General features: G+C 38.2%; 4 protein-coding genes across 5 annotated transcripts; 3 read left to right on the forward strand and 1 right to left on the reverse strand.

Moving 5' to 3' along the window:
- The first annotated feature begins 42,104 nt into the window (after positions 1-42,104).
- LOC146003977 (uncharacterized) lies at positions 42,105-72,364 on the forward strand. Its single transcript, XM_083142509.1, has 3 exons — positions 42,105-42,468; positions 58,321-58,456; positions 71,687-72,364. Exons 1-3 carry the CDS (start codon positions 42,314-42,316, stop codon positions 71,720-71,722), a joined length of 327 nt encoding a protein of 108 aa, XP_082998635.1. The 5' UTR covers positions 42,105-42,313; the 3' UTR covers positions 71,723-72,364.
- Positions 72,365-88,700: 16,336 nt separating this feature from the next.
- On the forward strand, positions 88,701-89,228 carry LOC146004204 (uncharacterized). Its single transcript, XM_083142872.1, has one exon. The coding sequence runs from the start codon at positions 88,701-88,703 to the stop codon at positions 89,226-89,228; it is 528 nt and encodes a 175-aa protein (XP_082998998.1).
- Positions 89,229-99,854: 10,626 nt separating this feature from the next.
- On the reverse strand, positions 99,855-219,842 carry mura (ring finger protein murashka). Of its 2 annotated transcripts, none has more exons than XM_083143071.1 (13): positions 219,482-219,842; positions 203,611-203,809; positions 201,494-201,620; positions 196,496-196,587; positions 191,553-191,713; positions 189,507-189,648; positions 137,962-138,120; positions 127,804-127,944; positions 118,835-119,038; positions 115,359-115,495; positions 110,067-110,237; positions 105,720-105,855; positions 99,855-103,875 (listed from the first exon to the last, which is right to left on the reverse strand). In XM_083143071.1, exons 2-13 carry the CDS (start codon positions 203,803-203,805, stop codon positions 103,813-103,815), a joined length of 1,728 nt encoding a protein of 575 aa, XP_082999197.1. In that variant the 5' UTR covers positions 203,806-203,809; positions 219,482-219,842; the 3' UTR covers positions 99,855-103,812. The 2 variants fall into 2 exon arrangements, with proteins under 2 accessions (XP_082999197.1, XP_082999196.1); XM_083143070.1 differs by having other exon boundaries at positions 137,887-138,120.
- Positions 219,843-220,203: 361 nt separating this feature from the next.
- aqz (aaquetzalli) lies at positions 220,204-223,547 on the forward strand. The gene has a single exon (XM_083143073.1). It carries the CDS (start codon positions 220,810-220,812, stop codon positions 221,341-221,343), a length of 534 nt encoding a protein of 177 aa, XP_082999199.1. The 5' UTR covers positions 220,204-220,809; the 3' UTR covers positions 221,344-223,547.
- Positions 223,548-288,358: the final 64,811 nt, after the last annotated feature.

Genomic DNA, 288,358 nt, shown 5'->3' on the forward strand with positions numbered 1-288,358 from the left:
ATAACAAAAAAGAGCAAACACGAAATTATGTTTAGGTTGTAACTGATGGAGCAGCAAGAAATGTTCATGTGAAATTTCTGTCCTTATGATAACAGTTGAAGAGTATTTTTGTTTCCTACCATAGATGATGAAGATTCCATTGGAAAAGATCAAATCATGCAGATTCTTTCAAAGCCGAAAGAGAAGAAAGGAAAATTCACATTTAAATATGATATTCTGAGATATGATTTAAGAAAGAACAATTAATCACAAAATGATGTGATTGTCTTGTTTAATATGCACATTATGTAATGGATGTTTGTATCTACGCATGTATTTTGTCTCTATGTAGCCCTTTGCGTTTTTAAAAACTAATTTTTGTGTCAGAAATCTCCCGTAGAATGGTAAAAATTCAGACAAACTGTTCGTACAATTGTTTGTCCGAAATCATCCCAAAACGTGGGGTGACTTCGGACATCATATATGTTTTAATAAAATTTGAAGTATGGCGCTTTCATGGTATGTTTCATATTACTGTAGTTGTGTTCCCCATAAATATACCCCACAATGCAATAGCGTAAGAATTGTCCGTGCTCAAAAGCTTGTATGATATACTTATTAAAAGTCACCAAAGCGTCTGAATTTACACTAGATTACGGTACTTTAAAAGTTAAACAACATGAAACTCAGTGCTAGAAAGACCAGATTTAGAATGAAAAGATACATAGGGTAAGTTAGGATCAATCGGGTTACAGGGTGAATAGGGTCACTTTTGATATTCTTGATATTCTCTCTCCTAACACAAAACGAAACGAACTGATGGAAGTGTTTCGATCTGGCAGTGAAGTTTGGAACTTCTAGCATCTAGTGAACGTAGAAACTACCAGGGAGTAGTGTATTTGAAACTGTCAAGAAGTACAGAAAATACTTGGGTTAAAGGAAAGTAGAGAAGAAAAACTGTGTTTTAAAAATGCCAATGTGTATTTATTAGTGTTGTACTGTACTATATGCAATATTTTAAAGATTATTTGTGCGTAAGATGGTTTTTAGTTGTCTTAGAAGAAGACATGATATTTCCCTTAATATTTGTCGCTATTACAGTGATTACAACTGATGAACAGATATTTTTTCCGGGGATAAAGCTCAACACCATACGTGGATGTATTACACAAATAGTAATGGTTAAAGGAAACGATGGCGCAGTGGTAGTGTAATTAAGGGGACCCAGGTTCGATACCCGGTGGAAGCACATAGTTGTTCGGATCCAACTTTAATCTGTAGGTCCAATCCCGATTAGCCTTACTGTGCATAAAGTGGACTTAAAATATCAACTCAATCATTCAATCAATGGTTAAAGGAAAGAACACCATCCATAATTTTCTGACTGTTTCCCCAATGCTTCTTTGACAACTTTCTGACCCACCACGTTTTCTGAATCGTGTTTGATTCTTTTGGATGGACATGCGCCACACAAGAACTTAAATACATTGAAGTTGTATGAGAAGAACGACATACACATGATGTGTCTACCAAGCCAGATGACACATCGACTACAGCCTTTGCATTTTTCGCTTTTCAAGCCTCCAAATCACATATTTGTCAGAGTGCAATAACTGTAAGCTACACGAGGGGGTGAGAACAAGAAATACATGAACTTTGGAAGCATTTTGAAGGTAGCATGGCTTATGGTAGCAACTCCAGCAATCGCAGAAAATGGTTTACTTCCCATATGTGTTAATGCTCTGATAGAACAAAATCTGTCTGAAGAACCACAGGTGTGCTGAAGGAAGAAGAAAGTTTATTTGTGGAAGATGTGCGAACAAGAAAAAGGTCCTACACTCTGAACATAAGGCTTGAATTGGAAATTAGATTATATAAATAATATTATACTAATATTGCCTATTTCAGTGTTAATAACTGACCCGTGTAACCCTCACATGTGACCAGATTCACACAAAACTCTTAAGGGTGAATATGGTCATGCAGAGTTGTAATCTAACTGCTGTGGGCAATAGATAAGTGAACTTAAAAAAATATTAGTTGCTGGTAGTTATAGTTCAAAGATATATTTATAACTATATAGGTATCGAAGTACGAGGCGTGTTTGGAAAGTAAAGTCAAAAGGGGTATATATCTTAGAGAAAATATGTAAGACATAAGTTGACAACACTGACAGTAAACTTGATCCTTAGTCTTTCCAGAAATGTTCATTAAACAGTGCTGAGCTGAGTCTTGTACGATTCATGCGTGCAAGAAATGGCTGAGGTGATAAAGAATCCCGCCAAATGTGTAGAGCGGGTTGTCCAGCACGTGCGACTCACAAGACTGGTCTTTACAGCTTACGTATGTTCAAATAAGAAAAAAGGTAGTAGTTAATAATATGGACTGGTGACTAATGATGTTTGTTCTCTCTTACAGTGCATGTGTACGATGAAAGTTGCTGGAGTCACATATTTTCACTCTAAATCTGGCCATTCAAGCACGGAGTTTTATGTTGTTTGACTTTTTTAGTATTAACAGATAACTTTACCATAGTAAATGTACATTATGATAATTGATCTCTAAGCCTCTTAAATTCTCAATTTAAGGAACATGTGCATTTAAGTGTTTATTTATAATGCATAAGGGTTATTCAGTGGGAAAAAGACCACTCTGTACAACTATGAAACTATGTACTCACCTCAAAAGCAATCTCTGTAGACGGTGAGGCCTTTCGTCCTACCGTCCTGGCAGTAGGTCAGTGGAAGCCCTGTAGAACGTGGGCGGTTGCTACAACAACCAGTCACTCATTTACTGCACCCTTCACCTCAATTTCCAAGTTGAACCGGCAAACATGCAGTGCCGATTAAGACCACCAAAGATGGCATAATCGCAAGGGGACATGTCCGGGTTATAAGGTAAGTGCCCGAATGTTTCCCACCGAAATCTGAGCAACAGGTAACGGACAACATTGGCCTTATGTCCAGGTAGTGGATCGTACTGCAGTGAGGCTCTTCTTTCGCGAGGGAACCCCCGACTCCACTCCTTCATCCGTGACCTAGATAAACAATGCTCCCCATACACCGCTGTCATCGACGGTGAATATCTCGTATACTAGCGCCTTCCACCACCAGAAAACGCACGACTGCTCGATGCTCTTCCTTACTGGCCTCCACGATATACTGGACGGCAAGTCTCTGCAGATCTGCACTTCACACGGTTCACACTCGCACTGCTTCACACAAGCGTGAGACTCGACTGCCATCTAGCGGGCGACAACGGAACCCCCTCCCATCCGCAGCAGGAGTTCCGTGGTGCTGTGTCATCTACGTGTCGAAATACGAGGTGGCCTGTTTTCCAATGACAGGCCCTTATAATTCGGACCACCAACCACCGCTGCCTCCCCGCCCCACACGGCACCAACTGCGACGAGCACTCCCCCGAGCGACACCACCGCTACACCGCCCAACGCGGCGTCCAGTTACCCAAGCGACCCACCCCCTGTGGCACATGAGGGTGGAAGTGTGGAGTTTCACCAACGAGTGCTTTTCAGCAGCCGCTGGTGCCTACGTCCCCACCGACTTGGGTTACGTATCCCACCGGCCATTCACCCCTCCGCAGTGCTGGTTCTCCCCCGTGTAGGCCTGGATTCCATGAAGCAAGTTTTGACCTCTGGCCCGTGTCCGAATCCGCAGGTGCAACCTTTGCTCGAAGTGGGAATTCCTATGCTCTCTCTCCCGGGAGTCTCTGGAGCAAGCGAGCGACAACAAGTCTCTGCGCAAGTAGTGACTCGTTCTCTCCCATTCTCTAACGTTATGGGAGGCCTTGGTCAACAGACAGAGTATAGTTGGGGGATGCTTTTCCCAGTGTAGGGATGGTGGTATGGATCAACCTGGAGACAATGAAGCAAGTGGGGAATGCCTCAAATTATCTCAGCCGAGTGGATGGTTCCATCAGATTTTCTTAAGTGGAGGAAAAGCATCCCCCGTGTCCCCCCCACCAACCCCCCACCCACCCACTTCGAGCTCTAGGCGCAACACTCCAAAGCACCTTACTACCCGTCGAATCCCCGTACCGTTCTTCTCTGAATCTGCGTCACAGGCAGAGTTTGAGAGGACAGGAGGAAGGTACGTCAAGTGCACCCTTAATAAGCCTTTTAATGCTCTCCCCGAAATAGGTAATAGTTAGGCTGGGTAGTCCACTCAACTAACCGATTCTCTAACTATACACTGGTAATGGCAACAGACAATGTGCCTCCGATAGCGAATTGCTATCGACAATTGCACCCTTGAGTGTGCGGTTGACGTCTAAACTTCCACCTGTCGGGAGAAAGCAGCAACAGTGCTGTTCTTTAGCAGTTAAATCAGGACGCATTGAACGGTAGGCGAAAGCGACGGGAAACAAAACGGATTCGAACACAGATTTAAGTCTTGGGTCCAATGTGAGGGTGATAGAGGAAACTGGGGTGGGGGATATTTTATGATAGAACAGTGTCATTTAATGTGTCCTACCAATTAAATTCCTTTCTAGAATGCATATTTGAGAAAAGGGTATTTATTTATTTGTGGACGTTTCTTGATTTTCGCTAATGGACACATCGACCGGTGTCGCCCTTCTCCATTTACACCCTTCCCCCACCCCCTTGTGACCTCGAGCCATAATCTTCCCACGGGGCGATAAGTCGGTGGTGGCTCCTGCGTTTCGAGAGGCAAATGGTTGCAAACTAACTCAGCGTCCACCACCTTCACAACGTGGCATGCTCAGGGTTTTCGGAGGGGAGGGGTTACGTATTCACTCTTAGTAGTCATATCTCATTTTGTAATCCTCTCCTCCCTTTAGCGTTTTTTTTAAATACTAGGCCAAAAGGAGGGTAATGACTCCTACTACCTCCCCTTGGGCACGCCACTGTTATGCAGCAGGATTCTTACTTCCGAACATGGAAGCTCCATTCTGACAGGCTGGAATTGATCACCATTCCGCATCTTTGTTAAGAAAACTCCGCTGTGGGAAGAGCGGTGGATAAAAAAGCAAGGTGGATCTCCAATTATATGCCGCTTCCACCAAACCCAATTTTGCTGCCCCGTGGGGTTGACCCAGGACTTAAACCGAGCTTTAAGCCAAAACAAGCTCCATGGAACCCAGTGCCTTGTGGGATCTGTGGGCCTCACCCTCCCCTGTTCATCCCCTTCCCCCTAAGGCTGAGGAGACCCTTAGAAAATGGAACCGTAGTTTTTCCCCTCTGGCCAAACAGGCCATTCAGCGAGGGCGGGTTTTCATATTATTAAAGGCATAAATCTCTTTCTTTTTTTTTTACGTCTATTTGAACCTGGAAAAAATGTATTAATTTTAGTTTTATGGAAAACGATAATAAACAAAATAGCTATAAGAGTTCTACAATGTTTAATGTTTTGTTAATTGTGAACACACAACTGGAATTCAATAAAGCTTTTTCTAATCCACTTCCAATGTCCGTATGGGAATTAGAGTGTACTTGGGAAAATATGCACCTTTACACGTGACATACTGCCATTTGGGTAAGAATTGACAATATAGAGAAAGTCTCCAATTTTGTTAATTTTCGGTATACTAACTAATTTTTGCCTCCTAATCACGAATCTGTTGTAAAAAACCAGGGGTCACGTCTGGAAATTGTACATTTGATGAAACATTGTTCGTTAGCCAAAAAAACCATCCACGGGTAGCCCCACAAACCATTGACGTTAGCCCCAAAAACCATCCACGGGTAGCCCCACGAACCATTCACACGAGGTTAGGTTAGGCCTGTTAGGTTAGGTTCCATTAGGACTCATTTCACCCCTAAATTCATCGAAAAAATAGGATTCGTACTAAAATTGAACATCATAAATCATTTTCTTGTAAAACAACGGCGTGGTTGGGAACAATGACAGGAGATTACATTTTCGTTCGTAAAACTACGCATATACACCTATATATATATATAAAAATTCAATCGGCTTTTTTTTTCAAATTTCCAGACGTGACCCCGGTTCTTTTACAACAGATTCGTGATTAGGAGGCCAAAATTAGTTAGTATACCGAAAATTAACAAAATTGGAGACTTTCTCTATATTGTCAATTCGCTCCGCAATTTGTAGACACGAAGTAATAACTGTTGTTGTTTGAGGGTTGTAAAGTGTGTGGATGGAGCTATTGATGACAAAGCAGTTGTCAGGTTCTTCTTCTTGAAAGGCAACACACCTCAAAAATTTTCCCAGGAAATGAAAACGGTGCATGACCCAGATGCCCTATTCTGGGAGGCCATAAAGCTCTGGTGTAAGCAATTCTAATACCTATGTGGAAACGGCTCCTAATAATGTTTAAACTCTTTCAACTTTAATAACAGAGAACCTATTAAAGATGACTTGATTGGACTTTTTGCATTTGAAGCTGCAATGTCTCTGTTGAGCATGTGTGAGAGCATATGCCAAGGTGTAGTCATTAGTAGGGAACAGATTTTTAGGTGCTAAAAAAGAGGGATTTAAGACTTTTTAATCTCCATTTTAGGACTTGTAGGTTCTTATAATATATTAATAGGCATAATTATTAATTCATAATAATTTGATAAAATACCTGGTTCAAGATCAATTTGTATGCAAAAGTTACTATTTTTAGTGCAATCAATATTATTCTCTGATTATAAAAATTTACAATTTGTCCAATGTAAAAGGTTTATCATGGTTTGAAGTACTGCACCACCATATGCTTTACAATGTTCTCCGTGGTGAAGTTCTTCCAGTAACCGTGAATGGACGCTTGTACAGTCACAGACACTTCTGAGTTGTAACAATCCCAATAACTTTCAATGTGATCGTTACAACCCAGAAGTGTTCGTGGAGAACCTTCTTTTTACACCGCAAGAAGTAACTGGTACAAAAAAAGAACTTCAGAAATGTAACTGCTGCTGATTCCCAAGGCAGGTTTGGGGCTCCCGGAGCCGGAGGTTAGTGGTATCGTTGTCGCCTTGTAACGAGGAGATCGTAGGTCGAGTCCCGAACAGTCTATCTGTGCATAAGGTATGCTAAAAGAACTCAACATCAAAACTCAAACCGCATGCAAGTTCGCAGTGGTCTTCCCTATACTAGGGCAGTTGTCTTTCCTAACAGCCAATATTGAAATCTCTCTGCTCTCTTACACTGTTGGAGGCCGGGAATAATGATACCCAGTGGAAGCACATAGTGGTTCGGATCCCACTTTGAACTGAAGGTCCAGTCCCGATTAGCCTTAATGTGCATAAATAGACTTCAAAATACCAACTCAATAAACAACTTAATGATTTGTAGCTAGGATTCGGTTCCAAAACATCCCGCATTATTCTTTGGTATCCTACACCTACGGTCCCTTTAATTGCCTGTGAAGTACAGAGTTTAATAGCGGAGAACGCCTCATCCAGTCAGTTTCCTCTACATTTTTCCAATTTCGTGATGCAGGCTGGAATATGGCGGAAACTAGCACAGACACTGACACCCCTTGCTGTTGCATTGCTTCTTTTGCCGCTCGGATTCTTTTAAAGTTTCAAGGTTCAAGGGTTTCAAACCTTTGTGGTCGAAATTAACGGTCGTTCTTAACAAAAGTTATTTTTGAAGTTAAGCGAATTGTTTAAAATGGGTTTTTGAAGTCAAAATAGGGCTTTTAGGCATTTATAGGAGTTTATAGTTCATTTAGGCATTTTTAGGTCCTATAGAATTTCAGTAGAGGGGTGCTAGGTACATGAAAAACAAAGATCTCTAAATAGCATACGTCTAGGACGTGGCAAAAAATTGGTATTGACCTAGAAATCAGTTCACTAATCATTAGTGTACGCAAAATTGCAGAGGTGAGAATTTTTTCATTCGAGAAACGTACGAAGAGTCGAATATCCATCCAGATCTCCTGATTTAATACCGTTAAATTACTACCTGTGGGGAACTAAAACCAGAAACACTGAGTGACGTGGGACATGCAAATGAGACGCTTCCCTTCCTGTAGAAATCGTATCTGTTGTTTATGGATCTGCTCAGATTGCACATAATGTATTATTGCCAATGGTGGTCATTCTGAACATCTTTATCTTTAAGGTATGTGACACCAAAAAACGTTCATGCTTTCTGTTATTGACGTTAGAGTGTAAACACTATTTCGAGACAGTCTGTATATATATCATATATTTATGAAGTAGAAAATTAATTTCTTTACTAACTGGTTAAATAAGACAATAAAATACATAATAGTTGAAATTATTTTATTACATAACAGTTGAAATTCAATAGTTATTTAGTTTTCACTTTCTAGTATTATAAATCAATTAGATTTAATACTTATATATATGTTGCAATTGTTTTGCTTTAATCGTGCACATATTCCTATTGAAAGTACATATGCACAATCCCTTGTAAGATAGATGGTGAGAGAGAGAGAGGAGAGAGAGAGAGAGAGAGATAGAGAGAGAGAGAGAGAGGAATCATCCAACACTCACAGCCTCAAAGGTTTTTGTGTGTTATCGATATTATCCTTAGTAAAGTCTATTTGAAGTCAAACCTAATTGCCTATATTTTGCTTTTATAGCAAAAACGACAATGTTCTTGGTTCTCTTACCCACAGAGGACTACAAGGACTCTTCATTAAACACGACATGAGGTCTTATATTTCAGTTATAAACAATAAGTCAACGAATAAAAAGAGAACTGTTCATTTTTTCGTTTCTAAGTTCAATTTTAGGGTAATCAGCAGTGTGATAATTCACAAGAGCAATATCGACAAGAAGGTAAAATACGTCATCATACTTTACTGTAGCCTATAAAATACTAGTGTAGACTTCCTTGAAATGCATTAAACTACGCGTTTCATATCTTTCTGAATTTTAAAAATTTCTTTTGTGCCAATAATGGACTATATAATCGTTACCGTCAGTATTCTACAGTAGAAGTTAATTAATTATTTCATACATGAAAAACTAATCCAAAGTTTATGGAAATATCCACCCTCTGAAAGTTTGGGAACTACAGCTCTGCCTACATCTACGGCCCTAAGAGTAACTCCATCTTCATTAGGATTCACTACGCTTGAAAGCCATCTAGGGTTATGCAAATGTTAAAACAAGGCTTCAAGATTAAGGACAGTTTCTTTTGTTACTTCTCTTCATTTTTTCCTTTTCCCTCTAGCTTCTCTAATTCTTTGTTCATTTATCTATTTTTCTTTCCAAGAGGGGTGATGAAAGGGAGAAGATTTAGTGATGTCTTTCTTATATCTGTGCATCGTGAAAAAGACAAAGAACTTTTCATCAACATAGTTAGAGATGGTTATGGAAGGAAAGCAAGGCCCCCACACCCCCTATACGCCTTTTTTTTATCTCCTGTACGTCTAGAAGGGTGTATCTTGTGGCATGTTGAAAATGAAATTCCACGTCGCCATTTGGATTGCACATTTAATTATTAAAGGAGTTATATAAATAAAAATCAATTCTTACCTTCTGCTCGTACAGTACTCCTCTTGCAAGGTGCTGTTTCTTCTGTTCTCCTATTCCATTGGCTTCAGAGGAGGCTTCGAAGTCGTGAAGTCGAACTTCAGCGTCACCACTCTGGCAGTGTTCTATTGGTGGCTTCTCTTCCCACTGATGGAAGCCTTCAACTGTCATCTGTGAAACAAAAAAATGCATTCGTTTTATTATCCCATTCCACAATTTTCACTGTAATAATAACACAATAAATAATGCAATAGCTGTAATTGTGATAGTCTGCGTCAGGACATTCACGCGTTTAGATTATTTCAAACAAGCATTGTTCGGTCACCGGTAATATAAATTGGACACCTTGCTTTCCTGCGATGAGTTGTGTGTATTGCCTAACTCAAGGGCAATGATAGAAATAACTTATTGCAGGGAAAAGAGAATTTCAGAACATGAGTGTTCCATTTATATTGCCCGTGACTGTACATAATTTGCTCTTTTAGGCAGAATTACTTCCTTATATATCGTTTAATGTATCATTGAGGCCTAACATTCATTTTGCTTCAATGTTTGTCGTAAGTAATGGAATTAGAAAATATTAAAGTAAATTAAAGTTTAAAACGCAGCTGTATATTTTGAATAATTATTGTGTATTGCCACAATTTTCTATTTCTGAAACTGCTACCTTGACGATTCCCGCAACAAAGAGAAGAACCAATTAGTTTCTATTTTATTTTTAAAGGTATGGTTGATTGACGATATTTCAATAACTAAATCTCTTTTACTAATCGTTAACTATAATTTAATTACGACAGTGTGTCTATTGTTATCCTATTACTGAAAGTTGTTATTTTGAGCCCCTAAATTCTTCTCTCACTTCATCGAACGATTTAAATACGGTGCACTTGGAACCAGCAGCAGTAAATGAATTACTAAGGAAGCATAATTCGATTCTCCCCTTGCCCCTCTCTCCATTATCGTACATATTGCCGCATGGTGCCAAGGTGCAAACTTTTTTGGACATATATTTCATAAAATTGTGTAAGACAAACATTATATTATTTTAGGTAAAAATCCCCTCCTTCCCTGAATCAACACCTCACCAATCATTTTAAAGCACCGCAGTAAAAGGCAACGCTAATGTCTTTCTGTATCCATATTCAAGCCTGGCTGGCTAAAATTACTTTGTATTTGTGTATGAATGATCTTTATTTTTAAAGTAAACTAAAGTTTTCGGACTACAACAACGCAGGAGATGCTAATTTAAACGAATGCTTTATTTCTTTACGAACACACACTCGCGCTTGTAATGATATCCTATATTATGTGCAATTTGAAATATGGAATTTTGTGCGTGTATTGGTTCGTTATTTTATGTTCATGGACGGATTTTTCACGCACTTTCATTTTGTATCTATATATATTTTAAAATCTATTAATAATATGTATCCAGAGGAATTGCGAATTGCTAAAGTTTGGATGAGAGTAATGTATACATTTAATTATTATATATACCTGATACTTCGTTTTTCTTGCTTAAACATTTTGGCTTCAACTTCCTTCTGACTGTGAAAAGTCAACTTGTGAAATTTGCTATTCAACCACTGTTTTTAATTTTCATTCTTGCATAGCTATTTTGGCAAGAAAAATACTACGGAAACGGTTAGCACGTCGTCATTGTTGTAGTGGTATTATTAAATAAGGCAACAATGGAAATGTTCGAGTGGAAAAAATCTCCCCAACTGGGAAGTCAAGCATAGGGGAATCTAATGTGCAGTAAATCATAATCAAATATAAACATACAACAAAAACCTGGCCAGCTATTAATTAATATAACACATAAAATATCCGATTTTTACAAACCGAAAAGAGCAGAGAGGAAACTAAGAAGCCTGGGATACCGAAGGAGAAACTACAAAAAATCAAAGTACAAAGCAAACAAGCGGACATGTGATTAATAGTGAATAACTGAAACAGAAGTAAAAGTGGATAGAAGAGAAATGTAAAGACATTGAAGAGAAAGTGGCACGGGGTAAAGTTGACGCTACATGCAAGATGCTGAGGGAACAAAGAGCAAGGAAAATGATATATTATAGGGAATAGGAAAGGGCAGCTGCAGATTGAAAAGCGAAGATAAAACAACCAGATGCAGAAATGTTTGAAGGTATTACATGGAACTGCCACACCGCTAAAGACACTGGGAAGTTAAACTAGTGCAGACCAAACAGGAACGAGACAGTATATTGAGAACAGAATTCGAAAAAACTTTGGCACTGTTACGTAAAGGAAAAAGCTTCAGAAATGGACGAGATTTCAGCAGGGCTACTAAGTTGCTCAGGATAAAAGAAAGCATAGAGGAACTATAAGAAATGTTTCACAGGGTGTCTGTAAAAGTCTAAACATTTTAACCTTAGTAAAGCAGAAAATAAGAAGCATGGATTGATAGATATGCTCCAAAAAGTTAATTTCTTTATTTCTAGGTAACATATGTGTTCATGGATGACGTGCACAGTTCCATAATTGAAGAATTTGGCAACTCCGCAAATAGAGAGGTCAAACTGTGTGCTGGTTTATTGAAATGCAATCGGGGTTCTCAAGTTCAGAGAAACTCGCTGAAAAATCATTGTTCGTGACACTTTTAACGATCGTATTCCATGAAGATGGATTGGACGAAGTGGTACAATTCCTTATCCTCCATGGTCACCCGACATAACTCCATTGTTTGTTTCTTCTGGAGATATGAAAAAGACGTTGTTTAGAGGGCGCGAATGAGAAGCATTGATGATCTAAAAACCAGAATAAGAAACTTTAAAGGCACCGCGGATATTGGAATGCTGAACCGAAGTTGGTAAGAAATTGATTATCGCCTTGAGAATCTCCGGGCGACAAACGGAGCACATGTGTCGGTGTACTGACGCAGGACATAAAATATCTTGAGTTTATCTATTCATCCAAGCTATTTCGGTTGTATGTTCATTCTCTTATATTTTAACAAGGATTAAAATGTGTTACCCTATGTAGAATCACGGACACTTCTGGATTGTAACGGTTCCATTGAAAGTAAATGAGATCATTACAACCCAGAAATGTCCGTGACTGTGCACGAAACTGGAGATGCGCTTAACGGACTTCACTAATATCATAATAGTGACAAGACTAAAAAAAATCAGGAGGATCATCATTCATGCCATCAGTCTGACATCCCATGCTTTAAAAATACCGACAAAGATTTGTGGATGAAAAAAGGAAGAAATTTTGCCAGAAGATCGATTTGGATTCAGAACGAACACGAGAGACTATGCTACGACGCTAGGGGTCCCGAGTTCTAATTCTGGCCTGAGCATGGATGTTTCTGAGTGTCCATTCATCAATTTCATCACATAATCCCTCATTCCAATCTTCGCAAATTAGCCAAACTAGGCACAAAAAGCGAAGTAAACTAAAGCAAATCAAATAAGAAACAAGAGACTATGCTAACATTCGGGCTCTTCGTTATAGGCAGAATGGGGAAGAACAAGGCTATAAACCTCCGTAGACTTTCAAATATCATTTTACAACGTATTTCTTGGCATCGATCATTTCAAGTTACAACAAAAAAGAAAAAAAGCTTGTTATTTTATTGTGAATAACGTAAATAACACTCACTTAGTAAATATTCGAACTGAATAACAATGCTTTTGCATTAAATAATACAAAGAAAGGCTGTAAAATACAGGATCCAGTTCGTGTTTCCATATTCTACAATTTCAACCAAATAATAAATGGTTCCACAATGCTTTAGAATTCCAAAAATTAGTTATGTGTGAGATGTCACAACATAATGATCATGGCTAAAATTTCCTCCTAACATTTAAAGCTTTTCTTGAACGAGGTGCTTAAAAGTTAATAACAAAATAGAAGAACTATGCATTTCAGTACACTTAATGCATGAAATGTAATATTATAAACAAGGCACTGGTTGGTTGGATTTCACCTCCAATGCTGATTGGCCATCTGGTAGCCCTGATCTCAATACACTGGACTGCAAACTGTGGTCAGTGCTAGATTGGATTGTCAGCAAGAAGAGACACCTTACAATTGCAAATTTAAATTGCTCCTTGATGGCAGATTTCGAGACTGCGTGAGGGTAAAACGTGGCCGTTTAGAAGACTGATTGGTGCCATTTCTGTTGGTTGTTGATTCGGTGTTTTAAGTTCACTTTATGCACATTAAGGCTAATCGAGACTGAACCTACAGTTCAAAGTGGGATCCGAACACAATCTATTAAAGAATTGCCCCCTTTAGGATTGACTTCGCTCCCCTTCCCCTACAAAGAATTCCTGGATACGGGCCTGCTCATACGGCAGAAGTCCTGTACTTTATGCAAAAATTGAAAAATATATTATGTATATTGCGTATAAGTTTCGAAGAAATCAAACTGAATAATCGTAAATTAACTTATTCTCACGCATGGTTATCATGTCCACAGGGCGAACCTACCCATGCGTCAGAATAACAGTAAGTTCTGAGTTGAAATTTAAAATTATTTTGCGAAGATATAATTTAAAATTTCAGAAAGCTTCAAAATAAAGTTTAAATGAACTTATTCTTTCGTATGGTGACATGTTAAGCATGTCCACAGGGCGAACCTATCCATACGACAGAATAACGAATTTGAGAACTAAGACTAAATTCTTGAACCCTCCCATAAAGGGAGCTGAGTATTTAAGATATTAATCCACAAAAGATAAACTTAGCTACAGCTGTGATATGTAGAACTAATTTGTGTATAATGGCAATATTTTAAAAATTAAACAGTATGTTCCATAAGGTTCAATTTTCTATGTCCTTGAAGTTTCTATAATATTCTCTACTACAAAGTTGTCACATTCTTAAAGAAACTTCTTTGCCATGTCCATAAGGCTTATATTACTAATAACTTCAACTGAAATTTAGCCCTTATGGCTTTCGTAATAGTTTGATTCTAAAACGAAAAACAACATATTTTTACTAATTACCAACAATGAAGTTTGCAAAAGGCAAAACTTCCAGATGAGAAATTATGTAATTAGATCAACTCTCAAATATCTTAAAATTATAAAAGAGCAAAATGATTAAGAATAATATTAAACATGACCGAATCTTTGATATGGTTCGGGAGGATCATACCAAACCCGGGACCCCTTGGTGCCATTTGTGTGTAATATATATAAATGTAACATACTGAAAGGAATTTTAAGATCTGAAATCCCTTTTAGTCCAAGGTGGAGTTCAAGAGACATTGAACAAAAATACTGCAAAAAAATAAGCGAATTATAATAGTAATAAGTGAGGCGAGTGAACTTGCCAAATTAATTTAGAGCTAAATCTGGTCCCTTACAGAACTAAACCAATTTACAGCACGTTAATATGGCCAAAAGGAAACTACAATATCATATCGTTTGTCATTCGTTCCTCCTCTTGAATCTTTCAAGGAAAATTGCATTAGATAGCAATGCCGTCCTTTCATCAATTGCATCTAATCATCACCCATTCTCATCGTTACGATTAGTACATAGTTGCAGAATAGGGACATAAATAAACATTGCATTTTTTTCATTTGTACTTACCTCCAAGTAATAAAATGGCCTATTCACCAACGTCATTTTCTGCAAATATTTCATCAAACCAGGAAATAAGCCAGAAAAAAAATTCACTGCTTCAAACAACGTGTTTATTAAAATGCGGAAACTTCCAGAATTCCCGCGCTTGATTTCCTTCAAAACGTCCTAGTGGTGCGGATTTGCTGTTTGTTTTGTTATTTTGCTGATATTTCCAAGATAATCATGGTTAAAATTAAGTCATCCGTAATTTCCCGAACCCCACATTTTCTTTTTTTCGAACATCAGCTTTTATATCACCCTTAGAATTGACACATTGTATGTTAAACTGTTAATTAATTAATCTCTAGACAATAACCCACCAAATTACGTACACTGTAACTCCATATCTCTACCACAAATTTAGTGACAAGAGATTTATGCTTAAACAGATACCTCAGGGCCACAATATTCGTAGGCTATTCTAAAAGGGAAACAAACTGGGGGATTTTCGTGCATCAACTTTTAATAATCGCAATGAAAGCTACATATATAAAAAACAAATCAGCATTCCTTGAGTTATTTCGAGGTTTGAACCCAAAATCACTAGCCTATGAGAGGATAAGGAATGATATATACTCTCTTATATTTGTTCCATTGAATCATTATCCTTCTGTAATGTAGTTTATGGATATAGGTTTTACACAGTTCAAGCAATATTTTTTAAGATTCTCTTCGATAAGTTGTGCAATAGGAACCAGGCAACGGAAATTTACAATGGTTTATAAATGTATTTATAGTTAGTAATAATAATAATTATTATTATTATTATTATTATTATTATTATTATTATTATTATTATTATAACCCATGGCTCGACATCCCTCCAAAGGGCCTCGGCCTATCTCCCGACTGCCAGTCTCCCTCCCATGATCCTACCTAGAGGTGTGGAGATCTTCAACCAGAAGTAGGGTGACGTGGGATTAGCACGTCGAACTCCCCGCCGGTGTAGGAGATTTCCGAGACCGGGATTTATAGTGAGTATTCAAACAAAACTAGAAATGGTAATCTATCTCATAAATATGATACAGTATGACAGCCCACCACACGGTACATTAAAGTATCATCCTACCAACACGAAAATATTTGTTACGTTTTCTTGTACTTTCGTTCGTCAGTTCAAAATTTTATCCATTTTAAGCACTGAATTTATTCCTCAGACATTTTCTTTTAACAAGTATATATCATAATTCATTAGAATACTATACTTTCCATCATGGAGGAATTATACTAGAAGTTATTTACTGCTCATCACAGAAATTTGAAACACATGTAATCGTGCTTTCAACATTATTAACTTTGTCCCATAGTGACTTTCAGGAAAACTGCATTGTGTCCAATGTAACTTCTGGTCTGGAGTATTTCGTGAGAGACAAATGTGATGAACCGAATTCCTCGCTACATTCACCCCCCCCCCCCTCCCGCCCTGGTTTACTAAAACACTCATGACCATCTGTTACGTGAAAACTAGAAACAATGTCCTCATACTGCATTGCTTGGGCAATTAATCTGAAGTTTGCAAGTTTTGTGAAGGGCAAATTCAAAATGGAATTATATTATCTGGGCATTATTTGAAAGTAAACCGCATTCAGAGTAGGCATCAACTGGGTATATAGTCTATGCGCCAGTTAAGAATTCGGTATGACTTGGGAGTAATTTTCCTTTATGTCACAGTTGTATCGGCGTGTAAGGATACCAAAAAGACATGATTGCCATTCTAAAGTGGTAGCTAATAGAAATGGCTGCCCATCCAAATGGCGGATGTTGACAAATGAGAAAGCTATCAATCTATCTATCATAACCAGTAAATAACTTCTAGTATAATTCCTCCATGATGGATTGATTGATTGAATTGGTGTCTAAATCCACTTTATGCACAGTAAGGCTAATCGGGACTGGACCTACAGTTTAAAGTGGGATCCGAACCACTATGTGCCTCCACCGGGAATCGAACCCGGGACCCCTTGATTATAAGGCGACAACGCTACCACTGCGCCATCGGAGAGACCTCCTCATCCTCCATGATGGAAAGTGCAGTCCCTACCAAAAGTTTAAGACCACCAACTTTTTTCATACAGTATGTAACATTCTTATTCGTACACACAGATTTTCAAAGAAAATGCTTTAATATCTGAAAGGAAATACACTCTTTTGAAATTGTTTCTTTACAATTCAATAACTAACATCATTAGGAACATAAAATCTTACCCAAATTCTGTATAACCAATGACAATAATAAATTAAATGAAACTGAAAGAGAAACATGCCATTTTTTGTACAACTTTTCTATTCGTACACTTAATAATATAAAAGAAAAAGAGTATATTCAGAGCAAATTGACTGACAGTTCTAATACTTTGATGCGAATCCTTTGGCTTTAATTACTGCTTGACACCTGTTCTTAATAGAATTAAACAGTTTCCGACATGTTTCAGAGCTTATTTTATTACACTCGGCTTGCACAACAGTTTTCAACTCTTCTTTGTACTTGAAGCCTACTTTATGGACTCGCCTCTTCAATATTGCCCATAAATGCTCAATGGGATTTAAGTCTGGACTTTGAGCTGGTGTTTGTAGTGGTTTGAGCACATTCCATATTAGCCAATTCATGTTAACTCGCGCTTTATGCTTACTGTCATTGTCTTGTTGGAATCTGTAGATAGGCGGCATGTCCATTTTTTGGGCACTCTGCTTTACATTGTTCTTCAATATGTCCAAATAGACATATGCATCCATGATACCATCAATAAACTGGATGGTACCAACACCTTTGGACGACATACAGCCCCAAATCATTCATGACCCACCACCGTGTTTAACTGTTGGAACTGTGTAAATGTGATCACTGTCTTTATTTGATTTTCTCCAGACCCTATTTATCCCATCTGATCCGTATATATTAATCTTGAACTCGTCTGACCATATGACAACTATACCAAAATTCCTGGTCCTTGTGGATGTGCTCTTTCGCGAATGAAAGTATATTCCTGCGATTCACCTTATTTACATACGGCCTCTTTCGTGGTATTTTGCCATGATATCCATGCTTCCACAAGGCACGTCGGACAGTTTGGTCGGACATCATCTTAACAGCAACATTTTCTACTAACGGTCGTAACTGAGGAACAGCACTCTTTTTAAAATAAAGCGTTCATCACGTTTATTCAACAGTCTCTCCTTTGGTTTTCTCGGCACATTCTGTGTTGAACCTTCCTCTCTAAATTTGTTTACTATTTATTGAACTGTGGAGTGTGATTTATTGACTAATTGTCCAATTTTTCTTAACGAATAACCTCTAAGGGCCAAATTTATAATAACATCCTTCAGATCGGAACTAAGTTCCTTCACCTTGCCCATTTCGAACACGCTGATAGATAGACGACAGGCCTACAACAATACCTAAACCAGCATTCCGCTTGACGGGGAGCGCGCCTGCATGTTCAAACTTGTTACGAAGTTGCAAACTGCACGAAATCGCCCAAATAGCGGTGGCGCTGTATGCGAGGAAGATTGAAACTCTTGCTTGTACGAATAACAATGTTGCATGAAATAGCGTGTTTTTCTCTTTTCACACAAATTATATGCTCTGTTTATACACTTTGAACATACATTTTTATTGACATTTGTTGGTGAAACCTTAATTAACATTAATTTCCAGGTACATATGAAAATGATTATATTTACTAGTAGATATGACATTTTTTCCTCGGAAATTCTATGTGTACGAATAACAATGTTACATACTGTATACATGAATCCTGACCGAAATTTTTGGTACAAATATGGAGTGAAATTGTATGGAAGTTATATAGTGTGTGAGGCATATATTAACGAAAAAATATTGGTATACGTCTTATAGTTCTTGAGATACGAAAGTGGAAAATCAAATTTCTTAACTGAAAAATCCGCGTTATGACAGTATTGAATTTTTTCCACTATTATGGAACATGAACAAAGGTTTTGGCTCAAAAGAAAAAAGAAAAAAAAATGTGTCGTATTTTATACACTTTTTTCTAAAATTCGCAAAATAAAAAAAATGCAGCGAAAACTGAGAGGTCTTCAGATAACAATATCTTCCTCAGTGACTGCGCTGGATTGAACAAATTGTATCAGTCATTAGTTGAAATGTGTGTCAATAGATGGCGCAGAAAGACATATCTCGAGTAGCAGCATTGTGCAAGTCCAAACCTGTTTTCATTACGCTTGATAATAAACAGGCTGTTTGAATAACAAGCTACGTGATAATGGGGAAAAAATCTGTGACCGTGAAATGGCAAATAATTGGTATGGACAGATGCAATAGGTCTCATAGAGAAATTGCAGTCGCATTGAATGTGAGTAAAACCTGCGTGGCGAACACAATAAACAAATTCAAGCAGCAAGGTACAGTAGTTGATAAACCACGCTGCGGCCACCCCAGGGTAAAGCCTGTACGTGAGGACTGGATTATCTCCGAAGTATGGAATGAGATTACGCACCAAGAATGTCAGATATTGGTCCGCAGCATGAGAAAACGTGTGCAAATGTGCTTGAAACTTAAAGATGGACCTATTGACTATTACAATTTCACACTTCATTCATCTAATATGTTTGTTGCCAAGTATATTTTCGAAGTTCAGATTTAACGATTTTACAAATTGTCCCTTTAGTTGCATCTCTTAATTATAACTGCATTAATATGCCCTTACACTTTCTTCATCTTGATGTACCTTTCAATAATATTACATAATAACTCAAATTTTGTATTAAAGTGTTTATTTAATGAAAAGCACTCGCAGATGTACTTTTTCTGTTTGTCTGAAAACACATGACAAGGTTGTCTTAAACTTTTGGTAGGGACTGTATATTCTAGCTGATTGATGGTGTGTACTGACACTAATAGTCCGATTTCAACATTCTTTATTTCAAACAGAAGCTTAAGATGTGTTCTATATTTAAGACTACAGTATATTAGGATTTTAGATAAAAGCGACCGTTTAGTAGTTAATTAACGATTAGTAGAATAAATTCGTATTTTTTACTAATGATTTTATGTTCATTTATAAATTTACTAATAATCTAAGTATCCGAGAAGAAAGTGTTCCAAACAAAAAATGTAGCGTAAATGCTTATCTTTAATTTGACATATTATACCTGTTGGTTTTCACCTTAGAATTCATACAAAACGAATGAATTATGTAGAGTGTGCATCGGATTCTTCTAGCAGGAAGTGTTCTTAGTCCTATTTAATTACACCTATTGTAACTGGTATTGACAATTGAATAGTATATTATTGTTACATACATGTAATAATTTGAATTTGAACATGAATTTGAATTTTTGGGTACGTCAGCACCTAAAGGTTATTTTACACCCGTCACGTTATACGGGATCCAGCCCCTTACCTTACCTAAATTAACTAATGTCGTTAACTAAAATATTAAAACATTCTGACAGGTTAAAAGTTGAGCACACATAAGGACAACACACAGACGCCAGAGCCTCGTTAGTCTGCAAAATGCAGTCCAGGGTGAACTACGTGGAATTGAAGTTCACAATTGGGTGTCCTATGTGGAAGAATCACCCCTTACACACCCCATACAAGCTTGTTACCAACTTTCCAATACCCTCGTCATAGAAGGCAGCCGCCTGTGCTTTCAGACAATTCTCTACGCTGGTCTGCAGCTCGTTGTCTGTGCCAAAATGCTGTCCTCCTAGCCATATGCGTAAAGAGATGAAAATCTGAGGGAGCTAAATCCGGCCTGTAAGGTGGGTGATCAAACACCTCCCATCGAAAACGCTGCAGGAGCGTATGTGTTGCAGCTGCAGTGTGCTGCCGAGCATTGTCATGAAGAAGGACAATGCCTGATGACAACATTCCTCTTCGCTTGTACTGAATTGCCCTTCGTAGACGTTGAAGCGTCACGCTGTATGAAGCTGCAGGTGATGGTCGTGCCACGTTCCATGAATTCCACCATCAACACTCCTTTTCTGTCCCAGAACACAGTAGCCATACACTTTCTGATGGGGAAGGTTCGCTTGCACTTCTTTGGTTTACTCGGGGAATGGGAATGCATCCACTGTTTGGATTGCTCTTTGGTTTCTTCATTTTCGAAATGGACCAATGTCTCGTTCCCTGTGACAATTTTGTTCCAAAAATCCTCTCCCTCATCATGGTAGCGCTGAAGAAACGTTAAGCCGGCGCCCATTCGCTGTCTTCTGTGCTGGTCGGACAGCATCTTGGAAATCCATCTCGCACAGAGTTTGCGGTACTGAAGTCTCTCACTCACGATGGTATAGAGAGCTGATCTTGAAATTTCGGGAAACGACTCACTCAAACACAGAAATTGTGAACCGACGATTTTCTCGAATTGACTGATCCACTCGCTGAACAAGATCATTGGTTGACACTCGCTTCCTTCCCTGACCGCCTGCATCATGAACGTCTGTACGTCCTCCTTCAAAGTTCCTGTACCATTGCCGCACTTTGCTGTCACTCATGAGAGTTTCACCGTACACTGCACTCATTCGTCGATGAATTTCGGCTGCATTGCACCCCTCAGCATGAAGAAATCGAATGACTGCACTCACTTCACACTTGGCGTGCGACTCTAATGTTCTAGGCGTGTTTCCGTGCTCACTGCGCGCTCCGAACTGACACGTGCGACATGACGCGATCAACGGGCATACTAGAGACACTGCGCAACACACCCTCGCACAGCTTCATCGGATTTTCAATGTGGTTTTTATTTCGCGACCGATCGGACCTTGATTAAATAATAGCCCTCATACATTTATATTGCCCGTGACTGTAAATAATTTGACCATTTAGGCCTAACATTCATTCTGTTTCAATATTTGTTATAGGTAATGGAATTAACGAATTTTAAAGAAAATGAGAGTTTAAAACCTAACAATCAAATACATTTTGAACCGAGATAAATATGAATAATTATTGTGTGTGTGTGTGCTGCCACTGTTTTCTATTTCTGAAGCTGCTACTGTGACTATTCCCGCAACAAGGAGAAGAACCAATTAGTTTATCTTATTTTTAAAGGTATAGTTGATTGACGATATCAATAACTTAAGCTCTTATACTAATCGTTAATTAATACTTAATTTTTAATAATTATTTAATTACGACAGCGTGTCTCTTGCCATCCTATTACTAATAGTCGTTATTTCTAGCCCCTAAATTCTTCCCTCACTTCATCGAACGGATAAAATACGGTGCACTTGGAACCAGCTGCATTGATTGATTGAGTTGGTGTTATATGTTATAAGTCCACTTTATGCACAGTAAGGCTAATCTGTAATCGGGACTGCGCCTACGGTTTAAAGTGGGATCCGAACCACTATGTGCCTCCACCGGGTATCGAACCCTGCACCCCTTGATTACAAGGCGACGGCGTTACCACTCCGCCATCGGGGAGGCGGAACCAGCTTCAGTAAATAAATTCCTAAGGAAATATGCTTCAATTCTAACCTTGCCCCTCTTCCCCTTATCGTACATATTGTAGCATGGTGCCAAGGTGAAAACTTCTTTTTTGGACATATATTTCATAAAATTATGTAGTTTAAACGTTATGTTATTTTAGGGAAAAATTCCCCGCTCCGCTGTTTCAACACCTCCCCAATCATCTTAAAGCACCGCATTAAAGGTAACGGTAATGTCTTTCTGTATTTATATTGAAGCCTGGCTTGATGGTTAAATCAGTAAAATGCCTGGTAGGCTAAAATTACGTTGTCCTTGTACATGAGTGAGCTTCTGTTAATACTATGCGAATCTTCATTTTTAAATCAAACTAAAGTTTTCCGCATTACTCAAGCTTGTAATGATAACCTATATTATGTGCAATTTGAAATAGCGTATTTTGTGTGTAGGCTATATTGGATCGTTATTCCATGGCCATGGACGGATTTTTCTCGCACTTTCTTATTGCATTTACATATTTAAAAGATCTACTAATAACCTGTTTCCAGCGGATTTGAAAATATTAAACTTTGCACGAGAATACTGTATACATTTAATTACTATCTATGCCATACTTACTTTGTTCTTCTTCTTGAAACATTTTGGCTTCAACTTCTTTCTGACTGTGAAATTTGCTATTCAGCTTCAGTTTTAAATTTTCATTCACCAAGTTATTTTTGCAATAAAGACTCTACGGAAACTGTTACCACGTCGTCATTGTTGTGCTGGCATTTTTAAATGAGGCAACAATGGAAATGTCAAGCAGGGTGGACAAAAACTTCTCAACTCGAAAGTTAAGCATAGAGGAATCTAATGTTCCTCAGGAGGTTTGCATAGCGCAACACTGTGCATTGATTACATGCCTCAGAGGCTGAGACAACTGAGAAAAACAAGTGAATGCCCTGGTCAACATGAAGCATTCAGAGAGACTTAATAAAATAAACATATAATCTTAGGGATTGATACGAATCATTCCTGTAACAATAATTTCTTGCTGGTGAGATCCTATATACTGACGATGATCAATGCTGTTAACGTACTCAGCACTACTTGCTGCCACTATTCCTTTATCAGTGCAGTGGAAAATCCATCGCTCGTTTTTGCACTGCAATTTGTGTTTTACACAGCAATTAATGACATTTTGGTGGCACTTTTTCCAGCGGTGCAGCAAACGCGGCATGTTTAGCGATGCAGCTAAAAAAAACGTAGCTGTTAGCTGGAATATATTCATATATGTCAGTTAGTTATGTGGATATCTGAATTATTCAGACACTAATTAAATAAATTACGCAGATATCTATAATCTACAATCTGTGTCTTCATGTAATAGACTGTCTTAATGAACCTCCTGCAAAATTAAGGGATTATTGTCGATTTTTTCTGACGCTGTTGCCACATTAAATCCACCTCAAAATGCTGAGAAAAATGTAGCTGTAGCGAAATTTTCGCTACAACTACAGGAATTTTGAAGCTTCGCTACCACTATAACTACAATTTTCAAAATATAGCGTCGCTACAGCTACAGCTACAAATTTTGTAGCTAGCTACAGTAGCGACGCTACAAGTAGCTCGTTACTTCTGACCGCTGCTCCATCGTCATTAGGATTCACTACGCTTGAAAGCAACCAAGGTTTATGCAAATGTTAAAACAAGGCTCAAGGTGAAAGACAGCTTCCTAATGCTCATTTTTTCTTTATCCCTCTAGCTTTTCTAATTCTCTGTTCATTCACTTCTTCATTTATCGCTTTTTCTTTCTGTTTTTTTTTTCACTTCCCCTGTTACTTCTTATCTCTTCATGCCTAGCCTCCACCGTTTTCTTTCTTGTTTTCTAGTCTCTTACTTTCTTTCTTTCTCTCCTTGTCTGTCAGGTCCTCATTACTCTATCGATTCATTATTTCACTTCCTTTCTCTTTCTCCTTCTATCTCTCTCTAGCTTTGTCTCCCTATTTGTAACTGGAAGTTATTTCATCTCTCTCTCTCTCTCTCTCTCTCTCTCTCTCCCTCTGTCTCTCTCTCTCTCTCTCTCTCACTCTCACTTAAGGGAAAGCCAACATTTGCATTTTAACCAGCCCCACCCAAGGGCGCCAACAAGGGGAGGGATAGGTGGCACTTGCCCCCCTGAGATAATCTGAAATATGTTCATGTGATTCGAAATCGCAGTGATATTTAATTACACATAGTAGCCTATTGTTTTCTATGGTATTCAGCTGTACGTACATTACAACAATTAGCCACATAATCGAGAGAATGTTTTCACCACAGACATTAGAATCATATCGACGACCGTAACTAAGGGCGTGCAGACGGAAAAAATTAGGATCGGAACGGGATTAGGAAGATAATTTTTTATAATCCAGACGTTCCGGACTGAACAAAATCGCCATTTTTCAACCAGGTCGAAAAATTTTCGACATTTCCTGATGCGGTGAAAATTTCGAATTCTACACACTATTTCCTTCTTAAGTGCTTATTTTTGCATTTCCGGCATAAAATCCGTCAATTTCAAGAGAATTCACACTTACAGTGCAGAAAGGACCAAGAATTAATAATTTTTAAATACGATCCTTTGGAATTTATTGACTGTTCTGGGATACCGAAAAGTCGGGATATCATTTCTCTGAGCTGGGATCTGACCTTGACACATTTGAAATACTTCTTGTTACCGTACACCTTCAGCGCGTAAAACATAGATAAGAGGTGTGATGAAAGAGAGCAGATTTAGTGACTTGTCAAAAACACTAAGTATTTTCAGTTCAATCTCAGGATTTGTATAATAATAATAACCATAATAAACGGTAAATTTCAATCACTGAAGGGCAAAATGTGAAACCTTGCGGAGGATTTTATCTTAGCGTCCACTGGTCTGGTCTCGTTCTCGTTCCAATTTTTAAGAAATCGTCTCTGTTCTATCACTCTTTTCCAACACTAACAAGGACATTTATCCTTTATCTTAGAGCATCTTTTGCTTTCCTGAAAGTGACTGTATCTCCTGTACGTCTAGAAGGGTGTATCTTGTGGCACGTTGAAAATGAAATTCCACGTCGCCATTTGGGTTGCACATTTAATAATTAAAGGAGTTATATAAATAAAAATCAATTCTTACCTTCTGCTCGTACAGTACTCCTCTTGTGAGGTGCTGTTTCTTCTGTTCTCCTATTCCATTGGCTTCTGAGGAGGCTTCGAAGTCGTGAAGTCGAACTTCATGCGTCACCACTCTGCCAGTCCTCTATTGGTGGCTTCTCTTTCCACTTGTCGAAGCCTTCAACTGTCATCTGAGAAACAAAAATGCATTCGTTTTACTATCACATTCCTACCACACTGTAATCGACACAATAAATTGAGCAAAATTGAGCTGTTATTGTAATGTTCTGCATCAGAACATACATTAAATTATATACGCGTTTAGATTATTCAAACACACAAAACTTCCTAATATTACTTCTCATATATGGCGAGTCTTCGAATTTATTTATTTACTGCCTCAACAGAGGTAATTCCTGCAAATTACGGAAAGGGACATAAGCAATCACACAAAATATAAGTTTATACAAAAAAATAAGCAAAACTAATACAATTAACTTACATACACAGACCGATAATACACGTAATCAACTAAATAATCACAAATAATCAAATTAACCATCCTTCTATTGTAAGGGACCACCTCCCCCAATTTTGATTCCGGACCGCGCCATTATCCCCCTCCCCCATGGGTTTGAACACCTCGCTAATCATTTTTAGCGCCGCAGTAACGATTGTTTCTGCAGAAATATTCGAGCCAGGCTTGACTATTAAAACAGTAAAGTACCAGATAGGTTAAAATTACTTTGTCTTTGTTTACGAGTTTCTTCATTTTAAAACAAAAATGATGTTTCCGGACTACAACAAAGCAGGAGATGCTAATTTAAACGAATGTCTTATTTGTTTTCTAAGACACACTCACGCTTCTAATGATAACCTACATTATGTGCAATTTGAAATATGGGCATTCCACGAAAAGTTGTCCTACTCCATGTAAATTATAAAATGAATTCGCATGGAAACTATTATTGTTTTTAATTGCATTCAGGTTTAGATGTTTGTGAATGCATATAATTTGCACATTTCACCAATAAATCTGCAGCCTGTATGCTTCACGGTCAAATGAAGATAAAATTTGCTACATTTTAAAATCATCACATGTCATCATACTCAAGTTTTTTTATTGTTTAGCAGACACCACAAAGTACTTCATGATTCTATGAAATCAGTTTATTATGAGTATTTGAATCCAATCTCACGTCTAGAACCCTAACTTTTGTGTCTAAAGTCACACACGTAACGCTGGAAGGCCGCAATATCGAATTTTGGCCCTTCTTGTATGCGTTCGTGTTGGTTCTTTATTTTAACTTATATGTTCATGGATGAATTTATCACGCAACTTCCTATTATTTTTAAAATAAGTACTGATGACTAATAACCTTTATCCAATGCAATCGCGAATTGTTAAAGTTTGGATGAGAGTACAGTGTACATGACATTATTATAAATATAAGCCACACTTACTTTGTTTTCCTTCATATATTTTGCCTTCAACTTCTCTCTGACTGAGAAAGGTCAATAACTTGTTAAATGTGCTATTCAGTCAGATTTATTTTTCATTCATAGCTATTTTGGCAAGATCAGGTCTGGGGAAACGGTTGTCGTCATTGTTGTTCTCGTATATTATGTATTGTAAGACAACAATGTAAATGTTGATGAAAGTATGAGTTGAGTTGAGTTGAGTGACGATGTTCTAAAATGTTTCAAATCAGAGAATTGCCAGAGAAAATTGTGTCAGACAGTGGCGAAGCGTGTTATCGCTGGAAGGGTACAGGGGGTGCTCGTTCGGCGGCGCATATCGTATGCGCAGTTGTCCGTGGATGCATGACGTCACCATCGAAACACTCGGCACGGAAAAGGCTGGTTCCTTATGCAAATATTGAGAAATTTGACAACGAATATCTTCTAAAATATAGTAGCAAGGGAAAAGTTACAACTTTTACTGTTAAGATTCATCCTTTCTAATCAATTTATCACAAAGTTGATTCAAATGTGTAAAATGGTTTTCAAGAAATCGTGTTACGAAGAAACCCCTGTTTTGTTCTCTAAATCTAAAATATCACAGCTTGATTGATATAAAAAATGCGGGATTGCCCATTTTTGTGAAAAAGGAATTGTGCGAGATCTAAAAGTAGAACTTTTTAATATTGTATGTAAATTTAAGGGTGTAATAAACGTGACTGCTTCCCAGGCACGTATCCAAGGGGGGCTTAGGGGGCTCGAGTCAACCCGAAAGTTTTCAGTTTACACTAGATAAAATGAGATTTTTTGTTTCTTGTGGTGTCAAATAAAATAATGTGACGTTAATTTAAGGAGAGAAATAATTATCGAGGCAAGACGGAGAATATTCTATAACCCTGTTAATGGTAACAGCTCGTATCCAAGGTGGGAATCAAGGGTATCAAGCCCCCCTTCAGAAAATTTTCAGTTTACGCTAGATAAAATTAGGTTTTTGGCTTCTTTAATAATATGGTGATAATTTGAGAGAGATAATTATCTAGGCAAGACGGAGAATGTTCTATAAGCCTGTTATTGTTAATAGCGCGTATCCAAGGTAGGGATCAGGTGGTTCGAGCCCCCCCCCCCCCCGCTCCCCAAGGGAATTTTTCAGTTTACACTGATAAAATTAGGTTTTTGACTTCTTGAATAATGTGACGATAATTTAAGGAGAGGAATAATTATCGAGACAAGACGGAGAATGTTCTATAACCCTGTTATTGTTAATAGTGCGTATCCAAGGTGGGCATCAGGTGTCTCGAGCCCCCTCCCCCAGAAAATTTTTCAGTTTACACGAGATAAAATTAGGTTTTTGTCTTCTTCAATAATGTGACGATTATTTAAGGAGATATATAATTATCGAGGCAAGACGGAGAATGTTCTACGGACCCTGTTATTGTTTATAGCGCGTATCCAAGGTGGGGATGGTAACTCGTGGACTCCCCTCACCAGGAAAGTTTTCATTTTACACTAGATAAAATTAGGTTTTTGTCTTCTTGAATAATGTGACGATAATTTTAGGAAAGAAATACTTATCAAGGCAAGACGGAGAATGTTATATAACCCTGTTGTTGATAATATTGCACGTAAACTTTTCTTACGCTTTCGGTGTTGTCGTAGCGAACTTGAACACTATGTAGAATATACTTGTCAGCATTTGGAAGCTGCACAACAAAGGTAGCACCGCAGGTAGGGCGATTCGGATTCATTGTAATTTTTTTAGTCTCTGGAAAGCGCGACAGGGAACGTTCTTGAAAAAGAGAAGGAGTCCAACTACTGTCAATATTTACGAATCGTGATATCTGCGAAACGTTCTAGAATATAATGAGGATATTAATACGCGGCTTCAATTTCCCGGTTGATCTGTACAACAGAATAGGTGGAGACTTCAGAGGTAAGTGTGACAATTCATACAGTCGATTAGTGATCAGTCAGTGTCCATTGGTTGCTTTATAAGTTCTAGTGATTCGAAAATGAAATGGACTAAATACCGTAAAGTAACGAAGTCTACTACTAGTTCCAGTTCGCTCCCAAAGCAAAAGACATTGACGACAGCGGAACGTCGAGTAGTGTTACGAGTAGTTCAGGTCGAAAGACGAAGAGGTCGAAGGTCTCTCTCTCTAATGTGAATATTTCGGCAGTATCGGGCTGGGCATTGGAGCGATTTATTAAAAAACAAATAAGCTGCACAGATCAACTGAAAATCAAAGTTTTGAGTGATGATTTGGTTGTGCCAGGACCAAATTTTGTGTATGCAGTCCGAGAATTTCATGGCACAAAAAAATACTTTTGTTTAAGGCTACTGGGTTCGACACACACTCAACAGACAATTTTGGACACTTGCGAGTGCTTAGGCATGAATATGAACAATTTGGTGGGTTTCGGCTTTTATAAGAGCTGCAAACATGGGAGGACAAGACACATTAGTGGTGTTCAGGCTCGAATGAGAGAGAAATATTCGTGAACTGTCTGATTCCAGTTCCCTGCACACAGTTTGAATCTTGTGTTGTCGAGTGGATTGTGCATTCCGTGCATGTGTAACACCTTCGTAAAAACACTTCTGGTACATAGATGTTTTGATGCCTGATGAGAAGAAATGGACAAACACACATACTGAGATGGTTCCGACACACAATGTTAATGCATGGAAACAGAGGAGTTGAGTGGTAGAAAATGTCCCGATTTCACGTTCTGATTAAAATGACAGCCTTAAACAGTGGCGACGATTTAGGAGATAGTTGCTCCCCATTCTTTTGCCTCCACACTATCACACTATGGCCTCTTAATGCTTGTCTCCTTGTCCACCCCCCCCCCCCCCACACACACACATTTTGGAACCCAATTGCCACCACTGGCCTTAAACATACAATTGTGATACCCCTTTAAAAAATGGTGTTCAGCCGCCGTTCCGAAAGGAATTCCTGGTTACGTGCCTGCTGCTTCCCGTAAAATATCACTGCACTCTCCACGTTCTTCTTCTTCTGTCTTTTCTTTGGCGCCGTCAATAGCTTCAACACGTTGTTTTTTTTTATATATATATATATATATTTCTCACATATTTGTTTTAATTAGTATTCTGCTCGTTCCGCCACCTGAACGCAGCAGCTACGGCTCAAAGGGCAGTGTAGTTACACCGGAAGAAGGCTCCGATATGGCAGGCTTCAGAAGTTAACTCATCCAAATTAAATTAAACAGGTATGTGCTCTCTCTAAATTTAAATCATAGTTCACAAATAATTTGATTAAAAGTTTTAAAAGTATCTGTTTCATTTAATAGAGTAGTAATTGGTGCATTCTTCTCCATCATACTCGTAGCTATAGGCAATGACCACACTACAGGGGGTGGGGGGGCAGGAACGCCCCCTATTCTCGTTCGACAATTTCTCTCTCTCTTTCTTATCTGCCCCAGTAAAACGACAAAATAAATAAATGAATGAATGCTCTTTTAGCCAAAATATGCATTTTTGTGTCGTATGTAACGGAATAATAAAAATGATTGCACCGGGAAAATATGATTTACCTCTCCATCTTTACTATTGCGCTGTCACTAGCTACAACATATTTTGATTTCTATTGTTCCCACATATTTATTTTAATTTTAGTATTGTGAATCATATTCCGCTGTGTTACCTCACGTAGCCCCCCCCCCCCACACACACACGTACGACTTCAGTTGTAAGTTTTGGACTAAGCTTGTCAAATATCCACTTATATCTTTGTATTCTTGAGCCATTTAAAAAAAATCATTTCGCCCCTTCTTCTGGACTATTTCATAGGAATGTTTTCCCACTGGAAGCCCCTTTGCAGATCGAGATCCGGGGCTATAGCCTTCCCAAGCCAGCGTCCCCTCCAAATACTCTCTTGGCCTCATGAAAGACAAATATATGTATTTCTACGAAATATTAATTTGACTTGGCAGTTTCTCTTTTCGAACAGGAATAAGTTTTAAATTTTAATAGCTTATATATTTATACTATCAATTTTGAGTAAAGGTTTTGCGTAACCCTAAAAGTACATTTAGAGACTGCAAGGTCAACTCTCGATATTTCAGATATATTAATAATTTTCATCACAACGTCTTGTAATAATTATTTGTTACTTCAATAACCTCCTCGCAAATGTTTCTCGCATATTAAAACATAGATGCCATATGATTGTTATTTTCTGTTTATTTCCTTGTAATGCTGACCTCCGTGGGGAAGTGGTTAGCACAACGCTTTAAGATGCCAAGGGCCCCCAGGTTCGAATCCCCGCCCGGGCATGAGTCTACTTTCCTTTCTTCAATTTCATCATATCATCACGCATCCTCATCTTTACGATTAGCCATATGTGACAGATAAGCGAAGTAAAATAAACTGTCTATTAATCAATTTTTTTTTAAACTCTTTAATTCTTCTTTAGCATGCCACGTTTTTGTTAAAATTATATTACGATTTGTAAAATGACGAAATTCTAAAGGAGAACACGCAACTTTCTTTGTAGCGCATCGGTCAGAAAGTTTCAGGAATATGGATTTTCAAAATACATTTTTTCACATGTACCTTGCCCCCTTTTAAAAGTAGCGTGTTTTCAATTATGTTACTAATCATTAAAAGGATGCCTCGATACCATCTTGGAGGATGACAATTATTATTTTCCCCCTCCTAAAAGTAATAATATACTTTCGCTCTCTGAATCTCCCATATAAATGCTAGGGGCAGTCTGCTTCAGCCGAGCTTACTGCTTCTCCGGTGACGTCACGCGTTCGTGCAAGATCGGCAATCTTCGGATGGCTTTACCTAATCTCTATATTCCTTGGGAAGGGTAGGCACAGGCGTGTGAACGGGGCGGGTGGTGGAGGGGAGAAGGGGAGTTTATGTTGTATTTGCAGTGTTTTTTTTTAGAAACAGCAATTCCAGTGTCCCAGGAAGCTCCAAGATATGTAGCGTGGGAGAGTACCACTGTTTCAAATTCCCGAGAAAAATGACTGTTTATGGTTCCAGGAATTTGTGGTAAAAACCAGTACAGCGTTTCCGAAAAAGAACACGAGTATATTAATTAGGTGGAGGCACATAGTGGTTCGGATCACACTTTGAACTGTAGGTCCAGTCCCGATTAGCATTTCTGTGCCGAAGGTGGACTTAAATATAAAATTCAAGCAAACAAAGTAGTACATTATTTTTGGTGCAGGATATAGTGGTGTTTTGAGCATAATCGTGAAGCGACAACAAACAAGTTTTATTTCACACATTCCTCACCAGATAGCAGCAACGTTACATAGCTGTACGACCTAAGCCGTGTAACCGATTCCAAGGAAAATAGATAGCATAAAAAGGTTATGAAACTTTGAACATTGCAGTTTCATAAAATACGTCACACACACGTATGATTCAGAATGCACTAAAATAATTTGAATTCAAAACCCGGGAGTTCTTTTTCGGACACTGCGCAGAATCTCTTTGTACAATGAACTTTTCATTTTTAATTACCTTCTTGAATATACATATAAATAAATAAATACAAATACATGTCAAATACACATGTTGCTTCGAGAGGATTAATTGAAAAATGTAGCTCTCTATCAGTGGCTAGTTATAAAGATTCCACAACCCGTATACGTATTTTCCATGCTCACTGACGTCTGGTAAAAAGCATATCTAGTGAGCACCAACATGTGGAGGAGGTAGCATTGTTCAAATTATACTTCATGCAATATGTTGTTGCCTCGTCTGAAGATTGATCGAGTAGCAAGGCTGGGAATGAACCAGGTTAGCAATGGACAAATAAAAAAGTATAAAAAATACCAAAATTCCTGGCATGAGTAGTTAGTAGTAGCAAAGGTTAGGTAAAGTTCCTAGTGCGTATAGCAACGTGCCATGAAGGCACATTTAGGGGATGTGGTAGTAGGGCACCGCATAATCTCGAGCTCGGCCATTTTGGAGGTGATACGATCAGCACCAAGCTCCAGCCGCCGTTTTTTCGCCAGGGTTGTAGTAGAAATGAGAAAATTGAAATGTTTTGCATTCTGCGTATGTGACAGTATTCTTTGGATATTGTCCCTGAAGTATCTGTTAACATCCTAACCAGCAGGGCTTTTTTTTTTCAGGATAAACTAGTTGAAGGCCGCGAGTGGTTCCTGAGAAGTAATGAACATATCACAGAATGCGGAATAGTTTAGCTCACGTTTCTTGGGGGGGGGGGGAGAATGATATACAAATTTATTCTACGCATGCTTACGTCATTGTGACCATGGAGTGAATTTTGCAGACTAACGAGGATCTGGCGTCAGACACAAGACCAGTATAATAGTCTGTGGAGTTTGGACTGTGTTCTACGTTTGTGATTGCCTTTCACAAATTTCATCTTAACACACCTTTCATCTTTATCTATGTGATTACTCAAAAGTGGAAGTAAAGCAAAGTAAAATAAATAAATAAATTGGTCATTGTGTCCCTGCGTTTCTCAATATTTCTTTCTGATCGAAAATTAATGTTTCACCGATGTAATTAGTGTTGTCCACGGGACGAGACGGGACAGGCTTTTAAAAATTCGAGACGAGACGAGATTGACCATGTGTCATGAGACAAACGACTATTTTCGAGACGAGACAGCATTTCCACGAGACTTCCACGGGACGAGACAGGCCAAAGTCTCGTCTCGTGGGCAACACTAGATGTAATGCATCACTATAGTCATGTGAATTACTATTATCCGTCATCATAGTGTGCTTAATCATTCCTTAAAGCATAGACTTTAAAGCTGTTGTCCTTAGTGTAAACGATCTTAACTGTGTGGAAGTTTCTATGTACGCAAAAAAATGGTTAAGAGTAAATCCCAATTGATTGTTAGAAATTTAAAATATTATAACTCTGACGTGACGCATATTAACTGTTCCTAGTTCGCTGTCAAGGAACGATTTCTCCTAACTAAAAAGGATTCCGGCCTCCGTGGTAGAGTGGTTAACACAGCTTGCTTAAACACCGCCTTGGCATTGCGTTCATCGGTGTTCATTGTGAGTGTCCCTTCATCAATTTCATCACTCATCCTCATCGTCGCGTTTAGCCAAAAGTGACAGAAAAGCGAAGTGAAATAAATCAAATCAAACATAAATAAGAAGCTGAAGGGAAAAATATTCCATTACCAAAAATGAAATATATAAAATACAGTAATTACTTTGTTGACACTGCAGTTTTTTTGGCAGTGTGTAGCTGTCTTAGGGTCGTATGTTCGAATTAGCTGACCTCAAAATATACGAAGAGTGAACGATTAATGGAAATGGTGATGCACATTTCTATTACTTTAGTAAGCGTTCAATGGCAAATCCTGTGGACACAGTGTGATTTTCGTGCAAGGAAGGGTTCCGGGGACATCAACTAGGTCGACGTTTACTTATAACGTTACGAGGGTATGGATTTCTCTCAACAAGTGCAACAAATGTTTATGGTCATGGAAATTATTTATACAATTTGTTTGAGTAACGTCGTTTTCTACCTCTTGAAATTAATGGTGAGTGGAGATGAAAAGACACACGTGGCAGATTGTAACGTGCTTTGAAGACAGAGGTCTTAAGTTCGAACCATGATTAAGGCATGTTTGCCCCATCACATCCATGTTATCAATTGGTCAATCATTCTCATCGCCACGGATTAACCAACAGGCAAAAAGGCAACGTAATATATCCTAAATAGAAAAAAATACAGAAAAGGAGCAAGGAAATGCACATATCGTGCCGAGTTGAGGTTGTGTGTTGCAAGACGGAAATGTGTAACTATTATCGCAAGAGCACATTCAATTATATACAGAGTGGTCCAAAAGTGTGGAAACACCTTAATAAAAATTGAATGCCATCATATTTCCAAAAACTAACATTGAAGGTTTGTAATAGGGGTGGGAGAAAATGTTATAGGGCATATGACGATGACGGCCGCCATCTTGAAATCCGCCATCTTGAATGTAACTTTAAAAGTTCAAATGGAAACCATGTCGTGTAATACCTCATTTCAATAGGATTTTTTCCCCACGAGTTCAAAGGTGTGCATAATTTTGCTCTAGCACCAACAGAGACGAAGTTATTAACGTTTTTATGCTTGCTTTATCGTTGCAGGTGACGTAACACATCATGGGTCTCACGCAGGCAGAACGCATTGAGTTGGTTGAGTTGGTTTGAGTTGGTGTTTTAAGTCCACTTTATGCACAGTAAGGCTAATCGGGACTGGACCTACGGTTTAAAGTGGGATCCGAAACAACTGTGCCATGTGCCTCCACCGGTATCGAACCCGGGACCCCTTGACTACAAGGCGACGACGCTACCACTGCGCCATCGGGGAGGCCCAGAACGCATTGAGATCGTGTTGATCTCAGGCGAACACAGCACGAGGGTGATTGCATACGATTTTAACCACCGTCACCCAGATAGGGTCCCCATTCATCATGGTACCGTCAGTAAAGTGCTTGCAAAATTTCGTGAAACCGGGACTGTGGCTGATAAACCAAAATCAGGCCGGCCACGCACGGCGACGGATGAAGCAACGTCCACAGCTGTGTTGGCTGCATTCTGAAAGAGTACCCAACGAAGTTCTCATCGTGTAGCCCAGGAAAGTGGTGTTAGCCGCACGTCCATTATGCTGATTTTAGGCCTGAATAAGTGGCACCCGTATAAGTTGCAATTGCAGCATCCATCACCTATCAGAAGACGACCCTGATCGCAGTGTGGAATTTGCGGAATGGGTAACGAAGCAAATACGCCGTAACCCTCGATTCGCCTTCGAAGTGCTATTTACTGATGAGGCAAACTTTTTCCTGTCGGGCGAGGTGAACAAGCAGAACGTCCGATATTGGTCGGACAGTAACCCGTATTGGTGTGATGCATCTCTGCAGGTATTCGCGGAAAGGTGATGGTGTGGTGTGGTGTGTTGGGGACCCGTGTTGTGGGCACTTTCTTCGTCATCGGGACATTAACGGCGGTCGAGTATCGTCGCATGCTGGAAGAGGACATCTTGCCAGCTTTGTTGTCTGACGATGGGTCATTCCCTGTGTTTTACCAACACGATGGCGCCCCTCCTCATTACGGAAATTGTGTTCGTCAGTACCTGGATGTGCAGTTTCCCAACACTTGGATTGGACGACGAGGTGCTGTGGAGTGGCCACCACGTTCCCCAGACCTCACTCCTCTAGATTTCTACCTGTGAGGACATGTCAAGGCCATCGTTTACTCCGAGAAAATTCGAGATATTGTTCACCTTAAGCAACGCATCATTGACGCATGTGCCAGCATTACTGCAGACACTTTACGCAGGGTTTTGCACGAATGGGTATCAAGACTGCCTGTGGATCACGATTGTCATCACATTGAACATGTCATTTAACTGTGAGTGGTCATGGATTCATTACGAGCCTTGTTTGGGATGACAGACACAAAAAAACGTTAATAACTTCGTCTCTGTTGGTGCTAAAGAAAAATTATGCACACCGTTGAACTCGTGAGAAAATTTCCTATTGAAATGAGGTATTACACGATATGGTTTCCATTTGAACTTTTAAAGTACATTCAAGATGGCGGATTTCAAGATGGCGGCCGTCATCGTCATATGCCTTATAACATTTTCCCCCACCCCTATTACACACCTTCAATGTTAGTTTTTGGAAATATAATGCCATTCAATTTTTATTCAGGTGTTTCCATACTTTTAGACCACTCTGTGTTAGGGCAGAACCATATATCACACAATACAGGTGAAATTGTTGTAGGTTGACGTGAACTGTTAATCCGCCTAAACTCTTAAAATACTCTAATATATACCCGTTGAACCCCTTCCCCCTTAAATAAGCCCTTGGTTATACACCTTATTTCCTTGTAATAATTATACATAAACTAAGTATTAACATGTACCGTGCAACTGATGTAATCTTCTCAGTGCATTTTCTCTTAATTGCCCAAAAATATTTGATCATAACTTGCGCAACAGAAATGAAACACAAACTGAAATTGCTTTATGGAAAATAGGCTTTATAAATAAAGTGAAGAATGTAAGTTTAAAATATATATATTTTTGAAAGTTTGGTCAGCAACCAATTTTACAAGAACCCTTTCACTTATATTGCACGCGAGCAGCAGGGATATTTCATGGAAGAATGATCATTACAACGCATAGCTTTCCTTTCCACTATCGCTCCTTCTTCCATTTCAATTATTTAAATCTGTACAGATTTGTAAAACTGCTGCACATGTTCGCTCACCGTGGGCTATCCACAAGGTAGATAGAGATTAGGTAAAGCCATCCGAAGATTGCCGATCTTGCACGAACGAGTGACGTCACCAGAGAGGGAGTGAGCTCGGCTGAAGCAGGCGGCCCCTAGCATTTATATGGGAGATTCAGAGAGCGAAAGTATATTATTACTTTTAGGAGGGGGAAAATATTAATTGTCATCCTCCAAGATGGTATTAAGGCATCCTTTTAATGATTAGTAACATAATTGAAATCGCGCTACTTTTAAAAGGGGGCAAAGTACATGTGAAAAAATGTATTTTGAAAATCCATATTCCTGAAACTTTCTGACCGATGCGCTACAAAGAAAGTTGCGTGTTCTCCTTTAGAATTTCGTCACTTTACAAACCGTAATATAATTTTAACAAAAACGTGGCATGCTAGAAAAGAATTAAAGAATTTAAAAAGTTATTGATTAATAGACTTAGTTTATTTTACTCGCTTATCTGTCACATATGGCTAATCGTAAAGATGAGGATGCGTGATGATATGATGAAATTGATGAAAGGAAAGTAGATCCATGCCCGGGCGGGGATTCGAACCTGGGGGCCCTTGGCATCGTAAAGTGCTAACCACTTCCCCACGGAGGTCAGCATTACAAGGAAATAAACAGAAAATGACAATCATATGGCATCTATGTTTTAATATGCGAGAAACATTTTCGAGGAGGTTATTGAAGTAACAAATAATTATTACTAGACGTTGTGATGAAAATTATTAATATATCTGATATATCGAGAGTTGACCTTACAGTCTCTAAATGTACTTTTAGGGTTACGCAAAACCTTTACTCAAAATTGCTAGTGTAAATTTATAAGCTATTAAAATTTAAAACTTATTCCTGTTCGAAAAAAGAAACAGCCAAGTCAAATTAATATTTCGTATAAATACATATATTTTTCTTTCATGAGGCCAGGACAGTATTTGGAGGGGACGGTGGCTTGGGAAGGCTATAGCCCCGGATCTCGATCTGCAAAGGAACTTCCAGTGGGAAAACATTCCTATGAAATATTCCAGAAGAAGGGGCGAAATGATTCTCTTTAAATGGCTCAAGAATACAAAGATATACTGTAAGTGGACATTTGACAAGCTTAGTCTAAAACTTACAACTGAAATCATACATGTGTGTGTGTGGAAGGGGGGGTTGGCTACGTGAGGTAACACAGTGGAATATGATTCACAATACTAAAATTAAAATAAATATGTGGGAACAATAGAAATCAAAATATGTTGTAGCTAGTGACGGCGCAATAGAAAAGATGGAGGGGTAAATCATATTTTCCCGGGGCAATCATTTTTATTATTTCGTTACATACGACACAAAAATGCATATTTTGGCTAAAAGAGCATTCATTCATTTATTTATTTTTGTCGTTATACTGGGGGCAGATAAGAGAGAGAGAGAGAAATTGTCCTGCCCCCCCCCCCCCCCTGTAGTGTGGTCACTGCCTATAGCTATGCTGGAGAAGAATGCATAAATTAATACGTTATTAAATAAAACAGATACTTTTAAAACTTTTAATCAAATTATTTGTGAACTATGATTTAAATTTAGAGAGAGCACATACCTGTTTAATTTAATTTGGATGAGTTAACTTCTGAAGCCTGCCATTTCCGAGCCTTCTTCCGGTGTAACTGCACTGCCCTTTGAGCCCTAGCTGCGGCTTTCAGGTGGCGGAACGAGCAGAATACTAATTAAAACAAATATGTGACAAATATATATAAAAAAGACAACGTGTTGAAGCTATTGACGGCGCCAAAGAAAAGACAGAAGAGAAACGTGGAGAGTGCAGTGATATTTTACGGGAAGAAGTCACGTTTATTACAACCTTACATTTACATACAATATTAAAATGTTCTGCTTTTAGTTCTCGCACAATACCATTTTCACAAAAATGGGCAATCCCGCATTTTTTTATAACAATCTTGTCTTTTCGTTTACTTACGCAATTACCGACTGGAAAGGCTGTGATATTTTAGATTTCTTCCGTTAGTTTTCTGATAATAGTTCTCACAGGTTTCCATAGCATTTAGGCATGATTTCAGTTGACAAGAACAAAATAATCTTATTTTAAAACATACAGCAAAAAGAAATCCAACGCGCTTTAGTTAAAACTCCCTTATATTGGAAGCCTGGAGAGAACAAAACAGGGGTTCCTCCGTAACACGATTTCTTGAAAACCATTTTACGCATATGAATCAACTTTGTGATAAATTGATTAGAATGGATGAATCTTAACAGTAAAAGTTGTAACTTTTCCCCTGCTACTATATTTTAGAAGATATTCGTTGTCAAATATCTCAATATTTGCATAAGGAACCAGCCTTTTCCGTGCCGAGCTTCTCGCCCGACCCTGTGGCCGAGTGGTTAGCACATCGCGCTGCGACGCCAAGGGTCCCGGGTTCGAATTCCGGTCGGGTATGGTTGTTTGTGAATGTCCATTTTCATCCATTTCATCACTCATCCCCATCTTCGCAAATTAGCCAAGAGGCACAAAACGCGAAGTAAAATAAACTAAATCAATCAATCAATCAATCAACCGTGCCGAGCTTCTCGATGATGACGTAATGCATCCATGGACAACTGCGCATACGATCTGCGCCGCCGAACGAGCACCCCCTAGCTATCCACAGTAAACTGGACGCTCGAAGCAGACGACAAACGAGCTCTCTCTAAGTCGTGACGTATTAAGATGGCGGGGCGTGTTTTCAGCGCAACGCTAGCCTCTCAACTTTGGAAGTCTCGTTTTGGCCTTAAACTGGACGCAGAGAAATGCGAGAAATTACAGGGGTGTAGTTTTTAAAATTGTTGTAAAAAAAATTTAGTGGAAATGTCCATTCTACACGTCATTTTCGCTTTAAGTTGTTATTTTTGCATTTCTGGAATAAAAACTAAGAATTTCTTATACGTTCCAGACATTTACATTGAAGAAAATGCCGAGAATTAACGACTTTTTAAAATGGCCATTCGGTATTTCCCGACTACTCGGGATCCCGAAAAGTCGGGAAGTCATTTCCCGAATGCGGGATCGGGACGAGAATTTTTTTCCCGATCCCGACTTTTCTGGATCCCGCACACCCCTTTCAAGATGAGAAATGTTCTCTTCACCCCCCCCCCCCAGAGGAATAATCCTGTTCAGAGATATGGGTCATGGCAGTTCCTTTTCGGGAAGCAGTTCACCGGAGCTCGCTCACCGAAAGGAAGCGTTCACCGGAAGTCATTCAAAGGAACTACGAAGCCACAGAGCATGCTCTCGGACGAGGCAGTTCCTTTTAGAAAGGCAGTTCACTGGAACTTGCTTTAAAGGAGTCGTTTACAGGAGGAGCTACCATACCAACACAGCTCGAAGTTGGTTTCTTTGGGCGGAGGAGGGGATGTGAGAGACTGCTTCTGGAGTGGGTGAAAATAATTAGAGGGGAGGAATCCGCCTTCGCGCACATATTAAACAGCTATAGGAAACAATGTATCGACTGACCGACCGAGGTTCGGGAGCTGCTTTCAGGGTGGGGGTGAATGAAAATACATTTTAATGGATAATTGAACTTTAGCAGACCAAAAGTCCTCATCGGAAAGGAAAAGTTATATTCTCCCCCTCTTCCTTTCCAAAAATGAATTCCTATCCCTTGTTGTAGCAGTGCATTACAGCGCCTGGTGATAGATGAGAAAAAAAATTTTGCTGTGTTTTAAAAATGGACGTCCGCTGCATTTTTTCAAGGGAAGGGCAAACAAGGTATTTTTCCAAGGTGTCAAACGAGGCATATTTTCTTCCAAAATAGTATAATCTCCTAAAAAAAAAAACTTCAGTTTGAAGTTAGCATGCACCTGTAACGCCCTTCTAATAATTAACAAATTGAGATTGAAATGAAATTATACGTGTGTGCAAAATGTACAAATTTTAGGTTGAAATTTATTTTCTAGGGTGGCCGTCGCCCTTTTCAGACTTTCATGCAATTAAATGGATACACGGTCAAACAAACACCCGTAAGATAATGGAAGGGTGAACGCTAAACCTTTGACTACGAAGAATAGCATTCGTATTTTTCAAGCTCTCTCCGCCTCCCGGCCCCACTTTTACTTTGAGAAAATGGAAGAGCAGGGAAACGGAACGTTGTCGTAAGTTTGATACGATGATCTTATATCTATCAAGTTCCTTCTACAGTTCCTTGCAATGCGAGTTGCGAAAACATGCCACAAAAAGGATTAAAGGTGAATTACTTGCCCATCCCTCCCTCATTGTTGAGCTTCTGCAGCATTACTGTAAACAGACTTGCACGCATAGATACGCGGAAAACCGCCACTATCAACAATCATCAACAAAAGACGGGACTTCGTGCTCTCTCTCGATGGTTCATAGGAGTGAGTCATCGACTGGGACCGTTGGCAACATACAAGCAAAGTTCACGACTTCTGGGAAACTACCACAGGTCATGGCACTTCCTTTTCGGGAAGCACTTCACCGGAGCTCGCTCACTCAAGCAACCATTCAAAGGAACGAACGACAAAACTTCTCCCGATGTTGGTTTCGTGCAGCTGAAGTGAAGGGGGTGGGGGAGGACTTGATGTAGTTAGCTTGAGTGAAAAGGATTAGGGAAGAGGGAACTGAGCTTACTACTCGACTTCCCACAAGAAAACCAGAGAACATACACAGCAGTAACAATACACGTAAAGCTCACGACTCCTGGAACGAGGAACCACAGAGGAACTGCTCGTTCACTCCGAAGGAGCGAGCACTTCACAGTTCCCAAGAGGGAGTAGTTCAAAACGAACTACCATGGCAACCCATGGCAACGCTGTTTGTTATGCACTGGTACCCACTGTTTTTTTGTTTTCGTGATAGAGAAACGGGAAAGTGACAAAATTTGTTTAATGTGTTGTCTGACTATTGACTGAAGTCCGAAGATAAAATACGTACTTGTATGAATCGTAGTAATAGTTGAGTGAAAAATACTTGACGGCTGAGAAAGTAGAATTAGATTATTTGCTAATGTGTTAACATCAAAGTTCAGAGGGCGAAGAAACAATGCCTTCTCCAATTTTGTACACAGCTGTATTTTTTGGTGTTTTAGTAGGAACTTTAATTTATCACGTTTACACAGCACGTAATGAAAGACCATACTACGACACACAGCATAGGAATGAACCGTCACAGAGAGAATCTCATAATAATCAAAGGAGGTTAGTGTACCTACACCTGCATTGAATGGTACTTGTAGGGCTGTCTTGCTAATGTTGGTAATGATAATATGTTGAACATATAATAATGATCATTTCTTTTAGCAAGTTAAGTTTAATCCTTCGTGGTAATTATGCGATATAGCCCGAAAACCTCTCACTCATTTATTTTGTTAATTTTAGCATTGATAGTTACCTATTCTACATTGCGGAAGATTCTTTAATGTGAAGTTATGCCTTTTTCCATAAAATAGTATCTAGGTTTCATATTACGAGTCATTATTTGTCTTCCTTGTTCCGCTTGGGTAACAGACAATATGGCGTGCACTCGTCATAGATCATCGGGCGTCGTGCTTGTGTTTTGTCGATTTGGAGTGGGTATGCAGTGTTTCAACCTTCTTAACCGAAAAATACCTACTTTCGTGTTCATTATGTCATCACAAACCATTGACGGATAGCCCCAAAAAAACATTCACGATAGCTCCACAAACCATTGACAGATAGCCCCACGAACCATTGACGGATAGCCCCAAAAACCATTCACAATAGCCCCATGGACAATTTCCAGCAAGGTTAGGTTAGGTAAGCATAGTTAAAAAAAATTCTCGTAAAAAAAAGGCACGTTTGGGAACACTGATGAGACCGCGTGACTTTTGACGCTTGCACCATCTGCAGGTACATAATGGAAACAAGGGCATAATGTTGTCGCTTTACAGAAAATGCAAGTTCCTTACATAAAAAGTGAATATTTCTTGTTCTGCAGCATTCTATGGTGAATTTTTCACTTTCCGCGAAAGAAAATACCTCGAAGAACTTCGACAATGCTACAGAAACTGATTTCAGTAAGTAGTTTCTCCTGTAAATTTAAAGAAATCCGTTTGGGCGATATCGCATATTTACCGAAAAAATAATTCACGATACTCTAACGTTAAAAATGATGATGATAATAATACAACACAAATTACAATTTCAGAATTAACATAAAAACACACGGAAAAATACGATGTAAAAATATCCCTGCTAAGTCAACATAGGAAAGTCCAGTTTTCATCCTGAACTCTTTTGATTTCCTTGAAATGTAGCTATCGAGTGCGTAGGCACTACTATACAAATATGTGTTTGTACATACACAAAAAATGGTATAACTTGAGATGACCGGACCCCTCTCCGATTTTCTTCATATTTGACATAGTTACTAATTGAGGCCTGGTAATCACGAATCTGAAGTAAAATTTGTCAGAAACGTCTAGAAATTGCGAACCATTGACGGGTGGTTAGGTTAGGCAAACAGTTAAAATTTCGTGTCATGGTAGTATCAGGATCTAGAAATGGCAAGTAATTGTGAACAATTGATGCTAGCCCCACGAACCATTGACGTGTGGTTAGGTTAGTTTCGGTTAGGTTAGGCAAACATAGTTAAAATTTGGTGTTGTAGTAGTAGTGAAACAAAAAAATTTGCAAAAATCGACTGTTTCCATTCCGAAAGCTAACGCCTTATTTTTGCTTATTTTGCAATTTCTAGACATTTCCGACAACTTTTAACTTAAGATTCGTGATTAGGAGGCCTCAACTAGTGAGTATGCCAAATATGAAGAAAATCGGAGAGGGGTCCGGTCATCTCAAGTTGTTCCAAAAAATGTAGCTTTCTATGTGTTCCACTTTTTCAAACACAGGATATCAAACTCATAACTTCTTTTCGCTGGAAAACCATTTCCTTGAATTAGTATAATGTTAGTGATAATTGTCTGACAACGGAAGACCACAAAGTTGCTACCCACAAACCCTTGGATATATTCTTCAAAGTGACAAAATGCTGTGGCATTGGGTGGAGAAAATCTTTAGGTGTTCACAGCAGTGCCTAGAGTGGTTTCAGTTAATAGCCGGAATGCCAACCACAAATGAATAGACACTAGTATTACTGCTACTAATAATAATAATGAATGCATATTAAAATAACAGTAAGGGTTCCGATTGTTTTATGATTTTTTCAAATTCTCCTAGCAGAAAGACTTATTACACTGATAAACAAGCTGTACATATCAGACATGATGTTTACGTTTTCTAATGCAGTTTTTCATGCTGATTTCAAATCTAAAAACCGTTTTGCCCTATCACGTCAGGTTTTGAAGATATCGAGAAAATTTTATTTTTCATGCAAGGCCGAAATTTTTTTCGTCGTTTGTGAAAACAGTTATATTTAATGTAATATGTCGAAATATTTTCAAGATCGCATTACTATACTTTCATTTGTTTCTTTTTTATATTGAGTGACAGTGGATTATGGCATCCAGATGTTGCATAAATTCACCAGATCTGTTTTACTACGTATGCGGCTATCTAACAGACAAATCCCATCGGAAGTCTTTTACACGGTTTCCGAAGAAAGCATATGATGAACTCGTATACTTTGATTTGAAGGTGGATAGTGGTAAGTCGTGGGCACCACAGTTCATCTGTTTGACATGTGCATGCAAATTGCGCGGTTGGATAAGGAAGGCGAAGAAGTAATGCTGCTTCATCTGTGAATGGGATAGCAGGGATAGGAAGCACCACTACATAAAGAAGAATTGGCCGATCAGAGATAGAATGCAGCCATGAAGTTAAAACGTCCTTCGTGTGCCGTTGGTTGAGCATGAAAAAGTTATCATGCCACAGCTTAATTTCAAGCTGGGACTCATGAAGAATTTCGTGAAGGCACTAGACAACGACTCAGATGCTTTTCGGTACCTGTGCAACAAGTTTCCGGAGTTGAGTTAAGTGAAAGAAGGTGTGTTCATAGGTCCACAAATAAGGAAGATCATTGCTGACAGCCACTTCCAAGACTTACTGTTTGACACTGAAAGAGATGCATGGGTGGCATTCAAGTCAGTCGTAGCCAATTTCCTTGGAAATTATAAATCTGCTGATTATGTGAATGTTGTGCAGAAGTGCATTAGTGCATACAGACAGCTGGGTTGCAACATGTCCATCAAAATTCATCTCCTTGACTCACATCTTGACTTCTTCCCCGAGAACCTAGGTTCACTCAGCAACGAACATGGTGAACGTTTTCATCAGAACATCTTGGTGATGGAGTCACGCTATCAGGGTCGATGGAGTGCAGCAATGTTGGCCGATTACTGTTGGATGCTGTAGCGTGACATGCCAAATGCTCAGCATAAACGCAACTCTACAGCTAAGAAATTCAAACCAAACACACCTTAAATTAAGGAAATATATTCTATATGTATGTATTTTATATGTGTATTATACCTTCAACTAGATGTTACTATATAGTATATGTGTCATGTGACGCATTTGCACTATTTTCTTAGCTAAAGCCATTTTCATTAGTACTCCATGTAGCAATAAGTGGTCTAGTGAAACCTATGTCTGTGAGTTGTTTGCCTTGATACAATGTTAAACACACATAAATGGTTGATGTCGTATATCTCAAGAATGGTGGGTGTTACAGACAAATGGTTTGCATATTTTGAATCAGCATGTTTCAATTGTCTTAGAACGCATGTTGGATACCAAGATATCCGCCGAAATTATTTTTTTGTTAATCACTGTTATCATAGAGTTTTGGAAATCATTGTCACACGAAATTTGAACCTTCCTTAAAGTAATGACCACTGTTTGGATTCGAAAAAGTTATTAATGTTGAAAAATAAAACTTAAAAATTACCTTACGCAAGCATACTCGCTTCCCATGGACAAGGTGTTCTCCATTCACAAGCGACAGGAAGTATCGTAGACTATTGGGAATGAATGTAGAAGTAAATTGGAACCTTAGTAGAATGCATTTGGGGACTTTATTTTAATGCTAAGAGAACCAAACCTGACCTGCCTAACCTAACCACGAAAGCATAGGTATATTGAACAAAATCGCTAAAACAGTATGTGTTAAGAGAAGTAAATCAAAATCAAACCATGTAAAAATTGCATTTGTATCATGATGAAATTACAATGAAAGAAAAGGAACTTGGGCCAAAATAACTGTTGTGTTATTATTATTATCAGTGTTTTTTTTCTAAGAAGGAAGGTTTCGGTACTCTTCAAGTTGGTTTATTTTTATTATTTATTATTGTGTTCATCATAAGAACACTGTGGTATGCTCATAAATGATGGTGCATTCATTCATATAAACACACACACAGACGCACATATATTTATTTTCTTAAAATAAAATGTATTTAGTTTTCTATTCTCTACTAAAAAAAAGTTGCCGATATGGCAGAGTGGTTAAAACAGCACATGTTCTTTGCGAGCTTCCCTTTATAATTTTTGTTATCTCATCACTCATCCTCATCTTTATGATTAGCCAAAAGTAACAGAAAAGGGAAGTAAAATAAATAAAATTATATCATTGTGTATTTGTGTACCATCAGTAAAAAAAAATTAATTATTATTATTGCATCAAAAATAAATATATCTATAAAGACAAGATCTATCAATCTGTCATTTCAGGAAGTTAGGTTTTCATTTACATCTGAAACAATTTTTATTTTTTTTTCTTCAAAATTTCCAGGTGGGACAGGAGACAAATTTAGTACAAGAACTTTCTCTTTTCCTCTTCATCTGTTGTTTACAAGAATTTATATGTTTGTGTAGTGTATAATTTAACGGAGTTCCATTGTGTTCCGGCTCACTTTAATCCCTGGTTCACAGACAGCTTCAAAGTTGATAGTCTTTGCACTGAATAAATTCAATCTGAACCTCTTGCTCAACGCAGATACATGCACGTGAAAGGACGAAACAAAGTAATAAACTGTGTAGGAAAGATTTGGCTTAGAAACCACACCCTGGAAAAATGACCCCTGCAAGTTCTAGCATTTCTCTGCTTTCGGTTTAAGGCAAAAACGAGACTTCCAAAGTTGTGCACTCAAAACACGCCCCAACATGTTAACATGTCACTACTTAGAGCTTGTTTGTTGTCTACTTTTCAAGCATTCAGTTTAAGTAATAAACATGTGCAAACAGAGAGCAAACGTGTGCAGCAGTTTTACAAATTGTACAGATTTAAATAATGGAAGAAGGAGTAATAGTGGAAGGGAAAGCTATGCTTTGTAATGATCATTCTTCTATTAAATGTCCCTGTTGCCCACATGCAACATATATGAAAGGGAGGGTTCTGCCACATGCGTATTCTCATCAAGTCATGTGAAAAATATTGCTTTGGTTAAACTTACATTTATCGAAATTTACCACAACCTGTAGTGCAAAATAATGAATGACATAAAAGTACAGTATTCATTTTTCATACTCTTCACTTTATTTAAGAAGCCTATTTTACTTTATTTCCCATGAAGCAATTTCAGTCTTTCATTTCTGTTATGACCAAATATTTTTGTGCAGATAAGAGAAAATACACTGTATAGATCGACCACAAGGAAAAAAACCTTGGGACGAGAACTCCCCGCGCTGCTTTCCCTTCTTCCCTCCACCTCGGGCCATAAGGAAGCATGGTCAACTCTCCCCCTCCCCTACTCGCGGGGGTACGGGGCACAGGACTTGCGGGTCTGCGCAGGTTGTTTTGCTCGTGGTTCCACTATAGAAGATTACATCAGTTGCACAGTACATTTCAATGTTTCATAGTTTATGTATAATTATTACAAGGAATTAATGTGCATAGCATTATATCACATACTGAAATTGTATGATCTATTTTGAATTTTGTACTGCGAAATAGCCACCTCTTTCCCCGAACGCGTTAATTGGTTGTTTCACAACCTCACCACTAGGGATCCTATCGAGACGAGACTTGGCAGTGTTGGTCTTGTTCTCGTTGAGAGTTGTAAATGCATGTCTCGTGTTAATTTGTAAATGTCACATTGATGGTCTCTTCTCGATTTATAAACACACATCATTTGCGAAATAATTGCGAATGTGTGGTTACGATGTGCCACTGAATTGATTGTTTATACACATTGCACGCTTGTCACTTTACAAGTGTGCCTGTTATGCCTTTGGTTTGTTTATAATGCCCCCTTTCGGCAGTGTTCAGTTTTAAACAAAGAAACCTCGGAGTGCGCAAAGAGACAAGAGTATGATGTGCGCAAACAATCAAGTCAGTCACAGATCATAACCATACATTCACAATTATCTCGCAAACTGTGCATTTGTGGCCCCATGTTTATTGAGACTTTTTTTGCTTCTACTATCGTGTACTTTTCACCGTTTCCATTTGCGCTATAACTTATGATACACCCTGTACATATTCATATACAGAGCATTCGCTACGAGATTCGGCAGCAAGCGGCCCGGCATCAGCGCTTGTCTTTCCCGGTGAACGGGTCCGCGACAGTCGCTTATATTAAACCTCGTAAAAAAGTTTAGAGTAACAGGGTCAGTTCTGAATAAAAGTGGAAAGAAAAATGGGGAAATAAAGTATACAAAGACAATCCGCACACCATCCGTGAGTTAAAAGAGAGTATTGTACGAAAAATCGGGAGAATTACAGTAGACGAACTTGCACGTGTAAATGCCAATTTCCTTCGGAGGTGCCAGGAATGTGTTGCAGCAGAGGGACATCATTTTCAATACCTTCTGTAGTCAAGGTTAGTACACAATAAGAAAACTGTAATTTTAATAGCCGACTCTAGCGACTGTCGCTGACCCGTTCACCGGGAAAGACAAGCACTGATGCCGGGCAGCTTGCCGCCAAGTCTCGTAGTGAATGTCAGGGAATGCTCTGTATATAATATATGTGTGTGTGTAACAAACCATGAGAGGTTGCAAACTAACATGGAATCAAGGACGTATTTAGGGCAGGATCCCCTGAAAGACTTATCAAATACATAAATAAAATAATGAAAAATATATTTGTTTAACCTTTGTTGTATAATTTCCTCTGAAAGACAAGAATTATATTGGAATCATAGGTCTTTGAAGAACAGGAACATATTTAGGGGGTACAGACCCCCCTCCCTTCCCGACCCAAAAGACTTATTAAGTACGAAAATTAAATGAAAATATATTCATTTTGCATTTGTTGTATTAATTTCCTCTGAACTTGTTGGAAGACCAGGATTATATTGGGATCATACGGCTTTCAAGGACAGGAAGGGCATATTTCAGGGGGTGCAGGGGTCCAGACCCCTCTAAAGACTTACCAAGTACTCAAATTAAGTAATGAAAATATTAGAGCATTTCTTGCATAATTGATGGTTATTAATTTCCTCTGAACCTTTTAGAAGACAAGGATTATATTGGGATCATATGTCTTTGAATGACATTACAAAGAAGATTTGTGTACACTACTACTCAAAATAATATGCATAAAATATTAATCAGAACCTTACTTTTCTCCAACTGCATGTAACATCATTTTTGATATTGGATAAATATTCAATTATTCATCTATTTGACATTAATTTCATTGCCAGGGCACTTGCTTGTTTTTGTGCAAATTATTCCGATCTTAACTACATGTAAGCTATGTAATGAATATGCGCTGTTATATCTCTATTCTTATATACAGTTTTTTACCCATTATTGTAATTAGTATTAATTTGATTTAATATAATTATTTTAATTATTATTATTCCTGAGACTCTTGGTTCGGACCCCCCCCCTACATATTTCTAGATACGTACCTGCATGGAATGATTGAAATACATATACAAACTTTATACCTAACCACCATGAAGTGTGTATATAGAGTGTGATTTTTTCCGTAACATCTGTAGCTGTTCTGCACTTGCAGCTTGGGAGGAAGTCATCTCTGATTTATTCCACATCAAATCAACCAGCAAAATTTCAGAATGACAACCCAACAATTCAATTTAGATTTTAATGAAACTGTGTATTTGTTAATACTACCAAGGTATGAACACATGCAAAATTTTCTTCTCTACACCTCATAGTTACTGAGAAACAGGAGGCTAAAGCTTCAGAATTTTACATGGATCGGTTATTGCCAAGGCCGTGGTGGTAGTCTGTAGTGCTTAACAGAAAAAGTTATATCTCAGAATCACATTCACATGTCACTTTTAATTTTTTCCTATAGTTCATAGATATATGTATATTCCATTAAAAATGTCGTCACCAAGATTCCTTTGCACTGATAGTCGGAAAAAGTTCTTGTATTGTATATAATGTTCATTTTTTTTGTGTGTCCACTTCTCACGTTACTAAATTTGCATTATCAAATTAAGGCAGAGCAGTCATGCCAATTTTCTTTCACATTGAAGCTTAAAGTATGTTCTGAAAGGCTATGAAATAAAATTAGTGGAATTTGCACTCCTTCTATTACTAAATTGTCTTTAAAACTTTTTTTTTTGTACATGCATATGGGTCATTCCATACCAAATCATCACACAAAAAATAACTTTTCAAGCTGACCATTGCAAATTTTTATGAAATTTGGTAGGATGGTAGAGGACATGATGTACACTATGTTGCCATTCGTCACCAGGCACCCCTCAAAAAGTGCTTGGGATTGTCTGTACACGTCATACAACCTATAAAAGGCGTTGCCGGTTGAGAATACACTCATACCAACTACAGCAGTCAATATGGACAGACGTGGCGGAATGAGGGATGATCATTGGAGCCCACAGGTTTGATGTTATCGTGAAAGGGAAGCGAGAGGGGGGTCATGACATGTGGACCCAGACCAGGTATGACCGACCGATGTACCAATTTCCATTTACCATTACCATCGGTCTTTCTCCGCACTTCCCCAATATCTCATTTTTCTGCTATCTGAGAAAAGGACAAGCCGTCTCAAACGAACCAGCATTGATCAAATATAAGCAGGGCTTCATGGGAAAGAATGAAAATAAACACAACCTGACATTTGTTCAATATCAAATACGTGTATTTTATTTTTTGTTAACGGCCAGGTTGTGTTTATTTTCAGGTCTGTTGTATGTAAAGACGTCATCCATGCCAAACTAAGATTTGAACCTACCATTTCTATTATAAATGGCTTTCCCGAACGGGGCTTGTTTACGAGTGTAGTCGTAATTAGTTACATACTGCTAAGATTCTAAAATTATAAATTATAAATTTGCCCTAAATTTTCTAAATTAAAAGAAATCAGGACACTAAAGTAGTTGCATGCCTCGCGAGTGAATTAACCCTGAGTAGCATAAGTTAATAAAGTGAAAATAAAATGAAGTGACAATATTTTTTGAACTCTCTTGTCTTCACCCAGTGCATGATGGGCCTGTCGACTCACTGCGACAGTCAGCTGTTATGGTAAGGTATGTAGTGTGATGAGACGATTTAAGTATTTGGACAGCCCATTAAATAATTCCCTTTTCATATGTCTCATTGTCCTAATTTCTTGTAAATAACAATAGTATCTAAATTAACGTCATTGAGATTCGAGACCCCTTTTCTATTATACCAGTAAACCGAAAATATTAACAGATCGTGACCATCGATGCTTGAAACATGTGAAGTCAAACCGGAAGTTGTCGTTACAGATGGTGGCACAGGAGTTTTCATCGGCTTCCAGTAGTGCTGCAAGTGATCGTACTGTCCACCGGGAGATCGTCACACTTGGTTTTCATGGTCGCGCAGCAGTTCACAAGCCGCATATCACAGCCTGCAATTTGACCCGCCGCCATTGGACTCTCGAACAATGGAAAGATGAATCGCGCTACCAGATGTGGCAGTCCGATGGACATGTGTGGGTGTGGCGTATGCCCGGTGAACGCTGTTTACAGGACTGTATCGTACCCACAGTGAAATTCGGCGGAGGTGGCATCATGGTGTGGTCCTGCTTTTCGTGGTATGGTCTTGGTCCTTGTGTTTTAGTTCGGGGAAATATGAATGCTGATGCATACCAAAAAAGTTCTGGACAATTCTGCGCTACCTACATTGTGAGAACAATTCAGTATTGGCCCATACCTGTTTCAGCACGACACTGCTCCATGTCATACAGCAGGCATTATCAACACGTGGTTCGAGGACATGGGTGTGCAAAAACTTGATTGGTCAGCCCAAAGTCCAGATATCAACCCCATTGAACACCTTTCGGATGAGTTGGAGCGCCACTTGAGAGCCAGGCCATGCTGCCCAAAAAACACCACTGAGCTGTTTGCCGCTTTGCAGGAGGAATGGGGCAAGATTCCCGTCGACACATCTTGCAAATTGGTGCAAAGTCTTCCTCGAAGGGTTGCGGACGTCATTGCGGTGTAAGGTGGCCCTACACAATACTGATGTGGTGCTGCAACCGGATTAACATACTGGTATGGGGTGTCCGGTGACGAATGGCAACATAGTGTAGCTTAAATGGACTTAAGAAATGAAAACTCACAACTCCAATATGATATTAGGATTATGATAGTTGTCAACCTCTTTCAGCAGAACCTTTTGCAGCTCAGTATAGTTGATATAAGGACCCGGCAGTTGAGAAACAATACACTAGAGTCAGGCACGTATCTAGAAATATGTTGCGGGGGGGGGGGGGGTCCGAGCTAAGTGTCTCAGGAATAATAATAATAATAATATAATGTTTAAATTAAAATAATTATATTAAATCAAATTAATACTAATTACAATACATAAATTAATATTATATTATTTTTACACGATTAGTTTAAAAAGACTGTAGCTATAAAAATAGATATAACAGCGCATGTTCATTATGTAGCTCACCTTTAGTTAAGATCAGAATAATTTACATAAAAACAAGTGTTCTGGCAATGAAATTTATATCAAATAGATGAATAATTGAATACTTATTGAATAACAAAAATGATGTCACATGTAGTTGTAGAAAAGTAAATTTCTGATTAAAAAAGTTGAGGAAATTAATAACCATCGATTATGCAACAAATGCTAATATTTTCATTAATTAATTTTAGTACTTGGTAAGTTTTTCAAGGGTCCGGATGTTCTTCCTGTCCCTCAAAGCTGTGTGGTCCCAATATAATCCTTGTCTTCCAATAAGTTCAGAGGAAATTATACAACAAATGCTAAACAAGTATCTTTACAATTTTCGTACTTAATAGGTTTTTCAGGCGTGTGTGGGAGAAGGGGGGTCCAAACCCCCTAAATACATCCTTCTTGACCCTCAAAACCCTATGATTCCAATATAATCCTTGTCTTGCAATAAGTTGAGAGGAAATTATACAACAACGGCTAAACGAATATATTTTTAATTATTTAATTTTAGTAATTCATAAATCTTTCAAGGGGGGCATCTGGACCCCCCTAAATACGTCCTTGACTAGAGTACTTCACCATGTTGACTGATCTATTTTGGACTAAAGTGCTTCCATATGCTGGCTTTTTCAAATAAAAGCAGTCACGTCATACGTGGCTAAAACATGGCCTCTTTACACGATGTTGAAGGCAAATTACAGCCGATAACTGCATCAAAAACTTGATAAAGTGAAAAGAACATCGTGTTTAAATGTTAAAACATTGTACATATTGCTACTTTATTGTATCAACAACTTAGAGGTTCAAACTTGATGCTGGTTGGGCTCTCTTCCAGAGTGTAAATATAGCTCCTTTGAATGAAGCATTCGCTGCTCATTCGTGAATGACAAACTGAGGCGACATGATGCATGGTATTGAGAAACGAGAGACACGTAAGAAACATGCGACACGTGCAGCTTGTCGTGTCTCTTCGGTTCGAAAGGTTGCATTGATTAATAAGGGTTCACTTCCAAGCAGCACATGTCGCATATCTCTTCAGTGTGAACTCTCCCTATCGCCTAATGTTGTTCCAAGCATGGTATCGAAATTGCAAGCATTTGGTGCCTTGCCTTAAATGCAGAAAGAGCTGTTAACAAAGGGGAGGGGGAAACAGCTGACAGCAACACCGGAGTTGTAAACGAGATTCATTATATATATAGCATGTTCCATTCAAACCTCCCACAATTCAATTCATCATTGCTAAAAGGTTATGAAACGTAATGGAATGCGAGTTGTACTAGACGAAAGAGAAACTCAAAGAATTTTATTGCATGACCTTAAGGCATGATGTGACTAAATTGGCGACTGGAAGTGTTAATAAACAATCCGGAGGTTCTCGTCAACGTGTTGTAGAGGAGAAGGTGGAAGAAATGGAGTGGGATTTCAGAGAAGCCTGCGTAAATCACTTCACCAAGCATCCAAGCAGTTCAAAGTTCAAACTTGGCACACCATGCCTTAATGAGTAAATTGAATAAGTACATTAAAAATGGTAATTAACTTATGTGTACGCTGAAATGTTTATGTGGCATTAAACTTGAGTTTCTGATGGGATATATATATATACGTATTGAAGGAAGATAATGTACATTAATAATACACAGTAATTACACAAAATACTGGCGATATTATCCCTTACAAAACATAAGTTTATCAGTATAGCATTGTGAGTGAGTGTTTCGTCAAAAGCTGAATTTTCTACAGGTCATGAAAGAGACCAAACAACACATATTCTCTCGTGATCAATTGCAGAAATCACTGGGGTATTTCGAATTTGTAATAAACCTTATTTTTATAAAATTTCATGAAATAGGACTCTGCTATCGTCTCATTATCAGTGAACGAAAGGTGTGTCATAACTTGGATTGCCAATACAATTAACAGAAACGGGTGGTTGTGACAACAATTCTTCTGGACGTGAGGCTAAAGTTGATACCCATGGACCCAGACCACCAGCTGCCACTGGCGTTAATGACAAGGTGACAATGCATGTCAAGTACCGAGTTGAGAGAAGCCAGGTTTCTCTCTCCAACTTTGAATCTCTTGAGGAAAGTGCATTGCTGAATTTGTTGTACTGGCAAAATTATGATAATCAATAGAAACTGGTCGAGTTGCATCTGCCACTGATAGATGTGCCATTGTTTACTTTCACCTGATTTTAACTTGGGAAACAAGTTCTCATCTTAGTCAAATTATTGTGACATGACAAAGCAATTGTTAAAAGTCTCTGAACAGAATGCTGAGTTTTGTGTTAAGTACACTTTATGCACAAATAGGCTAATTGTAGTAGTTTAAAGTGCCTCCAGCCAGTATCAGGCTCAGATCAGTAGGGAGTATTTGGAGGAACACGACAATGAATTATCCACATTTCCCTGTTACGCAAACTCACCTGAGTGTAACCCTATTGAACATCTGGGGTAGGGTATGCTGGACAACTCATTGTCCAACACAGTCATGTTTCACAATGATTGCCTGAATTTAGCAGGAAGTACAGTCTGGTCTTCTCACACTTGCATATCGTTAAATTCTGTACTACGTAAATTAAGAATTTATGACGATAATTGCACTTTTTCTACCTAATACAGTGTTGGGTAAAACTTCGATACGGTCCCAACGGATTTCTTCATTTTTATGCAAGAAACTACTTACGGATATGAGTTGCTGTAGCATTTAGAAGTTTGTGGAGGTATTTTCTTTTTCTATTTCACCGGGAAATCATGTATTTTTGAACAGAAATATCTCTCCGACGCACAATTTTCGTTCCTTTCATTTCCTTGCACTACATGAACCAAATGTTGCGAATGTTTGATGATGTAACTCCCTGTCAGTGTTTCCAACCACGCAGTTTTTGCTAGAAGATGACAATTTTAACTATGTTTGCCTAACATAACCCAACCTAACCTAACCTTACCTTGCTGTGCATGGTTTGTGGGCTATCCATGCATGGTTCATGGGGCTATCCATGAATGGTTTGTGGGGCTAAGCATGCATGGTTCGTGGGGATTTTTGCCCGACCCTGTGGCCGAGTGGTTAGCACATCGTGCTGTGATGCGAAGGGTCCCGGGTTCAAATCCCGGTCGGGTTTGGTTGTTTGTGAATGTCCATTCATCAATTTCATCACCCATCCCCATCTTTGCAAATTAGCCAAGAGGCACAAAATGCAAAGTAAAATAAACTAAATCAATCAATCAATCGTGGGGATTTTTTAGTTTCTGGGACTATCCGTGCATGGTTTGTGTGGCTATTCATGAATTGGGGCTATCCGTGAATGGTTCATGGGGATTTTTCGATTGACAAGGTTGGAAACACTGCATACACAATGATGATGTACCACGCTAGTCAAGCTGTCTTGCCATATTGTGTCGTACAGAAGTGAAATAAGGAACAACAATAATTACTCCTCATGTCACAAATTGAAATTATTTTCGTGAAAAAAGCAAAATACCACCTAGAAGAATCTTTCGTAATGCAGAATAGGTAAGTATGAATGTTAAAAATGACTAAAGAAACGAGTGAGAGGTGTACTGTTGTGTGGTAAAATTTTAAGCATGTGCCAACAAGTCATTTTTTTTTTCTCTCGTCTGGATTCTTGTCAGAGCCTCAACGGTGCTTTCCACATTGAAAATTCAAGCGTATTAGTTCAAAAACCACATATTTCGAATAAGTTTCTATTCTTCCCATTTTTGCTATCTACATTACTGAGCTTTTATGGCCCCAAATTCTTGAATCATCCTGTAAATTTGTTTTAAATTTTGTACAAACTAAAATCATCCATTCAATTTAAAGGGAGTAAAATACTAAAACAAATAATTCAAACAACTATAGATTTGTTCCACTTGCCAGTGGAGGTGATTGACAAACAAAACTGTAGCTTTCGTTAAATTAGGCAAAAAATCAGGCAGAGCCAGGCTGTCTTGGTAGCTGAGTGATAGAGCAATGGCACGGTATGCTAGAGACCCTTAATTGAGTCCTAGTCGAGCCTGTTTTTTTCACTGAAAAGTTCTAAACGCTAGTTTTGTTTCTCAACATATACATAAAGCTATCTATCACTCCAGCAATTTTCACTCAATTTCAAATTCGGGCTCATGGTGATAAACTATTTTGAATCCAACCCGTAAGTTTGTGATTTTTTTTTCTTCAGCTTTAGAGAGAATTTTTGAGATTTCAAAAGTTCTTAAAATTATATGTGTCGAAACAAGGTGGATTAATTTAAATCGGGAGATTTAAAAAGAAAAGAAAAGACATTTATAAATCACTTTAAAGAAATAATTTATAGAATAAAGATGTTAAGGATTTTGCAGGTTTCAGAATCACTTTTGGTGAAAGTATATTAATCTTGTAATCATTTAATGGTGTTTATTAGCTCATAAACTGTAAACACTTAAATTTTTCTTGATTTAAAATTCAATAATTTTCATGGGCAAAAATAGCAAACATTTTGTGTAGAATAATATACAAAATACTAATCATGTTAAACCATAAATAGTGTCATTATCATTAAACTGTAAATAAACATGGCAGTTGATATTTTGCAAAGTATCATTAAAAAATTGCCAAAATTCAGCTACAAAGACTATGTAAGTTACAATTATGTAGTACATCCAGATTGTTTTATTTTCACTGGAATAAAAGTTACTGAAATTATTATAATTTCATTAACATATTCAACAAACTTTTCCATAGTAGTATCAGAAACAGAAAAATGTATAATTACACTTTTTTCTTTAATCAAACTGTTCAAGCTTTTCTATAAATACACATATATAATGTGGTGCCAAAAACCATACCAGTAATTTTAAGCGTTTTTTCAAGAATCAAAAAACCGATTTAAATAAAAAATAATGATTTTTATCCATCCTGTGTCCAAGCAATTTTGGTTATTTCTTAAGACAAACACAATTTTACAACAAATTCTAGCCAAAATTAATAAAACAAGAACAAGAAACAGTTTCGCCGAAAAGTGAGTACATCATTTCTCTGTCTTTTTCCTACCTCATCTATCATTTCTCAAAATATGAAATTGTAACCATTGAGTGAGCAGCAGGGACCATGTGAACAAATGTAGCAAATTTGATTTTATATGGAATGACCCATGTGTCATTTTAAAAATGAAAATATAAATAAGTAAAAATATTTCTATAGATATATTTCTCAAAAAAGAAAAAAACAATGTACAGATTTTGTATTAACATAATGTATTTATTTGAATTGTAGAAAGAGGAGGACCAGCTCACTTACAAGAGATAATTGCACAATTTGCCTAGAGAAGATGGGCAGTGGTGAAGATACAATTGAATTCTCGTGTCAACACAAGTTCCATAGTGCGTGTATTAGCAAATGGTTTAAAAATGTAAGTTTCCTCTATGTATTCTTTAGTATATATAGCAATTAGCTAGTAAGGATGAATACCATAACATTGAATAATTGCTTATCTTTGACTATGAACCCAAATCTGCCTGATTTTTTTTTTTTTTTACAATAAAATGTTTGGATTTGGAGTAAAACACTTCTTTATAAGGAAATTAATAATTTTAATGAATAATTTCTTGTACAATGTACCTTCACCGATTTATGGCCCGTGATATATATGTCATGCTAGGCAGTAGTCAATTTTGACCTGTTACATTGGCACATGTTAAGCTAAGCAAAGAAATCTATATTTCAAGCACAAAATATGGTCTTACAAGTATCAATACTCAAAGCACTAAAGGAAAGGTTCAGTTGGTGTGGAATGGCTCAAAACATTCAAAACACAAGCCTACTTTACACACATGGTGCAGGGGAACTTTTACAGTTTTCTGCAGCACAATGGCGATGTTTCCTGTGATTCCTTCAGTCGTATCTTTTGTCAAGCTTGACTCTGGTGGTTACCAGTGTTATTCCGGGATGCCCAGGGCCCTTGGGAAGTGACGGACTAGAGTGTGCGTCAACTCTCCTGCATATGGCCTTGAACAGCACCAGTGAATCACAGATGTGTGGCGTTGCCTAGTTCAGAACCTGTTTCACCTCGCTACTAAACCGTGTACCTGGCGCTTGAATATAAATAGATTATTTCAAGTGTCAGTAGTTCAACAGATGAAAAGATAATGAATTTGTGAGTACGTATGTACGAAAAACAAGCGTGATTGTAGCTTATACCGTTCCCTCTGTAGAAGCAATGTTATTATAAACGTATTTGCATTGTAGCGTTTTTGTTCTCCCTTCATTCCTGTTGCATTCCGAAACTTTTCCGAGACTAATATTTTACCTTGACGAGACATGGGTAAACCAAAACCACACATTAAGATGTATTTGGCAAAATTCCTCAAGAAATGGTGGGTTAAAGGTACCCGTAGGGAAAGGTAGCCAGCAGTCCTGCCACGGAATTCTTACCAGAGAGTAAGTAGGTATTTCGATCAAAATTGACATCAGATTATCACAACGAAATGACAGCTTATACATTTAAAGACTGGTTTCTGAACAGTTTCATTAATTACTTGGAAGAAGGAAGCATAATTATTATGGATAATGCAGGTTATCATTCCGTAATAGTTAACAAAATTCTGAACACCTCTACTTGCAAAACTGGCATTCAACAATGGTTACAGCAACGCGGAATAAATTTTTCACAAACAGAAACTAAAGCAGAATTATTACGTGTTCTGCCATTTACAAAGCAGGAGCTCGATCAACTTGCTAAGGAAGGGGGGGCATCAGATAATACGACTGCCGCCATACCATTGTCAGTACAATGCAATTGAGCTTGTGTGAGCTCAAGTAAAGCATCAGGTTGACAATGTAACACAAGAACAATGGGCCACTTGTGTTAAACATGCACAACAATTAGAGGAAAACTATTTTTTAAAGGAGATGGGTCGGGACGAAATTTTGGACCCAATTATAATAAATTTGAAGGACAGTGACACAGAGGGCGAAAGTAGTGCGGTCAGTGACAATGAGGACGACAACGGCAGTTGTTGGAGTGACGAGGAGCCCTTGGCAGTCCCTCTGACATAATCAGGTATGTTCTTTTCTCCCATTAAGTTTATTATATGTGACAAGGCGTTTCGCTCAACCACGCTGTCTCTTTTCCATGTGAAATTTCGACATGGCACCGCTGCAGTGCGCTGCTATTGGCTATCGCCATATGCAGGAGATTTGACGCACATTCTAGTAGTAAGATAACATTCCACGATGTATCTTCTAAATTGTCCAGTTTTCCTTGAAAGGATCCAGGCATTTTGAACAGAAGTGTCAATAATAATAAATAAGAAGTGTGAATATGGATCACCACCACTTTTTTCCTCTTATATGAACCCTATATTTCGAAACATTTTGGTCCATTCTGTCTGTACCACCCATGAACTGATTGTACTTCCCTATCAGACATGGTCAAGTAACGGCAATGTTCTTTTTCTGCTCCTTGGAATATCTAGATGCTGATGACACTGGTTCCACTGCATGACATGTGGAATCAATGGTCACCACTGAATTGTCTAACCACTTACAGACAACAACTCTACTCTGTTTGCTACTTTTGGAATCATAATACCCTCTTTTCTTATCCTTAGCCATTGCTTTAGGAGGCTTCAGGTCACAGTTTTGGGGAATTCTGTTCTGTCTAAGAGTTCCAGTTGCTCCATAACCACGTTCTTTTAGAAGAACTAGAATCGTGATGCATGTGAACAAATTGTCGAAATAAAACCGGAAGGGTAGAGGCTTGACTTCGTGTGGAAATTCATCTATCATTTGGACCAATGGTGCAGCTGATTTACCGAAAGCTGTTTCATATTCGACGTTCCTTTGTGGGTTTTTGCCTTGATAGACTTCAAAGTTCACAAGGTAACCTGCTGCATTAGAGTTCAAACACCATACCTTGTAGCCGAATCTAATGGATTTACCTCTTATAAATTGTTTGCATCCATGCCTTCCAAAGTATTTGATCATACATTCATCAAAATCAATATGTCCATCCGGTTTGAAATGCGCACTAAATTTCTTTTTCAGTGTATTTATCAACGGACGAAGTTTACACATTTTGCCATCTAAATCTAAATCTGTATTATCGCATGGGTGTAAAAACCCCATAATGGTTTCAAACTGGTCCCTTCTCATAGCATTATACACCATCTCATTCCTCATGTCACTACCTGAATCCCAATAGTGTCTTCTGCTTGGTAAAATGTTATATCCAGAGAGAAGCAATATCCCTAAAAAAGCACTTCATTTCGTCAATGTAATTCTGGGATCTCCACAATTTTTGAAAAGAAAATATTTAGAATTTTCTTTTATTAAAAAGTCGAAAAGAGCATCATCCCAGATGAGTTCAAAAAGACTAAGTGGTGACATATTCCTGTATGCAGTATAATCACTGTCCGGGAAAATCGTAGAAAGTTCATCAATATCTTTTTGAACCCAATCTTTATATACCTTCTTGGGGATATTTCTCCTTTGTTGACACGTACCTCGTGGTTCTGAGGAGCTACTACCTTCATTATCTTCACCATCGCTATCTTCAGTGCCTCCTATGCGCAGATTATTATGAAGAACAGCTTCTGCTCCAGCTTGCAACTGTCTTAGACCCAGGTTATCTAACAACCTGCCGCTGTCTTCATCGGCCGAATCCTCATCTGAATCGGCATTGGGTGCGGGAGGCTCTATGTAGACACAATGGGCATCAAACTCCTCACTTTCTAATAAATCTGCTATATCATGTACGCTCAGACCCCTGAAAAGATAATTTAGAGGAGAAGAGATAGTGACATAGTATAAATCTAGTGACTTATTTTAAAAAATGTTTCAGTTGTAATTGTATGTTGAACGCTAGTTGTGTGCTGAAAAACCAGTATTGACGTTTTAAAAAGTTTTGATTTGTGGGAAGTGAGAAATGTTTTTTTATTTTATGGTAAAGAGGTACTGAAACCTTTGGCTATTGGTTATCTTGTACAGCCGATGAGCTTTCATACGAGACCTATTGCGTCAATTTTTATTCATGTTTGTCGGAGATATACGTGGTCAAAGTTTGGAATTTGCCTTGTACTTATAGTTTTGTGGTTATACCGGCTGTACTATAGTTGTTGAACACATGGTTGTTCTTGATCAGTATTGTAGGAGTTGTGGTGTACACGTAGACCAAAAAAAATAACATAATGATTCTAAGTTGCACGCTACGTAAATACATATTTACGTGTTATGTGTTTACATATTCACGCTACGTGAATATGTAAACCAAGAAAAAAAAATTACGGGTTTTCCCGATCTCGAAAATTGAGTGATCTGCCTAGTGTGCCATATATGTAACAAAATTCAAACAAAAATTACAAGAGGAAACAAGCCATTATGGAAGAAATGTGTCTATGTGGCAAAAAGTGCAGTCCTTGCTACTTGTATCAGTTTCATCAAAATGCCGTAAATGTTAGTTAGACATAATAAAAAATATACTTACTTTTTATGAGTAGCCATTTTTCACTAACTGTCAGCAGATTTGAAGCTTCCAACAAGCAAGATCAAAACAAACGAGCATTAAGAAGTGTGCTGCTTATCGCAAAACAGAAAGTCACATGATAATGTTGCCAGCCCCAAAAGAAATTTCTTTTAGAATCACTCCAAGAAAACCTGCTTATATTCTGCATTCCATATATGTCACGCTAGGTTGATTCGGGAGAGACAAGGCTGTGCAGTTAGGTATGCCTCTACACTTCTAAGGGTATTGTTGTAACATGAGAAAATGAGCTTTATTAGTAATTTTGGATCATCTGTTACTTGAGGACTGAAGATTAAAAAGATTGTAGGATATTCAGTATATGAAAAATCATTGATATTGTAAAATGTTGTTTCATTGCTGCTAAATGATCTGCAGAAAAGTTTAAAATAGGTTACCACTGGATTTGTTTTTTGCTTCCATTGAATAAGTACGAGGGAATCCCCTCGTATCAGTACATTTCATTTTATTCGACATTGTTTCCTTCCTTATGTAATTACCCATGGCTTGACAGCTCTTGAAGGGCCTAGGCCAATCTCCCGACTGCCAGTCTCCCTCCCACAATTGTACCTAGAGGTGTGGAGATCTTCAACCGGTAATGGGGTGACGTGGGGTCAGCATGTCGAACCTCCAGCCGTTATAGGAGATTTTTATGACTGGGTTATGCTCCTCATTCGTAGCTCCCCAATTTCCTCACAATGGTGGGTTGCCACTGGTCCTATGCATAGGCCGAGAACCCAGGCATTCTCGAATACATGCCGTTCTGCAGTCGGAGCCCAAAGCACAGGCCATGGAGGAGGACTTCTTTCCTTATGTACATTCCCGGTTGTGATTTGTGAGATCCACACTCTAGCTCACCTCTTGCTCTATTACAGAAAGTGCCCTCCACTATACTATGTATAGTGCTACGAGCACAGTATTTATCATAGTGCTCACTCACTCCCACAGTTTAGCATGCAGGACTTCTACACACGCACCTCTCTTTCAAAAAACAACTCACTCCTACACACACACCTCCCATAGTCTCACGACTGAATGTTGTGGAATCATATGTAGCCCTGATCACTTCTTTGGAGCCAAATTGGGCTCTTAAGGGACAAAGGATCTTTGTTGAACTGGAAAGATAGCAAGCCGTTGGGATAAAGTTAAGATTTGAATTCCTAGTTAACCTTTAAGCACTATGATACCTCAAGGCCTGTGTAGTACTCAAAACATGTATCTCCGAACATATAGTAGCACCGTGCCATGAAGGCCCCGTTAATATTCCTGGCATATCTGGTATGTTGGGTAATTCCTCTGAGATGCTGCTCTCTGAAACATCCCGGAGTTGATTCCTCTTCTTTTCTTTAATTTGATTCTGGCTGTATTTGAAGGGAAGGGGCTGCTGAAAAAAATCACTGCTTTACCAAATACAGCCAGAATCAAATTAAACATTACTAATTACTAATAGGATGCATGAAGGCATGTGTAGTACACAAAACATGTATCTCTGAACATTATCTGAGACACAGTATGTTCCAAAAAGTGAAAACAAAACAAATGTGACACACATGTCACATCTTGGCAATATACATGGACCATTTTGAACCCTTGGGTCCCGGCATTGCGTATGTAGATGCCCAACGAGTTCAAATGTCATTAGAAAATAAGACTGTTCTTCTTCTATTTGGTAAATGAAAATTGAGATTTTTCAACCATAGGATTGTAGCCTATGTTGAAAATAAGGAGCTATAATTTGCAACTCTAGCATTCGTAGTTAACAAGACATATCTTTTTATTTAAAATATTGCGCAAGAGTAAACTTCCTACTGAAAATGCAAAACGCCCTTGGCATTCATGCCTTAGACATGAACAGTACAGGCATCAAAGCTGTGTGCGTTATGAACCACACAGCATAGCTCACTATTTTTTTCTCTGAATAAAAGAACAGAAATAATCTTTATTACTGAAATTCTGCATTTTCAGGGAAGTTCTTTCACTTCTCTGCACGTTCCAATTACTCAGCAGTTCTCACCTTTTTCTGAGTAGTGTGTGATATTTGCATAAAATACACTATGCCAGTGGTTCCCAAAGTGTGCGCCATTGCTGGGCAGCAGCACTGTGAAATGTTCCAATATTTTCATTGCTTCTTAGTCTGCACATGATTTTAGAATCTGACCATCGCATCAATCTGTCCATTTCATGATTGGAAGGATACCTAACAGCAGTGATCAGAACGCTACATTTTATAAGTAGCTTCGCTACAACTACAGCTACTCTTCCAAAAAGTAGCTTCGCTACTTTTGCGCTACTTTTGTATTAAAAACTTAAACAACTATATGGCTATTCAAAAGAAGCCCTAGTATGATAGTTGTACGTACTGAAAAATAGATTCTGTTATTTATTACCATGATTCCCGTCATTCTATAATTTTTATAGCAGTGTTACTTCAGTTACATATTTTTTAATAAAGTGTTTGAGAATAAAATACCTTTGTAAGTGGCATATCAATTCAAAAAACTAGGTCTTACACATATCCGTGATGTTCTTATTGTCATTTGAAAAATATTTATGACACTTCTTTTTAAAATTAACTGGAAGAATATCACATGTATCAAAATTAACTAGAACGTGTTGCACAAAATGGGAATAAAAATGTGATATTTAGCAATTTAATCTTCTTAACTTAAACAGAATGTTATTTGGGGGATGGTGGATATTTGCTCGAACTTTGAGGATAGCTGGGAGATGCTTCTAAAGGTATAAATGAGAAACAGGTGGAAGGAACAATGCTTTACGTAAGTTTTTCTGTTGGAAATTCTTCCCCGAAGACACAGTGGAAATTGTAATTGTCACCTTGTAGTTAAAGGGCTCCAGGTTCGATACCTGGCGGAGGGCACATGGTGGTTCGTATCAGTCTCAATCAGCTTATTTGTGCATAAAGTGGACTCAAAACAAACACTAGGAAAGACTCCTAGTTGGGAAGATGGGATCCTCCTGCTCCTCCATTCCCCACTCTGCTCATCATTCTTCCCCATTCTCACAATTAGCCAAAAGTGGCAGAAAATGGCCACAGATAAGAAAATAACTAAATAAATAATGCATCCTCATTGCCATGATTAGAAAATGTTACAGAAAAGGGACGCAATAGTAGGAAAAATACATAAATTTGAAAACTGTGTATTTTAACAAAAAAAAAGTGTCATTTCTGCAGGAAAGTCAATAAGTTGTACGTTCTTTTTACAATATGATAAAATATATTGAGAAAACTGATGTGTAAACCCGAGTGTTCTAAACATATTGTAATTTTAAAATTTGCGAACAAACATTATGACCAAAATAATTGTAATTCCAGAAACACTATCGTTCTTGTAACAATAATTTCTTGCCAGTGTGATCCTATACACTGACAATGATCAATGCTGTTAACGAACTGAATCATTGATTGCTGGCACTATTGCTTTGTCAGATTAGTAGAAAATGGATCGCTTGTTTTTGCGCTGTAAGTTTGGTTTTACACAGTAATTATCGATATTTTGCGATCTGTTACACCTTCGATATCCACAGGATTTGTTCCAGGGGTGGCACAAACGGGGCATTTTTTTCCTGGCGGTGTAGCAAATGAGGCATGATTCTCCCCAAAATAGCGATGCAGCTAAAATAAATGGCTATTAGCCGGAATATATTCATATATGCCAGTTAGTTATCTGGATATTAGAATTATTCAGATGCTAATGAAATAAATTATGCAGATATTTATAATCTAGATTATCTGTATTTGCATGTAATGGACTTTGTATTTTTGAGTCTCTTGCAAAAGTAAGCAATATTGTCATTTATTTTTGACGCCGTTACCACATTCAAACATTACCTCAAAATGCTGAGAAAAAATGTAGCTGCAGCGAAATTTTCGCTACAACTACAGGAATTTTGTAGCTTCGCTACCGCTACAACTACAATTTAAAAAATGTAGTGCCGCTACAGCTACCGCTACAAATTTTGTAGCTAGCTACAGTAGCGACGCTACAAGTAGTGCGCTACTTCCGACCACTGCCTAACAGACACTAGAAATCAGTATTTAGCTTTTCAATATTAATACTAGACGGCAATCGAGTTAAGAATTTTAACATATTCTTTTAAATTCTGGATTCTTCTAGTCAATTCACTGCAGCATAGAAGGCAGTTAGTTGTTTGCCATGCAGCACGATTAGAGCAAGTTTGTTGTACTTATCGAAATTTCTCCGTATCTAGAGGGATGAACACTATTATGGGTGCCTCATTTACCACCCTGGAAAAAAGTACCTTGCTTGCCCCTCCCTGGAAAAAATCTGCAGACATCCAAGATTTGGGGCAATTACGCAGTGCACATGCTTATGAGACGTCGTTCATCCGCTACTATTAGATCGTCAGATTTTTTTGCAGATCTGTTTCCCAAGGACAATCTCCCGATTGGCCTGGCAACACTGCCCCAAGCCCCATAACAGTAGGGAAGGGTGCGCAAACGCTTTTCATTGGAGGTTCTTTTCCTTGTGGTCGATCTCTACAGGTACAGACAATCAGCAGTCACTTTGCACTTTGCTTGTTAAAGAGCATTTTAAAAATTTTGTGGAGCACTTTTTGTGGTTTTTAGGGCATTATTGTATTTTTTATATCACATTTGCTGGTATTTTTTGTGCATTAAAATTCTGGGCCTAATTATTACACTGCACTAGACACAGTTAATATGCACTCTTACAGTGCATTTCACATGCACACAGGTAAGGTAAGGTAAAGTTCCCCTTGCATATAGCCCCGTGCCATGCAGGCTCCATTGATTTTCTTGGCATATCTGGTATGTTGGGTAGTTGCTCTGTAGATGAGAAGTCATCCTCTGCTGAGATGCTGCTCTCCGAAACATCCTGGAGTTCATGCCTCTTCTTTTCTGATGATTTCCTTGCTAGAACTGCACCAGAAGTCCTTTACTGAAATCTCTACTTGCAGTTGTAGCACAGATTTTTCTACACAGGTCCCCTAATCTCCATTTCCAAATCTAGTTTATTTTGAGCTGAATGTTGATTCCTAACATCCATTGCAAATGGGAGAGACTAAAGCTTCAGAGGATTGAAGTAAAGTCATGAGCAAAAATGGGTACTATTCACCGTTCCATCTCCACTATGGCTGCCAGTTAGGTAGCCGACTTGACATCATGGTAGTTGGATTTCAATCAGGTACTTTTTTTTTTTTTTAATCACTGATTTAAATATTTAAATCACTTAAAGATGTAATTTATAGAATAATGTACATAAGTAATTCATAGATATCAGAATCATTTTTGGTGAAGGTACATCAATCTCGTAATCATCAAGCACACTCAAGAATAGGCAAATTGTTAGGCCAATCCCAGTGCTTTAGCATATAATTGCAATGGATTTCTTGATGTTCTTCATGCCCGTCTCGCTTTTATTCCATTATGAGTGGAACTGCATAGTAGGTATCATACAGAAAGATGGGTAGGTTATGTTATTGTATAATAAATTTCAAATCTTTTATTTCCTCTGGGCATTGATTGAATAAGATAGCCAGATGTCAGATACCCTCTGACACAACCAATGTTCCCCTGTACACCTCGTAATTTTGAAAAGAAACATACTTTTTTGTGAATGTGTATAATTAACCCTATAAAATCCTCTGTAATATGTTAAATGTGTAAAAGAATTTTTTTTTATCAGTTCGATAAATACCCACACACAACATCAATACACATCAAAAATTTTTCCAAGCGACTTCTCAGGAGCCTTTTATCCATCTTTGTTTTCACTTTGTACAAAAACATTTACACCTTAGTAATTTTTCCGCATAGTGAATGTTCATGTAGAGCATGATTTTCTTGTTTAATGCTTAAAAAATATCCACATAGACAAAGTTAATATGCATTGTAAGTTTCATGTTTCTATCGCTTTTTGTACAAAAGTTACGTACATAAGTTCAAAGTTTTGATTGCTTGACTTTTTGGACACCTTGTACATTTCTTCATACACTTTGTTCTATTGTGGTGGCCACAGGGGAATGTTGAATGCCAATTTTTGTGTACAATTTTGATGTTCTTCATCTTCTTCTTCTTTAACTTTCCTTATTGGGAGGAAAGCTGTATAAATTCCACTTCCAGTATTAGTCATATCATTCCGTAAAAAAAAATCATATCTCTACAACAATTAGCTCTCCAGCTATGATTTTTTTTTACATGTCTGATGTCCGCTAAAGCTTAAATACTTCGAAGTTAAAAATTTAATTTCACAGTCTCGATTTTTCAGATGTATGTCTGTCTCATTGTTGGTCTCATTTTGAAACGTCTTGAAGTATCTAGTCTCGCTCCATCACGACTTGTCTCGATATATTTCCACATGAAACTATTTTTCCAAAGCATTCAAGCTCGATATATTTCCACATGAAACTATTTTTCCAAAGCATTCAAGCTCATTAATTTACCTTCTTCCACACATGTTTATGTACACCACTTACCCTAATGGTGAAAGTAAAGTTCCCCGTCCATGTAGCACCATGCAATGAAGGCACGTTTAGGGGATGTGGGGGTAGGACCCCACACATTCTCGATCTTGGCCATTTTGGAGATGATTTGAGGCTGGGTGAGCCCTGGAGCTGCTTTATGTGGGGGGAAAAGCTGGAAAAAATTCCAACCTTAGATCACCGACCCCGTGAATCGAACCCAGGTCTCCCTGCGTGGCAGTCAGACACCCTACCGACTAGACCCTGTGGCACAGTGCCCTAATGATTGGAAAAATTTATTTCTTGTCTGGAAAACGTGGTAAAGCTGGGGAATTTTGTTTTGATAGAATTGTAGACATCTTGAATATGCAAATGGAATAGAAATACATCATGTAAACAAAAATATGATGTATATAAACCACTGTAAAATGAGAACTGTTCAGCATAGGGAGTTAAAGGTTATTTTGTTTTGGATGGAATGGCTAGTGTTTTTCACACGGAAGTAAGTACCATGTTGACGTTCCATCTAGATATAAAAATGGAGAAGTTTACTTGTGGGTCATTGAACCCATAATGAAATTGAAATGCAGCTTTCCTGAACAAAACCTACAGTGTTAACATAATGTAAAAAGGACAAAATTAAATTATCAATACTAAAAACAAGTTAGAAGATAAAAAATATAGATATCTTTTCTTGACACTATATAAAGTGCCAAAACCAAAAAATAACCGAAAAAAGTGCTTGAAAACTTGCAAACATAAATAGAGCTGAATGTAAAAACAGAACATGTGGTGCCATCTAACAAGTTGCAATCAGTAGCAGAAGTTCCCATTACCTGAACCTTACAGTAAAATAACAAGATAAAAGTCATCAAGTTAATGTCTTCATATTGATGCAGTCAGAGTAAAGAATTGTCTCATTCACTGTGAAAAAGGAAACCAGAATTACAGAATGACCTGTGTTTGATTTTACATGCAACATTTTTTCTGTATTTTTGAATACAACCAATATTTTGTTTCATTGCAAACAAGTATGAGATGACAATTTTTTAAATTGTACAGGTTTTCTTTAACCCATCATTGGTATACGTCTTCCAGAGTAACGTGGTTGGTATACGGCGAGTGTCGTGCTCATATCTGAATTTTATTGTTTTTTGTCATTTTTTTGGGATATCTTTCTACATTCATCATATTAAAAATAATTTATAAATATGTATTGCCTAATATATATCACTTATAAGTTAGTTGTTTTATATAATAACATTTTTGTATTTCAGTATTACTGATTACATATTACAAGAGACAAATTATGAAGAAAAACATAATATTTATAATTTTATTAAGAATTCTTTTTGATGTGTACTAATTTGCAAAACATAGTAATTAATTCAATATTTTTTTGTTTGTTGACAAGAGAGATATGCATTCTACTTCATAGTTTCAACTCGACCAATATATTGAGGGAAAGAAAAAAGTGTTGCTATCATTATCACTTTTCAATGACTCATCAGCAAACATTATCTTCTGGGCCCTAAGGATCAAACATTCTACCCAAGTCTTCTCTTTTCTCATCGCTTGATTCAGCAAGCCATGTTTGGAACTGCTGTTCTTCATTCATGACGAATATCAGATTTCAAAATTCATTTAGCCAGAAATAGAAGCCGCAGTAAATGAATAAAGTGAAATAAAATAATTACTGAAGAATCAAAACAGAAAACAGTGATACAACCTGAATTCAGTCAGCACAGAAATAAAATATGTTTGCAGAAAATGGTTATGTGGTTGGTATACGTGTGAGCACGATACTCACAAAACCCGGACTGTCATCAAAATGGCATGTCTGCGCAGACCGAGATCAATCCCACAACCTATAACATGATGCATCTGGCCATAGACATTCCAAATGACCTCTACGAAATACCAGAAAGTGATATCATTATTTGGGCCTGAAAAACTTACAATTAAATCCCAGGATGAGCACCACGTGCACACGTTTACCAACGGAGGATTAATTTCATTTGTTCTTTCTTTCCACTCACCTTCTCCCCCTTTTCAGGTCATAACTAACTTTTGGTTGAAAATTAAATTTAATAATGAGAGTATGTGTGTGTATTACTAAGTAGTGTTCAATTCATTAAGCAGAATCAAATAAATCATTATTTTCTTTTGAGGAAATTGTCAAAGGTCAAAGCTAAACTTAGTATTGAATTGATTTTTTTTTTGCACCCGTCATGTTATACGGGGTCCAGCCTCTTACCATAACTAAAATAGCATAATTGCAGTGTCGTGTTACTAAAATATTAAAATATTCTGACTTTTGTTAAAAGCTGAGGCTGTAAAGGGGCACTCAGCACACACAAGGACAAAAAACAGGACAACACACACAAAATTATACTGGCAATACTGCCAGTCGCCAGAGCCTCGTTCGTCTGCAAAATGCAGTCCAGGGTGCACTAGGTGGAAGTGAGGTTGACGGGTGCCTTTGTGGAAGGTCACCCTTACACCCCAGTATTGAATTGAGAATCGGTACAATTTAACGGAAATTGTTATAATAAAACCTCCACAGTTACTTGTTATAATAAATCCTCCACAGTTACTGGTGTATTTTTAATCTTGGTTGCAATGGCAATAGTAATGTGCTGTTTCTTTTCTTTTCAGCAAAAAATTTGCCCTAATTGCCGCAAAGAACTGTGAGCTGGAACCATTTTTTTTTTTGGTGGATTTTGCATGGAATTCATTAGTAATAACTTTTTTTTAAAGTATAAATTCTGTGATTGTATAGGTCTGAACATTTTGAGAAGTTAAATGTTATCATATGAATGTGGAATGTACAAGATTTTTATGCAAACAAAATGAAGCAATAACATATATACAGTGTGCACAACATTGAGGTTACTGTCAAAGAAAAGAAAATTTTGTAATATTTTTGCTTTGCAGCTTATTCTTGACACCCTACGACTCTCAGAACATATGTATTGTATATATATATTGTATTTTCTGTATATCAGTTTTCAAATCTTTTGTTGTATTCCTAGGAACATTTAGTCTCATAGCAACTTTTGGATGAACTACTGCTGAGCTATATGAATACTATTTTCTTACAATCAGCAAAGACAAATGTTTATACAATTTAGTGTTCTATATATTAAAAGCGCACATTGATGTACAAATGAATACAGTTATCATGGTAGGGAATTTTATTTGTTTCTCACTTTTTTATTAGGAAGTATTGAAACTGTGATGTCAGATATGGACTTTGATGTTACTCAATTACATGTCTATGTTTAAAACATTGTAGCCTATGACTTATTCAAAAATAAAAGAAATATAACATCATGCAGTTTTTTTTTCATTTTCAGCCAATGTTTCTAAAAACATGCACAAACATATGACACTTGCTATGATGCTGAATCAAAATTACAAATAAAGCAAGCAAAATTTGGACCATTTTTTACACAATATTAATACTATACCCATGAAGTTGAAACTTTGGCCAATATAAAGTATATGATACACATATGCACACAAAAATTTTACAGAGGTGATGGACAGTGGCGCAGTGAGGCAAAGGGAAGAGGAGGAAAACTGTATGAGGATGACGGCGGCGGGCTGGCGGGCGACCAATGAGGAAATATTTATGATGAACTGAACGGCTTGCGATATAGCGTAATTAGAGAGAAGTTCAAGTAACAGAAGGTGATGTAGCCCGACCCTGTGGCCGAGTGGTTAGCACATCGTGCTGCGACACCAAGGGTCCCGGGTTCGAATCCTGGTCGGGCTTGGTTGTTTGTGAATGTCCATTCATCACTCATCCCTATCTTCGCAAATTAGCCAAGAGGCACAAAACACGAAGTAAAATAAACTAAATCAAATCAAATCAAAATCAGAAGGTGATGTAATATCCCAGTTTTTGTAATTGTATTAAAATGTAAGTGTTGTTTATTCCAAATAATAAATACTAAATAAAATATACACCGTAGTTTTGGAAAGTTGTGCAAGGGTGTGAAAAATGAAAATATCGACAGTTTTGTTCACATCAACCATTCTATTTCTATAATTAAGAGCTTTTTAAACACCGAAATCTTGTCCACTCGACGCAGCCACATTCATCACAGATTATTCAAAGGCACTGATATTTTGATCAATGAGCAAACTGCGTCAAGTAAATGATCTGTCTTTGCACTTTGCAAACTAATTTGGAAATGAAAAATGAAAATTATCTTTACTCTTTGTAGGGGATGTTAGAACACCCAATAAAATAATAAACGTAGGGTTGGTGTTGATCAAAAGTTCACATAGTAGTCGAAAGTGTGAATGTGATTTTTGTTTCAAATATCAGGTCTGAATGTTAAGCACATGTCTCTTGGGTTGCGAATCACCTACCCTATAATAAATAAGCATAGTAGCAATGCCTAACGATGGCGCAGTGATAGCGTCGTCGCCTTGTAATCAAGGGGTCCCGGATCACATTATTCATATTTATAAATAAAAAAAACAAGAAGCATTACTTGAGGCATGCACAGTGGCGACGATTAGGGATACAGGGGATAGACAAAAATATGGAAACACCTGCAGAAATGCACATTACCTTTATTAATTTCGAGTAGGATCACCTTTCGCTTGCAGAATGGCCTGCAGTCGACGTGGAATGGACAAAGACAGGTCGCTTATGGTTGTCAAATGGATGTTGTACCATTCTTCCTCCAAAGCAGCTGCAAGTTGTACAGACGATGGTGGTGGGTAGCAAGCTCGCACCTTGGTCTCCAAAATTGACCACAGGGGCTCAATAATATTGAGGTCTGGCGATTGTAGAGGCCATGGCAGACGTGACACTTCATCTTCGTGTTCATCAAACCAGTCCTGGACGATGTGAGCTGTACAAGGGCTCTGTCATCTTGAAACACGGTATCACCATCTGGGAACAAAGTTTGCACCATGGGATGCAGCTGGTCACTCAAAATGGTTACATAGTCCCTGGCAGTGCATGTCCATGCAGGGTGATGATGGATCCAGCAGAATACCAGGAGATGGCTGCCACAATCATCACTGAACCACTGTCATGCTTCACTCTCGGTAACAGACAGCCTGTATTGTACGCTTGTGCTAGCGTTCTCCACACGTACACTCGGCCAGCAGTTGTAAACAATGTAAAGGATGACTCATCCGACCAGATTACAGTCTTCCACTGCTCCATTGTCCAGTTTTTATGGGTGTTGCACCACTGTCTCCATCTAGCAGCATGGTCAAGTCACGAGTGGTTTGGGAATTGGAGATCTGTGTTTTGACGCTAACAGGGTTTGTAAGCACTGTATTCAGCTCAGCAGTGACTTTTGGAGCCGTGGTGATCTTCTGCTTGGTCACAATCCTACCCAATGTGCGTCTGTCTCTGTCACGCAACACACACTTGCGTTCACTCTGGTGCTTCGCTGATGCGGTTTTTCTGGAAGTCTCGTAGGCAGTCATGATCTTCGAGACTGTGCCTCTTGATACACCAAACATTTCCGCTACTTTCATCACCGAAGCTCCCACCATACGCGCACCCACAATTTGCCATCTTTCACAGGAAAGGATAAGAGAAAAAGAAAGAAAGAGGAGAGAGAGAGAGAGAGAAAGAGAGAGGGTGGAAGAAAAATGGGGCGGCGGGGTCGTAGGGGGAAGAAAGGATACCTCTTTCTCTTTCTCCTCTCCTTTGTAACTGTGTTACTTTTCTCTGTCTCTTCTTTTCCTTTCTTTTTCATCCATCCTTCTCTCTCACTCTCTCTCTCTCTCTTGCCAGGAGAAGAGAAGAGTGGCAGAGAGAAAGAAAAATAAAAATGGCCCCCCCTTGCCCCCCCTCCGTTCTCCTCTCGTCTTCAGATGGAAGGGGGGATCCAAGGGGGGCACTAGAGAGAGAGAGAGAGAGCATATCCTCTCTTTCTCTCACTCTGCCTCCTCTCTCTCTCTCTCTCTCTCTCTCTTTCTCTCTGAGTGAGAGAGAGAGAGCTACGACCCCGCCGCGGGAAATCACTCTCTCTCTCTCTCTATCTTCTAGAGAGAGAGAGAGAAAAAGAAAGAAGAAGAAACTTGGAGGGGGTTCCCTCTCTTTCACAGGTAAGAGTAAAAGAGAAAGAAAGAAAATCCCCCCTTCCACCCTCTCCCCTTCTTTTCCTTCGTGGAGGGAGGAGAAAGGAAAGAGAGAGAGTGGGGGGAAACTGAGAGAGAAGAAAGGGAAGGGGGAGGGAGTGCCTGGACAGGGGAAGAAGAAAAGAGGCACGGGGAGAGAGAGAGAGAGAGAGAGAGGTAACTCTTTCTCTCTCTCTCTCTCTCTCTCTCTCTCTCTCTCTCTCTCTCTCTCTCTCTCTCTCAGAAAAGAAGAAGAGGAGAAGAGAAAGAAAAATAAGAGAGAGAGAGAGAGAAAGAAAAATAAGAGAAAGAGAGAGAGAAATAATTTCTCTCTCTCTCTCTCTCTCTCTCTCTCTCTCTGTCTCTCCTAAGGCAAAGAGGAAAAGAGAAAGAGGAAGGAAGGAGGGAGTTTTGGGGGGGGGATTCTCCACCTCCTTCCAGAGAAGGAGAGAGAGAGGGGGGAGGGCATCTGGGCAGCGGGGAATCTTCTTACCCACCGCCCAGAGTCCTCTCTCTCTCTCTGTCACTCGATGAGAGAAACGAAGGAGGAAAGAAAAAAGGGGAACAGAGACGAGGGGAGAGAGGGGGGGGAGATGGGGGCCGAAATCCCGGCCTGGACAAACTCTTGTCAGCTCGGACATGATTCACGATAACCTGCACGGACCGGTCGCTGAACTGTAACTGGCCCATCTGTTAGGTTGGCCAGGGCGTATACCTCGCAGGAAGTGCCAGTGACCACAGTGCCACCTACCATTCAGACGCAAATCGTATTTGAAATGGCTACCTGTTTTATACCAGGTGTTTCCATATTTTTGTCCATCCCCTGTGTGTGTGTATATACTCTGTGATCAGAAGTATCCGGACACCCACCTGAAAATAAAGTACAAGTTTTGGCAACCCTCCATCGGGAACGCTGGCAGTCAATACAGTGTTGGCCCACCCTTAGCCTTCATGACAGCGTTCACTCTCACAGGCATACTTTCAATCAGGTGCCGGAAGGTTTCCTGAGGAATGGCAGCCCATTCCTCGCAGAGCGCCAAAAATTATAAGAGGTATTGATGTGGATCGGTGCGGTCTGGCACGAAGTCGGCATTCCAAAACATCCCAGAGATGCTCTATGGGATTCAAATCAGGTTTCTGCACAGTCCAGTCCATTTGTGGGACGTTGTTGTCGTCAAACCACTCCCCCACGAGCCGTGCAGTATGGACGGGTGCTCGGTCGTGTTGAAAGACACAATGGTCATCCCCGAACTGGTCTTCGACGGTAGGCAGCATGAAAGCTGTTAAAATGTCAACGTAAGCTTGTGCCGTGACATTGCCATGTAAAGCAACAAGGGGGCCAGATCCCCTACAGGAGAAACATGACCACACTGTAACCCAGCCACCTCCGAATTTCACTGTCGGCACTATACAGGCTGGTAGATGTCGTTCACCAGGCATTCGCCACACCCACACCCTACCATCAGATCGCCTCATTGTGTACTGTGATTCATCACTACACACAATGGTTTTCCACTGTTCTATGGTCCAGTTTCGACGCTCCTTGCACCACACGAGGCGGCGTTTGGCATTTGTCTGTGTGATGTTTGACTTATGGGCAGTTGTTCGGCCATGGAAACCAAGTTTCCGCACCTTGCGCCAAACAGTAATGGTGCTTGGAGTAGATCCTGATGCAGTTCGGAATTCCTGTGTGATGGTGGCGATTTGATGATTGACGATAATGCTGTACGACACTCTTCTTCAACACTCGACAGTCTCTAGAGGTCAACATGGGAGGTTGGCCTGCACGCTTTTGGGTTGTACACTTCACTATAACATCGGAAACAGTGGACAGAGGGATGTTTAGGAGGGTGGAAATCTCACACACAGACTTCCTACACAAGTAGCACCCAACGAACTGACCACCTTGAAAGTCTGTGAGTTCCTCAGACCATCCCATACTGCTGTCTCACACTGTCTGCAGACTACTGAGTTCGCTGACTATGTGTTCCACACGGTAGATGGCAGTACTGTGTCGCCTTCTATGATAAACACACGTTTCGCGGTGTGTCCGGATACTTTTGATCACATAGAGTATATATATATATATATATATAAACAAACATACAAGCGTGCGCACGCATTAGAAATATTTCATTTTAGAACAGCATACATGAATTTCCTGTTTTTTTCATGCAAAAAATGTGCATAAATAATTTTTATTTCTTTGCTTTTCTTAGAATTTATGGTTACTTAAAAAACACATTTTAAGTCCAGATAACAATTCCAAAACATAGTTATGGATCTTGTTCTCCACTCATTTTGAATTTAACAGAACTGAAAATCAGGAGTTAGAAATGTGAAAATTTGCGAAAAAGGATACATCTATTCATTTTAATGCAGTGTGAGATTATAGAGGGGAGATGACGATTTCCCTTCTATCTTGAGCCGTGTCAACCAGGAATAATCATCTCCCACCCACTGGATATACAAAGCATATTATTGAATATATCATACTTATACAGGGTGACTTGTAATTAGATGTATTCCCTGAAACGGGTTAAAGTAGAGGCAATTTGCAATAAATTTGACTATATGATACCCTGTCCGAAAATTAGTAGTTTTCGAGATAATCGAATTTCTATTGTTTTTTTTTAAAAAAAATGACAATTTTCCACATAAAAAGATGAATTGAGAAAAAACTGCTCATTGTGTGGCACATATTTCAGCGTTTTCTGATAGCTAACAAATAAGTGGTTCGTAGAAAAAAAAGTTTTTCCCAAATAACAATCACATGTAAGTAACGGGTAGGTCTAAACTTACAAGTGGTGATAAAAAAAATACACTCTTAGTTGACTAGGCAACGTATTAATAACAAAAATGGTATGACACAAAGTGTACAAATTACTTCATTGAGTCATCAGCTATCCAACAAGGTACAAATGTTGCTAACATTCACATTTATGTACAAGAAATAACACTTGATTCATTTTCTTGTGAATGAAATCAATGAACATTACAATTAAAGAACATTACACATGTTGTAAAAAGTGGGCACCTCCGTTACGAATGCAGGCACGCAGGTTTTTACGGACATTTGGTCTTGTAACTCGTGATGTGATTGTGTCCTTGATGTGTTGACCAGCTGTTGAGATCCTGTCCCTGAGCTCTTCTTGCGAGTTTACCGGTGTCTTGTAAACTAAGTCTTTCATGTGGCTCCAAATGTAAAAGTCACAAGGCCTCAAATCGATCAGAGGATCGAGCTGGGCAGCCATCATGCTGGTAAATCATGTCACGTCTTGTAGCTAGAGGCACATCCTCCAACAACATTGCCATTTCGTTCCTCAAAAAATGTTCATAAGTGATGCCATTTAAGATTTGTGGCCGGGAAAAAGGGCTCGATCAAATGATTGTTGATGACGCCCATCCATACTTCTGCCTGGGCATGCGACAGTGGCTGGAGGAAAATTACCCAAAGAAATGGATTGACCGAGGCAGCCCGATTCCCTGGCCGGCTCGATCCCCCGATTTGACACCTTGCAACTTCTACATTTGGAGCCACATGAAAGACTTAGTTTACAAGACACCGGTAAACTCGCAAGAAGAGCTCAGGGAGAGGATCTCAACAGCTGGTCAACACATCAAGGACACGATCACATCACGAGTTACGAGACCAAATGTCCGTAAAAACCTGTGTGCCTGCATTCGTAACGGAGGTGCCCACTTTGAGCAAGATGTGTAATGTTCTTTGATTCCATTCACATGAAAATGAATCAAGTATTATTTCTTGTACACAAATGTGAATGTTAGCAACATTTGTACCTTGTTGGATAATTGATGACTCAAGGAAGTAATTTGTACGCTTTGTGTCATACCATTTTTGTTATTAATACGTTGCCTAGTCAACTAAGAGTGTATTTTTTTATCACCACTTGTAAGTTTAGACTCACCCGTTACTTACATATGATTGTTATTTGGGAAAAAACTTTTTTTTCAACTAACCACTTATTTGTTAGCTATCAGAAAATGCTGAAATATGTGGCATTCAATAAGCAGTTTTTTCTCAATTCATCTTTTTATGTGGAAAATTGTCATTTTTTTAAAAAAAAATAATAGAAATTCGATTATCTCGAAAACTACTAATTTTCGGATGGGGTATCATATGGTCAAATTTATTGCAAATTGCCTCTACTTTAACCCCTTTCAGGGAATACATCTAATTACAGGTCACCCTGTATATAGAGTTTTACTTCAGTTTAGTTCATTTTCATTTTAGCTACATATAAAAATATCTTTAAACAATTTATAGCAGATGTGTGCCACATCTAGAGGGCGTTGTCTAAAAAAAAAAAAAAAAAAAAAAAACCTAGGTTGAGATGGTTCTGGATCAACTCCTAAGAGGTCTAACTTTGGAATATATGTAAATCATTTGACAAAGCATTTATATGTAATATAATTAGCACTGAAATTATTATCATTACAAATATGAAACCAAAATCCTTCAGATCTCAGAGCAAGCAAGGAAACCATATGCTCAAAAATTTTTCTTTCTTTTCAATCTTTTGTGGAGAATATGAAGAGCCGGCCAAGGTTTCTTTTCGTATGTAGTGGTATTAAATTCAGATACATGCGTGTGTTTTAGTGTGGCATGTCAATTTCTCGTTTATGTGAAAAAGTGAACTTTAAAGTAAGCAAAAGCATGTGTGTGTCACAGTTCTAGAGTTTCGCATCTACAAAGAAAATCCAAAACACATTCCCATTTCGCCGGCCTCTGTGGCAGAGTAGTTAGCATAGCATGCTGCGATGCGAGAGGTCCCGGCTTCGAATCCCGACCTGGCCATAGGTGTTGTTATCAATTTCATATTATCACTCCTTATCATCTTCGCAATTATCTATGCGAAGTAAAATAAATCAATCAATCAATCAAACATTCCCATCTCATTCAAAGACCTTGTGAATCCGATCCAAAATTTACAAATATCTACAGCTGAATGTGAAAGCGGGTTCAATGTCATAAACCCAGTGGTCGGAAGTAGCATGCTACTTCTAGCATCGCTACTGTAGCTAGTTACAAAATTTGTAGCTGTAGCTGCAGCAGGGCTACATTTTGAAAATTGTAGCGGTAGCGAAGCTACAAAATTCCTGTGGTTGTAGCGAAAATTCAGTTACATTTCTTATCAGCATTTTTAGGTAAATTTTGAATGTGGTAACAGCATAACAAAATTCAACAATAATGTTTACTTTTTCAGGAGGTTCATAAAGACAAAGTCTATTACATGTAAATACGGATAATCTAGATTATAAATATCTTGATATCGCAGATTATAGATATCTGCGTAATTTATTTCATTAGTATTTGAATAATTGTAATAACCAGATAACTAACATGAATATATTCCAGCTAACAGCTGTTTTTTTTAGCTGCATCACTTTTTGGGGGAGAAACATGCCTCGTTTTGTGACATCCCTGGAAAAGAATGCCTCGTTTGCGCCATCCTCTGAAGAAATCCTGTGGATATGCATCCATGGTGTAAGAGACAGCAAATGTCAATGATTACTGTGTAAATCACAACTTGCAGTGCAAAAACGTGTTACAAGAACAATGCACGTACACTTTCTGGAATTACAATTATCACTATGTGCCTCCGCCAGGTATCGAACCTGGGCCCCTTTGATTACAAAATTTCCACTGTCTCTTCAGGGATGCATTCCCAGCAGGAAAACTTACGTTTAGCATCACTCCACCTGTTTCTCATTTATACCATAGAAGTGTCCGCCAGCTATCTCCAAGATTCGAGTAAACACCCCCTCCCCAAAACAAATATTCTGTTTTAAGGTCTAAGAAGATAAAATTTTAAATTTAAAATATCACATTTTAATGTTATTCCCTTTTTGCACAACACATGATAGTTAATTTCGATATATATGACAAATTCCAATTAAAAAGTAGTCAGTGACAAATATTTTTGATATTACTTAATGAGCAGAACCTGCACACATGTAAGACCTCGTTGCATTAATCTTCATGGGGGCATCAGGAATATTTAATGAGAAACATGATCATTGCAAAGCATAGTTTACCCTCCAATTATTGCCCCTACTTGCATTATTTCATTTAAAACTGCCCCATACTTATTATTATTTTATTTTAATGAAGGATATCAGTCATAATTGTCTAGATATTCAGAAAATTTGGTTATCCATCATGTTTGCAACAATTATAATCCTTGAAAGAGTCAGTGAGACTAGGGTGACCAGACGTCCTCTTTTGTCTGGACATGTCCTCCTTTTTAGGTGTCTGTCTGGTGACCGGGCGGACTTTTTAGAAATCGGTAAATGTCCTCCTTTTTTAGAAAGAGTAGGCTATAGCATCGACTGTAGCAAATGTTCTGCATAGAGAATGCTTCCACACAATGATATTCATATCACTTGGGGCGCATTAAATATGAGAGCAATGTTCACCTAGCATCTGGGAGCTGAACATGGTCACTTTCCCGACCAAGTCATTAGTAGGGATGTGCAAGTTCCAGAAAAGTCGGCAAAAAAAAAAAATCCCGTCCCGATCCCGACTCCGGGAAATACTTTCCAGACATTTCGGAATCCCGAGCAGTTCAAAACTTCCAAACAGTAGTTTTAAAAAGAGGGGAATTCTTGATGTTTTCTGCATTATAAGCATCTTGAGACTTCTCGGAAATTCTTAGCTTTTATTTCAGAAATGGAAAAAATAGGGAAATGACGTCAAATTCGTGATTTCCACAGCATCGGGAATTTTTTATCATTACACGTTCCTGAAAATTTCCCAGCTTGGTCGGAAATTGCAGATTTTACCCATCCCAAATGTCGGGATTTAAAAAAATTATTTTGATGAAGGGACACTCACAAAGAACACTCATGCTCAGGCTGGGATTTGAACCCGGAACCTCTGGTGTTGTGGCACAGTGTGCTAACCACTCCGCCACAGAGGTCGGCCAGTTCATTTTAGAGTCAAGTATACGGGATACAGAAACGCGTAGTGAGAATTTTGAGTATTAAGTCATATTTACTTTTATGAAAAAATGAAGCGAAAGTTTAAATTCCACAATGATCTTGCAAGAAAATATCACTATTTTGAGGTCGCAGAGGGATTTTCTTGGCATTGTTGGAGAAAGTGATATGTTTGACTATTTTCAAAGATTTGGGTGATATCATTCAATAAAAATTTCATATTTACTGGCTAATGAGACGAAATAGTTTTCCAAATGGAAGAAATTTGGTCATTCCTAACAAAGGTAAGCCTTATTTTTATTTTTTTTGTCATTAAAACTAAAATTTGCTTCAATTTTCCAGAACTAAAGCAATGTGAAAATCTTAATCATAGAAGGAACAGTAAATATGCAAGTGAAAATAACACCGAATTGCAGTAAAAAATAACATCGAAATTCAAGTGAAAATAAAATGAAAACTTCACGTCCCTAATTATGAGTAATGGCAAATGAGTTGCCATTTTTTGCAGTGTCCTCGTTTTTTTATGACTGTCCTCCTTTTTCACCATGCTCTGTCCTCGTTTTTACATGTATGTGTCTGGTCACCCTAGGAACAAAGAAGTTTAGAAGATAAGATCAGAGATACTATGAAGTTGATTAAATTAGGTTATTTCTGTTGCTTTTCTGCCTGGTTTGTCTAATCATATGATGAGGATGAGTGAAGATATGATGAAATTGAGGAAAGAGCACCTATGCCCAGCCTGGCATTCAAACCCGGAACCTCTGGCCTACAGCTTGGTGCTTATTGTTTACATTCAATTCTCCAAAGTATTCAAATAATTCTGTGTTCCGAAAATTAACAATGTTTTCAATATTCCTTTAATTTTCTTGTACCAGCACTATTGAACAGTCATGATTAGAGCCTGGATTTTTATGTAATATCAAAGTACAAAATATGTACATAAATATGTAACAATAATTGATAAAATATGTACCTAAAAATGTATTATCAAAAGGATATGTAGCTAAATATGTAGGATCAAAGAATAACAATAGAGTATCCAAACAATTTCTAGAATTCTTATAGATATTTATTTTATTTAAACATATTCAACATAACTTTAAGGACATAAGTTGTTCACATTAAAATTTGTGTCAAATTTATAAACCCAAAAAAGCACAGCAACAAGTACATATTTAAGAAACCAATTTTGTCAACTATTAATTACTTTTTGCATCGCAATTATTTTACAATATGTGAGAGAGCTCTTTGTAACTTTCGAAACAAATTGTAAAAAGAAGCATCTACAGAAAGAACAATCGAATGAAAATACATAGCTACTGTTGAAGATTGTAAATAGTATTGCTTTCCGCTCCTCATTTGTTTTTATTTTACTCCCGCTGGGAGCTTCTAGCAAGAACTCGGAATTCTGGGAGCGTGATATTCGAACACAGCGGCATGGTGCATGTCGGCTCGCGGCAGCGGGAGAACATTTCAGCTAGCCTATCGGATGTGGGCCTTTTTGTATTTCTTCGGTGTGCAAACATATTTAATTATTATATAATACCAAGTGAATTAAAGGACTTGTATCATATGCGAATTTGTTGCTGTATCCGTTGTTCCAGCCCTATGGTAAGATATTCAATATGGCGTCATACCCAGAGATGCTAGTTTTCTTTCATGTTGATACGTGGAAGGTATCTACAGACATTTATGGTCCTCCGCATTCCGGATATAGTGACAGTTTGTTTCGTGCAGGTCAGTGATCATCAGTTGTGACAGTGCTAATTGTGACAGTGTTACAGAACAAACAGTGTTTTTGGTTTGCACAGATACATGTTTTCCGCGCTTTCGTAACGAACATCGTTACAACGAATTTTGCAGTGACCTTGAACTCGGTTGCGATTAAGTAGCATTAATCGTCACGGTACGGTGGAATCAGCTGTTTCAGGAACTCTCGTTCGCGAACGCATGAAGCAATAGCTGACCTTGAACTTTTCTTCCGTTCTACGATTTTCGTCGGAATCAACAATGAAGCTCTACGGAGAAAAACACAATCAACAATCAACTCCCCGTGAAGTGTGTTAGCTTCGGCAGCGGTGAGTACAAAAGTCTGGTTTCCTATAACATTCCTTTTCCTTCATTGTTTCATAGCCTTTTGTATTCTTGTGTTTATTTCTGCATTCAGTTTCGTTTCTCAGCAAGCATGGCAAACGTAAGAGCATTGATCAAAGAAAGAAGCTCCCACAAAGGGAAACTTATATGCATTCAATCGTATGTCAGTACTTACGACGAATCCTCAGCTAAAATACAACAAATAAAAACCCGCATGGAACATGTAAATGTTATCTGGAGTAAATTGGAAGGCGTTCTAGACACAATAGAATCAGAAACAACCGAGGGTGAGCACGACGTGGAAAGGAATGAAATTGAAGAAATGTATTTCGATTTAAAGTCACAGATGCAAACATTAATTGACAACCATGATAAAGCAACATGTGTAGAAAACAAATGTGTATCTAAAACTTCAAATACGCAAGTGAAACTGCCGGCAATTGCATTACCACATTTTAGCGGTAATTACACGCAGTGGGTATCTTTCAAGGACACGTTTGTATCGCTGATACACAACAATGTAGATATTTCAAATGTTCAGAAGTTTCAGTATTTGCGTGTATCGTTGAAAGGCGAGGCCTTACATCTAATTCAAAATTTGCCAATGACAGAAGCAAATTACGCTATTGCTTGGGAGCAACTCAATGAGCGATACGACAATAAAAGGTTGATTGCACTCTCACATGTAAATGATATTTTACATATCAATCCAGTTGTAAAGGAAAATTGTCAGGAACTTCGTGCATTTACAAACACTGCAGTTAGCTCTATTTCAGCGCTCAAAATGATAGCTGACAACATGTCGTTAACTGATATAATTTTAGTTCAGCATCTTGTTTCAAATCTCGACCCTGCAACGAGAAGAGCATTTGAACTAGAAAGTAATGATACTGAATTTAGCACATTAGATCAGCTCTTTAGTTTTCTAGAGCACAGATGCCAGGCTCTTGAAAAGATTAATCCAGTTACGAGTGAAGGTAACAAGGTAGCAACAAAATCATCTACAAATATGCACAAACAGTACAGTGCTAAATGTCAACAATCTTCGAAGTCATATGTTACAACAGATTCTTCATTGTGCATGTTTTGTAAAGCAAACAAACATCGCTTATTTTCGTGTGAAGCCTTTAAGAAAGCTTCTATTTCACAGAAGTATAAATTTTTACGTGAGAATCGCGTATGCTTTAACTGTCTTAGCAGCAACAATCACGTTTCGGCACAGTGTAAATATGGAGTGTGCAAGTGATGTAAACAGAAGCATAGTACTTTACTTCATGTAGATGAAGGTACATCCAATGTAAACCAGCAGCGTGAAATGTCATCTGGGGGTCACGTGAACACATCGATGGTAAACAATACAAGCGATTCTTCACAGCATTCAGATCAAGCACCTCAGGTTTCTTATTGTTCAATTAAGCAGAAAAGTACTTCACAGGTGTTACTTGCTACGGCAATTGTTCAAGTACAAGATATAGCAGGCAATTGGGTCAATTGTCATGCTCTCTTGGACGCGGCGAGTCAGAATAATTTCATTGTTGAAGATTTTGTTCAAAGTCATCGTCTTAGAAAGGTAAAGCATCGAGTTCCCATTCAGGGAATCAACAATTCGTCAGCTGAATCGAGTCATTCAGTAGAGATCCGTCTGAGATCTAATAATAGCAATTTTACGACAAGTATTTCGTGCTCAGTGTTGCCAACCATTACAGGACTAATGCCTTCAGAAAAGTTTGATGCATCTGAATGGAACATTCCAACAGATATTCGTTTAGCAGACCCAAGCTTTTGTTCGCCTGGCAAAATACAGATTCTGCTTGGTGCAGAGGTTTTCTTTACCGTTATGAAGCCTGAAAAGAGAACAAAACCAGGAAATTTCCCCATTCTTCAAGACACAGAGTTTGGATGGATTATTGCAGGGAAGATTCCAGCAACATCTTCTAGCAACAGTATTACTAGGTCATTTTTCACGAGAAAGGAAGATTCTCTCAGCTCGCAACTCCAACAGTTCTGGATCATAGAGGAGATCCACACGAAATTGCAATCACCAGAAGAAATTGCTTGCGAGCAACATTTTCAGCGAAATGTGACACGAGATGAAAGTGGCCGTTATACGGTCAGGCTGCCATTATGTAAGGATCGTTCAGTGTTAGGTGACTCCTCACACTCTGCATTAACTCGATTTCACCAATTAGAAACGAGGCTTCAACGTCAACCACAATTAAAGGCTGATTATACAGAATTTATGCAAGAATATTACCAGTTGGGACACATGGAACCCATAGGGAATTTAAATGATGTACAAACAAATGACTGCACAAAATTTTTCATTCCGCATCATTGTGTTTTCAAGGATTCCAGTACAACGAAAATACGTGTTGTTTTTGATTGGAGTTCGCCATCAACAAGCGGTGAATCAATAAATAGCATACAAATGGTTGGACCTACCATACAGGAAGATTTATTTTCAATTGTTCTAAGATTTCGAACACACAAGGTGGCATTGGTTTCTGATGTAACAAAGATGTATAGAATGATACACATACATCCAGATGACAGGCCACTGCAATGCATTCTGTGGAGAAACTCTCCTCAGGAACTCATAACAGTATTTCAATTGAATACGGTCTCGTATGGGCTTACATCAAGTGCCTTTTTAGCAACCAGATGTCTGAAGCAGTTAGCCGAAGATGAAGCAGTTAACTTCCCACACGCATGTCAAGTGTTGCAGCGTGATTTCTATGTTGATGATTACGTTGGAGGAAGCAGTAGCGTGCAAGGTGCGTTACAACTTTATCAAGATCTTTCAGAACTTCTGAAAAGAGGAGGATTCATCTTACGAAAGTGGTGCTCCAACAGCACTGAAGTACTCAACGCTATTCCAGAATCACTGAGAGAGACTCAAAATCTAATTCATTTTCATACCGAAGGTGTTAAAACTCTAGGAATTTCTTGGAATCCCTCCGCAGACACTTTCATGATTAACATTGGAGCCAAGTCTGTTAACATGATGTCACACAAACCAACCAAACGTCAAGTAGCCAGTGTTATTGCCCAGATGTTCGTTCAGCAAACAAAGAAGGTTACACCGAAGTTCACTTACTGTGCTCAAAATCACGGGTCGCCCCGATCAAGAAAACCACTCTTCCTAGATTGGAACTGTGCGCTTCAGTCTTATTGGCCAAATTACTCAACAAGACTCTCCCAATTTTGAGACTTAATATTGACAATGTTTATTTGTGGACAGATTCACAAATAGTTCTGGCATGGCTCAGATCGCCAGCAAGCAGATGGAAGCCTTTTGTATCCAACAGAGTAGCGCAAATTCAAGAATTTACTCAAACTTATCAATGGAGACATGTTTCGTCCAAGGATAATCCAGCGGATTTAATCTCCCGTGGAGTTAAACCTCAAGATATTCATCATCATTCGTTATGGTTTCATGGTCCAGCTTCGTTGCAAGAAGATGAAACGTGCTGGCCATCATCATCATCTGACACAAGTCTTAAGAACAAAGATGTTCCTGAACAACGAAAGCTTCCTGTAACTACACTGGTGTCTCAGCTGCAATCAGAGGCAATAATAAACGATTTTTCTACATTTTTCAAATTGTTAAGGATTGTAGCGCTCTGTAAAAGATTAATTCGCAATTGTAAAAATGCAAGTAACAAACAATCCGATCCACTTACTTCAATTGACATTGAAGATGCCACTCAAACGTGCGTCGTTATGACACAAATTTCGTTCTTTCATCGAGAGATAAATGATCTCACTGCCAAAGGGCAAGTATCCAACAAAAGTATCCTCAAGGACTTACACCCCTTTCTGGATAATCAGGGAATTCTTCGTGTTGGAGGTAGGCGAAAATAGCAACTTGGAATTCAGCAGCAAGCATCAAATCATTTTGCATCCAAAAAGTCACTTCGCCCGTCTACTAATTGCATCAGAGCATGAACGATTGATTCACGCAGCACCTCAAATGTTAATCTCATCCATTCGAGAAAGGTACTGGATACCTAGAATATGACAAGTTATTAAGCAAATCATTCATCAGTGTTTAACTTGTTATTGTTTGAAGGCATCTGCAGCACAACAGCTAATGGGACAGCTCCCATCCATCAGAGTTACACCTAGCAAGGCATTTAATCATGTGGGCATAGACTATGCCGGACCATACGTCATCAAAGTAGGGTTAATCAGGAGTAAAATCACAAAGAAATGCTACATAGCTCTTTTTACGTGCCTAGCCACGAGAGCAATACATCTTGAGCTAGTAACAGACCTTACTTCTGAAGCTTTCATAGCAGCATTGCGACGCAAGTGTTCCACCATTATCAGCGATAATGCCACAACATTTCAAGGAGCGAAGAACGAACTTCAGAAACTTCAATTGCTATTTCAATCGCAAGAATTCAGTGAAGACATTCAAAGGTATGCAGCACAAGAAAACTTTCAGTGGAAAAATTCACCTCCACGTAGCCCAACATTCGGTGGTGTCTGGGAAAGCGCCATAAAATCCATGAAGTACCATCTTCGCAGAGTCGCCAAGAATGCTGTACTGACATACGAAGAGCTGTCAACTCTTTTGTGCCAAATCGAAGCTTGCTTAAACTCTCGACCTCTTACATCCTTACCTGACTCTCATCAAGAATTTAATTACCTCACTCCAGGCCACTTTCTTATTGGTGGTCCACTAACTTCCTTTCCTCAACCAGACTTAAGTGATCTCAAGGAAAATAGACTTTCCAGGTGGCAACGAGTTCAACAGTTTCAACAAAGGATTTGGAGAAACTGGTCCCGAGATTATCTTCATGGTATGCAACAGCGTCAGAAGTGGACAACCACGCAGCCCAACCTGCAACCAGGACTACTTGTGCTTCTGAAAGAAGACAACCTACCCCCATTATCTTGGAAAATGGGCATTATAGAAGAAGTGTTTCCAGGGAAAGACAATTTAGTTTGTGTAACCGTGGTTCGCACCAAGGATGGAGTGTACCGAAGGGCACTCAGTAAGATTGTACCTCTTCCAGATGGGAAGATCAATTGAACTTTCATGATTTAGTTTGGATGCTGCACATTCCAACGGGGGGGGGGGGGGGGGGAGAGAATGTTGAAGATTGTAAATAGTATTGCTTTCCGCTCCTCATTTGTTTTTATTTTACTCCCGCTGGGAGCTTCTAGCAAGAACTCGGAATTCTGGGAGCGTGATATTCGAACACAGCGGCATGGTGCATGTCGGCTCGCGGCAGCGGGAGAACATTTCAGCTAGCCTATCGGATGTGGGCCTTTTTGTATTTCTTCAGTGTGCAAACGTATTTAATTATTATATAATACCAAGTGAATTAAAGGACTTGTATCATATGCGAATTTGTTGCATCCGTTGTTCCAGCCCTATGGTAAGATATTCAATATGTCGTCATACCCAGAGATGCTAGTTTTCTTTCATGTTGATACGTGGAAGGTATCTACAGACAGCTACTTTGGTACTTTTTTTTGTACAAATGTAGTTATTGTGTTAGTAGTACAGAAAGTAGCTTTCTTGTCCACCGATGCCAAGTTTCTAGGTACTTAAACTTAAAAGAAAAAGAAAAAGGGGGGGCATTAGAAACTCCAGCATCTTTCGATAAATAACAGGTCCCGTATTTTTTTTTTCCTTTCAGCCTGTCTTTCGACTTGGCAGTCAAGTTTAGCTGACCGTAAGCACTAAGCATCTCATCTTCATCATGTTTCAGAGGTTGAAAATATAGGGAAAAGAATCAAAATAGGGAAAAAATACCGAAATATGTTGTTTTATGTAAAGTAAATTAGCAAATATGTAATATACTGGCAAATATGTAACATTTATAAGACTTGTGCCAAATCATGTCAGTTATATAATTTGTTGACATTTTCCTGTTCAAGGTATGTATCTTATGGGGGCTATTCACCGGATGTTTACATTTCTGTGCTTCCTTGGTGGGGGCGGGAACTTCACTTCCAGTTTTGAATAGAATAACATGGGAGTTCAAAGGGGTAAAGGCAGTGTCTTAAGAAAAGGCGACAATCATTGTGTGGCTATTGGTCACAACATGAGGTTGGTAACAAATATTTTTTCTCAGGTATCTATGCATAGTTGTCAGACAGATACGATACGGAAAAATAAGTGGATTCAGGCAGTAAAGCGAAAAGATAGGACACAAACAAGAGAGAATAGGCTCTATAGTCGACACTACATCACCGGAGTAAATGAAATGAACATATTTTACGTGTTTCGAAAATTATAATTGTCTAACCCACATGTATTGGCTCTATTTTAAAATTGGAACTGTTTATAATCATTCAGAATTCCAAAAATTATAATTTTAAGTTAATTTAATGTAATCAATGTAAACTTTATTAGTAAAATTTTTACTAACTTCTAAAGTCTTTTCTTGAACGACACTTGCAAAAGTTAATAATAGAATACAATAACTGTGCATTTCAGTATTGTAACTGCTGTGCAGGATATGCACTCTGCTTGTGGATAGAATAGCATGAATAAATAAACAATAATAATTTGAATGGTATTTTTTTATTTCATTAGTTGGTTGATTTGTTGTTTTAAGTTCACTTTATGCACAGTAAGGCTAATTGGGACTGGACCTACAGTTTAAAGTGGGATCCGAACCACTTGTGCCTCCACTAGGTATCGAACTTTTATTTCATTAGTTTAGTAATTAGTTATTGTATAATAACATAATTGTTATTATTATTATTTCTACTATTCTACTTTTATTGCTGGCCTTTACCCCCTACAAAAATTTTTAACGACTCTCTCTCTAAGCCATATGATAAAATTAAAGAGGCTGTGTTTGAGTACACAATGTCAAAAATTATACATTTCACTGTTGTAAAATTGAAGTATTTCAATGTTTATAATTTATGAAAGCTTTATTTCAACCTAACATGAAATTGCTAGAGGATGATCAACATTCTCTCGGAAAAGACTATTTTTCCCTAAATCTTCATCCAAAGTATCCGGAAAATGCCAATCTTTTCTAGGTACGTTTTTTTCTCTATATCACTCAAAAATTTCAAGTGATCCATTTTGTTTCCGATCTTTTATGAGAAAATGAGCTCGGTGACGATCTGTATTCCACATGTTTACATTGGAAAATTGACCAAACCGGAAGTTCTTTTCCCACCATTGATAATCGAATTGTCTGATCGATTATTTTTTGTTTACTCAGGAATAACCCCCATAAAGGAATAGAATATGTAATTACATACAAATCCGAGCTTTAGTCATGATAATTCTGTGTTTAGAAAATATTATATTTATATATTAAATTTTACATATTAGCAATTAATATTATTATAATAAAGAGCACATCTGAATGAGAGTTGACAAAAAAAATAGACATTTTTGCATCACGACTGCAGGGATTAAAACGAATGGACTGTCCCGACTGGTAGCCTTGTATCAATGGCTATAAAACTAAAACTATCCATTATTGCCAACTGCAGACTTCTGGAGCCTGCCTCTGAACAACAAACACATTCATGCAAAAAATCGTCGGATATTATTTTCGTAACATTTTATAGGTTCACATTTTAATATTTCAAAGTTTGAGGGAGGGCCTAGTTGGGACCATCAAGATTGAATGCATAATGTGGGGAAAATGTAAAATCTGGATTCCCCTGTATATTTTTTCTCCAGTTTTATTTTCTTTCTTGTATCTTCTTTGTAGCTTCCTACCGTGCTTGTGTCTTGGTATCCCTTTCTTTGTACCCCCTCTGCACTTGATCATTTCTTAACGTATCTTTCCCTTTCTCTGCAAAAATTTCCTTCTTCATTCACTCATTTCCCTTCTCTCACAATTTTGCATCTTGATTTTCTCTTTTCTTTCTGCATCAAATTTACGTTTCTTTGTTTCAATATCTACATCTTTCATCCTAACTCTTTAGACTTTCCTCCCTCTCAAAACAAGTTTCTTGACATTCCATTACCTCACTGATAACCAACTATTTAGCATCCACCCAGCCCTCTGGCATCGTCAGTGCTTATATAGGTTATACAGGGTAGCAATAATGAAAATGGTAACATAGACCCACTATGGAGGTTTCTTTTTCACAAGTGGAGTAAGCCACCATCTTCAAAATTTAATGTAACCGAAAACATCAAGAAACTCTGTGAAAGCAATGATGATTTTGAATTGCCTGATGATACTTGGGATTCATAATTTTTAAATAAAAAAATAGTGTGATCAAAATTTTTATCTGGAATAAAAATAAAACCGACTACTTGTTTTCACAGTTAAGTTGCTACATTACAACAATGTAACATTGACAACATCTATTGTACAGGGTGGTCCAAAAGTGTGGAAACACCTGAATAAAAATTGAATGGCATGATATTTCCAAAAACTAACATTGCAGGTTTGTAATAGGGGTGGGGGAAAATGTTATAGGGCATATGACGATGACGGCCGCCATCTTGAATGCAAATTTAAAAGTTCAAATGGAAACCATGCCGTGTAATACCTCATTTCAATAGGAAATTCTCTCACGAGTTCAAGGGTGTGCATAATTTTGCTCTAGCTCCAACAGGGACGAAGTTATTAACGTTTTTATGCTTGCTTTATCGTTGCAGGTGACGTAACACAGCATGAGTCTCACGCGGGCAGAACGCATTGAGATCGTGTTGATCTCAGGTGAACGAAGCACGAGAGTGATTTCAGACGATTATAACCACCGTCACCGAGATAGGGTCTCCATCCATTATGGTACCGTCAGTAAAGTGCTTTGCAAAATTTTGTGAAACCGGGACTGTGGCTGACAAACCAAAATCACGATGGCGCCCCTCCTCATTACGGAAATTGTGTTCGTCAGTACCTGGATGTGCAGTTTCCCCAACACTTGGATTGGACAACGAGGTGCTGTGGAGTGGCCACCACGTTCCACAGACCTCACTCTGCTGGATTTCTACCTGTGGGGACATGTCAAGGCCATCGTTTACTCCGAGAAAATTCGAGATATTGTTCACCTTAAGCAACGCATAATTGACGCATGTGCCAGCATTACTGCAGACACTTTACGCAGGGTTTTGCACGAATGGGTATCAAGATTGGCTTTAACTGTGGAACGTGTTAATTACGAACACAATTTCCGTAATGAGGAGGGGCGCCATCGTGAATTTGGTTTGTCAGCCACAGTCCCGGTTTCACGAAATTTTGCAAGCACTTTACTGACGGTACCATAATGGATGGGGACCCTATCTGGGTGACGGTGGTTATAATCGTCTGAAATCACCCTTGTGCTTCGTTCACCTGAGATCCAACACGATCTCAATGTGTTCTGCCTGCGTGAGACCCATGCTGTGTTACGTCACCTGCAACGATAAAGCAACCATAAAAACTTTAATAACTTCGTCCCTGTTGGTGCTAGAGCAAAATTATGCACACCGTTGAACTCTTGAGAAAATTTCCTATTGAAATGAGGTATTACACGACATGGTTTCCATTTGAACTTTTAAATTTGCATTCAAGATGGCGGCCATCATCGTCATATGCCCTATAACATTTTCCCCCACCCCTATTACAAACCTGCAATGTTAGTTTTTGGAAATATCATGCCATTCAATTTTTATTCAGGTGTTTCCACACTTTTGGACCATCCTGTATAACTGATCTTTTTTTTTTGTTTTAAAAAATTTAACAATTATTATAACTATCTTTAATCAAACAAAAAATAAATGTCTGATGAAGGGAGTGTGTGTTCTGAAACGTCGCAACAAAAAAACCTGTGTTTTTATGCTTGTAATAACCGTAGACTACAAGAGAAATAACTTTTAGTAGGAGTTTGTCATTAAATAAATATTTATGTATTTTCTTAATTGCTAATTTCCAACTTTACCTAAGTAGGGGTTGTATAAATAAAGGTCAAGAATTGTGGATTTGTTATTTTGGTAGACACCCTGTTATAGTTTTCTTGATGATTTTTGCACTAAGGACTCCACATATTTGGTTGTTCTAAGACAGTGTTGATATGTTTGTAGCACCATCGAAGTTATGTTATACTGTTTGGTATTATTCAATAACTGTTTCGTTCAAATCGAGGTATGTCAAAATAATGAGATATGGATGAACAACTAGGGGAACTAAATAAATAGTCCATTGCAAAGAAAAACAAGCTCTTTAATATTATCCTTCGTAGTCTCTTTCTTTTGTGTGAACTAATTGGAAAGAAATTCACACTGTATAGGGTGTTTCATAATATTCTTTGTGGTTGGGATAAATTTACAAGAGTATGTGGTCTGTTCAAAAGAAGACCAGACTTTTGTCATAGCATGCGAACCGTTGCTCATAGCAAGTTCTGGCAGGTGGCACACACTGTTGCCTGCCACATCACGCTACGCTCACCAGTAGCCTGGTTAGAGCCAAGTTTGCTTCACAGTGGAGATTGACGTAGTGGAGCAGCATGTTTGGGTAAAATTTTGCTTCAAACTGTGAGAAATATTTTAGTGAAACGTGGCAAATACTTCAGCAAGCCTTTGGGAAGGACTGTATGAACCGATCGCAGTGTCATGAGTGGTTTCGGCGTTTGAAAGGCAGTACAACATCGATCGAGGAAGATTCAAGATCTGGACAACCTTTGTCATCAACAAACTATGAACACATCAATGCTGTTCAGTCCATTATTCGCGCAAATCGTTGCTTGACTGTCAGAGAGGTTGCTGAGGAAGTCGGCACCAGCATTGGGTCATGTTCCTAAATTTTGACTGAAAAACTTGACATGCATCGGGTTGCTGCTAAACTCGTGCCGCATCTGTTGACAGAGGACCAGAAAGAGAACAGTGTTCACGTCAGTCGAGAAATCCTTGATCGTGCCAATGTCGACGAAAATTTTGTGAAAAACGTAACAGGAAATTGCCACGACATGTAAACCTAGGTGCAATCGTAGCAGTGGGTTGGGAAAGGTTCATCTCGACCGAAGAAAGCATGCATGAGTGGATCAAACATGAAGGTGAGCAGATTTTTTTTTTTTCACACCAAGTCACACATCACTGCATGTTGGGCAGTTTTTGATTGCTCATGTGATAACCTTCAAGCCCCACCCACATTATTCTCCAGACTTGTTCCCAGTGGACTTTTTTATGTTTCCCTGGTTGAAAGAAAACAACTTTAGTGTTGTTTTGAAAGTGTAGATGAAATTTCGGAGAACGGGACAACACAGATGAGAGCTTTCCCCAAAATTGTGTTCCAGGAGGCATCCAGGCAGTGGCAGAAACGATGGGAGCACTGCATTCGAAGCATGGGGAATAATTCAAAAGGGATAAGCATGTGTAATGTTGTTATTTAATAAAGTTTGTATTGCAAAAATCCGGTCTTTTTTTTTTTTGAACAGACCATGTATTGTACTTACCCCATCAAAATCAGCACCAGTGAGAACTGTTTTTTTTTTGCTCGTGCCATCCTACAGTAGTTAACATGCCTAGTACTCTTTCCTCATTTTCATTTTTTGTGTCCTTTCCATCTTCCTCTTTTGTGCTGAATGGTTATATTTGTAACAGTACCAAGGAAGCTGATAGAAGTAGTACAAACTTTTTTAGTAGTTTGTTTTTCTAGACAGGAATTTTTAATCACATTTCAGTGTGTGATAACATAAAATGTGCATATTTTATACACAAAAAAGGTAAAGTGCTCCCCAATGCTTTGCACCATGCCATGAAGGTGTATAGGGGGTGTGGGGGTTAGGGCCCAACTTTTTCTTTATTACGGCCAAAGTTGGGGGTGATGTGATCAGCACCATGCCCCTGGCCACCTTTACCCCCCAGTGTTTCCTCCAGGTACCCACTTTATATGACGCTGGTGACAAAATTATTATTTCAGGTTTTCATACTTTGCTAATTGGGTATGTGGAAATTTTCACCTTTACAAAAGAATGAAAGATAAACTGCATCATACAAATTCGAATAAGTGTTCTCAGGTTACCAGCAAGGTTAAGTCTATGTTGGCATCCAACATTTCGAGCCATCTTGACATCTGCCAATAAAAACACCAAGATCCAGAATGAGCCAATCACAGGACAGAACCTAAGCTCTGCCCCCTCCACACTTTGCACTGGTCTCCAATTTAACATTCCCTGATGATGAGAGCAACGTATGCACTTGAAACATTGGATGCTAACATAGATCTGGCTGGCAGTAGAGGCGAGGGAGGCAGTTGCCCCTCCCCCCAGTTAATGTTCCGGTCTTCATCCCTCTCTCATATACATGCCGCTAGGCAATGCAGTGACCCTACCCAGGTGAGGGCTGGCTGCTGATAGACGAGAAGGTAGACAAGATGTGGCACATCATGTGGTTTTGGCAAGAAGATGGATGGGGTAAGGACACTTTAACATCCTGCTGTCCTAGTGAGTGTGTGTGTGTATATATATATATATATATATACTAATGATGGAGACAGTAAACACTTACCACACAAAGAGAAATTATTCTATATTTCACGATCTGAGTCGCATTTTCAAGTTAGAAGGAAAAAGATCGGCGTTACTAGGAGAAGAGGCACAGAATATTCTGTATGCAGTATTCTGTGCCTCTTCTCCTAGTAACGCCGATCTTTTTCCTTCCAACTTGAAAATGCGACTCAGATCGCGAAATATAGAATAATTTCTCTTCGTGTGGTAAGTGTTTACTGTCTCCTTCATCATTAGTATTTATCCGCCCTTCTGGCACCTTTTCTGATCCTATTCCTGTGTTTTATATATATATATATATATATATAAAATGAATCCAAGCAAGGAGGGCCAAAAAGGCTAAGTAAAAATCGAAGAAGGTAAAAGGAAACACTCACCGGACAGTAAAAAAATTCAAAATTTTCGCTAACTTCGTAGCGAAATATATATATATAAATATAAATAACAGACACTTAAATTAAAATATTTTCGACTTTTAGCCACATATTTCTACTTTTTAGAACATAAAAATAAATATTTTCAGTTTTTTAGCACCTGAAAATCCACTCCCTACTCATGATTAACAGAAAAAAATTCCCCAAAGATGAATTATAAAATATCAACAGCAATATTCTGTTTATATCAACGTATAAAGAATTTTTCAGTATTTTTCCTGTTCAAATTACACTGGACAACAAATTTTAACTTTTTTCATGCTTCTGAAATGAAAAGTACATTTCCTTATGGAATTGAGGGTGCTGAATACGAAAATAATAAAAATGCTGAATTGGTTCGAGTTTAAGTGTAATCGAAAGAAATGTGTGTTATGTGGTGTTAATAGGAAATTAACATGTGTACAAAATGGAAGTTATAAAAATATTATTTACATGTATATTACATATACATTCTCTCATCTTTGCTTGTCGCTTGTATTGTGGTTCTGGAATATCTCTGGCGATTGTCCAACAATACAGCAAGCATAAACTTGCTCCAGTGGCCCTGATATCGTTTCTCCATTGTAGATATAACTTGGTGGAAATGTTCCCCATGTTCATCGCTGAGTGCTCTGCCATTTCCTGGAAAGAAGTTTGTGTGGGAGTGTAACATATGTATTTTTAGTGACATATGACACCCCATTGCTTGGTAGGAAGATATTAGGTGCTCCATTAGTTCCTTATAATTCTGAGTCTGCACGTTTCCCAAAATATTTGTCACCAAGTTTCGGGAAGAGTCCCATGCAATCTTCTCATCTTCTAACAGTGAGTCAAATTCAGGATCATTGAGGAGTTCTCGAGTCTGAGGGCCAATAAATATTCCCTCCCTGATTTTAGTTTCACTAATTCGTGGAAATTTACGCAGATTATACTTGAATGCATCACTGGCTTGGTTCATACCTTTAACGAAGTTCTTGATTAAACCTAGTTTAATATGTAAAGGAGGAAGTAAAACCCTGCTGGGAGCTATCAAAGGAACATGTTGAACGTTCTTTGTTCCTGATTCCAAAGATTTATATTTTACAGAGTGGCCAGTCTTTACTTAAGTATTGGGAAACCTTATCATGGTTATCCCACTCGCATAGAAAACAGCAGTATTTTGTGTAGCCGAGCTGCAGGCCAAGAAGTATGGCTAGAACTTTGAAGTCGCCACTAATATTCCAATTGTATTAGTTATAATTTATGGCTTTCAGCAGTTTTTCCATGTTAGCATATGTCTCCTTCAAGTGCACTGCATAACCGATTGGGATTGATGGCAACACATATCCATTGTTCACTAACACAGCTTTCAGACTTAAGTTTTGATGCGTCTATGAACAGCCGCCATTCATCGGGATTATGTTCTATGTTAAGTTTACTCATAAGACCAGTCACATTTTTACAACACACTATGTCACTTTCCACTGAAAAATACTCTTCCAGGGGTTTCTGACGTGTCCGAGACACGGATACTTTAACATCTTCAGCAAGAGCTCCCCACTGCTAGAGTCTGGATGCCAGTAGTTCTGTACCACTTTTTGACAACCCCAGGCCCCTCAGAAGGTCATTTAATTCACGTTGAGTGATCAGATGGCGATTAGATGATATTTTGGTTGCGAATTCAGGATCGATGGATGACGAGGAATCTGCAACAGGATTTGGCATTCCTGCGTCGAGTTTGGCCACCTCTTGCTCTTTGTCAGATGACTCGCTGGAGTACGATGCGGGAGGTTGTGGAACAGGTAGTTCTTCCAAATGTGGCACAGGATGAATAGCTGAAGGAATATTGGGATAAGTGAGTCCACTTTTTCTTTTTAGACATGCCTTTAATTGGAGGAACCATGCAAAAATAGCAGTTGAAGTATGATCTGTCGGTATTTTTCCATATCGTTGGAACTGCAAACGGCATGCATGGTCTTTTTCCATGTAGCCAGTCCCGCAAGTTTGTCGAACATGTATTACAACAAATGTGTGGTGCCCACTTCTTGTCCATATCTCCCACTTTACAACCAAAGTACAAGTGGTAGGCTTTCTTCATGATTGGCGTGAAATTTCTTTTTTGATCGACAAATGTTATTTCGCCGCAAACATAAAAAAAATTGTCTGCACTGTTAACACATTTACGCGACATATTTCTGGTCAGTACAGTCATATAACGATAAAAAGAAATAACACCACACACTCATCCAATCTCTCACCACAACAACACACTTACGCGACAAGTTTCTGGCCAGTAGAGTCATAAAACGATCAAAAAAAAATACACCACAAACATACACAAAATTTCGCCACGACCATGTCTGGTAGTTCAAATTGGAACTATGCAGGAACACGTAACAACAAGTTTCCCCTGGCAAAATCTTCAATACAAACTGAAATGTGATGTAGTTGATGATTCTCGGTCAGTGATCACATGCTAGTGATAAGGATAGTGATAAAGCTAACCGTCAAATAATGTATGGTTATTGAAATATGCAGACAGCCGCTGTTGTCACGAACCCTTATTTTGCATGCCGGAGCACATCCGGAGATAATGTATTTCTTCGAAACTCGAACCAATCTTCAAAAACTAATATCATATTCGTTATCAGCACCCTCAAATTAGTAACAGTTGGTTACTTTTATCTCCGAAGCATTTTCATTGTTGACCAGTGTTATCGCACAAATTATTTAAGTAGATACAATATATATTCGTACCAAAGGTCTGACAAATTATGTAACTTTCAATGAAAACATATCAAGCAAAAGTGATGGGGAATAAGCAAATAAAAATGCCAACATTAATACTCAGGTAAAAAGACTTTTATTAGATGGAAGTCATGTGCAAGCTTATCCCACTCATATCACTGGCTTCAAACAATTATGAAATAAATTTTAAATCCTACTTAACAAAGGCTTAGCGCAATAATAATACAAAAGGATATTACATTCCAAAAGAATTAATTTTTATACATACACACCACTTAATATTTTTACCTAGGTGTAAAAACACCATTCAGGGAGAGAGAGGAGACAGAAATTACAAGAAGCTCGTCAACACAAAAACTGAAGCTTCAATTAGTTCAGCTGCTCTCACCTTCAGTGCACCGTCTGGTTCTCCTTCAGTAATTTAAATTGCATTGTTTTATTGCTAAAGTAGTTGTCTAAACTTTAGAAAAACATTGTTACAAAACTAGATCATTGTTGTCAAGAAGAGGCATTAAACTACATATAAATATATATATATATAATGTTATTACTAGTCATGCTGATTCAAATCAATGTTTATCTCTATAGTCATACAAAAAATATGCAGTGTGCATAGTAGGAATAAAGTGCAAATATGCACAACAAATAATACTGGAAGGTATTTCTAACACTTAGCATTATATCTGGCTTTTTCACAAGGAGAGTTAAAAGCAGAAGAGTTATTTTGTAGAGTAGTGTCCACCCTCCCCATTTCTGTTCATTCAATGAGCAAAATTTAATTTCTTTCTGCAAATGTGTGCAAAGTTACTTTCTACTGCAAGAAATCTCCTCAAAAAGAAACTGTGAATTGTGAAATGCAGAGTATCAGTTATGCAGCACTTTCAGCCACTAGTGTACTTTGTGTACTGTTGTTTGTATCACAACGAAGTTGATTCTACAAGAAAAGGAAGATTTTGGCTATATGTAAATATAATTTGCTTCTTAAGCTGTACTGCCACAGATAAACAAACAACATGTATTAATGAAAACAACTTATTAGATTCTCCAAATAACAAAACGAAGCAAAATTTGGCACTCGCTATGCTTTTTCTTCCAATTGATATTAACTAATCTGATACACTGGCTAACTCCAAATGTGCAATCACGTAGTGTGTTCTTACTAGAAAACACGTTAAAAATGCTAAACAAATTGTCTCAAACAAAATTAACTTTACTTGATTTACTTGCGGTTTACTGTAGCAGAAACATACTAATGCTCTCATTTCATAATCTATCAATACTGGTCCTGCAGATCTTTCCGAAATATGTAAAAATTGTGGAAAATTGCATTCTCTGATGATATTTCCTAAAGTTGCTTTCTTTATTTGAGTTTTTTTAAGGTTACAAAAATTGCTACACATGTGGGAGGGAAAGTAATGGACTGCTAGGAACTTGAAGAATTTTAAAATTTTAACAAGTGATTCCATTTTAAAAATATATAAAACATTGGACATTCATCACAATTTAATTCTGAACAACCTGCAAAAAAGTCATAATCAAGACTAAGTTTATTTCACACCATTCATCAAGACGAATTTTTCTTGTAATTACTACATGGAAGTCAACTGCTTATTTTTTCAAAGGTTAACCAGCAACTTCTGCAGTCAGAAAGGAACAAAACGATCAAACCTTTCTTTCACTACCCATAATAATTCCAGAAACGTCAGTAATGTAACACCCTGTATGCACAACACAACTGTCAAATGTGGTCACATTAAACAAATTCTCAAACAAGCAACCTGAAAAACTATTATCCAAGTCAATATGAATTAACTCCTTCACGAGTCAACACGAGGTTTTTAATTAACTCGATCAATTTTGCCACTTTCGTGTGGCTTTGTCAGGCATTTGGTGTTTTCCTGTTGGCACATTTGATGATGCTGGGTAACAAGATCTTTCTCCCCCCTCCTGTGATGCTGCTTGCTTGGGTTCTTAGTTTTAGTCCAGAATAGGAACCACATAAAAATAGTACATACCCAATGAACACCACAAGAAAAGTGGCAAAATTGCCTGTGGTCACTCAATAAGCGAGTTAATTCTAACTGATTACTACTTCAACACAACAACTTATTGATATCGTACTTTGGAAAACAATTTTCACTGTTGCAAAGTTATAACATACATTGACTGTTGTGTTTAATGCATCAATGCCAAACAGAACAGCAAAAATCACCGTGAGTAATTGAAGGACAAAACCCAGAGAATAATCAACAAAGGCTGTGCATCCATCAACCAAAATCTCGGTCTAGCTGGTTCAATGGAAACAGGTTGTCATTTATTTACATCAAATTTTAACATAAATCACAGAATACATGAAGTGAAAATTGCATTTCTATGATTATACTGCATTTGGTTCCCAAGAACAAGGTATTGTTTTTTTTTTTTAATTTATTAATTATAAAGATGCTATTTCTAAAAAAAAAAAAAAAAAAAAAAACAAATCACTGGTAAAGAAATTAAAGTGGCTAACCTCTCAAGTTTTGCAGAATTATTTTCTTCACGCCACTAGCACACTTGACAACTAAAAGCATAAGCAGTAAAGGTGCACAAAAGCAATTCTCTCTCCTCTCTCCCTGTTCGCAGCGACCGATACAAGACGGCTTCAATCTTCTATCGGCCCCTGGCATCCACCGCTATCATCACTCAACAGCCACAACAATCACAACACTGACATATTCAGTCTCATCAAACAAACCTCACACAAAGAATGATTGTAAATATGCAAGAATAACACATCATCCAGGTCTTTTCAAGAAGGATGGTTTAGAATCAAATTCATCCGAATACAGATTGCACAGTTGGCAGTGATCTACAGCATCTTCCAAATTCATTACGGAATAAAATAATTTTTAGGCCAACAATACTTTTCAGGATAACTTCAATTCCAAAATAGTAAACAAAGGAAGGTAACTTATAACAACAACAGCAATCAAAGCTGATTTTTTCTGTCTTAACAAGTTACAATAAACAGATTTTTCTTCACTTGCGGCAAAGAAAAGCTTCAAAGCTATCTTTGGTATCAAACTATTTGAGATTAAACAATTCCCTACTTCACTTCCCTTAGTGGAACTGAAAGACCTGGGTGTGCACAATGCCTCATGGAATCCTCCCACTCCCTCCCCAATTAAAAAAGTAACAAAATGGCTGAGCATTTTTCCAGCTCTGAGGAAGCTTGTTAAAGAGGTAGCCAAAAGTATCGAGAAAAACTAAAAACTACTTTCTTTGGCAGATATTTTTAAAATGCGAAGTCCAGATGTGCTGTCGCTTCCCTGCAAACCTTTCCTTTTTTTTCATCTCTTCTCTTTGAAAAAAAAAACAACAACTTTTTGTTAGAACAGCTTGTAAGCAAAGATTTTGCATGCATGAAAGATTTGAACACTGTAAAGTTGAAAACAAGCCCTATAAGATTTCAAGAGCTACCTACAGAATTCTGGTTGTAAAAATTGTCCTATGCAGCAGACAACAACTTTTGTAACACTTTAATCAGTGTACATTGTTTAACACTTGACTCACAGGGCACCAGTTTCCACACTCAGGAAATATACATTGTGACAGCTTTTAAAAGTAACAGTTTCTTCTTAAGAGTAAAAATATTAAAAGGAAAAATGGCCACATACATATTATTGGTGATTCGTATAATCCTGAAGCATTTATTGCCAATGATTTCATATCCTTCAGCCACTCGACGCAAATCCATTTCCGACTGGCCAACTCTGGAACTACTGCAAACTCAGGCCAACTCGCATGATTACGTATCACAATCTGAAATTGTGGTCACACAAAATACCAAGTAAGAAGGTTAGTGCCAAGCTGGACAATTGCAATGTGAAAAATTCCGAAGAAAATTTACTTGTTAAGGAAGCTGCCAACCGACCAGTGCTTTCTTCAAATAGTATTCTCACCCTAAAGCAGCATTCTTGCATTAACAGGAACTTCACACATCAACACAAAGTCAAAAATTAGACTGCATTTTTGTTCACAATTTTAATAGATGGCACTCTCCTTACTCCGCCCCAACTATTCCAAATTGCTCAAGTACTCGGAGGCATCACCTCGGCAGATGGGGCAGGTTCTATTTGACTGAAAGAGAAGACAAGACACATTATTCAAGAACTGATGCAAAAACATATGTAAACAGATTTAGAAGAGAGTTACAGCATACAAATAGTTTGGAAGTACGAGGTGGTATGAAAAAGTTTCGAGACTAGTTCTGTAACACACCAACAGATGGCAGCACAAGGCTGCATGTACAGTCACAGGGAGGACCGACCTTCGTGAGTCATTGTGCTAAGAGACACTGTCTGTGTACATCGGGAGCTGTCCAACTGGTGCTAGTCTGACCACGTGTGTGACCGCATCTGCAATTTCATCATGGACAGCAATAAATACGGAGAAACTAACACTCACTTTTATCCGCGAAGTTTTTTTCTTTTTCGATTAATTTCAGTGGCCACCGAGTACTAGTTTCACCGTATTTATATACTACCGCATCTCTCTTTTCCCAATTATGAAATTGACAGCAAGTTAGAACAAAGAGCGAACGTGATATTCTGCATAAAACTAGACAAATCTGCCACAGAGACGCTTGACATGATTCAGGCAAGTTTATGGTGATGCTGCAATGAGTCATTCAAGATGTTTTGAGTGGTACACGCACTTCAAGAGCAGAACATCACTGGAAGACGAGAGATCAGGAAGACTTTGACCTCTTCCCGGAGATCCAGTGTGAATCGCAGACTTTCAGGGCACATTCCAAAAGTAGCAAACTAGCAGAGTGTTGTATTGCTGTGCAAGGAGACTATTTTGAAGGTGATTTTGAGGCATGAGAAGATAAAGAAATCTGGAGGATTCAGATCTGGCGAGTAAGGTGGATGGTCAATTTGCACCACCCCCTTCTTAGCCAGAAACTGTCTGACGATAGTGGCTGTGTGAGAGCGAGCATTGTCGTGTACGAGAAACCATGAATCTTGTTGTGAGTACTGGGGTCGTACCCATCATAGACATTTCATGAAATGCCCATCCACCATACTCGCCAGATCTGAATCCTCCAGATTTCTTTCTCTTCCCAAGCCTCAAAATTGCTTTGAAAGGTCAGAGATTTGAGGATATTCCGGACATCCAACGGAACGTGACGAGGGTCTTGAACACCATCCCGAAAGAAGACTTCTCTAAAAGTTTCCAGGACATGTACAGCCGTTCTCAACAGTGCATAGCCATGGAAGGGGACTACTTCGAAGGACAGTAAGGTAGGTTTCGTTAAGAATTGGTCTACTTTCGATATTCAGGATCATTCACCAAACTTTATTGTCAGAGGTTGTATGTTTCATTTGAACATAAGGTAGCATAAGGTTAAAGAAGTTCTGAAGAACCAGAACGAACCATCACTACCAGAATAAAAATTACTTTAAAAGCAACATTTAATGCACTATTTTGTAACATACAACAGTGGTTATGTAAACTTTTAAGAAGAAAATTGATAACCTTGATTTAGCCCTCATACTCCGATGGCTATAGCACAGCGATACCTGAATTTTACTTCCCCAGATTTTACATTTTCCTGCATTATACATTTGGGTTTCTAGTCCCAATAAAGCAAAATGCTACAAAAATATCCCTGCATTGTAAGTTCTTTGGCCACAGTCTCATGGAAAATGTATAATAGATTTCACTGCATTTGTATAATTGCACCCCCTAATCTTCTGTCATGAAAATCTGAAACTTTAAAGTGTATAACAGCGATTCACTTCAAAACATTTAAATCGCCACCACCTGTTATTTTATTTAAATGCTTTACAAGTCCAATACAGAAAGAACTTGTTCGGTTTAAAACATCTCTGTAATGAATATTACCAACTAATGTTGCCGAGATAAATGTCCCTCAATTGGCCTTGAAGCAATATGTAAATGATATCTGTGATACGTACCTTCAACCACTTGTCCACACACTTAGCATGGAATTCATGAGCACAAGGAAGGACACGAAGCAACTGTCGAGCTTCAAAATCACACATGCAGACAACACATGAGGTTTGGTCAGTCTGATGAGTGACAGCATTGTACCTGTAAGCAGAATACCCCCACATAAATAAAACAGATTTTTTAACATTTAATTACATACATCTACTTCGCACCAGCATCTTCATCAGCAACTGCACTTCTGAAAATAAGGAAAACCATGAAACATGCATGCAACCCTTCAAAAAAAAACTGGGGGGGGGGGGGGCAAGGACAGTTTATTTTCCCTTGGTAGGTAAGGTTTAGCATAGTGTGGAGGCAAAAATAGCAAAAAGCAGGAGGGGGGTCCCTAATCCCCACCACTGATTAACATAGATTACTGACTGAAATTAAAATATATGTGTGAAATATATAACTTTAGATTAACATTCATTTTCCAGGGATGCTGCCTCCCTTGCCCTCCCCCTGGATGTCCATGATATGTATTAAGTCTTATACTCCAAGAAAGTGGTCATACAGTGTACACTTTGCAGTCTTATTGAACTATGTAGTGAAATACAAAATAAAATCATCCTGCCCTTAGGTCAGTTGCACCATCGCCACTCAATCCACCACTTTACAAAGTGCTGGATAAAGAAAGGTGGGAGATTTAGGTGGCGGTGGGTTGCACCAAGCATTTTTATCCTCCGCCTTGTAAGGTGGAACTTTCTCCTGCTTTTCGTACGATCTGGCAACAGAAACTGGAGAAAGTTGTATTTTTGATTGTGTTTTGTTTGTTTATTACGTGCTAATGTCTGCTTGTCAATTCCAAATACATGCTTTTTCAACCAAAATATGTTTAAATAAACAAAATATTTATTGCAATAAAATGAAATAACTGATCGAAGTAGGTAATGCATGTGTTGTACTCTCATTTAATATCAAATATATGTTATATGATACAATATAACCCGTAATTTTTCGAAGTAGTGGGGAGTTATTCTTACAAACTTTTCAAATTATTTTTCACGAACTCCAATTAACATAATGCAAAAAAAGAATATTCCTCGTCTTATCTTTCAGTAAGACATACAGTCACTTTTTAAAAAAATATTAAACACTACTAAACAGTGTAATTTATGAAAAAGGAAGCTTTCATCGTAAGAGCAAAAATTATTTTTTGGTCATTTTTTCAAAATTTTAAAGTCATCTTTAAAGAATTTTAAGGTCATTCTATAGGTCTTTTTTCAGATTTTTTCCAAGCCCTATTCATAACATGCTTGCTTTCAGTGTCATATCTAATACTGTCTAGTACTTCTTGTCAGTAAACTTACACATGTTGGCCTCCTAATTGAGCTTATGTTTCATCCGTTTCACTTTCAATAGTTTTCTTCTTTAAATTATGTCCTTTTAAACAAATTACCACCTCTCCATTTTCAAACAGTTATAGTTTATGGGGCAGGAAAATGTAATATTTTTGTCTAACAACATTATAACCCGTGGCGCAACAGCGTGAGGGCCAGTGCCTATCTAACGACTGCCGGCCTCACTTCCACCTGCCAAGGTGGGAGACCATCCAACCAGTTACGGGGTGACATGTGGTCAGCACAACAAACACCCAGTCATTGTAGCTTTCCATGACTGGGTTACACTACTTATTCATAGCTCCCCAATTTCCTCACGATGGTGGGTGGCCACCAGTTCCATACACAGGCCGAAATATCAGGAGAAAAGTTGTTACGCTTCCCCCAGGAGACTCGAACCTGCACTCGTACCGTAGCTGGAGCATAAAGCATGGCACCTCAGACTGCATGGCCACGGATTTTCATCTAATTGTTGGTGAAAATTTTACATTTGCTTTACGTAAACAAAAAATTTTCACCGTGGTTGAAAACTGTCAACCATGTTAATGTAGTTGTAGTAATTGACAATACTTTTCACACAATAAGAAAATACGAGGTGTATTTTTAAAGTAAGTACCGTTTTGAAATTCTGCCACTGCAGCGCTACGATTGGTGTCCCGTGCATGCGCATTGTGTACCTACATCTGTTGGCAAGCCACAGACGCCATTGTGGCAACAATCGATCGTGTATACATTTGCTTTTGCGTATTTAAAATGCCTCCGCCGATTGAGAATCCCGCCGACTGTGAAATACGCGCTGTTATTAGTTTTCTTAGTGCTAAAGGCGTGAAAGCAGTTGAAATTCACCATCAGATTTGTGAAGTGTACGACAAAACATTATGAGTGATGGAATGGTACGCAAATGGGTAAGAGCTTTCAAAGATGGCCGAAAGAATGTTCATGACGAGGAACGGAGTGGGCGACCCTCAGTGATCACTGTCGATTTGGTGCAGAAAGTCGACGAAAAAGTGAAAGAGAACAGATGCTTCACGATTTCTTCCTTATCAGAGGAGTTCTCTGAAGTTTCAAGAAGTGTTATCTACGAAATTGTTACCGAACGCTTAAACTATCGAAAATTGTGCTCACAATGGGTACCAAAAATGTTAACTGAGGCGCACAAAAGCAAACGTTTCACTTTTCTTGTCAAGATCTCATCGCATCATTTGGCTGGGAACAATTTGATCATCCTCCATACAGCCCTGATCTAGCACCCAGTGACTACCACGTGTTTCTGCAACTGAAGAAGCATCTCTGAGGTCAGCGCCACAATGACGACAATAGCCTCAAAATGGCCGTGTTGCAGTGGCTGTTAACTCAGGCGGCAAACTTCTATGACGACGGAATACAAAAGCTTGTTGTTCGATATGATAAGTGCCTTAATATTGGTGGCAATTATGTGGAAAAGTAGATAAAAGTGTGGACTTTCATGTAACAATAAAATTGTTACAAAAAGTTTACTTGCTTTTTGTACATATCAAAACGGTTCTTACTTAAAAATACGCCTCGTATTACACGAGTTGAAAAGTAAGATAAATTGACCCTTAATTTTGGCTGTATTAAATTAATACTGAAGACTACAAGTTTACATTTTCCCGCATTATACATTTTATCTTGATGTAAAAGGGTATAACATTTTCCTTCATTTGACAGTCTTTTTCTTTTCCAGATTAATCCCCTGAAAAATGTAAAATCGAGGTTCCACTGGAAATACTGCATTCTTAAAGACTTTCAGCTCTAGGAAAAGTTTTCAAGGCCCCACAAGGATGTATTTATAATCCTAAGAGGCTTACATGTCCGTGGGGAGGAAGGGACATCCATGTCCCACTCAACCTAGATCCAACTAGAGAATTTATGCAGAACCTGATAGGAAGGGACATTTGTTTACCGATAGTTTTCATTCTAGAGGTGCAATAAAGTTTATAGATGGGTGGAAAGGAGAATTTTGAGTGAAAAATGACCATAGATAATCCTGATAAAATCAGACTTGCATTGCAGACTGAAAACTAAAAGACACAAAAACGAAACAAATTAAAAAATCTGCTCCAATGTTTTAACATTTTTACTAAAGAGTTTCAAAAGACGATGTGCATGAACTAGGGGAGTGGATGGGACGTTTGGGCTACAAATGGCTCTCACATGACATTCAGAACGAGATCGTTGATATATTAGGGAGATCTGTTTTGCGCTCCATGGTAACAGATATTAAAAGTCAGGAATGTGAACAATTGACATTCTGCATTCGAACTGTGAATGAAACTTTTGATATTTTTGAGGAATTCATGGGCTTTTACAAGATTCCAAACAATGAGGCCAAAACTTTAAAAAAGGGAGGGAGTGAGTCATTCATTAATTTATTTCAGTGATCAGAGCCCCCCCCCCCCAATAATTTTGACAAGTCGGTGCCCCTGGTCACCTTTCCCACTGGACGGACTGTGTATACTCAGCATAATATATTTTTAGCATTTATCAAATTTCACTACACTTATACATATTCTATCAAGAACACCACAAAAATCTGCTTTGTAAGTTTAATATTTTTGATAACATTCTGGAAAAAGGACTATTCTATGAATACAGTAATCACTAATTTACATATTGAAGAGTATATTGAAAATTGTTACTTCAGTATTATTTTTCCCTTAATTATTTTCCAACACACTTCTTTTTTGTATCAAAAGTTAGGTCACTGCCAAAAATATGAATGTATCTTGGCTACACTCCTGAGTTTTACTTTCCAGCTGAACTTGTTCCAGATACATGCACATGAAAATATCACGATACCTTCATCCAAATTTCTTTCAGGGGTGGTTGGCTTCCATCCCCCCTCACCAAAAACAATCAGCTTCTGAGTGGTCAAAGGTCAACACCTGCCTGATTTGTCATGTGTGTTCAAACAACATGAAAAAAAAAAGGTAGATCCAAACATATGCTTACTTGTAAGAAGGAAGCTGCTCAATCTCAGCTTTGGCAAGTCCACGTGGCTTTGCCTCTCCGAGCCTCTCTGCCAGGTTGAGCAGGGCTTCGTAGTTTTCAGTCTCTGTGGAGTCAGGACTTCCCATTTCTGCTTGGCTGTATGGAGACAGCGGTGGGTTGGAGAACATGGCCCTGCAATGTACAATCCTGTTAACCATATAATAACTGATCAAGCATACACAAATAGTGAAAATATTCTCATCCACAAGTAGACCTTTTCTGATATAAGGGTCAGTAAGTGTAAAACAGGCCACCTCGAATATCTCGACGTGTAGACGCCGCGGCTCCACAAAACTTCTGCCACTGGAAGGGGTTTTCGTTGTCACCCGGTAGATGGGAGATAAGTCGCAGGCCTGTGTGAGCCACGTGAAGTGCAGTACAAAATGAATTTTGTTTCAGGTCTCTAGCTTTAATGGTTTGAGATATTAAGGTTTCTGTATACTGCTACATGAGCAAAACAAGCCATGCGGCATGTTGGAAAAATGGCTGCCCCAGAACTAAAGACAATATTTTTTTTTGAACATTGGTTTTGATATCTAGAAACATGTACAAACATATGTACTAAAAATGAAATTTTTCTAAAATGGTCATGCAACCATTTTTTAAAAAATTGGTTGATTTGACATTGAGTGACCCCTGAAATATGTATATATATATTAAAAAAATTGATTTTTCCTGTTGCTGATTTTAGGGTTACTGAATTTTAAAAATTGCCCTCAAACAGCTCGCTGTCAAAACTTTAAATTCAAGGAATCGCCATGAAATCTGAACCAGCTTTTATTTCATGTGGACCCCCATCCAAATATTTTGAAAAAAAAATGGAAATAATTAAATGTATCTTGCTGTGTTCATTACCCTTTGAAATGAGCACTCCACAACCTCTCTTCTATCTAAGCACAGACAACTCATGAATATACTCCCACATGTACTTCTATTTCTTTAAGGATAAGCTCATGGATGCACAAATATGCATGATTCCTTTCACACAAGCACTTCAAAGGGATCTTGCTTTAGAAAACCCAGGTCAATGGGTTGCTCTATGCACATATTCTGGGATGGTCACAGCAGTAGGAGAATTGCAACATAAACCAAGGACGTATTTAGGGGGGAGGGCACAAGGTCCCGACACCCCCCCTAAAGGACTTACCAAGTACTAAAATTAATAACCAAATTTTATTGTTTACCAGTTATGTAATCAATGGTTATTTATTTCTGCTGAACTTATTGGAAGGCAAGAAATTTGGCTCATATTGGCTTTGAAGGACAGTTCCAAAGATTTATGCACACTACCTTACTTATGCATACAATATTAGTCAGCAACTTTACTTTTCGTCAATTGTAATAGGTAATTAAAAGTGATCACTGTACAATTATTTTTGCCTGTTACATTTGTTTCTAACTCCTTTTTTGACAACATTGACAGAGCAGTTGTTTCTATACAAATTTTGGCGATCTTAACTACACGTAAGCTAGATAATAAATACATGCTGTTATATATCTATTCTCTTACCATATTTTTAGCTATTCGTGTAATAATAACAATACAATATTAATTAATTTACATATTTAACTACTATTATTTTAATTTAACCCTTAGTACGCCGCTCGGTCTGACGAAAGTAAGCCCAGTGTCGCCGAGGCTTTGAGCGGGAAATTTGAATTTGTATACATAATGGAGAAAAATCGTAATAACTCTGGCACTATGGGACCAATCTACTTCAGATAACTTTTGTTTTGCAGGCAATACATCGGTGCATGCAACCATGTAAAATTTGGATGCCCCAACCGCGGGGGGGTTTACGGGCAGGGGCTGCATCCCCCAAATTTCAATGAAAAAAACATAAAAATGTGAAGTTTGCCCCCTCTTCTCCAGCTACTTTGGGGAGAAAACCGGAACTTTTGCTTTTTTTTTCAAAGAATGGACCTTCCGCAACAGAATGAAACTTGATTCATGATCGTGGGTGCAATACAATTTGAATAATAAGGCAAAACGTAAAACTCTAGCGAATTTTAGCCAATTTGCATATTATTCATAAAATTGTTATAACTGACACTATGGGACCAATCTACTTCGGATAACTTTTGTTTTGCGGGCAGAACATCAGTGCATGCAACCATGTAAAATTTGGATGCCCCAACCGTGGGGGGGGTTACGGGCGGGGGCTGCATCCCCCAAATTTCAATGAAAAAATCATAAAAATATGGAGTTTGCCCCCTCTTCTCCAGCTACTTTGTGGAGAAAACCCGAACTTTTGCTTTTTTCGTTCGCACTTGCATCTTGTGTAGCTACTGTGAATCTATTTCTCCCTTTTGACTCGGCTCTTTGTGGAAATATGTCCGGAAGGAAACGATTGTGCATTAGGGAAATCGATAAGCTGTTATATGATACGAAGTGTTTATGGTGAGGCGTTTGTTAGTCCTAACAGAGGAGGGAAGGGAGCCTTTGCAATCGTTTATTTTGTCTATACTTCTGGATAGACACATGCTTTAGACTCATGCTTCTGGCCTCTGGCTATCGTCAAGCTTCATTGCATTTCTAACATAGAGGCAACAACACCAAACCTCATCCAATCCCCTCTCTCCTTGCCCTACCCCCCCCCCCACCACCACTACTTCAGCTGGATCAACAGGTCTAAACACAAAGAAGAATGGAAGAATGTGTGCCTTATCAGTACTAAATCACAGCGTTGGAAGCTTGGAGGAAAACAGCATCGTAAATACCAAGCATTTATTGTGTCTGTCAACTGACGAGCGAACACGTGTTTGGGTGAGCCCAAACACGTGACAAGGAGGGGGGGGGGGGGATTTGGAATTTTCGAAACACGATTGCAAAACATGTTCCGAACGAACTGTCAGTGTTTCAACCTCAATATACAAATATGTGTGTGGCAAACCCTCGATAATTGTATCTAAAGCTGTTTGTAACATATGTGTTACAGCGGCTACAAGGGACATACTTTTTTTGTAACATATGTGTTACGGCGGCGAACTAAGGGTTAATATTGTAATTATTCTAATTTCTAATATAATAATTATTATTATTATTGAGACACTTGGTATGTCCCCCACCCCCTTCAAATTTGTAGGTAATCAGGACAAAGACCACTATTCTCAAACCTGTCACACATGTTGAAAAAATCCCATAAAAAGGCAATTTAATAAAAAATACTGTAATTTTGGAAATTGTGTATGTACCGCCTGGTTCACAAATTGCCTCTAATCAAAAATAACAGTCCCATCTCCTATAATAAACATGTAACAACAATCTACTAAAGTTTCGCCCACCTCCATTCAACAATAGTCTCTCAACAGTAAGAAGAAAACAAAAATCTTGCAATTGGAATAAACTGGACATCTTGCGGCAATAAACAAGAGTTGCAAAAAGGTGGTTGTAGAATTGTTCCTATGGGTGCAAATAGGTTGAAATCTGCAGGCAATTTTCATACGTAAAAGACCACTCTTCGACGACATGTCAATTGCAACACCACATTTTGTATTTACAGAGTTCTAGCAGAATTCACTACTTTGTTCTTTCTAAAAAAATTTGGTCTCATTTTTTTTTTTTTTTTTTTTTGACATATGTGAGTTGCTTAAGAGTTTAAGATACATTTTCAGTGCTTTTCTAAGCTCCTTCAGTAAATTTAATCTAACCTATGAAGATTCTATTTAACACTTCAGTATTAGTGTTCAAAATAAAAAAAGAAATATTGGAGTGCAAGGTAATACAACATTTAAAACAAAGCAAAAAACAAGGCAGCAGATTTCTGTCACTAGATGATACATTGGAGAATAAAATGTTTCTTCCTGGAGAATTAGTCTTAGATGTAGAAGAATCTGAGGGAGACATTCATTGGGGGAGGGGGTTCACCACTGACCTTGAGGGTGATAGGCACACCTGCTGTACCCTGTTGAATCATTGACCTCATTGTTCATCAGACAAAACTTGAATTGACACCACTGAAATTTGGTGATTTCCACCAATGCCATGCCTCCTTTTGATGGCAAAAAGACCTAATGTGTCAGTTTTCAATGAACTAAGTATTCATGACAAGCTATTAACAATTTGATGTTGCTGCATTTTACAGCATGTGCTATGCTGTGGTAAAATCAGTCATGTAAATTATTTATGCAGGGCAGGCCCATAGCTAGAATTGATCTCCCGGAGGGGGGGACTTTGTAAACCAAGTACATTTTCCAAAAGACCTAACTGTATTAATTGAGGGTAAATTATGTGTGAGGGGGATGTAATTTAAGTTTAACTGAGGGTAAATTATGTGTGAGGGGGATGTAATTTAAGTTTAACTACAAAACATAAAAATTTAGAAATACCATACAAATACAAGGTTTTTTTTCTATACCTTCTAAAATGTCTCTTGAAGTGTTAATAGACTGCTACTGACATCGTCCCTTACGCACGCTCCATGCCACTTTCGATGTACAATATTCAATCATAGTGCCTACAGCACTTTGCACCCCCAACCGAAGCAATAAAACTCCCCTTTGTTAGCAAAAATGTTTTTTTGACCTTTGATGCAGAAGAGGAAGGAATGTGGATGATGACATTAAAGTCACAGATTTCTGTCTAAACGGGAGGCTGCAACAGGGCCAGCGAAGGTAAAGAAAAAGAAGCTCCCCTATGAAAAAGCTTTCTAAAGTCTGGAGAATCTTCTAAATACTTGCCGCTACTTAGACTTTGGCTCATAAAGAACATGAACAAATGTAATACCTGCTATTCATATTCTGTGAATTTATCTTTCACAAAGTTGTAAGCAAAATAATATCTGCTGTCTACATTTTTGCTCTTCACTGCGAACAAATTATACAGTACAAAATAGTTTTACCTATTACCTAATGTCAGACAGGGGCTGACAACAGTGCCAGGAAGGGGTGGGGCCCCCTGCCTGGCTATGGGCCTGATGCAAGGAAAGGTAGAAGGAAAAAGATCCAGAGGAGAATTACCAATCTGATGGATGGACTAAATTAAACATTTTACCATAAAATCTACAAGACAATTGTAAATGGAGAAGTATAATCAAAAAGATGCAGTTGGGTCATAAGTCACAATTCACCAGCAACGAGAACAAACTGAAGAAAAAGAATGTGATACATACGCTTGTGTGTCTATACATGGTAATTACTAGCCAATGAATTTTTCTACACAGAAAACAAAGGAGGAAAACAAACATCTTACTGGATTCAAATATTTCACGTGCATTTTGAAATGAAACACATTATGAAGGAAGATAATCTTACAGAAAATGAAGCAGGAACCCTGGGTACGGTGGAGGTGCAGGTGGAAGAGGAGTTCCACGCCATCGACGATTGCTCATCCGCCGACTTGTAGCACTTGGCCGACGAGTTGGGACAATTTCCAGTTGACTATTTCGAGCCTAAAAAAAAAAAAATTATCAGTTTGTAACAATAATTGAATCTTATGAAGCACAAATAATATTATGTAGAAAGCTCTGATTTATAACCATATTACCAACTTACTTAAACCAGTGGAAATATTTATTCTCTCTCTAGTTCATTAATTTCTGGCTACATAGGAAGGAAAACAATTTGCATTTTTATGAAGTGCTATCATTCATTTGGTTCTTGAAACACATTGATAGATCCAACATAATTAATACACATTTTGGAAGATTCTTGACAGCAGAAACTTCCCTAAATTCCTCCGCATGCATCTACGAGGGTAAATCAAAAAGTAAGTTACACCCCCCTGTATAAAATAAACAAAACGCATGAAACAGAAAAATATATTGGACACAACCCTTTTGAACATATAAACTTTTTTCGACAGTCACCAAGGTATTCCAAGCACTTTTCGTAAAGTGAGACCAGTTATTTTTTGATTCCTTGTGTGTAAATATGTCATCCAATTTCTTTTTTCAACTATAGTGGAACCACAAGGAAAAAGACTTACACAGAAACACACCCTGCTCGCGGCTATATAGGAGGGCAGGGGGAAGAAGGAGCCTTCAGCGCAGTCCGAGTCAGTGTTGCCAGGCCTAAGATTTCTCGGAAGATTTCCTTAATAAACTATTGCTATGGAACCAACGAGGTCCTGCTCAAAAATGTGTTTTCTGCTCATCTTACTTAGAATGGAGTACGTGGAACTCCACTCAGCCGTCAAAAGTGCTGTTTGAACTGTGAAATTATGCCAAACACTAGGACATAATAATAATAAGTAACATATTATTACATTACTATTTTTAGATGGTTGTATTTTATCCCAACCCAAAATCTATTTCCATTCTGGTTATTTTACATCGCTTTTGTGCCTCTACGGTTAAGTACGACGCCGCCAGATACCCTTCTTTCCGGAAATTGAAAGTTAACGTAAAAGTGCATATTATTTGAGACATATAAGCTGATTTCAGTCACAGAAATTTACATCAATTACTATAACGGGGATGCAAGAACGTGATAATTTCAAACTCAAGTGGTGTTTTTCTGAGGGGCTCTATTACGGGGTAATATGCCTTCTTTACCCTGGAAAAATACCTTGCTTGCCCCTCCCTGGAAAAAATCTGCGGCCATCCAAAATTAGGGAGCAATTGCCCCTATGTGCATGCCCATGCATCTCTATTAGATCATTTTTTTTAGCATAACTTCTGGTTTACCCAAGACAAAATCTCCCGATCTTTTCAATTCTGACCTGGCAACACTGCACCGAAGCCTCAATAACAAGAGGGAAGATGCGCAAACACTTTTGACTGAAGGTTCTTTTCCTTGTGGTCAATCTAAACTTCAACACTGTTTCCTGCACTTCCTCATCTGGCAAGAAATGCTCACACCGCAGGTCTTGTTTGAGAGGACCGAAAAGGTGGTAGTCACAGGGTTCAGTTCACTTCCAATCTCTTTAAATTTCACATGGCGGCTGGCAAGAATGATTGGTCATGCACTCCTCGTTGTCGTTAAGTGTTCACAGTTGCACTCTGCCCGACACATGGTTCGTCATTCAAGTTCGTTCTTCCCTCTTCGAACATCTGGCACCATTTCGAGATCTTGGGGTGTGACATTGCATTCTCACCATACACCTCGACAATTTGGTGATGGACTTCACTCAGATTATGTTTTTGTGACCACAAAAATCGGACGATAGAGTGCACCTCAATATGATGCGCCATACTCACACAGTGACTACTCACATACTAAACAAGATGCAGCATGGCTGCTTCGGGTGCGGGGAGAAAACATTCCATACAGTGTTGCTACCAAGTGTGATTACTGTATCTCTTTTATTACAGGAACATGACTCGCGTGTAACTTACTTTTCGATTTTCCCTCGTAAAATGCCAGTACAGTAAAGAATAGAAAACTCATAATAGGTTTTGTGTAATTTCCACAATTATATTAATTTTACCTCTTGCATTTTTCAGTGAAAAATTATTCCAACTCATACCTTTCAGAGGGGGAAGGAAACAGATTTTCTGTTCATTATTTACTTATTATTGCGTATGTACTGGAAAAATGAAGAGAGTAACATATTTAAGTATATTGTGTCAACACACACAATACTTTCCCATTTACCTTCAAGCCATATGATTGCAATGTTTACTACATATTATATGTCTGCATAAATGAGTCACCTGAATTCCTTGGATTAAATGAAGGGGGGATAAAACCATTCTCCTATCTGTCACAAAAGTCATTAACTGGACTACCTTAAAGTACGACCTTTGGGACTTTGCAGAGGCCAGCAGATTAGCAGCAAAAGGGTTAGAAAGTTAAAGCACAAATGTTTTACCTACACGGCTGGTTGAGCAGTTGAAAAGGCAGATAGAAGAGTTCCTTTCAGTCTGCATGATCACACAGAGGAATTAAAAAGAACACAAAAAGAGTGTTGCATATGAGCCACAACTTCAGGAAGACAATATACAGTATGTTGCGATTTAAAAATTATAAAAACTAAGATTGAGTGACCTATCACTGCTATTCTTTCTACCAGGGCTAAATGTCCAGGAATTTTAAATAAATTCATTTCCGGTCCAGAAGAGAAAATCAGCAAGCATAAGTGGGTTCTGGACTGTAAAGAACCTTTTCATCTGTACCAGGAACCTTTTTTCTGGATGAATTTAAATGCAGTCCAGAAACCTTTTCCCCTGAATGAATTTAAATATGGTCCAGGAACCTTTTATCCGGATCAATTTAAATACGGTCCAGGTCAATGAGACAATATGCAACTTGCACTGAATTTAAATTGCAAGAAAAAAGGTTTCGGTCCTGTTATGGACCCCAATAGAATGTATGGGTTCGTAGACCTTTAACAACCCTGGTTGCTACCTCTTAGTACATGGCAATGATCAGTTGCAACATGTGTAGTGAGGGCAAAGATCTAAGTAGACTCTTGAGCCTAGGAGGATTCCATTCAAGACTGATATTCTGTCTTTCCCCATCGTATTGCCTCAATGATACAGCCCCAATACTTTGTAGGAAAAAGTTTACATCTTCATATGTAGATATCCCTGAATGAATATATTGTGCAGACCATCACCCTGAAACAACACATCAGTTAAAAGACCTGTATTTACAGATGAAGTGTAAGAAACATCACCCTAATGATAATGACAAAATGAGAATGAATGGAATATGCATCAAACTACTAACAAATGTTCAAGGACATTACAACTGTGGGAGCAAAAATTAAACTTATCGTTCTTTTGGAGGTGTACGGAGCTGCTAATAGAGCTGCAATACTAGATACAAAATAATAAGTTCCTTACCTCAGGCAGGAAAATTGGAGGTGACTGCGACACTTGCGCAAGGCCTGCACCAGGATGAGCATGAGGGTGGGCATGATGATGAGGGTGAGGAGGTGGGTGTCCGTGAGGATGAGGATGAGGATGCAATTGGTTGCCATGGAGTGAGGGATGGAATGTTGGGCTAGGTCTGTGCTCTGCCAGTAGATCCAAGTCACCATCTTGTCTCTGAAATAAAAAAAAAAAATACACGTTAGTCAGAAAGTACAGGGACATGCAGGATTTTACTTTTTATAAAGTGGGAATATAAACTTGAGCTTATTCATAAACACCATTAATATGGTAGAACATTGTCCTGATTAACTGATACTTTATAGGGCCGAGCTGATACCAATGCGGTGAATTAGTATCAGGAAGTACTGGCTGGAATTCATTTGCCATTATCAGCTGATACTTTTCTGACATTTTGGGGAAATATGAAAAACTGAATTTTGTGATTACATAACATCTTGAAAATTTAAAGCAAAACTCTTGGTGAAATGATCCATGAAACTGGAGTAGAATATTTACACACTATTGATCAATATTTGGACCCTTTCCTTTTAGGGAGATCCGACCAAACCGACAGCGAGGGTTCACACAGAAGGGACACGTGACAATGAATATGGCCTCCTTCAGTCTATAAACAAGCATTCACCGTGCACGCACAAACATACCGAGGCAACATGATGCACTATAATGAGAAAACTGACTAGTCCGATCAACAAGCAAGCAACACTTACAGCTTGCACGTCACTTCAGTTTGAAAGGTTGCATTGAGTACCGAGGGTTCATTTCCAAGCGACACCTGCAACCTGTTGCTTGTCACTTCACTCTGAAAGCTTCATTAATTGTTAGTGGGAATCAATAAGAGTATCGGCATCATTATGGATATCAGTTCAAAGTGGTATCAGCTCACTTTCCTAATACTTTATATTCCTCTTAAGTTTGTATCTCTACTTCAGCAGAATCATGCAATGGAAAGTAAAGAATTACAGAGAGAGAACTAGAGGCTCAAAAGCTGACCTTGAAAACCTATTAGCAGGCCATTTCCCTTCACTTAAAACCATAAAACACCATTTTTATTAATACATATGCACATGAAATGTGATTAGCATATCCAGGTACCTATTTATTTAATTCAATTAATTTCGGTGACTACTGCCACCATCCACATCAGAACTTGTAGTAGTCCACTTCACAGGCTTCCGGTCTGAGCTGTTACGCCAACGGCTGCTTGGTGTGCTCTGCTGTTGTTGGATTGTCTGCTGCTTACATTTACTTGCTCAAGTAGAGGATGCCAAATGTGGTTGGATTGACAATTATCAATATTTAGTTCACGAGGGAAGTGCATGGTGACAATGGTTACCCAAATTAGCCAAATAAAACAAACATATACACAGATATGTAAGCATGTTTCACGTGTATATTAATATCTTGTCACATCTAAAACCCTATAATATAAATTGTTTTGATTTTGCATTTCTCATGTTCCGGCCTTTTTTTGGTTTTTAGGTCATTTACCAACAATTTCTTGCCCTTTTTGCTCCATTTCTATCATTTTTGAGGCTTCTCATCGATCCTTCCCTGCTGTTTCATTAATTTGAGATGCATTTGGTGATACCAAAATTTTACAATGGAAAATTTCTGTTCACGTGCGTAGCAAGAGAGCAGGTCACAGATAAAACAGAGGTATAAAAAGGAATGAAGCAAAGACTTAATGCTGCAGGGAGTTAAGGACTTAACAAGTGAAGGGTAAATATGAGATTGAAATACCAAGCCCTATCATACTTCTCGGAAGTTGAGGGGAAGAAGTCAGTGTGAACATTAGGAGCGAGTCTTGCTGGAAACATACCAAAGGTAAAACGAAGCAAATGGTTATTTTTGCAGAAACTTGTTTCAAAATTTGGAAAGAAGTCGTTCTTCACAGATGGAATGATTGTTTGCAAACTATGCAAAGTAAAAGTGAACGTAGAAAAACGTATAACCATTCAGCAAGATACTGGGGGTGAAAAACATACAAAAGCAGCAGCATATGTGTCCCTTTGCTTCCATAGATTAAAACACTGAACAAACAAATTTTATAATTATTCAACTACTCTTGAAACTTATGGAAAAAAAAGTTTCATTTTAAGAGCGAAAATTATTTCTTAAATCATTTTTAAAATTTTAAGGCCATTTTATAGGCCACTCCGAGATATTTTAGTTCATCAACTTCCGAGCCCTAATTATAACTTACAAAAAGTTTGTGAAAATTATGGACAACCACTGATCGAACAGGAGTCTCTGACATTTCATGCAAAGCTATACCATTGACCTAAGCCACATTCTGGCCCTGGTGGCATCCAATGAATGCAAAAGCATACACAGAGATGTATGTTGTGGAAATTTTAAGGGAGAGGTTTGGAGGTTCACTTGCTTCCTCAATGGCATATCATTAGGGGCATGCATATTTCGTTTTTGACGAAAAAACGAAATGTGAAAAAACACACCGTAGTGTTAATTTTTCATGTTTTTGAAAGGTGTGAGATGCATTTTGTGACCATGTTTTGTCACGAAATAATGCGAAATGAACTGCAAAAAGCGAAATTAACTCTTAAACACGAAATTTACCGTTTATATACCGACGAGACACTTTCTGAAGTCTGAAGTATCCTGTGAGTTATGCAATTCACGGAAAATTGATTCATTCTGCTGTAAATATTTGAGAAGCAAAAATAAACCCCTTTACACAGGAATAAACTTAATACTCTGGTAACTTCATAAATGTGCTATTAGAAGGGATAAGTTTATTTTGTGTAATAAGTGCAGTTTTTAAATCAAACTTAGGATTATATTCACAATTTTAAAACCAAAATGTCATTTTATATAGCACTTTTCATGTGATTATTCACCGCTATAACACCGAAATTTCATTTTATTTACCGCTTTTGAACCCGAAATCGACTCTGTTTTTGTACCGAAATTTTGCTTTTTTAATTACCAAAAATATGTGCCTCTACATATCATTGACAAAAAAAAAAAAAATGTCAAAAACCTAGGATCATTCCCTGGTTGACCACAATTTTTACAAGCTTTCAGTAAGTTGTGCATATCTTGCTGCCTTCTTTTGTGAACACACACATCACATGTGATGACCAAGTAGAATCGGTGAAATTCTCCACCAATTAATACATTAAATATTATGGCCATATTAAACAAATATCCAAATCTCAATGATACTTCAAATAATTTTTGCTGCATGTGAAAAGACAAAATACTTGTATTCTTACAACACAAAGTGTCACTGCAATTCATGTAGACTACGTTACATGGTGCTCTTGTTGAGCACAGCACATGCAGAAAGTTAACAAAGAGGTAGTTATGGTGGGACATATTTCAACATACTCAAATGAGTGCCAAGGGTACTTAACAGCAATGTATCAAGGAGCAAGGGTGGATGTCTTTTGTGCCAAATTGAATCACACAGTGATTGGTTGCCCTGTGGCTGCCGCACCTTCCATGACAGCTCAGTTATGCATTTGGCATTCACATTGTTCATGTGAATTGTGAACAAAGCAAGTGGAAAATGGAATTGCTGAAGCCATGTCAACAGCAATTTGTAAGACTGTTTGGAGGCTGACTTACTCCTTCAATTTCCTGCATTCTGGGCTTGACAAAGGAACATGGCTGAATATGGAAGTGGCCAACTCAAAGTGCCTGACGAAACTAACGTGCACGGATGTCTACAGCAGTCTCCAAGGAAGTTTTATGAGATGTCGCACAGGAATTAGGACTGTCCAAAATCACCTGTCACAGACCAACAAAGAAAGAGAATCTTCATGTATGTCACCATGGTCCAGGAATTGTGACAGCCTGACAAAGTGAAGTAAGTAGCATATTGTCGGTGGTTTCAAACCTTTGTTGCAGAAAATCAAGGTATTTTTATCATCACGTGGTTCAGGGATGAGGTTTCGTTTTACCTGTCTGGATATCTCAATGCACAAAATTCATGGATCTGGGCAAGTGAAATTCTCCATGCCACGCACAGAAGAGATTTGTGTTTGGTGTGCACTGTACCAGAGATGCAGTATCAGTCGAATTGTCTTCAACAGAACAATCAACAACTGTTGCATACATGGAAATCTTTTAGACATCCATGAACCAGTTAGACAATGCTGCACTTACAACCGGATATTTCCATCAGGATGGCACAACATGGCCGAAATTCGGTCCTTTTTCAGTGACCAAGGTTACCAGATTACTTCCTCCAAGACTATCGGAAAGGGTGAGTACAGAAATGAACCACAATCCAATTATGCATTGAAAGATAATATCGTTCAAGAAATTCAACGCATGCCGTAGGATATGCTTGCCTGTACATTCAAAAATCTGGGATGTCATGTTTGGGCATCTGGAGGCAAATGGTGCCCATTTCTAGCATATATTGTGATGTCACTGTCTTTTTCATAGACTTAAGGTATACATACTGTTCACATTTCATTGCTGGCCAAAGTAGCAAGTGGACACTCTGTACTTAAAAGCACAAGACAAAAATTTTCAAACAATTCATGTATGACAAAAGAAACTAATAATGAAAACTTTGTGAAAGGATATGAACAACTTTTTTTTTTTCAATTTGGACAATGCATTTACACATAAGAATTAACACGGTGGTTTCTTGATTTTACATTTTTCAGGGGACCAAGGTAAAAAAAAAAAGTAACGTGCAGGAAAATGTAAAACCTTGGAAAAAATTTCAAATATTTTGCTACATTGGGAACTTGAGAATTTAATGCATAATGCAGGAAAATATTTTTTTAAGAAAAGAATGTAAAATCAGGTTTCCACTCTAATTTCAAAATTCCATAAAGTTTGAATTGAAAACTTTTTGCCATGAATTTGTCTTTTTCACATTTGGCAGAACTTTTCTGTCACTTCTGGCTAATTGATGACGATGAGATTAATGTTCAAATGATATTGATGAGCAGGCACATGTGCCCAGGACTCAAATACAACAAATTCTGTCACTTTGTTGTTTCTTTGACTATAAACTGTAATTCACATGCTCTAGTATTCTAAAGGTTAATGAACCATTAATGTTTTTCACGGAACATTTGCAATTTTGCATTGGTATTTAATATGAACAAAATTTTCATATTGACGCATTCCTAAAAACAGAAACATTTCATACACTATTTTCATTTATGTATGTGATCATGATTGATGGTATTTACTAAAGAAATTTTGCAATTTGGAGATCTATATATTTTTTTAAAGATGCATTACTTATGCCTTTATATTCGTAAGAAAAATAACAAAATAGCAGAATTGCAGACCATATACATTACTGGTTCAGAAATGTATAAGTAAATCAATGGATAAACTGGAGATGTCATTATTAGCCAAGAATGACACAGAACCAAATAATCTAAAGTATCATTAATACTTAAAAAGTTAAGTACATTTTGAAGACATGACAATGTTTATATTAATGTATGCACAAACTGCACATTTAAAAAATTTCCACAGTTCAGTAAAAATTAATAATACACACAAAGTAATAATACAATAAATAACTGACCTAAAAACAGCTGAATACTTTCAACAAATGTATCCTCATCCTGTATTCCTGATAAACTTCATAAAGATGTGATTGAGTGCATAAACACACATTCACTATTGCTGTTGATAAATGGTGGTAACTAACAAGAAAGTAAATGTATAAACACTAATAGCAATTTCATCGTAAACCAATGCTATAGACACCAGCACAGGCTGTCTTCTTATTCTCACACATGTTCACATGCAAGTTCTTGCTATGCAAATGTACTACATCATGAAGAGGTAACTAGGAGCAACCATTATTATATGAGAGCAAAATAATATTAGAATCATTTTTTAAATTCCATCATCCAATGTGATGGAAGAAAAGACTACTAAATAATGAAACTGTTGTACTTTTATTTGCATCAAATTACCTTAGGAAACGCTTTGAAATAAATTTTTCATTGGAAAATGAAATATGAGTATTCATAATTTAATATGTGATAATCTCTAACACATGTTCTCGGGTTACGAGCCAGGGTAAATCGGCGTAAATTTCCAACATTTCGAGCACATAGATTGCTCTCATCTTCAGGGAATGTAAAAATGGAGACCAGTGTAGTGTTATATATATGACTATGATGGGGGCAGAGCTTGGATGCTGTATTCCTACTGGCTCACAATTTACAGGATATTTAGATTCTATAAAACTGTCTTGTATTATTTTGGGGGACTCCTTGGGACCCCCAAAACTCTGGAAAGTATCGGTGATTAAATTCCAACAGATACTTTCTGACACCAATACCATACACTGCTATTAGTATCTACTCGCCCTAGTAAATACGAGGCACGTACTGAAAGTCATGAGCCTTGTTTGATTACTCTCAGGCCTTGACCATTCAGTTGAAACCACACACACGGCAGGTCACTGCATGAACCACATGCTGGCACATGAGCACTTTCGCTGTCTGTAGGGGAAAAAGGCATCCACAAACAGTTCGTTTCATCAACATGCTGTCGTGGAATTTCTTGTTAGTGGAAACTGTGGAGCTGAGCTGCACAAATTCATCAGCATTTACAGAACTTCTATGGAGATGCCTGCATGTGTTACGGTACAGTGAAAAGATGGGTGAAACATTTTTGAGTGGTAACACAGATATTGTTGATAAGCCTCGTAGTGGCAGACCGAAAACAGTTTCCATGCGCAACAACACGGACCGGATTGACGAACTTATCCAAAGTGACAGGACCATAACTGTACGAGAAACTGAACATGATCTGAACATTTGATACATTGATATTTGATACATGCTTGAAACTTGCAACACATACAAAGGAAGTATACATGAGTAATACTACAGAATTTGCTTCATCAGACACAACCGGAAGTGGGTCAGGGCACGAACTTATTGTATGCCGATCGTATATGCAAAGGAAACTTCAAATAGCCAATATAATACAGTTGAATTGTTTACATTGTAAAACATATAAAGAATGTATGCTTATTGTGGTATGTATAACAAGCCTTGTTAAACTTCAAACCAGCAACTTTCATAATTGATAAGTGCGTGTGATATTCCAACTCTCTCTGGTCTATAGTCTGCAAGTATCGTTGAAAAATATAGCATATTTCAGTATGCAAGCCAGGTGACAAAGTAACTTTTGTTGTGAACAAAACAAAGAATGTTCTAAAAATTGGAATATACCATATTATGGAATTTTTCATTCCAAGATCATGCAAAATGACCTTTGACCTTGCATCTTCTAAAAACTGTATTTTAAATTCTTCTGTGAATAATACATTGTATATTGTGATGTTTTTCTTCCATGCTATATCACTTTGGAATATCTGTGTAAATATTAGTAGTAATAATATGAATTCAGCACAAATCATGAGAACAATGACATTTACTATACAGGGTGTCCATAAATTAAGTATATATTTTGTTGAAATTTACTTGCAATGTTTTTCATGGTATATGTTCGTGAAACATTACTTTCAACATGTACACCATCCACATCACGACACACTTCCCATCTGTTTGTCGTTGTGCAAAAGACTTTCTGAACCATTGCCAGTGGACATCTTCCTGGTAGCATTTTCTCTGCATTAAAGGTTTTCAAAGTTTCAAAGTTCTATAGCTTGCATAAACTCTGAACTTTCCTAAAATTACTGCAGTATTTTAAAGTTAAAAAAATTCAGCCACTTATTCTTCACAGGAACAACTTTTACAATTTCTCCTGCTTTTCCCTGACAACATAAAGGCTCCCATTAATGGATGTACCTGTTATCTTCCTTGTCACATGCAGAATTATTTGAACTTGGCTTTAACTGCACATCACAATCAGGAGACTTAGTCTTTTCCTGCAGCTGCCACATCTCTCATATTCTCTATTCAGATGTTGCAGTGTTCCAGTAATTCATGTTTTCTGGTGCCTGTGATAGCTTGATATTAAAAAGTCTATATTGTTCTTTCGATCATTTAACTGTCCTCTCAACTTCTCTAGCTTAATCATGACATTAATGGAGATTAGACAAAATAGATAAATTAACCTAACACAAAACAACCCTGTTCAGGCTTGAAAGCAGAAACTTTCACTAGACACATTTGAGCACAGAGATTACCTAAATGGATTTCAGAGCCATGTTAAGTATACGTTTGGTCTAAAGAGCCAAAAGATGGCAATGGGATGAGATGCAGTAACCATACATCACCCAATGAAAAGTTGCATGGCAGGGCTTGGCCTCAAAATGCATATTGCACCACAGAGTTTAGTAGTTTTTAAGCACATATAAGTTTCCTATTAAATTTGCTCATTTCAAAAATAAGAATCACTGAAGTAGTTCTGCACTGTTAACAGGAATACCCATATTTTCAAACATCAAACATTCCTTTTTTATTATTTTTGCAGCATTGAGCATGCCACTTGCTGAGGAATGCACAGTACAGGAACCACACTACTAGAGTGTGCAGTCGGTCTTAACTTGCAACTTACACTTGTTGCGCTAATTATTTCATTAGCACTGTTTTCTCAGACATCCAAAGATGAAGATAATATGAAAGTACAGTAATACACAACATTATTCAAAGAATGTTTTCAAATGGTAGTTTGAATAATTTGAGGTCCCGTACCATGATCATGAAATGAAAATTCCTTACTATGGTATATTGCCATTGTTATGAAAACATTCTTTTAACTTCAAAATAAGCCTCACATGACAATCCTACAATGTACAGGGGGGAAAAAAAAGTTATTTTTCTTGCTTTTCTACTTTCTTGCTGAAATGCATAATTTCTTCCAACTTGGCCTACTCAGTCAGTTGAAGACTATAAGTCAAGGAGACCTGAAATTACTTCACGTTCTACTCTAACCAGCCAACAGGATGGCCCTTTTCAGTAAACTAAGTAATTAATAGTAAGTCTGACCTGTGGCTGCAAATGCTGAGTTGGATAATGACTCCCATGCACCTGGAGTGCTGCCTGCTGTGGATTGAATCCAGCCGGCTGTGGCTGAGGAAGAAATTGCGGATATGACTGGTGTGGCATGCATGTTCCAAACTGAGGAACCTGAAACACAATGAAATTATAAACTCTTGGAGAAACTAAACTGCCATGCAAGAATAAAACAAAGACACAAATGCATTAATTATATCACTCTTAAAACTATACTACGTGTAGTACATGAGAACAAGATTCGATTAACCCGGCGTTGGGGTTGACATGTTAGCGATGCGCTAACATTGAAATTTATCTGCTTATATATCTGTTGTAAAACACAAAAGCTCTTGGAGACACTGTCTTTTGTTATGGGTGGAGTGTTCCCTTTCGTTATTATTAGGAGCTATGCCATGATCCTGTCAACACATTGTCAGATGTTAGCATGACACTCACATGTTAACCAATCGTGGGGCTGTTTTTTTTTTCCATTTGTTCATCTTTTGTTTTTGTGAATTGTATTGATCTACATGTGCTTAAGTGACTTTTTCATGATGGAAAATACTCATACATAGGCTGATCTTTTAGTAGTGACAACAATGCTATAGTGACACCCTGCAACGGAGCCAGGCAATGTCGTTTATACAAAAGGTTAGTTACATGCGTACCCTCCCTCAGAGCAAATTATCTTACTCTTTCCACTCCATGCTCGTGTGTAGTGACAACAAGAACAGTTGTGAGTGAGTGGTTGCGGAGTGCAGACGCAATGTTTACGAAGCAGGAGCAGCGGAGCTGGTTAAAAATGGAATGTGCTAGAGGTCGCACAGCTAGACAGTGTCACAATGGACTGCAACAGGTTTAATCCCCAAGATGAAGGAACCACTTCATGGGATTCACTTCCGATCAGTTTGAGACATTCTTCTGGCAGTAAATCGCTCTCTTCACACTATCAACAGATTAGGCATTCCCAAGGCATCCGACGGCTTCCACATCGCTGGCAACACGTTGTACACAAAGCTGGGGTAAGGCCTGTAAAACTTAGAACCATGTATGTATGCTGTGTGTCTAGAAAATAAATAGTTCCCACTACTAAAAAATCAGCCTTGTATATTGCAATAGTTAATGGACGATACAGACAATGGAAGTATACATGAGGAGCAGTGCAATATCCTCTATTCAGAAGATAGTTTTGAGGAGCAGCACGACATGAGTGATCATGACCTCAACAGTGAAGTATCAGCCGATGAGAGTGACAATCGAACTCAAAGAAATGTTCATGGGACACAATACACTGGACGTGACGAAACAACAATGCGTAATATTCACATAACAAACCCAAAATTATATTGGGAACCAAAAAAGATCAATGAAATTTGAAAAATTGGAGATGTAAGTGTCGTGCTAACATGTTGACCATCGGCATCAGTCGACCAACGCCGGGTTAAGGTCAAAACTGGCATGCTATATACAGGTCCAGTCAAGAAATAGCTACAATGATTACAGATCAATGGACTAATAGTTATTAAAAAAATGTTTGTTTTTTTTATTAGAGAAAATTTCACGAGGGATAATTAAATGAACCATGACTTTTAGGTGTAGGAACTAACAGATTGCATTTATTGGAGTAGAAACCATATCTACTATTCCTTACTGTTATTTTCTGCTACAGGGATTCCACACTAAGTCGGCACAATTTTTACACAAATTCTACTTCATCTCTGAATTTGATGAAATTTGGTGAATTTACTTGTACCATTATAGAATTAAAACTCCCAAATATTAGTTTGATGCATCAACTGATTCTATTGTTGCCAGTTTATACCAAAAAGTTAGCAAACTACATATATATTAACAAGACATTTATAGCCCACCAGTGGCATAGTGAAGTTTTCTGTGTCCCCTTCCTCCTGCAAGTAAAATATCCAGGGCCTTAGTGGAAAAAAATCATCGAGGACACTAACATATATGCACACTGATGTCAGATGGTGAACAGATGTACAATGGTAAGGGAGCAATTTTGTTTGGGTTCCTTTGACAGTTAAAAATTAACTCCCTTGTCACAGTATAGCTAGAAACCAAGAACATGTAATACATAACAGGTGTTGACAATGTGGGAAATTTATCTTTGTACTAATTTGACTATGAAGACGACTTGGGACCCTCTGGACAAGCCAGTACACCCCTGCTTATTATCGCAGAGATTGTCTTATGAAATGGTACTGGGAACCCTCTCGACTCCATGCCCACATATTAAAAATAACATGATGGATGCAGTAAACACCACCAACGCAAAGAACGGGAAGTACACCACACCGAGCAACACAATGCAACAGACAGCCCAACCCCCAACCACCACCTGGCAATGCCAGCAGAAAGCATAGCAGATGATGCAAGCCAGGAAACACACCCCAGCACCACCAAATGGGAGAAAATGCAACTTCCACTGCCCAGGAACTAACAAAGAAGTGATGCTCCAGAAGCCGTACCCTTAGTGAATGAAGGCAGTGAGCCTTCGAAATTAATCAGAAATAACTATCCAATTGTAACGTGGAAACACAAAACTTCAAGTAGATAATAATAATCAAGTCGTGAAGTTATTTGTGGTACACTCATTGACTCAAACAAAAGAGCTAATTCTGATTGTTCACCAACAGAAACTTTGGTTCCAAGTTCGTTGGAAAAACACATTCTTTAAAATCTCTTCAAATTGTTTTTAAGAATACAATTTTTTGATTAGCACACAATGGCCATATTGTGTTGTAATTTAACCTATAGCTGCCTGACGGTCGATATTTCTACACTCAGTGACCGGCAAAAATTAACGTGCCATTTCTTGAAAACTATACACTATATTTCAGTTGTCTTTTTTATCATTAGTATACATATGAAGGTACGATATAATCGAATTACAAAACAATATATCCATTGTAACGAAGTTTGAAAAAGTCCTTTGTTTCTCCTCGTTACCACCATATTATTATGGGATAAATTTCTAAAAGTGACTGCATGTTCAAAACTACTTCATCATTTAAAAAAAAAAATTCTACAAGCAAGAATGATTAAAATGCAACACTTTAAGCAATGTCCGACAATTAAGGATTCAGGGGATGCAAAATTTGCCCCAACCGTGTGTTGTGCCATGTGACCACACGGCAGCATTTAACACACAATTTTTTGATCTTTTGAAAACTATACAAGATATTTCAGTTCTGTCTTTTTTGTTCATTAATTTACACCTAGAGGTATAATATACTTGAATTACAAAACAATACAAAAGCCCTTTGTTTCCCTGTCATCTGTCTACGTCAATTAGTTCTTGAGTCAGGATTCTTTTTGTACTTCGAGGCAAGTTTGAAAAGCCTGCGCTTGAAATGGCACCGGGGTAAATGAAAATACAGGCATGCAAGAGGTCCAGAGGATAAAGGTTAAATATGTCATATGTTCCTATACATATACAGAAAAGAATGAAATTACAACAGCTGCTTTGGAGATATGACAATGTTATAGTCACATGTTGCTGGAACAACCATCTCAGACACCTTTAAGAGGTCCTAATCCTGTCTCATCTAAATTCAATATCATATTATGCACTCATATGTGGCCAACATGTTTCATCATTCAAAGACTTGTGAAAACTGAAGATTAAAACAACCGAGTCACATTATGCATTTAATGTATCAATAAATTGAGCAAGAAACTTTCTAACAAACATTTCAAACTGATCACTCTCGAAAGAAGGGAGCGGAAGTTGAAGAAATGTCATCTTTTTTCTCACATCTCGGACATGATGCCCACTAGATTCACACAATATTACACTTCGTCTAGAACCCAAAACAGGTAATTTTAAAGTGCATTTTTTTTTTGCATTTTTTGCCAATTTTCAGGTTTTAGGTCATTTTCCCCGATTTTAGTCATTTTTCAGTCATTTTTTTTTGCAATATTCGGTGTGCTGTTTCGTCATATTTTGTCACTTTTTTATTTTGGTAATATTCTTTTGGTAATATTCTTGATTCAGTGTATATGACTTTTCATTTAATTGTTTTAATATTATTCAGTTGTTTCCATTGGAAATCCTCTTTGCATATTTTAATTGAATGGGCATGTGGTAGGCTATCATTTGGTACCATTTTTTTTAAAGCAAGATTGCATTTTTTTAAAATTTCCTTTCAATTTCAATTTTTAACCCTGAAACTCAAAAATTTAATGGTCATTTTTTGCATTTTTTATGTCATTTTTTACGACATTCTATAGGTCATATACCTATATTTTTTAGGTCATCAACTTCCACTCCCTACTTATAAGAAATGACACCATCATGTTGGACAAAAAAAACCTGGTGATCAACTAAGAACAATTAAAAGAAAATTATGAGAAACTTTCAAAATTTTGTTTTTGAAAAGCATTTTGTTAATCCAAATGCTATTCTCGTCATATAACACATAAAATGATGCAGAAGGAGTGAGACCTTTCCCACATATCTACCTCAATTATGTGTGCCTTACATAACATTTTAATAAATGTTTTTAAAATTTGGCAACTTTACAGGTCTGCAACTTCAAACCCCATAGACATGAAACAACCTCTATTTTTTTAGGTTTTCCTTACATTCATGACAGTGTTCAGTATACTGAATTACACAATTACAATCTGAAACAGGGTGTTGTGTTGATGTGGAATGACCCTACATCTGTGTCTCAGCATTTAAACCACCTACTCGGAAGGACTTGTGCGTGCACTAAGGCTATGAATTCTGGCCTCCTAACAAGTTCTTGAGGATTTCAAATAGATGGAAATCACTTGAGAAATCTGCACTATAAGGAGATGAGTTCTTGTACTATGCAGATGTAAGGTGACATTCTATCAAAGTGTTCAAAGATTAATATGGAACAGGGATGTACCTATGAAATGCAAGAAGGTAATACATAACACATACTAGAGTACAACACACATACCTTTGCCGTTGCGTAGATACCAATTTTCGTTTTGTCTCCCTATCTCTTAGCATCACTTGTTCTACCCTGCTCGCCAACCTTCACTATTGTTGCCATATTGTCATTCCATTCCTGGACACACTCGTGCAAACATCATTGAAAACAATTGAATAGCACTCCAGCTCGCGGTTCACACCGGTCGGCAGGGACGGTAATGTGGCAATATAGCACGGCGTAGTGGTTGCTTCTTTTATGCAGTCCATGTTCATTGGCTAGCTAGTAACTAGTGTTGCCAACTGTAATAATGAAGCACTATTTCTGTCACAGAAGGGGAAAGGCAGGTAAAGTGACTGAGTTTTGTTGGATTGGAAGCACCATATTTTTATTTTATACTAAGTATTTGACCGGTTTGACGTCGTGTGCGAGTGCTTCTGAACTGTAGAAAATTTACCGAACCCATAGCTGTGTTCAATGTTATCTACTGGTTATAATCAGGGCTAGGATTTATAGGTAAATACATACTTTTAGTTTGACGAAATATCGCTGAAATTTTGTGATATCTTTGCGAATAGTAATGTTTGTCGTAATTTAAGGTACATTTTACTGTCAATATTTTTCCATATTTCTAACTTTAAAAAATACTTACTTTTACATATTTAAGGAAAATATACTTAATTTTACATATTTCAACAGGTTTAATTCACAAATTGTTCATATTTCATAATTTTGGAATTGTTCAAAATAAATCAATTATGTGGCCCCAACAGCATTTCAACTCTTGGCTTCGGCACGTGTTCTTGTAGAATTGCACAGAGGAGGGTGTCATTTTTGCTGCTTAATGCAATGCATATTGTTTTCTGTGTTAAAATTGCCATGCTTTGATGGGTGACCAAGTTCATAGCAGGGCCAGCGGAAGGGGAGGGTGAACTGTGCCACTGCCCAGAACAGCAAATTTTCAGGGCGTCAAAATTTGAAGAGAAGAAAAAAATAAGCCTATTGAAAACTGTGGTTGAGCTAGATATTCTTTGCACTTAATAGTATTGAAATAGCATAAGAAGGCTCATTATTTATTTTATATTTTGATGTTTTACTTAGGAATATCTTGATTTTCAATTTCCCGTTGCTGCGTAATGACGGGGAGGGGGGGGGGGGGTCGAAATGGAGCGGCATCTTCCGCCACCACCCAGGGAGGCAAAATGACTAGCGCCGGCCGTGGTTCACAGCAAAAGAAAAAGCCTCGCAGCTTATCATCTAGTGGCAGTATATGTACCTGTTATTGTTGTGGAAGCCGGCATCGTTTGTAAATGTACAACAAAGGCAACCGACTGTCGCCGATCACAGAGAGGAAATAATAATACTGCTTGAGGAGGAGTGTTGTGGTTCAATTGTCGCAGTTTAACATGTTCGCATGTTAATTATCTGCCGTTGCAGTTCCGTACCAGTGTATACGGGTTTTGGGAGTGAACAGTTAGAACACCACCAGTGTATTAATGCAATGAAAAATAAGATTTTTTTTATTTTGTTTGAAATCACTCAAATAAGGAATCATATGAAGAAGTCTTCTTTGCAGCATTTTTGGTAATTTTACGTGTGTGTTAGTTCATATTTTGCAAATCTAGTGGCAGTGCATGACGTTTAAAACTCATCGTTAGATAGAACTGAATTCTCTAATCGCGCACTGCTGCGATTTTTCTATCTGCTCCATTAGCAATCCTGCTTCATGAGTTGTGTCGCGCATCGCACGGCAGAAATATCTGTGTTTGACTCTACGTACCAACAATTATATATGAAGCTGAGACTTTGACAATGATTGATTGATCGATTTGGAGTTTTAAGTCCACTTTATGCACAGTTAGGCTAATTGGAACTGGTCCTACAGTTTAAAGTGGGATCCGAACCACTATGTGCCTCCACTGGGTATCTGACCTGGGAAACCTTGATTACAAGGCAATGATGCTACCACTGCACCATCAGGGAGGACACTTGACGATGATAGAGAGACAAAAGAAAGATGCAGGCAGTGGAGATGACATTCTTAAGGAGTATATTGGGGAGACATTCTTAAGGAGTATATTGGGGAGACTAGAAGGGGTAGAATAAGGAATGAGGAGATCCGACAGACAGTGGGGGTGGTGAAGCTTCAGGACAGGATAGATCAGGCACAGATGGGATGGTTTGGACACAAGAAGAAGATGGGTGCAGACAGATTGCCAGTAAGAGCTTGCAATGCACAAGGAGTGGGAATAAGGCCAAAGGGAAGACCAAGATGTCTGTGGAAAGAGATAGTTGAGAGTGTTAGGAGAAGAGGACAAGATTGGAACACAGTGGAAGTGAACGACCAGAAAAAAATTAAGAGGTTTGACTTCTATGCCGACCCAGCCAGAAGGAAACTGCGAAGGATGATGATGATGACTATGCAGGTGGTGGTGTGAGCAGTAGGGATAGTGGAATGACCTGCAGTAAAAGGTGATCACACCCGGTAGTCTATTCTGCAGAGCAAACTAGCAATGTCAGTGGCACCATGGTGTAGAAAAACAACAGGAATGCCACTTTTGTCTAAAAAAAAAGAACCAGAAGAAAATGGTTCCAGCATATTCTCTGCAGGTCGGTGGTCAAGTCTGCATGGTGTCACTGTTTTAATGCTCTCTTTTAATCAGAAGTGAAAAGGCATCCTGGCCTTTCGTGTCACATCATATCTACAGCTTACAAGGAAACTTCTCAAAATTAAGCTCAAAGTTCTCGGGATGATCTATATCATTCAATTCAGTTCTCGTAACTGACATGAATATTTCAAGACCCTTCCAGCTCAAAAGAAATGTACGTACAAACCAATGATTAGAAATTGCTTCCTCAAGGATGGGGAATGGCAACCCTGAAGGTCTTGGCTTTGTTCCTTCGATGGATGTTGGTGTTTGTGTAAATATAATTTTCTGCAATTACCTTACCAACAGTGCAATTACGCATAAAAAAAAGGTTTTCCACATGACACGTCAATTACACGTTAAAAATGTGTAAAATACATATAAAATGCAAAGTACGTAAAAAACTAGAATCAAACATAAAAAAAGGTATGGTTTTTGTGATGGTTGTTATGTATAGCAGTTGTCAGTGTCATCAGAAAACAAAAAAAGGCTTTACAAACTTTCCTTCAGAATAGGTATGTGCTCTTATATTAGCAACTGCCATATTCACACTCATATCATAATTAGCCAGAAAAAGGAATTTTAAGCTGTTACTAAAAACTTTGAAATCCAATCCAAATAAATTCTCGTAAATTGTTATGTTATGTTATAAATACAAGTACTAGTGCGCAAGATGTATATATCAACATGTTTCTCAATTTTTAAAAGTATGTGAAAGAACAGTTCCATTTTTAAAAATTTGTTTCAAAGGGTGTGAGGTGGCTGTGTAAACAATCTTCATAAAATAATGATTTTGTGCTGAAATACGTAAGGTAATTAAAGTTTAAAATGTAATATAATTAGTTTTTATATTACTAATTTATGAAAGAAATTTAGTTTTATGCGTAACTTACATATAAGTACATAAATAAATTACCTTGCCAACCCTGCTTACCAATAAGGTTGGATTACCTTGAAAAATACAATGCAACAAAAGAAGTTTGAAAATTTAAGTTTAAAACATTCATATTAGAAATACAGTTTTGAAAACTGAATCAAATGATAAACATAGGTAAAAAAAAAAAAAATAAAAACAATAAAGTGCTCCCCTGTGCATAGCACCATGCCATGAAGGCATATAAGGGGTGTGGGGGTAATGCCCCACACTTTCTTGATCCGGTCATGAGTGGGGGTGATGTGATCAGCATCACGCCCCTGACCGCCTTTACCCCCCAGGGTTTCCCCCAGGTACCCATGTTATTCGATGCTGGGTGGGCGCCGGGACCGCTTCCAACGTTAGAAAAGTTCCCGGATTTGAACCGGCCGGGGATCGAACCCGGGACCTTTAGCATGGTAGTCAGACGTGTTACCGACTAAACATAGATCTTATAATTTTAATATTCTGATGGAAGAAACTTTATCGCAATATGTTGTCCCATACATGCATTTGACACTACTATTTCTTTTTTTTATATAGGCAGACTCAATTGATCTGAGACATGCAGGCCAATTCCTGCCATGAGTGACCTCATTCTGGCAACATTCCATTTTGTGTCTATGTAACTAAAAGTCCTGGTTTGGGATGAGCAACCCTCATCATTAAAACTTCAGGTATGTTGAGTGAGATTTTAAATATTGTGGCTCAGGTTTTTGTTGGAAAAATTTTAAGTATGCATGTCTGTCTCTCCTAAAGCTTCCATGTTAATATCATGCACAGTAATGGACATTTTTGGGTTGCAATGATACCACTGAAAATCAATGATGCAGTCACAAGCCACAAGTGTTCATGGCTGTACAACAATTTTCCCAACAGGACGGAAGTACTATTCTCACTCTATTTAATTAGAGGCTCTCAATGTTCCATTGAAGTGATGCCACGCACTGCATATATAGTCTCCAATGGTTTAAGTACTTTTCTTATAAATATGTAGTGTTCAGTGTTCAAATACATTTCTATGAAAATTACATGAATTTACATAATTGTACAAATTTGGCTGACTTCTACACATTTGTTTGTAATTTATTGATTTATTAATTGCCATTATATCTATTTCAATGGTCTTATTACTTTTAAATACCCTTGCAAAAAATGTTTCTCGCTTAATATTGTGCTTTATTCCATATTTTTCAATGTCACTTCTATTAAAAGTACTTTAACATAAAATATTACTGTATTTGTATTTTTCTGCCACTTTTGACAAGGATAGATGATTAGATGAGATTCATGAAGGGACATTCATCTATACCTAGATCCAAGCTTGTACAGTCATTAATACTTCTGGATTGTAACATTACCACTGTTTCTCAATTGAATAATTGCAACCCAGAAGTGTCCATGACTGTACCTGGCAACTTGGATGGCACCAAGGTATAAATTAACACATTGCATTTTACCACAGGGGTCAAGCATTACTTACAAACTATTGCATAAAAAAATATTGCATAACCACCACAAATACATACGCTTACTATGCTTGAGTAACTATATTCACCTACCACTGGCAGTCTTATATTTAACTTACTCTCTTTATAAACGAGTGAATTATCATGCATGATGTCATTTGGTGCACTTCAAGATATGATTCCTGCCACCATACCTGGCAAGTTGCTCCAAACTGAGGACTGCCACAAGCGTACACCTGGCATGGTGGAAGATGCGAGGGAGGCCCACTGGCTCCTGAACACACAGACAGATGTGGTCCTGAATACAATGACAATGGATGGTGGGACAAACTCACAGGGAGAGACACTGGAACCTGCAAAAAAAATAAACAAATTCTGTATTTAACATACATTGTATTCCTATGTTGGAATATAAGTTTTAATGTATTCTAATGAAAGATGCACCATAAAATGTATCTCCCAAGTGGAGGATGGTACCAAAGTCCCGAATAATTGACTTTTTGATAATAGCAAGAGACTTGGATGGATTAATAGTTACATCATTTAAGTATTCAGTTGAGTAGCCAGTCGCTATCTGCATGCTGATACCCACCATCTTGAGAGGGAGGGAAAAATTCCATATTGGATATTTTTTGTATACATTTCTTGAGAATGATGGTTGATACCTATCAATGCTCAGAAATGCTTCAGTGTGAACTTTCATAATGATTCAATGAAGGTATTTTTGAAAAATAAAAAAAATAATTTTGTAGGAAAACTCACAATTATTAACATTTATTAAAATAACAGAGTTTAAAGTCTTGATAAATCTTGGGGGGGGGGGGGGGTGATAAAGTGGCCAGAATGTGATGCCAACTCCACTTCCCCCTATGTACCTTCATGACAGGGTGCAATGTGCACGAGGGTGTTTGCCTTCACCTATTTCAGCTAAATGTCTTTTTAAAAAATACACCTTCCTCACCACATTATCAATAGAAATCCATGTGGTCTCAAAATTCGATTCAAGACTTGGCCACATAAAAGGAGAGAGAAATTTTATATAAAAAATAAGCTTGATGGTTTCTCTTCATGGCATTTGTGTGTTCCCTAAAGGTTCATGGTTCAACCACATCATCTGAAATCTTCATGCTTTCATAATACAAGTGTGTAAAGATTTAAGTGTCACACACAAACACATATATATATTTATATATCGAGGAGCATTTAAAAAATAAGGGCAGATTATTTATAAAAAGTGACTGGCAACAGTGATCAGAGCACTTTTGCGCAGTAACATCAACTAGTCCATTGGTGACCCAGCATATATTTGCTGGTCAGAGTGTGTTAAAATGGCTGCGCGATTACACAAACCCACCAGTGGGAAGTATGATTTGTGATTAGATTTCTTAATGCCGAAGGTTATAATGTTCCTAAAATTCATGGAGAATTGTGCGAAGAGTATCGTCCGAGTGTAATGAGTGAAGGAAAAGTATGGCAATGTTGTTCACACACACCCCAAGGCAAATAAGTTCAAACAACCAACAAGGTGTGCTTTTGGTGGATTTCATGGAGCCGAGGAAAACAATCACATTGCAGGCATATTGTGAAACACTTATCAATAACAAGTGAAATACAAAACCAACAACGTGGAATACTGGGCTAAGGAACTGTTCTTATCGATGGCAATGCTAGGCTACACACTGTTGACCTCGTTCTCGAGACGATTCAGAGGTTCGGATGGGAACTTCTTGATCACTCCTCAAATAGTCCGGACTTGGCATCTAGTGACTATCACGTCTTCCTGCACCCGAAAAGTGGCTTGCGTCTCAATGAATTTGAAGAATCCTAGATGTTGAAAACAGTTGTGTTGGACTGGCTAAGACCCAGGCAGCGAACTTCCATGCAGAAGGTATATAAAAAAACCTTGTTCCACGGTACCAAAAGTACTTGGAAAATAATGGTGAATATGTTGAAAAATTAAATGGATATGTACGTGTTTGTGACCACTAATACAGTGTTGCTACACTTCTTTTCTTGTTTGATATAATCAATCTGCCTTTTCTTTCGAAATGTGCCTCATATATACACATACACAGGGTGTGTCTGTGAAGAACTGCTAACTTTTCACATGGTAAGGAGGACATCCATGTGAATGACTTTTCTTGATAACATTTTGCTTATTGAGCTCTCATTTTGTTTACTGAGTTCTTATATCAATGCTTTGAGCTCTCATAAAACAACTTTTCTATCCCATATGTTTGCAGCCATTCATCACATTCATGGTTGCCAATAGCATTTTTTTTCTATTGGTAAACAACAAAATCATTAATATTCTATGGACAGACAGGAAATGATCGCCAAGCATGAATTGAGCGAAATGGTTAATCTCTGGTTGTTGTTTTTTTTTTATCTCCTCGGCTTTGCTGGTAGCATCATCCCATTCCCAGAGTACTAATGTCTTTATTGTGTTGTTTCAAAAAGAAAAAATGTCAGTAAGAATGATGAATCTGTAGTGTATGGCTTCAAACAGAGAAGATAAAATATAATGTTTGATGAGGGCTACAAGCATCAAAACAAGGCTTGAAATGGCAAAATGTTAAGAAAAGTTATCTTTCGATGACCTGCACACACTGCAAAATTTCGTTGATGGTTCATGGGAAGTGTGTGTTGATGGTAGGGGGGAGGTAATAATAATAATAAATATGTTTGTTTTAATGTAGAGTTTTTTTAGGTATGGAAAGTGTCTATATTTTCACTTTTTCAAAAGCCCCACAGACATAGTTCACACAGGGCCCTTCATTTCCTAATGGCTTCCCTGACCAAACTGATTTGCCAGAATGCAGTTATAATGCATTCCAGTTCACTTTAAACCCTGTAACAATTAATAAAAACAATAAACAAAAAAATGCTTGCCTTTATCAAAAAGTCAATTATTTGGACTTACCCACAAGACTGTGACATAGTCGCTAAGAGAGACACTTTTTGCTACTATCCTCCACTTGGAGACACATTTTATGTTACATGTTTTATTAAAATGGGCATAAATTTTATTTGAAACGATTTTCTGTCACTTAATTTATTCAAAAGTTACACCGTAAAGTATTGTGCAAAATTAACTTTTTTAAAGATTATTTTTTAATTAACGAAAAACCCATTGGCATTAAGGATGAATCATGCAGAACCTTTTCTGTAGCCCATCTAATAAGAATCCAGACTAAAAAAATATTATCTGCTTAGTTATGGATATATAGGCCAGGATCTAAAAGTTTGCAAAAAAGGATTTCTTAGGAGGGGGAAGCACCGGGGGGGGGGGGGGGGTTAGTGGGTAACTTTTGGGATTTTGCACTCCTAGTAGTGTTCTAAAAACTGACCAAAATTCAGCTTTTACTTAATTATTTTCAAATTCAACATTTTTCTCCTTCATTGACTGGACTACATGAGTACTACAGTATTCTCATATTTCTTTCTCTATCTCACACCATCGTAATATACCATGCATTTTTCTTAATCCACTGTGTGTTCGAAAAAAAATATCTAAAATAGCGTAAACACATGGCCATGTTGCACACTATGAAGTCAGTATATTGAAACACTATGTTGATGTGGAATCCTGGGTAATTTCCTGCCATTGGCATCAGGAGGGGTTCAAAGTAAAAATACACTAGTTCGAAAAAAAAAATAGTATAAAAAACAGGAACCAGGTTTTGTTCATATTCTACCATTCGATCCAAAGAATAAATGGTTCCACTGTTTTCCAAATTCGAGTTTTATATGAGAGCACAAATAATATAACTTAAATATTCCCGTAACTCTTGCAACCTTTTCTTCAAGTACGAATGTAAAAGTTGAAAACAAAATAGAATAACTTTGCATTTCAGTACACTAACCGGATAAAATAAAATAAAATAATGGAAAAATAGTTTTGCTGGATAATCACTCTGAAGTCTCCAAAGATATTATTATTATTATTATTATTAATAATAATAATAATAGTTTTAAAATTGTTTCTTTTTCTAGCCTTGTCCCTGCATACAGTGGCTCTGGGGGTCAACCAGTCCCAAATCAATGGGTACCTGGGGACAACCCTGGCTGAAGAGGATGCTGAGCATGGGGAGGGGAGGGTAAGTTGACAGGTTTAACAAAAGTCCAGATTAACTAAAAGTGCATTAAAACTCAGTTTATAGCAACCAAACACGTTTATTATGGTGTATTTAAAGGGCATAGGCCTAAATACACTATACAGTACAAAATCTGCGCGGAAACAGAATTTCATCAGTGAATGGCTGCTTTTTCTTTGGGAAGTTCTCTTGTTGACTTCTAGCCACATTTAAAAATCTTTCATTCTGCTTTTTTTTTCTTTTGCCTTTTGTCTGTTCGGATTAAGCGAAGTCAGGCTTTTTGGGGTCTGGATTAACGAGGTTTTACTGTATATATCTATGGTCTCCGTGGGTATTTATTAAATTGATAAAAGAACGATAAATGTTTATGCATTACAGATGATTTATGGGGTTCATTATGGCATATTCCCCTCCCCCCCAAAAAAGTTTTTTTTGTTTCTTTTTAATGACGAGTACTGGCAACATTAGTCCTGTCAGAGGGCAGATCGAGGTGTGCCTGACATCTGGCTATGTTATTCAATAAAATGGGAGAAAATGGTTGAAATTTCTTGTACAAAAATATAAGCCCCGTGACAGGTTAAGTTAGTTTGCAGCAACTTTTCACATATATAGACCCAAACGTGCACGCACAATATAGTTCCGCTGCAATACTGCCGATTTTCTCACTATCTGTGATATGAACAGCTCGGCGGTTAAGGCAAGACTGGCACAGGAGATGCTGAGCGACGTTCTAGCGTGGATTAATACATAACATCTGCTGCACACTTAACCTGTCGCGGGGCTTAGTTAGGTTAGTTTTTGTACCATAAATTCCAACTCAGTTTCATCTGGATATTGACTGAATAACATAGCCAGATGTCGGGGACACCTGGTACTGCCCTCAGACCCGACAGATGTTGCCAGTACATGTATTTTTTTTAAAAAAAATGTTTTTATGAATATGCTATAATGAACCTCAAATTATATGTAATGCAAAAAATGCGTAAAATATACTGCGTTCTTTTATCAATTCGATAAATACTCAAAGAGGCCATCGATACACACAGATTTTTCTTTTAGCAAGTACAGCTGTCTTTCGTCCATGTTTGTTTTTACTTCGTACAAAAACTTCTATTTATTACATCTTAGTAACTTTTTCCGCATACTGAACATTCATGAAGAGCATTATTTTCTTGTTAATGTTTCAAAAATTTTCGCATAGACAAAGTTAACACCCAGTGTAGGTTTCATGACTCAATCATTTTTTGTGCAAAAGTTAGGTACATTCAGTCTCAGTTGTGTGACTTTTTGGACACCCTGTAGATGCATCTCATTACACAAGCAATTATCTATTAGGTTGTTTTTTTTCAAGGCGTCACTTACTTTTTCATGTAATATCCAAGTGCAACTTCCTTTAGCGATTCCATTTACAAAAGTCTTTAAAAAAACAACGCGACTGAGCATGGTGATGTCCAATAACGTATTTAATGGGGATTAGGGGACTTGAATCCCCACCCTCGAAATGTCCTGAGAACCAAAAAAATTTTTTTTGCCTTTTGTCTGTTCGGATTAAGCGAAGTCGGGCTTTTCGGGGTCTGGATTAACGAGGTTTTACTGTATATATCTATGGTCTCTGTGGCTATTTATTAAATTGATAAATGTTTATGCATTACAGATGATTTATGGGGTTCATTATGGCATATTCCCCTCCCCCAAAAAAAGTTTTTTTTTTATTTTTTATAAATGACGAGTACTGGCAACATTCGTCCTGTCAGAGGGCAGATCGAGGTGTGCCTGACATCTGGCTATGTTATTCAATAAAATGGAAGAAAATGGTTGAACTTTCTTCTACAAAAATATAAGCCCCGTGACAGGTTAAGTTTGCAGCAACTTTTCACAGCTTACTTTTTCATGTAATCATCCAAGTAAATGCAACTTCCTTTAGCGATTCCATTTACAAAAGTCTTGAAAAAAAACAACGCGACTGAGCATGGTGATGTCCAATAACGTATTTAATGGGGATTAGGGGACTTTAGTCCCCACCCTCGAAATGTCCTGAGAACCAAAAAAAATTATCATCATCTGTTTACTTGGGACTATTCTAAGGCCTGCTTTAGACTGAAGCATTTCCATTAACATTTTTGCTAGCATAAATGCTATGTAAATGCTTCCAAAAATATTACAACAGATAATAATTTACATGGGAGCATTTCATGAAACATCTCGGTTAGCTTTTACGATTACAATATATAATCACACAGCACAAAAGACATGTGGTGAGTGCATGGTGTTTGCACTTGAAGCAACTAAAATATTCTTCCATACGTGTACTGTAAACGTTATACAGAATTTTTTTGTCTGGGGGGGGGGGGCAAGAGTACCAGGTTAAACGTACCAATAATAATAATATAATAATAGTAACAATATCAATGACGACAATAATAACATTATTATTAGTAGTAATAGCAGTAGTAGTATCAAAGACGTTATTATCGTAAATTATGCAAAAAAGGGGTAGAGGTCTGTGCTGAAGCATTTTGTGTTGAAACAAACGATCTGAATTTTTTTTCCAAAATGTTCAATTTCACATTAATAATGGAAAAAAAGCACACAAAACTGTATTTTTGAAAGAAAAGAAATGCATGATAAATGCATTCCGAATATAATTATTTTTTTACATGTAACATGTATAACATATGTTTTACACATATGCAACATGGAGCGACGGAAAATAAAAAATGCATATGCAACTTTCTAACACTAAATTGTGTACGTATTCAAAGTTTCTTTAACACTATGTGCCTTAATTTCGCCATCCAAAAAAGGAAAAAATAAAATAAATAAATATGTATACAACATCCACCTCATAATAAAGCAACAGCGAAAATTATGTGAATTGTCTCTCAAATGATTGTTCAGCGGACAGGCCCGACTCCCTCCGCAAGAATATTTTACGAAATATATTTCTATTTGCATAAAATTTGAAATCGAGGGACCAATTGCCCCTCCGTGCCCCTTCCCCCTTGAATCGATTTTCGTCCAAGGTTTGGGGTAACGCACCCCCTGCCTCCCTGTGGTTGCGCCACTGACATTATAAAGTATGTATTTAATCAGCGCAATTTGCTTTGTACCTAAAACCCTTCTTATAGGAAACGTTATTCCTCTCGGTTGAATAGTTATCGTCTTTAAAAAATGTGAAGTGGTACACTGTTTATCTACATCTCACGCGGGCGGCATTACATTTGCATTCGTGACCTAGAGGTCGCTTCTGATTGGTTATGCTACGAAAATAGAACTGACCCTATCCTTGAGAAATGCCATGGCATCTGAAATGCCATAATTTGTTTCACTTTACACGGTAGCATTTTGGATACGGCATACATGTTTAGCAAAATGCTTTCGTCTAAAGCGGGATTAAGATTAAATTGAAATGGAATTGTGGGATGTACCGGATGGGTGAAAAAAAATTGCTAGCCCGAAATCAAATATGCTACTGTTGACGGACAATTTGTCTACCATTGCATTTGCCGTCGGCTGTAAGTAACAGTAAGCAATTACCACACGTGCAAGTCGGCAGTAAAACGAACTCCAAACAGTGAATTCCTAGTACTGAAATTTTCTCCGCAGCCGATTCCTCTCCCGCTGTTCCGATTTACAAACGAGAGCCCAAAACGTCTCCCCCACGAGTCGCTCTTCGTTCATCAAATTCTTCTGTTAGCAGGTCGCCGACCTTGGATCGATATCGACGCTCCTTCCGAGCCCAGTTGCTAACGTAGCTCATTGATCAGCCGCGCTTCGTGCTCCTTACAAACACCACCCTCTTTCCAATGCAGAAATCTACTTATACATGTATGCGAATTATTATTGTTGTTTTATTTTAATGAACATATGTAGGGTAGTGGATCATAGTTATAGTTTGACTCTCAGAAGTATATTTCACCCCATGCTTTAGCATTTGAGTTGGTTTACCAAGGCGTGTATGAAATACAGCTGTTTGAAAACAATTTGGATTTTATGTCGTACATGAATAGGTAATGGACAATACCTTCATATATCGCGCGCTACTTATTGTGAGAATTTCTCTGGGTTGTTCCCTGTGTTCCGATGGCATATGACGTTTTTGTTGAAGTCCACGTTATGCTATGTAAGCTAATGGCGACTGGACCTACAGTTTAAAGTTGGATCCGAACAAAGTAGTGAACCCGAGAGCAGATGCCGTAAGTTATACACCGCCATTTTCTCGAAAAATACAGACCAGACAAGATAACAAGGGAACCGTATTTCATTCGCACATCAATAAAATATGAATAACACACTGGATGTTATTGACAATGGTTCTACATTAGCATGTAATGTTAATTGGAATGTATCAATTGTCTAGTGCTTTTTAAACTCTTATACTTATTCCGACACTACCTTTCGAGAGAGCACCTCTTCTCTCCGTTGAGTTTGTTAGCGCATCGGAATATTGTAAATCATAGCTCTATCGCAGGTTCGATCCCCACCACAGGCGAAAAAAATTGTTCACCCGAGGACGAAAGAAAAAGTGCTCTCTCGAAACATAGTATTCGAATATATATATATATAAGTAATACAGGGTGTGCACATGAAACCTCCCCGATTTCAAATTACAGTTGTGAGGAAATTATTCGTCACAGAGCCTTGCCGTTTGTGGCATCATGTAAAGGTACTCAAAAGAGTTTTTTTTCTTTCTTATATGTGCTGAGTAATTAAAAACGATGACAGCCCAAGAGAGAGCGCAGTGCGTGGTGGGGGATGCGAAAACGACATCGCCAATTTCAGCCCAAAGACTTTTCAGACGTGCGTTTGAACGGGAGCCACCAGCGTAGACAATTAAGGCTTGGTATGACAAGTGCCTAGCCACTGGGAGTGTTAATCGACATCAGGTCCACAGTGGTTCAAGATCGAGTATCTGCTAAACATTTTGAGGAACCCACGTAGAAGTGCACTAAATTTAAAATAATAATAATAATAATACCGCAAAACGCGAGGTTCATGTCGAATAGTTTCCTCACATTGTAATTTGAAATCAGGGAGGTTTCATATGGACACAATGTAGAAGCACCAGATAATGGATAATGCTAAAACCTAAAATATGAATGTCAAGAGGTAATTAAAGTGGCGACAACTTTGGTTAGGTGTTAGGATTATCCCCTACATATTCACAAGCTCCGCGAGTACGTTAATATCTCGTTCGTTTAAATATATATAAATATATATATATATATATATATATATATATATATGGAAAATTGTTATTAGATACGAAGAAACGAGCCTATATGTAATTCTGTCGTGCAATTAAATTTTGCTTGTCAGGTTTACCTATAATCAGTTGCTACCTTGATATGACGAGGTCACCGCACGTCAGTGATTACGGAGTTCATCCATTTCTTGGGAAGGATAGTAAGGTGTGTGGCCGACTGATCTTTCTGGTGTCCTTTCACTGCCCAAAATATCCGCTCCCCTCCCAGTAAGAAACTCTTTCATTATATCCAATTCAGAATAAAAAGTGTTTTCATTCTGCTCAGTCCCTATTCATCTCCAGAGTATTGTTAAAATGTTAATTTACACTGCAATAATTTGCAGCGTTTCTCATGAAACCACTTATCGATACACCTATAAATTGCAGTAATCCATAAATTCTGCCAAGTTAATAAAGTGTGCACTGTGCCACCCTCGTCTTTGTCGAGGAATGATGGATGTTACTCGATATTGCAGAATAAAATCTGTAGTAGGATCGTAACAACCCAGAGGTGTCCGTGACTGTACTTCCATTGCACTTTCAACTTGAAAAAAAAGGCAGGGGTGAACAAACCAGGTACAAGGTGGGACAAATATTGAGAATTATAATGTGAACCTTCTTTTCCCTCAAAATGTTCTTGTCAAACGCAAGTTGCGTCAGTGATCACCCAAACTCGCAGATCGTACGCGGTGAAGTGGTTAGTGTATGACATCTCTTGGCGTTTGTAATCATTCGTCCCAATCTGAGATGTAAAAAAAAAAAGACGTGCGAGTATTAAATGCAAAAATACAAATACGAAACTCGAAATTTGAATTTAAAGTGGGATCCGAACCACTGTGCAAAGTGTCTCCACCAGGTATCGAACCCGGGACCCCTTGATTACAAAGCCACGACGTAACTCAGTAAAACAAGGCATAGAATTTTCAGTCCTTTTCTTTGCTTCCAAGCAGTTACCTTTGACTGCGGTTAGTTTGCAAATGGGCTAATAAAGACGGGACGACCCCACACAAAATGTCTAAAACTACGAATCAAACGGATTTCTGAACCCAGGAATGGCAGATAAAGAATGAGGGAACTTCCATCGTTGATATATTAAATTTTAGTTGCATAGGAGCGAATGAATTAAGTGTATGGGAGTACATGGTGGTTCAATTACTATAATGGGCCATATGCTATTCTTACCTAAACGCACCCGCCTCCTTAATTCACTATGCTATTCAATTAGGACAGAATTGACGACTCAAGGTCAATCATCAGCTGCCCGCCCTTGGTTGCTTCTCCTCCCCCTTTTTCATCCTCCTACACTCTGTCCTGGTATCTCTGGAGCAAGCGAACGAAAACATGTCTCTGCGCAAGTAGTAACGTGAGACGGCTCCATCAATGAACACACGAGAGGGAACAGGATTGCTCAGATGAGGGGGGGAGCGATTGCCGTTACCAGCCTTCGTAGGGCGTGTACTGCTATCCTCTGCCCACTCGATCCCCCTCCCCTTCTCTGCCAGGCCTTGCTCCAGAGATACTCGGGGCAGAGTTTACTGATAAAGAATTCCACATCTTGAACTTACCAGCCATTGCTTATTTTTCGGATCGGTTGCCTATGTTCCGAGAGGCTAACTCCACACGGCAGCGACATAAGGAAACCAATCCAAAGCAAGGCTGTAGCGTATCACGCCCGTAAGATGAGAAACGAAGCATTTTACTGATCTATTTTACAAGAGACGTGTGCTAAATGCCGCTTCGGCACGCAAACACCCTTAGGTATCCCAAGGCAGGTGCACACAGGCAAGTCAACTTGAAAGGCTATGAACGATCATTGGCCGACGAGAGGAAGTACGTGGCAACACCACATGAGAAATGTAATTTTTCGCCTAACTGAGCACTTATAAAGCCACGTAACATTTATAAGCATGCCATTTATACGTAGTGAAAATGTGCTAAATATGTAAATCTTATTTTCACCGAAATATGGAGTTAAATATGGACTCAAAATTGTAACAAAATTTACATTTTTAATAATATAAGACACTACACGAGCTACATAAAATACAGTACGGTTACTTTGACATTTATAAAACAACACAAAATGTGTTTTCATTTTCTGTTTTGAAAACAATGAACAACATTTTATTGTGTGATGGAACGTTAATATCCTTCCGTTTTCTCTTTAAATAGATTTATATTGACTAAAACTGCGTTCAATATCGCAAGGAGTGTATTTAAAATTTCTCAGTTATTCGCAAGAAATTCACCCAACTCTTTCGGTCACACGGGGACATGTAGTTATTGCGAGAATATGTTGAGAAATGTTCTGAAATATGGAAATATGTAAAAATAACTAAAATATGTAAAATATGAGCCAAAACCTAATATATGGAAAATAAAAACTGCATTTTTCGCGTCTACATGGCATGATACGCAAAGATAATACAAAATATAACTGATTCAGTTTCATAGCTACATAAATATGTATTTTCATATCAATCCGTTCCCTGTTTATAAGTATTAATGAAAAGTGTGCGCTCATTTTGCGAGTTGTTGCATACACTGCTCCACGGCTTACTTTGTTCAAATGCCCCGCTTGGTGATGTACTAAGCTTTCAGATATATACAACCTATCATATTCCATAATCTTGACACCCGGTGGAAATATGGAGTGGTAACCCGTTCTTTATTTACGGTTTATTGTTAATTTTGAGATGTCTCCCTGAGCGACCTTCCCTTCAGCCCATGAAAGGGTACAAGGGACTGTGACTACCCTGTCAGCTGGATAAAATATCATCATTATTATTCCTCTTTATTTTCAAGTGCTGAATTAATTCTTAATGTATATCCGACATGCTACGATACACCTGGCTGTACAGGGTCAGCGACAGCGTATATTGATACGCTTGTAAGTTGAATTGCATCTTCTGCAAATATTCTGTATAAAGAAATACACTGCCGGAGTACTAATTGAGGTGAGTGTACAGTGGGATCCATAAGTATTGCTTAGCAAATTGTCCTGGACTATTTTCGTTGGTTTTTATCTTCATCCTACGTATTTCAAAAGGACTATTTTTTTTACGTATACTCGTTCAGATGTCGTAAGCAGATTGTTTGGTGTTTTGTGTCAGTTCTTGAAGCTCTCATTGCATAAAACAAAGGGAGTAAACGTGGTAATGGACCATTTGCTTGCTAATACTTATGGATTCCACTGTACGCAATGCCAAGTTCAAAGATTCCAAGAAAAATGCAAATTACAACCTCTACTCCAACTTCCGTACAATTTATTTCTGGTCCACCTGGCAAAATCCCGTTGAGGCCTTCTGAAAACACACATTCGGCGCCCTTTTCGCCCAGCTGCTCACAATTGGGTGCCCTGTTGAGGAAAATTGCCACCGTCCTCTTGGCAGTTCCAGTTCGGGCCTGCCCCGGAGTGTACAGTGGAATGCATAAGTATTACCAAACAATTCGTCCATCACTAGGCTTATTCTCTTTGTTTACGCAGTGAGAGCTTCAAGAATCGAAACAAAACACCATAACACTACCTTTGCATACAAAAGAAAAAGCAATGAAGATAGTAATGGACAATTTGCTGAGCAATACTTGTGCATCCCACTGTACATAATGTACACATAGAGATCATGCACACCAAAGTTCCATCATGCTGAACATGAAACGCACTAACAAAAAAAGCATATCAAGAAGGTTAAGGGGGAGAGGGAGAGGTTCTTGCACCAATTAATATTCTCTCTACCATAGATGTTGTAGCTGCTTTTTACCTCTGCACACAAGCGTGCCCGCAGAATTTTTTATCAGGGCAGGGTCACAGAAATTATTATTATTGCTGCTATTATTGTTGCTATTATTTTTGTTGTTATTACTAATACTACTTATATATTCTTAAAATTACACACATTTGTAATTCCCATATTCTGTATATCCATATATAATTTGCATAACTGTATACTGGCAAAATGCTGTTTTGTATAGTTAGATAATCAGTGTAAAATAGACTGTAAATTTAAATGTACCCCTACTTCAAATAATAATAATAGTTGCTGTAACAAACAGAAACAACATTTTCTGTTATAAAATCTCTCTACAATTGCACCATTCGATTTACATTAACTCTTTCCAGAAACTTCAGGGGGGCAAATTGCCCCCTGGCCCCTCCCTGCGGCCGCCCTTGTCTGCAGACCAACCAAAGCCACCAAAAGATAACATTTATTAGAAAAATAAAACGCGTGTACCCAGACCTTGTCAAACTGTGTTCATTTATCCTTTACCTACAAGATACTTTAAAAGGATTATTATCGTTTTGCTAATAGAAAAATGAAAGAGACCATAATGCCTAACGTTTGGTAGAGTTGGATGCACAACTATTCCTTGGCAAATTGTCCATGGCCATTTTCATTAATTTTTCACTTGCATATGTGTGTTTTTAAGGAATGGATTTTTACGTATTCTGCTGGATATGTTACATGCAGCTTGTTTGACGTTTTGTTTCAATTCTTGACACTCTCTTTGGGTAAAATAAAATGCATAGACGTGGTGATCGACAATTTCCTTGGTAATACTTATGCATCCCACTGTACATTCACATTCGATTTGACGTTGAAATTCTGCAACCAAATAATGTATCTTGGAAGCTAATAAATATTGGTAGCATACTACGCTAATTTCTGTTTAAATCGTAGTTTCTACAATGCGCAAAAGACAAACACGACCTGTGTTCTATATTTATTTATATATATACACATTTTACACCCCCCAGTCACTGAGCAATCTTTTAAACAGTGGGTTTGGTACTACTCATGATCTCCCACTTGGACCAGTACCCCTAAAAGAAGAAAGACCGCTAAGAGCTGTAAAATCTTGCAAAATACGAGGCAGACTACTAAAAAAAAGGCATAATTCCCCTTTCTTCCGGTCACCCCCATTTTTTTCAATAATTCTGGGCACGCTATTGCCCCTTCTCTTTGGACAGAAAAAAAATTGTATCCGCGATGAATTCTAGCCCGAGGAATAATATTGTTTTAACACAGTGTAGAAACTTCTGCCAACACACACAAAAATCGACGTACTTCCTTAAAAAACTCGAATTCAACAATCATTAATTCGAGTTTTCCCCGCGAGTTATTTTATTGTCACCATCGATACATTCCTTCAGTTTAATCAAATGCAGCAAGTGTTCCAAGCAATACACATGCATGAGAAGGTTGCATAAATAACTGAATATCTGTACTGTTTACATAAATATAAAGCATATATATTTAAAAATCAGAAATAGTGGAAATAATTCAATGCTGGCCGTTTTGCATAATTTGCATAATTATTTCGCAAAATGAAGCGCCGGAACAGAGAAAGGAAAAACACGCCAGAGTAAGGATACAGATATGACTAAATAAAAAAGAAAGAGCTTAAACTTTTCCACCTAGAACGTTTCGTCAATACAACAATGCGCCTGTCGTGCTGTCTGCTTGTTTACAAACAAATAATTCTCTTCCTCCCCATTCGCGTACCCTGTGACTCACACTCTGAAAGCAAGCACAGGTGCTGTCGAAGCAGTAGTGCCACAAAAAAAGATAGACCGAACAACGTAAACTTTTTCCTCGCTAAATACGCACTTCTATTGAAAGCAAAACTAGCTACTCACTATTACATACGAGACACGAAAATATACACTCGTTACACACTGAGCTAAGCTACCTGTGGAGAAAACTATTTATTTTTACGACAAACATTCTCCATTTAGCAAAGCCAAATGTCCTTTCTGCTACTCCTATAGGAGGATGGCGTTTCGGTGGAAATTTGGACATGGCTTCCGATACACAGTCATTACGTTTTTAAGCATACAAATAGCTCAAAGTGCATACTCACTGGCAAACAGAGTAGCATTCTGGCCAGCTCCTCTTTTCTCTCCCTCTTCAACACCTTTTTAAGTCTTACTCGCTCGATACTACCCACTCCCAGTCGAGATGGCAACGCCGCGCCCCTGGAAACGCCTCAAGCGCGCCCTGTCAGAGAGCGCATATACTAACGGGATCGATTCGTGGGGGAAAGCGACCATAACAAACGCTTGAATCAAGGTGCCTTTCCCGTTCGGCAGAAACTAGCTTATAAACACACATACGCGCTTGAAACTGTCGCTTGGTATTTCTTTCGCTTTTTTTACACTGAATTAACGGCCATCTATCAATATGTGAGCAATGTTATCAATATTAAATACCCTTACAAAGATACATGATGTAAAAAAGTATTATTTCTAATATTTTTCTCTTTCACAAAGCAACGTTCATAACAGCCAACAGCAAATATAATTCTGGGCAAATTGTCCATCACTATTGTCATCCTTTTTTTATTCAACATCCTGTGTTGTTTTAGGAATGGAATTCTATTGATGCCAAGCAGATGTTGTCGTGTGCTTACATCTGATTATTATTTCAATTTATGATCATCACATTGTGCAAAGTAGACTAAGAAAACTGTGATTCGCGTGCTATTTCTTTTGCCGTGGGTGTACATTTTAGGAACGATTGCTCACAATTTGTCTTGAAATGAATGTTGAATTTACCCCACTTAAAAATTAAATAATAACCACTGTAAACTCATAGGCGGATATATATAATTTTTCTGGCATGACAGAGAGATCGAACGCTGAACACTGTAAATATATGTTTCTACCCTGGTCCTCCTATTTTCCACCTTCCTCTAATAAAACAAATGGCCATGTTTTATATTCACGGTTTTAACAACGAAAAATAATAGATAATTTTTAAAAATGAGGCTAAGTATTACTGTTATGGAACACGTAGGTATGTGTTTATTTAATACCTAAACAATTGCATCAAAATAACAGTAATCACTTAGCTTAAATTTCTACATGATTTAGCAATTTGATTATGTTAAGCAGCAGTAACTTCAGTTAATTCTTGTCGACAATAAATCCACATGCTACATGTCTCAAATATGTTCCTAATTTAGTTCTTTAGCATTGTCAGTGGCGTGCCCAGGATTTTCGAAAGGGAGGGGTTATAGGTACTTTTTTAAGTACAGTAACCCCCCGAGTTACGTAAGTAATGCGTTCCGTAAACCTTTACCTAACTTGAATTTTACGTAGGTCGAATTTGCAAATTCGTTAAGGGTAACTTCGTAAGAAACTGCAATATTTATTATTATATGTATATTATTTACACCGTATTGTTTTATAAATCAAACATCATGCAGCAGTATTTACTCTGATATAAACTATAAAAGTATGAAAAATATATAAAAACACTGACATCCATTGCAGTGTCGTTGGATACTGCAATGAATGTCAAAGACGGAAAATCCGCAAACATGTTTATACGTACTAGTTGTTGTAATTTTCGAAATTTATTACGTAACTGCGAATTTACGTCAGTCCTCATTTTGCCATATTCTCCTGACTTTAACGTTCCTTTTTTTTAGAAATACTAAAAGGGGGGTTATGACCCTCACCAACCCCCCCCCTTGGGCACGCCACTGATTGTACTAATAGTAGATTAGAACTTGCAGTTAACGATGTTCTTAAGGAAGTTTCCGGTATCAATCACTTTTATTTATTTTTAGATAAGCTCTATTCCCTGTACCAATCCCCACAAAATCAAAAGGAACTTCGCTGGGGGGAAAATGCTTAAAATTGGGAGTCTCCTCATTACGATCCCTTGATTACAAGGCGACGATGCTACCACTGCGCCATCGGGGAGGCCACACAGAGGTTCATTGCAAAACTGAACAACTGATGAAGTTTTATAGTGCCTAAAATAAGAGAGTTTGCTTGTTAGAACCTATTTTAGGTATATGCGCCTAAATCTGACCTTTTTTTAGGTCTTTATATCTATTTTTTAGGTTTTGCATGATTTTTATATCACAGAGGTATTTGCTCAGTTTGGTGATGAAGAAATTCAATGACTAACTTGTTTGAAACATACTCTGTCAATTTCCCCTCCAAGTCCGTGATGTTTCTTCAAGCTCAAACAAAGCAAAATGTGTAGTGTGACATGTACCTAGTGTGACCTGCCTAGGATTTTCATTTTGACATCTCTTTCCTCCTTTGGCGTTCATTCCTTTTGGAAATACTGGGTTAAAGGGGAGATTATGACCTACCACCAACCTTACCCCTTTGGGCACACCACTGCCTGCAGTTAAAAGTGCAAATTTCTGATCTTTTTGGTCTTGCTCACTTTCAGTGTTTTGTGGCATTCACACCTTGCAAAGTAACGTTTCACCATTCAAATCTGCACCACTGACTATGTTTCTGTTTCAAGACAATTTTCAGCATGAGGGAAGATGATCCTCGCAGATAAAAGGCGGAGTTTGTTTGTGGATAACATGAAAAAGATTATGTATTGTGCAGGAAATTATACATAATTTATTTATCATATTAACCAGTAACCTTTGCTATGTATTAGTGTTACAATAATTTGTGAATAATTTTGAAAATTAAATATTAATAATAATATTAATATTTGGTGGTTATATATTAAAATTGCTTATGGTTTCTTTGAAATTTTGTTTATCAATTGTACCTAATCAGTTGGGGTTTTTTTTTCAGGAATTTTGAACTATTTAAAATTTTTGGAACCTACTTTAGGATTTTTGGATCTATTTTAGGATTTTTAGAGCCTTTTTTTTAGAAACTAAAAATCCGAGGTCTAATAATAACTGTCCTGCACCCTTCAATAAGAGCCTCAAATGATCGAAAATGAGATCAGAGAAAGTACCAAACACTCAAGTGCAGAAATAATCGCATATCTTAACACAATGTCAGATGGAGCAAATAGGGCAATTGTCCCTGGCATTGCAAAGACATGACATAACATAACATTAATAGAAATTGACAAAGCTAGAAAAAATACAATCATGGTCCTGGATTCAATGGCTTCTGATTCAGGACCCAAATTAACAAACCCACTTGAAATAATTGATTAAAAAAACAGACCAAGGAATATCAATTACTGAGAGTCAATCTAATGTTAAAGTCACTAATGTTTCCCAGTTCTTCAGAAGTCTAGTAAATAATTTATAACCCTCGTGATAACATACAGCTCTTCACATATACATGATGGAAAAAGTCAAGTGTAAATGAAAACATACAATGAATGGAGAAGATGGTAAAGTGGACATAAACAATATCAGGACAACGGAATTTTTTGTAGTTTACATGAATTTTTCATTTGAATGAAGTGAATATCATTCACGGTATACGCAGGGTGGCCACTCTAAAGAAAATGATAAAATTCCCGGTTTTCAAGGCGAACTTTTAAAATTTCAAGGGTACAAGAAGATGTTTTCTCTATTTCAACCTTATGCATTACCATCTCTCACCACCCACACACATACACAAACAAAAATATATTACCAAAATAAAGGGGTCTGTGTGATTCCAATGTATCCAAAAATTCAAATTAAATTATACGGTATATATATATTTAAAATATTTAATTTAAAGTGAGGAGTTTACATTTGCCATTTCACATACTAAGAATCAAAATACATCTACAAACACAAGTGACAAATGTTACAAGATACACTAATGTACAAAAAAAAAATTAATTGTACCGGTATAAGAATTTTAAACTCAAATTTACCTAATCAACTTAAAGATATCTTATCTTGCAATAATCTTCCATCTGTCAGCTAGAGTGTTCTGCAAAGGACACTAACAAAGTATTCGGATTGAGATAATCCTGTTTTATTTTCTATGCAGCTTTTTTTCTCTCGATAAAAATAGAAGCTCAACTGTGAAACACTTGGCTCAGCGCATTTATAAATATGCATAAATTAATTGCGATTTGGATTAATGAAAGTTGCAATTTTTCACGTCTGGAGAAAAATTCACGCAGAATTCCCAAAGCCAATAATTAACGCATAATTCCCAGAATTCAAGGAAATTCCCAGTGAATAGCCAATCTGTATACGGCTCTATAAACTTGATAAAGGTGACAATATCCCAGACAACCTAAAACCTCTTTTTAAGGAGAAGAGTGACAGTTTCGCACCAGTTGTGCATTTATTTCAATATCGTCGGAATGGACACTACTGCTAAGGAAATTCAGACAGAATTCGAGAGTATGAATTTCTCTCCATGTAGCACATGGAACCAGTTTTTTTTATTATTATTAAGCTACACGTAATGTTTGAAAATTACGATGAATAAGTATTTACAGAATCCCATGTATATCTCTTATGGAGATTCGACTTAAAGTTACGGCTAATCAAATGTGAGTTTCGACTTTTCGGACAACCTGGATGTTTGATATTCCCAAGAGAACAAATAAAATAATCTTCCCATAAGCGTAATTCATTTCTCCTTGCCTTCTATGGCCATCCTGGCAGTGTTGCCAAACCTGATGTGCATAAAAGAACTAAATTTCACCTTAAATGGAGCTAAAGTTGACTTACAAGGAGTTAGATTTAGAAAGGCTGGATAAAGAAGAGCCTCCTAGAGTAATTTCAGTTGTCAAAGGAGTGGGGTGCACTGCTGCTTTAAACTGATGACAATTTATTCTTAGTTTTCACCATCTAGATCTGGTGGTATCACCCATCTCAATAATCCACTGATGGTCGTATGAAATCGAAAATAAAGGATTCCCAGATAACAATATTGTCATCTTCATCACAGCATTGGCGCTATCAAAGAGTAGCTGGGGAGGAAAGAGGGGGGGGGGGGGGCATTGCCAATATAACAAAATCCCATCACATGCAAAATGTATACTCATGGCAAAAGTTGGTCTATGTGGGCTGGAGCAAGTGATGGCATCATGGGGGGAGGGGGGGGTGGACACCCCAGCTCAGGAAAGAACCAGATCTGGGTCTAAAAGAGCTAAGTTGCTAACAGTTCTGCCAGCTGCTGCAGAGAGAAGAACCTCATGGAAACAATCCCTCATGCCCTTAAGACCATAGCTACAATTCCCACCTCCAAATGAAAACTGATTATCAGTTCCATAGTTGAACTTGGCAGACTAGTGCTGGAGTCCATATGTTGTATTGGCACTTTTATGGGTTGTCCTATTCGTGATCTTCATAGACCCATGTCCCTATTATGCAAAAGTATACCATGTTTGATAATAAGTTGGATACAAGTACAGTAGATTCGCGATTAACCGAGTCTCCGGGTTAACCGGGGGAGTGTTTGAAAAACATCTCGCTTCATAACGGAACCCCCTGTTTGTTTATGAAGTCAAGTCACCATCCATGCTGCACGTGTTTGTTACATTGTCGGTGTATCCGATTGTTACGGTGGTGTTTAAGTCTGTGTAGGCCTATTCTAAGCGGAAAAAGTAATCTTCTCATTTATGTTGTACTAGTAATAAATAATTACTATACAGTTTCAAGTGTTGTTTCATCATTTACGACCTATTAGCACATTATCTCCGTATTATCCGAGTTTTTCCGTATCCGAGGTAATCTCAGTCCCAATTAGCTTGGATAATTGTAAATCTATTGTATGAAGCACTGGAGCTGCAACCAGCACACCATTTATTCTGGAATTTTCCTTTTTCAGTGCTTTTCTGTTGTCCTTTCATCTTTGCCCCGATTAACCCAACAGAAAAAAATCAAGTCAGTTAAACAATAAATGCAATCCTTGATCATAAAAAAAATAACAAGGTGGAAATATCTTTCACTTGACAAATTGATTTTTTAATAAGCATTATTAAGACAAAGTATTGAGAATATATACATTTATTTAATTTTTTTTAAATCTCGAGTTGGGTAAGATGGCTACCATTCTTGTATTCTGCCTGTTTAAATTTTAAAACTGACTTATGTCCAATGTATTTTATATTATTGTTTTATTGCCTTTAGTAGAAAACAGCCAGTCTGCCATTTTCAAATTCCTTTTGGGGGGTGTTCTTGTGGATCGATTTTGTCTGATTTTTGACATGTTATTCAGCAATGATTTCTGAGCTAGAAACTCTTTAAAAGCCTTCTGAAGGAATTTTGCCCAGGTCAAAGTGTAAATTGCCTGGACTATAGTCTGAGACAAAAAAAAAAAAGACACCACCATATTAACGAAAGTAAATTCAGTTTCACCAAAATTTTCATTTCGAGTCCTGGATAATGGGAATGTAAAAATCAGGGGTTTCTCGCTAGTCAGTGTACCTAGTAAAGCAATAATTCTGGAAAATAGATTAAGGCAAGAAATAAAGGATAAATTACAGCAGACAGAGAGTGAATTCAGACGAGCAAGAGGTGTCCATGATCATGTATTTACAATAAGACAAATCGTAGAGAAATTTATGAAACATGATAAAGAATTATATCTAGGCTTCATAGATTTTGAAAAAGCTTTGATCGAGTGCCATGACAAGAGTTATGAAAAACAGAAAGAAAAATAATATAAATAGGCCATTAATAGGAGCAATACAAAACACACACATGCTATGTTAGAACTGGCAATAATAGCTCAAATGAATTTATAACAGGAGCACGACAGGGTGATATTTTATCATCATACTTGTTTATTGTGGTCTTGTGTAATTTCTATCTAAACTTATGCAAGTCATAAAATACGTAGGTTCAAATGTTACTTACAACTTTCCAACATAGCTTTCATGTCTAGATGCTATTAACATACACTTAACACATTGTTACCATGACAACAAATATATATCGTGCTATAAATACAAATTATTATTCTTCTTCGTGTCATGTGTCTATCATCTCCTCCTGGAGTCTTTTTTGTTCCTGCTCAGTGATATCTGTTACCATCCACTGTGTCTTGGTTGAAATCCCAACATCAAAGCAGAAGGCAAATTTTGTGTTTCTCCTAATCTCCTAATCTGAAATTTCTCAAAAACAAAAGAAATCTGAGATCCTGGCATCCATTTGTAATGAACTCAAATTGGGATGTTCCAATACCAATTTTCTGAAATGGCATTCATGTCATGTGTCAATCATTTTGTAATACTAATAGATGACACTCTGAAGGAAATAAAATCAAATATGAGATTCCACGAGGTGCTGATGTGTCTCCAAGGGGATCTAACACCATATATTCCTGATGGCATCCCATAACGAGCCAACTGACGTCAGTGCAGGATACATGGTTTGAAGAGCTAGTTCCACAACATCCCACAGATGCTTTATTGGATTAACATCGGGGGAGTTAGGGGACCAATTCATATTCATTCTCTGTGGTACGTTCCTCCAGCCAAGCAAGTACAGTCCCACCTCAGTAGCACTGCATTGTCGTCCTGCAAAGTGCATTGTGGTTATGACGATCTTTGTCATAAGTGTCTTTATGTGTCTATATTTTGATACTGTTTGTGGGCTAAGACTATATATTTGTCAAAAGGATTGTTCTTAGACATTGAAGCATATCGAGTACTTTGTTTTCTCACAGGTGGCAGCTGTATATGGTACAGCTGACTGAATTGCTCAATAGGTGTCATCAGTTCACGTTTGACATCATATTAGCATAATTAAGTTATGTTTGTTGAACTGCTTATAAATGGTATTTTAATTCAAAGACTATTAATGTCTAAATAATATAACATATCTGAAAAATACGAACTTAAATTAGATTTTCGACATGGGACTGGACAAGAGCGAAGGAAAACATTGAAGGTTGGGAGAATTGAATTGTCTTCAATGAACAGGTAAAAGGAATGGATCGAGGAACTCATGGGTGTATCAGGAAAACAATGGGAGGCTTGGAGATGTGAATAGTTTCCCAGGAATCGGGTATATGGAACGGATCGAGGAACTCATGGGTGTATCAGGAAAACAATGGAGGTTTGGTAAACTGAATCGTGTCCTAGGAATCGGGTAGATGGAACGGATTCAGGAGCTGGTCAAGAGGAAGCATGGAGAATGTGCGTTGAAATTGAACGAGCCTGAAGAATCCATGGAAATCACAGTTATTCCTGGATTATAAGTTAATCAGATTAGCTCGTAAAGAATGCGAAGTGTGATATCCTATGAACATTGATGTGAACGTTTGTGTGACAATGGATAATTGAGCTGAAAACTGTCATTACGGACTTTGGTGGGAAACAGTTGTGATATGTAAGTACACTTTATTATCTTCCATCTGAGTGACAATCGTGAGATTGCACCTGTAATTTGGATAAACACTTCAATTAATATGCTAGCATCCGTGTGACATTCATCATGGCCATGATTCGCGAATTCGCCTAACCGCAAAACGTGGCGGGAACATAACGTGTCGGGCAGCCATCTTGGGGGAAATTTATTGACTAGTCAAAAATTAATGTAAAAGGACAGTAATTGTAATTTACTTCAAGTATTAATGCACGGTGCATTTGATTTCAATGTATAATTCTGTAAAAGGTATTCAGTATAAAATGAAGCCAAGTTAATGTGGAATATTTTGATATGAAAATGTCAGCTTTGTAAAGGGGGATACAATTCCTCACCTGCTAAAACCAGTTTTATTTGCCTAATATTTGTGTTACGGAAAGTTCTTTAAAAGTGTCAAAATTGAAATCCTACTAGGTTCTTATTGGTGTCATGCTCCATTGATAACCATTGCATGTATGTAGTTATATGTTTTACTAAGTATGACACTTTTATTAAGAGTTCCATTCTCTCATAGCACAATGTGCTTTGATTTAAAATTTCTGTAAGCTATTGCTCATCGTGTAGGTGAATGTAATGGTGCCGATTGGAAAATGTCGCAATTGGCCTAAATGATTAACATTAAGCGACGGCTGTAGACTTGTAAAAAATATATGCATGCGTTCCTGATGCTGAATGAAATATATAGTTTGGATCTATGATTTGAGTTTCAGCCCCAAAAAGATCATGCAGTATGTAGTTGATTAGTTAGTTATATGTGTATTAATGTCAACTTTCCTTTCCAGAAAGGGGAATGTTCATCTCTCACGGGTCACTACGGGTAATCTTCGTGCTTATGTACGAGCGGCGTATCATAAAGAATTACACTTTATTGTTTTAATGCAAAATGAAATGGCGTAATTCCACGCACTGCGCAGGATGGGTGCCTAGGTACCTTGTCTACTGCCAGGTGGCAGCACCGTGTGACAGTGCGTAGTCTGTGGCCTGTGCAGCCGTCGAAGCACAACGTCACGAGTGCTGTTGCGGACAACATGGAACAAGATGAACGTGGTCAACGATGGACGAGTTGGTTTTTGTGGAAGGAAGGGGAAACAACGGCACGTATCCATAGACGGTTAGTGTCTGTGTGTGGCGAGTATGCAGTGTCACGGAAAACGGTGTATAATTGGGTAACTGGCTGGAAATATGGTCAAACGTCGACGGAGAAGGGAAAGAGTCCAGGGCGACATGTGAGTGTGAAAACAGACGCAAACATCGCGCGTGTGGAAAATGTCATACTGGAGAACAGGCATGTGACGTTTACGGAACTGGAGAGGATTATGGGATTAAGCAGACGAACCCTGCAACGCATTGTGCACAGTGACTTGAAAATGGGTAAAGTGTCAGCTCGGTGGGTACCGAAATGTCTTAACGCATGCCACAAACAACGAGTAGACATTTCCAGGGAGCTTTTGGAACTTTACGACCAGAATCCAGCTGATTTCATGGGGAAGCTTGTGACAGGTGATGAAGTGTGGCTGCATTACCATGAACCAGAAACCAAATCCCAATCCATGCAGTGGAAACATAAGGGTAGCCCCCCACCCAAGAAATTCAAAACAGCGCCCACGGCTGGGAAACAAATGGCCACTGTGTTTTGGGATAGTGATGGCATCATCCTCATTGATTGGCTACCGAGGGGAACCACCGTTAACAGTGCAGTCTACGTGGCAACACTGACGCGGTTGCGTCGTGCAATTCAAAAGAAGAGGCAAGGCAAATGGGGCAAAGGTGTGCTTCTCCAACATGACAATGCCCGGCCGCACACCAGTCGTGAAACAACAGCTGCTATTGACCAACTGGGTTTCAAGGTGTTACCACATCCAGCATACTCTCCCGATTTGGCACCGTCCGGTTTTCACTTGTTTGGCACCATGAAGAAGCCCCTGCGTGGTCACCATTTCAACAATTGTGAGGAACTCCATGACTCTGTCCAGCGATGGGTGCACACAACTCCAAAGAACTGGTTTCAAAATGGTCTCGAACGACTTCCACACCGCTGGCGTAAGTATCTACAGCTCCAGGGGGACTATGTTGAGAAAGTGCATATAGCCGATTAAATGTATCTATGTCTGTATGTATCGAATACAATAAAGTGTAATTCTTTATGATACGCCCCTCGTAAATGTGGAAATAAAAAGGAGGTTAATGTAACACTAAGGAATTTATGAGGGTCTGTCTTTTCGACTCACTTGGAATGAAAAAGGGGCTCTGAGGGAAGAGGCTTGGTGGAGGAGTTGATGCAACATATGGTTTGTCCCTATATATTAAGAGTGGGTGTCTTATGGAATGTATTGTGTGTATATATAAGGGCATGTCTTAGGTTCCTGGAACAATAATTTTGGGGTATTGTAGGTAGTTTATTTAGGAAATTTGTCATTGTAGTCTACCTGTCACCGCTATCGATATAATGGGTTGCATTGGGGTCACATTCCTTGAGCCCATTACATGGTGTGTAAGTGGTCCCCTAACGCCTCCAAATACACAACGGATGTCACACAGTGGTCCATACACACCAATGGTCCCTGTTCATGCCAACATAAGAAACCCCACACCATACAGCCACCCCCACTTGTCTGTATGGTACTCATAATGCAGGAAGGGTCCACAGCCTCCTCGTGCTGTTGGCACTACATGCCCGTCACAGTGGTATAGCAAAAACCATGATTCATTGGACCAACATGCACTTTTCCAATCATCCACGGTCCAATCAACGTGCTCGTGGGCCCAAGCGAGACAAAAAGTCTGCAGTGACACTTCGTGAGGAGTGGGCCGTCTGCTGTGGAACTTTATGTGTGCCAGTGTGTGCCGCACAGTTGTGTGTGATATGGGTGTTGTGCATCCACTCTTGTATTGGTCCCGTAATTCCCAGACGCTGATGGTGCTTTCAGCTGTCATGAGCCATTTGACTCAATGCTCTCCTTGCATACACCCTTGCAGTTCTGCCTGTTGGTGGTCGTTGCCCTTCTATGTACACCTTCACTACACTGGAACGGGTGCATCAGACCAGTGTCGCTGTCTGGGTTATTGACGCACCTGATGCATGGGCACCCAGAATCATGCCCTTATGGAATGACATTAAAATCCTGACCACCTCCCATTTTAACCTTTGCTGTTCAGCTAACATATAGCGTTATGTCTTTACATTCACCACGATACTTCATGTGATCAGAGCAGCTGCTGGGCCATTCCTTGTTTGGAGGGGTGCTTGCAATTCAGTGAGCACTCAGTGTACATACATACTTATCCCATCCACAGACAGAGGTTTAACACCTTGAATCCCAGCCTGTAGAAAGAGAGCAGGATCCCACAACCATGATACTTCGACAGTAGTCTCTTAAATGTTTCTCACATTAAAGTAATGGATAACATGATCGTCACTTAGTATTTATTTCCTTTTAATGCTGACCTCCACTGCCGATTGTTTATAACAGTGTGCTACGATGACAAGGGCCCCAGGTTCGAATCCCCACCTGGGCAGTAGCAGCGATTAGGGGAATGAAGGGGGCAGTTGCCCCCCCCCCCCACACACACACAAACACACTTTCGCCCCTTTTTCGCCCGCACTATGCTAAATCTTATAAACAAAGGAAATATACTGTCTTTGCCCCCCCCCCCCCCCGTTTTGCCATCTTCCCCTGGTTTTGGAACAAAATATCCCGTCACTGCTCCTATGCATAGGTGTTCTTTGTGAGCGTCCCTTCGTCAATATCATCACATCATCGCTCCTCTTCATCTTCACAATTATACAAAAATGTTAGAAAAGCCAAGCAGAAATAAACTAAATGTATCAATTATTTCTTTTTATGTCTATTATTCACATAATTCTTCTTTCTTAAACAAACACACGACTAATTCTCACTTGCGTCACTGAAAGGATCGTTCACATATGTCTAATCTCCGAAAGACTTTGCCTCGTCTTCCACATCGGATATATCTGAATATTAAGACTGAACAGTCACTTTCCTCTTCTTCCGGAACATAATCCGACGAATTACTATCATACTCTTCCATAATTTTCTTCTTTTGTTTTACAAAATATGCAACAAAACAAACACACACAGGTTTCCTCAATAGCATGGTTACGTACTTCCAGCAACAGATGGCGTAACGAGCGTGCTTTGCTCACCATTACCATGCAAAAATATTTCCTTGTCGGCCAATAGTACCAGCTACGTACGGGTCATACGTAATGGTAGGAAAGCATGCAGGCTCGACTACGTACGGGCCGTACATAGTGGTAGGCAAGAGGTTAAGCCTTATAGTCCAGGAAAGGAATGCAAAAAAATGGGGGGTTGTAAGAAGTAATTAAGGGAAAGCTGAATTTTGGTTTATTGTTAGACCATCATAAGAGATGTATTTTCCACAAAGTCCCCACCCCTCCCCTGTAGCTTCCCCCTTACACCCCCTGAACATTCAATATGCAGTGTTTCAATAAATCATGCATATCTCTGAAACTAGTGGTCATATCAGGACGTTCTTTCTTTAATTTCAGTGCCAACATTACTCCCTACAAATTTGGTCCTCTTCACGTTTTAAATATTCCGAATGGTTTTTGAGTAATTTTAAGACAAAATGTAAAAAAAATTAAATTTTTACACTAACTTTTTCCTATTTGACACTGTATTTCGTTACAAATGATAATGATGAAAAATTATCTGACCAAAAGTTGTAGAGTATAATATTATCTTTCATTTGATACCAATAATAACAAGCTTGCTACTAAAATGTGCCGTGTAGTGAGTCATATTTGAACATGAATACTCGCTTTCACTCACGATGTCCGCTTCCCTACTCTCGCTGCCTACTGCAAAAATTGTGTTAGTAAGTGTACTGATTGCACACATTTTGACGTTTTTTGTTCGTATGTGCTACATTTAAACAATTTTTTTTCAATATTTTGTAACATTTCAAAATAGCCCATGTTATGTTGATACATAGAATATACAATTGTAATTGTTATATTTTGAAAATATTAAAATGACCTGTGTGCAAATAATTTCATTACTTACCGCAGAAAAATATCATTCTTGTCTGCCATTCTCAATGTGTCGAACCCTCAAGTCCTACCTGCGCAGAGGACTTTCTTTCGTTTGCTTGCTCCAGAGTTTCATGGGACACAGTGTAGCATGTCTAGTACTCTTTGAAAATATTCTTCATCTTCTGTACACATACGCACACTATTTTGAGGCGTCTATGATATTAATGTTCATAATTGGACCTCGGATTTTAGATTTTTAACCGATTTTTTTCCTTTACAGTATGTAAGAGATAAGTTATGCCAGCAAGAATACCTCGGTATTCGCAGCATTGTCAACTTATTTTCAGTCAGGGAAAATGTTCTTCATCCTATTTAATCTGAGGTTGGCTGTACAAGCAAGAGTTTTCGCTATTTCAAACTAACTTATTACCCTGCCCCCAATATATATTAACAACACAGGCATGCGTATTGCCACCCCCTAATCACAAACTTCGCAGATTTTTTCTACGAAGGGCCACGCAAGCTATTTTTTTATGGGTCATATTACCCTGATAATAGTGCTGCCCCTTCAAAAAAACACCACTTGAATTTGAAATTATCGCATTCCTGCATCCTCTCCCCCCCCAACCCCCCAATAATTAATGTAAATTGCTATGACTGAAATCAAATTGTGTGTGTCAAATATATATACTTTTAGGTTGACATTCGTTTTCGAAGGGGGAGGTGTTGCCATTCTTGACCCACCCCCCCAGATGTTCCGTGCCGCTACATTATTATACTTTCACCTGGGAATTTAGTGTAGAGGAATCTTATCGCTGTTATTAAACTATATTATAGGAGAAAATGAAGTATTTTCAAGCCGATGAAAGTTCAAAGCAACTGCTACGGAGAAAGGGGGTGCAGTGGTGCAACGACAAGGGGGCAGAGCGCCATTGCCTTTTTCCAATCTTTCCAATCTTGGACAGAAATGAATTCCAGGGGGACGAACATTGAAGTATAAGAAAGCAAGACTAGCAGAATCTAAGAGGAGCAGGACAAAAGGATACTCAAGATGGAATTAGTTTTCACGTCTTACTTGCATTATTTCTTCCAGATGGCCAGGAACACCTGTAGGGGGACACAGAGGGGCAATTGCCCTCTCGACTTCAAGTTTCATACAAATAAAAATACATTTCGTAAAACTTTCGTGTTCGCTTCACTCGCAATGACTGCTTTTCTTAGTCTTGTCAACTTCATAGCCGTAGCTAGGGGACGGTGGAGTTGTCCCCGGGTGCCGAACAATCTGAATGAGAAAAATTGTAGAAGAGAATGCCATGGCACCCCATGATTTTTTTGCATCCTATTAAATCAATACTGAAATCAATTTGCAAATCAATTGGATCGAAAAATTTTCTTGCTCACTTCGCTCACAATTTCTTTTCTGTAATGCAGATTTATGTGATTTACCAGAGAGAAGTAAGAACAACTAAGTACTTCACACATTTGCTGCTATAACAGCTTGGTTTGGAAGAACAGAAGCATGCACATTTCAGAGACTATTTACATAATTTTTACTGTTTGTTTGTTACAAGACGGATGAATTTTGCCCCCCTCTCCCCAAATCAGAGAGTCTGGGCATAAAGATAAAGTGCTCCCCTGTGCATAGCACCACGCCATTAAGGCGTATAGGGGGTGTGGAAGTAACGCCCCACACTTTCTTGATCAGTCGTGAGTGGGGGTGATGTGATCAGCATCACACCCCTGACTGCCTTTACCCCCCAGGGTTTCCCCCAGGTACCCATGTCATTTGATGCTGGGTGGGCGCCGGGTCCACCTCCGTTAGAAAAGTTCCCGGATTTGAACCGGCCAGGGATCGAACCTGGGACCTTTAGCATGGTAGTCAGATGCATTATCGACTGAGCCACCGCGGCCACGCCTATGGTTAACAATACAAAGGGTCTTTGTGCAGCGGCGTGCATTCTGGGTACGCATTGCGTACCCACAACAACGTAAGAAAAAAATAATAATTTTCCCCACCTTCTCGGAGCATGAAAATTCAACTATCGTCTCTCCGAAACCCCTTCCACTGCCAGAAATTCTATCTTCTGTACGCTGCTGCTGCCTTGTCCGAGTACCAGTCCCGAACATCTGCCCGAATGATCCTGATTGTGCTTTCGGTGTTGACCGCACCCACCCCATCCACCGTGGCTTCTGCCGATTTCCACGAGCAAAAGCTGCTGCCTCTGTCGGGTACCCTAGAAACTCGGAGGGCAATCCCCATTGGCTCCGATCAACCCTCACCATATGTTTGGGTCTTCCCGTGTTCATCTCACGCTGCATTTTCCTGTTCAAAGCACATGGTTCTAAGAAGCCAGGGTACCTAAGATTTTGGCAGAATCTGCAGTGTTGGTAGTAGTCAACATATATTTTTTTCTCTATTGTTTAGTTTACTAACATTGGACAGACATGCTTAGATAAATTAATCCCTGTGCTTTGGTTGCAATAAAAATGCGTTATAAAAATTGATTACTGACATACAAATCGGAGCGGAAGGCAAGAAAATGTTTATCGGGAGGTGAGGGAGATGGAGTGATCGACTGAGCATTGCATTTTACCTGAAACCCTTTTCGGCGGCGTCATATCAATGTGTCCGAGGGAAATTATATGGACAATTTGCATGTTTCACACCATTCTCAGTATCTGTCTTTCTCATTCTAGAGATCAAAATTGTATTCGTGTCACTTTGCATTTCAGCTTATGATAAGGATGGGTGTTGACTGTTGACCCGACGATATAAATGAACGAAAGAAAAAACAAACACATTGCTTACTATGGGATTCGAATGTACCCCTGCTTCCTTACATTGCAAAGTTATGTAAATGGATGTTATATTGTGCCTAACATAAGGGTGCAAAATCAAATTTATCGTGGGGGGTTATCTCAATCTACACACACGTGCGCATATTTTACATTTATACATAATATAATTATGATATACATATTTATAATGTCATTCAATATAAAAAAATAATGAATTTCTAAATATTTAAAAATGCATTACTAATAAATACATAGAAAGAAATCAATTTGTTATTTTTATATACATCAGATATTTATAAAGTAGCAAACTAATTCATTTACTAACTGGTTAAAGATGTCAATAAATTACAAAAATAGTTGGAATTGTTTTATTATGCAATACTTTTTCTATTAACATCATATTTATATTTGTCTTGCATTCTTGTTTTACTTCTATTGTGCATATTTTGCTATTGGTGTAGATCTGTTAAAGATCTCTTGAAGAGGTAGCGTATGTTTTCAATATTATCCTTCATCTTCCATTGTTATAACGAACTCAGGGTGGCTACAAACAAGCAGAAATGAAATTCCCTGACTTTTCCAGGTTTTCCAGGACAAAATTTACATTTTTCCCTGACAATTACAAACTAAACTAAATCGATGTTTTGCAAATGGAAATAATAAACTCATACAGATCCACGTATGGTTTTGTTAAGTACCGATATTATCTTCTATGAAATTGACGTAATTTCTCTATTCTCTATGATTTTGAATTCAAACTGCAAAATAGTGAATATGGAAAATTATTACAATTCACAAGCTAGGGAAGGATTACGGAATTTTGTCATACGCAGTAAGTTTAAAATAAAATACTTGATGAGATAAGAGTGAAGAGTGACTGATTAAGAAATACAATTTGTAATTTATCAGTCTCCTTATACATTCTCGGTATTATATGTTGATATTTCCACTGAGGTTTGGAACCCTCTGCTTGCAAGAACCATGAGTGCGGACTCATATTTCAACGCATCAAGCTACTTCTCTCTTCTCTGTAAAGCAAACAACTTAACTCTTTCATATAAGTGAAACAATTGAATCAAACAAAATAAAGTGTTATATTTCCTTACATTATCAATGGGATTTCTGCTTCAGTACAGTATATCCAAGTGAAGTACTGTGAAACTGACAACATGCAGTTATACCATTAATGCTGACGAAAAGGGTATGTAGGTATTAGAAATTTAACGCAAGGAATTTATAGAATTTTATTGTATAAGTACCTGATTTAGCTAACCACACATTAAAGCAGGAACACTAATAATAAAAGCTTCTGAAAGTTCATATACGAGGGGCATCCTGAAAGAAGCTACAATGGTGCCTATACACAGCACTAGTGGTCGGAGAGCGACACACACACATGCAGGCAGGAAGAAGTGGCATGTAGCTGTAATCTGGTACAGTTGCAATTCAGCCGTTTTAGGACAGTTCTAGGTTAAAGATTGCAGCTCTCATACAGTCTCCCACCGACTCACTGTTACTAATGCAACAAATTACAATTGATATTCTTGTTTTATTTATGCCTAATCGGTAGGGACCTTGATATTTTGTTATTTTTTTTCAAATTGGTGTATTTTCTTATTTTTTATTTTTCACTATACGGTGTTATTTTTCCCAAAATTCACATTTTCATTTTAGCGCATTTTCTGGCAAATATCTGAAATTATACCTTCATGCTGATTTTAAACTGCTGTTTCAAATTGTAAGTCACATGGCTTACGCCTCTTCGTGTGAGTTTGATATCTTGAAAGTTATTTTGGGAAAGTTATTTTCCATACCCCTTTTTTAAATTTTAAGGTAAGGATTCTAGATAATGGAATTTTCCCCGTATATATTTAAGGGTGCATAATGACCGTAAGTGTCGACGCACCCAAAAAATTAAAATCAATCTCACATGACAGATACCGATATATTATGGCACCAAAAATTGGCACTATCTTTTTTTGACTTGTTAGTGTTACGTTTCCCAAAATTCGCGTTTTTGTTTTAGAACATTTATCTATCAAATATACCGAGACTTAATACTCCATTGTGCTTTTAAACTATTATTTTAAATTGTAGGTCACATGGTCTACGTATTTTCGTGACAGTTCGATATGTTGGAACAGATTTTTGAGGAAGTAAAAGTAAAGTGCTCTCCTGCACTTTTCCATAAAGGTGTATAGGGGTGTAGAGTTAGGGCCCCACACTTTCTTGATTACGGCTGAAGGTGGGGGTGATGTGATCAGCACCACGTTCCTGGCTACCTTTATCCCTCAAAGTTTCCTCAAGGTACCAGCTTCATATGATGCTGGGTGGGTGCCGGAGCAGTTTGAATAGGTGGAAAACATCCCGGTTCTCCCCTGCAGGGGATCGTTCCCGGGTCTCTCGCATGGTAGTCAGACACCCTAACGACTGAGCTCCATTATTACTCGCTCGACAAATGCCGATGGTGCGCACTTAGCTTGGTAATTCAAAACATATTTCGTGCGACAAATACGAAGATGTGGCTCCCGTGTGACGGTAGAGACGCACTCGATCTTCTGTTAGAACCCTGCCACTTTGCTCTGTGATGCAAATGGTTTTGAAAGAAGTTGAAAAAATCGTGGGAAATACATGATTTAATGTGGCTGTCGGAATTATTCCATGTACGTATATAGCTTACTCTTGAGTGAAATGTTGGAAAACTTGCATGTTCTATGTACACAAACATGGCCTAGAAAAGACAAGAATGTTGGATTTCATGGAATTTTTCGTTGTTTTATCACATTTCTTTAAAAACAGAAATTGCTAAAAACGCCAACAATTCGCATTTTATGCCAAATTCGCATTATTTCGATATTTCGAAGGGAAGAAAAATGTGTCCAGACATAACTGCACATTCCTAAACATAACTTCGCAGCAATTATCGTTTTTCACGGTTTTGGCATTTGCGAAAAATCAATGTCCCTACTAATTGGAAATTACTTTCTGGCCACCCCTCGTATAAATCAATAGATGGAAATGAAAATTTAGCAGGCCTGGCAGAGAAAAGTCAATTCTTGAAGAAAGTGATTTGCTTTTATGATTGAATGATTCGAGTAAATATGATATTAAAATATTTACGTATTTATTATTAGTATTTTATTTCATAATATTGGACATTAACCTTACTCAGTGAGAGAGTAATGATTATCTCTCACGAGTTTAAACATACAGGACAGAGAGTGGCGTTAATTTCATTGCAATACTAGTGTTGCAGTAAATTTGAGGTTGGGAGTTTGCCAATTTTTATAACGTTCACCAATGAAGATTTATGTTTCACTTTTTTGTGATAGTATTCGATATATATCCCGTTTGGTTGGATTCTTCTTGATATCTAAGAATAGTGCAATGCCATTGTAAACGTATGTTAACTTGTGCGAAACCAGTAATACGTCAGGATGATGAAAGAAAACCTTCGTAAGCACTGCTACATTAAATAACTTGAAGTGAGCCAGAAGAGTAATAAAACTCCAGCAGCATATTTGCAGTCTAAAGCTCTTCTTGTTTATGCATGTGATTTTTGTTGGATGTTGCACTCGATGTAATTTCTTTTGCATGTTGTAGTGAGATACTTTGTCGGGTGGCGATATTCGACAAAAGTCTTATGTATCAATGGAACCTATTTGTTTCCATGTTCCTTCAGTTTGCCCAACGAAATGTCTCACTACGACGGCCGACAACTATCGGACGGCGCCACCTGCTCTTATCCCCTCCATCTGTTGACAAGTCCCCTTACTATTCCCATACGGACAAGAAAAAATGATAATTCAATGCATTTTCCACGTAATATTTAGAAGCTTAACCTTTACTCCCCCGATGATACCATATGATATCATCAGAGTAAAGTCGTACTGGCCCGATGATACCATATGGTATCATTGTGCTGATTACAAAATCAATGTGCTTTTTGGACCTTCATACTCTTATGTTTGGGTGGAGACTCTGACACAGGTCTGGAGCAAGCCTGGGAAATTCATATTGATGACCAACCTCTCCCCACTCTCCGCAAAATATCCATGCCACATTTCCGAACAGAGTTTCACATTTTGGCTCATTATTCAACTTGTAAGGCACCCAGGAACATGAAACATGTTTCAGTCTCTTTGGAAACGTCCATTCTTTAAAGAGAATACTAAGGTTTGCGCCTTCTCCCTAAAATAGCAGGAGAAGAGAGGGCAAACTCCAGATTATTATGGGTTCTTTCAATAAATTCGGGGGGTCACCCACCCAAGCCTTCTTCCTCGGTCCGGCGTTCTGAATTGTACACGGTTGCATGCTCTGATGTTCTATCTGAAAAACAAAACTTATCCGAAGTAGATTGCTCCCATAGTGCCAGAGTTATAACAATTTTCCTCCAAAAATGCAAATTACCTATTTTTCGTAATAAAAAAAATCACATTTTGGCTTGATATTCAACTTGTATAGCACCCAAGAACATGAAACATGTTTCATTCTCTTGAGAAGTGTCCATTCTTTGAAAAGAATACTAAAGTTTGCGCCTTCACCCCAAACTAGCGGGAGAAGAGGGTGCAAACTCCAGATTTTTATGTTTCTTCCATTGAAATTCGGGGGGCGTGTCCCCCCTAAGCCCGCTTCCTCGGTCCGGTGTTCTGAATTGTACACGGTTGCATGCGCTGATGTTTTAGTTGCAAAACAAAAGTTATCCAAAGTAGATTGCTCCCATAGTGCCCGAGTTATAACAATTTTCCTCCAAAGAGTGTTCGAATTTAAAATTCCCGCCGAGAAGCCCGGGAGATAGAAATGTCTCTCTCTCTCTCCTCCTGCCATCACTGGTTTCTGGCGCCGTGGTTGTGTTGCGCATAAAAGGAGCCTAAAAGTTGAGGCCGAAACTTACGAACGAGATTTCCTGTTCCCGTGCAGAGTTCCATGATATCTTTAAATAAATATTTTTTTAAAAAAAAGTCAATGAAGACGAAATTCCCTGACATTTCCCTGACTTTTTTTGATACCTCAAATTCCCTGACTTTTCCCTGTTTTCCAGGTTTTCCAGGTCTGTCGCCACCCTGCGAACTCCTCCCCCCACCCCCGGAAAATTTTGGTGTGAGAATTTTTGAGGCCAAGATTATTGGTGGGAGTAATCCCTCCCTTCCCCCTCAGGACTTCGAACCCTGCCCAACGTTTATTTGAGCTTTTGAAGTGTGTTGGGATTAATACCATTCTATTCTGATGCATTTTCTACCCTGATCCATTCATCTACAAATGTGAGTGGCTATTTCGAGGAAGGAGACACTTGTTACTGCAAGAGGTTGACGTTTTTAGTTTCTTCAGTCTTGCGTGTGCAATTTGCAGTGTTTCATTCTTATTATTGTTTTATCAGTGCGGTGAAGAAGTGAAATAGAAATAATATGGAATCGAGAATTGTTGATGACGTTCTGGAGAGGTGTTTTTCGTCATATAGTTATGAAAAGAAAGTGGAAATAATCTGAAATGGGAGGCCTGTTCCTGAATTGGAGGACTTGTCTCAGGCAGGAGTTACGAAGGATAGTAAGCAGTATGTTAGGCATTTTCAGGAAAAAAACTTACTTATGTGTGTATTTCTTCCTCAACCCTTAATTAAGATATTACTTATTTAAACATTTGACTGTCCTTTCCAGTAGCATTTTAAGGTTATATTTTTATATAAAAAAATTCTGAATTAGATCCCATTTCAATTCAACTAACTTCAATCAGCTTTAGTGTACATAAAGGAAGCTGAAATTCTGCTTCCTTTAACATACCAAAAAATGCAGCAGAATTTTTTTTTTTTTTTTTCATATGAATGCATTTGATACAGCCACTAGTATTGTTTTCAAAGTTTGGTAAATTATCCACTAAGGATTTCACTTACGTATTTCTCTTGCGTACCCTAGTCTAAATGTCACCGCACACCACTGTCTTTGTGGTTCCAATGTGTCCAAAAGTTCTAATTCAATTCAACTGAAAGATAAACTTCGTGGTTCATTGTGACCAGAGTTCGAATCCCGAGTTTGGTGATTTGAGGTGGGAATATTCAAAAAATGTCCCTGCAGAAGAAGTTCTGTAGCTTACCCAGCCTCTCATCAATGGGTACCTGGGGGTAAAGATGAACGGAGCGTAGTGCTGATCACATCACCTCCTGTATGTCCTAGATGGATATCCTGCACACCTTCTGTATTCCTGAATGGCATGGTGCAATGTACAGTCACCGGCAATAAAAATGGGACACCTAGATCCTGAAATACTCGTTTGCCTACAAGGCACTGTGTGTGTTGCACAAAATCTATGTGGCTGGTAGATATTGCCATTGAAAATTTGCTATTAAAATCTGCTTTTCGCCCTAGAGTTGGGCAACACACACAGCACCTCACAGGGAAGGGAGTATTTCAGGATCTAGGTGTCCAATTTCTATTGCCGGTGACTGTACAGGGAAAACTTTTCCTTTACAATATTTCTTGTGTTAAAAAGAAACAATAGGGGCAAAAGCACTAAAACACACAATATAGATAAATGGCGCTGTATTTCTAAAATGTTACGTCGTTCAATAAACACAATTCAGAATCATATGTTTTGGAGTGTTTTTCGGAATATATGCACCCAAAAAAATGAGGTTCATCAGAGATTTAATATGGACCCTATTGCATGCTAGTACTGAACAGTGAATTAAACCCACATTGCTGTTTCTATCCTAAAGAAATATAAACGATCTCTGATATTGTACTTGTACATAAACGTTCACAGTTTTAGAAATGAAACATTGTTCATAAAAATAAGTTTGAAACCAATGACACTTAGCAAGGCAAGCTAAAAATAAGGAAAGACAGCACAAGAAGTTAAAATAGGAATTATATGTATTCCATTACTGTACTGTACTTTCCTCTGGGATCTATTTTCGCATTTAGCAATTATCCTAGCCTACCAATGTTATACATTTGTCCTACCACAAGTTCAGAGGAGATCTGTTTTATTATATTTTCCAATGCAGCTTTCTTTTACTTCCACGACAAACATAAAATCTAAACTGTGAAAAACATGCCTCAGAACATTTATGAATATGTATAGATAAATTTGGGATCTGGATTAATAAAAGTTGCTATTTTTCACGTCTAAGGAGCAAAATTCCTGCAAAATTTACGTATAATGCCCGGAGCCAATAATTCAGGTGGGGGCAGAGAGCAGATGTTGGACATCTCAGATTTTTAGCCTGCTGGACCCTCTTATGACCTTACTTAGTCACAGCTCTGATTCTCGGTTGTCTGGAGGACAATCAAGGTGAACACAGGGTGCAGCATTGTAACGATTTTCACATTTGATGTTCCGAGGGTGAAAGCGTGCTTCTGAAATTTTTCGGCTTGTGATTGCTATCGTGGCATTGTTCTGTGTTCTTTATTTATTTCACTTATTTATTAAACCAATGATGTCACAGAACATTGTTCTATTAAGGCATACATACAATTTGGACATTACATACTTTTGTGCATTATATATAAGGTTGTAACAAAAAGTAAGGTGAATTTGTCTGTGTCAGATACCAAGGTGATGCAATCTGACGGCAATTACAGTCTTCTACATCAACCAGTCTGGTACCTAGAGCAATTCAAAGATGGTGCAACGACTTTAACATTACTCCAAGGAGGTGGAGCGCAGTGTTATTAGTTTTTTATGGTCAAGGGAAGAAATCATCTGAAATTCATCGAGAATTGTTGGAGGTCTATGGAGAGATTGTTATGTTGCAGAAACAGGTGTATGTGTGGTGTAACTCATTGGCAAGTGGTAGTAGTAGTGTGACAGATGATGACAGAAGTGGCAGACCAGCAACGTCCATCACCGACAGCAATGTGTGAGACGTGGATGTGATGATTCATGAAGACAGAAGAGTCAAGTTGCATGACATTGCTGATGCATTGAACATCTCATATGGTTCAGTGAGGAATATCATCCATGACCAACTTGGCTTCAGGAAAGTGTGTGCGTGCTGGGTGCCCAAAAATCTGAGTGAGGACCAAAAACAGCACTGAATGGTGATTTCCCTGACCCACCTCACACGATATGCCCACGAAGTCAGTGGTTCTTATGTCCAATTTTAGTGTGATATACTACAGTTTCATATTTTTTCTATGCAAGTTTTTCAATAAATCGAAAATTCACCTTACTTTTTGATACATGGAATAAATTGATTTACTAATTACTATGCAGATAAATGCTCACTCCTTTCTCAACTGATCCAGTACGGTTTTCTTGAATAAATACAGTTGTGACATACAGTTCATATCAAACCCTGGATCATTTGCCGCTACTTATATATAATTTTTGGACATTTTCCAAATAGGCGAAAGCTTAACATAGTTTGTTCGAGATTTTGACACATGAAAAAACCCAGGTTTTGGTCTGGTTCTCATTTGAGGCACACAATATTGTAACGCAGATACTGACACCATATAGTCTATTTTGTTATTTACAACATTATATAGCATGCTCATTAAATTTACATTAAACCTTTCTTCCATTTTTTCAATGTTAAAGTGTGATACAAGTTCAGAGTGCAGAGTGTACCCTTAGTACACTTTGTCGTCTTTGTACTCTAGATACCTCAAGAAATTGTTTCATTAGTTTCTTCATTTATTCATGTTGCATTGCTGTTTTATTGTTACATTTTGTTTTGTTTCTCTTTTTGCTTCATTTATTTATTATTTATTGTTGTGAGCATGGAGTGCACGAAATGAATACAGGGAACAATGGTTTGTATTTTTCCAGAACCAACACAAAAAAGGCAAATATTTGTTTGACAAGAAAATTGTGTTAAATATGTATGCCTTTTTCCAGGCAAAGCAAGCAAAGGAGGCTTCAAAACAGTGAGGACTGCCAATTGCCAGTGGTATCAGCATCGGAAAGTATTGGTTGGAATTAAATCTACAGACACCAGCTGATACTTTTCCGGCATTTTGGTCTGCAAAGATGCTGCACAACACTTTTGAAGAGTTTAATTATCCTGAAAATTATACAAATTTGATTTTGCACCAATTTTGCACGAAAAACTGCATTTTGTTATTACATAACATCTATTTTAATGTTATAATTTAATCCTTGAATATTCAAAAACAAATTTCTTTGTAAATTGATGCATATAATTGGAGAAGAATATTTACACACAAATAATGGTCAATATTTTGAACAAATTTTAATGAATTTTCAAGTATTGGTATCGGTGGGAATCACAAGGGTATCGGTTCAAAGTGGTATCGACTTAGCCCTACATAAACTACATTAAAATCAAGAAAGATGATGAGTTATCACACTTTTCAGGTACGTTGACAGATGCAATAACAGGGTTCCCACGTGGACTCCAAATGTATTTTCCCTCAGACTTCCAGAATCCTCATTTTTTCCAGAGTATTTCATAGATACAAATATTACTATTTTAAATATATTTTACAGCGGGCTCTTCCATTTTCCCTTCGTTTGGGTTTGAGTTGCTGTTTTAAGTCCACTTTATGCACAGTAAGGCTAATCGGGACTGGACCTACAGTTTAAAGTGGGATCCGAACCACTTGTGCCTTCACCGGGTATCGAACCCGGGACCCCTTGATTACAAGGCAAAGACGCTACCACTGCGCAATCATTTTCCCTTCGTAGTCGTACCATCCTTCCCTTCTTTATTAACAATGAGGCACATTAATCAGTACTCTGTGTTGCCCAATTTACGCATGTGGTGCATCTGTTCTATCAGTAATATTACCAATGTAATTCATAAACAGTCCGTAATGTAGTGCAATATTCTGCCATTTTGTTGTTATTTTTATGAACAAAAAACATATAATTCATATGTCATGGCTTTATAAAGCAGTGGCGGATGCTCATAAGGACGATACGGACACCGCACTGCCGTGTGCAGGGCCGGCTCTACCGTACATGCAACACGTGCATTTGCATGGGTCCGCAAGCTCAAGGGGGCAGCAAAATGTATAAGAAATGGAAGTTGCATTATTTGAGGCAGTTTGGTCATCTTGGGGCAGAGAAAATTCAAATTGAATTCATTTGCCTATGCAGTATAAAGCAGAAACAGATACAAAAAGCAACGAGTAACAGCGAAAGAAAGCAGTGCTGAAAGTTTGTATTAGTTGTCCTATTACAAAAGCAGCTACCGTATTTACTCATGTAAAATCCACACTTTTTTCCAAAATTTTTGCCCCCTAAAACAGTGGTGCATATTATGCACGGAATAATTCGGACAGCCAACATGAAACCGTACAGGGTCATTCCATGATATTGGAACACTTGCATTGATTTTTCATATTTACGGAACCCTATCATGTTATATATCGTTGGAAAGCTTACGTCCTGCAGTTTCTGAATATGGCAACAGTATTCCATTCAAGATAGTGACACTAATGTGAAAAGCGGTTGAAATAAGCAATAATAAAGAAACATTTTGATTTTTATGGTACTTTGGATGAAAGAAAAAATAAGGAAAAAGAAAACTAATTAAAATGCATTACTGGCCAAATAATATTATATATAAGGAGTAGCGGTGTGCGGGACAGAATTTTTTTGGTCGGGATGGGATTGGGAATTTATTTTAATGCCGACATTTGGGATGGGAAAAATTCGCCTCAAGATGGGAAATGTTCGAAATTTCCCCAAACTCTGAAAATCTCGAATTCTACATGCCATTGTAAACTTAAGTTATTATTTTTGCACTTCTGGAATAAAAACACACAATTTCCGATAAGTTCCAGACACTTGCAATGCAGAAAACATTGAGAATTAACAACTATTTAAAATAACCATTCGGTATTTCCCAACTGCTCAGGATCCCGAAAAGTCTGGAAGTCATTTCCTGAAGTCTGGATCGGGATGGGAAATTTTTTTCCCGATTACGGTCCCGACGTTTGTGTGAATGCATTAATGGAAGAAAGCTTGTGCTGCTAATTGCTACTTTGAGGGTCTTGAATGTGCCTCCTATAAATGTTACGTTAGTCATGGAAAAAGTATATATTTTGAATTTTTTTTTAGAAAAAGTATAGAGGAAATGGGCAAAACCATGTATAAAAGTTTAAGACTATGTCCACAATTTTTCACTTTGTAATGTAATGTTCTGCAACACCAAGAAAAGCAGTGCCGTTCTGGCGGAATTCAAGAATGCACCTCCCAACACATGGGATGCGTATCAGCGGTATTTGTTGAGTGAGAAATAATAGAAAATAACTTCTTGAGCACTGCAAATCCATAAATTAATTTGATCTCACTTTGTATTACAGAATAAATACGGTGGTTAAAGAGTGAAAGATTTGGGATGTTAAACCCAAATGAGGGAGAGGGGGGGATATGGCGTGGGTTGGTAACTTATTTTTTACACAAGAGAATATTCTCCTCTTAGGACACAGCGTATACAGGAAACCTACTTACACCGACCTATACCTCAATGCCAAGAGTTTTCACCATCCAGCGCAGTCGTCAACAGTACTCTCGACATTGTTTTAGCGAGCCATCGCCATCAGCGACGCAGAGCACCTTCAAGAGGAAATAAGACACCTACGCACAGCCTTCAGAAAGAATGGATACAGTGAAGGCATTATCAACAAGACGCTAAAGAAAGTAACACACAAGCACAACCAACGAACAAACCCGGATCCACCTGATGACCAAGAAGACAAGAAGATAGCCATCGTCCCATACACCGGTAACCTCTCTGCAGTCATCAGCCGCATTCTTTCAAAACACAACATCAAGACAATCCACAAACCGCCATCGAAAGTCAGAAGACGACTTTGAAACCCCAATGATGACCTAGGACAGAAGATGGCCAGCGTTTACCGTATCGCCTGTGCCTACATTGGACAAACGGGGAGGACAATCAAACAGCGCTGCAAAGAACATTCCAGTTACATAAGGAATTTTCATCCCGAAAAATCAGGGTTAGCAGAACATTCAATCCAGGAGAGCCATAGAATTGATTCCACAACCACAGAGATCATCAAATTACTGGGACCGTCTCATCAAAGAAGCAATAGCCATACACGGGGAAAAGGACCTCAACAGGGACAAGGGACTCAAACTGGACCCAGCCTGGTTAGCGATAGTCAACGGAGCGCGGACATCGAAGAAACGCCACCTGATTGGCCTGCCACCTACACCGGACCCCTCCCACACCAAATACATATAACATCACTCTGACTTATCTCTGCACTTCATTCCCTGAAGATGAGAGTGACGTTAGCTCTCGAAAGCTTCAAAGCCTTTCCGGAAATCACCTGGCTGATTGCCAGAGAAAACCTCTTCAATATTCGCCACCAGGAAAACTTCAAGAATTATTCTCCTCTTGGTCCACATAGCAACAGGTGACTCACTGAATAGATATGAGGTCATTCATTATTGATCGACATAGCAACAGCTTGACAACCTACAACTAAGAAAGCAATTTCTTGAAATTGAATTGTATTGCGCATTATATACGAGACATAGTTGTTTGTCAATTTTCCCCATCAAAAACCAGGATGTGCATTATAATGCGTAATACACACGCATAAATACGGTATGATTGTTTTGTCTGTGAAAATGGTAAGCAACGTGTACTGTGCATGTGCATTGCCAAGTTACAACGCTATCTATTGTTTGATCGCATGCCAGTCTGCCAGTCCTCCATCCCTGCCCCCTGTTATCGAGGTTTGACCGACGTGTGATTCGGTAGTCTGAAATAGAGCTGCATTGTTCTTTGACGTGTTGATCGCGAAAGGTGGTGATGATAGGTATTGCCCAATTGTGCAAGACGCAACAGTAAGTACGAATATCCGCTGTGTTTGTCATTGCTGGTTGCACGTCATTTACGAATTTGATGGCGTAACTCTAGTTCAGTTAGTGTATGTAGTGTGTGAGAACGTGTGCGCATTTGAGTGTGACAATGTATTGAGACACTTCTGTATTTGTGCTGTCATTAAAACAACTGGTTTGTCAAGTTGTTGTAACAGATTTAAAAATTATTTGTTGCATTTGTAATTGTAAAGTAAGGTATGTCTGATAGAAGGGAAAAACTCTCGGGTGCAGAATATCTGAAGCTTATTAAAACTTATTTACGTGCCACAATGGGTGAATCGCGGTTAGGACTTCCCATGATTTCAATTGAACATGAAAATGATAAAAAATTAGACTATTGTTCTGTTATTCGCGACTTTGCAAATAGAAAAGCTAGAAAAGTTCATTTGTAAGCTATCCAACTTAAGGGGGGGAAAAGGTACAAAGTGAATAGTGTAATCATGAAGAAATCGTGGTTTACGAGGCATACATATTTGTACATACATAGTTTATTGTAAATAGTGATGAAGTGAAGATATGTTGCTTCATGTAAAACGTTCTGGAAAATGTACATAATTATGTACAGTATAAATAGCCATGAAGAAATAGTGAAATAAAACAGGAGAGCTGAGAGTTCTGCACGTCAGCAGAAACTATGGTGACTAAATGCAACATATTTTATTATTATTAGGCTTAAATATATATTTTTTTATTTATGAATAACATATCTTCTCACATTATGTATTCTTTCATTTTATTATGTTAAAAATTGGTTATACCATGTTAAATTGCCACGGATAACAAGCTTAGTTGTTCATATATTACGTTTTCTTTGTAATTATTTTGGGGTGGGGCGGCAAGAAGTAAAATTGCATGGGGTGGCAAAACTCCTAGGGCCGGGGCTGGCCGTGTGTAACCACAAGTGAACAGACATTACATTAACATCTACGTATAATTTTCGCAATATCTGCATTGCAAATATTTCGTTCAACACAGATCATTGGGTAGTTGGTTTTGTATTATTTTTATCCCATATTTGTAAAGTTTGCAGGCCACTGTGCAGGAATGCAAGACTTGGCTCTTGCATCGAGAGAAATCTGGTGGGGTGCCGCATTCCACGCGCATGCACTTTATGTCCCTGTCAACATTCTCTAGCGAGGAGCGAGGCGAGCCAGCTGGGAAGAATAACACGCATGGGAGGAAGACTGTTTTCGTCGTACGAAATCCTAGCCCCTACTGAAGCTGCACTCTCTTCCCGGAAAAATGTAAACAATGAAGAGTTACCAGAAGCAAGAATGTTAACATAAAAAAACAAAAATACCAACAGTTTGGGAAAAAATCTTATTTCATAAACTTATTCACTCATGACATTAGCATAGAGTAAAAAAAAGGTAATTTTCAACGAGGAAGAAATAAATTATCAGTAACTGAAAAAAATACAGACATGTATCGCTTTTCTGACACTTGTGGCTAATTGCGATGATGAGGATGTGTGATGATATGATGAAATTGATGAAGGGACATTCACAAAACTCATGCCAAGGCCAGGATTCGAACCCAGGGTCCCAAATTTCTTGTAAATGTGGATTCCGAAAAAGCCTTGGCTGGTAGTTTAAATGCCCCTCCCAGGTGGGAATGAATAAAATAAACTTCAAAAGTACAGAGTGGGTACAAACAAGCAGAAATGAAATTCCCTGACTTTTCCAGGTTTTCCAGGACAAAATTTACATTTTTCCCTGACAATTACAAACTAAACTAAATCGATGTTTTTTTGCAAATGGAAATAATAAACTCATACAGATCCACGTATGGTTTTGTTAAGTACCAATATTATCTTCTATGAAATTGACTTAATTTACCTATTCTCTATGATTTAAATTCAAACTGCAAAATAGTGAATTTGGAAAGTTATTACAATTCACAAGCTAGGGAAGGATTACCGAATTTTGTCATACGCAGTAAGTTTAAAATAAAATACTTGATTATTTTTAAAGTTACAACTAAATGAGAAGAGTGAAGAGTGATTGATTAAGAAATACAATTTGTAATTTATCAGTCTCCTTATACATTCTCGGTATTATATGTTGATATTTCCACTGATGATTGGAACCCTCTGCTTGCAAGAACCATGAGTGCGGACTCATTTTTCAATGCATAAAGCTATTTCTCTCTTCTCTGTAAAGCAAACAACTTAACTCTTGCATATAAGTGAAACAATTGAATCGAACAAAATAAAGTGTCATATTTCCTTACATTATCAATGGGATTTCTGCTTTAGTACAGTATATCCAAGTGAAGTACTGTGAAACTGACAACATGCAGTTATACCATTAATGCTGACGAAAAGGGTATGTAGGTATTAGAAATTTAACGCAAGGAATTTATAGAATTGCATTGTATAGGTACCTGATTTAGCTAACCACACATTAAAACAAGAACACACTAATAATAAAAGCTTCTGAAAGTTCATATTCGAGGGGCATCCTGAAAAAAGCTCCAATGGTGCCTATATGCAGCACTAGTGGTCAGAGATACACACACACATGCAGGAAGGAAGAAGTGGCATGTAGCTGTAATCTGGTACATTTGCAATGCAGCCGTTTTAGGACAGTTCTAGGTTAAAGATTGCAGCTCTCATACAGTCTCATACTTCAGCGATCATTTCATTCTGGACGGACCTCAGGATGTATAGGAGCTGCTAATGGGTCAGGGTGGATGAAAGAGGATGAATTCATTATGTCCCTTAATCATTTTGCTAAGCATGCACATGCAAGTCAGGAAAATAAAGTGTTGCTTGTACTCTATAACCATGAACCACACTTGTCGTTGGACGAAATCAACTTTTGTCGCAAACAAGGTATTATCCTCTTGTCCCTACCACCCCACTGTACTCATAAATTACAACCTTTGGACAGGGGAGTATATGGTCCACTGAAAATGTATGTGCATGCGGCATGTGACAGCTGGATGAAGAAAAATGTTTGAAAAAAGAATGGTCATATATGACATTCCACATATTGTAAAGGAATCCTTGCCACTATCCATGAGCCCCAACAACATTTTATCTGGATTTCAGTGTACTGGTATCTATCCATTTAACAGACTAGTATTTGATGAACATGAATTTGTCATGAAAGCAGCATCAACAGTTGAAGATGAAACCAAATCTAATGAAGACTCTCCACCAAGGAATGAAACAGAAGCAGAAGCCATTGCAGGACCCTCTAGGGACGAAGCGAGAGACAAAATTACCTTTTCTCCAGACACTGTACGACCAACTCCTAAACTAACTTTAGAGAATCGTAGAGCAAGACAAGGAAAAGGCTCTGAAGTACTGACAGACACTCCATCCAGGAGAAAGATACAAGAGAGAAAGACAAATTCCAACAAGGTCAAGAAAAGTGCTAGAAAATTGTTCCCTGAAAATGATTCCTCTGAAGATTGCCTTGTTTGCTGTGATCTATTTTCGAATAGAAAGCCAAAGGAAAAGTGGATACAATGTAGTGTTTGTAAAATGTGGGCTCATCTTCTTTGTACACCGAACGGGAATGGACAGGGCAAATACATTTGTGACAATTGTAATTAAGATGATGATTATGAATCACCATGAATGATTTTAATTTTGGCATTGAAATATCTGCACTTTCTTTGTTTCACTCAGTGGTGGTTCTTCTGTCAATAATGTTTATCTTTTAGCAGTTGGTAACCCAATTATGCTTGTCTATATATCAATCTGCTAGTATATTTGGAACTTGATATATTCTCCTTTTCATATATATAATATATATATATATATATATATATAAGGCTATATTTTTCATTTTTGAATTTCCACATTACTATATACAGTTCATTATGATATTTAGAACTAAGCAGTGAGTTAAAGGTGAAACTAATTTGTTTGCGAGTAGTTATAATCATTTTTATGTTATCATTGTTCCTGATCACTGAAGAAAGTTTAATTTTAGGTTTTCATTATGTTTACTGTTGTTATTTAGATGATAACTGTTTGCTAAACTGAGGTTTATATCATAACGAAAACATAAAGACACATTTATCATATACTTGCCTTCATATCAAACTCTGTAGCGTATTTACGTTTGTATATGTTTAACTTTTGTGTACCTTGTTATTAGTAAACAATGGATCATATTCTATGTCTTTGTTACATTTTACCCTATTGTCAGTTGCAACATACCCCACCCATGGAGCAAAATGTAACGTTTGCATTGTACTTTTCAAACACATATTTTAAATATTTATAGAGAAGCAGTGACCTCGTATCTTTGCCCAACGTTAGAGGAAGGTTCAAAGATTATTGTCGTGCTGTGGCAAGATCCAGGGATGTAACGCTCATCTCCTATGATCACTTTTGTGAAAAATGTTACAATTGTCCCCACACTCCTCTACAGATCAGACATCATGAGCGATAGTATGATGAGACAATGAAGGCCAATCCACTGTGCACGACCCCATACAGCTGAGCACATGCAGGCTCTTTTACATCATTTCAAGTGAGAGATCTTGGACCACTCGCTGTACAGCCCTGGCCTTGCATGTACCCACTTTCATCTCTTTGTCCAGCTGAAGAGATTTCCGGCAGGACAAGGTTTTGACAGCTACACTGCAGTACAGATAGTTCCGGTCCTTGCTGTCAGACACATATGCCATGGGCACACAAAATTTAATGTCATGCTACGACCAATGCCACAACAAGTGGTGATTATGCCGAAAATTAGATTAGGAGTCACTGTAACTAATGGTTTTATTTACTACTGATATTCTTGTTTTATTTATGCCTAATCGATAGGGACCTTGATCTTTTATTTTTCTTCCAAATTGGTGTTATTCTTTCTAGTGTTATTCTTTCTATCTTTATTTTTACAATTCAGTGTTATTTTTCCCAAAATTCACATCTTCATTTTAGCGCATATTGTGGCAAATATACCTAAATATATACCTTCATGGTATTTTTAAACTAATGTTTTAAATTGAAGGTCACGTGGTGTACTTATTTTCGTGACAGTTTGATATGTTGGAACCGATTTTTGAGGAAGTTATTTTCCATTATTTCTCCTCGACAAATGCCGATTTTACGACTTCCCTGTGGTGGTAGGTGAACACTATCTCCACCAAAATCGCACCACTTAGCTTGGTGATTCAAATCACTTCTTGCGCAACAAATACTGACGATGCGGCTTCTGTTTGAAGTGGCTGTTGGAATTATTTCACGTACAACATGTATTATAGTTTTCTCATAGATTAAATGTTGGAAAACTTGTGTTTTCTAGATAAATAAATATGGCACATTTTGTTTCCTTAAGCCTAAAAAAGACAAGAATGTTGGATTTCGAGGTATTTCTCGTTGTTGTTTAAGCACATTTTTAAAATTAGTGAAATATGCAAACAATTCACATTTTATGACAAGTTCTAGTTATTTCGTTATTTCAAACAGGTGAAAAATGTGCCCACACATCACTGCACATTCATAAACACTACTTCGCAGCAATTGACATTTTTCACTATTATCGTGTTTGCAAAAAATCAAGGTCCCTACTAATTGGAACTTACTTTCTGGATGCCCCTCATATAAATTAGTAGATGAAAAGTGAAAATTTAGCAGGTCTGTCAGAGAAACTTCAATTACTGAAGAAAATTATATGCTTTTAGGATTCAGTGATCGAGTAATTATGATATTAAAATATTTAGGTATTTTTTATTACAATTTTATTTCATAACATTGGATATTACAAGAGTTTAAACAGACAGGACTGAAAGGAGGAGGGGGCGTGAATTGCAATATGAGTGATGCAAAAAACTTGAGGTTGGGAGCATCATGCACTTGTCAAATTTATATGACATTTACCAATGCAGATTTCTATTTTACTTTTTCGTGACCTTACTCAATATATAAGTACCGTATATCCCGATTTCTTGGATTCTTCTTGACACGGACTTACAGTTCCATGTCACTGTAAATGAATGTTGACCTGTACAAAACCAGTATTATGCCTGGACGATGAAAGAAAACCTTCGTACGCTTTTCTACATTGAATAAGATTAAGTGAGCCAGAAGAGTAATAAAATTCCAGCAGCATATTTGCAGTGGTGCAGCAGAAGAAGGCTCCATTTTTGTTGGATGTTGCATCCGACAAACATCGAAAACGACAAAAAATGTCACACTGGAACATCCAAGAAACATCAGATGAGAGCGCAATGCGTGTGATTTTTGTCGGATTTTACAGAATGACAAGTATCGAACTGCTACGTTCGATAAAAAATTGCATGCACATAAGGAGCCAAAAGGTTTGTTCAATGAAATGATGTATGTACCACATCAGACAAACTCGGATATACAAGGCTCTGTTCATGCATGGAATTTTTGTCAGAAGATGTAGTCCGAAGACATCCAAAAAAAAATCAATTTCATAAGAATGCCATGCATGCGATTTTTGTCGCACGTTGTAGTGAACATTTTGTCGAAGTTCAACATTAATCAGACGGTGATATCCGACAAAAATCGTATGCATCAATGGAGCCTAAATATTCATCCGACACATACTGTACCACGACATTCCCCCCTGCCCTCCATCTGTTGACTGTTCTGTTCCCCTCCGGAAATTTCTCTCTCCCCCTCCCCTTCCTGCATCACTGGTTTCTGTTCTGGTGCTGTGGTTGTGTTGTGCATAAAAGGGGCCTAAAAGTTGAGGTCGAGATTTAGCAACAAGATTTCCTGTTCCCATGAAGGGCTACATAACGACATCTTTCAAAGTAAACACCTGGCACATTCATTCAATCGCTTTCAAAAAAAAATCCATATAGACAAAATTCCCTGACTTTTATTGACCTCTCAAATTCCCTGACTTTTCCCAGTTTTCCAGGTCTGTCGCCACCCTGAGGAACATAAGCAAGCATTCATTTTCTTCTTCTGAACCAAATCCAAAAAAATCAGAAAAGAATGAAAAACACATAACGCTACTTAAAGGATTAAAATATGTTTTAGAATTAAAAAGAGGTTTTTTGTTGTTCTGTTCTTGAAATGTGCAGGCAGAGAGGGATATGATAAGGTGGAACAAGCTCCAAGCTATCAAACCAGTCACTGGTGCTTGGCGTTCCTTGTCCCGTCCCTCTCGCCGAGAAGAAGTCATCTCAATGTAGCTCCGTTGGACGCAGCTTCATTTGCTGCAAGGACTGGACCTTTCGTTGCAACGTTGTTTTAAGTGTTCGACACAAGCTTCTCAAATGTACAGATTTTAATTACCTCAGAGAGGGTCTTAACCTTCCCAACAATTTGCCATCTATGTTGGGACACGATGACAGTGTTTAAGCCAATATTTTTAGCTTTCAAGAAGAGCTAGCCTTTTCCATTGTTTCTGAAAACTATCCTTACCTTTTTTTAAGGTGCTGTGTCTGTCCTCTGCTGGTCCTTTTACAACCTGGATTTTTCACACCCCTTTATTAATTAATTTTGAGATAAGGGGATCTCCCCCTCAGACACCTAAGGATGCAAAATGGCCATATGTGCAGACGCCCCAAAAATTTTAAATCAACCCATAAATCTTCTCACCAAATTCACAATTGATTGATTGATTGATCTGGTGTTTTTAAGTCCACTTTATGCACAGTAAGGCTAATCAGGACTGGACCTACAGTTTAAAGTGGGATCCGAACCACTATGTGCCTCCACCAAATTCACAATTAAAAGACAGCTGATACACTTACCTGGTTGACATCCAACATGATTCCAGGTTGATGAGCATTGTTTCCAAGAGGACTTGGTGGGTAGGGATGATGAGGTAGTGAAAAACCGTCTTGACTCCAGAGGGGAGCACGATCTCGAAACCGACTCCGTCTTGCAGGAGGGCTGAAAAATGTACAAACACAATATTCAGTACAATGAACTTGAGGTATATGTTCCCAATATTTAACACAATTTCTATGTAAAACCCCTAATTGTCAGATATTATATTTTAAAAAATGTCTACCGATACAAATCACAAATATTTACTATTATTTCCACATACTAAAATAAACATTTCATCTGTTTTCAACAGTTTTGTGAGGTTTCATCTCATGTAAACTGATTTGACATGTACAGGGTGTCTGATAAGTCAATACCTATTTTAAGTTGGAAATAGATAATGTAGAATGGTAACTATCACAGGAAATGAAAACTAGTTCTATACCATTTATGTTGCTGGTAACTGAACAAGCCACCAATGCACATAAGAGCAAGCAAGAATTTCTGCAAGGTACGATGTATGAAAATCGGTAGTTCTCAAGTCCAGCATTGCGAATTGTCGAAATGCAACTCTGATTCCCAAAACCATCAAAAAAAAATGTAACATTGATGAGATAAGGTTCTGCATTGGATGCGCGAGGTACTGGTCGACCATCACGTCATGATCGGAAGAGAATGTTGCACGTGTGCGGGAAATGTTTGTAACAAGTCCATCAGTCAGGCCAGCAGAAAGAGCAAGCTAACACGCTATACCATCGAGACAGTTTTGAAAAAAAGAATTACATTTCAGTTCCTGGAAGCCTTATTACATCCAGCAAATATTTCCCAAGGACTGTGACAACTGCCTGGAATTTGCAGAAATCATGGTCGGATGGAAAGAAGATAATCCTCTACAGATTTCCATATCTCGTACCTGTCAGCAATTCTTGCTCGCTCTTCTGTGCAAAATGTTGGTGGCGTTTTCAGTTACCTGCAACTAGCTTTCATTCCATGTGATAGTTACCACTATACAATGGTTTCTACATTGTGTAATACCAACTTAAAAATAGGTATTGACTTATCAGACACCATGTAGTTTGTAGGGTTGCTACAATTTTTTGATTATGAAATTCCTTGACATTTCCACGTTTGCCAAAAATGTTTTATTTTCCCCAGACATGTTTATTATAATAATTTTTGCTTTTGAAGCTTGCACTTTTAAATTAAATATACAGTTCCATTAATTAGTAGGAATATTCACCTTCCAACAATTTCTATAAAGCAAATTTCATTCTACATGCACAAAAGCATGTGGAAATTCAAAGAATAACGTAAAATTACAATCAACGTCAAACGGGTTGGGTGCTACGCTCCCTCTTCCCCAGTGATACCCACACCAGAAGCATCTTCCCTGAGAAGCCCAGAGTTGTTTTCAAATGCCCATCTCCAAAACATCCTGGTCCACCATAACCCCCCCCCCCCCAACTCACAATCAACTCTCCCCTGCCCACAAATGCAACCCTCCAAGGTGCAAAACCTAACCTATTTATGTCACTTCCCACACCCTCCAGATACTAACTGCCACTGGCAAATTCACCCTCTACCCACAAAGAAACCTGCCACATCTCGCACCTCATTTATATCCTCACCAGCAACATCTGTGGTGGCTTTTACCTGGGGGAAACATCCACAGCCCTCAACCTCCGAATCAACAACCACCACTCCTCCACCAAAAACCTGGACTTCATTGTTACCCTGCATGCCAACTACCATAATATCCGCCTCAATGACTGCTTCCATGTAGCTATCATCCACCCTTGCCCCAATCCACCAACACCTCAGTACGTAAAAGATCAGCCATGAGTGCAACCACACATATTTAGGTACATGTTGCTTTTGTCTGCTGACAAAATTTCAATCTGCTAGTGTTGCCAGCTAAGGTGATGTTCCCCCAAAATGGCATTGTCTGATCTGGTGGGCAGCTAGCCTAAAAGGTAAGAAGAAAAGTTGGCAGTTGCACAGAAGTAACAAAATCATCAGATAGTCACCTTCCTCTATGGCGAGGTTCTGGCCGTCTGGGTGTAGGTAATCTCCTCCTTTGATTGGAGGCTATTTCCCACGGAGAAGGAGGAGAGTTGTTTGCAGATATATCTACCAGGTTGTGACTATTTCTGGAAACACACCTTCGTTTCCTAGATGGACTTTCACTCTGAAAGAAACAGACAATACAAATTAATTGGAAAACTTCCGAGGGAGGAATAAGAATGAACTAACGTGAAACATACTAAATACTACTGTTGGATTAAAAATTATAGATACTAGAGTTTGGACTCCAATTAAAAATTAAGAAGTAAACCTACATAAAAAAGAGTTACATCAAAATTTAGCATATTCAATTCTGGTTAATTTATGCTAATCATTTTTTTTCAGTAGCCCTTATAATTGTTATCGTCTTGAGAACAAAAAAGGGCCTTTCTTTTTTCTTAGTATTGTAAACGATCACTCTCTTTAAAATTCTCTTTAAAAACTTTTTCTTAGTATTGGGTAGTCCTATAAATACAATATTGGTCTTGTTTTGAAGTTCCTTGCATCTGTTTTTAAAATGCATTGTCATTGTCAATTCACATTGCAAAACCAATTTTATACAGATTTTTATTCAGCAGAGTAAAGCTGAACGTCGAACGTGGCAGCACCGCAAGCACTGACTCGTAGCGTGAGCCAGTCGTTTTCACTGTTTAACGGACATCACTGTGTGCCATCTTGGCATGTTCCACGTACAACTTTACTCTGCTGAATATAAATCTGTATAAAATTGGTTTTGCAATGTGAATTGACAATGACAATGCATTTTAAAAACAGATGCAAGGAACTTCAAAACAAGACCAATATTGTATTTATAGGACTACCCAATACTAAGAAAAAGTTGTTTCACAAAATTGAAGAAAAAGTTTTTTTGACAAATTTTGAAAACTTGAAAATTAAGAATTGTGTTTAAAAACCTTTCTAGCTCCACTGTACTAAAATTTCACAACCATCGGACAACCTATTTTTTTTTATTTACAGAATTTCAGAGAGTGATTGTTTGCAAAACTCAAAAACCAAACTGCCCTATTTTTGTTCTCACGACGATAACAAATATAAGGCCTACTCGAAAAGAAAATTTGGTTAGCATAGATTAACACAGAATTGAATAAGTTAAATTTTGATGTAACTATGTTTTATGTGGGTCTACTGATTAATTCTAAATTGGAGTCGAATCTCTACTATCTATAATTTTTAATCAGACAGTAGTGATACAAACTAATAAGTAAAAGTCAAACAATGTACGTATATTTTGTAGGTAGCCCTAATTTTTCGATTAACCTTGTGCCTTCAAGCATGAAAAATTGATTTCATGATGGATGCGGTAAACACTGTTTAAAATTACTGTACTTACGTGAAATTTACGAATTTAGACTTCCGCGTTGCACAATTTAAAGGTAAAATCCTATTAATTTTGAAGACCCTCTGTCTTCATTCACTAAGGGTAAGGGGTCTGAATGAAGACAGAGGGTCTTCGAAATTAATAGGATTTTACCTTTAAATTGTGCAACGCGGAAGTCTAAATTTGTAAATTTCACGTAAGTACAGTAATGGAAGGTAGAGTGGAAAAAAAAACATAGCATAGTTAAAAATGACATATAACCAAGGAACAGATTTATATGTAGTAAAAATGTGCCAAATATGTACATTCATGTTTAGTTATTTTCACGAAAATATAGCATTAAATATGGACTTAAAATTGTCAAAAATTTACTTTTTTAATATGAGATACTACGTACTTAACTCAAAGAGTTTTAAAACAATTGATTGCGCTTCCCTCTGCATACTACTGTGACCGTCCCGAAGAGAAACCATAAATGAATCCAGTATGTGTGCCACAAAATCATACAACTAGTTGCGAGGGAAGGGTTAGCATGGGGCTGCTCGACTTGGAACTCTCTCCCAACATTGCCAAAATAACTTTTGTAACAACCAGAAGGCGATGTGTGAGCCCTCATTCTCTATTGTTGACAACAATTGTAAAAACACAAGAATTTCAAGTGTTTTATAACAGCAAAAGCAACCAGTTGGGAGGAGTAATATTAAAGAAAGAAGGGGAAAAAACATTATTGTTTGAATGACAGAAAACTTGTAATTAACTCCATTGGAGGATATAAAAAAGTTCGTAAACTTTTGTTTAACATCACTTCAGACTTCGTCAGTTATTCGTAAGACATTCGCGCAACTTTTTCAGTCAGATGGGGACATGTTGTTATTGAGCGAATATGGAGTATATGTTGAGATATATTCTTCTGAAAAATGGAAACAATATGTAAAAATAACTAAAATATGAACCAAAACCTAATATATGTAAAAGTATGGGAAATAAAAATTGAATTTTTCTAGCCTACATGCCATGATGCGCAAAGATAATACAAAATATAAATGATTTCAGGTTCATACACAAATTTACATATAAATTCATTCCCTGCATATAACAGATTACAAGGTATAAACAGTTGTTTCCACAATTATGTCTGTGGAATGGTCAGCTTGCTTTGGATTTCTGATGGAATTCTTCCCAGCAGTCATTTACATGCCAAACTCCAGTTAAACAAAATCAATGTTGTAATTTTAATAATTATTACCCCTATCAACAACCAAGATCTACATCAGAAGCTTTGCAATAAATGGCCAAGCAACAACTAATGTGCCTTGAAAAAGAAAATGTGTGCTTTTCAAAACGTTGGAAATCATTTGAAGGAGAACTATAAAATGTAAGTAGATTTTAAATTCATCTCACAACTTTAACCCTTTAAATGAGTATGATGGATATGTCCATCATACCCACTTGTTCTCTGCAGCGGGTTCGGCGGATATATCTGTTCTACTTATTCTGACTCATATCTCTTGCGAATGAGCTACAGACAGGTTTCTTTAAGTATTCAGTAAGTTCGCATTTCTGCCATGAGGTCACTCTTCAGAAATTCCCGAGTATTTAACTTGGTATAATTAAGAGGAATGCATATTTGGTTTTTCACGAAAACACGAAATATGTAATAATTATAACACATTAATTTTTCATGTTTCAGAAAAGGTGCATTTTCCTACCCTGTTTTGTCACGAAATGATGTGAAATGAACTACAAAATGCAAAATAGACTCTTAAAAACAAAATTTAGTGTTTATTTACTGACACAACACTTTCTGAAGTTTGAATTATCCTGCAAGTTATGCATTTATGGAAAATTGATTAATTTTGCTGCAAATATTTGAGAAGCAAAAATGGACTTAATACTCTGTTAACTACGTAAATGTACTATTACAAGGGATATGTTTATTTTGTGTGATAAGTGCAGTTTTTAAATCAAATTTAGGATTATAGTCACAGTTTTAAAACTAAGATGTCATTTTATGTACTACTTTTGATCCAATTTTTCACCGCTATAACACCAAAATTTATTTACCGCTTTTGAACCTGAAATTGACTGTTTTTGTACCGAAATGTTGCTTTTTTATTTACCAAAAATATGTGCCTCTAGGTATAATCACCACAACATGGCAAACACTACTTCTGCACTTTCACACTGCCTGCTTGTGTTTATCTTGCACTTGGGGCTGAGGTGCATTCCAATTAAAGAGCCCAGTTAATGTTTTTTCTTGATTAATTGAATTAAGGTTATTTTATGTTGCTTTCCTCCCACTTTAGAACTAATTGATGCAAGATGGACTGAGTGATATTGACTGAGTTGGTACTGTAAGTCCACTTTATGCACAATAAGGCTAATTGGAAATGGACCCACAGTTTAAGGTGGGATCCGAACCACTATATGCCTTCACCAGGTGGATTGAGTTATATGATGAAACTGATGAAGGGACATGCACAAGAAATGCCCTGTTCAGGCTGTGATTTGAACCCAGGGCACCTTGCATTTTGAAGTCTTGCGCTTTTCCATGATGGCTCTAAGCAGCAAAAGGAGTCATCAAGCTTCTTCGAGTATAGAACATTTACTTTGAAGCGTGATGAAAACTTCCAATTTTTAAAATTACCCACTACAGAAGAGATTTGGCATGTGCAACTTACCCACTTAAGATGTTAGTGTGTATATTACAATATATTCATATTCTACAGGTTCAAATTTGGGGTTGTCTAACAAAGAGATTACATAATCCACAGACAACACAAGCTCTTGCCGCAGATAAAAATGAGTTTGGTTATTCTCACTAATAACACAGTGGTACTCCACCCCAATTTCATTTTCCAAGACTCTACATTTTCCCTCATTATATACTCAATTTTTATGGTCTAAATGGAGCAAAGTGCTATAAAAATTTTCCTGTAACATTTTTCTGCCAATTTTTTCTTCTCCCTTGGTCAGCTGCAAAGCATAAATTGAGGCCCCACTGCAATAACACTAAGAATGTTGTATGTATGTATTTTAATTTTTAACCCAATCCTGTGTTATTTGCAAAATACATGATTTACTTCACTATTAATTCCAGTGCTTCGCTACCATCATTCACAAAGACTTTATTTTCAGCCTAGGCCATTGATTAAAAATCTGAACAGTAAATTGTGCCAATATGTCACATTTATACCAAACCTGGTGTACTCGATTTCCAGTTAGTCAATTAAATTTCACTTGTGTTGTCACTATTCTCAGTCCTTTGCTATTAGTTCATTTAAAAAAAAAAAAAAAACTGGCTATCAAAATAGATGGGTTTGGTTGTGGTCTAATAACAAATAAAATAGTTCTACTTTAGAACACACCACATTGCAGCATTTTGATGTGAAATTTTTGTAGCCACAATAATAATTCTACTACATATTACACTGAAATTAAAACTTTAACAATGCAAGTGTGGAGTAAATATTTCCTTTCAGTAATTCCATGCAGAATGCTTGGTGGAAACACCCTCAGCACAAAATTAAATCAATTGCTTGGTTTCCTGTGTAACTTAATACTAACCTTCCTGCCATCATCTTGGCTGACAGTTCTATAGTATGGTGGTGAATGCGTCATCTGCACTGGACTAAGACGAGCACCTCCAACGAACAATTCTTCAAAGAAAAAAATTCTGTGTCATACTATGTTAACATCAAAGTCAGATTTACTGAATTATACCAACACAACTTGAATAAAACACTCCACAGACAACATGAAAATGTTGGCATCTTGTGACCTGTCTGCATATTTCATTCAAAAGGCGGCGAGACAGGAAAAGGAAAGGTACCAGAAATAAATTACGTTACATTGTATCTAAAGTTATCTGTTTGGCAGTTACGCGGAGAGAGAGAGTTCACTCTAATAAACTTAGGGTTTCTTTTTCCATGAAGTTTTTGTTCATGATCAATTTGCCTGTCAATACATGCCTCACGAAGCCACCAGACAGGTGGCAAAATCGATCACAAACAAAAACTGAACTGAAAAATTACATTTAATTCCTTATTAAGGGAAGGTTCAGCCTGAGGTTTTTCTGCCACCTAAGCCCACTGTACGTTTATTAGAGTGAAATAAATTAACTTGCTTTTCCACCCCATTAGATTAATAGTGAAGATGATGAACAATGGATGTTTTTTTGGCTTTTTTCACAAAAGTGCCTCAAATCAATGAAAATACACGAGTTGGCAGTATTTTTCCTGTTCTATGGTTTTCGTTTATCTCCCTACTGTAAAATAGACACTTATTTCTAAATTTATTATTTTCCTGTAGTTTACGGTTATTACAAGCATAAGAAAACAGTTTTTCTTTGTGACGTTTCAGGAGAACACATAAATGTCTGATGAAAGGAGCGTGTGTTCTCCTGAAACGTCACAAAGAAAAACTGTTTTCTTATGCTTGTAATAACCGTAAACTACAGGAAAATAATTCTATAATGCAAGCAATGCGTACATACAAAAAAAAAATTATTTCTAAATATAAAATATAATTTACAATATGAAATTCATAGCTAGACATGAACAGTGTTTTAAAAAAAAGCTGGCTTTTTTTAATGTGAGGTTCTTTCCGACTGTTAATTCATATTTCAGTAGGCTTATTAAATATATGTATGTAGTATAAACATATTCACATAACTAGTGTGTTTTGTATGTGTTTTAATAGAACCTAATAGTGTGATTAGTATGATATGATTTTCAATGTTTGAATTTGTTATACAAACACTTACATGAAGCAAAAAAGAAAATACTGCTCTACCTTTTGAAAATCTAGTATCAAATCTCTCTACATTAAATTTTGTGTTCAGTAAAATATATTTGTATTCTGGCTTTCCAGTACATCATGTATAATTTGGTTAAATGGCTGCTAAATCTGGTCACGGAGCAACTAGTGATGTATTTCGGCTGCTTCTTGCAGTGGTTCTCAAGTTTTATGAAACCACAGCTCAGTAAATTTATTTCTTACAAGTCGATGCCCTGATTCCAACAATTTCACTCATAAATACATTTCTGATCTTTTAAAGTTTATATAGTTTTTAATATGCAACCTTCATATTAATATATCAACTATGAAAACCATAGTTCAATTATGTATAGACTTGCTGTCAAATATAAAATTAGATTTAAATTGGTTGTCAAGCTTTGGGTGCAATGAACCTTTTGCGGCCCTGCAGTTGAAAAACACTGGCACTAAAACTGAAGCAAATAAGACTAGCCTGGCCGCAAATGACAAAAAAATAAAAATTTATTTAAGAAATCTGGACTGGACCTACAGTTTGAAATGAAATCCGAATCACTGATTCCTTTGAGGATTGAACCTCAGACCCCATATTTACAAGGCAACAGCATTACTTTATTCCACTCCAGGGGCCCAGTCATGATTATAAAAGGAACCTTCTATCAAAAAGCCGGCCTTTTTCCAACAACAGTACTTCCCATTTGTTCTCTGTGATTTACAGGCTAATATTAAATCTTAATGTCTGATGAAGTAACTAACAATCTTGTTAAGTATAGAGAACATTCAGACTGAAGCAACACATGACAGTGGGGGTGTGGCATTAAAGTGACAATTGACATGGGCCCCTTCAGTCTGTAAGCAAGCATCCACCATGCATGCACAAACAAGACCGAGGTGACATGATGCGTGCAATTGAAGGAGCTTTCAGATTGAAGTCACAGATTAAAAGCGACACAGTCTCCATTATAAAGCAAAATATTCACCGTGCATGTAAGAACAACAGACTGAAACTGCATGATGCATGCCACTAAGAAAACCGTGTAGTCCGAGCAACATGCAAGTGACATGTTTAGCTAGTTGTCTCACTAGTTGAATGATTATTGAGTGTCTGCTTCCAAGTGCCACATGTCACTTGTTGCTTCGGTCTGAAAGTTCCCTGAGAAAATAGTATACGACAAGTGACACTTGCAGCTTATGTTGCTTCAGTTGGAAAGGTTGCATTTACTTCTAAGGAAGCAGTGTCATGTGTCCCTTCCATCTCAAAGCTCCGTGAAACAGGATCATGTAAAAAAAAAAGGGCCAATAATTTTTACGCGGTGTTGGCAACACTGAAGTTGAGCATGCGCACGAGTATGCCCTAGTATTCTGTGCTTGCAACAGAGAGAGAATCGTCAAAGTGGTGTTGCGTACATGCGAGTAGCAGTAAAGTGAAATGGCTGCCGTAATACAAAATCCCGCCAAATGTGAAGTGAGATCTGTCATACGATTTCTGAACGCCAAAGGACAGAATGCAGCTGACATCCATCGGGAGTTGTGTGCCATTTATAGACCGACAGTGATGAGTGATGGGAAGATCTGGCAAAGGTGCAGAGAGTTTCGGGAAGGGTGTTCAAATGTCAATGACGATGAGCGTAGCGGAAGGCCTAGTGTTCAGACGAATGATCTGGTGGAACGTATTAACGAGAAAGTGCGTTCCAATCGCCTGTTCACAATGTCTGAACTCGCCAAAGAGTTGCCTAAGTGTCTGCGAAAACAGTGCTTCGAATTGTGACTGACACCCTGGGGTATCACAAACTGTGTGCGAGGTGGGTACCAAAAATGCTGACAGACGCTCGCAAAGAGCAAAGAAGGACAGCTGCACGTGATTTTTTGGCCTGCTGGGCGAGGATGGGGATGACCTCTTTTCGCACATAGTGATGGGGGATGAAACATGAATATCGTACGCCACTGGGGAGTCACAGCAGAAATCAATGCAATGGCGGCACTCTGGGTCTCCTAAAGCGAAGAAATTCAAACAAACACCACCACGTTTTGGGACCAAAAGGTTTGTGGAATTCTTGGAACCAGGACGAACAATTACAGCAGATGTGTATTGCAAAACACTGAATAATCTGCGACGTGCCATCCAAAATCGGCGGAGAGGAATGCTACGCTCTGGAATTTTTCTGATCCATGACAACGCCCGCCCACACACAGCTGCTTGTACTGTTGAGACAATTCAAAGATTTTGATGGGAACTATTCAATCATCCCCCCTACAGTCCCAACCTTGCCCCCAGCGATTTCTTTCTTTTTCTTCACCTGAAAAAGTAGCTTCCATTGAAACATTTCAACGACAGTGACGTGCTCAAGACATCTATTCTGGACTGGCTGCACTCTCAGGCGACAGATTTTTATGCAGAGGCTACACGGAAGCTTGTGCAGTGCTATCAGAAATGTATGGAGGTTAATGGTGACTACGTCGAAAAATAGCCAAGGTATGTACTTGTTTATCAATCTCAATAAATTTCTTCTCCTATCATTTTCTTGTTTTTTAAAAAATATCGGCCCTTTTTTTGACATGCGCATCGTATACACACATTTACGTAATACATACACTTCTGCAAGTGTGTTGTGAAAAGTAAAGATTTTTAATTGTTTCGACACATCAAATATTTTGATATTAACATTTGTTTCATATTTTATGACATCAACATTTAAATAGACACACAAACATGTAAAAGGTTTTTTAAGTCAATTTCATAGTCAGATGTGTTTGTCATAGCTTCCTTTGCTGATTATATATGTGCAGTTATTTATTAATAATAATAATTACAAAAATTACTATCTTTAATAAAAAATAATAACAAATTATTGCATGAGAGTCTCACATATACTTTATCATTCACTAAAACTCATAAATTCCATAATATTTCTTTACTAATGCTTTTTGTTTGTAGAAGTGCAGTTGTTTATTAAATATAATAATTACAATAATTACCATCATTACCAACCAATTGTACACTGTCACTGGCATGAGTGTCTCGAATAGATGTATTCAAAGATGGTGTCTGATTAGCCCACAAAGTGCATTTTGCCTCCTATTTACTTTACATTTAAGTTTTTATGAGCAAAAGTAATATAGAAATATTGGGAACATCCTAGAGAACAATCTAATTCATTTTCAAACAGTTGAAAAATCTAAAAAATATACATATGGTGGGCCTGCAAGCCCCCCCCCCCCCCCCCCCCTCTTCAACTCGGTAAGCTAGGGTTAAAATTGTATCTGAACCACTATGCAATATGTGTCCACTGGGATTGGCCAATATCTGTCTCTTGGCAGCTACAGCATGTAATTTTTTTTACCTAGTTGTAAAATATGCCACTACAAACCTGTAAACTCGTAACAGTAACTGTAATTGGTAAAAAGCCAAAATTTCCGGTTTCTTTCCAAAAAAGCTGGCTTTTTATCGAGAAAAAAAAACATTCATTCAAAAAAGCTGGCATTTTTGCAACTCTAGTTATTTCACATTTTGTGTATTTCTCAAAAACTAAATATGCATGCCTCTAGGCATTATCCATTGCCTAATTTTTTTTTAGAGTCTATGAAAAAAAAAAAAACGAAAGTAATATCCAATTAACTTTCCCTGGTAATGAAGAAATATTGTTACCAAATTTTAGACAACTATCAAAGAGAAGGTTGCTACAAAAAGCAACAGAACACTTCATCATTGCTGTATCACTTACAAAGCTGGTCCTATGAAAAATTGCCAACAATTGATAAGCACAATACTTTTCACAAAACTACCCGTACCTTCAACTGTCCTCCTTGGTGAAAACTCCACTGCTAATGGGCGTGGGTGACCATCCACTGTCCCAGGCGCCAAAGTTGGACTTAAACTTAGCAGAGAAGCAGGTCCACCCGAAAAAAGTGGGCTTTCCTAGAGTGAAAACAAAGTATAATATAGTACAAAAATATTTCAAGACAAAATTCAAGAAACTTAACACCTTAATGCTTCAGTGACAACACACAAAATACAATTAAGTAGACCTGAAAATGCATATTCTTCACCTACATATGTCAATTAACCTGTATCGTCCAGAGCAGCGTGCTTCTGTATTCCCGCTGAATCCGGTGCCTTTTCAAGCGCATGCTATTCAAACTTCCCGCAAAGTACAAAAAAATTGTATCTCAGGAACTAATTGTCATAGACAGATGAAATTGGTTCTGTTCTCTTTCTTAAAGACAGAGCTCTTAGCGTAGGTAAAATTTATACATTGTGCCGCCCAATAATTAATGTTGAAGGAAGAAGATTTTATTTCTTAAATTTGGCATAAACTGTGCCCCTCAATAGACTGAAGTGAATGAAAAAATGTAGCATGTAGCAGTGCTACATTCCTACAACCATGCAAAGTTTCGTTGAAATCAAACTGATACTTCTTGAGTAAAAAAATAATAACATTATATAAAGTGGTAGTAGTGATTAAGTCCTTAATCGTCAGAAATTGCTTAAAATGTTGCTTTTTACTCATTCTTGCTTGTAGAACTTAATATTTTCAAAAAGATCCAGCAATTTCGAATTTATAGCCACTTTTATAAATCTAGCTTCTTAATAGTAGTAACAATTTGTAATCCAAATATGTCATACCTTCATGTTCATACTAAAGATAAAAAAACAACTGAAATACTAAGTGTATCAAGTGTAGTTTCCAAGAAATGACACATTAATTGCTGTCATGCACTGCTGGTCTATATATCAATCCTTCCATCCTCAATGGAATAACAGGCATGCTTCCCAGATTGACAAAGTGGATGCTTATGGATAAATGTGATGGCAGTGTGGAGCTCAGACTCACTTTTATTACTTTTCAGCAGCAACATTGTAAATACTTAACATATATGAAAAGGAAGTTTTGTCTAAACAATCACACTGATTGCTCCATGGTGTCAGATGGTGCACAGGATGAAATTGGTTGCCTTAACGGCCATGCATATGCTCTTTGTGCATATTAATAACAAAGAAATACTCAATACTCTAAGTTCAAAACCATACATTAATGAAAGCACAATACCACTGGAATAGAAACAATGATGTATAAACATTACGAAGGCTCGTGATTATCTGACAAATTGTAAACTGAGTAAGCTACAAGCAACATGACCTGTTTGCAGAATGGCTGTGATAATATGAGTGACTGTGCTGTTCCTGCATGTACCGTGGTGTTAATAAAAAAGTATGACTAAAATGTGTTAACTGAAACATTGAGGACTACACAGAAGAAGGGGGCGGTTGACATCCGAAACGTAGCATATATCAACGAAGGAGACTCACGTTGGCGTAATTGACTTTTACCTTATATTTTTATTTATTTGTATAATAAAAATATATATTTTTTAATACAAATAGGTTTTAAGTGTAGAAGAGTTTGAAAAGAGGGACATAGTAATTAATTTTAAATTTTGCACTTGAATTATGCACAGAAGTTTTCAATAATTCATATTTTAGTTTTGTACTACGAACGTCCAGTCAATAATTAATATGTGCACTGCATTAAACTAATTTAATGTTCTGCAAGCCGTATATTCCAGGAATATGTGAGTGTGAAGATGACTTCTGAGGGTTAATTGTTAATAAAAAAACAGCTTAAAAGATAAAGTTCCTAATGCATACAGCACCATACCATGAAGGCACATTTAGGAGATGTGGGGGTAGGGCCATTGATTTGAGGCTGGGTGAGTCCCAGGGCTGCTTTATGCATGGACAAGGCCGGAAAATCCCAACCTTAAATCACCCAGCCCAGGAATCGAACCTGGGTCTCTCACATAGCAATCACATGTCATACAGACTCGACGACCTCTGAATATATAGTCATTTACACATACAATCGAAACTCAGCATTCAACAGGCTTACAAGAGTAAGAATGATTACCTGGCCACAAACAATATGAAGCTGTGGAGACAACTGCCTCCTCTCCTGGGGGCCTGTTGTGGGGTCATTTGTGTAAACGCCTGCGCCGGGACTGAGTTGAGGTCCAGAACGAACTGGTTTAGGATATGATTGTGAACAGTATGCAGAGTCCTTCTGGCCATTGGAAGCTGCTACAGGCATTGTCCTGATTCTCATTAATCTGAGGAAAAAAAAAAATTAGTGGTATATACACATCTGTTAATCAGAATAATTCATGTCATCTCTATTTCTACTTCATCATTTGCACCAGCACTTCGATTATCAGTTATCATGAAGTAGACTGTTAAGCAACCTGCAACTTTCATAATAAAATTTCCCTAACTTTTATGTTGATAATCAATTCTTTCCTGCATTGACAGGTTATTTACCAAAATAACAAATCCAAATCGACTTTTTCTTGGTCCTTCTTTCCTTTTCTTAATTTAATTGCCCCCTACTTAGGTATTTCGGCTGTGATCAAGAAAGTGTGGTGCCCTAACTCCACACCCCTGTACGCCTTCATGACGTGGTGCACAGGGGAGCACTTTACTTTTTTTCATTACAACTTACGTATCATAGGAAATTAAGAAAATATATTTTTTTATTCAATAAAACCCCTACCACAAGTCCAGTTAAGATGAAAACTGAAGCTGTACTTTAAAAATAGATTTAGAGTTGCTCTAATAAAAATTAATATGCTTCAGATTTCATCCTGGATGGCGAATTGTCACATTACTTTAATATTTTTACTTCATGCATACAAAAATGTAATTAAGAAACGAAGTCAACAAACCTTAACCCAAAATAAATACGAATTTAGATTTCCAAATAATGAATTTTATCAAATCCCAGTACAGGTATATAATCATGTAAATTCACTATACTATAAAAAAAAATTACCAAAAACTCTTGACCAAAAGCATAATTTCTTGACTGGTACACCCCCTGATTGAGCTATGATGCAATGCAAATTTTGTGCAAGATCATTCAGTGTTCTTGCAACAAGTATAAAGATGGCTATATGTTCTGACCCAGACTTTACCTAACAGTTGGGTCATTCCATGTCAAGTGGTCTAGTTTCAGAAAAGTGCCACGCTCGACCATCTTGGATTTAGCTTAAATTTTGTATGTAGAGTACCACATGTCTAAAACGAACTTTGGTAAAGTTTTAGATTCTACAGTAGAATACTTATTGAGATATAGCCATTTGTTTGACCCCATACCCTGACCACGTAACGTACGACACTGAGATTTCACCAACTTTGATACCTAATATCTCTCTTTATATTCTTTTAAAATGAGTGAAACTTAGCTAGCTTGTACAACTTTTTGCGCTCTATTTTATGGTAATAATAACTATTATTTCTGTGCACGCTGTAGGTAGATAAATTATATCAAAGTCGGCCAAAAAAATGGACTTTTAAAAAAAATTGAAATTTTAAAGTTGCATAGTTCCTTCAATAATTATTTAATAGATGTCAAATTTGATGCATAGCATGTCTACAAGTTGTCCTTTAAAGGTTTATAATTTCATTGTGGTAGCTCTTTCTGTTACTTTACAAAGTTAGTGTAAAGTTGACAATTTGTGTAAAAAGTCAAAAACTGAGGTATTTTAAATTCTATTTTGCAGAAAAGTATCTTCTAGAAACGTTTGAAAACCACTTCCATTGGAAAGAGCATGTCTTAAAGCACCTAGAAAAGTAGATTTGATTGACTAACGCCAGCATCTAGTGCCAAAAAAAGAGGGCCAAAGTTGAAAGTCATTGCCATAGCGACAAATATAATTCAAAATGCAATCATGCTGTTATTTAGATTTCTTGATTTTCTCATATGTGTTGATATTATTAGACAAGTTTTCGTTCATAAACGAGCACATTTAACCTATTATACAGATTTTTAGATTCCCATTAGTATGATATAATTTGCTAATTGATCTAATTCGAAATGGACGTCAGCGAAGCAATTGATTATGATTCTCCTATAACCGAATGCACTGTTGGGTAAAAATTGTCATCAAAATGTCACCATGGTTCATTTTATTCCAACAAAATCGGGCTAATTTCTGTTAGCAGCTTGTCAGCAAATGAAAAATTACTTATTGCTCGACGATCAGAAGTTGAGCTTATGGACAATGAATTGGTCTGTTTGCATCACCAAGGAAAATACCTCATCAAATACGAAATGAGCCAAAAATCGTGTTGCAATCCGTTTGGAAAGCAGAACCACATGATCAAAGGTGGCTTGTTAAAGGTCACTTTAGCCATGTCTGAGGAACTGAACAAAGTGACCAAAGTGAATGTAAAGCCAGGTCAGAAAATTTGCATCAAGTGCAAAGCTGAATACGTTTCTAAGACTGAAGTCACAGCAACTTCTTCTTCTGACGAATTTGATTCAAATGCATCCGATAGTCTTGATCAAAGCTTGACTGCTTTAGGCACTTCTCCATTGAAAATTCGTAGGATAAGCAGCCAAAACAAAGCTGGCTATTTGAAACACAAAATTGAACGTGCACAAAATGTGATAGCAGAAAAAATCATGTCCGTCTCCGGAATGACAGATGATATTGCACAATCTAGTCGCTCTGCTGAATGCAGTTTGTGTAATGATTACACTGACCTTATCAAAGAAATCGAAATATCCAGTAGATCAAGAAAAGTTCAGCTGCTGACTATGGCCCCAAGAAGTTGGTCAATAAAGGAAACTGCAAGGAAGTTTGGCGTTTCTGAACGCATGGTCAAAACAGCCCGGAAAATTAGGGCAGAAAAAGGTATATGTACATTACCTGATGCAAAGGTTGGCAAACCATTGTCAAAGGAAGTTGCTGAAAGAGTCAGCCGTTTCTATGAAGATGACGAATTTAGCAGGATGTGTCCTGGCAAAAAAGATTATGTTTCAGTTCGGATTGGTGGTATTAAAGTTCAAAAGCAGAAGCGGTTGATATTGTGCAACCTTAAAGAGCTGTACGTGGCATACCGTAATAAATATGGAGCTGAAATCAGTTTCTCCAAATTTTGCGACCTCAGGCCAAAGTGGTGTGTGACTGTTGGTGCGTCAGGCATGCATTCCATCTGTGTGTGCACCATACATCAGAATGTTAAGCTCATGATGCAAAGTGCTAATATTAAAGATGACTACAAAATGCTAATAGAAAAGGCAGTATGTGATCTGAGTGCCAAGGACTGTATGCTGCACCGTTGTCAAAGCTGCCCAGGTGAAGATGCAGTTATGGTTTACTTAGAAGAAATATTCCATGACTGGGATGCAGAGGAATCGATTGAATTCAAACAGTGGGTTCATACTGACCGTGAAACACTAGAAACCAATGTATTAACAGTGGAAAATTTTATTGAAAAACTCTCAAGCAAGATTTGGAAGCTGACAGGCCATCATTTTGTTGCAAAGCACCAAAGTGATTACTTGAAGTCATTGAAGACTAACTTAAAAGCAACAGAATTGATAGTTCTGATGGACTTTGCCGAGAACTACTCATTTGTAGTGCAAGATGCTGCCCAGGGCTTTCACTGGGAAAATTCACAGGCCACCGTGCATCCATTCGTTGCATATTATGTCGACAATATGGGCAACTTGCAAATTGTTAATTGTTGCATGATTTCTGATAAATTGCAACATGATACAGTGTCTGTACATGTGTTTATTCGAAAGTTAATCGAATTTTTGGTGACGCGGACAGAAGTTACCAAAATATACTACTTCCGGTGATGGTTCTGCTGCCCAATATAAAAACTACAAGAACTTTGTGAATTTATGCAACCATAAAAATGATTTCAATATCGAGGCTGAATGGAACTTCTTTGGTACAAGCCATGGAAAATCACCCTGTGATGGGGTTGGTGGCACAACTAAACGGCTGGCTGCTCGGGCAAGTCTCCAGAGACCTTCATCTGACCAAATATTGACGCCAAAAGATCTCTTTGACTTTTTGTGATCAAAACATAAGTGGAATTAAAGATATTTTTGTCACAAAAGATGAAATTGAAGAGAGCAAAAAGTTTCAAGAAGAACGGTGGCGAGAAAGCAGCACAATAGCTGGTACTAGAGAGCATCACCAATTCATACCAGTTGGCTTAAACTCGATTAGTGTCAGCAAAGTTTCCAATGACACGATAAATTTTGTTGCCAGAATTTCTGATACCACTATTTTGCACTTGAAATTGGCTGAGCTGTCCCCTGGTTGTTACGTTGCCTGTATTTATGACAACAAATGGTGGACTGGCAATGTTGTTGAGGTTTCAATTGAAGAAAATGATGCATTGGTAAATTTCATGCATCCGCCAGGTCCTGCTCATTCGTTTTATTGGCCAGAAAGGCAGGATATATGTTGGATTCCAGAGCAACATCTCATTTGCATGCTCCCTGCTCCTTCAGTCACATCGTCAGGCCGACAATATCAATTTCCAGAAAATGTGCTGAAGGAAGTGGCTTATAAATGTAACAGAATGTGAAGATTGCTATCAATTGAAATCAAGCTGTGGACATCGGCTTAGGAACCATATAAGATACCCACTTTAGGCTTGAGAACCTAGGATAAGCTGCTCAATCATTGGCTTGGGATCCAGGGAGACACCCACTTGAGGCTTTGGAACCTCGATTAAGAAACCAAATCAAAGGCTTGGGAACCTTGACTAAGAAACCCACCCGTGGCTGGTATTGCACGGCTATCGGGCGTGGCCCCTACGGCGATGGGGCTGCCAGTTCATGTTCATGAACTGGTAGTGACAATGTCACCATGGACCAACGCAATATAATACTCATAATTTCTCTATAAAAAGCATTAAGAGAAGTCTTAACCTATAAAAGGGCAGAATTTGAATATTAAAATGAAAGCTGTAATAAGGAAATGCTTCTCACTTTGGCCCATTTTTTAGGGCATTGTATGCTGGCGTTAGTCAATTAAATCTACTTTTCTAGAAGGTTTAAGACATGCTCTTCCCGATGAAAGTGGTTTAAAAACGTTTCTAGAAGATACTTTTTTGGAATATGGGATTAAAAATACCCTATTTTTAGCCATTTTACAAAAATTGTCAACTTTACACTAACTTTGTAAAGTAACAGAAAGAGCTACTGTCATGAAATTACAAACTTTCAAAGAACAACTTGTAGAGCCACTATGTATCAAATTGGGCATCTATTAAATAAATATTTAAGGAGCTATGTAACTTTAAACTTTCAGTTTTTTTGAAAGGTCAATTTTTTTTGACTAACTTTGACATAATTTATCTTGCTACAGCATGCACAGAAATAATAGTTATTTTTACCATGAAATAGAGCGCAAAAAGTTGTACAGGCTAGCTAAGTTTCATTTGTTATAAAAGAAAATTAATAGAGATATTAGGTCTCAAAGTTGGTGAAATCTCAGTACCGTACGTTATGTGGTCAAACAATTGGCTTTATCTCAATAAGTATGCCACTGGAAAATCTAAAACTTGGCCAAACTTCGTTTGAGACATTTGGTACTCAACATACAAAATTTCAGCCAAATCCGAGATGGTCGAGCGTGGAGCCCTAGACCATTTGACATGGAATGACCCAGTTTATATTCTAACCATGAACTCTGCAACCGATTCAGGGTGGCTACAAACAAGCAGAAATGAAATTCCCCGACTTTTCCAGGACAAAATTTACATTTTTCCCTAACTAAATCGATGTTTTTGCAAATGGAAATAATAAACTCATACAGATGCAGGTATGGATTTGTTAAGTACCTATATTATTTTCTATGAAATTGACTTCATTTCTCTATTCTCTATGATTTGAATTCAAACAGCAAAATAGTGAATTTGGAAAATCATTGCAATTCAAAGCTAGGGAAGGATTACAGAATTTTATCATACGCAAGTTTAAAATAAAATACTTGATTGTTTTGAAAGTTATGACTAAATGAGATACGAGTGAAGAGTGATTAAGAAATACAATTTGTAATTTATCAGTCTCCTTATACATTCTCGGTATTATATGTTGATATTTTCACTGAGGTTTGGAACTCTCTACTAGCAAAAACCATGAGTGCGGACTCATTTTTCGATGCATAAAGCTACTTCTCTCTTTTCTGTAAAGCAAACAACTTAACTCTTGCATATAAGTGAAACAATTGAATTGTACAAAAGAAAGTGTCATATTTCCTTACATTATCAATAGGATTTCTGCTTCAGTACAGTATATCCAAGTGAAGTACTGTGAAACTGACAACATGCAGTTATACCATTATTGCTGTTGAAAAGGGTATGTAGGTATTGGAAATTTAACGCAAGGAATTTATAGGATTGCATTGTATAGGTACCTGATTTAACTAACCACACATTAAAACAGGAACACTCTGTTAATAACAGCTTCTGAAAGTTCATATACGAGGGGCATCCTGAAAAATCTCCAATGGTGCAGCACTAGTGGTCGGAGAGCGAATCACACATGCAGGCAGGAAGAAGTGACATGTAGCTGTAATCTGGTAAAGTTGCAATAAAGCCATTTTAGGACAGTTCTAGGTTAAAGATTGCAGCACTCGTATAGTCTCCCACCGACTGTGATGTAGCCTACGTGTAGTAATCAGATTTTTGCACGTTCATAATTTGGCACAGAGCCACCAGCAATCGTGTGTGGTGTGCAGACCGGACGTCGTGAGTGATAGTATGGTCAGACGATGGTGCAGACAATTCACGGAAGGCCAATCGAATGTGCACAGCCCCATACAGCTGAGTACACACAGGCCCTTTGCATCACTTCAGGTGAGAGATCTTGGACCACTCCCTGTACAGCCCTGGCCTTGCATGTATCGACTTTCATCTCTTTGTTTAACTGAAGAGGTTTCTGGCAGGACAAGGATTTGACAGCTACACTGCGGTAGAGATAGTTCCAGTCTTTGCTGTCAGACACACATACCATGGGCATACAAAATTTAGTGCCATGCTACGACATATGCCAGAACAACGGTGGTGATTATGCCAAAAATTAGTTAGGACTCACTGTTACTAATGCAATAAATTACAACTGATATTCTAGTTTTATTTATGCCTAATCGGTAGGGATCTTGATTTTTTGATAATTTTTTTCAAATTGGTTTATTTCTTTATTTTTTACTATTCGGTGCTATTTTCCCCAAAATTCACATTTTCATTTTAGCTCATTTTCTGGCAAATACCTGAAACCTTCATGGTGTTTTTAAATTACTGTTTCAAATTGTAAATCACATGGCCTATGCCTCCTCGTGAGAGTTTGATATCTTGAAAGTCATTTTCCATACCCCCTTTTTAATTTTAAGGTAAGGGTATACTGAAGGGTACATAATGACCATAAGTGGTAACGTACCCAAAAAATTTAAATCAATCAATCTCACGTGACATATCATGGCACCAAAAATTCGCATTATCTTTTTGACTTGTTAGTGTTACGTTTCCCAAAATTCGCATTTTTATTTTAGAACATTTATCTGCCAAATATATATGTGCTTTTAAACTATTATTTTAAATTGTAGGTTACATGGTCTACATATTTTCATGACAGTTTGATGTTGGAACAGATTTTTGAGGAAGTAAAAGTAAAGTGCTCCCCAGCACTTTGCCTTGAAGGTGTATAGGGATGTGGAGTTAGGGCCCCACACAGCTCAAGATGGGGGTGATGTGATCAGCACCATGCTTCTGGCTACCTTTATCCCTCCAAGTTTCCTCCATGTACCCGCTTGATACGATGCTGGGTGGGCACCGGAGCAGTTTGAATAGGTGGAAAAGATCCCGGTTCTCTCCCGCATGGTAGTCAGACACCCTAACGACTGAGCTCAATTATTTCTTGTTCGATAAATGGTGATGTTGCGCACTTAGCTTGGTATTTCAAAACACATATCACGCGACAAATACTGAAGATGTGGCTCCGTGTGACGGTAGTTATCACTCAATCTCCTGTTAGAACCCTGCCACTTTGCTCTGTGATGGTTTTGATAGAAGTTGAAAAAATCGTGGGAAATACATGATTTAATGTGGCTATTGGAATTATTCCATGTACAGTATAACAAACATTATAGTTTACTTGTGAATAAAATGTTGGAAAACTTGCACGTTCTATGTACATAAACATAGCCTAGATAAGACAACAATGTTGGATTTCATGGTTGTTGTTTTAGGACATTTTTAAAAGAAATCGCTAAAAACACCAACAATTTGCACTCCATGCCAAATTCGCATTATTTCAATATTTCGAACGGGCGAAAAATGTGTCCAGACATCACAGCACATTCATAAACACAACTTCGCAGCAATTACCATTTTTCACAGTTTTCGCGTTTGCAAAAAATCAACGTCCCTACTAATTGGAAATTACTTTCTGGCCACCTCTCGTATAAATCAGTAGATGGAAAGTGAAAATTTAGCAGGGCTGGCAGAGAAAAGTCAATTCTTGAAGAAAGTGATTTGCTTTTATGATTGAATGATTCGAGCAAATATGATATATATTTACATATTTATTATTAGTATTTTATTTCATAATATTGGACATTAACCTCACTCAGTGAGAGATTATGACCTCTCTAACGAGTTTAAACAGACAGGACTGAGAGTGGCGTTAATTTCATTGTAATACTAGTGTTGCATTAAATTTGAGGTTGGGAGCATGCACTTGCCAATTTTTATAACGTTCACTAATGCAGATTTGTGTTTCACTTTTTCGTGGTAGTATTCAATATATATCCCTTTTGTTGGATTCTTCTTGATACCTAAGAATAGTGCAATGTCATTGTAAACGTATGTTAACTTGTGCGAAACCAGTAATACGTCAGGATGATGAAAGAAAACCTTCGTAAGCACTGCTACATTAAATGAGGTGAAGTGAGCCAGAAGAGTAATAAAATTCCAGCAGCATACTTGCAGTCTAAAGCTCTCCTTGTTTATGCATACGATTTTTGTTTTTAAGTCCGAAGACATCCAACAAAAATAAATTCCTAACGAGTGCCGTGCATGCAATTTCTGTCGCATGTTGTAGTGAGATACTTTGTCGGGTGGCAATATTCGACAAAAATCGTATGTATCAATGGAGCCTATTTGTTTCCATGTTCCTTCAGTTTGCCCAACAAAATGCCTTACTACGACGTCCGACAACTATCTGATGGTGCCAGCCGCTCCCATCCCCTCCATCTGTTGACAGTTCTGTCCCCTTACTACTGCCACACAGACAAGAAAAATTGACAATTCAATCCATTTTCCACGTAATATTTAGAGGCTTAACATATTTTTCTGCCCCCTCTGGAAATATTTCTCTCTCTCTCTCTCCTCCTGCCATCACTGGTTTCTGGCGCTGTGGTTGTGTTGTGCATAAAAGGGACTTAAAAGTTGAGGTCGAAACTTAGCAAAAATATTTCCTGTTCCCGTGCACAGTTCCATAACGAAAAAAAAGGCCAATCAAGACAAAATTCCCTGTCTTACCGGTTTCCCGGTCTGTCGCCACCCTGCGATTCTTGTTGATCTCATAAGATGTGAACTGTAATGTTGCACTTTAATTAACTTTAAGTCAGAAATGTGTCTTCAGAACCTGAACTAAAGAGCAATCACAGGCAAAAGAACTTACGCACATCCGCACCTCCTGTGCATCATACTCCCATTTGGAGGGAAGGGGCAGAGTAGAGCAGGCTTCGTTATGGCCTGAGTTGAACCAATGGAGGAGGTGCGTGGAGACTTTGGCCGATGGTTCTTTTCCTTGTGGTCTACTACAAGGATCACAATGATGTAAAATTCAAAAGTATTGTCTGTATCTCTGAATGTCTGCAGCATGACACTGTTGCCCTTCAATTATTTTTTTTTTAAAAAAAAAAGCTTATCTCTCATCTTAGATTGGTACTAATTAGAGATTTGAAACAAATTTACTACTTCTCAGATGATTCAGCTGCACAGTTCAAAAACAGGAAAAACTTCTCAAACATTTCACATGTTATGACTTTCTTTGTGATTGCATGTGTGCGGCAAATGGTGCTATTTTTCATACTTTAGAGAGCTCCAACTAGAAAAGTACATCAGATAAAAATCTAAAATTCTGCAGCTTTTTTCTACCTTAGGGTAGTTCTTCATGACAATTAAGTATAAATAAAATTAGAGATGGTCAGGTGTTTTTCATTGGTTCACTTGTAATGGAATATATAGTAGTCGTAGCTGAATTTTGGCAATTTTCAACATGATAGCTTGCACAATATCAGCTGCCATGTTTATTTACAGTTTCATGATAAAGACACTATTTATGGATTAACATGATTAGTACAGGGAGGTTATTTCAGTCGTTTCAGACTTCGGAAACCGCTTGTTTTGTAATGTTTCCACTTTTTACAATTACAGTTAGAATTACAATTGAAATAAGCATGTACCTTGTCACAAGGATGCTGGAAAAGGTGTCCTCCCAAATACAAATATTTCTGCCACCTTATTTCTGACATCTAATCTTAGATTAGACATCGCTACTTTATCCTCAGTTGTTGCGAGAGCGCCGGCAGCTTATCGGGGGAGTTATCAGCTGCGAGAGGGCGCTTCATATTGCATGAATGCGACACCCATCGGCAGTGATGCTAACCGTAGGGACTTTTCACTTTTCAAATGAGGGAAAACTTAGTTTTGAGACTTTTTTCAATCTTGGAAAATAACATTTTATTGTGCAAAGCTTACTTGCCAGTCAGTTGCACTTTCTTCGTGCTCGGTTTGGAATGAATGGATTAGTTTATCTGGATACTTTAGCGAGGAGGAGAAAAAAGAACTAACAAATCTCCATCAGAATTTTGGAACATGTTATCATCGGTTACCAAGAACTTTCAAGGTAAGCTCTTTTTCGAAAACATTTCCACTCTTGCGAAAATAGTGCTAACATTGCCATATTTTAATGCGGAAATGGAAAGAATATTTTCAATATTAAGTGATACAAAAACAAAAGAGAAATAAAATGGGACCAGCATTGTTAAAGACTGCAGGAAATACAGCATCACCAACCAACATCTATATCTTCACAGCAGGAGCATGTATGACTTCAAATAACATAATCAACAGTAAACGACTCAATGTTATTCATTAGGGGTGTGCGGGATCACGAAAAGTCGGGACTGTGAAAAAATTTCCCATCCCAATCCAGACTTCGGAAAATCACTTCCTGCCTTTTCGGGATCCGGAGCAGTCTGGAAATACCGAATGGTCACTTTAAAAAGTAGTTAATTCTAGACGTTTTCTGCAATGTAAGTTTCTGGAACTTATCATAAATTGTAAGTTTTTATTCTAGAAATGCAAAAACAATCACTTAGTGAAAATGACATGTAGATTTCGAGATTTCCAGAGCTTCGGGAAATTTAGAACATCTCCCGACTTGGTCGGGAAATTGCAAATATTTCCAGTCCCGAATGTCCCCGTATACAAGTATGGTAGCCATATTTGTTGATATGAACAATTGACGTTCGCAATTAGTCAAGCTTTCTAGAGCGTTGCCACATTGTTGATTTCATATTTGGAGAGCATGGATCGTGTAAGAATGGCGGAAGAGAACAGCAAAAATGTTGTTAATGTTGTACAGATTGTTAGGTGGAATGTGCAGGAGGATATGCCGTGGGCTAATTAATAAACTTATGGATTTCTGTATATTGCCATGATAGTGACAATCATGATGTAGAAGAACATGTGGAATGTGGACTAATTTGATTACAGGTATGTTTGGCACTAGTGCATCGATCGTAAAATTGCAGGATACGAAAATGGCATCTTCAATGATGAACATTTGTCGTTAAACTGCTACGAAAATAAGATTGTTTTTATCGGTTCGTAATCACAATTAGCGCAAAACCATTCACGGATAGCCCCACTGACCATTCTCGGTAAGGTTAGGTTAGGTAAGGCAAACATAATTAAAATTTGGGGTCGAAAAACCATGCACACGTAACCCCACAAACCATTGATGGATAGCCCCACGAACCATTCATGGTAAGGTTAGGTTAGGATAGGCAAACATAGTTAAAATTTGGGGTCCTAGTAATATCAGGAATGTATATTTTTAAGTATTGGAAACACAAAATCTTCCGGTCAATAATGAGCAATCGTGCCGATCGCGGACCACTCAATTTCACTTATTTTGCAATTTCTATACATGACCCCCAAATATTAACTTCAAATTCCTGATTAGGAGGCCTCAATTAGTGAGTATGCGAAATATTACAAAAATCGGGGAGGGGTCCTGTACTGTAAATTCGCTCCTTCATTAATTGAGGAAGGACGGAGCAGAAATATTTGGTAAGTAAATGTGTATATTTTATCTTTTGTTTTGCATGCTCATGAGGGGTTGTTTTTTTAGTAACTTTACTTGGCGTAGGGACATTTGGTCAGTTGTAGGGACATTTTGACTATGTCATAGGGACATTCGGTCAGTTGTAGGTAAATTTTGACTATGTCTGTAGGGGCACTGTTGAAAAATGGTTAGCAACACTGTCGGCTACCAGACGTAGTGAGTGTACGTTCATGTCCACTTCTGTTTGCGTTTTTCAGTATGGGTGTTGTATATACTGTGTTATTGAGTTTGTGTGCTATTCGGTGCTAGTGCTTTATTGTGTGTTAATTGTTATTCATTCATTAGTTATTCCGCTAAACAAATATAGTCTTGAACAATAGTTTTTACGTACGATAATTAAGTGAAAACGAACTCTTGCAGAAAAGTGGTCAGGCAATTACAAGAGACAGGACCTATTGAACCTAAGAAACATGTTGTATTGCTGTTGAAGGAGGTCATTTTCAACATCTCTTATAACACAGGAGGTTAGTGATCATCATTATTATTACTTTTAAATATCATTTTACGCTTTCGGTTTGCTTTATGTGCCAGGATGCTGTCTTCCCTTTCTGTCAACTGAGGATAAAGTAGCGATGTCTAATCTAAGATTAGATGTCAGAAATAAGGTGCCAGAAATATTTGTATTTGGGAGGACACCTTTTCCAGCATCCTTGCGACAAGGTACATGCTTATTTCAATTGTAATTGTAACTGTAATTGTGAAAAGTGGGAACATTACAAAACAAGCTGTTTCTGTTACGGACTTCCTGTAACGCAATTTTCCGGGACCTGTTGCATGAACTGGCCGACGCTGTCACTGGAAACGACTGAAATATCCTGCCTGTATTTTGTATATTTCTCTGCACAAAATGTTTGATATTCTTGCCTATAATTTCAAATCAAGGGAAATTTAAGTGTGTGTGCAAGTTCCTTTTGTTGTATTGTGATTTCATCATGCTAGGAATGCAATTGTAACATGGTTCAATTTAGTTTTACTTCCGTTAACACATACTGCGGAGTTTTCACAGATTACTTAAGGTTTTGTTCAATATGTACTTTCGTAGCTAGGTTAGGCAGGCCACGTTTGGCTCTCTTAGCATTAAAATAAAGTATCTAAATGCATTCTACTAAGGTTCTGATTTTACTTCTACATTAATTTCCACTAGTCTGCGATACTTACAGTCGCTTGTCAATGAAAAATACACTGTCCATGGGAAGCATGCATGCTTGCGTAAGGTAATTTTTAAGGTTTTTCTCAACATAAATAACTTTCGTTTCGAATCCAAACAGTGCTCATTACTTTAAGGAAGGTTCAAATTTTGTGTGACAATGATTTCCAAAATTCTACGATAATTAGGGTTTCTGCTAGGAGAATTTGAAAAAAAAAAAAAAAAAAAAATTGGAAGAGTACCTATTTTTTTCCCTTTCTTAGATCCTAATAATACCATTAAATGATTAGAAGAATAATGTACTTTCACCAAAAGTGATTCTGACATTACAAAATTCTCATGTATACATTATTCCACAAATTATTACTTTAAAGCGATTTAAATCGATCCATCTTGACATAACCAGAAGCTGGACTCATTGCTTGTCAGAAGCAAAGATTCACCCAGCAAATATAATAATTTAGCAAAGGAAGTAAACATCTTTGAAAATTGTTGACTCCATGTAATTTTAGCTTTTTGTTAGTACATTTCGGTAACAGTTTCATACATCGGAGACATATTTCTTCAATTTTGCACAAGAAACTACTTACGGAAATGAGTTTCTTCAAGGTTTACAACGTTCGTCCAGGTATTTCCTTTCATCGTGGAATATATTAGATGGGGATATCATGTATTTTTTCAAGAGAAATATCCCACCGACGCACAATTGCCATTGCTTTCATTTGCTTGCACTACGACAACCGGATGCTGCGTATGTTTCATGATGTAAGCCTGTCAGTGTTTCAACCCCCCTTTTTTTTACTATGCTTGCCTAACGACCCAAACCTAACCTAACCTTATCCAAAATGGTTCGTGGGGCTATCAGTCAGCTACCGTGCATAATGGCTCGTGGGACTGTCCGTCAGCTACCCGTGGATAATGTACAATTTGCACAAGTGACGAACACGATAGTAGGTATTTTTTGGTGAAGGATGTTGGAAACACTGCTTGCCCACTATGGTAGTCAAGATTTGCCCGCCATATTCTGTGTTATGGAAGCGAAAAAAGGAGTCAAAGAAATTACTCTCTATGTGAAAAATTGTGTTGTTTTTTCTTCGAGTAAAAAAGCATAATGGCACCTTGGTAAGTACGAACCATGCAAAACACAAAATATCCAGTTTTAATGTGTCTCCGATCTATGAAACTGGTACCGCACATTTCAATGTAAAGCAGTTAATGCTGCATTCCGAATCCTGCCAAATAAAAACAAATACAAAATCAGCTCTTATAAAAATTACAAAGCAGAAAGATCCATTTAGCTATCTACAACATTATAGTCAGCATAAACATACAACACACAGTAAAAGAACATTCACAATTTGACAAAAACCATGCCAAACTACCAGTTGGCCAATTACGCAGATTCAGGCTTACCCAAAGTAACAAGAGTTTTAAATCACATCCTGCATAAAACATAGGTTCATTTTACTCATTTACAGACAATTAGTGGGTTTTGTACAGTTATTAAAACAAAAGAAATAAGTAGAATGTTCACCACATACATACAAGTGAACTTATACAAGCAACTGGCCATCAGGAAAGATTATTTTATTATTTTCAATTATTTGTCTAGAAACTGTAATGTCTACCTAATTAATTGGACCATAAATATTGCCATATATGTTACAGTTGTGAATGTTCCCAAGCACATCACAATATTCCCTCACCCTTAAACATGTTACTTACATCAGTCTAAGGCCTACATGAGCATCAAAATTTCAATCTCACTTATTACAATTTTGCGTGCAAAGTCCATTCATACGACAAAAGGTGTCCCGATGTTTGAAAGTCAATTAAAGTAAGAAAAGTAATTAAACCAATACAACTGCTAGCTAGTAGATTTAATTCTGTGGAATGATTCACAAAAGTTCATGCTGCTTCTGTTTGAACAATACAAGGCCATATATCATACAGTTTTCAAAAGCGAATAGTAATAATCTTTGGAACCTCTAACATTCAATATTAGTCTTCCACCCTTTAAATTGACGTTTCTGTGCAAATATGACAAAAAGTATGGTCTTTGGTTAGGCTTATAATGTTGGTTTTGAATGCTTTGGGGCTTACGTTGTTTATGCCCTCATCTTCAAGAAAATGAGAATAATTGTGCTCCAAAATATACTTCAGGCTGCATAAAAAACTTATACGTAGTGCCACAATTCGTCAGTAGCACCTCTCCTTCAACGGCAATAAATTAGCAGAGCTTTAGGATTTTATACCGTATCTGCATCGAAACAGTATGTTCCAACAAAGAACATGCACAGCAAATCTTTATTCGAATTTAACTTATATCTACGCCCATATTTCTTAATGTCTAGCAAGTAAGCATTTCTTTACGCGTTAGATTTGGAAATCAAAACCTCTACTAACCTTTAGCTCAAGAGAATTTTGAAATTCACGATCCTTGCGTAATATACGCAATTTCTCCTAAGACAGATAGATGTTTACATAAAAACGCGTTGCGAGGTGGCGGTCTCACGCTTGCCAAGAACGTTTCCTTTGGTGGGTTTTCATGGGATTTTTCTTCGAATTAGATTTGAGTATTCTGTCACTATCTGTAGGTATTGCTATTTGAACGAACCATTGGTCTATAAGGTTAGGCCTAGCTACGGCAGCACTACTGTGCCCACCCTACCGCTTGACCCCCTTGTCCTACACGCACGCCATACATTCGTAACGCAACTTCTCCTCCTCCCCCCGAGACTAGCCGTGCTCGTCACCACGCTTAAACTTCGCTCTAACACTAGTGACCTCTAGCTAGTTTTCAAACCCCTCCTTTACTTCCCTCTCCACCAATGACAAAAATGTACGCTTTCACATGGCCCTCCCACAATGAGTAACTTAGTTTCCCATGTAATAAAATCAACTTGGTTTTTATTGTATTTTGGTCTAATTTTTTGTCCATATATTTCAAAAAATAGTGTTTTACAATGCGTTAAAAGTATCGATATTTCCATAGTCTACCAAAGCAAAGTCAATAGTAGTATTCATTGGTGACAGATCACATGACATGTTATCCTGTTCTCCATTGGTCAATGCTACTTTCTCTTGCAAGGACTTGGTTTTTGTGACGCGTCAGATTAGTTGCAGGGTGATGAAGAACGGAGGTGAGATGTGTTTGTTAGTGTCGTAGAATGTTGAGGACAGTTTTTCGTTTTTTCTCTTTCTCTTCAATAATTGATACGTAGGACAGTCATCGATGTAAGTGCAGTTGGTTTGACATTATATTCGATAGTAACATGAAAATTAGTAATTTACACAGCTGTTGGAATCATCGATCGAAAGCGGAAGTTTCAAGTGAATTTGGAACTAGAACGCGTCAGCCATTTTGTTTGCGTTCAGCAATAAGAATCTTATGCGGGTGACCTGTTATTTGTGGAAGAAACAGATCGTACTGACTATTGTTTTATTTAAAAGATAATAAAAACAATCTACAAAAATATATGTTACTGTGGTGCTACGTATTGTGATACGAGTGAACTGTATCGCACTTGCAGGAATTAGATCTGTCAACGTTGGATGTTTACCTTCAGTGAAGCGAACTGGAAGCTGAATTCTAGAACAGTAACGTGGACACGGCAAGTGAGTTAAATATCTTTTGAGATACGTGAGTTTGTGTAAAATTATTGTGCACACACAGCTTTGTAAGGACTGACCTTTGGGTAAGGGCAAGTAAAATTTTCTGAGGAACAGACCCAATGAGAAACTTAAAAATGGTGGGGAAAGGAGCTGAAAGACATGCTAGCCCAAGTTTCCATGGATCTCATCACTTGGTGCGTAGTACTCGTCATAAGGGCCACATACGTGTAAATAAGGGCAACAGTTATATTAACAGTATCGTTACTCCTCCAAGAATTAAACATCGACAAATTAATAAAGAGGACAGACAAGATTGTGCTTGTGATACAAAGGGTCCACAGCCTGAATTTAGATTTGACAACTTGTCTTCAACTGCCAATGGTACAAAGCAAGGCTCCCCGAAGTTAAAGCCAAGAGCAAGTCCGTCCAAGGAAGGGAGCCCAAGAACTTCCCCAATGCTTGGAGGTTTCTATGCTGGTGCCAAATTTAGTGATCCACCATCTCCAGCAGCTCTGCCTAAACCACCATCTCATTGGACCTCATGTGTGTATGTGTCGTCAGGAGGGCATTTTGTCATAATTACTCCAGAAGGGCCAGAAAAGAGCAGAGACATTTCAAGTCAACTGAAGCTGCTGCTGAATGTACAGGCTTGACTTGCCTTTTAAACCGAAAACTAAATTCAGTGGAAGTATTAAGTATAAAGATATGTATTTTAGAGTTATGTATATGATAATGGGAGTTAACAGAACTTTTTTGTAGTTTCCATTAATGTGGGAAGGTTTTAATTTGCTGCACAAACTTGTGAGCTGGACTTCGTTTTTCTGAGGTTACCAAAGTGTCTTTGGAAACTAATAATAAAACTGTTTTACGAGCTGCAGTGATCTGCTGATTGGATCATGATAATTTGCTTCTAGGGCTATGTGTAATTGGCATACTTGTGTGTACACAAATCTGTTGAAAGTTTTTCACAGATCTCATTTTTTTCTAACCATTTTTTTAATACATAAAATCATCGTTTTTGCTCACTATTGTGATATTGGCAAAGATTATAAACATTTGACAGTTTCACTGCAGCAATAAGTTTATAAGAATTCTCTTAGTAGGTAAGGTAATTGTCATAAATTTTATAGTTGTAAGATTTAAGCCGTTGCTCTTGAAGCTTTGACCTCAAAATTCAAAATTATGGTAAAAAGGTTTTGGTAGGCCTAATTTGGTTTCTTCTTGGATCATTTTCTCTTTCTCGCTCTATATATATATGAAAGTATTCGTTACAGTTTCCATAGTATTTTTAAGTGTAGGGTAAGTGTGTTGAAAAAGCTATTCTGCCTCAAATGTCTTACAAATCAAGCTTGTAAACATACGTATGTAAATCACAATTACTTTGTGGGCGTTAGATAATTTTTCTGAGTATTTTTTTTTTTTACAAAAATGTTTTATTAAAAGACACGATGAATTAATGGCTCCATAAAGTAAATGTAGTTTACAGGCAAGAGCTGTTATGCCTGATCTTGAGTTAGTGTTTCATATCAGTCTGAATGACCTTGGTTTATTGAACAAGTTTTATACAAATATCTAGTCAGAGGTCATTAGTTTTTTACTGTGCAGTGTACATATGTGTAGATGAACTATTTTTTAAATTGACTGTGATGACATTGAAAGTTGCCTGTAAACTTGGTACATTTTTATCAGGGGTTTTGCAATGTCCACCCTGCTTTCTGATCATGAGAGTCAATTTCATAGAGATACTCAGGTTCTACAGTTCCTTCCATGTGATAAAAAAAAATAAGTACAAAATCTTGTCATCTGCCTCTCAATTTTTGTGAAAAAAGGTACATAGAGATTTGCAGGAAAGCTAAGGCTGTGTTTCTTAATCATGTTTTGAATTTGTGAAAGTTGTTGACTTAGATTGAGAGACAGAGACAAGCTTGTATTTTAAGATCCCCTCTATCATGATGTGAAGCTTTAATGTTTTGTGTTGGTGTGTCTGCAAATGTTGAAATATGTAAAAGTACATGCTATTGCAGGATTATATCCTGGGGGGTCACAGGACTTCATACATGACATTCCCCTTGTGGCCTGTGGATAGAAAATGTTGAACATTACAGGGACATGAAAAAAGTTTACTGGACAACTTTCACATTAAGACCCAAACATAGGCATACTTTGGAGGACTCTCTTGTATCAAGATGCAGCACAGTACAAAAGTAGAAGCCTCAATGTGTCTTTCATCCTCTTGTGGGCTGCCGACCCATCAGTATAAATCGGCAGAACTAGAATTGTGCCAGTGATCTCTGCAACATCAAAAAAAAAAATGTATCCAAGTGACATGTACTGATGTTGGGAACAAGTCTTCCATGAACATAGTCGTCACCATGAAAGGAAAAAAAATGAATCCTTAATAATTTGATATGCACAGAAGAAAAGAACAACCTTTCCCTTAATCCCTATACCTTTTCCCCCATCCCAGTTCCTAAACCAAATTACCCCGGGCCCTTTTAAGGGCCCACAAATTATCATGAAAGAGCGGATTGTCTAGCACTGTATGAGTGTGTGTATGAATGTATGAGTGTGTGTGAGGGGTTGATATTTCAGGTAAGTAATCTGGGCAATCTAAACATTTTACAATAAAATACTATTGTAAAAACATTCAAAGAAATTTTGAGTAGGGATAAATATAAACATGTCTTGCATGTGAAGCAAAGAAAAAATATTGGCTTCTATTCTTGCAAGAGTCTAATTTTTTTGCTTTTAGGTTATTCATAATCAGCTACCGCTGTGGCTGAGCAAGTGGAATGGTCTATAATTCTATAACTGAAATGTTGTAGTCATCCCATCCCACTTTGCTCATGGTGTTACTTCGTCATTGTGTGTTCTCATTATTGCAATTTACCTAAAGAAATAGAGGGATTTTCAAATCAATTTGTAATGTCCCAGCTGAGAATGTCATTTATATACACGGTATTTTGCAAAAAGTGTTTAATATTGCATGTTTCTCCGCAGTTTTTATGTATTTTTGGATTTTGTCTTGCAAATATTTGGCAAAAGGGGTTGGTAAAATTACCATACCATAATGTTGGTAATCTCTAATGGAGCCACATAATTGAAAATTTGCAATCAAGAGATCTTCATTTTGAATCATCCAAGGAGAATACTGTGATTTGTTTGTAGTCACATATGAATAGGTCTGAGATGGATAGATGAGGTACATGCTAAATTATAATTATGATTGTAGCTACATTCCTGATCATGGGTAAGGTATGTGTGTGTTTCAGTGATTGGTTTTAACCATTAAGTGCTTAGAAATGCAAATACTTTTCTAAATGCAGAAACAGCTTCGTGGGACGAACTAAATTGTGAGCAATGCAATAATTATTTGTGCTAGGATTTTTATCTTTGTTCACTTCTACTATCGTATTAAAATTTACACACTCTCAAGGTTGGACTCCAATTAAAAATTAACCAGTAGACCTACATAAAAGCAAGTTACATCAAAATTTAGCTTATTCAATTCTGTGTTGATCTATGCTAACCATTTTTTTTAGAATGCCTTCTATTTTATTATCGTCGGGAGAACAAAAAAGTGTTTGTTTTTTTAGTTTTGCAAGTGATCTCTCCCATTAAAATTCTATAAATAAAAAATGGGTTGTCTGATCATGATGAAATCTTAGTATAGTGCAGACAGAAAAGTTTTTAACACAATTCTTAATTTTTAAAATTTGTTGAAATAAACGTTCTTATAAATTTTGCGAAATAACATTTTTTTAGTATTGGGTAGTCCTACAAATACAATCTTGGTATTGTTTTGAAGCTCTTTGCATCTGTTTTTAAAATCCGTTATCGTCAATTCATATTGTGAAACCGATTTTATGCAGATTTTTATTCAGCGGAGTAAAGGTGTACGCGGAACATGGCAGCTCAGCGTGGATTGATTTGCAGTGACAGCCTGCAGTTTCCATGGTTCAACGGACATCACTGTGTTCGGTGTGACCATGTTGCACATCTTTACTCCTTTGAATAAAAATTGTACAAAATCTCTTTCACAGTGTGAATTGACAACTATGATTAATTTTAAAAAGAGATGCAAAAGAGCTTCAAAACACGACCAAGTTTGCATTTGTAGGAATACCCAATACTAAGCAAAAGTTGTATCTCAAAATTGATAAGGATTTTTTTTTCACAAATTTTAAAAATCTGAAAATTACGAATTGTGTGTAAAAACTTTTGTGCTTGTACCATACTAAGATTTCATCACGATCCGACAACCAGTTTTTTTTATTTATAGAATTTCAAAGGGAGCGATCCTTTGCAAAACTAGAAAAACTGCATTTTTTTTTCTTGTGACGATAAAAAATATAGAAGGCATACTTCAAAAATAAATGTTTAACATAGATTAACACAGAATTGAATAAGCTAACTCTGTTTCATGTAGGTCAACTGGTTTAATAGGAGTCCAACCTCTAGTATCTGTAATTTTTATTCTTTGACAGTAGTCAATAAGAGAGACTAGGTGCAATAATATTGGGTTTCCCCCAGATTAAAGTCTTACTGTATTTGTCTGGTGCACCACATGATGCAAATCCAACTTCCACAAATGGAAAGGGGGAAGAATACTTAAGGGTGTCTACTAGTCAAGAGATCGTGCCCGTGGTCAAAAGAAGTATAAATCTGTTGTTAAAGTGTAGCTCCAGTTTTCATCTTAACCGGCCTTGCGGTAGGGGTGTTTCATTGAATAAAAATATGGATTTACTTCATTTTCCCACTATACCTAAGTAGGGGATGATTAAATAAATGCTTAAAAAATAGGTCAACAAAAAGAAAAGAAAGGTCAATTTTTTTTTGATTTGTTATTTTGGTAGACACCCTGAGGGATATATCCAGAATTTTTCCATCAAGTAGTAAAAGGTTTTACAGGAGGGTTGAAAGATTAAATTTAGCATCTAAATGATAATTGATTGGTTGTTGCTGAACCTAGGGTTCTTGATACATAACTAATATGTGCACACACACTAGTAATCAAACCCTTCTATTGAAATCCTACCTTTGTTCTGCATTGGCATGGGTCGGCAAATATGAACTTAATCTCTAACTTCTTTTCAGAGGACAATTAGAAGTTTGCCGAGCCATGCCTTTTCAGGAATTTTGGGTAGAACACATGACTGAAAAAAACAGTCCATGTGTTCTACCAAACACTGACGGAAGTCACTAGGAGACTGTAATAGGTCTTCAATTTGTATTTGTTTTAGTTTTTAACCAGCGAAGGCTTCCATTGGAGTTTTTATGCTGTCACCGTAAGTTTTGTTTTTTTTACCTTTTCCATCCTCAACTTACGATTTAACAACCTAAAGTTTTTTTTTATTTTATTACCTGATGAAGGAAGTAGTACAGACTTCCGAAACGTCGTTCTGAACATTTCTACTCACTCACGTAAGTTATTTATATATTTTTATTTGGAGTATATGTTGAGAAATGTTCTGAAAAATGGAAGTAATATGCAAAAAAAACTTAAATATGAGCCAAAACCTAGTAGGTATATTTAAAAATATGGAAAAGAAAAACAATTTTTATTTGCCTTTAATTTTCCATGGGGGGCATGCCCCCCCCCCCCCTTACAGATGCCCATGTTCATACATAAATATGTATTTAGATATAAATCCATTCCCTGGATGTATACATTGCATGAAAAATGTACAATATTGGTAAGTGCATTTTACAAATAACTGCAGCATTTTCAGTGTTTTAAGTTAAGATTTTAATGTAGTTTAATGAAATGGATCATCCCAAAGTTTTTCGGTAAGAGAATTAAAGGTCTGGTAGGAAGTTTAGAAAATTTGAAATCTTTGGTTGTCATTCATTGCATGATAAAAATGTTCAATGTACATCCATGAATAAATTAACTACTATGTCGGGAGCCCCTGGTTCAAATCCTGGCCTGCCCATGGATGTTATTTATTATTGTCCCTTCTTTAATTTCATCTTCGTATTTGCAATTTACCAAAAATGGTCAAAAAAAAAGCACTAAACCAAATCAATGTATAATTAGATGTCAGGCAAGGCTGGCCCTAGGTGGGGGCAGGACATACAATGTACATATTTATCACAGGTTTTAGAAAATTAAATGTGTATCCCTTTGAAGTACATGTGTCCTATAGAATCTCAATGTGAGCATTATCTCAATTTATTACCTAAAGCTATAAGCAGAACATGTTGGTGGTTAATACCAAGAATTGTGGGAGGCTGTGTTCTCACCTTAGGCGGTGAGTGGTCCTGGGTTAGATTAATAATAATAATCCTGGTGGTATCCCACAAAATGGCTTGACCATATATCAGCCAATGAAAAAATTGCCCTGGCCGTTGGAGGACTGTTGTACAATGGAGTTCAGTTATCAATAACATCCTCTTTTGTTTACTTTTCATTGAATTTTGACACTTGAGAGTTTGTTTTTTCACATAAAATGGCATTTTCAGATGATTTCATTCTAATTAAATGGATAATGCGTATTAACTATATTTTATTGAAATATTTGAAGGTGCTTTTTGTGTAGTTCTTTGTTTAGAATATGATTCTAGTAAATTTCGACAGTTTCAAGTATGTCAAAACAATCCATGAAGTCAGGAAAAATCAGATTAGTTACTTTATTGGAAACCCCAGCATCCTATGAACTGTACATTAACAATTGTATTTTATCTTGCATGGGGCCTCGTGTGAGTGCCCCAGTTACCCCTCCATATGGCCAGCTCTGGTCCTAGAAGCTGTACATTATCACAGTTTTTATTGCATGCTGTAATCATCCCCTTTCAGATTGGCCATGGTGCTGCCTTTTAGTTGGACTTTATTTATTTTTATCCTTTAAGTAACATTTGTGCATTACATCTGTGATATAGGAAACATCAGTGAGTGTTGCAATGTAGAGATTGGTGCTTTTTTTTTCTGGGAAGAAAGGTTCCGGTACCCTCAAAGTTGTTTTGTTATGTTCATCATAAGAACTACTCAAAATATTGCAGTATGGTCATAAATGATTATGCAACCATGTAATTAATCTACACAGACACATATTTCTTTCGTTGAATTAAAATGCTCTTAGTTTTATTCTCACCCATATAAAGGTGCCAGTATGACATACCATTGCATACCACAAAAAAAAAATAAAGAACACTGACAAAGATAATTTTAAATGATCTGTACTTACAAAGATTAAATGAAATGCATGTCATGTCAAAGCAAGACTTATAACATCCTGAAATAATACCAAAGACTGCACTGATATGAGATGGTACCCACTCTGTTATGAATTTATGTATGTGCTATTAATTACACTTTCACTGTATGTGAGTTTATGAATTAATGGATTAGAGGTTCATTGAGTAAAAATTGTGGTACAGTCACGGACACTTCTGGGTTGTGACTGCCCCATTTATCAATGAGATTGTTACAAGCCAGAAGTGTCTGTAACTGTACAATAGATGTTTCATTAGTTCCTTTATTCAATTTAGTTATTGTATTATTGTTAAGTAATAACACTTAGTACAAAGTTAATTACTTTTCCTTCATATTATTATTACAATTGACAGAAAATAAGGGAGATCAGGGCATATAAATAGCCACCCAGATAAGCATTATCAATCCAGATGATAAGAACGAATCTTGTTTTCGTGAAATTGAAGAACAGACACAATCCACCAATTTTTTGGTGTAACTGTTGTAGCATTAGTCCAGGTGAACCCCCGTATTACCACTAGAGAACAAAGCTCGGATGGCTGGGCTATGATCTGTAAGAGAGTACATTTATTTGGGTAGAGCCTTAATACTAAGTGGGAGAACCTGTAGGGTATAAACACAATTAGACACAAGTAATGATGAACAATAACAAGATTTATTGTTAGAAGAATGGTGATTGATATATGAAGAATATATCTGCCTAAGTGTTAAGGTAAGAGAGCTGCTTGGAAAGAAACACAGGATTAGCGAGCTGTAAGCGTAGGTCCTTGTCCATGTTCTAAGTGCCTGGACTCAGCTGGGTGGGATGGTCATGTTGGGGTGGCAGATTGAAGTGTGGCCGGAGGTGCTGGCCAGTCTCCGATCCAAGATTGCTATCCACCCAGGTAACTCCAGGCACTTAGAAGATGGACAAGGACCTACGCTTACTGCTCGCTAAGTATCACTAATCCTGTTTCTTTCCAAGCAGCTCCCTTACCTTATCTAACATTCTTTTAGCAAGACTAACCCCATATGCTAATGAAATTATAGGTGATTATCAATGTGGATTTAAGCGTAACAGATCAAATTTTTCACATCAGACAAACACTTTACAAGTACATAATTTGTATTCATGTCCAGATATTATTAGAATAATTAAATCAAGACGACTTAGGTGGGCAGACCATGTGGCACAAAAGAGAGAGGAAAGAGGAGTTCACAGGATTCTTGTTGGGAAACCTGATGGTAAGAGACCTGTAGGGAGGTCCAAGACGAAGATGGAGGGGCAACGTTGAGCCTAAAGGAAATCGGTAAGGATGGAAAAGAGTATATAGTTCTCGCTCAAGATAATGACAGATGGAAGGCCTGTTTTGCTGCAGCCATGAACCTTCGGGTTTAAGAAGGCTAGAGAGTTGGTTAGTTTAGTTCCCTTACCTTAACACTTAGGCAGAGATACTCTTCATATGTCAATCACTATGCTTCTTAAAATAAATCTTGTTATTGTTAATTATTACTTATGTGCCTGATTGTGTCTATACCCTACAAGTTCTCCCACTTAGTATTAAGGCTCTACCCAAATAATAAATGTGCTTACATAAAAAACTTGCCAAATGTCGCAAGACTTTTTAAAGTGTTATACCAGATGAGATTTTTTTTTTTTAATGTCATTAAATATGTGTGATGTGGTGAGCTAGTATGACTCGGTAACTGGCGTTTGTTATTTATATATTCAGGTATCGGTTCAAAGTGGTAATCTGTTCAGCCCTAGATTTTATTTATTGTTAGTTTGTCGTGTATACTCTATACTCATGTCTTCTACGTATGAGGTTGTTTTGATCAAATCTAGATTTTATGACAAGTTGTTTATGTATATGATAGTATTGATCCCAAGATCGAGCCTTGGGATATTCCACATGATACTTTACGAGGTTTGGATAGATAAGTGGATACAGATGTGTTGTTTCATATGAGATTTCCACAGTTTCACTTCAGTTTTGTAAATAGGAGTTTACCGGCCCCTTATACCACAATGATTTAGTTCATGAGTTGGTAGTGTAGTACTGTGTCGAAAGCTCTTGTTAATTCTGGGAAGGGTCTAACACATTGTTCTCTATTGTCTAAGTTTCCTAAGATGTTCTGTGTATTCGAATATTGCATCAATATATTGGTTTAATTTTTGTCAGTGAAAAATTCTGTGCAGAACGATAAGTTGACGATAGCATAATGAATGCAGTATTTTAGCAATGTGGCTTTCTTTGTTGATGGTATTTGATCCAAACTGGTGGACCATTTGCTTTTAATCTTCGAAATGGTGTTTGCCAGTTCTTTTTCAGGGATTGGCTGTACGTACATTGATGTCCTACAGATCTCTAATCTGATGGAGAACATGTTTGCCGCTGTCTGAGGGTTATTTCAGGTGGTGTTGTAGTGTGATGTTCTCTATTTATTGAAATGTTCTTTAAAAAAAATTAGTTCCTTTTGTATTTCTGTGACTTTGTTTTTATTCCCAGTGTGATTCACGACTTGTGTTTCTTAGCTTCTTTTGGAAAAGTTACTTCAAAAGTTAGGTATATTCTCATTTGTTTGAAGCACTACCTCAGTCAGCATATCATATACACTTTCCTCTGTATCTGATTCATGTTCACTTGTCTTCAATTTCTGTTCGAGGATTGCAAAGTTGTCCTATTCATTCACGATGCTAGACAAAGCTTGGTTGCTGCGGAACACACATTGACACAAATATTAATGCAAACGACATACCTGACACTTGCCCTACCCTTCATCCAACTATATATATGTCTCATGGCATTGTGCAAAGTGCCTTTTTCTATGTAATGCAAGACAAAAATTACTCTTGGGTTCCTAGGACCCAGGTGTGTGTGTGTTGATTTTGGATTAACTAAAGTTAAATCCTTGTACTGGCTGAATTTTGAATACAAGGTTTCCTTGTCCGATTTAGAATTCATATATTGTAATACTGATTTTTTTTAAGAAGTAATTTGAATGTCTTTCTCTATTTTTTTGGATTTGTATCATTAATGTAAACAACTTATACCCGCAGGCCCATGGCAAGGGTTAGCCTGGGGGAGGGACAGTCAAGGTTTGCTCTGCCCTTCTTCACATTAAAGATTTTCAAGTGATGAAGTGTCCCTCTTTGGGCAGTCACTATTCAACTCTCTGTACATGACCTTCCCTATTGAAGGTTGATACGAAGTCACAGACTTATCCTGTATATACACTATATAGCCAAATGTCACCGGGCACCCAAGTAAAAGTGGCGATAGTGTCTGAGCCTGTTTTTTCTGGTTTGGGCTCGGGCAATTAGCTTTGGTCAATGGCAACATGAACAGTGGTGCTTATGAGGACATTTTAGACAATAGCATGTTTCCCACACAGTGGCAACAGTTTGGAATGAGCCCTTTTCTCTATCGGCATGTTAATACTCCTCCTCCTGCCCATAAAGCAGGATGCATTGTATCACGGTTTGAGGACAATCGGGTGGATGTGTTTAGCTGGCCTGCTCAAAGCCCCGACTGGGATTCCATAGAACATCTTTGGGATGAACTGGAGCGTCAGGTGCGTGCCAGACCCACACGGCCGAAAACCATCCATGAACTAGTCATGATGCTACAGGACTAATGGGAAAAACCTTCACCGTCAATATACCAGAACTGGTCCGATATCTTATTAGTTACCTGGCTGGTGTCCTTGGAATGAACAGCACTGAGTGTCCGGTGACTTTTGGCTATATAGTGTATATGTTTTTAACATTATGCTTGTTGACGTGCTCAACTTGCCCCAAGCCTTTTTCTCAGAGATCTCCTCCTGAAATATATAATCCTCTTTGTTGTCAATGGATGATATTCAACTTGATGTCATCACACAGTGTAATCTGAGAAGAAGTCTAGTAAGTAGATTCACGTGTTTAAGGTAAGTGTATGAGAAGCCTTCTTACAGTTAGAAAATTTGCATGTGACCACTTTATGCATTTTTCAGTTTCTGTAGGGCTTCCAAAAAGGTAAAATTTACACATCTCTCATACAATCATTATAATCTTACACACAATATTTACCTGGCAAGTTTTCAACGAAGGATCTGATCTGTTTCCCAAAAAAATGGAGCAATGAATTGTGGGGAAGTTGTTTGCTTAATATCATCCATTGCAAAAATGGCCAATTTTGATAGGATGGTTGACAATTTCCCTTCATTGAAAACCAGGAAAGTTACATTCTACTGTATACTCTGTCCCAGATATCTCTGGAACAAGCCCACGCATAGCATCAGAGAAGCAACGAAAATCTGGTGGCCAGAGCGAAGCTGTACATGCTGCTTGAAGGCTGGTAACCTCAGTCGCTTTCCCCCCTTCACGCAATCCTGTTCCTCCTTGCATGTTCATTGGTGGAGCCATCTCGCAGAGACTTGTTTTTGTTCGCCTGCTCCAAAGGTAGCTGAGACAGAGTGTAGTTATATTCTTTCTGAGATATCAGTCAGGTTTTGTAAATATTTTGCTAAACACTTGGCCACAGGGTCGGGCTACTTGTCAAAATTATTTGGGGCTCTGATCACTGAAATAAATTAATGAATGACTCACTCCCTCCCCTTTTTTTAAAAAAGTTTTGTCCTCAGTGTTCGGAATCTCGTAAAAGCCCATGAATTCCTCAATAATATAAAAATTTTCATTCACAGTTCGAATGCAGAATGTCAATTGTTCACATTCCCGACTTTTAATATCTGCTACCAGGGAGCGCAAAACAGATCTCCCTAATATATCAACGATCTCGTTCTGAATGTCATGTGAGCAGTTTGTAGCCCGAACGTCCCGTCCACTCCCCTAGTTCATGCACATCGTTTTTTGAAACTCTCTAGTAAAAATGTCAAAACAATACTCATAATTATATACTTACAAGGAAGGTTATCTAAGTGTCCCCCTTCGATTTCCATGAAACTTGGCAGGTGTATAGAGGGGGCCAAAGGAAGAAATACGTGTTTGTTTGAGGAGGCAACCACCACCCTTAAAGAGTCAAGATGAGGACAATTTTCTCTTTTTCATTGAAGTGGGGATCTGACCCTGTGTCCCCCTCAGATTTCCATGAAACTTGGCAGGTGTATACAGGGGCTCAAAAACTGTTTTAGGGGGCAAAAACCCCCCTCAAATGTCAAGATGAGAAATTGATGTGGGGATCTGACCCCGAAACCACGTAAATCTGGCATAGGAAGAACACACACAGCACAGAACTGTAGGATTGTCGGTACCAAACGCAGTGCAATTGTAGAGATATGCTGAATTCAAAGACACCGTTGTTTCCCGGATAGGCATGCGCATAACAATAGACTGACCAGAGCAGGGTAACGGAGCGTGGTTAGCCAAAAAAGAACACGTATTTCTTCCTTTTGGCCCCTCTATACACCTGCCAAGTTTCATGGAAATCAGAGGGGGCACTTAGATAACCTTCATGTGTTTTGCTGCCTCTGGTCATAGCCCGCCCCAAAGTTGATGGTCTAGAACATTTCAAATGTGTGTTTAAAGTTAAATTCATGTGGCAGAATTCAGAGTAAACTTTACAAAAGAAGCAAAGTAATACTACATTAGATCCACTTAAGCAAATTATTTGGGGGGCTCTGCCCCACCTCGTTAACATTGGGGGGGCTCGAGCCTTCCATGGAGTCGGCGCCTATGTGTAGGCTTAGCATCTGGTAAAACACTGCTGGTATTTTCTGTTTCCCAAAGTAGTAGTAATAGGTTTATGAAGATCTTTTTCGGACACTAAGACATAACTGAAGTATCCTTAAATATGCTATTTTTTAATCAGAAATGCAAACTCTGTATCTTTAAATTTAATGATTTTTCTCATTTCAAAATTTGTAGGATGTAATTATCACAAACCATGTTATAAGTAGAAAATATCGAAGGATGCACATAAAATATTTGTGCTTGGTAGTGAAGGGTGCAGGGGTACAAAATATCTACCTATGGGCTGTATAACTGCATTATCAGTAATAGAACTCGATGTAAAGTGGAATTAATTTTCCTTCATATTATTTGTTAATCCTACAACATAATTTTGGAGAATATGAAAACCTGTTTAAATACACAAAAGCCTATTTTAGTAACAAATTATTGTAATCCAATATGAGATAAAATATTGTTTACCTGCATATTGTCTCTATTGTAGTTGAACTGTCACTTAAGTATCATTGTCAATCAGGCCTGTAGCCAGAATTGATCTCCAGGGGGGCTCACGTGTTATCAGAGGGGGCTTTGTAAATCAAGTCCATTTTTCAAAAGGTTAACAATGTTAAATGAAGGTAAATTGTGTGTGGGGGGGGGGTCATTAAGTTGCATATAGTTTGGAAATATCGCACAAATACTACATTTTTCTATATCTTTTAAAATATCACTTAAAGTGTTAATTGGCTGCTACTGAAATCATCCCTTACTACACACTCCATACTAAGTTTGACGATACAGATATTTATATTACACAAGAAAAAATGGAGAATTTTTAATTGTAGTGCCTCCCGTACATTCCACTCCCCGGCCGCTACAATAAAACACCCCTTCGTTCCCAAAACTTGAGAGCTGTTAACCTTTGACGCAGATGCGGAGCGAATTGGCATAATGACATAAAAGTAGCAAATTTCTGTATAAATGGGAGGTCGCAACAGGGGCTACGAAGGTACAGATAAAGATGCTCCCCTGCGAAGGAACACTCTGAAGTCTAGAGAAGAGAATCTCCTAAATACTTGCCGCTACTTACGAATGTAATAACTGCTGTTCATGCTCCCTTAATTTATCTTTCACCAAAGTTGTGAGCAATATAATATCTGCTGTCTACATTTTCACTGCAAACAAATTACACAAAATAGTTTTATATCATTTCAACGGGGCTGATGGTAATTCCAGGGGGGGGGCTCAGCCCCCCCCCTTTGGCAATAAGTTTTTACTGGAACCTACTACCATAGAGGATTTAACTGAACAAATCAGATTTTTAGCAAATGGTCGAAAATAGGAAAGTGTAAATAAAATTCATATATATGTTTTAACCGCTTTCATAAAACACGACAGTTCATTCACTTTAAGCCTCGGCTGGATGTTGAAAGAAATCGCGATTTCGAGAGTGTCGTTAGTCCCTTTCCTAACAATAGTACGAAGAAGTGCGAGGGAGGCGTTGGCATCGCTGTCTTCGAATTTCCCTCTGTCCCTATCAGACGTCTTCCATCTTCGCTGCCGATTTTTTGCAACTGGTCTCACTTATCGCACCAAATTCAAACCCCTTCTTGGTCTAGCTCTGTATTTCGTCTTCTGAAGCCAGGCCAGGTTAAATGTTTTCGTTGTTAGAGTGTACTTACGCTGAGAGATTGAAACTAACAAGCCTCCCTAACCACGAAATCATTCCACGCTTAGTCAGAAGATGAAATACGGTGCGTGACCAAAATGGTGTTCGAATTTGGTGCGATAAACCATCCCCTTTCGGCAAATCGGCCCCGCGCTACAGCGCCTTGTACCGTGCAGGTTTTACGATCTGGTAATTAAGTGAAGGGACGAAAGAGGAGGAGGGGAGGCAGTCGGGAGGGAATGCTCGTGGTCACTGCCAGATGTGATTGAAGCATGTTTTCTTTTAAAACTGAACCATAGTATCCAGAAAGTTTTTCCAACTTGCTTTGAGTTTTGAGATAACCAGCCCCGTTGCGCTGTGAAGTCGCCTGTTTTAGGTTTGAAGGTCACAGGTGTCTTGGGTTCGAATCCTGGACTGGGTATAGATGTATGTGAGTGTCCATTCATCAATTTCATAATGTCATCACCCATCCCCACCTACGCAAATTAGCCAAAAGTGGCACAAGAAGCGAAGTAAAATAAAGAAAAACAATCAATCAATATTTTCAATGGAGAGAATTTTCCCTTTTCTTGGAAATTTCAGGGACTTGAGTGAAAGATAATTTAAACGAAGTCAGAAACTCATTGTACAATTATGTTCACATAAAGTAGCATACTCGTTTGAGATGAAACCAACCGTCGGAGATCGAGTGAGACAGTACACTCGGAAGTAAATGTTCGAAAAGCAGCACCCTCGATTACTAGTAAAATTGTCCACAACACGCAGGAAATTTTCTGAATTGATAAGACATAGAAAACGGTTACAGGAAAGCTCTGCTTTGTAAGTATTAATTCAATACAGTATCGAATTTTACAGTCTAAGGGCAAGTAAAAATTCCTGAAAAATTGTTTGAAAAACTCAATATGCAGTTAACTATTGTAAAAATACCTCAATTCATTCATTTGCGACACTTTATTTCGAAGCAGTGAGCAGTGGATGATAGTTGTATTACCTCTTCCCCCTAGTCAAATGTAACAGCAAATTAGACATTTAAGATGCTCTATACTTTGACCTTGAAGTCTCACGTTAATTTTCTTAGGTTTCTTTCCCATTAACCATGGCCTTTGTCTTATTCACATTTATTTTCATCCCGAATGCTTACATTGATTAAGTCAATCAATCAATCAATCAACCGAATGCTTACAGTCGGCACTTACGTTTTCACCGTTCTCACGTCTTCTGCTAACAAAGTCATGTTATTTGCAAATCTTATACATTCAGTTCTTCTTCATTCTATTATTAGCACCTCATACTCTGGAAACAGTTCTTTACTAGTTTTTTTCTAAATAGATGCTGAATAATGTTGGTGATAAGCAAGGGAGTCCGGACCCCTCCCCGAAAGTTTTATCAAGTACTAAAATTAAATAATGAAAAATATATTATTTTAGCCTTTGTTGTACTCTGAACTTATTGGAAGACAAGAATTATATTGGAATCATAGGGCTTTGAAGGACAGGAAGGACGTATTTAGGAGGATCCTGGGGTGCGGATCCCCCTCTCAAAAGATACGAAGTACAGTAGAACGTCGTTTATCCGCACGTCAATTATCCGCAACGCCATTTATCCGCACATTAAAAAAGCAAGATTCAACGAGTGTTTTCTCATGTCGTTTGTTTTCTTGTACTGCATACGTATGTAGTATTATGTACTGTATGTATCAAATAAACCTGTAATGTACGTGCTTTTCTTTGTTAAATAAACACATGTTTGATTATCCACAGAAATCGTTATCCGCATAACCTTCGGTCCCAATTAATGCGGATAAACGACGTTCTACTGTACTAAAATTAAGTAATGAAAATATTAGTATTTGTTGCATAATCGATGGTTATTAATTTCCTTTGAACTTTTTAGAAGGCAAGGATTGTATTGGGATCATACGGCTTTGAATGACATTACAAAGATGATTTATGTACACTACTACTCAATATCCATAAAATATTAATCAGAAACTTACTTTTCTCCCACTACATGTAACATCATTTTTGTTATTCGATAAATATTCAATTATTCATCTATTTGACATTTATTTCATTGCCAGGGCACTTGTCTTTATGTAAATTATTCCGATCTTAACTACAGGTAAACTACGTAATGAATATGCGCTGTTATATCTCTATTCTTATACAGTCCTTTTACCTATTCATGTAGTAATAATATAATATTAATTTATGTATTGTATTTAGTATTAATTTTATTTAATATAATTATTTTAATTTAAACATTACCATTATTATTATTATTTCTGAGACACTTGGTTCGGCACCCCCCCCCCCCCCCCGCCCCGAAACATATTTCTAGATACGTGCCTGGTGATAGGCAATATCCTTGTCGTACTTCTCTCCCAATTTCACTTCCCTCTATCATTTCTTCTACTCTCAGTTTAATTCATTCTTTCATGAAACAGATTGCTTATGATTATGAATTTCCACTCCTGAACCCAGCACCGATCTTATTCAGTATCTCTATGAACGTTTCATTCAATTCACTCTATCAAATGCTTTCTTCAGATTCAAAAATACTATAAATAGTACTTCCTTTGTTTAAGGAATCTTTCGCCTTTAAACTTTTTAAGGCGAGGAGATACACTTACGCACCATGTGTGCATTTATTTGAATATCGTTGGAATGGGTAACACTACTGAAGAAAAATGTGGGGGTACAAGAGAGCATGAATTTCTCCACATGTGGCAGGTCGACGCGTTTTTCAAAGTTGATTATTATGCTAGATACGACCTCTAAAAAATATGATGAATAAGAATTTTTGGAATCCCATGTATTCCTTATGGGGAATGAACTTCAACATCAAGTTACGGCTAATCAAATGGGAGTTTCGACTTTTCTGCTCACTTCTTCAAACTGCCCTCTTCCTGTTGATATCATTTTCTATTCCATCGAAAGTTTGATATTGACAAGATAACAAATCAAAAAAATACTCCCATATGCTCAATGCATTTCTCCTTGCCCCTTGGCAGTGTTGCCAAACCTGGTGCGCATAAAAGAGCTAAATGTCACCTTAAATGGAGTTAAACTGACTTTCAAGGAGCTAGATTTACGAAGTGCTTCCTAGAGTAATGTTAGTTGTTGTCAAAGGAGTGGGGCGCTGCTATTACCGTTAACTCTAAATTGATGACAATTTATTCTTAGTTTTCAGCATTTAGATCCGGCGGCATGTATCACCCATCTCATGGTCGTACGAAATCAAAAACAAGGATTCCCTAATAACAATATTATGAAAAAGCCGAGCGGAGACTGTATCGCATCCCCTTAAATACATTTAGGTGTGCTTTGGCCGCGAACACCTGAATATCCCAGCGGAGGGAAAATTCTCTCCCTTCAAAATATTCGGCGAAACAGGATTTCCCTTCTCGCCTTAAATATTACTCAAGTGGGAAATCTGATACAATGCGCCTATGGGCCATTTGGTGAGAGGAGAAGACACGGACCTATGCTATGATTGTTTGAGTTGATGTTTTATGTCCACTTTATGCACAGATACGCTAATCGGAACTGGACCTGCAGTTGAAAGTGAGATTCGATTCACTACTTGCGTCCACTTGGAATTGAACCTGGAACCCCTTGGTTACAAGGCGACGACACTGCAACTGAGCCATTGGGGAGGTCCACGAACCTAAGCTTTACTACAAAACCGGTGTGCATCGTAGAGTAGTTTGTTAGTAGTGTTGGGCGAAGACGATATATCGCGATATTGAAAAAATATCGTCCAGGCGATATCAACTAGACGATATATCGTCATGATATTTGGCGATATATATCGTGGAGACGATCCCGTCATATGTTCGATCCCAACCACAGGAAAAAAATGCTTATCCGAAGACGTAATACGCAAGATGAGACACTCTCGAAACTACCACTAATATATATATATATATATATATATATATATATATATATATATATATATATATATATATATATATATATATATATATATATAATATAAATAAAGCACTAGACCATGGGCAATGCCCAATCACCATATCACCATTGCATGATACCATCTTAAACTTCTTTCTTGAAATGAATAGTAGCTGGGCAGGCATATACGAACCTCGTGCCTTTCAAACAACATCCCTACACAACTAATATAAAGAGTTTCTGGAATCCGGAATCTATGGGAATGAATATCTCCGGAATTGGGTAACCCGGTTCCGAAAATTCTTGTTCATTCAAAGCCCTCAACTACCTGGAATCTGTGGCCGCCCAAGGATTTATTTGGTGGCGCTGGGTGTTCTTCGTGAGTGTCCGTTCCTCAGTTTCCTGTCATCAACCAAGCCTCAGCTTCATTAGAATAAAATCTCGACAAAAATACAAGTACCAAAGGAATTTCTCTTTAGCTCTGGTTTGTTTTTAGAGAGATGAAACAAAGGCGAATAGTTACAACTAGGTTGCTACATTTCATAAGTGAAAATCAGGGACGCCGCTGACCGGAAGCCTGGGGGAGGGGTGGGGGTGCTTATTGTTTATTGAATTGCTTTAATTTACTTCGCTTTTCTGACACTTTTGGCTAATCGCAAAGATGGGGATGAGTGATGATATGATGAAACTGATGATAGACCACTGACAAATACTGACGCCCAGGCGGGGATTCAAACCCAGCACTCGTGGCGTCGTAGCGCGATGTGCTAACCAATCCGCCAGGGGGTGGCGGGAGGGAATGCTGAACCAGATGAAGTATTATTATGTGTGCTACCATAATTATTATGGACAAAACACTAAAACTGTTGTAGGGTCCTTAGATAGTAAGGTACTTCAGAATCAATTTTCAAGTACGCAGAAGAAAATGAAAACACAGCCTTGAAGCCTAAAATTAGAAGAGGGGTTTTTACAACAATGAAAAAAAAAATCACGAAAATTGAAGATTTACAAAAAATCAGAAAGATATTTTTTCTCCTTACATAATTGATTGATTCATTGGTTAGCTTTATTTTACTTCGCTTTTTGTTCCACTTTTGGCTAATTTGCGAAGGGGGGGGGGAGATGAGTGATGGATGATATGATGAAACTGATGAATGTACACTCATAAACATCCATACTCAGGCCGGGATTCGAACCCGGAACACCTGGTGTCGTAGCATCAACATATCGTCCACAGATGTAACGAGATGCAGAATCCAGAGAAAATTACCCTTCATACCCACTGAAATGCCTAAGGAAGGACCAATAATAACCAGTAATATGGTTATCAGAATATCCGGACATTCGGAGAATCCACAACCAGATATTCGAAAATTAGATAATTCACATACGTGGATTGCTATTTCCTTTCTCAAGTTCATTAAGTTATTGTGGTTAGTAAAGTTTCTGAAATTGAAAAAAAAAATGAAATAAAGGTTGTATCATTCACAACTAGAGGTTGGGATGGTTTAAAACAGGGGTGGAATCATTCTCATCCTGATCCTCCTTTTAAATTCCATCAGGCATTAAAATGTATTTACATTTCCTTGTGCGAGCTGTACGCTGTACGCACTACATTAATTTTACATTACACACACTTTCTCTTCCCTCAAAGTCATGTATTAATATTGTACCTTCTTTACGTTAGTATACAAATAACTCTTAGCAGTTGATCAGATACAAAAGAAAAAATTAAACATAATTAGTATATTTTAACAATCGAAATATTGCACATGCAAATAAAGTTGTGTGACCGGTTCATTCGGCCTCCTGTCTGGAGACTTACTTGAATTTGAATTTCTTTGTTGAATAATGTGAAAAACAAAACAGAACAGAACAAAACAAAACACATATACATTGCACACTGCTAGACCCACAGTACACGTATTACACGCTCGGTTCACTTTGTGCGGTTTCTTCGTTCTTATCGCTGTCCGCTAACGCCTTTCCTCGTCGCTCCCTCACTTCCCACAAATATCTCCCCACTCATTGCACTATCTCACTTATGATTCCTCTTCTGTCTTCTACCACTTCCATTATTTCCCTCTCTGTTACGTTCTCAACCCACTTGTCTCGTAAATCACGCGTAGAGGGGCAGGCAGAGAGCAGATGCTCGCCCGTCTCTCCCTCCCCGCACAAAGAGCATATAGTTTCCCCTGCTTCATTCTTAATTTTTACTTGTTTCCAACCCCCCAGTCTGAACCATGCTATCCCTCCCCTTTCTTTTTTGCCTACCAGGTTTATGTATCTTGCTTTCCCCCAATCCCTTGATTTCAAATGATCACTTAGTGAAGTCTTCGTCTGACAGTCGGCTAGTATTTCTTGTCTGTCTATGTCCATAAGTCTCCCTCTAATTTCATTTTCAACTGATGTATCTACCCTCCCTCCTGCTTCCCAAACCCACCCCATCCCAATAGAGTTCAACATGTTTTTTATATCCCTCGCCCAGTTCCGTGTATTTTCTTCTCTTACTTGCATTATCAGACATTGACCCTTAAGTGTCGTGTTACCCTCCCTTGCTAGCTGAAGCCAATACTTTAAAGTTCTCATCCTAGTTTGTACTGTCTCTTTGCTTAGACCTAATTCTTTAAGTACCCCACAATTGGCAGTACTTCTACTTACACACAACACTTTTTTGTAGTATTCTGTTTGAATGCTTGCGACTGTGCTCCCTCCTCTTGCCCCCCACAGTTCAACCCCATAGTTCAAAGTTCCTGTTATTATTGACTTGTACAAACCCTGAATCACTGAGAACGGCATTTGCGGTACTTTACTTATGGTACGTATTACTTGGTCTATTGCGAGCTTTGCTTTGCTTTTTCGTGTCTGTATATGTTGCGTCCAACTTCCAGTCATAGATAATGTTACTCCTAAGTACGTGAAACGCTTGACAGGCTCAATTACTTCCCCCCCGTAATTCCATTTTTCTTGTTTGCTGAAAGTATACCCATTTTTGAAAGCCATGATTTTAGTTTTTTTAATGTTAACTGTCATTTTGTATTTTTGGCACCCCTCGTATATGCTATTTAGTCCCCTTTGTAGCCCCTCTATTGTCTCCGACATGATGACTATATCGTCCGCATACAAGAGTACAGGTATCTCTTGCTCCCCTATAGATGGGGTTGCGCCCTGCTCCCATGATACTTCGTTCGCCACCCAATCAATGAAGAGAGAGAATAAAATTGGCGACAGGATACATCCTTGTTTTAACCCGGAATGCGAGGGTTGTAATGATGATACTCTGTGGCCATCGCATCTCACACAAAATTGTACGTTTTCATAAATAGCTTGTAGCGCCCTTATCATGCGCGCCGACATTCCTTTTTCTTGCAGTTTCCCCCACAAAATACCCCTGTGAACTTTGTCAAACGCCTTCTCGTAATCAATGAAGCACGCGTACAACTTTTTTCGTTTCTCTTTAATTCGCTCAAGTACTAATGTGTGCAATATGAATATATTATCTAGGGTACTATGCCCTTTCCTGAATCCTGCTTGTAAAGGGGAAATTTTATCAAATATTTCTGACCACTTTTGTATTCTACGGTTTAAAATATGCGTATATATTTTGCTCCATATTGGAAGCAAAGAGATACCCCTAAAATTGCCCGCGTCGCTCCTATCCCCCTTGCCTTTATATATAGGGCAAATTATTGATGTGGCCCAGTCCTTCGGGAAATGTCCCTCTTTGAAAATCTTATCTAGTAGTCTACGGATATTTTCTAACATATTAATGTCTTCCCCAATTGCTTTAAAGAAGTCCGTTCCGATATTATCCAATCCAGCCGCTTTCCCTTTTTTCAATTTCCCAATCGCCATTCTTAGCTCATCCACTCGTATATCCTCATCAAGTATCGGTATGTAGTCCCCTAGGAAGTAACGTTCCCGTGCAATTTCTGTTCGAGATGTCTCCCCCTCCCCTCCCAGTAAAGAACGACAGTGAGATTCCCAAATATGTGGCTCAATATGCACCCAGTTGTTTTTCTGACCCCTCAATGTGCGTAGAACTCCCCATAATGCCGAAATATTCCTCTCCGAGATTGCCTTTCTAATTTCTTCGAATTTTTCAACTTGCCATTTTTCTTTTTCTTGCTCTAAAATGTTGTTATACGCTCTTCTGACCATGAGGTAGTTATTTCTGCCCTCTTCGCTATTTGTGTTTCTGTAGAGTTTCAAAGCTCGGTCCAACCTTTTCTTCATTATTTTGCATCTCTCGTTGTACCACCCCCCCTTAACATGTTTGCCCCCCTTCCCCTCTCCCTTTATCATATGACTTCCGGCCCTTTCGAGGATATGATATCCTACTCCCACTGCTTCCTGTATATTATTTCCCTCGATGGCTGTTTTAAAACGCTCTTGCAACATTTTTGTTACGTCATCGGTCATAATTATCTTGTATTGTTCCTCCCCCTCTTTAATCCACACGTATTTGCGTAATATTTTCTCGGGCTCCAACGCGAGTTTGGGGGTGTCTACGTTACTATGAGTATCCCACTGAACGTCGATTTCAAGTGGCATATGATGCGATTGCGTTTGCGCCTGGACGTGAAAACCCTTAATTCTTTGTAACAGTTCGAGGGAGCCAATAGCATAATCAATAGTACTACTACCCCCCGCCCCCACGTATGTGAAGTGCCCCGGACAGTCTGTGAAAAATTTCCCATTTAATATTTGGAGCTTATGTAACCCGCATAGTTCTAGGAGCTGCCTCCCTCCCGCGTTTACTATTTTATCCCTGCTTTGTCTAGGTTGTCCAAAGTACATGCCGTCATGAGTCGTTTGGTCACTATCTTGCCCCCCATAGTCGTCCCAGGATACCTCCTCTTCCCCAATTCTGGCGTTTAGGTCACCAGTCACCAAGAAATTGGCCCCAGGATGTTCTTCCGTCAGTTGTTGAATAGTTGCCCCTAAATTGTCAAAATGTTGCTCTGAATAGAACTTGGAGCTTGGGGGTTGTCTGTAAACTGCCAGCACGATTAAGTTCAGGGACCCCGCTGCAAAATGGATCCCCAGGATTCCCTCCTTATCTATACATATCTGTTTTATAAACTTTTTCCATTTTTGTTTGAAAATGATTGCCAAGCCCCCCGGGTACCGCCCTCTGCTGGCCCTTCTACGCGTGATTTTTGAGAACCCCACCCCCCATGACTCTGGCATGTTATTAGAGCTTCCCCACGTTTCTACGTAACACCGTATATCAAATTGCTCCACATACTCCCTAAAATTCTCGTCACAAAATCTTTTTGCTAGCCCTTCTACATTCCATACTACCACCCGTAGCCTGGGATCATCGTTCGGGTAAATTCCCTTGGGACCCTCCCCTTGAGACCCGAATAAACTGTTCCTGCACAAACTTTCCCCCTCTTTAGAGTCATTGACCCTCTTACCTTCTCTGTCGGTTTGGTCACTCTCTCCTGCCGCCTGCAAGTTTCCAAAATTAGACGCCCCCTCCTCCTCTTCTTCTACGTCCGGTGATGGCCATCATATGTGCAACCCTCCGCGCCCCCTGCGGGTGGCGGGTGGGATCCTTTCTCCGTCATCCTGTCTTCGTTCCCTGAGACGAGGGTCTCTTTGCGAGGCACTCCTTCTTTGACCCTCCTGCTGTGAGGTAAACTGTCCACTTGATGTCGATCTCCCGTCCTGGTTGCTCGGCGTTGCCACATTGCAGTCCAGCGTCGTCTCCTCTTGCCTCTTTCGTAGCTCCTCCAGAGTCCATGGCCGGCCGTTTATATATAATGTCCTGTATTTGAGTTGCACTTTGCAGCCTTCCTCGCGAGCTTGGGTCATGAATGTCTTGAGTTCCCTTCTGTGCTGGCGCGTGTCGTACGAGAAGTCCTCTGCCACGCTCACTCCCGCCTCCCGGATATCCTTCGCTCTTCGTAGCACCGACGTCCGGTCCTTGAAATGTCCGAATCTCGCGATTACGGGCCGCGGTTTGTCCTTCTCTCTTCTCCATCCCAGCCTGTGGACACGTTCGAAGACCCTGTCGTCCATGGCGATGCCCAGACTGTCATTTAGTACTTTTTTCAGGGTTTCTTCGGACTCCTCCCATGTTTCATTTTCCTTCTCCGGCACGCCATAGAACACAAGGTTCGATCGTCTGCTCTGGTTCTCCAGAGCATCCAATTTCTCCTCCATCTCGTGAACTTTGTCGAACAGCCATTCTGTTTGCCTCTGTGAAACCGCGAGTTGCTTTTCTAGTTCACTATTCCTGTCCGTCAGTGCCTGCACGCTCTCCCTCAGCTTCTGGATTTCCGATTTTAGGCTTTCTTGACCCGATTGGACAAGGTTGTAAATGTCGTCCAACGACCTCTCCGGGCCCGGATTGGGTTCCACGCCTGCACACAGTAAGAGCACAAGAACCACCACGCCATACGCTAGAAAACAGTTCACTTCCTTTTGTCCCTCTTTCTGTCGGCCCTTTCGCCCGAAGCCGCATAGACCGATTCGCATCCTCCAAGTGTTGAGGTCCACCCCCATCACGAAAAACTGGCAACGTCGCACTCAGGAGCTGTTTTCGAAACGTCCTTCTCCTTCCACCGCTAACACTGAAGTCCGCATTAAAATGGATACATGTAGAGGTAGACCTATATTTGTTCACAATTTCCATTAAATCCCTAATGAGTGCAGAACGAGGCCCAAGATCTTCATATATTTCGGAATTATCTGTTTTTAAAATTATCAAAAATCCTCAAAAATTAAGAAATAATAATTATAAATATTTCACTAAGAAACCGGAAATTCATGTGTCCTGTTCTAAAATGGAATTTTCCATGCCCCTACATTGTTAATCTTGTGCCCCTTCCAAGAAAAATGTTCCTGCACTGCTTCTGCTTGTCAGAAGTGCTTATGCAGTTGTTAACATTAAAGCAAGGAGTGAAATCTTCTATATTATCTAAAAAATAATCCACAAGAATAATTTCCCATACAAAGCGGATTTTATGTTCTGTGTGACAGCACTGTGTGTGTGTGTGTGTGTGTGTGTGTGTGTGTGTGTGTGTGTGTGTGTGTGTGTGTGTGTGTGTGTGCGTTGGTATACCCGTCATTACGAGGAACAAGATCAGAAAAATTACCAGCATTAAGAGGGACTTTTTCATTGCGAGGTAATTTTGGTGGTTCCTCGGAACGAGAAAGCACATTATTTAATATTATGGCCGAACCGGCAAAGGAAAATTTAATGTCGTGGAATTAATCGACGAAGGGGACCAAGATCTATATTTTGATAAAAGATAGAACAATGTCCGACAATTGTACTCGGAGTTATGCTACAAAACAGTGCATTTTTCTGGTTCCTCTTTTCGGGGCATTGTGCCTGTACGTGTGTATCAGGTGTTTATCGGTTCCTCTCAACGGGGCTCTGTGCTTATCACCTACACACAAAGTGTGTGTCGTTTGTGCGACGCCAGAGACATCTGCAGTGTGTGAAAAATTGCGGAACTACATCAGCGGTGACGTCAAGGCGGAGCGAGGAAGATCGTAAGGGGTGGGGCCTGCGGTTGCAGAGAACAGCGTTGTCGGATCTCCCCCTCAACTTACATGACTCAGCATTTTTCACTGACGGCTCTGAACGTTGCATTGTTCGCAGTGCTGCATAAGTTGCAACGCTGGAGAATGCAGCGTTGCTACATCATTGCCTACATGGGAAATGTTAACGGCGCTTCACGATTGCGTTCTGAGAGGGTTCGTTGTGTGATAGTAGCCGTATTTAATATAACGGTTTGAGCTTGGGCAATTATGTCTCGTATTTCTCGGAAAAGATATATATCAAGGAAGAATTGTAGCAATCTGCCGGAGGGCGCGTGTGAGCGAGCAAAGAATATTGTAGGAAATGCTTGTGTATTTCCTCATCAAGAAAGCAAACTAGTAGGATTTCTTCTTGTATTAATTAACAAAATATTCAACCAGAGTTCCTATGCTAGAATACTGGAAATGATTGCGCTTAATCTAACTAAAGCACAAAAGCCAGATACAGGACAATATAGTACAAAAACAACATACATATTTACGTTCTTAATTGTGGTCTAACTATTCGTTTTCTCCGTCTACTCCACTCGTTAAAAATTTGCTCCTCCTCTGTGGTGACAGTGGCGTATTTAAGAGTACGACTTCAATCTCCTTCCCGAAATACCTTCCACCCTTAAAATGTTTCTTTCGTCACTAGAATGCAGATGCATGTGTTCAAAAATGGCAAAATACGTAGTTAAACATTAATAAGAATAGGTTCTTCACTAACATTTCAATATTTTTCGTAATACATGTCTCTAAAGTAAGGTAGAATTCACACCGAACTTACAGGCGACACGTGTTGCTTGAGGATTTCACCAATCCAACGCAAGTTTCTGAGACCAATTATGCCTGCCGCTACGTTATGAAACGTTGCTGCGGATTGACGCGTTTCCAATCGACATACGTCATTTGCACTTGCTGTTTGGAGTGAAATCCACGTGTTACTTGACGTTTCGGTCTGAAAGTTACAGGCGACAAGCAACACGGAGATGCCAAGCAGCTTTCAGACCAAAGCGACACACAACACATGTCGCTTCGGAACTAGTCAATCAATATCAACGTTTCACACCTTACCGGTAGCCCCAGAAGACTGAGTTCGACTGATGAGATTCTCAAGCACCACATGTCTCTTCAATGTGAAATCTCTCAATGAGAGAAGAGCCCAGTTCGAGCGACATGCAAAAGCTCACTAAAGCAACACATACACTGCGCACAAGTGAACAGACCTAGTCAATTTGATGCACGGCCCGAGCGACATGGTGATTTCACACCCAAGCGACAAGCGACACGAGACCCTTCAATCTAATGCAAAAGATTCATTGCGTATGCGGGAACAACAGAAACAGGTGACACGATGCACCGTATTGAGAACATAGTCCAGTCCAAGCTACAAATGCATCTTGTGTCGCTTCAGTTCAAAATTTTTGTTTTCAAGAAGCACGTTACATGGGGATTTCACACTGAAACGACACGACACGCATGATTTTGTGCGAGCAATAAAGGTTTCGATTTCCTATGGGGCATAGCACCTTGCACTGGCGTACGCAGGGGGCGCTGATGGGGCTACTACTGCCCTCCAGAAATTTTAAGAAAATCCAAATTTTAAAAGAAAATTTGTAAGAACTCACAGAAAGGAAAGATGTAAACGCAAACCTCCCTTAAAGTTAAAATGACACCCGATAACCATATCTGTCTTCGAGTACAGTTTTAATAGTGAAAAGCTGAAAATATACGATAGCCTATATATTTTATTCGGTATCCCACAATTCTAGAACAAAGCCATATACTATACACCTTTACAATTTCAGGCCCTCCAGAACAAAAATCCTGCTTACGCCAGTGGCACCGTGAGAACAATTGGAGCAGACTATGATATCGAAAACCAGAAAACTACGGCGACTCAATTGTATTTAACTTAGTATATGGCACGTGTTTTCCCTCTTCTCGAGTGGCAGCAACGAATCGTCCCCTACGTATGGTCAGTGCATCGCCCACTGGCATATACATGAGGGAGGGATGAGAGACAGGCCTGCGGCAAGGAGTAGCAAGTCTCCATTTCCACTTCACAGCCTAACAAAGACAACTAAAGGTGGCCAGGTACGAAAATTTCCTTTGGGCTCAGGATGGTGGTGTGTGTTGCAAGGCGTGCTGTCGACAGTGGCGGCGATTGGGTTCCAAAACTGGATTGGGCAAAGGAACTTTACTTTTCCTTTATAGATAAGCTTTAGTATAGTGTCGGAGCAAAAGTGGCTAAAAGTGAGGGACAACTGCAGCCCTACGCTCCCTCAGTCAGTAATGATTATTCGACTGTGAAATCAGTTGAAATATTGGAATCAGATTCTTTCCTCATTCATCCATAAACATTCTATTTCATTTCGCTTTGTAATAAAAATAAGCACTTTATAAATTTTAAAAAAATATATTTTTAAAATTATTCTTATAATCAACGTAATTAAACAGAATTATGACTGACACATTTTAAGAAAGAAGTTACAGTCCGTGAATTACTTTTTCACAGTGTTCAATAATTTTATTAGGAGGCGCTTTTCTGCCATTTTATTTAACCGCGACGGTGCGGATGTGTGGTGATTAGAAGAAATTTAGGAAGGGACACTCATGCCCAGGCTGGGATTCAAACCCGGAAACCCTGGCGTCGTATTACACTGAACTAACTTCTCCCCCAGATTTTGGAGGACAGAAAGTAAGTTATTCATATAATATATTACATATTATATAATATAATATTCGAACCAGTGCATAGTGCACCTCCACTGCATATCGCCAGTTTACAAGGCGATTCTCATATTCTGTATACTCTGTACTATTCACAGTTACAATACAATGTTAACCCATTGAGAAACCTAAGTTTGCCAGTTTAGAATCTCTCTCTCCAGGACGTAGTGTAATCAAGAGGTCCAGACTTCGTTACCCGGTTGAGGCACATTGTGGTTCCGATCCCACTTTAAACTGTAGGTTCAATCCCGATTACCCTTTCTAGGAATAAAGTGTACTTAAAAAGAATCTTACGTTGAACTTGATTGAAATTACGTTTTTGCTTGCAAGTTTGAATATGTATATTAATATTAATAATAATAATATTAACTAGTACTTTAATTAATAGAGTATGAGATTTGATCAAATTGTCCTTTGCTTGTAGAGATGTTACTGACGCAAGTATTGATGGAATGAACTGCAATGAGTATTTTGCTACCCTTGAAAAAAAACGAACCAAAGGAAAACGCCGCCCGCCTCCCCCCTCCCTGTCCTGTTTAAGTGGGGGGAGAGTGGTCAGACGTTCAGACCAGACGCTTGGCAATTCTGAACTACCCTTTCTTTGTCAGTGCCAAGGGGTAGGTGCGAAGAAGTGTTTGCGCACCCTTTAATTTTCTTCCTCACCCATTTTTCAACCAATAACACCAACTCTTATAGAGTGCCATACCCGGTGGAGGCACATAGTGCTTCGGATCCCACTTTAAACTGTAGGTCCAGTCCCGATTAGCGTTACTGTGCATAAAGTGGACTTAAAACACCAACTCAACAACAACAACTCTTAGAGTGCCATGCTGTCTCATGTCATATTCAGCGCCGAATGTTACGTTCTAAAGTGAGACCGCTGTTATTGTTTACATCAGGCAAACACTGATCCCAGATTTCTTTCCTGTACTGTCGGCAGTTTAAAAAGGCAAGCCGCCATTGTCTTTCTTTCGTCAACATTGTTGTTAAGAATTGTTTCTTCTTATGTTTCAAGTAGTCTGTTTGTCGATAAATGCCTATAGCTCAGTGTCAGGTGCGTTGTGTTATCCTTTGCATTGTTGATCCACCGTTTTTGTTGTCTGCCTACTATCGGATCAAAAGCTATGTATACTCGAGTTTTGGACTCCAATTAAAAATTAATCAGTAGACATAAATATAAACGAGTTACATCAAAATTTGACTGTTTCAATTCTGTGTTAAGCTATAGTAACCAATTATTTTCGATTTTTAGTCGTCTTGAGAATAAAAAAACTGCCAAACAAGAAATCAAAAAAATTTTAAAAAATCGTACGATCGTGATCAAATTTAAATATGCAGGTAGAAAGGTTGTAAATATAATTCTTAATTTTCAATTTTTTTATGGGCTTAAAATCAAATGTGTCTTATCAATTTTCTGAAACATATTCCCTCCCATCCTGTGGGAAAATACCTTGCTTGCCTTTCCTTGGAAAAAATCTTCCAATTTTTCATGTGTCATTGGCCTCCCTTCATCAAGCTGTTCTTTTCAAATTTTTGGCCTCTCCGATGGCGCAGTGGTAGCATCGTCGCCTTGTAATCAAGGGGTTCCGGGTTCGATTCCCGGTGGAGGCATATAGTGGTTCGGATCCCACTTTAAACTGTAGGTCCAGTCACGATTAGCCTTCCTGTGCACAAAGTGTACTTAAACACCAACTCAATCAATCAAATTTCTAAACATGTCTTGTACTAAAACCGAGCAAGAGTGAAGCAGTTGGAGTTTTATAGTCCGCCTTATGCACAGTAAGTCTGGACCTATAGTTTAAAGTGGGATCCAAACCACTGTGTGCCTCCATCGGGTATCGAACCCGGGACACCTTTCGCTAGTTTTATCCACTTCCATTGGCATATTATTGGAATTTCAATTAGTGGCTAAAACATTCATGCATGTTTCGTGTTTTCTTTATTTTCAACACCGCGCCCCTTAATTTCATTCCACACCATCTCAGCACTTCTACAGAGCATTCATTCCCCAACATTCGCTACGAGACTCGGCGGCAAGCGGCCCGGCGTCAGCGCTTGTCTTTCCCAGTGAACGGGTCCGCGACAGTCGCACGCTACAGTCTGTTTTTTTCGCTCTCCCTGCCTTCGCTCTCCTTCCCTTTCAGTTGACGTTGCAGGCTGACGCCAGTATAATCTTCCCTCGGAGGTTGTGTTGTGTCGTGTCCGTGTGTTGAAGATTGTGGCTTAATATGGCACAACAAAATTTACATTGCAACAAAGAATTTACGTTGTCGAGTGTTACTTCGGAAAGAGGAATTGTGGAGAAGTGCAACGACGTTTTGCAACGAAATTTCCTGGTGTTCCCCTTCCACATAGGACCACTATATTAAACCTCGTAAAAAAGTTTAGAGTAACAGTGTCAGTTCTGAATAAAAGTGGAAAGAAAAATTGGGAAATCTAAAAAATAAAGTATACAAAGACAATCCGCACACCATCCGTGAGTTAAAAGAGAGTATTGTACGAGAAATCGGGAGAATTACAGTAGTAAACGAACTTGCACGTGTAAATGCCAATTTCTTTCGGAGATGCCAGGAATGTGTTGTAGCAGAGGGACATAATTTTCAACACCTTCTGTAGTCAAGGTTAGTACACAATATGAAAACTGTAATTTTAATAGCCGACTCGAGCGACTGTCGCGGACCCCGTTCACAAGGAAAGACAAGCGCTGCTTCCGGGCCGCTTGCCGCCGAGTCTCGTAGCGAATTTAAGGGAATGCTCTGTATATAATTAATTCTGGCAACGCACCAAGATTTACGATTGTGGTTTTCTCTCCGTTGGAGACAACGTAGACGTTTAAGTAAGCAAATAAATAAAATAATAATAATAAACAGTTGTGTTTATATACGTATGTATACGTATATAATTTATATCCCCTCCTCCACATTCACCTGAAAGTGGCAATAGTTGTGATTCGTGGGACCGTCTGCTCAGTTGATATCTATGTTTTGGCATTTTGAGTGTGTGCAGTATTCCCCAAGGCCCTCTTCTCTTTTTGTTGCTGTGCAGAAACACAATAATCCTGAAATCGCTTGTATGGCTAGGAATTAAGTACAATGTAAGTGACAGCGTTGAAGAGATTAGAGGGAAGAAATGGTATGGCAATGAGTGAAGTTGCCAAACGAAGAATGTGCGTATGAGAAATTACTATTGTTTTTGCATGCATAGTTCGTCATTAACTTCTTTCCTTTTGTTGCAACATATGATTTTTACTTCAAGACTTATAATAGGTCTGTGTGGGCCTCCCTGATGGTGCAGTGGCAGCGTACTAGTCACCTTGTAATCGGGGGTCCAGGGTTCGATACCCTGTGGAAACACATAGTTGTTCGGATTCCACTTTAAAATGTAGCTCCAGTCCCGATTAGTCTTTCTGTGCATAAAGTCGACTTAAAACAACAATTCAATTAAATTATTATGCAATCAACTCCATAAAATGCTGAAAATTGATATTGGAAATATTAATAGATTGAAGAAACAGGTGTATATAACTTTACTCTTCTTGTTTAAAGTAATCAAATTTTGAAGGAAAATGTAACTCACTTCCCCTTTTGTTATTTAGTGTCTAGTGGAGTGACCTACTAATTCTGACAGCAAATTCAATGAGTCATGATATTCATCTTGGTCAGGGTGTGGCTGCCTTTAGATTGTGTTTCTTTTATCACATATTTAATACTTCATCCTCATCGCCGCAATTAACCACTATACATATAATTTTGACCATAAATAGCAAAATGCAAGTTAAAACTTCTTGATGTTTGCGATTTTCTTCGCATCTAAATTGTGGACATACGCCTAGTAGGCTCCTGTTGTCTGCAAGAAACAATCTGGAATTTTATTAAATTTCTTGCCGCGTCTCTTCGGGCTTGAAATGTATTACTTCACAAGAAAATTTTGAATAACTGTACTATCTTGCATTACGAGCTATAAAAGTAAGTAAATTCATCAAAACTTTCACAAATCGTTGGTTGGTTGATTTGGTGTTTTAAGTCCACTTTATGCACAGTAAGGCTAATCGGGACTGGACCTACAGTTTAAAGTGGAATCCGAACGACTATGTGCCTCCACCGGGTATAGAACCCCGAACCCCTTGATTACAAGGCGACGACGCTACCAATGAACCATCGGGGAGGCCCTGAGGACGCGTTAAGAATGACCGATAGTTCAGAAGTTTTCTTTTTGGCGTTAAAATATATTTTCAACCAAACATGTATTTTTATGCACCTGCAACTGCAACATAAAATGTTAATCACTAGAAAAGTAGAAAGCGAATTACCAGATTAGAAGAAAAATCTTCATTAGCTGAATATTTCAACCTCCGATTATTATACCCTAGTACTTAAACCGGACAGAAACGTCGTCGCCTTGTAATCAAGGGGTTCCGGGTTCGATACCCGGTGAAGGCACACAGTGGTTCGGATCCCACTTTAAACTGTAGGTTCAGTCCGGATTAGCCTTACTGTGCATAAAGTGGACTTAAAACACCAAATCAATCAATTAAACCTCTTTTTTAGACGCTGTTTATTGTGTTGGTTGGTTTCTTGTGTTTATTAGCTGTTTACCAATAGGTTCGATAAACACTTTAATGGTGCTTGGTGTAAAGGTAAAATTAATGATTGGATAGGTTTAAGTAAAAAAGAAATCAAACACCAAACCGATATCACATGGTATATTTGGTGTTGCGATATTTTCGAAACTATTAGTTACGAGTACGAAATTTGGTGATTTGAATTAACTATTAATTATAAGTTGATACAATATGATATCCTATTCTACATCAGCCTGTTTGTTTGGGTGTTTTACTCTGCCCAACAATCGAACCCAATCTGAACGTAGCGTCACGATCCACATTCCTTCATAAGTAACTCAGTTCTGCGTAATTCGGTTTTATACGTCAATTACTGTAGGTCTCGGGAAAATATAATTTTAAAATGCGTTAATTAACCTTTACTTGTACGTAATGCATTTATAGGTAATTCTGTGTTATACCTATAACATAAAATACAGTTGATTTGTACGTAACCAAGCTACAACAATGTCACACAAAAACACAAATACGCAACAGGATAGGTGGATATGGCGGCGGTCGGTCTGGAATTGCGAGAAAGGGGAGTGCGGCGCGGCGGTGTCACAGAGAAGACTACAAACAGAGGCGGCACGCGGCATGAAATCAGAGGAGATTTGACGCAGTTGTTCAGAACAAGATACCAATTTTATTTTGTATGTACACTAGGTTGGCCAGGTTTTCTGAACAGAAAATCAGGACATCCATGAATGCGTACCGGGGGGGGGGGTTGTAGTTATAACTAAAAGAGCACAGGGTCCAGTACACCCCGCCCCCTCTTTGGCAAAGAAAAAGTCATGCTGCTTATATGTTTCCTGAAATATTACATAATTCTCTTTAATCTATTTTCCTTTTGATTTTATTTGATTTTTGTTATTTAACACCGTCTTATTGTCACTTTTGGCTAATTGCAACAATGAATATGAATGATGATATGATTAAATTTATGAGAGAGGAAAAGTTACATGCTTGACCAGAAAGTAAGTTGTATACGGGAAGTGGACGCAAATCGACATAAAACTATTGAAGTGGCAAATGTAATGTACTTAAGAATCAAACTGTTAACTTTTAAATTCGTTAATTTAGCACTTTATGACAGAAATGACCTGTATTATACTGTATGTTGTAACTCAAAATATATGCACTTATTTTAATAATGGCGTGTTATTTAAATCTGATTTGAAAGTAATTCTCGGTTATACGCAGGGGCTCTGATCACTGAAAAAAATTAATGAATGACTCACTTTCTCCCTTTTTTAAGTTTTGGCCTCAGCGTTCGGAATCTCGTAAAAGCTAGGGGTGTGCGGGATTCTGAAAAGTCGGGACCGGGATCGGGGAAAAAATTTCTCGTCCCGATCCCGAGCAGTCGGGAAATACCGATTGCTCATTTTAAAATGTCGTTATTTCTCGACGTTTTCTGCATTGTCAATTTCTGGAACTTATCGTAAATTGTTAGTATTTAATCCACAAATCACTTAAAGTGAAAATGAAGTGTAGATTTCGAGATTTTCAGAGCTTCCGGAAATTTTGAACATTTCCTGTCCCGATCCCGTCCCGCACACCCCTAATAAAAGCCCATGAATTCCTCAAAAATATCAATTTTTTGCAGAATATTAATATACCACCGATGGACATGTCACAAGTTTCGTCAACCATAATAGCAAAATATTCCCGACTTTTAATATCTGCTACCACGGAGCGCAAAACAGATCTCCCTAATATATCAATGATCTCGTTCTGAATGTCATGTGAGCCATTTGTAGCCCGAACGTCCCATCCACTACCCTAGTTCATGCTCCTCGTCTTTTGAAACTCTTTTTAGTAAACATTTTAACAATACTCAGACTGTCTCTGGTCATAGCCTCCCCAGAGTTCATGGTTTAGCGGTCTCAGCCCCCCCCCCCCCAAAGTGATGGTCTAGAAAATTTTAAATGTTTATTTAAAGTTAAGTTCATGTGGCACAATTCAGAGTAAACTTTACAAGAGAAGCAAAATAATACATTAGATCCTCTTAAGCAAAATTATTTGGGGGCTCTGCCCTACATAGTCAATATTGGGGGGCTTCAAGCCCCCCCCAAGCCCTATGGAGTCGGCGCCTATGGTTATACGTATTATTTCCTCTTCACCTTGACATACATATAACTCAGATTTAACTGCATAACCATTTTGTTTTTCAACTCCCGTCAATGGTAGCATCATGTATCTGTTGGGATCAGATCCAATGGTAAACCATATTGCTCGAGTAGTGATGCCCAAAATAATCAATACCACCCTCTGTGAGGCAAAGGGTCATAAGATTGGGGGGGGGCGCTAGTTGTCGTGGTGGATTCATTCTTGTGTAATGTTCGCTTATTTACAATTTTTAAAAAGTAACCTCAAGAAAGGTACCAAACTGGAATGTGTGATTTCACGTGGGGATAGATGGCATTTCTTGCTTACAATTTAACTTTAATTTTATTATATTTTTTACACTATAAGAGAGGAAAGAGGAGTTTATTGGATTCTTGTTGGGAAACCTGATGGTAAGAGACCTGTAGGAAGGCCAAGACGAAGATGGAGGGAGAACGTTAAGATAGACCTAAAGGAAATCGGTAGGGATGGAAAAGAGTATATAGATCTTGCTCAAGATGAGGACAGATGGAAGGCCTGTGTTGCTGCAGCCATGAACCTTCGGGTTTAAGAAGGCTAGAGAGTTAGTTAGTTAGTTTACACTATAAGGCAGAAGTGTTTGAAATTTGCAACGGGAAGGTGAAGATTAGACTATGTACGTAAGTAAATAGTGGAGATGGGTCAGTGCTTCGAAGTAATTCGTTACTTCTAATGCCGCCGTTTGCAACTAATACTTACATTCATCGAGTACCTAACTGTAACGAAGTTACCTTCCAAAGGGAATAACTGCAACTCTGTTACTTTTTAGGTACGTAAATGTAACAGGTTTATTATTTACTTCTAAAGTTGCTTTTCCCGGTAATTATATGCTAACTTTGCGAACAATAGGACGAAAGAGAAAACCATGACAACTTTTTTTTCTCTTCTCTCATTTCTATGCTCAATTTAGAAGCATAACGTCCGAGTAGTATAAAGAAAATACAACAAAAAATGGGAGATGCATAATTATCTACATCTGAATCTAGAACTGTAGATTCGGATCTGGTATGAAAATAAAAATCGGGTATCCGGAACCGAAAATCAGAACCGGATATCAGGATCCAGTTGAAATTAAAAGACACAAGAAAGAAAAGGCACGGCTCACTTTCATGTTTGCTAACATAAAACGTACAAAACTGCTGAGTCTCACTGCCATTGTTAGTTTGTTTGCTTCACTAACCTTGTATTAATGAGAACAGCATTTCCCCCACCCTTCCAAACCGATTCTAAAGGCATAAGAGGGGGTGTTTCATTTCTATCCCATCGCCGCGATCACCCACAGGTAGGTAGAAAAACTGTACATAATAACAACCATAACTAAAAATCATTAACAAGTGAATCAAACGAAACTATCCCCACATTTTTGTGTGAAGATATGTATAATTGGTAGCTAAACTATAGAATCTTGTCCCCCTAAATATCCCCATGACTCAGGCACGCCATGAATCTCCCTTGTGAGCACTCTTGGGCCCCGATCAGAAAAGAATTCGGCGCCACACATCAATTTTAGGAAGAAAAATCTTCTAGTTCTGTCGGAATTAGTTTTAAGAAAAGAAACATTTGATTGATTTATTGAGTTGGTGTTTTAAGTCCACTTTATACCAGTATGGCTAATCGGGACTGGACCTACAGCTTGAAGTGGGATTCGAGCCATTTTATGCCTCCACCGCGTATCAAACCCGAGACCCCAAGCAGAAACATTTGATGATGTCTAAAAGAACGATTTTTTCTTTTGGCAAATATGTTTATTCGCAAACCAAAAATAACATTAGTTTGATAATGCGCCAATATTTTCAAAGTAATAGGCCTAAGTATAAACTTGGTATGATCCTTCTGGAAACAATTGTATTGCGAGTGTAGTGAGCAAAAAAAAATAAAAAATATGATCTCTCAAACATTTTCCACATTTTTATTTTTTCGTTCATGGATTTAGGGATGCTGCAATACCATCAGCCCCTTGCGTCTGTCTCTGACTCCTACAAATATGACATGCGAAATTAGGAAGTATTCCGTCATATCGCGAAATATATCAGAAAGGATGGTTTTAGTGCAGAGGCAACACAACATTCAAATTAATCTTAACTGACGCGCCACCACAGCCCTAAAGCCGGCCCTGCCTTGCGATCTAGCTCGAATGATATAGCATAAGGAGAAAAAGCGTTCCAAATGCAGCAGTCTGCCAGTGACGTAACCGATAATATGGCCCATTGAGTTAGTTCGTTAGTTAGCAGGATCTTAGAAACTGCCTGGATAAATTTAACCCAACGCATGCTCACACGTTTCAGTTTGGTGTTTCAACATGTTATTTTTTTCTCGTTTTTATCAATTGTGTGATTCCATTCAAATGTTCAAAATTAATAAAATTAAATTAATCAATAAAGGTATTACTAAGTACAAGCTTTAAAACAATTAAAATTACACAGCGTGCGTCCTGCCAGGTTAAAAATTGCAAGCAGAACAAATACGTCTCGATTCTCCATAGAGTCACACAGTGGTTGGGATAGCACTTTAAACTGTAACCCCGTCTTGAATAACCTATTTGAGCATATAGCGGACGCATTGACGTGGAGATCGCCCACCTTGGAAATCAAATCCGTGTGCCCCGCGTGACAGCGTAACAGCCTCCCGATTGGTCCACCACGAGTACATAAGATTAAGATATGATTTAAATAAGCAATCATTATTTGTCCATAATTCACTCGTTTCATAACATACAAATCGTGTATAAATGGTACTGTGAATTTATTTTTATGAAGATACGTCAACCTTTCCAATAGTAGATTTACCGCTTCTGGTGGAGAAGTATTTTCAGTAATCAACTCACGACCTATTACACAGGAGTCTAGTACTAATTCCGGCATGCCTCATCATAAATTCCATCCAATCATTGCTATTAAGCTAAAAAAGGGAAAACAGCAACTCAGAAGAATACAAATTACAACAATCAAGCATAAACCACCCAGCAATATACGTGTTTCTGTCTGAATATAAATAACTTCACTTTGGAATCAAATGTACATGTATCTCGACCTCCACCCCCCTTGCATTTTCTTTAAAGCAATTCACGGGTTTGCTTGTGAAACTTTTTCTGTACCCCCATACAGTGGTATGTCAAGGATTTTCATAAGGGAGGCTGATGCCTTCATTTTAAAGGAATGCTGTGGCAAAGGGATGAGAGGTATGGATGGCCCAACCAACACCTGCTCTGGCACACTAATGACACTAGAAGATTAAAAGCATTCTTTCTTGTAGATGGAATTGGGAAATAATGTGAAAATGAAAAGAAGAAAGCATTGATCCGTTCAGTGCTTTTGTAAGGGGTCTGTGAGAGAAGCTACCTCTGGATAGGTGACCCCAGTGTCTTTGAGGTAACTTCTCGATAAATATGATATGAAAGGATAGATGAAAAAAAAAAATCTATATTTCCAGGACTTTTTACTACATTACGATGAATTTTGAGTAGCTGATTTTATTTCCTTTGAACGTACATGTACGAAAATTTGTTTTGTACTGGAGTGTTGCTCGTACGTAAGAACATCAAATAGGTGAAAAATCTTCAACGGAATTGCCCAGGTACGATTTATCTCAGTGGAGCCAACTGTGGAGCTCAAGACCACTCAGCAATTTGTCTCGTATTGATATTATATTTTAGAAATAAAGTCCCAGCATTTAACAAAACAAAGATTTTCATAATTACAGCATACCCTTAAAGAATTCTCACAACTTAATTACTGCTCATAATAATCTATTAGATTTTCAATTTGATACTTGTCAGTGTTCTATATTATTAACACTGCTCGTGGTCATATCGTCATTATGCAAATAAGGGAGAACAAGAGCTTAGGGCATGTGTTATGTGTAGGGTCCAGGACTTTACGTCCCATAATACTGTAAAATATGTATGTAATTATGTCATAAAAAATGTAAAATGTTAGAAAATGCAGAAATATTCCCTGTAAAACTAAATATATGCACAACAGTACTTTCAAATTTCTCATTATTCGGGGAAGATGGATTAAGGTGGGGTATTAAATAAAGACAGAATTCCTTTAACCGAAGAATGTGGTGGGAAAATATAGGAAATATCGTGAGGATCACTGCAATTATTCTAAGCAAGGACAGAGTATACACTAGTGACGTGCACTGAGGTGTAGCTAGTCTAGCAGAGATAGATCAATCAATCTCACGTCTCTAATTATTTTCAAATCACAATATTTATTATCTTGAAGCCTCAGTTCATATGCAACACTTCTTTACACGCGCTTCTAGTCCCTCGATGTGATCAGCTGGCAAGGTTGGATACCCTAGCTGGCTCTTCTTCCGCCTTACCAGATCCAGGTATAGACAACCGGCCGAAGGGAAAGAGAATATTTCTGCCTGTACCTCCCTTGCCCCCTCGCCCCCCTCTCCAATGGTTGAAAGTCCGTGGTTTCAGGTCCTCCAGTCTATCTCCTATAGGACAGATAGGGGATTGGTTTCCCTTCGATTCCTTTGTAAATCCTCTAAAGAACTCAGGGGAAAATTTTCTGCAGTACTTATGTTCTCTGTATTTACACAACCTTTTAAACGTTGTTCAATATGTATTATTAGAGGCACATATTTTTGGTAAATAGAAAAGCAAAATTTCGGTGCAAAAACTGAGTCAATTTCAGGTTCAAAAGCGGTAAATAAAATAAAATATCGGTGTTATAGCGGTGAAAAATTGGATGAAAAGTGGTATATAAAAAGACATTTAGGTTTTAAAATTGCGAATATAATCCTAAATTTGATTTAAAAACTACACTTATTCCACAGAATTAACATTTCACTTCTAATAGCACATTTATGTAGTTATCAGAGTATTAAGTTTATTTCTGTGTAAAGGAGTCCATTTTTGCTTCTCCAATATTAACAGCAGAATTAATCAATTTTCCGGGAATTGCATAACTCTCAGGATAGATCAGACCTCTGAAGGTGTCGCGTCGGTGAATAAACCCTAAATTTCGTGTTTAAGAGTTAATTTCGCTTTTTGCAGTTCATTTCGCATTATTTCGTGACAAAACATGGTCACAAAATGCATCTCACGCCTTTCAAAAACATGAAAAATTAACACTAAAATGTGTTTTTTCAAATTTCGTTTTTTCGTTAAAAACGAAATATGCATGCCCCTATGTATTATGTATAATATGGGATGTACGTAGTTTTATTTGTATATGAATGGGAACGTACTTGTATTATGTGAAGACAAAAGTGTTATGGTTTCTTTTCTTTTTTTCAAATATGGAATATAGAATGATTAAATAACAAATATTTGCTCACGCTCTCTCTCGCTCTCGTTTTAGTAGAGTTTTATTTAAATATACAAATAATTTGGCCTACAATAAAAAATGGGTAAGCTAAACAATCATAAATACGAATGTATTAATTTGGGCAAGTAAACTCGCGTTCTAATTGTTGTTGTTGGTTTGGTTTATTTTACTTCACCTTTCTGCCACATTTCGTTATCGCGAAAATGAGGATGAGTGATGATATAATGAAATTGATGAAGGGACCTCACAAAGAACAATTCATGCCGGGATTCGAACCCGTGACGAGCGCGCATTCTTGTTCGTAGGTGTTGTACTCTGCAGTGAATACTGAAATAATTTGGAATGAAAAATGTATCCCAGAACTAAAGAAGACAAATGAATATTTTTGAAGAAACTACAAAAAAGTATGTTTTGTTAACTGTTCATCCCCTCTAATATATTTAATTTTTGCCACCTTCCATCATTTTTTCTAGCTGTATAGATTTAATGGCGATAAGTAGCTAACGAGCTTATGGAAGTGATTGCACGAGGGACAATCATAAACAGAGAACTCTGGACTCCTGATTTCACAGTGCCCTGCAGATGCACTGGGAGGAAATTATTTGTATTTTCTTTTCCTTTCTTTAGCGTTGCTTTTCCATCACTTTACCTAACTTCTGCCATGACGATGAACGTTGATTAAATTAAACGGATGAAAAGTGGTTACAAAGGAACACTCATGCACAGGCCAGGGCTCGAGCCCGGATCCTTCAGTGACGAGATCGTGAGATGGAGAAATGAGGGAAATCAAACAATGCAATTTTTTTTGGAAAAACGTTAATCATATACAAATACGGTGTTTCAAAAATCCAATTGAAATTTACGTACCACTGAGTTTACAGTTTGCTTTACCGATACCCAAGCATCCGAATAGTTAGAGCTTTCCACTCATCCTTGTTGTCGGCGGACCTCCGTGGAGGAGTGCAAGTGCCCCGGATCGGTACCAGGTGGAGGAACATAGTGGTTCGGATCCCACTTTAAACTGTGGGTCCAGTCCCGATTAGCTTTTATGTACATAAAGTGGACTTAAACACGAAATCAACCAACAGCGGGGGAGTGGTTATCACTGCACGCTATGACACCAGGAGTGGCGGGTTCGAACCCCTACATCGGCATGTGTGTTTTTTGTGTTTGTCTCTTCATTAATTGTATTGTACCATCTTCGCGATTAACCAAATGTGACAGCCACGCTAAGTAGCATAAATCAAATCATTGATTGATTGTTTAATTTGGTTTGTTTTACTTCGCTTTTCCTACACTTTTGGCTAATCGTCAAGATGGTACGATAAAATTGATGAAGGAACAAACACAAATAACACCCATGGCAAAGTAAGGGTTCGAACCCGGGATCTCTGGCTTAATAGTCAAATCAACATGTTGTGGATTTTCGAAAGTGGGTGGGATTAACACGCGCTTCTTTTTAGTAGTCCTTCCTCATTTTGCAATCCTTTCCTTTCTTTGACGTTCTAGTTTTAGGAATACTGGACCCTAAAGGGGGGAGGGGGATTATGACCCACAACAACCTCCCTGGGCACGCCACTGATTGCTACCCCAACTGTCGATATCACCGCAGGACACTGGTATACACACTGGCTCCAATGAAAAATATCTTGAAACTCCTGTACTCGATTGCCGATAGAGAAGGGGCTGTAATGTACAGAATGCTATTTTGCTTTTGACTGATTGAGAAGCGAGAAAAAGGTAAACAAACGAGAACAATTGACACTTGTTTACTGTGAGTCTTGTGCATGCACAACAATGACAGAGTACATTCTTTCCTCAATAATGTTCGCACGGCTGTCAACTGCCGCGGGATAAAAAAAAATCGGGGGTGGGGGTATTATTGTTCTGTATTAGTTGGAAAGAAAAAACCGCATCTTCTTTTAATGTCCTTAATTTAATTATACAGTACTTCCATCGATAATATAAACTATCCGTTGCGTTAAAGGTACGAAGAATAAATTATAAAATAACCGATTATGTGCAAGACAATTACGAAATTATACAGAAATATGTCTTCTTATGAGAAAATTGAAGAAATACGTTGTAAAGATGCGAAATTGGTAAAATATGTTAAAATATGCCTTGTCAAGTTTGTCTATTTCGGCTGATTTTCATCAGATAAGCGTAGATGAGTATTCGATTCGATGCCAAATAAAAAATATGTTATAACTAGAGTGCGGATTTTGCATATTTGCATATTTTATTCCGGTCCTCTAATTAATATGCAACCCGGTTCTAAAGTTCTTTCAGAGCATTCCGAACCGAAGTAGGGGGTTTTTAAAGTGCATATAAATGCATATTTAAGGTGTTCGTGCATATTTACTGCGTAAGCGCATATAAATGCATATTACGTGAAAAAATCATTAAATTGATAGTTTTTTTTTTTTTTAATATATTTGTTTACTTGGTTAATGTTTCCTCTGTGGAGTGTTTCTGAGAGTAAAATTTTCAAGCACAGGTGTTCGAAAACCCCTGTTTATGGGCTGCAGGGCAGACGGTCCCCCCTCCCTCGCGCATATCTGGCAAATGACACAGAGAACACGTGCATTTCCTCCCCCGGCCTTCTTCAATGGCCTATATAAGGCAACGGAGATTTTTGCTTGTAAACAGTCTGTACTACCTTGAATTAGTGTAGTTTGCATTGTGTGAAGATGCCGAAGGAAAAATCATCCAAGATTGTTTTACTAAAACAGTGGATTATAGGAGAGTGAAAGTTCTGCTACAAGGTGAATTAACAGAACTATTACAAGATCTCACCCCAGAGGACATAGCTGCATTGAAATATTGTCCAGTGACAAGTTGTAGTGTGGAGCGCACCTTTTCTTCATACAAGGATATACTAACTGATAAACGGATAGATATGTTGTAGTGCACTGCAATTTACATAAATTCAAAACTACTTAACGATTTTCGTTATATTGTGTTTAACAACTGGAAATAGTAAATTCAATTCAATACAAGATTTTGCAACCGTACTTGACATGGAAGCTGTTGTTAATTCGTCTATACCTTCAATGGTCACTACGTGTGTGTAGTACTTTAAAAAATAAATGTATTTCGAGGAATTTTTTTGTGCCTATATTTTTCCTTTAGTGCATAATTTGCATATTTGAGTGCATATTTTACTTGTTTTTAGTGCATAGATGCATGCATATTTTCCACTTTTTTAGTGCATATTGATCCGCACACTAGTTATAACAATAAAGTCCCGGGCCCTAGTTATGTGTTGTATAAATTTGTAAAACAAATCTCAAGAATACAGCCCACCATAGGAGTGGGCAAAGGGGGAAGGGGCAGTTGTCCCTTAATACTGCCGATTATAAATTTAGTGTAGAGGAATCTTATCGACAATATTATACTACTAAATAAAAATGAAATATCTTCATGTCAATGAGAGTTCCAAGCAATTACGTTATTTACTATGTAATTGGACTTTCCCACTTTATCCTCTAACAAATTTATTGTCATTAACATTCCGGAAAATTTCTTGTTTTTAGCACTCCTTCATACTTAGGTGGTTGAATGATTCTGATACTACGTCAAATGCGACATGTACATTTTTTTTTCTAAAATTCTGCAGATCAGTGGCAACGATTAGTGGAAAAGGGGGCAGTTGCCCCTCTACTTTTTGCACCCGGAACATTGCCTCTTGTCTACTAAGAAAAAGTAAACTTTCCTTGCAACCCCAAGTTTTGGCATCCAATCACCGGCACCATTGACGTCCGGAAGGAGGAGCAAGGCAGGCCAACGCCTCACTGTAAAATGAATGTCCACCTTAAATTATATGTATTTCACACATAATTTCATTCAGACACACTAATTTTTGTTAATTATTATAAGGGCATTGAAGAATCATTGCTAATGCTCATAATTAAATTTATAAATATATTATTATCTAAACCTAGAATTATCATGGTTGTTCAATGTTGCTGATGTAAGAAAATTAATGGAAAATTGAAAACACAGTTTGCGGAGGAAAGTACTATAAGAATACTTCTGAGAATTGAGTGCAAAAATAATCACTCAGTTGTACGCTGTGTGACAGACTTTGGATGTGAGCGACTGTGCTGTTTATTGTCAGGTTGGGAGAGGGGGTGTCTATCGATGAATTAATTTTTTCCCGTTACTTTGGATCATAATTTCAACTCTACAATTATATATCTCCTTGCAATACCACCATAGCATTGCTGGTCACATCTAATACTCCAACAGCTTTTCGCCTACCACCGTGGCAGAGTGGCTAGCGTATCACGCTCTGACGCCAGGTTCGAATCCCGGTCTGGACATGAGTGTTCTTTGTAAGTGTTTTTCATCAATTTCATCATATCATCAATCATCCGCATCGTCACGATTACATGATTAGCCAAAAGTGGCAGAAAAGTGACGTAAAATAATCCAACTCAACTAATCTAACTGCATTTTCGGCCCTTCTCTTTGTTCCACATTTTAGGATCTCCCCCAGCCCTAAAAAACCCTGGGTATGGGCCCTTGATATAGAATGAGGTTTTAATTTCCCCGACTGGATTTTCATCAAGGCTTTTGCCCCCCCCCCCTCCCCTTAATCGGAGTGTCTGCGCACTCCTATGCAGCCCACAGACGAAGTACACGTATCGAAAAACAAACACCGCTTCAAATGCCCTGGCTGTAGCTTGATCAGATAAAACAAGGTAGGGGGACTTTCAGGCGGCAAGGCTTTTATCAAAGGTGAGAAGCCGCGATGGAAACAACCAGCCAAACTCTTCAATAACAGTATAGGTGGGGGGTTATGTTACGATTGTTGTGTGGCAGCTAATGTCTCCGAGAAATCTAGTTACAAAGGAAGCCTACCGATTTACTTTGTCAGTAATCCATGAATCATTGTCACTGTAGTGCGGTGCAAATGTTTGCGTCTTTCTATTTCATGCAATATCTCAAAACCCAGAGTATTTGAGTAGTGCAAAAGGTGTGACGAAGTTTAGCATTAATATGGCAGTTAATTAATTAAGGAGAGGACGTTTCACGAAAAAACACCTTGCGACGCCAAGGAGTTCACATTTAAGCTGATTTTATGCATCTGTTGGGAAGGCGGGGGGGGGGAGGGAGGGGGGCTAGTGCTGCATTCAAAACTCTTACGAGTTTAACTCCATGAGTACATATAATTTGTCCACTTAATTTTTCCTGGAAATTGTTTCTTTGTTTAAGTGTGATTTTAAGCCCACTTTAAGTAAAAACTATTGAAATTAAGAAATTAATGTATTTTCACCAAAAGTGATTCTGATATCTACAAATTACTTATGTGCATTATTGTATATTTCTTTTATTTTAAAACTGACATGAAACACTGATTTTTGTCAATCACACAATTTAAATAAATCAAACTGATTTATACAACCTTGAAATTTTGTAAGCATATCATGCAATTAGTCATGTAAAGGCGTTCTCAAAATTGTAAATGACTATTTACGTTAATGGTTTTTATATTTTTCTTCACGAGTAGCTTGGAGAGAGAAAAGGAAACATTGGGAACTTCTCTGTACTTGCATTTAAATTGCGCACATAGGCATGGACATGAAAACTTGAAAGAGAGAATGTTTCCTTTACCAAGGAATCTTTGGAATTTTAAGCCAAGACCTTTCCCCGATGGCGCAGTGGTAACGTCGTCACCTTGTAATCAGGGGGTTCTGAGTTCGATACATGCTGTTTCGGATACCACTTTAAACTGTAAGACTAGACCTGATTAGACTTTCTGTGCATTAAGTGGACTGAAAACAAAAACTCAAACTCATTTTAAGCTGATAACCGCGATGGTGGGAACACGAGCAACCGGATTTCATTACATTATTAATCACGGAACTCCGTAAATTGTTACTTAGAAAACAAACAAATGTTTGAAAAAGTGAAAAGTATAATTTCCCTTTGCATTATGAAAAATTTCCATTTATCCAAGGAAAAACTAAAACACCATCACAAAACTTTATGAAGAAAATACGGTTTTCCCAAGTAAGAAGTTTGAAATATGTAATTATGAAAAACTGATAATTCGTGCCTCCATTCAGCTTGATTTTAATATGCAACGACTGTATCTTCAAATATCTCTGCAGTTTCGATCCCTTTTCACCAACGGCGGCGCCAGAATTATTCATCTAGGGTTGCTGAGGGGTTGCAGAAAGAAAGTTAGGGGGTGCGATTCTGAAAATAAGGAAAACATGAAACACGCATGCAACCTGTCAAAACTGAGGGACCCCGGTGCCAATACTGTGGAGGGGAGGGGAGGGATAAGGACAGTTTACTTTCCCTTGGTAGATAAAGGTTTAGCACAGTTCAGGGGCAAAAATAGCAAAAAGCGGAGGGCAACTGCATCCCTAATCGCCGCTACTGATTAACATAAATTACTGAGTGAAATTAAAATATATGTGTGAAGTATATAACTTAAGACTGACATTCATTTTCCAGGGATGCTACCCCCCACCCGGTGATGATATGTATTAAGTCTTCTACTCCAAGAAAGTGGTCATACCATGCAGTGTAAACATTCAGATACACGTTGAACAAAGTAGTGAAATACAAAATAAATCCATCCTGCCCTTAAAAAGACAATTTTTGAACCTTCTCAATGTAACCAATGAAGGCACCGTCTGCCACAAGACAAAACGCGAAGGGCACAGGAACTGTGTCATCTTTAAAATCCCTTCTGCCACACTATCCCCAACAACGAACTGTAAAATTTCTTCGTGAACATTGGGCCTCTTCCTAACAGTCTTTGAAAAAGCTTGAAATGGTACGTTTACTGGACATTTTTCGTGGAACAAATACATAGAACGTATTAAGAAGAAAACCACCCTTCATGTTACAACTCGCATTAAATAATTTCCAGAGCACGACCTGGTGAGGTGATATTTTAAAAGCACCTGAATTTTTTGCTCCAGTGGAAGGAAGAACAAGTAGGCGGAAAACAAACCGTTTATGAACAATGCAAAAAAGAAAAAAACATAACTCACATTAAGCTATAGGCAATTATCAAAAACCACGAACAGACCACTTAAGAAACAAAAGAAGAAAAAATTTATAACAACAATGCTGACGAAAGAAGAAAAACGACCGCTGATCTTTACAAATTCTGCCGCAAGTACAGAAAAGTATTGGTACCTCTTTCAGTGCTTGCCTGTTGCATACAATAATAACCTATCATTCGGCGCTCAATATGACATGACATAATATTACATATTAATGTTAGTGTTATCAGTTGAACGTAGGGTGTGCTGAAGGGGGTGCGGAAGAAAAGTAAGGGGTGCGCAATCACTCACTCGCGCACCCCTGGCGCCGCCCCCTTTTCACCTAAAATCTTGTCTGAATTCTTCTGCCCTGAGGGAAGTTTGCCTTCGCATAGCAACACTAAACTGCAACAATGATATATACCAGTAGGATGGGTGAAAGAAAACATTGCTTAAATGCTCATCTCTTTCCTTTCACCTTTAAACGTGAAAGTTTAAACCCCCTCGCCACACTGTAATGGACGTATGCTGAAAGGCTGGCCTTCGTGGCGGATGATGGTTAGCACAGCACGCTACGTCGCCAGGGGTCTCGGCGTTCGAATCCCGCGGCCTCGTCATGGGTGTGTGAGGAGTGTCCCTTCATCAATTTAATTGTATCGCCACTCATCCTCGCACAAGAGCGAAGGGAAATAAACAATCACGAATCCTGAAAGTTCGAATTGCTTTGTAATTTTGTGCGCATACTTCTTTCCAACGGTAAGGGACTAAGGGTATAAAAGATATAGGATCACAGTTAGTCCAGTGGCTAGTGAGAAAACTCTTGGAAGGAATCTCTTCACTTACGCCAACAGCAGTTACAGCATGCCATCACAGGTCGGACAGCCCTAAGCCTGCGTTCGATTGGTTTTATTTTTAGAAAACAAGTGTTTTCAATATGCAATGAATATTTTACAAGTATGTAAAAAACAATTTAATCAGCGATCAGCAAAAACAAGGTAATGTACACAATTAACAATATTGATCTTTTTAGGTTGCACCGTGTCCTCAACGATTGTAAAAGTCGAAACTTCTCGACACTCACTCTCTTTTTCTTCAGTTATTTTCGTTGTTTTTTATCTCTTGGGGTGACGATGAGAATGCATTTACGAGTGTACAATGGGACAAACACAACTACGTATACACTCTCATGTCTCGCACAAAATAAAAAATAAAATTAAAGGGATTCTTCTTTCGCGCCAATAAGTGCTCCTTGATAGCTTTGTAACGACTGGGGCATCCAAGGAGACTAACTTTCCATTTTAGACCGTCAATTTAGGTTCTAATCTTGCAAAAATTGTGTGAATCTGAAAATTTATACATCTGTTCTATTTGATGTCAAAACAACATATCAACAGCCCTTTCCGCATCCTGAAATTCCAGGCGGTGGTCAACTTGGGATGCTGAATGCTGGAGAAGTGCAAGTTATCACTGCAATGGACGTTACATGCAAGCAGCTAAACCCACGGATTTGAAATAGGGCTCCACCGAAAGAGAAATAAGCGGGCTTTAACTATGACTACACATATTGTCTTCCAGGACCGCACAAAAGGAACAAAAACTACCAAAGTCGATTTTTTTTCTATTTATCATTCTTGACGCTTTGATATCGCAGATGTCGAGAAGACACTCCTATAAAAGGTTTTCATCAAGCTTTAAACTTTCCGTTGACATCTTTGTAGACCATGTGCAGAATTGTTACGCCACGGGATGTATTAAGCTCGTGTATTATTCTGGAAAAAAAAATCAAGAGGCTACTTCTCTGATATATGCAGCAATTACGCTAGTGAAATAAAAATCAGGTGCAGAGAAACAAGAGAGAATATTCTTTTCTGGGTATTACGTCGCATTAAAACCGTGAAATTCATTTAATTAACATTTTTGTCGTGCCTATTTGTGGCTCGGTGGCTCAGTCGGTAACGCGTCTGACTACCATGCTCAAGGTCCCGGGTTCGATCCCCGGCCGGTTCAAATCCGGGAACTTTTCTAACGATGGAAGTGGCCCCGGCGCCCACCCAGCGTCGAATAACATGGGTACCTGGGGGAAACCCTGGGGGGTAAAGGCGGTCAGGGGCGTGATGCTGATCACACCACACCCACTCACGACCGGATCAAGAAAGTGTGGGGCGTTACCCCCACACCCCCTATACGCCTTCATGGCGTGGTGCTAAGCACAGGGGAGCACTTTACCTTTTTACCTTTACCTTTTTGTGGCGAAGAGTTTTTGACAGCAGGGAATCTAAATTGTGAACACTTTTCATGCAAAATATAAATGAATTGTCAATAATTCAGGCATTTATATACATCGATAATACAGCCTGTAATTCTTGTTTACAAAGAAAGTTACTTCATCATTGTTTGAACAACTAATTTTTTAGGTATTCATGAATTCTAAATGAGTGATATTACACTTTACTAAAGCTGACGCCAATTATAGTCTAGTCAAGGACACTCGCTTTCGGAGTTTCCCCTTGCCTCCTCCACACCCCTGGCCCTCTAGGTTTGCCTCGCTTGTTCTAAGCTGCTCAGTTGACACTTTGCACCTTGTACAGTCAGGGACACTTCTGGATTATAACAATACCATTGACTTTCAAATAAATCATTACAACCTATAAGTGTCCGTGACCGTACTTTTGCGGTTGGTTTCATTTTCGATGTTGTTTGTGAAAGGGCTATTTGGTTATCTATTTAGTATTAGTACAGTAGCTGCGATTAGGAGGGGGCGAGGGGGGGCAGTTGCCCCCTCACTTCACGCCACTCTTGCCCTCACACTATGCTAAATCTTATCTACAAAGGAAAATATACGGAATATACTGTTTTTGACCCCCCCCCCCAGGTTTGGTATCTTGCCCCCTGGTTTTGGAACCCAATCGTCGCCACTGAGTATTGAGGATTGAGGAGCAGCATCTTACGTGTGGAACATTAGCCGGTGGAAGTGAAGCGTCCCGAAAGGACACTAGGAAGCAAAATAAAATAATCATTGCAAAGGTTAATAAGATTTTCAAGGATCTTGCAGACAACGAAAAATTTAGAAAGCTACATTTGCTTCAATGCGGTCTCTACAAAGATCAGCGGCTGCTGTATCTTTTCCGTCAGCATTGTTGTTAAGAATTGTTTCTTCTTTTTTTGTCGCTTTCGATAATTACCTGTAGCTTAGTGTGAGTATATTTTCTTTTTTGAGTATTGTTGATAAAAACAACACTTAGTTTTTTATGATTGTAACTTATAGCGTTGTACACAATATAATGTTCGTTTCGAATTTCATAGCATGTGGTTTTTGGCTGTGGTAAAAATAAAAAAAAAACTTGCAAAAATTAAGTGCCTCCTTGATGGCACAGTCCAATAAGTGGTGGACTTTTGATATTGTCACTGAAGTTTAATGGTTAGAGCCCCGGCTTTGAGTTCCCCTTCATCAATGTCATCTAATCATCATTCATCCTCATCTTCCTGTTTGGTCTAAACTGGCAGAAAAGCGATGCTAAATAACACATATATACAAAAATTAAGTTAGTTCCTACAGTCTTCACTTTCATTGTTTTATTTTCATAGAAACATACTAAAAGTTGATTAGTATTTGATGTAGTGGCTAAAGGTTTCATGCATTCTATATTTTTAACATCGTACTCCATACATTTCATTCCGTACCCCTTCCGCACTCCTAGATGACTAATCGTCTGCCGCCGTTGTTACAGAGATAGAGAGAGAGTGAGTGTGTTGATTCTTACTGTGGAAGAGACGAATATAATGTTTTGTAGAATTACGGGAAATATTTGCATCCGCAGTAAGTAAATGAAGCCTGGCAAAAGCCACAAGTAGCTAGCGCGCAAGATCAATGCGCAGCAAAATTCGTTCAAATGAACCATAAAATATAGCCGACATCTTACGCTAATAACGTTGTAGCCTATTTGTTTTCAAAATTAATTTGAATATTTTATTACAAACTTTTGTCAATGAAAGTGTATAGGTGATCAATTAGAATGCAAGTTATAGTTCTTGTCTAATGTTACGGCGGGCGCTCTACATTCTGCCAAGAGAAGTGGGGATCGGGGAAGCGACCAACCCAGCGCGATAAGAAACGCAGCAGCAGTGTTGTCAACTCTAGCGAGAAGTCGCTAAACCTGGCGGATTTGTAATGCTAGTTGGCGACAAAAGACGTGAAAAAGTGACGAGCGACTTTTCTGGCTACTTCGTGTGCTCTGTAGCAACTAATCTGGAGAATTCGCAAAATATATGCGTAGGTACGTCTAAATACCGTTTCATAGTTATTAAATAAGTAAACACCCTCGCAATTCGCTTCTGATGCGCAAAGAGAAACCGAAGCAAAGCGTATCCCCTTTTCCAGTAAGGTTTGTGATGTTTGTAAACATCACTGCTCACAGCTCATTGTTATCCGATACTCCTTCTGGCTCCGTTGCTGCTGAGTTATTATAAAACAGAACGTTTGACTTCACGGTCGCGTCTTGCGTGGGTTCAGATTGTAGTTTTTTGTGTAGTGTGTGGTGACAAAGGAAGTGCTAGTGTAAATTATAAAGTTTGTGTGTGGATTTGTGCGCAGACCAGGACAGGGTAGTGTCCAGTATGGGAAAACCGCAATACAAGCAACATTGCTGGAAAGAGTGGGGAAAACTCTACAAAGGGTTGGCCCCTGTCGATAGTGACACGGCGAAAGCGTACTGTAAGTACTCCAAAGTAGAACTATCTGTATGCCAAAGCTACTGATCTGAAAAAAACTTTCGGAAACACAGAAACATAAAGTCAGATTTGGTTACTTCTGTTCTGCAAAACAGCAGAAAAACAGTTCAAACCGGAAAATTTAAATACTTCTAGTGCTGAAGCTGGTTTAGCTTTATTCGTTGCCGAACACTGTTCTTTGCTAACCGTGAATCACTTGTCCGAATTATGTATGAAAAGGTTTGGTGACAGCTGCAGTGCAGCATGCATTCGTCTGCATAAAACCAAGTGCACAGAAATAATAAACAACGTTCTTGCAATGCATTTTCTCGCTGATTTAGTATCTGACATCGGTAATCAGTGTGAAGTGCAGCGTTCAGAGGAAGAGGAAAGTAACGAGGAAATATATTTATAGGCAAGTACTAGATTTTTTCACCTTTTTGCTATTTTTTAAAAGTACATTTGATTTAGCGACTTTTTCTAGAGCATTTACATTTCATTTAGCGACTTTCTAGCGGATTTTCGTGAAGCACCTCCTCCCGCGACGTCGTAAGTCTAGGCGCATACGCTGTGGTCGGGTTGGTCTGCTGAATTTTCCTCGCTTCCCACCTTTCTTGCCAGCATATAGATCGTCCGCCGTAAGAGTAGACAACAGCTATAATTTACGTTCTATTTGATCGCGTATAAATCTTTCAGTTGAAATTGTTGCTTATTAAAAAACTGTAGGTAGATGGTGTGACCTTGACTGGATTATTTTGGTGGCGTCGGCTTTAGGAGAATGTTTTACTTTTATTAATTTCATCATATCATCACTCATCCCTATCTTCTCAAATGAGCCAAAAGTGGCACAAAAAACGAAGTAAAATAAAGCAAATCAATCAATCAGTGTGTCGAGACCACCTCTCCATCGTTCGACAAGAGTTTGTGTAATACCCAGACACAGGGCGATACTGTCTCGAACCCTTGAAGTTATTGCTCACATGCACAGGTTCGGATTTGAAAACTATCTTGAATCAAATCGCTCTAAGTGGCAGCTTACAAATGGTTAGTGGTTATGCAGAAAAAGAGAAATTCGAAATTAGGTTTCTGTCCGAAATCAGGATTCTCCTGGGTCGAGACCGAGCGGAACACCCTGTATTTCATATATACATTTCATTCATTCTCTCATCTGATCATCTTCTAGGTCAACGTGACGGTACACATATTTTATGTTAAATAAATAAATATAAGTAAATATCAACATGACTTAACGGTGTTCCAATGGAAGTGAAGAAAATTCAACCATGGCTTAAATGGCCAGAATTAAGATATATTTTAAAACAGTTTTATCTAGACATCCCAACTGACAATACTAACAGCGATCAGCCTCCAACGCATCACAATATCCATCGAAATAATAGTATCTAATGCCATGCAATGGTGGTGGTAGATGCACATTGCAAGGTGGTTCGATTTCCACTTTAAACTGTAGGTCCAGTCCCGATTAGCCTTTCTGTGCATAAAGCGGTGTTAAGAACTAACCCAAACAAGTAACAAGTCCATGTGATGAAAATTCAAATATATTCTTTTTATAAAAATAATTTTTCATTCTACCACAATTTAGTCTATCTCCCTAAGATACAACTCCCCATTTATTTCATTTTATTTCCCACACACCTCATTAAATCACAAAATCAATAAGTGTCTTTGTTATGTTTCTAGAGTAATACAGGATATAATTGTAAAGATTAGTGAGAATACCAGGTAGGAATGTGTTCTGTACATTTCGCAGGGGGAGCAGTTGCCCCCCTCTAACTACGGGCCTGCATTTATTTCCTTTCACCTTACGTCGACTAATTGCGCGAGGTATAAAATGGCCACCGTACGTTCCTCGCCTGTCGTACCGCTTGCACCGTTACTAAGCCATCCGAAACCAGCTTGTTCCACCCCTTTTGGCGCGGAGACGCTCTCGCACATTGTTGCAACATTTATTCCCATATGATTTGGTATGGAGGGCGGTGCTTGGGTTGCGGCGTGATCGACGGCAGATTACTGACAGCTGGCGCAGCCAATGGGGGCCGAGTTATGACCGTCAAACACCAGCGCGCGCTTCGAATGAACCGCCAATCATCATGTAGTTCCTCTCTATTCACGTTTTACGAACACTATTGTGTTTAGTTGGTTCCTCGCTTCGGGGTTTGGTGCTTGTGGCTTCCTCTTACATAACGTTTCGTCAACGCAGTGTGTGACCTAAGAAATAACAAATGAATAACGATTCCTCGCAATACTCTTAAGTTTGCACCTTCCTCTCTTGGGGGTGCTGTGCTTGTCCGCCCATTCTTTGTCAATATCTCAACTTCCATGGAGTGTATAGCAGCCACACCCAGATTCCCGCTATCCTCGGGAGTAGCTCTATTACGTGTAAAAATCTCAGTCCAATCAGAGCACTTTAAAAACTGCCTCGCTTTGGCGTGAAAAGTCGAGCTTCCTCTTAATGGAGGGTGGGAAAACAGGGGTGTGTCTGTGTGTGTGTGTGTGCGCGTGCGTGTACACACGCGTTGATTGTCTTCGAACTAAAAATATTACGTTTTATACAAGGAAGAGAATATTTTATTCTTTACTTTGAGTTTCAATAAATTCATATAAATCGGTACGAATGTTTGAAAGCTTCCCGCCTACAAAGATTCTGTGAGTTCTGGACTTTCGAAGTATTTATAACTATATGAAGTAAAAAAAATGTCATAATAGGAATCTCTGCCCCTTCTTTTCTACATTTTATTCAATTCGATTACTGCGTATATTTATTCCCATTATTGTGCTTAAAGTGAATATATAGAAACAAAAGTGGAGAGTTTTAATCACAGAATAATTGAACGACGTAACTTGCGTTCTTCCTTCGGATCAGACTCATAAACTGCCTTAATTTGTGTGTCTAATAATCTTGACGATTCACTGCTTCGACTTCCAAAACTGTGTGTCTTGTTTTCTTGACAGGAGCCTCTGAAGTAATGCAGTTCCCTCATTTCATAAAGGTCTGTCTCTGCCTGAACAACACAAACCCAGATGGCAAGAAAAGATAAGGTTATAATACGAACTGGCGGGTGAAACCTCCCTCCCACCCCCCCCCCCCCCCCGCGCTCTGAGGGGCACGTCCCGCAGACGCGAGAACCACACGAGGAGGGTTGCGTGTTGAAGAACGACAGCAGCGCTACAAGCGGGAAATCCTCGAACTTTCAGAAGGCGTGGGAACTAAATACCTGTATAAAATTATAAACTTTTTAGTGAAAATATTGTGCAAACTCTTGGAATTATCTATATAAATTCACGATACTAACATCCACAATATTGAACCTAATTATTATAGAATTTTAAAACTCTTCAAACGCCCCATTTAAAGCTGCTTTTCAGATACCATTAATGCTACTTCACTATTTTTTGTGTGCCAAACTAGAACCCCAAATTGTGTTCTAAGAATCTACATCACTTCGTGTATCCTACTAGAAAAGCCTTGCAGAGTATCACCGAAATTGGAAGCATATTATAGGAGATTTTGTCACTAAAAGGAGAAGCAGTTTTCAGCTGTTGAGAGAAACATCCAGCCGAGGCTTAACCCTTCGTTGGTAAACATGTGAGCATGGCGCTCACCCTATGATATAATTGTAAGTTTTTTAGTCTGAGATCATGGTTTCACTTTCTGGTCTTTTGTAATGTCTGTGGCCAGACGATATCAGCTGTAGGCCATAGCATTCACTTATTACTGCTAAAATGTCTCTAACTTTGAAATGTGATATTCGTAGGGTTGCCAGATTTCTAAAATAAAAAAACGGGACATACAGATTATATAGACATGGATATAGTTAAATTTATTTTTTATAACATTTTTAAACATTACAAACTCAATTGCTGTTTAAAGCATTGTTAATCCCTAATTTTTAACATTTTAGCAAAATATGTTGATATTTGAGTGAACTCTTGGCGTCCTTTAAAAGGACGTTTATTTCCAATTAATGCATTACTACTATAAAATTCAGAACATGACATATTCTCATTCACTAGAAGTTGCAATATGCTTTCCACTGTCTTTAAGTCCAGCCGATTTCGTTATGATTGTGGTTGATTCTCAGCGCCATAAGAATATGTTAAACATTGATCATGAATCGATCTTCCCGTGAAGATGAACTGCAACGGTGTATACTCTAGGTAATCGGAGATGACCCGGCTATATTTTTTTAAAAAAAGTTGTTTTTCATTTTTTCGCATATTATTTCAAACGAACCATTCATTCATATATGTCTTTCCTCCCAGCGCGCGAATGTTTTCAACCGTTTGCCTCGGAACGTCCAGCTGGTGGAGATGGACTCTTCTCGCAGGGTGAGATTCCACCGGCTCTCTTTAAATCCCTTGAGGGGAGAGGGAAAGGAAACACTGCTTCTCAGGCAAGGTGATTCGACGATGCCGTGGCCACGTAACCTTCTTCTGGAGAGAGTCGCCAGTTGCACTCTCCAACTTTGCCCTTCCATCGGCTGGCGCCCTCTTCTGCCATTGTTCCCCGATGGCCTTTGTATCGTAAGAGCTGTGTTGTTTACGACAGGGAAATTTCTTAGGTACGGGAATTCTGGGTTCACAAATTTCGTAGTGAAAAGGGAAGTAGGGAAAATACATCTGGAAGTGCGCGAGAAACAGGGAAAGTGGTTATAGTATTATTCCATACGACGCCAGAGCTCAAGGGTTCGAATACCGGCCTGGACATGGGTGCTCTTTGTAAATGTCCCTAATTTCATATCACTCGTCGTGATTAGCCAAAAGTTGCAGAAAAGCGACGTAAAACCATACCAATTGTTCCGCAACACTCCACCCTTACTGGGCCGCTGCTGGCAGGAAAAACCCAAATAAACAACTAAACAGGCTCGTTAGTCCTGGGTTCCCATCCCGTTCCTCACCAGAGCGCTCGGAACCAAAGAATCAATCGCAGGCAAGAACTTACTGAAATTAATGTTGCATGGTGATTGCTGAAAACTCGCAGAAATGGGCTTTATACATTTATTTACAATTTAACAAAACAAGGCTCGGATTCTTCCAATAATTCTCTAATTTACATTATTTACATTCCTCTAACTTGAGCCCCACGGCAGAACTGCCAAGTGGAAAGCTGAGCATCGGCAGAACTGCCTCGGGATGCTTTTTCTCAAGGGAGGCCACTGGAGCCCGAAGATCGCTCTCCCTTCTGCTATCCAGTTCAAAACACACTCTCCCTGTCCTCTGACACAGGCCATATTTATACTTCCTCCCGCGTCGCATGGGGGGAGGGCTGAAGGTTCAAACCTTATTGGCTCTTATAAGCTACACAGAACCATGGAAGAAACCCAAGCATACAGAATCATACACAATCACAAAAAAAAAGAACAAAAAAACAAATACTGTTTGTAACACAATTTAATCAATCGATCAATGAAGTAATCAGACTATTTATATGCTTACTTTTTTCCATTTTTATATTTTAAAATGCATGATTACTTTCTCTTTGTAACCTTCAAAACCAGTGAGAGTACTTCTTTCAGGAAAATTAATAATACTTGAAAGGAAAAGCTATCAGAAAAATATATATATTAGTTAATTGACGTTGCTTTTCTCCCCTCTTTAAATTAACAGTGATCATAAAGATGAAAGATGTACAGAATGTAATACAGAATGTATAAAGAAAGTTCTGAAAATCTGAAAATTTAAAGTGGGATTTACATTTTGAAGCTACAGCAAACAAGGTTAGTGGGTTTTGTTATGCGATAAGAACAGTAAGAAATGTAGTAAATCTAGAAGCAGCAAAAACTATGGCATCATTCACTCTGTATTACAGTACGGCATCATTTTCTGGGTGAACATGAACAAAAGCATTACATTATTCAGACTACAATCTGTTAGAATTCTGGCAAATGCTCCAACAGATGCACCATGCAAACCATTATTTCAAGAATTACAGATATTGCCAGTTCCATGCATATACCTATACGAAATCCTAACAGGCATGAAAATTTGTCAAAATACACATGCATCAAATAAGGACTACCACAACTACAACACCAGGGGAAAGAATGACTTATATATGGAATTACACAATACCACATTCTACCAAAAAGGGGTAACATATAATGGTATACGGCCTCCCCGATGGCGCAGTGGTAGCGTTGTCGCCTTGTAATCAAGGGGTCCCGAGTTCGATACCTGGTGGAGGCACAAGTGGTTCGGATCCCACTTCAAACTGTAGGTCCAGTCCCGATTAGCCTTACTGTGCATAAAGTGGACTTAAAACAACAAATCAATCAATCAATATAATGGTATACGCTTATTTAACCAAATGCATTCAAAAACATAAAGTCATTTGCCAGTATACAAGTTATATCTAAAAAGATTCCTAAGGGTACATTGTTTTTACACAGTGCAAGAGTACATTGACACCGTAAGTGGCAGGAATAACAACAATAATGGAACAAAGTAGAACTGCCCTATCATTAGGTTTTTTTTTAGTTTTTCCTTTGCTGTTCGATTCCATTTATCTAGATGTAAGTATAGGTGACTATTTAATGCTCAATATAAGGGTGTACATTATGTCATAGCAGATGAACCGAACATTGAATATAGATAACAAATTTTTAGCCAATTTGTCTCAAGAAAATTACATTGAGCATGCATTTATTCTCCTATATTTATACGATATCTTGTATCTCATTCTATATATTGTATTTTATATTATATTATGCCTATAATTTTATAGATGTATTCTAAATGTACATGTACAATCTGACAATTCCAAACTTTTGTAAAGTTGAATGGATGCTAATAAATCAATCAATCAATGATTCCAATTTGGGGAACCTCTCGCATCGCATGGAATTTAAAGCTGGGAAAGGGAATTTTCAGCATCCAAAGGGGATTCCATTCTGAGTCAAGCAGGAACACAACATAAGATTGGCGCGAGGAATTGAAGACGTGTGTTGTGCTTGGTGTTTATTTATTTATTTGTGGCGGAGATTAAGGCTCATGCCTTTTCTTACACTCAACCACATAACAAAAAGTTCATAATGTAAAACATATTTATAAATTGATTCATTTATAAATATTGAAAATAACTATCACACATATACCTTGTTACGATCAAGAAATTTCATTCAAAATTCAGGCATATATCTGGAGTGACGTGACCAGGATTTTCCAAAGGAGGGGGTTATACGGATACTTTAATTTAGTAGACTGTCCTCATTTTTCCATATTTAGCGGGTTTTTTCGGAATACTAGGCTAAGGGGAGGGTTATGACTCCCACCAACTCCCTTGGGCACGTCATTGTTGTGTAATATAATAATTACTGTGACTGAAAATGAATTCATGTTGCATGAACGTGATTACCTCCTCAGACTGAGGGAATGTTTAGGGGTCAGCACTGTTATGAAGGCCATACAGCTTCTTTCTGCTCGCCCCTTAAATTTAGCATGAACCTGGTGAATAAAAAGGGACAGAAAAAATGTGTAACATACAAGTATCTTACTTGCAATGAAAAACGTATAGTGCTACATACATTACGTGTACATTCAACCATGTTCAGGATTCGTGAGGGAGGGATTTTACTTGCCTTGTCTTTATAAGGAATGAGTGGGCAAAGGAAGAGTATGACCTCCCCTCTCCCGGAAATGCTACTGAGGCAGATAAAAATGATATGCTATCTCCTGATTTAGCGCCTTGTTCATTAAAAATCTCACCCTTTCTGCGATGATTTCATCTCATTTTAGGTGACCAAGATGAAAAAAGTAGTCATTGCCATTGAATTTACGATGGGGAGCGCTGTCGACGCAAGGATAGAATGAATGAGGTAGCGGTATTATTTACGGGAGGGGGAAGTTACATTTGATTTGATTTGATTTAGTTTATTTTACTTCGCGTTTTGTGCCTCTTGGCTAATTTGCGAAGATGGGGATGAGTGATGAAATGATGAAATTGATGAATGGACATTCACAAACAACCAAGCCCGACCGGGATTCGAACCCGGGACCCTTGACGTCGCAGCGCAATGTGCTAACCACTCGGCCACAGGGTCGGGCCAGTTACAAAATGCATATTTGCGGTCGAAGTTCATTTATTTATGTATTTTTCTTGTTGGGGGCGTACTTCCTTCTGGCGCTGTCGCTTATGGAGGGATATTTTAAATACTGAATCGGTATGACCTGTATGGCACACACAGAAGATGTACTATGTAGAAATTTCATCGAATATTACAGGTTCAAATCCGAACTCGGTGAAATTTCTACATAAAATTTGATATCGCAGACAGAAAAAAAGACTTTGGTTGTTTTTGTTATTACAATTGAGCTTCCTCCGCCAATAATCTATTTTCGAGACAAAATTGAAACGTGCTCCCCCACACCCCCCACCGTCACATTTTGAGGCGGACCTTCGTTTCCTCAGATAAATATTCCAGTTTGGGCGTCTTCTGAAACATAACTAAAGCCTGAATCACACGGAACTGGATTTCCAGTAGGAATGCACTAGTTGGCGCTGAACTGGCTACCCATTTGCTAGTTCTCGCCTCACACAATACTTTTTACCGTACTTGTCCAATAGACTTTTGTTCCCATAAGACATTGCGCACAGCAGACAATCTGTAAAAATGGACGAGCAATTTGAAGAATGTTGTAGGAGAATTACTGCTTTGTGCTTTTATTAAAAATTAAAAAAGAAAAGTATGGACTAGAGATTGGCTCGAAAAAAATTATGGCAATCAATCCGTACCGAAAGAGCGTTTTAATTAACTCGGGTATGCATATTCATACATGAGATTCGCAGGATTCATTCACAAATTTTCAAAGAAATCAAACATTTAATTTAATACACTGTAATAATAAGGATTTTCATTTTCGGCTAATCATATTTGTCAGGTACACATCTCGTCGCTTTTCATAAATATTAATGAACTGAACAGGAATGCACTGAACGTCATCTTTCCTTTTTTTATCGAGAAACTTCCAAAAACAGCCACACTTGAAAACCACAGACAAAAAACTCCCCTTTGCAAGTTCACAGATTATCTTCACATGGCCAAACTTTGCTCTGATTGGCTGTTCCACAGAATCCAGTCGAGGAAAGCCAGTAGCAATTAGAACATGTCCTATTCCTCCAAACCAGCCAGGCAGCCATCACATCCGGGCATGTAGCCAGTTCAGCGCCAACTAACTGGATATCCATTTCTGTGTGATTCGGCCTCAACTAATTATATTCTAGCAATAACTGCGAGCGAGAAAAGTATATCTCAAATTCGGTGTATTTATTATTAAAAGCAATCACTACGATCGAGTTTACCTTTAGAGTAAATCCAAATATAACGAATGTGAAGTAAGTGAATAAATTTGTAAATGGGAACGTGTCCAAAATTAATATAGTTCGTGACTTCGCAAATTGATATTACATTTAAATGTAACATTTTCTTATGTTCTGAGCAGATTTGAATAATAATAACGTTAAGTGAGAAGTTATTGCACTGCGAGTATTTTCTTTGCCTCCCTCAGAAATCGGAAGAAATTTGCACCAGTGCTAACAACAATCTTATTATTTATTTTATTTATTATTTCAAGTAGGGTTACACTTAAGCTTACTGTTTATTACTGACTATCTTACTATAAAACAGCTTTTTATCCTACTTGCCCTCAAAAATCCTCCCCACCAAAAATTTCCGGGGGAGAGTTTTTTTTATATAACAACAAGCAATTAGGGTTTTGACTTCAAATATACTTTACTAAGGATAATATTGAAAACGTTGTTTTAAGTGTTCGTCATATTCTTATTGAATGTGCCGAGTTTGATATCATCAGACAGACTTTTAATCTTCCCAGCTGTTTGTCATCCCTGTTGGGCGATGACAACAGTATTTTATCCAATGTTTTTAGATTTTTGCGAAGAGCTGGTATCTTCCACCGTCTTTGAGGAAACTTTTAAAATATTCTGACTTTTTTAATGTGTTGTGTTTGTTTTGTGCAGGTCTTTTTACAACCTTGCACTTTTAATTTTTCCCAAGCTGCTATTTACACCCCTTATTTTAATTTTTCAGTCAGAATTTTAGATAAGGGGCTATTCCTCCGTATACATTGAAGGGTGCAAAATGGCCTTAAGTGCCGACGCACCCAAAACTTTTAATTTAATCAATCAACACACTATCTCTTCAAGAGATCATTAACAGATCTACACCAATACACCAGATGATGCGCAATAAAACTATTTCAACTATTTTGTAATTTATTGGCATCTTGAATCAGTTAGTAAAGACATTCGTTTGTTACTGTGTAAATATCTGATATATATGTAAGTAATACATGAATTCCTTTCTATGTATTTAATAATAATGTAATTTTAAATATTTAGTAATTTTATATTTAATATATATATATATAGTGTGAGAGAGTGTGTGTGTGTGTGTGTGTAGATTAAGATCTTTCTCCCCCCACCAGTCTTCAATGAATTCGCACACTGACTAACAGTTCTTTTGGCTTTCTCATGACCAGAGTAACTGACCAATCTGAGCTCCTGCCAAGACTGCGTTGGAACGCAGGAGGCCGACTGTAGGTCAGGATCCCGAAACACTGAGTATCGATTTGTTGTTGCAACAGATGGTGCTCAATGTTTGGACATTGATGCACAGCGATCAGGAAGTTTTTTTTTTTTTACAGGCAAACAGTACATCACTCCGATTCTAACTTTTGCTTTAACATCGTCTAAACAAACACCACTTCTGTATTTGTACTTTTCTACCTCGATACGTTAATTAGACGATGAAATATGATTCACTGAAAATGATATTTTTAGCTCTGTATGTTTTGGAAATTCGAAACTAGCCTTTTTTTTTAATCAGGTCTCGTCAGTATGTCAGAGTGGTTATCACAGCACGCTACGACGCCAGGGGTCCCGGGTTCTGATCCCGGCGTGGACATGGGTATTCCTTGCGAGTGTCCCCTCATCACATCATCCTCGTCGTTGCGATTAGTCAAAAGTGGAAGAAAAGTGACGGTAAATAACAAAAATCAAATCAAGTCGTCAGTAAAATGTTTAATTACGGGCGTTGGGAAGAGGTAACACTCCGTCCCCCTTCCTGGAAATGTGTGTAGCCTACAATTATAGCTATATTTCACTCATAATTCCAGACACAATAATTTGAGTTGATTGCATGAGCGGTTATTCCGTGGAATGAAGGGAACGAGTAATGCCCTTATAAAGTAGAACACATGCTAATTTATTAACTTTGTCTTTGTTGTCAATTTATTTTTACAGTTTCATTCAAACCATTCTCACATATCTTCTTCTAAGGGTTGTTGTAAAAGTCTCGAGAGGTTTCTTCTCGTCCGTATGTCGCTCACCCTTGACATATTCGGGGAAAAAACGCCTTCGGCCACCTCGAATATTTTCCCTTCAGTTACAGCGAATTTTGTATTGTGAGAGTGAGTTATCCTAGTGAATTTCATGTGCGCTATTCCTGGAATCTGTATGAAAAAACATATGTTTAAAAATCACACTTAACAGTTGGCCAAATCACTGTGCTTCAATGGACTTGAAGGGAATGAATTCGCAGAACTCATGCCGCGTCTTGCGGAAGCCAGCTGAAGTTCTGGGAGAAGCGTAGGAGTGCTGGAAACACTCTTCGTCCAGGGCCTGACATCGGTTAAACTCTACCGAGTGTAATAAAGAAAACAACGTGTTCATTTTAATCCAGACCAATGTGGAATAATAGTTTGGTTGTAGAAGAACATCAAAACTCTACTATTGGCTTTGCGTCCTATTTTCAAATGCGTTTTTCTTTGAAGTCCACTTTATACACACATAGGCTAATCGGGACCTACAGTTGAAAGTGGGAACCGAATCACTATGTGTCTCCACCGGGTATCGAACTCGAGACCCCCTTCATTACAAGACGACGGTGTTACCACTATGCCATCCGAGAGGGTCTGTCTTCAAATAAAGAGGGTGTGTGAAGCGGTTCAGGTTTCGATGACGTGAACAATTTACTTAAAGCATTCCAAACTCACATCCGTATTGAAAATCTGATGGCAGCAAGGTCAACAGCGGAAACTTGAAATCAGAACTAGTTGATAAAAAGAACGCGAACAAAGTTTTTCTGAAGACACTTTCTGTCCTTTGATTGATTGATTGATTTGGTGTTTTAGTCCACTTTATGCACAGTAAGGTTAATCGGGACTGGACCTACAGTTTAAAGTGGAATCCGAACCACTGTGTGCCTCCACAGGGAGTCGAACCCGGGACCCCTTGATTGCAAGGCTATACGAGGCTACCACATTTTTTCTTTCCTTTGAAATTAAGTTAATGGTCAACATTTTGTCTTCGCTCGTCTCAGAAGAGAAATAAGTGTCGCTAATTCCTCTAATATCTAGAAGGGAGTACAATAACTTTTCTTTTATTTTAAGAAAAGGGCTTCGTCATCTTCTGTTTTCTTTCAAGTTACGTGTGTTAACCCTTAACCGACACCTCTAAAAAAAGTTACACTAAGACACACCTGGGTCCCATTGATCCAGCTTTTCATTTTATTTTTTATGTACAGTTTGACCAAAGGCTCATGGCAAGAGCGCTGGTATAGTACCTTTCTCTAGATGATTTTTTCTCACTTTTCAAAACAATTTAGGCAAGGTATACTGGTTTTTCACTGACATATTCAGCGTCGTCTACATCTTCTTCCACATTGGCAGATTCACCTTCATTACTATCTTCCTCTATGCTTTTCCCAGTATATGATTGATTGATTGATTTGTTGTTTTAAATCCACTTTATGCACAGGAAAGCTAATCGGGACTGGATCGACAGTTTAAAGTTGGATCCGAACCACTGTGCCATGTGCCCCTGCATATGATTCATGTTCACTAACCTCTTATTCACTATCATCACCACTGATATTAGCCAATATCTGTTAGGGGACCATTCAAGATTGCAAGGATGTCTTTTCTGTTCACAATGCTCGATTTAGCTTGGCCGATGTATAAATCACGTTAACACAAAGAGTAACATTAACGACACACCTGGGTCTTGGGGACCCAATGCTAGTTGTTTTTGTCACATTTAGTACCCTCACAACCAGGCACGTATCCAAGGCGGGGTTAGGGGCTCGAGTCCCCCGAAAATTTTCGATCTATACTAGATACAATGAGGTTTTTGGTTTCTTGTGGTGTGAAATAAAATAATGTGACAATAATTTAAGGAGAGAAATAATTGTCGAGGCACGACGGAGAATGTTCTATAACCTTGTTATTCTTAATAGCACGTATCCAAAGTGGGGATCAGGGGCCTCGAGCCCCCCCCCCCCCTTAGGTTTTTTTTCTGTTTACGCTAGATAAAATTGGGGTTTTGTCTCCTTGAATAATGTGATGATAATTATTTGAGAGAAATAATTATCGAGACAAGACGGAAAATGTTATATAACAGTGGCGGCGATTGGGTTCCAAAACGGGGGGCAAGGACAGTTTACTTTTCCATGATAGATAAGGTTTACATACTTCGGGGGCAAAAGTGGCAAAAAAGAGGGGGGCAACTCCTCCCCTAATCGCCGCTGCTGTCTATAACCAGGTTATTGTTAATAATACGTATCCAAGGTGGGGATCAGGGGGCTGGAGCTCCCAGGAAATTTTTCAGTTTACATTACATAATATTAGGTTTATGTCTTCTTTAATAATGTGACGATAATCAACGCAAGACGGAGAATGTTCTATAGCCCTGTTGTTCATAATATTGCACGTAAACTTTTCTTGCGCTTTCGGTGTTGTCGCAGCGAACTTGAGCACTACCGTATGTAAAGACTTGTCAGTATTTGGAAGCTGCACAACAAAGGTACCGCCACAAGTAGGACGATTCGTTGTAATTTTTTAATCTCTGGAAAGCGCGAGAGGGAATGTTCTTGAATAGGAGAAGGCGTCGAACTACTGACAATATTAACGAGTCGTTTTTTTTCTGCGGAACGTTCTAGAATATAATAAGGATATAAATACGCGACTTCAATTTCCCGGTTGATCTGTACAACAGAATCGGTTATTGAGACTTCAGAGGTAAGTGTGACGACAGTTCATACAGTCGATTAGTGATCAGTCAGTGCCCGTTGGTAGCTTTATAAGATCTAGTGATTCCAGCTCGGGTCCAAAGCTGAAGACATTGACGACAGCGAAACTTCCGGAGCCTCAGTGTAGTGCTAGTTCAGGTCGAGGGCCGAAGAGATCGAATGTCTCTCTCTCTCTCTCTCTCTCTCTCTCTAAAGTAAATATTTCAGAAGTACCGGATATTGGAGCAGTTATTAAAAAAGAAATAAGCTGCACAGATCAACTGAAAATCAAAGTTTTTGAGTGATGATTTAATTGTGCCCGGAACAAATTTCGTGTATGCAGTCCGAGAATTTCATGGCATAAAAAAAAAAAAAATTGTTTAAGCCTACTGGGCTAGACACACTCAAACACTGAACTACCATAAAGGAACAGCCGAAAAATTTGTGAATGTCGAGATGAGAAAGCAAGAAGATGTTGCATATTGTAGACAGTTTAGCGGAAATTGCAGGCTCTACCAGGACCCGAATCAGGGCTCTGGTATACCGTGCCATTGCTCTATCAACTGAACCACCGAGCCACCCTTGACTTCGACTGATTTTTCGCTAAAATGTGTATGTAAAATTGTAAGATGTTGCCTGTATAGTGAACAAGCCCAGAAAAAAGGAAACTGAGAAGCATTCCCACCGGTTGAGGAGACATTTTACTTCTGTAGGCAACGCGAGCTCCCGCTTCGAGGTGACGATGACAGTGGCCTGCTAAGGGAGTTTTACACCGTGTCGTATGAGGATTTCACAAGTCGAACTTAGGTTTGTGCGGGCTTTTGTGTCGCTACGATGTGAAACGTTGCTGTTCATTGGCTCATTCCAAACAACGTGTATCACGTATCCCTTCGGTCTGAAATCGTCCTAATGTCTTGAAGATCCAAGTCACAAGGATGGAAAATTAGGGCTGTGTTAAGGTTAGGTGCGAGGGCAGGCGACAACACCCTAAAGGATCATATACAGACCTGCAGGAAGAACGTATCTTACTTAAGTCTGCAATACGAAATTATAAAAACTTCTGGTGAGTTGATTTTAAAAAATGTGTCCGAGATAAAGAGTGGTGCGCCCACGATTTTCGGAAGGGAGAGGTGTTATGCATACTATTTT

The sequence above is a fragment of the Lepisma saccharinum genome, chromosome 21, assembly GCF_977018435.1.
Source record: "Lepisma saccharinum chromosome 21, izLepSacc3.1, whole genome shotgun sequence".
In the NCBI taxonomy this organism is placed as follows: domain Eukaryota; kingdom Metazoa; phylum Arthropoda; class Insecta; order Zygentoma; family Lepismatidae; genus Lepisma; species Lepisma saccharinum.

Excerpts from the sequence above, each read along its gene's own strand:
- mura (XM_083143070.1), bottom strand. The coding sequence starts at position 203,805 with ATGAGAATCAGGACAATGCCTGTAGCAGCTTCCAATGGCCAGAAGGAC. Across the intron at positions 138,121-189,506 it reads TCATGTTGGATGTCAACCAG|GTTCCAGTGTCTCTCCCTGT; the intron begins GTAAGTGTATCA and ends TTTTTTTTGCAG. Across the intron at positions 110,238-115,358 it reads GGGTTCCTGCTTCATTTTCT|GGCCATGTTCTCCAACCCAC; the intron begins GTAAGATTATCT and ends TGTACATTGCAG.
- aqz (XM_083143073.1), top strand. The coding sequence starts at position 220,810 with ATGAGAAACTTAAAAATGGTGGGGAAAGGAGCTGAAAGACATGCTAGC.
- LOC146003977 (XM_083142509.1), top strand. The coding sequence starts at position 42,314 with ATGCCTTCTCCAATTTTGTACACAGCTGTATTTTTTGGTGTTTTAGTA. Across the intron at positions 42,469-58,320 it reads TCTCATAATAATCAAAGGAG|AAAGAGGAGGACCAGCTCAC; the intron begins GTTAGTGTACCT and ends TTTGAATTGTAG. Across the intron at positions 58,457-71,686 it reads TTAGCAAATGGTTTAAAAAT|CAAAAAATTTGCCCTAATTG; the intron begins GTAAGTTTCCTC and ends TTTTCTTTTCAG.
- LOC146004204 (XM_083142872.1), top strand. The coding sequence starts at position 88,701 with ATGAAGTACCATCTTCGCAGAGTCGCCAAGAATGCTGTACTGACATAC.